The sequence below is a fragment of the Salmo trutta genome, chromosome 8 (genome assembly GCF_901001165.1).
Source record: "Salmo trutta chromosome 8, fSalTru1.1, whole genome shotgun sequence".
Taxonomy (NCBI): domain Eukaryota; kingdom Metazoa; phylum Chordata; class Actinopteri; order Salmoniformes; family Salmonidae; genus Salmo; species Salmo trutta.
The window spans coordinates 27,684,266-27,952,961 of NC_042964.1; the positions used below are offsets into that span (position 1 = coordinate 27,684,266).

General features: G+C 41.7%; 2 protein-coding genes across 5 annotated transcripts in view; one reads left to right on the forward strand and one right to left on the reverse strand.

Annotated features, from left to right (window-relative positions):
- Nucleotides 1-30,934: 30,934 nt before the first annotated feature.
- On the reverse strand, nucleotides 30,935-232,155 carry LOC115198626 (sodium/potassium/calcium exchanger 2). Of its 4 annotated transcripts, XM_029760705.1 has the most exons (11): nucleotides 231,734-232,155; nucleotides 213,096-214,199; nucleotides 110,374-110,415; nucleotides 107,861-107,969; nucleotides 88,732-88,746; nucleotides 56,558-56,656; nucleotides 50,077-50,162; nucleotides 41,150-41,284; nucleotides 40,727-40,816; nucleotides 36,399-36,565; nucleotides 30,935-34,856 (listed from the first exon to the last, which is right to left on the reverse strand). In XM_029760705.1, exons 2-11 carry the CDS (start codon nucleotides 214,008-214,010, stop codon nucleotides 34,607-34,609), a joined length of 1,908 nt encoding a protein of 635 aa, XP_029616565.1. In that variant the 5' UTR covers nucleotides 214,011-214,199; nucleotides 231,734-232,155; the 3' UTR covers nucleotides 30,935-34,606. The 4 variants fall into 4 exon arrangements, with proteins under 4 accessions (XP_029616565.1, XP_029616567.1, XP_029616566.1 ...); XM_029760707.1 differs by lacking the exon at nucleotides 110,374-110,415; XM_029760706.1 differs by lacking the exon at nucleotides 88,732-88,746.
- A 33,910-nt stretch (nucleotides 232,156-266,065) lies between these two features.
- Nucleotides 266,066-268,696, forward strand: part of LOC115198628 (60S ribosomal protein L34) — an 11,400-nt gene continuing 8,769 nt past the window's right edge. The window contains exons 1-3 of the mRNA XM_029760709.1: nucleotides 266,066-266,138; nucleotides 266,640-266,712; nucleotides 267,011-267,110. Of these exons, the coding sequence (XP_029616569.1) occupies nucleotides 266,648-266,712; nucleotides 267,011-267,110 (165 nt within the window). The 5' untranslated portion in view covers nucleotides 266,066-266,138; nucleotides 266,640-266,647. The remainder of the gene's footprint in view (nucleotides 266,139-266,639; nucleotides 266,713-267,010; nucleotides 267,111-268,696) is intronic.

Sequence of the window (268,696 nt, forward strand, 5' to 3'; positions counted from 1 at the left end):
ATCTAGGCCATGTGCTGTTATAATCTCCACCCGGCACCGCCAGAAGAGGACTGGCCACCCCTCATAGCCTGGTTCCCCTCTAGGTTTCTTCCTAGGTTTTGGCCTTTCTAGGGAGTTTTTCCTAGCCACCGTGCTTCTACACCTGCATTGCTTGCTGTTTGGGGTTTTAGGCTGGGTTTCTGTACAGCACTTTGAGATATTAGCTGATGTAAGAAGGGCTATATAAATAAATTTGATTTGATTTGATGTCAGTGATTCTCTTGTTAACACAGGTGTGAGTGTTGACGAGGACAAGGCTGGAGATCACTCTGTCATGCTGATTGAGTTCGAATAACAGACTGGAAGCTTCAAAAGGAGGGTGGTGCTTGGAATCATTGTTCTTCTTCTGTCAGCCATGGTTACCTGCAAGGAAACACGTGCCGTCATCATTGCTTTGCACAAAAAGGGCTTCATAGGCAAGGATATTGCTGCCAGTAAGATTGCACCTAAATCAACCATTTATCGGATCATCAAGAACTTCAAGGAGAGCGGTTCAATTGTTGTGAAGAAGGCTTCAGGGCACCCAAGAAAGTCCAGCAAGCGCCAGGACCGTCTCCTATAGTTGATTCAGCTGCGGGATCGGGGCACCACCAGTACAGAGCTTGCTCAGGAATGGCAGCACGCAGGTGTGAGTGCATCTGCATGCACAGTGAGGCAAAGACTTTTGGAGGATGGCCTGGTGTCAAGAAGGGCAGCAAAGAAGCCACTTCTCTCCAGGAAAAACATCAGGGACAGACTGATATTCTGCAAAAAGTACAGGGATTGGACTGCTGAGGACTGAGGTAAAGTCATTTTCTCTGATGAATCCCCTTTCCGATTGTTTGGGGCATCTGGAAAAAAGCTTGTCCGGAGAAGACAAGGTGAGCGCTACCATCAGTCCTGTGTCATGCCAACAGTAAAGCATCCTGAGACATTCATGTGCGGGGTTGCATCTCAGCCTAAAAACACAGCCATGAATAAAGAATAGTACCAACACATCTTCTGAGAGCAACTTCTCCCAACCATCCAGGAACAGTTTGGGGACAAACAATGCCATTTCCAGCATCATGGAGCCCCTTGCCATAAGGCAAAGTGATAACTAAGTGGCTCAGGGAACGAAACATTGATATTTTGGGTCCATGGCCAGGAAACTCCCCAGACCTTAATCCCATTGAGAACTTGTGGTCAATCCTCAAGAGGCAGGTAGACAAACAAAAACCCACAAATTCTGACAAACTCCAAGCATTGATTATGCAAGAATTGGCTGCCGACAGTCAGGATGTGGCCCAGAAGTTAATTGACAGCATGCCAGGGCGGATTGCAGAGGCCTTGAAAAAGAAGGGTCAACACTGCAAATATTGACTCTTTGCATCAATTTCAAGTAATTGTAAATAAAAGCCTTTGACACTTATGAAATGCTTGTAATTATACTTCAGTATTCCATAGTAACATCTGACAAAAATATCTAAAGACACTGAAGCAGCAAACTTTGTGGAAATTAATATTTGTGTCTTTTGGCCACGACTGTACATTGTTTGTCTTCAGGAAGGCAATGAGTTGCTACGCAACAGCTTTTTCAAAATGTTTTGAGAGGAATGGGAGATTCAATATAGGCCGATAGTTTTTTTATATTTTCTTGGTCACGGTTTAGCTTTTTCAAGAGAGGCTTTTTTACTGCCACTTTTAGTGAGTTTGGTACACATCCGGTGGATAGGGAGTCATTTATTATGTTCAACATAGGAGTGCCAAGCACAGGAAGCAGCTCTTTCAGTAGTTTAGTTGGAATAGGGTCCAGTATGCAGCTTGAAGGTTTAGAGACCATGATTATTTTCATCAATGTGTCAAGAGATATAGTACTAAAAAAACTTGAGTTACTCCCTTGATCCTAGGTCCTGGCAGAGTTGTGCAGACTCAGGACAAATGAGCTTTGGAGGAATATGCAGATTTAAAGAGGAGTCTGTAATTTGCTTTCTAATGGGTCATGATCTTTTCCTCAAAGAAGTTCTTTAATTTATCACTGCTGAAGTGAAAGCCATCCTCTCTTGGGGAATGCTGCTTTTTAGTTAGCTTTGTGACAGTATCAAAAATAAATGTTGGATTGTTCTTATTTTCCTCAATTAAGTTGGAAAAATAGGATGATCGAGCAGCAGTGAGGGCTCTTCGATACTGCACGGTACTGTCTTTCCAAGCCAGTCGGAAGACTTCCAGTTTGGTGTAGCGCCATTTTCGATCCAATTTTCTGGAAGCTTGCTTCAGAGCTCGGGTATTTTCTGTATACCAGGGAGCTAGTTTCTTATGAAAAATGTTTTTTGTTTTTAGGGGTGCGACTGCATCTAGGGTATTGCGCAAGGTTAAATTGAGTTCCTCAGTTAGGTGGTTAACCTCTCTAGGGGAGGTGGGACGAAATCGTCCCACACTATTCAACAGCCAGTGACAAATCAGAGCGCCAAATTTGAAACCACACAATGTCATAATTCAAAGTTCTCAAACATAGGTGTAACGGTTGTCGTCGGATAAAGCGGACCAAGACTCAGCGGGGAAATGTGCACTCATCTTCTTTTTTATTTAGTTGGCAAAGAAGGTGAACCAAAAATAAACACGTACACAAAAAGAAACAACGACGAATAACAGTCCTGTAAGGCTTGAAGCTATACACAGAAACAATCTCCCACCAAAACACTAATACAAACACATACCTATATATAGGACCCTCAATCAGAGGCAACTAAAAACACCTGCCTCCAATTGAGAGTCCAACACCCAATTACCTAGACATAGAAATACTAAACTAGAGAGAACATAGAAATACGAAAAACATAGAACATAACCCAAAACCCGGAAATAATAAATCAAACAACCTTCTAAACAAACCACCACCCCGAACCACATAAAACAAATACCCTCTGCCACGTCCTGACCAAACGACAATACAAATAACCCCTATTACTGGTCAGGACGTGACAGTACCCCCACCCCAAAGGTGCAGACCCCGGATGCACCTCACATGAATAAACAAATACCCTCAACACACAAAAAAATCCCCCTAAACTAAAGGGAGGGAAGGGAGGGTGGCTGCCGTCACCGACGGCACTCGTGCAACACCCCCCCTCCCCAACCCACCTATACTGGAGGTGGTTCAGGTTCCGGTCTACTACCCCCACCCAACCTGTCCATCCCTGCAGAATACTCAGGGCTGCAGAGCGTCTCTGGGGGCTCCGGACTGTAGGCCGACTCTAGCTCCAGACTGCAGGCAGACTCACTCGGTTCCGGACTGCAGGCAGTCTCACTCGGTTCCGGACTGCAGGCAGTCTCACTCGGTTCCGGACTGCAGGCAGACTCACTCGGTTCCGGACTGCAGGCAGACTCACTCGGTTCCGGACTGTAAGCAGACTCACTCGGTTCCGGACTGGACACTGTTGCCGAATACTCTGGACTGGACACTGTTGCCGGATACTCTGGACTGGACACTGTTGCCGGATACTCTGGACTGGACACTGTTGCCGGATACTCTGGATTGGACACTGTTGCCGGATACTCTGGACTGGACACTGTTGCCGGATACTCTGGACTGGACACTGTTGTCGGAAGCTTGAGACTGAGCTGACGCACTGGAAGCCTAATGCGTGGGGCTGGTAGTGGAGCTACCAGACTGGAAACACGCACTTTAAGGCTAGTGCGAGGAGCGGGAACAGGCTGAATAGGACTGGGCTGATGCACTGGAAGCCTAGTGCGTGGGGCTGGTAGTGGAGCTACCAGACTGGAGACACGCACTTTAAGGCTAGTGCGAGGAGCGGGAACAGGCTGTGTTGGACTGGGCTGACGTATTGGAGGCCTGGTGCGTGGTGCTGGTACTGGATATACCGGGCCGTGGAGAAGCACTGGCGGTCTCGATCGCACCTCCTGCACAACCCGTCCTGGCTGGATGGAACTAGTAGCCCTGTACGAGCAGAGTGCTAGTACAGGGCGAACTGGGCTGTGCAGGGGCCTGATGGTTGCCGTGCGTAGAGCGGGCGTAGGGTAGCCTGGACGTAGGAGGCGCACCGGTGGCCAGATGCGCTGCGCAGGCATCCTCCTACCAGGCTGGATGCCCACTCTAGCACGGCATTTGCGAGGGGCTGGGATTGCTCGCACCGGACTGTGCGTGCGTATGGGCGAGATCGTGTGTACTTCCGCATACCTAGGCGCTCTCCACTCCATACGTCCCCCATAAAAAGCACGGGCAGCTGGCTTAGGTCCACTACCTGGCCTAGCCAACCTACCCGTGTGCCCCCCCCCAAAAAATTATTGGGGCTGCCTCTCCGGCATAAACGCCAGTCGTGTTCCCCTGTTGTGTTCCCGGTCTTTGCTCCACTTTCGCCAAATCTTTTCCCTCCAAGATTTCCTCCCAAGTCCATTTCTCCCGATAGTCCATATTATTGTTCCGTTGCTCCTTACCCCGCTGCTTGGTCCTTGGTGGGTGGGAGATTCTGTAACGGTTGTTGTCGGATAAAGTGGACCAAGATGCAGCGGGGAAATGTGCACTCATCTTCTTTTTTATTTAGTTGGCAAAGAAGGTGAACCAAAAATAAACATGTACACAAAAAGAAACAACGACGAATAACAGTCCTGTAAGGCTTGAAGCTATACACAGAAACAATCTCCCAACAAAACACTAATACAAACACATACCTATATATAGGACCCTCAATCAGAGGCAACTAAAAACACCTGCCTCCAATTAAGAGTCCAACACCCAATTATCTAGACATAGAAATACTAAACTAGAGAGAACATAGAAATACAAAAAACATAGAACATAACCCAAAACCCGGAAATAATAAATCAAACACCCTTCTAAACAAACCACCACCCCGAACCACACAAATACCCTCTGCCACGTCCTGACCAAACTACAATACAAATAAGCCCTATTACTGGTCAGGACGTGACAATAGGACTATTTTACACCATTTTATAGATACACTTCTTCTGAATCGAACCATGTTGTCCGATTTCCAAAAGGCTTTACAGCGAAAGCAAAACATTAGATTATGTTAGGAGAATACATAGACACAAATAATCACACAGCCATTTTCCAAGCAAGCATATATGTCATATAAACCCAAACCACTAACCTTTGATGATCTTCATCAGATGACACTCCTAGGACATTATGTTATACAATACATGCATGTTTTGTTCAATCAAGTTCATATTTATATCAAAAACCAGCTTTTTACATAAGCATGTGATGTTCAGAACTAGCATACCCACTGAAAACCTCCGGTGAATTTACTAAATTACTCACGATAAACGTTGACAAAATACATAACAATTATTTTAAGAATTATAGATACAGAACTCCTTTATGCAATCGCTATGTCCGATTTTAAAATAGCTTTTCGGCGAAAGCACAATTTGCAACATTCTGAGTACATAGCTCGGCCATCACGGCTAGCTAATTTGACACCCACCAAGTTTGGGGCTCACTAAACTCAGAATTACTATTAGAAAAATTTGATTACCTTTGCTGTTCTTCGTCAGAATGCACTCCCAGGACTTCTACTTCAACAACAAATGTTGTTTTGGTTCCAAATAATCCATAGTTATATCCAAAAATCTCAGTTTTGTTCATGCGTTCAGGTAACTATCCAAACGGTGATGCGCGAGCGCATTTCGTGACAAAAAAAATCACAATATTCCATTACCGTACTTAGAAGCATGTCAAACGCTGTATAAAATCAATTTTTATGCTACTTTTCTCATAAAAATAGCGATAATATTCCAACCGGGCAACGTTGTATTCATTCAAAGGCTGAAAGAAAAAAATGGAGAAGACTCGTGAACACGCATCTCAGTCTCACTGTCCCCAGGCTGACCACTTACAAACAGAGCTGTTGTACTTTGCCCAGAGACAGCAGACACCCCATTCCACTTTCTGGCAGCTTTAGAGAGCCAATGGAAGCCTTAGAAAATGTCACGTTACAGCACAGATGCTGTATTTCGATAGAGATGCAACAGAAGGACAACAAATTGTCAGACAGGGCACTTCCTGTATGGAATCTTCTCAGGTTTTGGCCTGCCATATGAGTTCTGTTATACTCACAGACACCATTCAAACAGTTTTAGAAACTTTAGAGTGTTTTCTATCCAAATCTACTAATTATTTGCATATTCTAGTTTCTGGGCAGGAGTAGTAACCAGATTAAATCGGGTACGTTTTTTATTCGGCCGTGAAAATACTGCCCCCTCTACCACAACAGGTTAACTGATTTTTGTACTCTGATGTCCTTGGGTAGGCGGAGGGAGTCTGGAAGGGCATCTAGGAATCTTTGGGTTGTCCGTGAATTTTTAGCGCGACTTTTGATGATCCTTGGATGGGGTCTGAGCAGATAATTTTTTGCGATTGCAAACGTAATAAAATTAAGGTCCGATAGTCCAGGATCATGAGGAAAAACATTAAGATCCACACCATTTATTCCACGGGACAAAACTAGGTCCAGAGTATGACTGTGGCAGTGAGTAGGTCCGGAGACATGTTGGACAAAACCCACTGAGTCAATGATAGCTTCGAAAGCCTTTTGGAGTGGGTCTGTGGACTTTTCCATGTGAATATTAAAGTCACCAAAAATTTGAATATTAGAAAGAAGTATAAAAAAATTACAGAAAAAAGTTGAGCGAGGGAAAAACAAAAAATATGAACGTATTTAAAAAGTTAAAACCGTAAAGTCGGCAGGTAGCAAAGTAAAGTTAGCAACAAAACGCACAGCAGCACGTGATACACAGCATATTGACTTCTGAAGGTTTCAATGAGAGCTGATGTACTTGTCCTCTTGCTCAGTTGTGCACCGGGGCCTCCCACTCCTCTTTCTATTCTGGTTAGAGCCAGTTTGAGCTGTTCTGTGAAGGGAGTAGTACACAGTGTTGTACGAGATCTTCAGTTTCTTGGCAATTTCTCACATGGAATAGCCTTCATTTCTCAGAACAAGATTAGACTGACGAGTTTCAGAAGAAATGTATTTGTTTCTGGCCATTTTGTGCCTGTAATCAAACCCACAAATGCTGATGCTCCAGATACTCAACTAGTCTAAAGAAGGCCAGTTTTATTGCTTCTTTAATTAGAACAACAGTTTTCAGCTGTGCTAACATAATTGCAAACGGGTGTTCTAATGATCAATTAGCCTTTTAAAATGATAAACTTCAAGCTTCAAGTTCCTCGGCGTACACATCACTGAAAATCTGAAATGACCCACCCACAAAGACAGTGTGGTGAAGAAGGAACAACAGCGAGAGAAGATGGTGCAAAAGCGACAGAAGAAGGTGCAACAGCGCCTTTCAACCTCAGGAAGCTGAAGAAATTTGGCTTGGCCCCTGAGAACCTCACAAAATTTTACAGATACACAATTGAGAGCATCCTGTCGGGCTGTATCACTGCCTGGTAAGGCACCTGCACCACCCGCAACCCCAGGGCTCCCCAGAGGGTGGTGCGGTCTGCCAACGCATCACCGGGGGCACAATGCCTGCCCTCCAGGACACCTACAGCACCCAATGTCACAGGAAGGCCAAAAAGATCATCAATGACATCAACCACCCGAGCCACTGCCTGTTCACCCCGCTACCATCCAGAAGGCGAGGTCAGTACAGGTGCATCAAAGCTGGGACCGAGAGACTGAAAAGCAGCTTCTATCTCAAGGCCATCAGATAGCCATCACTAGCCCGCTACCACCCGGTTGCTCAACCCTGCACCTTAGAGGTTGCTGCCCCATATTCATAGACGCAGAATCACTGGTCACTTTAGTAATGGAACACCAGTCTCTTTAATAATGTTTACATACTGCTTTACTCATTTCATATGTATATACTGTATTCTATTCTACTGTATTTTAGTCAATGCCACTCCGACATTGCTTATCCTAATATTTATATATTTCTTAATTCCATTATTTAATTTTTCAATGTTTGTGTATTGTTGTGAATTGTTAGGTACTACTGCATTGTTGGAGCTAGGAACACAAGCATTTCACTACACCACCAATAACATCTGTTAAATATGTGTATGTGACCAATAAAATTTGATTTGATTTGATAACCTTCCTGAAAGATTCATAAAGGGCTACTAGTTCCATCCAGCCAAGACGGGTTGTGCAGGAGGTAAGATCTAGACCGGCTGTGCGCCTCCATAGCCCTGGGTTTCCAGCTCCTGTCTCTCGTGCGGACCCGGAAGTGCGTCAACCCAGTCCGACTCGTCCTGTTCCCGCTCCCCGCACTAGCCTGCAAGTACGTAAACCCAGCCTCGCCAGTCAACAGTCGTCGGAGCTTCCCACCAGTCAACAGTCGTCGGAGCTTCCCGCCAGTCAACAGTCGTCGGAGCTTCCCGCCAGTCAACAGTCGTCGGAGCTGCCCGCCAGTCAACAGTCGTCGGAGCTGCCCGCCAGTCAACAGTCGTCGGAGCTGCCCGCCAGTCAACAGTCGTCGGAGCAGCCCGCCAGTCAACAGTCGTCGGAGCTGCCCACCAGTCAACAGTCGTCGGCGCTGCCCGCCAGTCAACAGTCGCCGGAGTGGCCAGACTGCGCTGAACTGCCGGAGTGGCCAGACTGCGCTGAACTGCCGGAGTGGCCAGACTGCGCTGAACTGCCGGAGTGGCCAGACTGCGCTGAACTGCCGGAGTGGCCAGACTGCCCTGAACTGCCGGAGTGGCCAGACTGCGCTGAACTGCCGGAGTGGCCAGACTGCGCTGAACTGCCGGAGTGGCCAGATTGCCCTGAACTGCCGGAGTGGCCAGACTGCCCTGAACTGCCGGAGTGGCCAGACTGCCCTGAACTGCCGGAGTGGCCAGACTGCCCTGAACTGCCAGAGTGGCCAGACTGCCCTGAACTGCCGGAGTGGCCAGACTGCCCTGAACTGCCGGAGTTGCCAGTCTGCCCAGACTGTCCCGAGTTGCCAGACTGCCCAGACTGTCCCGAGTTGCCAGACTGCCCAGACTGTCCCGAGTTGCCAGACTGCCCAGACTGTCCCGAGTTGCCAGACTGCCCAGACTGTCCCGAGTTGCCAGACTGCCCAGACTGCCCCGAGTTGCCAGACTGCCCCGAGTTGCAAGACTGCCCCGACTGCCCCGAACTGCCAGAGTGGCCCGACTGCCGGGAAAGGCCTGAACCGGAGCCACCTCCTGATATAGGTGGGTTGGGGAGGGGGGGGTGTAGCACAGTGCCGTCGTTGACGGCAGCCACCCTCCCTTCCCTCCCTTTAGTAGAGGGGAATTTTTGTTTTGTTGTTTGGGGTTGTTTTTGTTTTGTTTTTTGTTTTAAAGGTGCTTCCGGGGTTAGCACCTTTAAGGGGGGGGTACTGTCACGTCCTGGCCAGTATAAGGGTTAATTAGTATTGTAGTTTGGTCAGGACGTGACAGAGGGTATTTGTTTTATGTGGTTCAGGGTGGTGTGTTTGGTTAAAGGGTGTTTGATTTAGTATTTCCGGGGTTTTGGTTTATAGTCTATGTTTATGTATTTCTATGTCTAGTCTGGTGAGTGTGTTTCTATGTTGTGTTGATTGGGGTTGGGACTCTCAGTTGAAGGCAGGTGTTGTCTATCTGCCTTTGATTGAGAGTCCCATATATTAGGGTGTGTTTGTGGTTGTTATTTGTGGGTGATTGTTCTGTGTGTAAGCCGTATGCTTTACCAGACTGTTTGTAGTTGTTCGTTCGTTTTGTTATTTTTGTATGTTCATTTTTGTAGTAAATAAAAATCAAGATGAGCATACACGTACCTGCTGCGTATTGGTCCTCCTTCACCGACGACAGCCGTGACACTGCTATCTAAACAAAGAGATTGTGCATTTTCCATTGAGAGAAGCTATTTAAAATAGCTCCGGTCTTATATCGATAGCAGTGAGGAATAAATTCCAGTTTTAGTCCGTTAGGCCAAACGGTACTATTTCTGTCGGTAAATATTAACTTCTAGAGTAAGGTTAGAATTTAGAAGTTAACTGTCCGGTAACCGAGCCGAATGATTTGCCTACCGCACTAAGACAGTGGGCAGACCGTATGCGTATCTGTATTTAAGTACCGTGTCGCTCCGGTCAGCATAAACGCTAGCAGAATATGCTGAATGGGGTTAAGGTGAGACGTCACTAGAAAACCCACCCTTTCCATAGTGAAAGGATCCTATTTTGGTGCTTGGAAGGATACTCCTGAACCAAGTAGCAATAGCTTAGCATTACGGGCAAGCTAACAGAGAGGGAACATTTCCTCTCTCCGTACCACGTTTAAAATTCCTCCGTAGTGCGACGGAAGTCCGACCTTTGTACTTCCGTTTAAATTTCATCATTCTGCACGCTGGTGGTGAAGAATTGCCAGTACATCTCTAGGGGAAATTCAAACGTGGAGCACGGGATATGACGTCTCATTCAATTTAACTAACAAGTGAAATTGCCAGATTTACCTTTTCAAGTGGATCTTTTTAAAAAAATATCCAAAATTGATTGGGCGTCCATAATGAGACATGATTAACTTTTTCCAAACTTAACTTAGATGAAGCAAGGCTCTCAGGTTAATTGAAAGTTAATTCCCAGATAGCCTATACAGGTTTGATATATCATAAATAGATTAATCAGTAAAATCTGCTTTAGCAAGGCACATTCAGTAAAACCCATTACTGACGGGAGTGAATCCCATGTGGCTTCGGCCTTAAGGGAAAGTATAGTGGTGAATGTACCCTAAACATTTAAACTACATTACTGTTATGATAACTCCACAATCTGAATTGCTTGGGTATCATTGCCTCATTCAATTTATTTAGTTAAATTGTCGAACATACCTTTCTAGGTTCTTCCAACTAAATGAGACAACTTAAACTTTGCATATTAACCTGGATGAAGCAACCTCTCAGGTAATTCAAAGTTAATTCCCAGATAGCCTATACAGGTTTGATATATCATAAATAGATTAATCAGTAAAATCTGCTTTAGCAAGGCACATTCAGTAAAACCCATTACTGACGGGAGTGAATCCCATGTGGCTTCGGCCTTAAGGGAAAGTATAGTGGTGAATGTACCCTAAACATTTAAACTACATTACTGTTATGATAACTCCACAATCTGAATTGCTTGGGTATCATTGCCTCATTCAACTTATTTAGTTAAATTGTCGAACATACCTTTCTAGGTTCTTCCAACTAAATGAGACAACTTAAACTTTGCATATTAACCTGGATGAAGCAAACTCTCAGGTAATTCAAGTTTAATACCCAGACAGCCTACCCAGGTAGGACTAATCATTGGCATTGATTAATTCAATTTGCTTTTGCAAATTCATTCACGCCCAACTTCCACAGTACTGTACAGTACTGATGGTTCATTAACATCTATAAATAGATTAAAATCGTCTTTGCAGCTCCCCACATTCCAAAACCAAATTTTGGAAAATTAGGAAAAACATTTTTCCTTTCAAATGTTCTAATAATGTGCAGGCTAACAGAGGGGGTGGTCCCCACTCGCCCGCTAATTAGTGAACCTCCACCCGTAAATGGATTGATCTCTGACCTCAGCAGCGATAACAACCCTAATTATGCCATTAGTGGAAAAGCAGACAACAATGTTTTCCAAAATCAACCATCGGGCACAGGCCTCGTAAAGGTTCTCTCCAGTCTAGCTCTGATGTCTTGCCATCCGAGATTGCCATCTGTCCAATACCGCAGTGCACAGCTGAAGCACGAGCAGGTAATGGTAGACATAAAGGGACAGGTGGAGAGAACCGGGAAACCAATGACCAAGGCAGACAAGGGAAAAATTCTGCTAGCTATGGAACTGCGTTCGAAAACTGAACAATTAAATGTAATTGCAAAAACGTATGACGATGAACAAGCACAAGCTCTTCAACAAAATCGTTTTCTACAGGAACAAAATCATATGCTACAGGAACAACTCGATTTAGCCAAAACTAAATACGATGATGTCCACGCCAAACTAGATAAATCTGAAGAGTTATCTACAAACAGGAGCGCTCAACTTGACAACATGCATGCTGTTTTGTTGAATGTTACTCAAAATAACACGGTGCTCCTCAAAGCGCTGCAGACCAAAGACGATCAGTTAATGAACACAATGACAAAGTTGGATGATAAATCAGCAGAACTTATTGAAGTTGCTGACCAAATGAATGATGAGAGAACTCAGGTGATGAGGTTGGAAATATTGATTTCTAAGCAAGCAGAGGAAATCTCATCACTGAATCTCTCGCTCCGTACTCAAGACCTCTATCTGCAAACCATGACAGATAAGTTTGAGACCGAAAGGAGCAGGTGTGACACTCACGTGTCCAAAATCAGTACTCTAAGCGCTCAAGTGGACTCTGCAATGCAGCAGAATTCCACCCTTAGGTACCATCTGGAGGAAATCCAGAATGGTCACGCTCTACAGCGCGACTTCCCATCCAAGCAACCGGAGCCCTGTACTCACAGGAGTGAAGACAATAGGTTTCAGACCTTGCCTCCCTCATGTGTCCCTCAGTCTTCTCTTTGCCCTTCGGCACTGAGTTATATGGCGCCTCTTGGCCAACAACAACAAGGCTTGGCTTCCTCTCTTGGCCTTTCGGCCCCAATCTCTCCACAGGATGAAGCCAACCCTCTCCGCCCGCTTGGCGCGGAATACCTTGACAAACTCGTCAAGAATTTCCCCACCTTTGACCCCGTTCCAGGTCAGCCAAACGATACTGAGACGTTACTAGCTGACATAGAGGACGCGTTGGATGGCTACCCGAACGCTACGGGTTCTGACAGGGTTTACCTGTTGAAGCGAACGTCGAATAGACACGTGACGAGGTTCATTCGCCTACAACAGCAACACGTGCTAAATGACTACGCTAAACTTGCCACAGCTTTGAAATTAGAATTCAGTGGTTCTGCGACTCGCAAACACGATAGCTCACTGGCTAACACCGTCAAACAAGCTCGGAACGAACACCCACAAGCTTACTATCATAGGCTTCGTTCAGCTTACTTTGGCCTACTCACTGAAACCGGAATGGAAGAGCTTTTACCATTCAAACAAATGTTTCTGTCGAACATGTATCCCACCTTCATTACCTACTTGGGCCCTGCCGCCCACGTTGGCTTGCCTATCTTACAACTCAGAGAGCTTGCAAGCACAGCTTTTGAGGCATCAAAAGTTCACAACGCTAAGAGCCCTGACCACTCGTTTTTGAAGTTTAACCAGGAGCACTCACTCCAGTTAGAGGGTGCATTATCAGGTATTGGAGCGTCGAGAGATGACGCACAACAACAGTTTCTACCACGAAACCATGATTCCAATAACCTCCGCGGTCGAAATAACTGTAAAGTACGTAGCCATCAACATGACTACCGCTACAATCGACTCGTTCGCTACGTTCCTGCACCCAACCCACAAAAAGTGTCAGAGCACAAGGGTAACAAAGGGTTGAAGGACGATCAAAACGTAGACCAATGTTCTCCAGAAGTCCCACTACGGGAAGAACTTAAGCGAGAACAATTTGAGAAAAGGGTAAAAGATAAGTCACAAGGACTAGACGGGGAATTACCGGACACCAGGTCCGCAGGAATTAACACCCACAGCAAGGACGTTAAAGTTCAAATTTCTCCCGCTCTCATTCAAGACCCTATCCAGGGCCCGCTTGATCAAGAAACAAGCCCCCGGGCTTTGTCTATAGACTCTGATACAAAAGTTGCGAAGAAAAAGGTCAAACGATTCGTTAAAGCCAAGCCCACTCAAAATCGGAAAAGTCAATCTGCTTCCACCTTGAACAGACATGGCACATCACGTCGTTGCGAACGACCACTCCACTTTGTGGGGAATATGTCCACTAACCACGAATCTAAACGGCCATACCTGGAAACAGCCCTGGAGGACTGCTTAGCTTGTCATGCGCTAATTGATTCGGGTGCGACAATATCACTCATCTCTCAAACATTGTTTGATGATCTCAAAAGGGCTTTGAAGCCAACTAAACGTTGGTTAAAAGTGGAACTATGCGACACTAAACTTCGAGGGGTCACTCAGACTACCTCGCCTCTCACATTGAGAGTCATGCTGAAACTACACTTCCAGGACGTATCGCTCGTTCACCCTGTGTATGTTACCAGCCTCGAAACTGTAACCCTGCTACTTGGAGCAGACTTGATGGATCGGTTACTCCCATTGATGGATTGGAAAACCAACCAGGTATGGTCACAGGCCACAGTGCCTTCCCCACTGACCACACTGTCTTCCCCTAACGCTAGCTGCAACGCAGTCCTTCATGAGGGGTATCTGTCGAAAGCACCCCTTGGGAAAAAGACGGTTAGAAACCTCTTGGTACAAAATCCGATCCATGGAGATATTATGATATCTCGACACATTCCATCAGCCAACCTGATTGACCATTCTTTTCATGATTTCGAGCCAGCTGTCTCTGTGAATGAGCAATTTCCCTTCTCCTTGCAGTCGTGCAATACGGTAGTTGAGATGAACTTCTCTTGTCCTTCGGACACTTCCGCAAGCACTGCGGCCGTCTCAGCAAGTAAAACATTGATGCACAGAGTATACTCTGCTTCCGATGATACACCTTCCGCTTTGTTGGGGACTGTCACCCCTTACAATGACACTAATGGTGTCAGTCCAGCAACTGACCCGATGACTCCCACTGGTGAAACACTTTGCGATATCACAGACCGATATCCTCGTCTCAGTTCGCAGGTAATGAAGAGGTTGCCACACGCGGACGCGGTGGGGACTGACATGCCTCGACAGCCACTGAGTGTTTTGCAGCACAAACACCAGGAGATTTGGTTGAAAGGTTACAGCCATTCTCATAACAACGCGGCCGCTGAAAACTCGTACATAGGGTCCGATCTTCTTGTTTGCGCATCGGACACCAACACCACCCGCTGGTGGGGGGGTCCCGAGGCACAAAGGGGGGGAATAGTAGCCCAGACCCATGATGAGCCTCATCGAGGCCGGTGGGGGGGTCAAGACTACGGACAACACCGTACGAGGCCGCCAGAGCATAAATCAAATCTAGTTGTAAACTCTCCTATGAGAACAGTGAGGAGCAGACAGGCCCCTAGACGGGGATTATCTTAGAACACATCTAAGATAGTACTGAGGTGTACCACACTGGTCGTAAAGGAAGTCCAGTGGACTTGTCCACCTCCAAAACAAATGGCATCAATAATCATTCTTTGCCATGTGTAGGTTCAACTACAATACAACTAGTAAAATGCTCCAATCATGTGTTCCGGTAGATAATTTTTCAGAATAAATCGGTAGGATAACTGGTCCCCTTGAGTACCAGTACCAATACTAGCAACAGTCAGTCCAGCTACAATCAGTAAGAAGGTTAGAGATTTAACCAATCAAATTACCATTGACAACAGCGACATAGGAGTCACTCAGAGTGCAACACGGGGAAGGGAATCTCCAGTGCACTCTTCCAATGGTTAACACACATGTCACTAATAAATAGGACCCTCCATTCAGGAGGAAAATTATTAGAAGTCATGAACCATGATCACACCACGTATGACTGGTCCAATACTTAAAGAGTACTTCCGTCGTGAGGTTAGCTCCTCCGTGGATAACATAGCTATGAAATAGACTTCATACCTATCGCCACTACAAAAGTGGAAGAAACAGTGACTTGTAGAAAAAACTACTACAGACTCCCTTGACACCATTTCTGACTGACCTCCAGGCATTGACCTGAAAATTACCTGACTACGTCAGACTCATTCTGAACAAGTTGTAATCTGCCCGGATACTTGGTTTTCTTCCCTTGACATGCGCGCGTGTAAGCATAAGCGCACATGCACAACGGAACATCCAATTAGGATTTATGCTAGGACCACTTAAGGGCCCAAGCAATAGACCAGCCTTAGTAAAGTTGAACATTTACTTCTAGGCCTTTGACTCTACAGCACTCACCAGTTTTCTTCCCAGAAGTCCGTAGGTCATACCTGTAGACTGCCCAAAACTAGTGCATTACAGCTGTAGACTTATCATATAGTTATCAACTTAGGATAGCGCCTAAGCAACACACCAAGTAGGAAAAACCCTAGATATGGCATTAGAGACAATGCCATGATAATCATTTTGCCAGAACATTGGACCTATATAGAATACAGTCCAATTAGATGATTTTTTTTTTGTGTGAGAACTATATTTTGTATATTTTTTTTGTTTTGTTTATGCTTTCATTCATTTTCGGTTCAGTTCCTTTTGACACATAGGAAGTGATAGAGCCATAAACAAAGTCCCCATACAACCATCACTTAGTGCCACAACGCCGCTCATTGGGGAATGAATGTAATCATATATATTTCATGAGTGTGTGTGCGTTGTTAACATCTGCCTAAGTTACTGCCCAGATCTTCCAGTCTGGACGACGGGTCCGGAACGGCGACCCCAAATCCGGACACCCACAACCTATCCTTGTGGCGGCATGCCCGCTGTCAGAGAGACTACCAAGGTAAACCACCAGAGGGGGGGACCGCAACGGCGATCAACAACCAGGACATCCCCTGGCCCTTCCTGGGGTACTTTGCAGGTTCCAGGGAACCTACCAAGGTACACCACTAGAGGAGACCGCAACGGCTACCACCAACCGGACATCAACTGCCCATCCTTGTGGTGGACGGCTCCGCTTTCAGAGAGCCTACCAAGTTCAACCACCAGAGAGGACTGCAACGATGATCTACCAATGGGACATCACGTGGTCATGATTTTATGTTGATTTGTAACTTGCAGGATAAACAAGATCCAAACCACCAGGGGGGGTATGTCATGACGTTGGCCTCTTTGGGTACAGGAAGGACAGTTGACCCCCTCCCCTTTGTACCATCACCCAACCTACCTTCCCCCCAACCCAGGGTTGTAAAAATTCCAAGAGGAGAATCTACTACAACATGTTTCATAGAGAGACAAAGGAAATTCTTCCAACTCATAGAATTGGAGAACCGAGCGACATGTGTGTTCTGGAGAAGATATGGAAGATTGATGAAGACTCCAGCTACGAACTGATCCGCTTGGTACAATTTTGTGATACTCAGAAGAGACAATATAGCCATATTACCATAAAACTGTTTATAATAGCCTCATCGATGAGACTGGCATCATAATGGTTGTATAAAATGTATTAATAAGGATAAAGCTATTTGTAATACATTGAGATGCTATGTACTGATGTTAATGTGATAGAATTGTATTTCTGTAACCAAGTCTAACTCAGTCATAGGCACGCCCCCAGGGACACATACAGGACCAGGCGTCATTTGACAAGCCTGTTCTATGGGCACTATAAAACACCCCCTGATTTACATTTCTACAGACCAGGCCTACACTCCATTGCGAGTTGGCTCATTAGGTTTTATCATCCAAGTACTCTACTGAAAGTGAACCATACCACGTGGTTAACTTTTAGACTATCGATATCGACAGAATAAGAACAAGTCTTTGATATTAATTATTAGTCTGCAGCTAAGTAAATTATATCATCGAACGCGAAGACCAACCACAACCATTCTATGACGACATTAATGAATGTCGCTCTGAAAGATCCATTCTAACCGAGAGAGAGAGAGAGAGAACGCGGACAAACTCTCCATCAGAACATAACTCTTCCAAAGGGATCCCGACGACACATGAGCGTAAATATATATTGATTGCAATTGTTCCCGAATGAGTGAGCCTTCAATTGTCAATTGTTAATATTAATGAACTCTGTGTAACTTCTCAGCTTACCGTTTATGACCCATTGTCTAACAGACCAGCCATGCTTGTTAGCCATTAGGGCACATTACTATACCAATCCTTTGTGACGATAATTACTGTTTGTATGTTTTCTGTTAATTACTTAGTGTAGTAAATAAATGATTTTAAGACAATTGATGTATGGATGATTTTAGTAAAGACTGGGTTCATGCAGATACAACAATTTACGACGTTTGGGAATGAGACTTGACGCGAGGTAAAATACACCATTCAAACCAGAAGATAATCGGCCTATATTATAATATAGGAAAGTTATATTAGGAAAATTATAACTTTGTAATCTGAATATTTTTCTTGGTGCCCCGATCTCCTAGTTAATTACAATTAAACGATTAATCAGTTTAATCGCGTGATAATAATTACAGGGAGTTAATTGATAAACCTATCTTCAGTTTAATGGTACCCAAAGACACGACACAGGTCATGCAAAGTAAAGTTATCAGGTATATGCTTAATGCCCCCCCTAGGACCCACATAGCAGTACAGGAGTTACGGGAGGTGGGCTTGTTGCCTTTGGAGTCCAGAGTGGACCAACTTAAACTTAATCATATTTTTTTATATCTTAAATGATCGTGCCCAAGGTTATATGAAAAAATGTATGTATATGGTCTATAACTAACACATTTACAATACCAGAGGCAGTGTTATGTCTTGTAAAATCCCAAGAGTAAACCGTACTGCGAGGAGCACGTTGTTCTACCAAGGCATTCTATGTAATAGCCTCCCCTTGGAGATCAAGCAAAGAAAAAGTAGAAATAGCTTTAAAAAGCAGACAAAGTAAGAGAAACCATTCCACTGCCCCTTGTGTGTGTGTGTGTGTGTGTGTGTGTGTGTGTGTGTGTGTGTGTGTGTGTGTGTGTGTGTGTGTGTGTGTGTGTGTGTGTGTGTGTGTGTGTCCCCTTAAGGTTAGGGAGAAGTGCAGTGAATATTGCCACTTTCTAGGTATGATGTCCACATAAATAAATATATGTAATTTTGTCTTGCCTTTCAATCGTTATACAGTGGCAAGAAATATTATATGAACCCTTTGGAATTACGTGGACTTCTGCATAAATTGGTCATAAAAATTGATCTGATCTTCATCTAAGTAACAACAATAGACAAACAGTATACTTAAACTAATAACACACAAACAATTATACGTTTTCATGTCTTTATTGAACACACCGTTTAAACATTCACAGTGCAGGATGGGAAAAGAATGTGAACCCTTGGATTTAATATTTAAACTTTTATTTAACTAGGCAAGTCAGTTAAAAGCAAATTCATATTTACAATGACGGCCTACCCCAGCCAAACCCAGGCGACGCTGGGCCAATTGTGCGCTGCTCTACTGGACTCCCAATCACGGCCGGATGCGATTCAGCCTGGATTCAAACCAGGGATTGTAGTGATGCCTCTTGCACTGAGATGCAGTGCCTTAGACTGCTGCGCCACTCGGGAGCCCTACCCTCCTTTGGCAGCAATAACCTCAACCAAACGTTTTCTGTAGTTGCAGATCAGACCTGCACAACGGTCAGGAGGAATTTTGGACTATTCCTCTTTACAAAACTGTTTCAGTTCAGCAATATTCTTGGGATGTCTGGTGTGAATCGTTCTCTTGAAGTCATGCCACAGCATCTCCATCGGGTTGAGGTCAGGACTAGGCCACTCCAGAAGGCGTATTTTCTTCTGTTGAAGCCATTCTGTTGTTGATTTACTTCTGTGTTTTGGGTCATTGTCCTGTTGCATCACCCTACTTATGTTGAGCTTCAATTGGCGGACAGATAGCCTTACATTTTCCTGCAAAATGTCTTGATAAACTTGGGAATTGATTTTTCCGTCGATGATAGCAAGTTGTCCAGGCCCTGAGGCAGCAAAGCAGCTCCAAACTATGATGTTCCCTTCACCATACTTTACAGTTGGAATGAGGTTTTGACATTGGTGTGCTGTGACTTTTTTCTCCAACATAGTGTTGTGTGTTCCTTCCAAACAACTCAACATTAGAATATTCGCTACTGGAACATCCAGATGCTCTTTGGCAAACTTCAGACGTGCAGCAATGTTTTTTTTGGATAGCAGTGGCTTCTTCTGTGGTGTCCTCCCATGAACACCATTCTTGTTTAATGTTTTACATATCGTAGACTCGTCAACAGTGATGTTAGCATGTTCCAGAGATTTCTGTAAGTCTTAAGCTGACACTCTATTCTTCTTAACCTCATTGAGCATTCTGTGCTGTGCTCTTGCAGTCATCTTTGCAGGATGGCCACTCCTACGGAGAGTACAGTGGTTCCTCCTTTAAAAGTTGTGAGCTTGCACTGCGGGACTTAGAGGTACCCAGCATAATGTTTTAGGGAATCCTGAGAAAACCAGCAAACCAGGCTGTCGTCTTGTGAAACAGTGGATGTAAAGAATCTAGCTAGCTAAAGCATTTACTGCAAATTGAATGTACAATTGTGTAAGCTTGCTGTGCAATGCAGCTGAAGTAACATAGCTAGCTAACTATTTACTTGCTTATTGTGTAGTGGAGGATAAAAATAAGTGTTTGCCTATGGATGTGTAGCTAGCTGCAGTATGTAGCCGATCTGAGTATGGACCCTGAAACGTTAGGTTCTGAACTAATATTCATACCAATCTATGAACCTTAACTATCATAGTTGTTGTATCAACTTCAAGTCTGAATGGCATTAATGAAGCCTATGGATAGAGTAGAATATAATAACTTTATTGTGCCAAGGATGCAAGTCCTATATACATATGTACTGTAGTTATTGTAGCCTGTACATTGAATATATTCACTGATCATGTACTCTTCCTTGGCAAATAAAGGTGTGGTTCAGGTATGAATCTCTGAGACATTCTTTTTCAGTCATATCAAACTCCATTATCCATTATTTGAATTATTACAATGATTACACATTGTAACTATGCAATAGACTAGAAACATAATTGATTTGTAATTCATATATACAGAAAAAAAACGATGCATATCTAACTCCCTTTATCTGCATTAATCTGAGGACACTGGATAGTATTTCAATGAGATACTTAATTTCAACCAGTGGAGCATGTGAAACGCTTTATTGAAAGAAGTTAATTATCCAGGTGTTATAAATACATAAAGGCATTATAATTATGATAATTGTAATATTATATATACAAGTTCAATCTGTACTTCAATGCACACATGGTGTGCATTATAAAACAAGGAAGAAAGATGAGGTGGGGAGAGAGGTGTAGAAGACAGAAAGAGGTAAGAACAGCGGCAGACAGCATATGATTCATGAATTACAGTGCTACCCTAATATTCTCTCAGTTCATCACAATTGCGGTGTCTCGTAACCAGCCTTGGGCCCCCAGTTAGCCCGAAGGTTATCTTAAGAGCGGGTGAGGTGGCAATGACGGGACTGGCTTCCTCTCTCACATCAAAACATACCTGCAGACGAGAGAGCATGATTAAGCCTTGTTTTAAAAATTCTAACACAGTCAGTCATGTTATATCAGGAGGTGAAATGCAAAACTGACCTTGGATCATTAACTCTGGGACTACTACATCTCTGTCTGTATTTCAATACGAAGCATCTCTTTAATAAGACTTCCTGTTGACCCGACCAAGTGACATCTCATCTATGATCATGCTGTGCCATCTGTGTCAGCCAGTTCAGATGCGAGAGGGGTTCACCAAAACAGCTGATATAACCTAGAGGATTTAGGGAGAAGGGGGAGAGGGATGAAGTGAAGAAAATAGACTGTTATTGTGTGTGTGGTCTCACCTGGTGTCCACACTAAGTGGCTACAGAGTACTTTATGCTGAAAAACAGACACATAAGGACAAACAATAGACAATAATGTCAATAGAAGATACTATATGTGACGCAGACACCTATCAGAGTGTACCTGAAACATTTAAATATAGAGGGCTATGTGTCTCACCACTTGGTTATTGCAAGGCTAACCCCCAGGGAAATCATTTACATTTTAGTAATTTAGCAGACGCTCTTATCCAGAGTGACTTACAGTAGTGAATGCATACATTTTTTGTTGTTGTACTGGCCCCCCATGGGAATTGAACCTACAACCCTGGCGTTGCACACACCATGCTGGCATTGCAAACACCATGCTCTACCAACTGAGCCACAGGGAAGGCCCTGTGGCATGACTTGGCAGCAACAGATAGTCCAGTGAAAATGGCTGTGTTTATGTGGTGTAAATCTGAAAATTAGCAGCTGGGTTTTTTAGTTAATGCATGTGAGACAGGTTCCATGTACAACAAGACAGGCAGAGATGGAGAAAAAGAACACAGAACAGTTTAATTAACTCTGGTTATGGACACTTCCACGGCCGGTTCCTTAGACAGTGAACATCTGGCAATATCTACATTTTCGACCACTTGGTCAGCTCGCTCTCTGAAAGTAAAGAAAACAGCTTATTTTTTATAGATATGAAAACAATAACTGAGATATGACCGTTCAATCTAAAGCAGATGTCATTTTTAGGATACATCAATACAGCCCGGTGCTGCTTACCTGAGATGCCATCTTCGTATGTGTCTGCTTTGACTTCCTTTGTGTCGGAAAAAAGTTGCTTTCAGAACAATTATTTTTGATTGAAAAAAAAAAAATAGCTCTCGACAAAAAGACACAAATGTACCTCCATAGCATATAACAATTTGCCTGTGAATAACCACACCTTCATACAAACGTGCTACTGTATGCACAATTATTGACGCACACCCGAAGATGCTGCCATATCCTGCCAGCACGCCCAAAAGGGAGCCACCCAGGAGCAGAATGATGACGCGTGGAAGAGGGAAAGGAATGGGATGGTTACAGCAATTTGTTGCAAGTTGGGGTGGAGGGCTAATAGCTGAACAATAGACTATTCAACCTTTACTAAAGAATAGTCTAACAGCCGAGCTAGGTGTGAACCCCCCCCCCCCCCCCTTTCACAGGCCAGATTTGCCTAATGACCAAGGGGTAGCTTGCTACTCAATGTAATAAAGTAATGACTTTTCAAATAAGTTACCTTACACATTATGTTGGTTGACAATTTGTTAGCTACTCTGTCCTTACGAACCACATAGCATATCATTACAGCAGTATGATATGTTAGCTAGCTACCTAACGTTAATAGTTATATATCAAACTTGCCAGTATATTAACTACAGGATGTCTAACTACCCAACATTTATTGACTTGATTATTCTCATCATTCTTAGCTTAGCTAAATGGTATAGTCATTGTGCTTTCTCAATGGACATTCAGGTACTTTCGTAAATTCGCTCTGGCTATCTATAGGCTGGACAATAGAACGAGTAAAAATTCACCAAAGGCTGAAAACGGTTTAAGAACGTTGGCTAAGCTGGAACACTAGCGCGAGCCCATAGCAAATTGATGGAATCGAACGTTTGTAGAGCCTATTTTCCATTAAAGAAATTATCCCTTTTTATTTTACCACTACAATCTGTTTTTCGGATGAAACTGGGAAAAAAAGTAAGTAAAAAGTAAACATCCGCACCTCAATGGTATCAACTGTGCTTATGTCTGCGTAATGAAAAAGTAGGTAAAAAATTAAAACTTCTGACTATTTCTGGTCTAGCGATCGATGACAAACGAGCTCGCTGCCCAGACTTACATAATTACAAAGAGGAGATTCTCCTGATTAAAATGGTGCCCGTGTAACAGTGTTGCTCCCGTCCCTCCCCGGGCTCAAACCAGGGACCCTCTGCACACATAGACAACAGTCACCCTCGAAGCATTGTTACCCATCGCTCCATAAAAGCCAAGGCCCTTGCAGAGCAAGGAGAACAACTATTTCAAGGTCTCAGAGCGAGTGTCGTCATCGATTGAAACGCTATTAGTGTAGCTAGCTAGCCATTTCACACCGGTTACACCCGACTCCAAAAAATCTAAATATACTGTACACATTGCGAGACATTTGGCGAAATAGACAGACATGCCTATATTTTCCCCATAGGAAACAATGGGAAGACTGCAGAGTTCCAATATTATTTTTGTTGTTTACATTTTGTTGTTTACATTTGAATTATAAAACAACGTGAGCAGGTCTTATTGCCAACAATAGCGAAGCAGGCATTATGACTTTGAACAATAAACTGGGAATAGAACGTTCGGAAGGCGAGTTAGTGCCACGGTGCTCAATAGAACTAATAGGAGCTGGCAGGTTGAAAAATGCACGAAAATAAGGCCTGTTTTTTTGCAATTACTTCAAAACGACGGCAAGCACCTGGGAAATATGGTCATATTATGAAACTGGGCTCCACGGGGGATGCAATGAACTAGTTTTCATCAGAAAATAACATTTGTGTCTAGCCTACTATCTACAAGGATTTCAGAGCACTCTCGTCTGAGTGTACCAGAGCGCAGAATAATTACTTTATGAGCGCTTAATATGAATATGGTCAGTAAACGTCGGGAAAAAAAAGCGTAATTAAATGAAATCGTTTCCAGCAGCACATTTACAGTCACCAACGCTATGGTTAACACGAAAACTGCCTTACCAGCTCTGCTAGGGCGAGTAAAATGGTCAGAGTGGTCTCATTTGTGTCTGGAAGAAGCTAGCCAACATTAGCTTGGGTGCTTGACTGCCGTTGTAAGGCCAGAACGCTCAAATCAACCCTACTCCTCGGCCCGAACGTCCAGTGTGCGCTTCGAGAGCGAAACAATCTGAATTTACGAATTGACAATTTTTCTCTGAATGGAAAAATCATAATATTAATCAAATTAATGAAGCCAAATTTCTTAAAATCAATCACATATACTATGTTATTACAAAAAAGGTTTTAAATTCTCTGGTAATGCCAATACTGAATACTATCAAATGCTTCTCAAAGATGCCCTCTGGTGGTCAAACCAGCAATAACTTGCAGTAACAGAAGAAATAGCTGAGAATTAAATGACGTGACACAGAATGGCTAGCTGAAAATCAAATCAAATTTTATTGGTCACATACACATGGTTAGCAGGTGTTAATGCAAGTGTAGCGAAATGCTTGTGCTTCTTGTTCCGACCATTCAATTAATATCTAACAAGTAATCTAACAATTTCACAACAACAAATTAATGAATAATAATATGTACATATATATATGTATATATATATATATATATATATATATATATATATATAAATATTTAAATTGTATTTCACCTTTATTTAACCAGGTAGGCAAGTTGAGAACAAGTTCTCATTTACAACTGCGACCTGGCCAAGATAAAGCAAAGCAGTGTGACACAGACAACAACACAGAGTTACACATGGAGTAAATAAACAAGCCAATAACACAATAAACAAGTCAATGATACAGTAGAAAAAAGAAAGTCTATATACAGTGTGTGCAAAAGGCATAAGGAGGTAGGCAATAAATAGGCCATAGGAGCAAATAATTACAATTTAGCAGATTAACACTGGAGTGATAAATGAGCATATGAAGATGTGCATATTGTGCAAAAAGAGCAGAAAAGTAAATTAAATAAAAACAGTAAGGAGATGAGGTAGGTAGATAGGGTGGGCAATGTACAGATGGGCTATGTAGAGCTGCAGCGATCGGTTAGCTGCTCAGATAGCTGATGTTTAAAGTTGGTGAGGGAAATAAAAGTCTCCAACTTCAGCGATCTTTGCAATTCGTTCCAGTCGCTGGCAGCAGAGAACTGGAATGAAAGGCGGCCAAATTAGGTGTTGGCTTTGGGGATGATCAGTGTGATATACCTGCTGGAACGTGTGCTACGAGTGAGTGTTATTATCGTGACCAGTGAACTGAGATAAGGTGGAGCTTTACCAAGCATAGTCTTATAGATGACCTGGAGCCAGTGGGTCTGGCGACGAATATGGGCCAGCCGACTAGAGCATAGTCGCATAGTCGCAGTGGTGGGTGGTATAGGGTGATTTGGTAACAAAATGGATAGCACTGTGATAGACTGCATCCAGTTTGCTGAGTAGAGTATTGGAAGCTATTTTGTAGATGACATCGCCGAAGTCGAGGATCGGTAGGATAGTCAGTTTTACTAGGATAAGTTTGGCGGCGTGAGTGAAGGAGGCATTGTTGTGAAATAGAAAGCCGATTCTATGGATGAGCGATGGCCGAACGGCATAGGCAGGATGCAGTAGATGGTATAGAGTATAGTATATACATATGAGACGAGTAATGTAGGGAATGTAAACATTATATAAAGTGGCATTGTTTAAAATGACTAGTGATACATTCATTACATCCAATTTTTAATTATTAAAGTGGCTAGAGATTTGAGTCAGTATGTTGGCAGCAACCACTCAATGTGTTTAACCTGTTGTGGTATAGGGGGCAGTATTTTCACGGCCGGATAAAAAAACGTACCCGATTTAATCTGGTTACTACTCCTGCCCAGAAACTAGAATATGCATATAATTAGTGGATTTGGATAGAAAACACTCTAAAGTTTCTAAAACTGTTTGAATGGTGTCTGTGAGTATAACAGAACTCATACGGCAGGCCAAAACCTGAGAAGATTCCATGCAGGAAGTGCCCTGTCTGACAATTTCTTGTACTTCTGTTACATCTCTATCAAAATTACAGCATCTGTGCTGTAACGTGACACTTTCTAAGGCTTCCATTGGCTCTCTAAAGCCGCCAGAAAGTGGAATGGGGTGTCTGCTGTCTCTGGGAAAAGTATAGGAGCAGAGTTTGTAAGTGGTCAGCCTGGGGACAGTGAGACTGGAGATGCGCGGTCACGAGAACTCAACATGTTTTTCTTTCTCTCTTTGAATGAATACAACGTTGCCCGGTTGGAATATTATCGCTATTTTATGAGAAAAAATAGCATAAACATTTATTTTAAACAGCGTTTGACATGCTTCTAAGTACGGTAATGGAATATTTAGAATTTTTTTGTCACGAAATGCGCTCCGACGTTACCCTTCGGATAGTGACCTCAACGCACGAACAAAACTGAGCTATTTCAATATAACTATGGATTATGTCGAACCAAAACAACATTTGTTGTTGAAGTAGAAGTCCTGGGAGTGCATTCTGACGAAGAACAGCAAAGGTAATCCAATTTTTCTTATAGTAAATCTGAGTTTGGTGAGAGCCAAACTTGGTGGGTGTCAAAATAGCTAGCCATGATGGCTGGGCTATGTACTCAGAATATTGCAAAATGTGCTTTCACCGAAAAGCTATTTTAAAATTGGACACCGCGATTGCATAAAAGAGTTCTGTATCTATAATTCTTAAAATAATTGTTATGTTTTTTGTGAACGTTTATCGTGAGTAATTTAGTAAATTCACCGGAAGTGTTCGGTGGGAATGCTAGTTCTGAACGTCACATGCTAATGTAAAAAGCAGTTTTTTTATATAAATATGAACTTGATTGAACAAAACATGCATGTATTGTATAACATAATGTCCTAGGAGTGTCATCTGATGAAGATCATCAAAGGTTAGTGCTGCATTTAGCTGTGGTTTTGTTTTTTGTGACATTATATGTTAGCTTGAAAAATGGGTGTCTGATTATTTCTGGCTGGGTACTCTGCTGACATAATCTAATGTTTTGCTTTCGCTGTAAAGCCTTTTTGAAATCGGACAGTGTGGTTAGATAAAGGAGCGTCTTGTCTTTAAAATGGTGTAAAATAGTCATATGTTTGAAAAATGGAAGTTTTTGGATTTTTGAGGAATTTGTAATTCGCGCCACGCCTATCATTGGTTATTGGAGCAGGTGTTCCGCTAGCGGAACGTCTAGATGTAAGATTAACAAGAAATTCATCTTTGAGCTGATGTATAACGCTGTATAACACATTTTATGAATGCTTATTATGTGTATTTCTGTATTTTGAATTTGGCGCTCTGCAATTTCACCGGATGTTGGCCAGGTGGGACGTTAGCGTCCCACATACCCTAGAGAGGTTTTAACTAACCTCCAGACGAGCTTCAATGCCATACAACTCTCCTTCCGTGGCCTCCAACTGCTCTTAATTGCAAGTAAAACTAAATGCATGCTCTTCAACCGATCGCTGCCCACACCTGCCCGCCCATCCAGCATCACTACTCTGGACGGTTCTGACTTAGAATATGTGGACAACTACAAATACCTAGGTGTCTGGTTAGACTGTAAACTCTCCTTCCAGACTCACATCAAACATCTCCAATCCAAAGTTAAATCTAGAATTGGCTAGCTAATTTGACACCCACCAAGTTTGAGACTCACTAAACTCAGAATTACTATTAGAAAAATTGGATTACCTTTGCTGTTCTTCGTCAGAATGCACTCCCAGGAATTCTACTTCAACAACAAATGTTGTTTTGGTTCCAAATAATCCATAGTTATATTCAAATAGCTCCGTTTTGTTCGTGCGTTCAGGTCACTATCCGAAGGGTGACGCGCAAGCGTATTTCGTGAATTTTTCTCTCTCTAAATATTCCATTACCGTACTTAGAAGCATGTCAATCGCTGTTTAAAATCAATTTTTATGCTATTTTTCTCGTAAAATAGCGATAATATTCCAACTGGGCAACGTTGTATTCATTCAAAGGCTGAAAGAAAAAAATTGAGAATTCTCATGAACGCGCATCTCAGTGTCACTGTCCCCAGGCTGACCAGTAACAAACAAAGCTGTTGTACTTTGCCCAGAGACAGCAGACACCCCATTCCACTTTCTGGCGGCTTTAAAGAGCCAATGGGAGCCTTAGAAAGTGTCACGTTACAGCACAGATGCTGTATTTTCGATAGAGATGCAACAGAAGGACTACAAATTGTCAGACAGGGCACTTCCTGTATGGAATCTTCTCAGGTTTTGGCCTGCCATATGAGTTCTGTTATACTCACAGACATCATTCAAACAGTTTTAGAAACTTTAGAGTGTTTTCTATCCAAATTCACTAATTATATGCATATTCTAGTTTCTGGGCAGGAGTAGTAACCAGATTAAATCGGGTCCATTATTTATCCGGATGTGCAAATACTGCCCCAACAGTTAGCATGTCCAATCCAAAATTAAATCTAGAATTGGCTTCCTACAAAGCATCCTTCACTTATGCTGCCAAATATACCCTCGTAAAACTGACTATCCTACTGATCCTTGACTTCGGCGATGTCATTTACAAAATAGCCTCCAACACTCTACTCAGAAAATTGGATGCAGTCTATCACAGTGCCATCCGTTTTGTCACCAAAGCCCCATATACTACCCATCACTGCGACGTGTATGCTCTCGTTGGCTGGCCTTTTCTTCATATTCATCGCCAAACCCACTGACTCCAGGTCATCTACAAGTCTTTGCTAGGTAAAGCCCCGCCTCATCACAGCTCACTGGTCACCATAGCAGCACCCACCCGTAGCACGCGCTCCAGCAGGTATATCTCACTGGACACCCCCAAAGCCAATTCCTCCTTTGGCCGCCTTTCCTTCCAGTTCTCTGCTGCCAATGACTGGAACGAAGTGCAAAAATCACTGAAGCTGGAGACTCATATCTCCCTCACTAACTTTAAGCACCAGCTGTCAGAGCAGCTCACAGATCACTGCACCTGTACATAGCCCATCTGTAAATAGCCCAACCAACTACCTCATCCCCCATACTGTTATTTGTTTTATTTATTTTGCTCCTTTGCACACCAATATCTCTGCTTGCACACTCGTCTTCTGCACATCTATCACTCCTGTGTTTAATTGGTATATTGTAATTATTTCGCCACTATGGCCTATTTATTGCCTTACCTCCCTTATCCTACCTCATTTGCACACACTGTATATATACTTTTTTCTATTGTATTATTGACTGCATGTTTGTTTATTCCATGTTTAACTCTGTGTTGTTGTTTGTGTCGCACTGCTTTGCTTTATCTTGGCCAGGTCGCAGTTGTAAATGAGAACTTGTTCTCAACTAGCCTACCTGGTTAAATACAGTGAGGGATAAAAGTATTTGATCCCCTGCTGATTTTGTACGTTTGCCCACTGACAAAGAAATGATCAGTCTATAATTTTAATGGTAGGTTTATTCGAACAGTGAGAGACAGAATAACATCAAAGAAATCCAGAAAAACGCATGTCAAAAATGTTATAAATTGATTTGCCTTTTAATGAGGGAAAAAATTACATAAACAAATGCTGCAGCAGCACACAGGGTGTGCCGCAGTATGACGCAACTTTTAAAGGAGGAACCATTGTAGAAACAGTGCTGAACTTTCTCCATTTATAGACAATTTGTTTTACCGTGGACCGATGAACATCAAGGCTTTTAGAGATACCTTTGTAACCCTTTACAGCTTTATGCAAGTCAACAATTCTTAATCTTGTGTCCTCTGAGATCTCTTTTGTTTGAGGCATGGTTCACATCAGGCAATGCTTCTTGTGAATAGCAAACCAAAATGTTGTGAGTGTTTTTTATAGGGCAGGGCAGTTCTAACCAACATCTCCAATCTCTTCTCAGTGATTGTACTCCAGGTTAGCTGACTCCTCCCTCCAATTAGCTTTTGGAGAAGTCATTAGCCTAGGGGTTCACATACTTTTTCCAACCTACACTGTGAATGTTTAAATTATGTATTAAATTTAGACAAGAAAATTACAATAATGTGTGTGTCATTAGTTGAAGTGGAGTGTGTTTGTTTGTTGTTGTGACTTAGATGAAGATCAGATCAAATTGTGTGACCAATTTTTTCAGAAATACAGATAATTCCAAAGGGTTCACATACTTTTTCTTGCCACTATATGTGTTATTGTTTTACCATAGAGGACCACTTTGGAAACAAGTGATTTAATTAATGCATTTAAGTGATATCCTCTGGGTCCACAATGTACATGTTGTTGTATATGTCTGTTCCCCAAAATCAAATCAATTCAATAACATTAGGTGGAATTACACATCCTTTTACCTCAGATTGGTGATGTTAGTATAAAAGTTTATAGTCAGCACGATGACATAAGATTGATTGCTTAAAACAGATCAATATCTTTGGCTTTGTACCATTGACTTTGTCACATGCTCCGGGATGCGCAGGGGGACCTGTCATATGCCGTATGCCTTAACTACCAGACCATCTCTAGGGACCCATTTATGAACTTTGAGTGGTTATATTTATGCAGCCCCATCCCTCAGCTGTTTACCAAAACAAGTGGCTGGGTGGCAGTTTTGTTGTTTTTCTAATCCCAGACAGCAGCTTTAACATAATGGAAAATAAAACAAAACTTCAAGTTTGAATAATTTCCTTGTTACCTTTATTCATTGTATTAGATACTTTGTGTTTTACATAGTAGTTTTACACATCTAGATTATATGGTTAATTGTCTGTATATATGTACACCTTAAATAAATCTTACATTAACACCAATAAAATAAAAACATTTACAGTGCAAAAATGTGTATTAGTGGTTGACTCATACCCTTTAATCTGCAATCAATGTCAGTCACATGCTAAACTGGTTGATTTTGCATTTGTTGCATTCATGCTTGCACACAATATGCCATGTAACTTTGGAAACAGTGCCTATGCTCATACGATATTATTTGACAGTACCTTTGACACCAGACATACATGTCACTGAGGGAATTTGGAAAAGTGAGGCTGAATGAAAAGTACAAGTGCACTATGAAATGGCAGTTTCACTAAGGTTGGGGAAGTGTGATCTCAAGAAATCAACGCCCACCTAAGAGAAAAAGGGTAAGAACAAGTGGTTTGGTGAGGTAAGACTAATGAGAGTGTGGGTGGGAGGGATTCAATGACAGAATATGCCTGACACATTCATGTACTGTATTTTAGCCACACAAACACAGTTCTCCTTTTCTCTGGATCGTGCTACAGGATAAGGCAATGGGCACTATATAGCGAAGATTTAAAAAAAAAAGGTGTGTGTGGAAAACATCTGTTATCTTATTATCTGAATGTGAATGAGGGGATGCTCACAACTTGTCTTAGCTTTCTAACTTGTGTTTTCATGTGTGTGCGTGCATGCGTGCAGGGAAGAGGAAGTGGTTCCTTGGCAGTGACAGCCTAATCTGCCCCTTAACTTTTGCACCTACACTTTAAAGACATGTAGAGGTAAAGGGAAAAAAATAATAATAGTGGTAATAGTAGTGGTATAAATAGTAGTGGTAATAGACAAATAAATATCAGGAGGCAATGTGGTATCTAAAGCCCTAATTTTTTATACCAGCAAAACAATACACAAACGTGGTGTACACACAGGTGAAGTATCCAACCAATCAATAATGATATTAGTGAATCCTTGAAGTGTGAGGGTGACTTCATATTTGACTGTTTTTTTAAAAATACTATGATAATAAGCTTACTATATCAATATTCTGAAAGATAAAGGTTTTCTTACCACTGAAACATTAAATACTCCTTTTTAACACAATACAAACCTGAACCAAGGAGTTTTGTTCTAGATTGGTTCAAGTAAGGAATCTTATAAAGGCATATTTTCTATTTACATGTATTTTCTTTGTATTTTCTTATTTTTGCGTTATGCATAAGGTTAACGTACAGTACATAATTCCATTTCATGTGTGCCGCCCCTGGGTAACCAGCCCAAATTCATCACATGCATTTTTCCTCATACATTCACATTATTTAGTTATTCATATTTTACAGTAAATTCTTGCTAATATACAGAGAGAGAACTGAGGTAATGCAGGTGTGTCTGGACAGTTTAGATGTCTGAAAGTGAGCCACATGGAGACATTTTGGAGGATTTCAGGAGAAATCTTCTAAATGTATAGGTATAGAGGTCACGACAAGTACAGCAGTCAAATGGATGGAAATGCAATTATTAATGACACATAACAGGGTTTGGGCGGATTCTGAATTTCTGGATTTAATTAAATTACATTTCCATTTGAATTTCATAGAATTTTATTCAATTAAATTCCACTTAATTCAATTCAAATTCTTCTTCCTGTGGAGTGTGGCCAATACAATTCTGGAATTGAATTGGACTGTATGGTCCTATGGTAACACTCCTAGCAGAAAGCACACATGTACAACCCTGACGGTCATTGATTAGAATTGACCCCAACCCTGACACATACAGTATACAGTATATTGCTGTTAGTTTTGTGATGTTAATGTTCCATGTTTATGGGTGACTGTGAAAATGACTGCATGAGATTTGCTAACTATATAGATAATTCTAGATTTCTATAATAGTTTCCATTTGCTGCAAAATACTGGTAACCTCCATTCATTTGTTATTACTGTATACCTTTTTGTTAATCAAATGTCAATTTTTATGATGGCAGAGTATACAGACTTCCCACATGCAGACAAAAGCACCCTTCAATTTAAAATAAATTGCACAAGGTTGATAGACATTAACCATACATATTGTTGTAATTTTGTACATAGAAGCCTAACACTCTTGCATCAAATAAATATTGACATGTTAAATATTTGAGAATTCATACTTTTTTTGGGTAGTGATAATTCTGGCAGGTATAACAAGAAAATGTATCATGCATTTTACTGCTCCTATAAACTTCTCTAGGAGCCTGCATTTAAAGTCTTAATTTCAAGAGTGTGCTAAACATTCACTAATCTAAGTATAGCATTTTATGACTATTTCAAACATCGAGTGCCAGTTATCTTATCTACTACCATATTTTGACTTTACATATTGGTTATGAGTGTCCTATCGGAGTCTACACATGCTTTGCTTATTCAGAGTGAAGAATATTGGAAGCTAATATATATTTTGAGAGGCTGCAGATAAGGCCAATTCAATCAAGTGCAGATTTTAAAAAATCTACCCTGTGGTTTCACTCAGAATCTTTACACTGTTTTCAGAGTTGTTAAATGTTTGAAAATGGACACAACCCCAATCTCTTGGCGTTATTCCAACTTGAGATCTGAAAGAATTATTCATACAAAAGTATCAGTTTCATTCGCTTATCTCAATTTTTCATTGTCTGTAGTCTTTGTATATTGCAGCTTAAACATTGAGTCAATTATGTTACATTTTTTCATTTGTCTGCAATTGATTGAATTGGGTTAAACATTTCCAGTAGAGTTTATCTTTCCAATTGGTGTGTGAAGCATGGCAAGCTCTGTACAATAGGAACTCTTATGTCCAATGGCAGGTGGAGAAGTGGATAAGATCATTAGTAGGCCTATCAAGACCCAGGAAGAGGCCAGATCCAACACCTAGAGTACATGTTACTGCTACAGTACAACTGGGCTACTACTATTTTAGTAATTAGAGCTAGTATGTCAATCCAAAAATAATACATGAATCTTCTGAACAGACATGGTGAGACATCCAGAAGGGGAGATGGAATATTTGAACTTCAGTCTTTTGGACAAAGCAAAAGATAAATTTGCAAAAATCAGTTCCTATCTCCAGCTCTGAAATTCAAAACTGCTTGGACTGCTTCGTATTTTGATGCTCTGTCACTAAGTACACAAGAGAGGAGATAATCATGGCTCCAAACCACATTTGAGTCTTATGTGAATCCACGCATTGTGTGGAGAATCAGCAACATCCCTTCATCATCATCAAACTCACTATACAACAAACACTGGAGTGACAAGTCGAGTGAAGTCATCCGGTCAGTCAGTGAAACCAGTTAAAGAGTGCCATCCAAAGTCTTATTCAAAAAGGTTTCTCACAATCTGTCCTGAAGCAGAAAACATTATTGTTGCACCTCTGGTGTTTCATGCCAGGCTCAGCCACCACAGCTTTGTCAGAAGTCTCTTGTGTACTTCCTTCAGCCTCCTCAATCTACTGAGTAGTCCACTGATCTAGTAAAACAAGTGACATGCATAAGACGGCATAGTTGCTCCTCTACCTGGCTAATACACCCCCACATCCCAAAAAACGACATCCCCTGGTCATCTACAACCCCCACCCCCCGCCCCAAAATAATAATAAGGGGTCTCAGATGGATATAGGACAGGCGATGATTTTGTCTTCCAGCATAACGCTGACCACCAGGAAAACTAAGTATAGCACGAACATGATGAAGCCCAGCAGCTTGCTCATCCGCCACTTGCAGGCAGCAATCGAGATGATGACGAAGATGAGCATGAGAAAGAGCAGCACAATGGCGCAGAACAGCCCGTTAGAGCTCACTGCCACAGGCCGCATGTTGTTGATAATGGACCAGAGGAGCCATGGGAACGGCAGGCTGAAACACACAAAATAAACAGACACACGTATTACATGGTCATCAGCCATACTTAAAGTTTATCTTTCAGCATCACATACATCTGTGTAATAAATCTAGATAATAGCTATTGTTCAGTTTAGACCTGAGAATGGACGCCTCTGGGTTGTAATGAATAAAGTCCCTTGGCAAAATGTCCACAGTGGGAACTTCCATGTCACCACCGATGGGCAAACCTTATTCAATCGAATAAATTTGAGAATACAAAAGTTCAATTAAGTTCATTTAACTTTTACATCCTATTAAAAAGTATCTGGTGTCTACCAAGCATTTATCATAAATCTGGTAATAATTGTTATCAAAATGATGTTATCAAAAAAAGTGTGGTTTTAATTAATCCCAATGAAACCGAAAGCTACTTATTGGATAAGAACAAAGTAATGCTGTATGACTGTTACTATGTAATATGTAAAAACATCCCCCAGCACTGCAAAAATGCTAATAAGAAGAATCTAATAATAAACAATGTTCAAAATGTGAAAGGAACATATATTAAAATAAATTAGTACTGTAAAACTTAAAGCTGCAAAAAGTAACTTTTCGGGCAACCCAACCAAATTCACATAGAAATGTGAGATAGATCTGTCATTGTCATTGAAAGCAAGTCTAAGAACAGTATATCTGTTCTATGTGCACTATTTATATGCTTTCTGTGCTTAAGTTACATTTTTGCGTCTTTTACAATCAGTTTTGTACACCAGCTTGAAACAGCTGAAAATACAATATTTTTGGTTATGGAAATATATTTCACAGCGGTTTAGATGGAACAATTACTCTCTACACAATACTTACTTGTTTTGTCACAAATTGAAATTAGGCGAACTATTCTAATTTTTGCATAGTGCATCTTTAAATTAAAGGCAGTGTCTCAAATATCCGTTGGTATCTTTTTAATAGTCAAGCAACAGCGTTCATTTCAGCAAATAAACAGCTGTTTCAAATAAATGCCAGATCTTGATGAATTGTTTACAAGGTTACCATAAATTACCATGAATTGTTTACAAGGTTTAATGTTTGATTTGTTACAGTAAATAATTCAGTAATGACAAATTATGGCAATCATTAGTTGTTATTGCCAGTAAGAAACTGGTAGCTGCTGAGAACTGCTAGCTAATTGGCAAGCACAAAAACAGTCAACAATTTAGCGGGTACAGACCCCTAGAAATGGTGAAAGCAAGAAATGCCGAAAGGAGAATAATTATTATTATGTTCTGTAAATTAATTAAATATATTTTTAAATAGAGGCATATTAAGACAAAAGAAATGTGACATAGTGTGTAAATGATAACACACTAGTACAGGAAATTAAGAAATTGATTAAAATGCTGGAAGTAAAAGCTGGAACTAAACAATTAACTATGCAAATGAGCAAAATCTGTGTGCATTAGAAGCCTGTCTCTAATAAGTGCCTGTTGTGTTAAGTGATTTAAGCAATTGCTATTAATTGAAATTTTACGGTAATTAGAAATTAGAGTGATCACAGTACTGATGACAAAAGCGTACCCAACAGTGATGTCAAAGATGTTGGAGCCCACAGAGCTGGACACGGCCATGTCCCCCAGCCCCTTCCGTGCAACGATGACACTGGTGATTAGGTCAGGTATGGAGGTACCAGCTGCTAATATAGTCAAGCCCATAATCTCTTCTGTAATCCCAATAGTCTCTCCAACCTGTAAAGAGTAAAGAGAAAACAATGGTGTAAATAAATATTTTAAGTGGAGGTGAGGTTTAAGGAATTAAACAGTCAGCTATACTTTGACATATTTTGGGGTTTTCTTTTTTCATATTCTGCTGAAATCCCTGTGTTCAGGGACTCTGACTATTTAATGTTGTCTAGCTTTGATTGAGAGGTGTAGTTACACAGGCTTGTCACGCTCTGACCTAGGAGAGCTGGGTTTTCTCTATTTAGCTAGGCCAGGGTGTGATAGGTGGGTGGGCATTCTATGTTTTGTGTTCTATGATTTGGCCGGGTATGGTTTCCAATCATTGGCAGGTGTCTATCGTTGTCTCTGATCGGAAGCCATACTTAGGCAGCCTGTTTTTCCTTTGTTTTTTGTGGGTAGTTGTTTTCCGTTTAGTTGTGAGTACCTGACGGAACTGTCTGCTGTCATTTTGTTTAATTTGTAAGTGTTCATTCTTTCATTAAACATCAAGATGAACATATTCCACGCTGCACCTTGGTCTACTCATTTTGATGCCTGTGACAGAACTACCCACCACAAGAGGACCAAGCAGCGTGCACTCTCCAGGAGGAGGAGCGGGACCAAGCAGTATGGCTCAGAGGAGTGGACCTGGGAGGAGATCCTAGATGGGGCAGGACCCTGGACAAAGCCTGGGGAGTATCGCCGTCCGCAATGGGAGATAGATGCAGCGAAGGCGGAACAACGATACTGGGAAGAACGGCTAGGCAAGCAACAGGAGGCTGAGAGGTAGCGGCAATAATTTTTTTTGGGGGGGGCACATGGGTAGGTTGGCAAAGGCGGGTTTAACACCTGAGCCAACTCCCCGTGTTTACCGTGGGGAGCGAGTGACCGAGCAAGCACCGTGTTATGAGGTGATACGCACTGTGTCGCCAGTGTGTACTCAGACCGATGCGCTCCTCACCGTTGCCGTGCTAGAGTTGGCCGGCAGCCAGGGAGAAGTGCACCGGCTCAACGTATCTGGTCTCCAGTGCGTCTCTTCAGCCCAGGTTATCCTGTGCCTGCTCTACGCACGGTACCCCTCATTCACCAACACAGCCCAGTTCGACCTGTACCAGCGCTCTGCCCTTGCCAGCCTAAAGTCAACATCGAGCCAGGACGGGTTGTGCCAGCCCTGAGCTCCAGACCTCCGGGGCACCTCCACGGCCCAGTGTGCCCTGTGCCTGCTCTACGCACCCAGTCTCCTGTGCGTCTCTCCAGTCTGGTGAGACCGGTTCCAGCTCCCCGTAGGAAGCCTCCAGTGATGATCAATGGTCCGAAGCCTCCAGTGACAATCCATGGCACGAAGCCTCCAGTGATGATCCATGGCCCGGAGCCTGTAGTGATAATCCATGGCACGAAGTCTCCAGTGATGATCCATGGCCCAGAGCCTGTAGGGATGATCCATGGCACGAAGCCTCCAGTGATGATCCATGGCCCGGAGCCTGTAGGGATGATACATGGCACGAAGCCTCCAGTGATGATCCATGGCCCGGAGCCTGTAGGGATGATACATGGCACGAAGCCTCCAGTGATGATCCATGGCATGGAGCCTCCAGTGATGATCCATGGCACGAAGCCTCCAGTGATGATCCATGGCACGAAGCCTCCAGTGATGATCCATGGCCCGGAGCCTCCAGTGATGATCCATGGTACAAAGCCTCCAGTGATGATCCATGGCGCGGAACCAGTAGCGATGATCCATGGCACAGAGCCTGCAGCGAAGGTCCCCAGACCGGAACCTACAGAGACGCTCTCCAGTCCGGAGCCTCCAGCGACGCTCCTCAGCCCGGAGTCTCCAGCGACGCTCCTCAGCCCGGAGCCTCCAGCGACGCTCTCCAGTCCGGAGCCTCCAGCGACGCTCTGCAGCCCCGAGTCTTCAGCGACGTTCTGCAGCCCAGAGTACTCAGCGACGGTCTGCAGCCCAGAGTCCTCAGCGACGGTCTGCAGCCCAGAGTCCTCAGCGACGGTCTGCAGCCCAGAGTCCTCAGCGACGGTCTGCAGCCCAGAGTCCTCAGCGACGGTCTGCAGCCCAGAGTCCTCAGCGACGGTCTGCAGCCCAGAGTCCTCAGCGGCGGTCTGCAGCCCAGAGTCCTCAGCGGCGGCCTGCAGCCCAGAGTCCTCAGCGGCGGCCTGCAGCCCAGAGTCCTCAGCGGCGGCCTGCAGCCCAGAGTCCTCAGCGGCGGCCTGCAGCCCAGAGTCCTCAGCGGCGGCCTGCAGCCCAGAGTCCTCAGCGGCGGCCTGCAGCCCAGAGTCCTCAGCGGCGGCCTGCAGCCCAGAGTCCTCAGCGGCGGCCTGCAGCCCAGAGTCCTCAGCGGCGGCCTGCAGCCCAGAGTCCTCAGCGGCGGCCTGCAGCCCAGAGTCCTCAGCGGCGGCCTGCAGCCCAGAGTCCTCAGCGGCGGCCTGCAGCCCAGAGTCCTCAGCGGCGGCCTGCAGCCCAGAGTCCTCAGCGGCGGCCTGCAGCCCAGAGTCCTCAGCGGCGGCCTGCAGCCCAGAGTCCTCAGCGGCGGCCTGCAGCCCAGAGTCCTCAGCGGCGGCCTGCAGCCCAGAGTCCTCAGCGGCGGCCTGCAGCCCAGAGTCCTCAGCGGCGGCCTGCAGCCCAGAGTCTTCAGCGGCGGCCTGCAGCCCAGAGTCTTCAGTGGCGGTCGGCAGTTCAGAGCCTCCGGCGCTGATCCACGGTCTGATTCCTCCGGCGACACAGAAGCGGGGGGATCAGCGGGCGGTGTGGGGGCTACGCCCCGAACCAGAGCCGCCGCCAATTATAGATGCCCACCCGGACTCTCCGCAATAGGTTCAGGTTTGCGGCCGGGAGTCCGCACCTTTGGGGGGGGGGGGGTATTGTCACGCTCTGACATAGGAGAGCTGTGTTTTCTCTATTTAGCTAGGAGAGCTGTGTTTTCTCTATTTAGCTAGGCCAGGGTGTGATAGGTGGGTGGGCATTCTATGTTTTGTGTTCTATGTTTTGGCCAGGTATGGTTTCCAATCAGAGGCAGGCATCTATCGTTGTCTCTGATTGGAAGCCATACTTAGGCAGTCTGGTTTTCCATCGTTTTTTGTGGGTAGTTGTTTTCCATTTAGACGGAACTGTCTGCTGTAATTTTGTTTAATTTGTAAGTGTTCATTCTTTCATTAAACATCAAGATGAACATATTCCACGCTGCACCTTGGTCTACTCATTTTGACGCCTGTGACAAGGCCAAAGAGCGGAAGGCTGCTGATAACAATATCACAGTGTTCTAACCCTCTGAATATCCCTATCCTTTTCTAACTACCGATACGTCCTGCCACTTGCTTGTGAACATGCTTGTGTTCTGTTCTGTGTGAGGTGGTTTAGCGTCTTAACAAAAAGAAAATAGATTTCACTAAATGTATACTGGACAAAAATATAAATGCAACAATTTCAAGATTTTACTGAATTGAAGTAAATATAAGGAAATCAGTCAATTGAAATAATCTAATCTATGGATTTCACATGACTGGGCAGGGGCGCAGCCAATCAGAATTATTTTTTCCTCCACAAAAAGGCTTTATTACAGACAGAAATACGGTCAGCTGTCTAGGTGGCTGGTCTCAGACGATCCCGTAGGTAAAGAAGACGGCTGTGGAGGGCTGGCATGGTTACATGTTGTCTGCGGTTTTTAGTCAGGTTGGACGTACTGCCGAATTCTCTAAAATGACGTCGGAGGCGCCTTATTGGTAGAGAAATTAACATTAAATTATCTTGCAACAGCTCTGGTGGGCATTCCTGCAGTCAGCATGCCATTTGCACACTCCCTCAACTTGAGACATCTGTGGCATTGTGTTGTGTGACAAAGGTGCACCTGTGTAATGATCATGCTGTTTAATCAGCTTCTTGATATGCCACACCTGTCAGGTGGATGGAGAATATTTCTTTCTTTTTTTATCATTTGAGAGAAATAAGCTTTTTTTGCAAATGGAACATTTCTGGGATCTTTTATTTCAGCTCATGAAACCAACACTTTACATGTTGCGTTTATATCTTTGCTCAGTATAGTACTGTTCCAATCTAAAAAATTTCAGCAACTATGTTGGATGCAAAACTAGGCCAGCTCAGTACAGCTTGGTTTGGCTCAGTAGTGTGAAAAACCCTTATTGGTTCAATTAATTTAGCCCCCAGTGCACCCCACGTACCTGGTGAGCCCACCACACCATTAAGTAGGAGAATCCAGCAATCCAACAGATAGAACCCAGAAATGAGATGGGAAAGAACTTCTTTGCAGTCTGTTAGACAAATGAGGAAAGGGCTATGGTTACTCTAAAGGCGTAAATGACAAATGAAGCCTCAATATTATTGTTCTACAGGTATCTAAAGCAAACAACACATCACACTTATTATTGACCAGTTATAGCTAAATAAGTATAGACAGATACACTTCATACCAAACATGAGTCTTTCTATGTCTGCGTCCCAAATGCACCCTATTCCCTATACTACTTTTGAGCAGGGCCCATAGTGTGTAGAGCACTATATAGGGAACAGGGTTCCATTTGGGCCTATTTCTGTATCTGACAAACTGGAACAGTAAGAGATAGAAATGGAGGGGAATCACTTACTGGTTTCCTGACATCAGGCAGTGTTAGCCACAGAGGGAAGACGATGGGCATGATGATGAGGTAGGTGAAACGCTTGCGCATGGTATCTGGCCAGGACAGGCTCAAAGGCTGGTCCTCATCCTCCTCATCCTCAGCCTAAGAAAAGAGAGCAAGTGTGGAAAAGAGAGGCTTTCAGTATCGATACAGTTTCAAAATTAAATACAGCACTCGTACATCTGAGTTCTCGTTGCAGGTGCGTCGGAATAATGCAATAATTTCAAAGAAAAGAAAAACCTGCGGTATTGATACAGTTAAATGTGAAATTGGTTTGGAGAAATTGGGAGATCTGTGCTCAAAATGTGGTGCAGTCAGGGTCAGCCAGGCCTTTCTGGGGAAAAAAATATGAATACTATGATGATGATAAATAATAATGACAACTAAGGCCTTAGGAAATGATTATAGAGTTGGTTGGCATTCCCTCACTCTCTGTGACCTTGAGAGAGGGGTGTTTGATGACAGTGGTTTGGAAGATTGCTCCAAGCCTGGATGAGCCTGACACTCTACTCATCAGGTGCTCATACATGGCACACGATCGAATGTCTGGACTGCTGGACCTTCAGTGTGGTCATCAGAATGCCAAACAAGAGGGACACCTCAACTTCTAAAGATAAGGGTCTGCATCGCTGTGTAGGTGACATGGATGTAGGCAGTGGCTCACTTTAACATGGAAATCTGTCTCACTGCATGACATTAATCCAAGCAGGCCTCTTCTGGCCAAAATTCCAGACCCAGTTACCTGATATATTGCATTATTGTCACAATATTGAAGCTGATGGGGGACATTTTCCTCTCCCTAAAACACGCGGAACAAGCTTAAGAACCTGAGCAATGACGAGTTAGGTATTTTCGGCTCATCTGCAGGTGCATCTGCACAGATCTTGACAACATCTAGCCTACATCAACAAAGGTGGAGCAGAAAAACGTACTGTGTACTTGCGGTACTTGCAAAAGGGATTCCAGACGTATAGAGCGTGTTGGAGTAATTTTCAAATATGAAATTATAGTTTTGACTTAGCTAGTTGGTCATTGATTTATAGTTTTGACTTAGCTAGTTGGTCATTGATTTTGATCTGTAGTTAACTAGCCATTTTTACAAAGTTCGCAATAAGTGATTGTAATGACAGTCCACCAGAACAGACCCGAGAGAGCAAGATGTAGTCTGCATTTAAGCTGATCACACAGTACATATTTTTTAAATAATGTCATGATATACTGTAAATTATACACAATATATAACATTATGATTGCATTAATTTAGGCTAACTTACCTATCTGGGTATGTGATTTTAGAATTTTATTGTACAACTTTCATCAGCAAATTGGAGTTAAAGGACATAGCCATACAAATTAAATAACATTTTATTGGTCACATACACGTGTTTAGCAGATGTCATTGCGGGTGAAGGGAAATGCTTGTGCTTCTAGTTCCGACCGTGCAGCAATATCTAACAAGTAATATCTAACAATTTCACAACAAATACATAATACACACAAATCTAAGTAAAGGAATGTAATTAAGAATATCTAAATATTTGGATGAGCAATATCAGAGCGGCATAGACTAAGACACAGTAGACAGTATAGAATACTGTATATACACATGATATGAGTAATGCAATATATATAGGCAGCAGCCTCTCTGTGCTAGTGAAGGCTATTTAACAGTCTGATGGCCTTGAGATATAACCTGTTTTTCAGTCTCTCGGGTCCCAGCTATGATGCACCTGTACCTGTACGCTTTCTGGATGATAGCGGGGTGAACAGGCAGTGGCTCGGGTGGTTGTTGTCCTTGATGATCTTTTTGGCCTTCCTGTGACATCGGGTGCTGTAGGTGTCCTGGAGGGCAGGTAGTTTGGCCCCAGTGATGCGTTGTGCAGACCACACTACCCTCTGGAGAGCCCTACAGTTGCGGGCGGTGCAGTTGCCGTACCAGGCGGTGATACAGCCCGACAGGAAGCTCTCAATTGTGCATCTGTAAAAGTTTGTGAGGGTTTTAGGTGACAAGCCAAATTTCTTCAGCCTCCTAAGGTTGAAGAGGCACTGTTGCGCCTTCTTCACCACACTGCCTGTGTGGGTGGACCATTTAAGTTCCTCAGCGTACATATCACTGACAAACTTTTCACCTTCTCCACTGCTGTCCCATCGATGTAGATGGGGGGTGCTCCCTCTGTTGTTTCCTGAAGTCCACAATCATCTCCTTTGTTTTGTTTACGTTGAGTGAGAGGTTATTTTCCTGACACCACTATCCCAGAGCCCTCACCTCCTCTGTGTAGGCTGTCTAGTCATTATTGGTAATCAAGCCTACTACTGTTGTGTCGTCTGCAAACTTTATGATTGAGTTGGAGGCGCGCATGGCCATGCAGTAATGGGTGAGCAGGGAGTACAGGAGGGGGCTAAGCATGCACCCTTGTGGGGCCCCAGTGTTGAGGATCAGCGAAACGGAGATGTTGTTTCCTACCTTCACCACCTGGGGGCGGGCCCTTCAGGAAGTCCAGGATCCAGTTGCACAGGGCGGTGTTCAGATACAAGGGGCTCGAGCTTAATGATGAGCTTGGAGGATACTATGGTGTTGAATGCTGAGCTATAGTCAATGAACAGCCTTCTGACATAGGTATTCCTCTTGTCAAGATGGGATAGGATCCAGTGTGATGGCGATTGTGATGGCGATTGCATCGTGATGGCAATTGCATCGTCTGTGGACCTATTGGGGCAGCAAGCAAATTGAAGTGGGTCTAGGGTGACAGGTAAGGTGGAGGTGATATGATCCTTGACTAGCCTCTCAAAGCACTTCATGATGACAGAAGTGACTGCTACGGGGCGATAGTCATTTAGTTCCGTTACCTTGGCCTTCTTGGGTACAGGAACAATGGTGGCCATCTTGGAGCATGTGGGGACAGCAGACTTGGATATGGAGATATTGAATATGTCCGTAAACACACCAGCCAGCTAGGGATAGGGATGCCGTCTGGGCCGGTAGCCTTGCGAGGGTTGATACGTTTAAATGTCTTACTCACGTCGGCCACGGAGAAGGAGAGCCCACAATCCTTGGTAGCTGGCTGCATCTGTGGCATTGTGTTATCCGCAAAGCAGGCAAAGAATGTGTTTAGCTTGTCCGGAAGCAAGACGTCGGTGTCTGCGACATGGCTGGTTTTCCTTTTGAGTGTGTTATTGTCTGTAGACCCTGCCACATACGTCTCGTGTCTGAGCCATTGAATTGCGACTCCACTTTGTCTCTATACTGACAATCTGCCTGTTTGATTGCTTCGCGGAGGGAATGACTACTCTGTTTGTATTCTGCTGTATTCCCAGTCACCTTGCCGTTAAATGCGGTGGTTCGCACTTTCAGTTTTACGCAAATGCTGCCATCCATCCACGGTTTCTGGTTAGGGTAGGTTTTAATAGTCACAGTGGGTACAACATCTCCTATACATTTCTTGATAAACTCAGTAACCGTCTCAGTATACACGTCATTATTATTCTCGGAAGCTACCCGGAACATATCCCAGTCCGTGTGATGAAAGCAATCTTGAAGCGGGGATTCTAATTGGTCAGACCAGCGTTGAATAGTCCTTAGCACGGGTACTTCCTGTTTGAGTTTCTGCCTATAGGAAGGGAGGAGCAAAATGGAGTCGTGGTCAGATTTGCCAAAAGGAGGGCGGGGGTGGGCCTTGTATGCAAGTTGGAGTAACAATGGTTGAGTGTTTTTCCAGTGTGAGTACTACAGTCGATATGCTGATAGAATTTATGTAGCCTTTTCCTCAAATTTGCTTTGTTGAAATCCCCAGCTACAATAAATACAGCCTTAGGAAATATGGTTTCCAGTTTGCATAAAGTCCAGTGAAGTTCCTTGAGGGCCGTTGTGGTATCGGCTTGAGGGGGATATACACGGCTGTGACAATAACCGAAAAACTAATTATTGGGAGATAATACGGTCGGTATTTGATTGTAAAGGTATTCGAGGTCGGGTGAACAAAAGGATTTTGAGTTCCTGCATGCTATTACAATTACACCATGAGTTGTTAATCATGAAACATACACTCCCGCACTTCTTCTTCCCAGAGAGATTGTTTATTCCTGTTGGCGCGATGAACTGAGAATCCAGATGGCTGGCCCGACTCCGACAGTATATCTCGAGAGAGCCATGTTTCCGTGAAATAGAGTATGTTTCAACAGATTGTGTTTTTATTAATTTATTTCACAGGACAGTAAGAAATGAGAGAGGGAGATAGATAGACCTACATGTAGAGCAGCAGACAGATGCATTGTAAAAAGTAACTGCTCATTAAAGAAATTGAGTAGTGGCTACTCAAACATCTCCAATGATCAGTAGAACTCAAATCATAAAAGTGGTAACTCAGATGTCAATAAGATTTCTTATCACTTAATGTTTTTCATTACTCTTATAAAATATTAGGTTATTGAGTTAATATAACTTTATTTGTGCTCTGATAATCTAAAGTTATTGAGTTGTTTCAAGTTCTGATTATTTAATATTTTAAAGTCAATCTAACATTTCTTAATAAATCCTCTTTGGTCTAGGGGGCAGTATTTTCACGTCCGGATGAAAAGCGTGCCCAAAGTAAACTGCCTGCTACTCAGGCCCAAAAGCTAGGATATGCATATTATAGACAACACTCTGAAGTTTCTAAAACTGTTTGAAAAATGTCTGTGAGTACAACAGAACATGGCAGGCGAAACCCAGAGCACAATTTTTTGAGCTCAATGTGTTTTCCAGTTAATTTCTATGGTAAGCCCTTTTTAATAGAAATATGCTTGCATTTCTTATGGCTTCCACTAGATGTCAACAGTCTTTAGAATTTGGTTGATGTTTTTCTTTTGAGAAATGAAGAAGTATTCCTTTCTTTTCCATGTGTCACTCAGATGGACTCAAGTCTTTTGTTGCGCACGACCTGGAATGTGCTTCACTTTGTTTTCATCCGGTATTGAGCACAGTATATCCAGTCTTATATTTTATTGATTATTTACGTTTTAGGATACCTAAGTTTGGATTAGGAATGTTGTTTGAAATGTTTGGGCCAAGTTTACAGGTAACTTATTAGATACTTTGTAGTCATGTTGGGCGAGTTGGAACCGGTGTATTTCTGAATCAAACACGTCAAATAAATTGACATTTTGGGGATATAAAGAAGGAATTTATCGAACAAAAGGACCATTTGTGATGTTTCTGGGATATTTTGGAGTGCCAACAGAAGAAGATCTTCAAAGGTAAGGCATGAATTATATCGTTATTTCTGACTTTTGTGTCGCACCTGGCTGGTTGAAATATGATTATCATGTGTTTGTATGCGGGGTGCTGTACTCAGATAATCGCATGGTTTGCTTTCGCCATAAAGACTTTTTGAAATATGACACAGTGGCTGGATTAACAAGAAGTTAAGCTTTATGTTGATGTATTACCCTTGTGATTTCATGAAAGTTAAATATTTATAGAAATTTTATTTGAATTTGGTGCTCTGCAATTTCACCGGATGTTGTCAAATCGACCCCGCTAAAGGGATTTGATCCCTAAGAAATTTTAAATAAGTTGTTTTTACTTGATTCTATTATGTTTTACGTCTTTACTTAAAATAATAAAGTAGTAGTCAGACATCGCTATTTGAGTAAAAAACACTTGATTTATTTGTGTTGTGCTGATATAGAATTATTAAGTTTTTGCAAGTTATGAATAGTGAGTGCCATGTTGCTCCGTTATTGAAAGGATTGTGGATAATATTTTTTTTTTGGACTATATGATACTTTTACACAATGTTGTATGAATGTATAAATAAAGAAAAGTATATTTCTAAAATAGAATTAAGCAGTTTGTTGTACTATGAAGTGTAAAGGATCACGATGAACGGATATCAAAACCAGGGTAAATTGACATTCAATAATGAGACAACTCAGACAAGCCATTCCCACCATCAACAAGGTCACTCTGTTCTAAATGACAAAGGCTATTGCAACATCCTGCAATGCTTACAGCTCTACCTCCAATTATTGCTAGAGGAATGATCATTGTGCTCAACAATGCTTGCCAAGGTGGATCAAAATAACAAATCGTCAAATCCATAAAACAATGTTAAACATTAAGACATGACCACTGAAAATTACTAATCAAAACTACTTCCCATTAACACTTTAAATTATTATTTCAAGGCCCAGTGCAGTCAAAAACGTGATTTGCCTGTGTTTTATATAATACCGTGAAATTGTGAAAATGTTGATAATGCCCTTTTAGTGTAAGAGCTGTTTGAAAAGACAGCCTGAAATGTTTGCCTGTTTTGGTAAATTAGTTTATAGACCAATAAGAAAGAGTCCCAAACCTCTCTGCCAATAACAGCTAGTTTTCTGTTTTCCCCTCCCCACAGACAGTCATATCAATATTCTTGCTTGAGAAATTGCTCTTTGCTAAGAAGCTATTTTAGTTTATTATTTACCATTTAAATTTAAAACAATCAACTGTAAGGTACTTAATTGTTACCCAGAAATGACCCAATAGAGATAAAACAGCTGCATTGAACCTTTAAGTAAAAGGGACCCTACATTTTTATGTTCCCGAGAATAAATATTAAGTAACTTAAATTGTTATAGTTCAGAATACATAATGCAATTTAGTGTAAAAAAATACAAAACAGCTAAGTATTTACAACTTAAAAAGATACCCAAATTGGTGTTGATGTCACTATATTACTTTAAGTATTGAAACACTGCAATACTTTGAGTTGGGTTACTTGAATGGTTCTAGGCAACAGGTTTCCACCAAAAAATGTTAATTAGCAGAACTAATGACTTTTTACAGTGTGGGAAGGCTTGAGACTAAATTCGTACATACATCACCAAGGGGGATATGTGATCTGGTGTCGGCAGCACTACCACTAGACCAGACTCCTGCACTCTCGGAATATTGTTATTGGAAATAAACTGTGAATGTAAAAGTTAGATATATTTTTAATCAACCAGTTAAAAGGTGACATGTATGACTGTAGCTGGTATATAAAAACATCTCTATCGTGAATTATGAATTAAGTATTTATTAAGGATCCCAATTAGCTGCTGCCTCTTCCTGGGGTCCAGCAACATTTAGGCAGTTATAAGGTACACTATTCATTTAAAATAAGGAAAGAGCACAAACACACCCTTTTGAGAGTGGAAAGCAGTCTCAGTTTCCCTTGTCACCAATTAAAGAGGAGGACCAGGACCCCCTTTGGGACTGCTGGAGAACAGGTCCTCACACGCCTATCAATGTAGAACGCACCAAGGATTATTGCTGTCAGCCAAGTCTGTCCCTTACTCCCTTGCTCTGTGGACAATGATGAATGCAAAAAAACATCAGAGAGGATTGTTTTCAAACCTAGGGGTATGATATCCTGTTCTAATGAGACCAAAGGTTCATTCGTTGAGTTTGAAATGTAAAAAAGGTCAAGATGAAGTACCTACGTGGCATATTAAGCGGGCTGGAGCACTATAGAAGATGGACCTGATGACAGCTCAGGCTGCTTAATCTGCCATGACCGTTGGCGCTGACAAGAGACTTGCTTGTAACCTTGGCGATGAAATAGCAGTAAAACAAAAGGGCTATTCTCTTCCTCCCTCTCCACATCCAGATGATTGTATTGTTATCAATAGCATGGCGTCCACAACCGTGCTATATTCAGGCGAACCAATATATTCAGATGCCTTTTTTTGGTTTCCACTTCTGGTCTTTGGGGGTGATATATAATATATACTATAAACTGCGTGGTTCAAGCCCTGAATGCTGATTGGCTGACAGCAATGGTATATCAGACTGTATACCATTGGTATGACAAAACATTTATTGTTATTGCTCTAATTAAGTTGGTAACCAGTTTATAAAAGCAATAAGGCACATCTGGGGTTTGTGATACTGTATATGGCCAATATACCACGGCTTAGGGCTGTGTCCAGGCATTCCGCGTTGCGTCGTGCTTAAGAACAGCCCTTAGCGTGGTATATTGGCCATATACCACACCCCCTCGGGCCTTATATATATATATATATATATATGCCATTTAGCAGACACTTTTGTCCAAAGTGCTTAAAGTGGGCTTAATCTGTGCTTAAACATTACATTTTATTAATGATTGGAGACTGGCGCAGGAATTCATAATAGGGGGGTTTAATACTCCACCCAAAATATACAACATGCCATGAAAAGGCACGGGGATGAAGCCCAAAACAAACACGTATCCAAAACACAGGGATGTAACCCAAACAAAAGAGCGAGGTTAAACCTCTAATATGTACCCGCAATACACTACACGGGGCGAGACCCGTAATAACAAATGCACAGCAATACACGGGACGAGACCTGTAATAACAAGTGCACAATACACGCAGCACGAAAGCCGAAATAACAACGCACAGGTACTCACAGACCAACGGACATGGGAATAATAACCGACAAGACAATGGTGAACAGAGGGCACATATATACAATTACTAATCAGGGGAATTGGAATCAGGTGTGTGTAATGAGACAGTGCAGTGACGCCTAGAGGCCGGTAACATAGACCTCCGGAACTGGTGCGCGGAATGAGCAGCAGTACAGGGGGAAATCGTGACATGAGAAAGCGGCATGTGAGTGAAGACCCTATCTGAAGTCTTTTTATGCTTCACATGAAAGCAACATTTAAGTTTGTCTGTAACCTATATTCATTCAGTTTTTTCCCATTTAATTATTGTTCAGGTTCGGCATTCCATAACTCTAAGGTTCATATCTTTGAGGTTCTACTGTATCTGACTAGTACCTTAGTAACTATGTGCACAAGTGGAGGGATGGGAATTATTGAGTTGTATGCCCACTTGTTTGCAGTTGGGTCTATGTTGGTTTGTGTGTGTGTGTGCCCCTAAAATGGGTTTCTTACCGGAGCTTCCCCTTCTTGTCCTGCAGTGCCATTCATTGGTGGTGTGACTTCCACCTCAACATTTGAGCTGTTTGGAAGATTTTTATCTGCATATCATAAAAGAGAAAACATGGAGAGCAATTAATGTAATTGTGGTATAGATGGGTTGCAAATTGACTCACAATATTGTAATGAAGATTCTCTTTAGGCACTGTGCCCTCCTCTGAATGTTCTACTAAATTCATTCTGAATTGGCGCTGATGAAGATTTAGTCTAAAGTGCATTATAGTGTCTTGGAAACACGATGACATTTCAAATGGAGACAAATATTTAATAGAAAACCTTTTGTCATCATTGTGATGCAGTATAATATGCAGTATAACTCTAGCTAGCTAAGATTGAGGGGACAGCACCACATTTTTACTAGCTATAGTTTGCATTGCTAGCTATTTGTAAAGAACTTTGCTAGCTAATGGCAACCTTGCCCTCTGTCTAAAGTACATTTTACGACACCATAGTGATGGCAAAGTTGTTTCCTACTAATTATTTGCCTACTTTAGACACATCGTATTTCCAGGCCACTATAGTGTAATTTAGATGAAACGGTCACTAACCAATGTTGACAATGACTTGCTAACACTCGACTTCGAGCATGACTATTGCTGAGGCGTCTGGAGAACTTTCATAACAATGGCATGACCAAGTGACGGAGATGCAACCCATGAATACAGGTAGGAAAAAAGCCAATTCAGTGTAGCAAGTTAATCAAATACAGAGTAATATTCGTAAAACAACACTGTAAAATGCTGCTATGATTAATCAAGAGATTCATTCATTAAGAAATTACTAGCTATAACTGCACATCCATCAATCAAACTATCTACGGTATCCGATGATGATTGCCCTCAGAAAATAAACATTGTACACACTACTTTATGCAAACTTATTTTTACCACAAACAACAAAACTTTTCTCCCCCTTCACAAAGTGTTGCCATGAAAGAAAGGTAAAAAACAAAACAATACTCAGCTCTGTAGAGCTTCTGCAGGTGTACATGATCTTTTCAAGACAAGGATTGAGGAACACTGCATTAGGACATCCAAACTTCACGTCTTTCACAGTCATGCCTTACAGCTTCAAACAGTGGCTGCATATATTGTTTTGGGCTTTTCAGAGCACAATATGTGCCCATAAGCATTGCTAGCAGCACCAAAAATGCTAAGTGATAAGATGCTGGACCTAGGGTGTCTGTGAGTCTGTGTTCCTGTAGTGCAGCTCCCCCTATCTTGTAAGAGGGCTACCTTTTGTCGAACTTCATTTAGGGCCCTATTCATTTACGGCCAGATTTACTTACACTATTCATTAAAATACAAAATGCCGAAAGCTATAAAATCGGATGACTATAACATAATTGACATGGAAATTGCTTTAATCCAAGTGTGGTTGTGACATAGCAGGATATTGCCAGTGAGGTAATGTGATCTGATACTCCTATTGTCTAACAAATGGCTTCCCTGGCCCTTTTGGAAGGGATCCTATACACCATTAACAAAACCATAGAACATATTCAAATGAATGATACATTTGATATGTCAATTTGATATACTAGTGGCATATTACATTCAGAGTAAATAAGACATCACACTACACATTTGTATATTAATTACATTTGACATTTTTTGGGACTACAGTACAATATTTTTTAAAGTAGAAACTCGTTTAACCAGGAACATGGACTTCTAATCTTAAATTGATCCTTGTCATGAATTTGGGTTCTGTTAAGATGTTAATGTAGCACTGTTAGCCTAATTTTGTCTCGGTAATAAATATCCATGCCCCTCTTTGATTTTGTCTGTATGGGAACATTATACACATAAAAGCTTTTTCTATGGCCCCTCTGAGTATCTTTTGGACCATTGCTTCAGAGCTCTTTGAAGTGAAAACACACATGAATTGCACTTGGCAGTGGCTCAATTGAACAAAACATTGCTCTAAGACAACAGTCACAATTGATTTGGCACTTCTAAATGCCATGCTTGGCTTGAGAACGGAGGCCTCATTTTCCCAAAAGCTAGCATATTTTTGATCATATCTCAAAGGTGGTTTATTCAATCCTCCCAATTTTTCAGGACTTTGTCAGTCGACTTGTCCCTAATATCAGTCAACTTGTTCCTAATAACTACACCAATATTTTAGATTTTCTGCATCAATATGGACTTTAAAAAAATTATTTTGACCCCAGCCAAAAAGCATAAAATTCCGCTTTTAGTAATTTGATAAATAGCCAGGACCTTTGAATCCAGGTTTCTTTTGAGGCATAATGCCAGGTTATAAATATCATTGTGGACCTGTGTCAGTGATTTAGACCATAGACAGATCACCTACCAAGATAGAGCTCCCCAATTACTCGCCTAAGATTCTAACTTTTCTATACAGATGTGCCATCTTAATTTGATCACTCTGCTGTTGTAGAGAATGTTCATGTGCAGCAGGAAATGCAAATTCTAGTTTATTCAAGGTTTAAAAAGGCTTCTAAAGTTAGTTAATTCCACTTTAAAATGTAAGACTTGATTTATCCTAACACAAATGTACAGTGGTTGCTCAGCTAAAACTTTTGCGATTATGCTGCGGGACTTAGATGTAATTTGTGGTTTAGTACGGTACCCTGTGTCACTACTTCATTGCTCCAGACCAGCGCAAGGAGGAGTTAGAGCACTGATTATTCTTTTGAGTCCCAAGGTGCTACTGTCTCTAACTGACAATGAATGGGCAACATAAACCAAATAGAAACTGATAATTGTGCACGACTTTCATTTAACTGAATGATGAGGATGAAGGAGGTGATTGAATTTAGAACAATACTCAAAGAATTGCGATTCCTCTGTCCTGTACGCGCACACCTGGAAAAATACACTTATTTTTTTGTTTCTACTTGTCAGTATTACTTACTAAAACTGTTGTTACACTAAGGTTTTTATTCTAAGAGAAACGTAGACTACAATTAGGGTGTGGAAATGTTAGGATTATTTTGCTCTTACTTTAGTACTGTAGGCTACTCCCGACGAGTTACCTTGTATAGCGCCTGAGTGGTGCAGCAGTCTAAGACACTGCATTGCAGTGCAAACTGTGTTGCTACAGATGCTGGTTCAATACCCGTGCCGGTTGTGACCGGGAGACCTATGAGGTGACGGTAGGTTTTTGGTTTCTCTCCCTCTAAAAACAGAAATAAATAATTCTAAATAACAAACTGGCTTTATTTATAAATTTGTAACAAAGTCTCACCCCATGTTCAAGATTGGCATTTTTCCTCACTCACTTTAGGTTATTTGAAAACGAAATCATCTCCAAAATATCGTTATTTTTTTAAACAAGCCATAGAATGTTGGTTGCAATTTCAGTTTAATCCACCAGAAAAGACAGAACAAATAATACAACAAATCTTGTGGTTAAACTGAAATATACTAATTGATTAAAAAAAACTTTTATCAATTAGAACCTTTAACAAGTGGAAGGGAGAAAAAGTATTATTATTAACCATGTTTTCCACAAGCATAGCAGGCTGTGAATTCTGCAAACAACGTTTCTAGGATGGGCTATTAGCAGCACAATATATATTGGTCATATTGATCATGGTTCCTGAGTGGCACAGTGGTCTAAGGCACTGCAACTCAGTGCAAGAGGCATCACTACAGTCCCTGGTTCAAATCCAGGCTGTATCACATCTGACTGTGATTGGGAGTCCCATAGGGCGGCGCACAATTATTATGAATTATTTTAGAATTATATAAAAGCCCCTTAGATATTCTCACAGATCAGATTTGACCTAACGAAAAAAATGCCCCTTAGATATGAATTTCGAATCCTCCAATCCTCTAAATGTAACTATTGGTGGAGATTCCCCAGCTAGCACAGTGAATCTGGGCCGATTCCGGCTGAGAGTCGGGGAACTCAGCTGAGAGTCAGACTCATCTTTGGCAGTATTACTTATGGCTGGGATGCGGGGATTGAGCTCAGGCCAATTCCGGTGTAAATTATCTGGCCCAAATGTATTACTTGGGGCTCAGGCCGATTCCGGTGATAGTTAACTAGCCCAAATGTATTACTTGGGGCTCGGGACGATTGGGGCTACTCTCTGGCAGATGATTACACGGGCTAATTTATATAATTAACATTTCATTATTTATTTTTCCATATTTTCTCATTGTTTCTGTGATCAAAAAATATAATTAGCATTTAAATGAAATTCTTTAACAGTCCTGTGTAGTATTTTAGTATTTTGATATTTTGTGCAAGGTAGTTGATAAGCATTAAAAACTTTGTGGATGGAGCCTCCTGAGATTCGCAGCAGTCTAAGACACTGCATCGCAGTGCAAACTGCGTTGCTACAGATTCTGGTTCGAGACCCGTGCCGGCCACGACCGGGAGACCAATGAGGCGACGCACAATTGGCCCGGTTTGGCTGGCTGGGATGTCCTTGTCCCATCGTGCTGTAGCGACTCCTGTGGCGGGCCAGGCGCATGCATGCTGCCACGGTCACCAGGTGTATGGTGTTTCCTCTAACACAAAATGTTTTTTTTTGTGGATGGGTATAATTTGTATGTATAATGGTAATATTTAAAATTACTAAATTGGGTAATTTTGTATACATTTATTTAAATTTGCATCGGCCAGATGCCGGCAAAGTCGGCTGAATTCCGGTAGACGGAAACAGCCCGATGTACTTGGCCCGATTCTGGGCAGTCATTCATTTTGATTCCGAGTCCGACACCTGATGCCGGGCCGATTCAATCAGTTCCAGCCCCCCAGAAGAGGGCCACTTCTGGGCCAATTCCTCATTGCTAGCTGGGTCACGTCATTGAAAAAATATTTTGTGATATACTGCTGGTCCTACCGTAGGCGACATAAGTCTCACTAGTGTTGAGTAGCGTGCTGTTTAAAGTGGTGTAGGTCTTATTTATTTAAAAAGCATATTGAAGTTAGAAGCAATAGGATTTGAAGCAATAGACTACCCACGTATGGTCAACTATTTCAGCACCGTTTCATGCTGCTCTGAGACAAGCATGGGGACTGGTCTTGATAAATCAATGAGATGTCTATTTTCACTGAATCTCTGTTTGGGTATGGGTTAGACTACAATTAGGGTGTGGAAATGTTATGCTCTTAGTACTGTAGCCTACTCCCGACCGTCATGTTGAACAGTGCCATATTTTCCGTTCCATCCTGACGGAAACCCTGAGGGTTTCGTTTTTCTTTGAATAGAAACACCATAATATTAATCAAATTAATTAAGAAAAATTTCTTAAAATCAGTCCCATATACTATGTTCTTACAAAAAAGCTTTTAAATTCTCTAGTACAGCCAGTATTGAAGGCTATCAAATGCTTCTCAAAGATACTATCTGGTGGTCAAACTTGCACTAACTAGCATTAATGGTAACAATGGCTGACAATTAAATAACGTGCCATAAAATTCTGCGGCAGCCTGTAAGCTGTGCTGCAGTATGACGCAACTTTTAAAGAATTATAATTAATGGACATTTTTGTAGGGGCTGATACAGTTGTTCTAACTGTATCAACCCCTACAAAAATGTCCATTAATTATAATTCACATAATAATTCACCTTTCCTGTTGCTGCAGGATTATTTTCTTGCTGTGAGAAACTGGTCAAATGAAGACAACATATCTGTATCAAGTAGCCCATGACTGTGTACAAAAATGTATATTTGTGCATATGCGAACAAAACAATGGCGTTTCACAAAAGCTAGTGAGCTGTTTTAGAAAACGCAGGAGAGCAGGCAAAACCTCAAGGAATCCAGCATCAGGGGTTATGTGAGTAGGGTGTAGTGATGTTAGATTAGTCTGTTAATTTAAGATAAATTAAACTAAAGATGGTGGTTACTACTGGTTACAGACACAGAGCATGGCGAAATGTCCACCATGTTTTTTGTTTTCGTCAGAGCCCGGAGTTGGCGTATTGAGATTGGATGTATCAAGTTACAACTGGCACTCCTTCGATAGAGTGATAATCACTAGATAGGCATGCTAGTAAGGACAGGCGTAATGACTGTTTGGAACTTCTGTACTTTGTAACATGGCCAAATAGTGATGATCTCTGCCTGTGTGGTTATTGGAGATTATTGAATAGCTTCAACTTACATTTCATCAGATTGCAGATTTTTCCGAACCTATTATATATCAACAAATATCTAACAATTACTTGGTTTCAAAACAATATAGAGAATTGAAGGGATTTATTTAAATGTTTAGCCAACTGCCAAACATACAAATGTTTAGCGAACTGCTGTCTGTTTAGCCAACTTCTAAACATCAAAATATTTGTGAGAGTTTGTGTGTGTGTGTATGTGTGTGAGAGAGAGAGAGATAGATAGAAATAAATAGCAAAGAAAAAGAGATCACTCTTTAACTTGTTTGTGTTTCTGATATCATTCACTTGTGTTAACACATGGGACTACACTAGACCCCAGAGTAGAGACCACTCACCTGACCGGCTGGCTAGTCCATTAGCCTTCTCGCTGTCCTCTACTTGGCATTTCTTTTTGGCAATCTTATGAAGGATGGATGCCTTTTCTCTGAATTTTCCTGCAACATAACCATCAGGGAGTTAACTACAGTAGGGGACGTAAGCCCTGTGTCACCTTCACAGGTCCATTGCCTGGACTCAGGGCTCCTCTGCCTTTCTCATGGTTCCAGACCTATCTAAGTTCAAAGGAAAAGAACAGAAGCAAGTTTTCACATCACTATTCAAATTACAGTTTGAAGTCAATGTCATATAATGTACTAATGAGCCAGCAATGTCCTAGATGCATGCCAGTGGGAGAGAACACTTTATGAAGCATAATCGGTCACACCCAATCTATGGCCAGGTCTACTAAGCCTTTATGCTAGTTGAACCTAACTTTGTACACTTTTACTTTCTGGGGGCATAGCATTTAGTCTAAAAGATAGGACAAAACAGTTGCATACAATTTAAGAGACTGATTAAGATATTGCACTTGATAATATCCATTTCAGAAAAATATTTTGTTACTAATCTTTCGTGGACAGACTATGTAACATATGGTATCGTAATGTCTGTCAAAAGACTGTGGGATGCAACAATAAACGAGCAACAGTGATTAGTTGTACAAGTGACGATTTAGCATGTGTGAGCTTCTTTAAAATTTTTACCCATAGACTTTAGAGAAACTTGAAGAGCGAGGGGGGTGGAGCTATCGCCCTTCTTCCGCTCCTCGTTCTAGTATCTTTTCTCATACATCTCCCCTCAGAACTTATTTGAGTAGCTGCCGCAAGATATTCCTTCGGGGTTGCCGACTGCCAACTTTGCACCAGGCAAATTCTTAATAAATGTGGCTTGATGAGGTCCATCTATGATCATTAGGAACCTCTTCTTGTCACCGTATTCACATACAATGTACCAAAATATTGTTATACAAAAGACAGTAACAGTATAAACAGAATGAAAAAATAATAACATTCAACATAGAGGTCAAAATGTCCTTACTTGACTTCTTTAAATAAGAAGGATGTAGATCAGATCATATTGGAGAATTTAATAAAGATGGTAACCAACATCATCTGTTTTAAATTGGTGGCTAGCTTACACTACCGGTCAAAAGTTTTAGAACACCTACTCATTCAAGGGTTTTTCTTAATTTTTTTACTATTTTCTACAATGTAGAATAATAGTGAAGACATCAAAACTATGAAATAACAAATATGGAATCATGTAGTAACCAAGAAATATATTTTATATTTGACATTCTTCAAATCGCCACCCTTTGCCTTGATGACAACTTTGCACACTCTTGGCATTCTCTCAACCAGCTAAATGAGGTAGTCATCTGGAATGCATTTCAATTAACAGGTGTGCCTTGTTAAAAGTTAATTTGTGGAATTTCTTTCCTTCTTAATGCTTTTGAGCCAATCAGTTGTGTTGTGACAAGGTATGGGGGTATACATAAGTCCATATTATGGCAAACACAGCTCCAAATAAGCAAAGAGAAATGACAGTCCATCATTACTTTAAGACATTAACATTTCTTCAAGTGCAGTCACAAAAACCATCAAGCGCTATGATGAGACACGCTCTCATGAGGACCGCCACAGGAATGGAAGACCCAGAGTTACCTCTGCTGCAGAGGATAAGTTCATTTGAGTTACTAGCCTCAGAAATAGCAGCCCAAATAAATGCTTCACAGAGTGCAAGTAACAGACACATCTCAACATCAACTTTTCAGAGGAGACTGTGTGAGTCAGGCCTTCATGGTCTAATTGTTGCAAAGAAACCACCACTAAAGGACACCAATAAGAAGAAGAGACTGGCTTGGGTCAAGAAACATGAGCAATCGACATCAGAAGGGTAAAAAATTGTCCTTTGGTCTGATGAGTCCAAATTGGAAATGTTTGGTTCCAACCGTCATGTCTTTGTGAGACGTGGTATGGGTGAACGGATGATTTCCGCATGTGTATTTCCCACCGTAAAGCATGGAGGAGGAGGTGTGGTGGTGCTTTGCTGTCTGTTATTTATGTAGAATTCAAGGAACACTTAACCAGCATGGCTACCACAGCATTCTGCAGGCGACACGCCATCCCATCTTGTTTGGGCTTAGAGGGACTAATTAATTTGTTTTTCAACAGGACAATGACCCAACACACCTCCAGGCTGTGTAAGGGCTATTTTGCCAGGAAGGAGAGTGATGGAGTGCTGCATCAGATGACCTGGCCTCCACAATCACCCAACCTCAACCCAATTGAGATGGTTTAGTATGAGTCGGACCGCAGAGTGAAGGAAAAGCAGCCAACAAGTGCTCAGCATATTTGGGAACTCCTTCAAGACTGTTGGAAAAGCATTCCTCATGAAGCTGGTTGACAGAATGCCAAGAGTGTGCAAAGCTGTCATCAAGGCAAAGGGTGGCTATTTGAAGAATCTCAAATATAAAATATACACTACCGTTCAAAAGTTTTGGGTCACATAGAAATTTCCTTGTTTTTGAAAGAAAATAAAATGTTTTGTCCATTAAAATAACATCAAATTGATCAGAAATACAGGGTAGACATTGTTAATGTTGTAAATGACTACCGTAGCTGGAAACGGCAGCTTTTTTTAATGGAAAATCTACATAGACGTACAGAGGCCCATTATCAGCAACCATCACTCCTGTGTTCCAACGGCATGTTGTGTTAGCTAATCCAAGTTTATAATTTGAAAAGGCTAATTGATCATTAGAAAACCCTTTTGCAATTATACTAGCACAGCTGAAAACTGTGTTCTGGTTAAAGGAGCAATACAACTGGCCTTCCTTAGACTAGTTGAGTATCTGGAGCATCAGCATTTGTGGGTTCGATTACAGGCTCAAAATGGCTAGAAACAAATACCTTTCTTCTGAAACTCGTCAGTCAATTCTTGTTCTGAGAAATGAAGGCTATTCAATGCTAGAAATTGCCAAGAAACTGAAAATCACGTACAATGCTTTGTACTACTCCCTTCACAGAACAGCGCAAACTGGCTCTAAGCAGAATAGAAAAGAGGAGTGGGAGGCCCCGGTGCACAACTGAGCAAGAGGACAAGTACATTAGAGTGTCTAGTTTGAGACAGACACCTCACAAGTCCTCAACTGGCAGCTTCATTAAATAGTACCCACAAAACACCAGTCTCAACGTCAATAGTGAAGATGCAATTCCAGGATGCTGGCCTTCTAGGCAGAGTTTCAAAGAAAAAGCAGACTCAGACTGGCCAATAAAAATAAAAGATTAAGATGGGCAAAATAATACAGAAACTGGACAGAGGAAGATTGGAAAAAAGTGTTATGGACAGACGAATCTAAGTTTGAGGTGTTCGGATCACAAATTAGAACATTCGTGAGACACAGAAAAAATAAAAAGATGCTGCTTGACGGCAATGTGATGGTCTGGGGGTGCTTTGGTGGTGGTAACGTGGGAGATTTGTACAGGGTAAAAGGTATCTTGAAGAAGGAAGGCTATCACTCCATTTTTAGATGCCATGCCATACCCTGTGGACGGTGCCAAGAACTATTTAGGGAAGAAGCAGTCATCTGGTATTCTGTCTATAATGGAGTGGCCAGCACAGTCACCGGATCTCAACCCTATTGAGCTGTTGTGGGAGCAGCTTGACCGTATGGTACGTAAGAGGTGCCCATCAAGCCAATCCAACATGTGGGAGGTGCTTCAGGGAGCATGGGGTGAAATCTCTTCAGATTACCTCAACAAATTGACAACTAGAATGCAAAAGGTCTGCAAGGCTGTAACTGCTGCAAATTGAGGATTATTTGACGAAAGCAAAGTTTGAAGGACACAACGATTATTTCAATTAAAAGTCATTATTTATAACCTTGTCAACATTTTGACTATATTTCCTATTCATTTGGTAACTAATTTCATGTACGTTTTCATGGAAAACAAGGACATTACTAAGTGACCCCAAACTTTTGAATGGTAGTGTATTTTGATTTATTTCACACTTTTTTGGTTAATACATGATTCCATATATGTTATTTCATAGTTTTGATGTCTTCACTATTATTCTACAATGTAGAAAATAGTACAAATAAAGAAAAACCCTTGTAGGTGTTCTAAAACTTTTGACCGGTAGTGTATGTAAGCAGCAACGGTTGTCAAAATTGATAAAAGGTCAACAATACAGTTCTGATAAATGTAACAGCTGCATAATGGTGTAAGATACTCAACGCTTTTAGAATTTTCAAAATCCATCAAATAATGTCTGAATATCACCTTGATGGGTTTAAACCCTGTCCAAAGGTCGGCTTTGAAATAGATGCATATCAAAAACCATATGTTCCATTGTTGCCATTTTGAATGGACTGCCATGTGTGTTGGTAAGACTTTTTGGCGCAATAATAAATTCACAGTGAAAATGTGCTTTGCACAAGCAACAGTTTGAATGTCCATGGCTTTTCTTTAGAAATAACTTACTTATGTAAGATATACACCCTCTTGATATTCATAATGGTGCTCGCACAGGAAAATTAAACTTCAACATTTCAACATCATCTAATCACCTATGCTTAGTCTAATACAGTGACAACTAAAAGACACCAAGACACACTAAATATGATGTGGCTGTCCATGCTACTGATTTCTGTGTGTGTGCATGTAAGTGCATGCAAGTAGAAAAAACATGTTGACTCACCCTACTTGTAGAGTAATGCTATTGACATCCTCCTCTTTCATGTTGCTTAAAACAGTCTATTACTCTGTCATACATTACACGCTTTTAGTTTTTGTTGTCCTAGGCTACGATGCTTGATCGGTAGCCTAACTTCCTTTCATGGGCAATGATGCGCCAGGCCAGCTAGTTAACATTTGCATACTACATCTAGATACATGTTGAACTTCCATCCTCTCAGGCTACGGGCACAATGAATGAATGTCGGTATTACTGGATCAGAACCGTTATAATCATTGGTCAGTATGGAGAATTAAGTAAAACCACAAGTCAATATCGCTATCTCCATTGTGAGAGAAAAATTACGTATTTACCTGATTGATTTGATATTAATGGTTAACAATTAATACGTAACAAAAAGTAAGACATTTCTGTTCTACTAATGCTGTGTTTTTATGGTCTCCACTCTAGGTCCCTGAAGCTAATCTGGATGTATGGTCAAGAATGGGTTTTACTAGAGATAGCTTAGGTTTAGAACGATCCCTCATTGTCTCATAATCATCCTGGCATCTGGGAAACTAAGCCAGGGTGGGGTTAAGACAACCCCACCCGTGCAGATAACGACAGGATGAACCCAGAGTGGCTTATGTTGCCCCAATCTGCTTCGGAGGGGTGGAACCAGCCATGACTAAGCATTCCTGGTGTCAGCTATATAAAGAACTCTGCATTTCTGTGAAGGTTAGACTGCTCGGCCCAACTGTCAAGAGTGTTGGGTTGACTAGTCTCATTATTGCAATAATTAATCAATATTAAATAAAGATAATTGTTTGAAGAAATGCCAAAGTCTCTCAGTATGAATTTCCAGGACACCATCCATGGCTAATTTAGAAAAGGGCTGATTTTAACTAGCTAGCCACCAGAGGACAACAACACAACAAGATGTAACAATTCAAGTTTTTTTCTGTCAATGACGATTGGCTTTTGATGTGATTGGTCTGAAGCCAAATTCAAATTGGCTTCCCTTTACACATTTTTTTTTGGTGCTCAAAGACCAGTCACAGCTGAGCTCACTCAGTTTAGATCAACGCTGATTGGCTAGAAAATTCATACGAGCACCTAACACTTAATTTTGACCTGCACATCAATAAAGCTGCGGTATATTAGCAGGTGTAAAAGCTGAGTTTGCTGGAAATATCCATTATTGCATGAGAATAATTGTATGCTTAATCCGAAAATGTGGTTAGAGGCGCAGTATGGAGGGCGTGACGCAATTGTGGAGCCTCCAGAGGCATGCAGAGGCCAAATTGAGCTCCGTACTGCATCGCCATGCACCTCTAAAATATGGTAACAATACGGAGGGCTCCGTATAGCTCTGCATTGACATGATTGGTTGACGGAAGGTGAGGGCGGGAGACCCTGTATAAACACAAACTCACTTCCTTGAAAACTTCCTTCAGACAGCTCTGGCAGTAGTCCAGGCAGTGGTCCTGTGTGGCTCAATCGATAGAGCGTGTCTTTTGCAACGCCAAGTGTTTTGGGTTCGATTCCCGCTGGGGCAACCCATACGTAAAATGTATGCACACGTGACTATAGTGTGCTTTGTATAAAAGTGTCTGCAAAATGGCATATACAGCGCATTCGGAAAGTATTCAAACCCCTTGACTTTTTCCACATTTTGTTACGTTACAGCCTTACTCTAAAATTTGTTAAATCGTTTTTTCCCCTGATCAATCTACACAAAATAACCCGATAATGACAAAGCATTTTGCAAATGTATAAAAAAAACTGAAATATCACATTTACTTAAGTATTCAGACCCTTTACTCAGTTATATGTTCAAGCACCTTTGGCAGTGATTACAGCCTCTGGAGCAGGTTTTCATCAAGGATCTCTGTACTTTTCTCCATTCCGCTTTCCCACGATCCTGACTAATCTCCCAGTCCCAGCTGCTGAAAAACATCTCACAGCCATGATGCTTCACCGTAGGGATGGTGACAGGTTTCTTCCAGACATGGCGCTTGGCATTCAGGCCAAAGAGTTCAATCTTGATTTCATCAGATCAGAGAATCTTGTTTCTCATGGTCTGAGAGTCCTTCAGGTGCCTTTTGGCAAACTCCAAGTGGGCTGTCAGGTGCCTTTTACTGAGGAGTGGCTTCCGTCTAGCCACTCTACCATAAAGACCTGATTGGTGGAGTGCTGCAGAGATGGTTGTCCTTCTGGAAGGTTCTCCCATCTCCACATGAACTCTGAAGCTCTGTCAGAGTGACCATCGGGTTCTTGGTCACCTCCCTGACCAAGGCCATTCTCCCCCGGTTGCTCAGTTTGGCCGGTTGGCCAGCTCTAGGAAGAGTCTTGGTGGTTCCAAACTTCTTCCATTTAAGAATGATGGAGGCCACTGTGGTCTTGGGGACCTTCAATGCTGCAGAAATGTTTTGGTACCCTTCCCCAGATCTCTGCCTCGACACAATCCTGTCTCTGAGCTCTACAGACAATTCCCTTGACCTCATGGCTTGGTTTTTGCTCTAACATGCACTGTCAACTGTAGGATCTTATATAGACAGGTGTGTGCCTTTTCAAATCATGTCCAATTAATTGAATTTACCACAAGTGGACTCAAATCAAGTTGTAGAAACATCTCTAGTATGATCAATGGAAACAGGATGCACCTGAGCTCAATTTCGAGTCTCATAGCAAAGGGTCTGAATGTAAATAAGTTATTTCTGTTTTTTATTTTTAATATATTTGCAAACATATCTAAAAACCTGTTTTCGCTTTGTCATTAAGGGGTATTGTGTGTAGCGGTCAGAACTACATCACACGTGTTACTGAAGTGGTCGTGAATGCATATATGGGCATGCTGCATACATGTGCGCATGCTGCATGAAAGTCAGTGCACGCATATTGGTCATACTTTCAATCAGGCTAGTGCATTTCAATCAACATGAAAGCTTCCAAGGTCAGCTAATTCGTCAGGACTGCTGTGGTGAGTCATCGAGATGTACCTTGTCACTATGTGTGACCTTCCAGCGAAATCATTAACTGTCCAACAGCAACCCGGTGCCACAGAGCTCTCCACCCTCTTTCTCTTTCCGCTGTCTGTAGCAATCAACACCCTTGCTCGGCACACACATTCGTTAATACATTCTGACACACTGATATGGATCACACACCCTCCGCGTCTGCTGCCTCTAGCCCGACTCACCATTGGAGGACAGCCCTTTCCCAGTTATCATTATTACATTATCTCTCTTTGGCTACTCGGTTTTCTGACAGTGACGCCTGTTATGCAATTCCTGGGTGGATGAGTCACTCCACTTTGCCAAAATCAGTGACGTAAATCTTACTTGCATACTCGGTTCCGTTCTCATTGCAGATTGTGGGGATTCCGAGAGTGTGCGGAGGCATGGCCGATTTTGTGTCTCCAAGATAAAAGAGAGAAAGGACTGATGTGATGTTACAATGTTTTTTGGGGGAGTCTGTGTGTGTGTCCTTGCGTATGTTCTTGCAGGCATGTTTGTGTATATCTGTTAACGTGGAAAATAGTCAGATACCCATACCAATGTTCTATGGTCAATGACAAGGCCCTGGGGCTGAAAGTAACCACAAACCAGGACAGTGCATATCCACTCACAAGCAGATCTGTAGTTGGAAAATAACTTAGCACGGCCCTTCTGCCTGCTAAATTACAGTCAAATTTTGAACCATCAAGCAAAACCCTTTAGAAGATCTAAAAAGAGTGGATGAAAAATCTCACAAACTTTTCAATAACTGTATGGTTGACACTACACATATTAACTTCAGCTTGACACATTTTTTATACTATTAGACAAACAAAATACAATTATACACGTTAACAAATGCTATCAATCAAGAAACACTAAAACAAGAGTTAAATACCCCTGAGCACGAAGATCAAGAATATATAATGTAGATGTCCAAACAAAGAGCATTGGAAAATGATTTGCACTTATGTCAGTGAAATCTCGTAGGGAGGTAATCAAACAATACATAAGCATACATAACAATCACAAAATAATGAAGCATAAGTCAAAATAATCAAAATGGAGAGAAAAATAAAACCGATGGGAAAAGTGACTCAAAGAATCTTCCTCGGTCATTGTTTGATAATATTTTAGTTTTCCATAAGTCCCAAGTTCTACAACGTTACAGTAAAAGACAAGGGTAAGGCAATGACAGAAATGGAAAAGGTCAAGAAATTCTGAAGGTTTAGCATCACACACACACAATACACAAGGACAGTAAATTCTCTCTCACACCAAGACATTACTGTATAAGTGCAAAACCAAGCAGCAAGGACTACGAAAAAACGATTGAATCCTTACAACTACTTTGAATGAGCAACATTTTCGTATCCGAGATACATATGCAGTAGCTACATGTTCAGTCTAGTCGGTGGTTGCAGAGATCTCAATATAAACTGAGTATACAAAGCATTAGGAATGCCTTCTTTTTCCATGACATGAACTGACCAGATGAATCCAGGTGAAAATTATGACCCCTTATTGATTTCACTTGTTAAATCCATTTCAAATCAGTGTAGTAGATGAAGAGGAGGAGACAGATTAAAGAAGGATTTTTAAGCCTTGAGATAATTAAAATGGATTGTGTATGTGTGTCATTCATAGGATGAATGGGCAGGAAAAAATATATGAAGTGCAGAGTATGGTAGTAGGTGCCAGGCGCACCAGTTTGAATTTGACAAGATGGTGTTCCTAATGGTTGGTATAGTTAATGTACATAGAGGCTGTAAAAGGGGTATAGCATCTCAAGAAATTATAGACGTACTAATTTCGAAAAACAAATGTATGTATGTGTATATATGTATACAGTATGTACAGTTGAAGTCAGAAGTTTACGTACACTTAGAATGGAGTCATTAAAACTCGTATTTCTAGGAGACAGAATGTGTCTCCTTCCTGAGTGGTATGACGGCTGCGTGGTCCCATGGTGTTTATACTTGCGTACTATTGTTTGTACAGATGAACGTGTTACCTTCAGGCATTTGGAAATTGCTCACAAGGATGAACCAGACTTGTGGAGGTCTACAATTGTTTTCTGAGGTCTTGGCTGATTTATTTTGATTTTCCCATGATGTCAAGCAAGGTAGGCCTTGAAATACATCCACATGTACACCTCCAATTGACTCAAATGATGTCAATTAGCCTATCAGAAGCTTCTAAAGCCATGACATCATTTTCTGGAATTTTCCAAGCTGTTTAAAGGCACAGTCAACTTAGTCTATGTAAACTTCTGACCCACTTGAATTGTGATACAGTGAATTATACAGTAAGTGAAATAATCTGTCTGTAAACAATTGTTGGAAAAATTACTTGTGACATGCACAAAGTAGATGTCCTAACCGACTTGCGAAAACTATAGTTTGTTAACAAGAAATGTGTGGAGTGGTTGAAAAATGTGATTTAATGACTCCTACCTAAGTGTATATAAACTTCCGACTTCAACTGTATAGATATATCTACACACAGCAAAGATCAGTTCTCTTTTCTGTAGCGATGAGTACTGAAAAGGGCATTTACAATGAGCATTTGCTTTTTTGAGATCAATTTAGCGAAGTGTTTTGATTCTTATGTATATAGAGAAGAGACACTCTTTTTGATGAATTAGCCAGGAATTAAAAGCTGCAGACACTGCTCCACTGGAAAATCCAGTGTTGAGGACACTGCAATAAATAGAATCTGACACATCAGGATGCTTTGTCTGGAAAACCGTGCTTCTTTCCCTTACTGAAAGTATTCTATCTCGCCCAGTCATCAGAATGAATGAGTCAGCTGTCTAAACGTATCTGTAACACCTGTAACTATGAGAAACCAAAATAAACCAAAATAAATTACATTTTGGAATGCATATTCAAATGTGCAGGAGGAACCTACTAGAAAGGTTCCTATCCAACTGGTGCAGAGTGGATGAGATGGACACTCATCCAAATCAAGAGTTGTATTTGTTAATCTGTTTTTAAAAGTGTTTTGAGAGGCTTCTATAATTTGAAAAGGTTCTGTGGAAATGAGACCTTATGAGTCCATTTGAGTCCTACTTCCAGGAAGTGGAGAGGTGCAGGTGATGGAGTTGTGAAAACAAAGAAGCAGCTAAATTATATTTGGGTCTATTAAGGCTGAGAAAAGGGAGCTCAGTGTTAAGTTCAAGTTGATAACCTCCCTAATGGTGTTGTCATCCACTGTTGCCACTTATGGAGAAATATACCTTAACAAAATCACTCCCATGTTTGTTTGCCCTTTGCTACAGGACATAATAACTTTTAGCTGTTTATCAAATGGCTTTTTGTCCTTGTGGCATGACCTCTCTGCTGCAGTTTTTTTTTTTTGCGTCATGAAAATTAGTCTGTACTGGAGCAGAAAGCTTTTAACATTGATTCTTTCAACAGCCAGCCACGAGTTGGGGGGGGGTTACATAACTTTGTCAAGGCCCAATTATTCATCTAACTATTTATGTGTGTAGTAGTAAAGGCACTGAATGGCTGTAGCAGCAAGACTCTGCAGTTGTCCTAAAACAGTTTTCCTAAAACTGATTCAGCTACGTGATAAATTAATTCTGGGTCATTACACAGTACAGGTGCGACAACAACCACACACTATGACCGGATACACACCAGACAAGGGCCACAAATGCAATGACCAAGGGTAGTTGCAGACACCATACAGTGGCCAAGGTTAAGAACACTTTGCTACATTTGACATGGGATTTATATATAGCATGATGCATGAAAGTTGCATTACTATTGATCTTTCTGGTAGAATATAAAATATTTAATGTGGAATATAGAGTATATAGAACATATAATCAAATAGTGATCTGTTATATCCCTTTACTCAGTTTTGTTTTTATAACCAATTGATAGTAAAAATTGCATATAAACAGTTCGAATCAAATCTAGCAGAAAAGCCACTTTGTTGAAACATTCAGTATTTGATTGCGTGACAATATGTAGTTTTGGTGTATGTGTGTGTGTTGAGGGATGAACCATTCATGGTAAACTAGACAGCCTTGTCCGGTCTGTTCAGTGCCATATAGCAATGATAACAGCAACAACATGTCCACACCACAATGCAGCAACTATCTAGTCTCCTTTTACTATATAATGGGGCATTAAAAAGAATGACCCTATCGTCAGTGGCAGACCATCACTGAAGGAAGGGCTTGTACCGCATACCTACTCAAACTTCAGTTTGGCCTTTGTCCCTCCAAGATAAAGCACCAAATTGTATTGTATTAGGTCATTTATTTTGTCTACAATCACCTTTGAATTTGTGACTAACCAAAGTTCTTTGATTTCTAAAGAGATATTCCCTACTCAGCTGCTCCCCACGTCGTTTCACAGCATGCAGTACCAGCATAGCGTCGGTGTTCTCAATCATATGCTCTGCCAGAGCATGCTCTGTGATGTATAGCCAACACTGTCATTCACATTGTGTTGCAATGATAACATGACTTATATATTGGCACCCTTGCACTTTTCTTAATTAATTTCCTATTTCTTCTGTGTTTATGAGAAGTTAAATAAGGCTTTCTTGTGCATCCTTCAGCAGTGGTGTCTTGCTATGTTTATTAATGACCAAATGAAGCATTCAAAGAAAAGAACACCCTCCCCACAATCAAACATGGGAGAGGTTTATTAATGCTGTGGGGTTGCTTTGCTGCCTCTGGTACCTGGGGCCTTGAATGTGTGCAATACATCATGAAATCAGCAGTCAATGTTTTTTGAAATAGAATGTTCAATCCAATGACCAAAAACTAGGTCTCTGTAGAAGGTTGTGCGTCTTCCAGCAGGACAATCCCAAACACACATGTTCTGGTATGTTCTGGTGTGGCCAGCGAAGAGTCCAGGGCTTGGAACATAGACTTACGAGTGTTTTAACAATGGATCTTTCTTAAAAAATATGTAATATGCGTTTCCCAAAACATCTCATAGAGATAATACAAATTCACTAAATCACTGATTTGGCACATCATTGCGCACATTTCAGGCTACATATCATGAAGTATATGGAAATAAATTACAAACAGTAGCCTACAAGTAGCAAAATAGAACTCAATTGATTGAACATGTAATATAGCCTACTGTTTATATTTGAAGGCAGTGATCCCGGTTTTCATTTTAATCATATTTTTATAACTTTGTATTTTGTATTCAACTTTGTTCTGGAGTTATAGGCAGTCACAGAGAGCCGGATAAACAATGTGATTAAATGTTTAGTGGAGATCTTCTATGGATGAAGTGACGCAGGAGGGGGAAAAAAGCATCTAACGATGCACTTAGCTGTTCTATGAGTGGTAGATTATGAGCATTTTCAAGTGCAACGTTAATAATGATGGTTTTGGGAAACAGCTCTGAGATTTAACAACGCTCCTACAAAGGTTCTAACGATAAACTTAGCCTGAAGATGCTTTTGGGAAACCAAAATCTGAATTTAAATAGCCAGACTGCTAAGTAGTCAATTAATGGTACCCAAACTATCTTGTTGGATTCTAGCTTGAAATATACTTACCATTCTAGAAGTTTGAGATTACATGTATAAGGAATGTATATGGTGGGGTCAATAGAGGGTGGATAAGAACTAAAGGTATGGAAAATTATTGAGTGAGGAAAAAGGCAATCACTGGATGCAGTCACTGATAAGGTTCGATAGCCGTGGATTAGGGAGGAGTGAAGAATTCGGGCCGAGGTCAGATGAAGTGAGAAGGAACAGTCCTATTACACACACACCCCTTAAGTTCCTGCCTAGCAACAGAGATGTTATGGCTGTTTACATGTGTAAGGAGTTGCCTCCGCCTAGTAGGAGGGTATACATACTTGTGCTGGGGGAAACATGTCTGTCTTTGCAGCTGTTTGACCCAGTGGGTGAATAAACTTGATTTGAACTTTTACTAGTTGTCCATGAGTTTTTACTCTGTTTGTTCAGAACCTAACAGTTGGCATTGTCGGCAGGATTCACCACGATTTGCAGTCGAACTACAGTCCAAATCAGTAAAACAGGAGCCGAAACAAAAAACAATGTAGGCACAGTTCATACACCTGTTACCACTTATTCTGACATCTTGGGGAGATGAGTCATAGGCTGAAATAATTATAGGATGCAGACCTAGAAAGCCTGAGTTTATTCAGTAGGCCCATTGTGGAATGACCAGTCAGAAATACATGGTTTATGGTAGGTTCCGTAAGGATAGGTCCCGAGTGGGGGTGTTCCTCTGTGAGATCCATAGAAATAAATGGTTTAGGGTAGGTTCCGTTCGGATAGGTCCCAAGTGGAGATAGTTCTCTGCGAGATCCGTAAGTGACACCACAGTGTAGGGCAGGTTCCATGTAGGATAGGTCCCTCGTGGGGGTATTCCCCTGCGAGATCCGTAAGTCCCAGCTGTAAGTCCCAGACAAAAGTCCCAGCCGCGGTGGTCGTAAGGCCGTAGAGTGTTTGTGCACGCACCCTTGAGGGGCCCCAGTGTTGAGGATCAGCATGGCAGATGTGTTGTTGCCTACCCTTACCACCTGGGGGCGGCCCATCAGGAAGTCCAGGACCCAATTGCAGAGGAAGGTGTTTTGTCCCAGGGTCCTTAGCTGAGTGATGAGCTTGGTGGGCACTATGGTGTTAAATGCTGAGCTGTAGTCAATGAACAGCATTCCCACATAGGTGTTCCTTTTGTCCAGTTGGGAAAGGGCAGTGTGGAGTGTGATTGAGTCATCTGTGGATCTGTTGGGGCGGTATGCGAATTGGAGTGGGTCTAGGGTTTCCGGCATGATGGTGTTGATGTGCGCCAACTAGAAAGCTTGTGCCCTCAGGCCTGGAGGGAAGCTAAAGTAATTCCGCTACCCAAGAATAGTAAAGCCCCTTTTACTGGCTCAAATAGCCGACCAATCAGCCTGTTACCAAACCTTAGTAAACTTCTGGAAAAAATTGTGTTTGAACAGATACAATGCTATTTCACAGTAAACAAATTGACAACTGAATTTCAGCATGCTTATAGGGAAGGACACTCAACAAGCACAGCACTTAAACAAATGACTGATGATTGGCTGACAGAAATTGATGATAAAATTATTGTGGGGGCTGTCTTGTTAGACTTCAGTGCAGCTTTTGACATTATCGATCATAGTCTGCTGCTGGAAAAACATATGTGTTATGGCTTTACACCCCCTGCTATAATGTGGATAAAGAGTTACTTGTCTAACAGAACACAGAGGGTGTTCTTTAACCTGTTAGGGTATAGGGGGCAGTATTTCCACGGCTGGATAAAAAAATGTACCCAATTTAATCTGGTTACTAATCCTAACCAGTAACTAGAATATGCATATACTTATTATATATGGATAGAAAACACCCTAAAGTTTCTAAAACTGTTTGAATGGTGTCTGTGAGTATAACAGAACTCATTTGGCAGGCAAAACCCTGAGACAGATTCTGACAGGAAGTGGATACCTGATGTGTTGAATTGACTTTAACCTGTCTGGGCTAGGGGGCAGTATTGAGAATTTTGGAAAAAATATGTTCCCATTTTTAACTGCCTCCTACACCAACTCAGAAGCTAGAATATGCATATTATTGTTCAGGTTTGGATAGAAAACACTCTGAATTTTCTAAAACTGTTTGAATGGTGTCTGTGAGTATAACAGAACTCCTATGGCAGGCAAAAACCTGACAAGGTTTCAAGCAGGAAGTACCCTGTCTGACAAGGAGTCGTGCGTCTTGCATCTTTTTATTGAAAAGTAAGGATCTTAGCTGTAACGTGACAATTCCCAGGGCTCCAATAGGCTCTCAGAGCCTGGGAAATGACTGAAGGTTTACGAGGGAGTCTCAGGCTGAAACACATTATCACCTTTTGTAAGTGGCTGCTCCGAGGACCTTTGAATGAGGCGCGTGCATGAGTCGCTCCTGAGGATAAATTTTATTCGGCTGTTTAGGCTCAATGCATACTCCCGGTCGGAATATTATCACTAATCTACGAGTTAAATGGCATAAAAATTGGTTTTAAACAGCGGTTGACATGCTTCGAAGTACGGTAATGGAATATTTAGACATTTTTGACACGCCAATGCGCCATGCGCGGGACCGTGAAGAAGCATTCTAGAACTCACGAACAAAACGTCGCTGTTTGGATATAACGATGGATTATTTGGGACCAAACCAACATTTGTTATTGAAGTAGAAGTCCTGGCAGTGTATTCTGATGAAGAACAAGCAAGGTAAGAACATTTTTCTTATAGGAAATGTGATTTTGGTGGAGGCTGACCTGGGTGGGTATCTAAATAGCTAGCCCTGTAATGCCGGGCTATGTACTTAGATTATTGCAAAATGTGCTTCATCCGAAAAGCTATTTTAAAATCGGACATATCGAGTGCATAGAGGAGTAATGTATCTATAATTCTTAAAATAATTGTTATGCTTTTTGTGAACGTTTATCGTGAGTAATTTAGCAAACTGTTAGTAAATTCAACGGAAGTTTGCGGGGGTTATGTTTTTTCTTAACGTCACATGCTAATGCAAAAAGCTGTTTTTTGATATAAATATGAACTTGATTGAACAGACATGCATGTATTGTATAACACAATGTCCTAGGTGTGTCATCTGATGAAGATCATCAAAGGTTAGTGCTGCATTTAGCTGTGGTTTGGGTTTATGTGACATGATATGCTAGCTTGAAAAATGGCTGTCTGATTTTTTCTGGCTGGGCACTCTGCTGACATAATCTAATGTTTTGTTTTCGTTGTAAAGCCTTTTTGAAATCGGACAGTGGGGTTAGATTAACGAGATTCTTGTCTTTAAATAGCTGTAAAATAGTCATATGTTTGAGAAATTGAAGTAATAGTATTTCTAACGATTCTAAAATCGCGCCACTGGAATTTCAGTAGCTGTTACGTAGGTGGGACGAAATCGTCCCACATACCCCAGAGAGGTTAAGCCTATGCCATTGAAAAACAAAGGGGCTGAGGAATGTTTTGGCACTTCCTATTGCTTCCACAAGATGTCCCCAGCCTTTACAAAGTGTTTTGAGTCTTCTACTCTGAGATCTGACCGAAGAAGAGCCTTGGAACGGTGATGGCCCATTAGACACCTGGCGCGCGAGTTCATGTTGGGTACTCTCATTCCGAAATGTTTTAAAAGAGAACCCAATGGTCCGCCTTGAATTTTATTCATGTTCTGGTTAAAAAAGGCCCTAATGATTTATGCGATACAACGTTTGACATGTTTGAACGAACGTAAATATATTTTTTCCGTTCGTGAAGTGAAGTCCGGCTGGCTTAGATCATGTGCTAACAACACGGAGCTTTTTGGACATAAATGATGAGCTTTTTTGAACAAAACTACATTTGTTATGGACCTGGGATTCCTGGAAGTGACATCTGATGAAGAGAATCAAAAGGTAATGGATTATTTACATAGTATTTTCGATTTTAGATCTCTCCAACATGGCGGTTAGTCTGTATCGCAATGCGTATTTTTCTGGGCGCAGTGCTCAGATTATTGCAAAGTGTGATTTCCCAGTAAGGTTATTTTTAAATCTGGCAAGTCGATTGCGTTCAAGAGATGTAAATCTATAATTCTTTGAATGACATTATAATATTTTACCAATGTTTTCTAATATTAATTCATTATTTTGTTGCGATGACTTGACTGCCGGTTATTGGAGGGAAACGATTTCCTCAACATCAACGCCATAGTAAAACGCTGTTTTTGGATATAAATATGAACTTGATAGAACTAAAAATGCATGCATTGTCTAACATAATGTCCTAGGAGTGTCATCTGATGGAGATTGTAAAAGGTTAGTGCATAATTGTAGCTGATTTTATGGTTTTGGTGACGCCTGTCTTTGAATTGACAATACAGTACACACAGCTATTGTCAATGTACTCTCCTAACATAACCTAACTTTATGCTTTCGCCGTAAAACATAAAAGGCTAGTGCTGCATTTAGCTGTGGTTTGGGTTTATGTGACATGATATGCTAGCTTGAAAAATGGGTGTCTGATTATTTCTGGCTGGGCACTCTGCTGACATAATCTAATGTTTTGCTTTCGTTGTAAAGCCTTTTTGAAATCGGACAGTGGGGTTAGATTAACGAGATTCTTGTCTTTAAATAGCTGTAAAATAGTCATATGTTTGAGAAATTGAAGTAATAGTATTTCTAACGATTCAAAAATCGCGCCACTGGATTTCAGTGGCTGTTACGTAGGTGGGACGAGTTCGTCCCACATGCGCCAGAGAGGTTAAACAACACATGCATGTTTTGTTCAATCAAGTTCATATTTATATCAAAAAACTGCTTTTTACATTAGCATGTGACGTTCAGAACTAGCATACCCCCGCAAACTTCCGGGGAATTTACTAAGAATTTACTAAATTACTCACGATAAACGTTCACAAAAAGCATAACAATTATTTTAAGAATTATAGATACAGAACTCCTCTATGCACTCGATATGTCCGATTTTAAAATAGCTTTTCGGATGAAGCACATTTTGCAATATTCTAAGTACATAGCCCAGCCATCACGGGCTAGCTATTTAGACACCCGGCAAGATTAGCCTTCACCAAAATCATATTTACTATAAGAAAAATGGTCTTACCTTTCCTGTTCTTCGTCAGAATGCACTCCCAGGACTTCTACTTCAATAACAAATGTAGGTTTGGTCCCAAATAATCCATCGTTATGTTCCATCAGCGACGTTTTGTTCGTGCGTTCTAGACACTATCAGAATGGTAAATCACGGTCGCGCGAATGGCGCATAATGTGACAAAAAAATTCTAAATATTCTATTACCGTAGTTCGAAGCATGTCAACCGCTGTTTAAAAACAATTTTTATGCAATTTATCTCGTAGAAAAGCGATAATATTCCGACCGGGAATCTGCCTGTCTGTAAATAGAGGGAAAAACAGAAAGGCGGGGGCGGGCAGTGCTCATACATTTTTTCCCCGTACTAGTCCCCCGTGGGAATCGAACCCACAACCCTGGCGTTGCAAACACCATGCTCTACCAACTGAGCCACACAGGACCAGTTGTGCCCTCAGATTTTCTATAGGATTGAGGTCAGGGCGTTGTGATGGCCACTCCAATACCTTGACTTTGTTGTCCTTAAGCCATTTTGCCACAACTTTGGAAGTATGCTTGGGGTCATTGTCCATTTGGAAGACCCATTTGCAACCAAGCTTTAACTTCCTGACTGATGACTTGACATGTTGCTTCAATATATCCACGTAATTTTGCTTCCTCCTGGTGCCATCTATTTTGTGAAGTGCACCAGTCCCTCCTGCAGCAAAGCACCCCCACAACATGATGCTGCCACCCCCCGTGCATCACGGTTGGGATGGTGGTGTTCTTCGGCTTGCAAGCTTCCCCCTTTTTCCTCCAAACATAACAATGGTCATTATGGCCAAACAGTTCTATTTTTGTTTCATTAGACCAGAGGACATTTCTCCAAAAAGTACGATCTTTGTCCCCATGTGTAGTTGCAAACCGTAGTCTGGCTTTTTAATGGTGATTTTGGAGCGGTGGCTTCTTTCTTGTTGAGCGGCCTTTCAGGTTATGTCGATATAGGACTTGTTTTACTGTGAATATAGATACTTTTGTACCCGTTTCCTCCAGCATCTTCACAAGGTCCTTTGCTGTTGTTCTGGGATTGATTTGCACTTTTTGCACCAAAGTACGTTCATCTCTAGGAAACAGAACGTGTCTCCTTCCTCAGCGGTATGACGGCTGCGTGGTCCCATGGTGTTTATACTTGTGTACTATTGTTTGTACAGATGAACGTGGTACCTTCAGGCGTTTGGAAATTGCTCCCAAGGATGTACCAGACTTGTGGAGGTCTACAATTTGTTTCTGAGGTCTTGGCTGATTTCTTCAGATTTTTCCATGATGTCAAGCAAAGAGGCACTGAGTTTGAAGGTAGGCCTTGAAATACATCCACAGGTACACCTCCAATTGACTCAAATGATGTCAGTTAGCCTATCAGAAGCTTCTAAAGCCATGACATAATTTTCTGTAATTTTTCAAGCTGTTTAAAGGCACAGTCAACTTAGTGCATGTAAACTTGTGACCCACTGGAATTGTGATACAGTGAATTATAAGTGAAATAATCTGTCTGTAAACAATTGTTCGAAAAATTACTTGTTTCATGCACAAAGTAGCAAAATGAATAGTTTGTTAACAAGAAATTAGTGGAGTGGTTGAAAAACGAGTTTTAATGACTCCAACCTAAGTGTATGTAAACTTCCAACTTCAACTCTACATAACCCAACCAGAAGCCATGGATTACAAGCAACATCTGCACTGATCTAAAGCTCCAACACTATCATTAAGTTTGCCGACAAGACATCGGTGGTAGGTAGGCCTGATCACCGACAACGATGAGACAGCCTATAGGGAGGAGGTCAGAGACCTTGCAGTGTGGTGCCAGGACAACAATCTTTCCCTCAACATTAGCAAGACAAAGGAACTGATCGTGGACTACAGGAAACAGAGGGGCAAGCTCCCACCCTGCCATCCAGGACCTCTATACCAGGTGTCAGAGGACGGCCCTAAATATTGTCAAAGACTCCAGCCACCCAAGCGAAGACTGTTGTCTCTGCTACCGCACAGCAAGTGGTATTGATGCACCAATTCTGGAACTAACAGGACCCTGAACAGATTCTACCCCCAAAACATATGTCTGCTACATAGTCCTATTTGGTTAACTATTTAATTAACTATCTGCATTGACCCTTTTTGCAGTAACTTTTTTGACTCGTCACATACGCTGCTGCTACTGTTTACTATCTGTAACTTTATTCCTAGTTATGTGTACAGTCATGGCCAAAAGTTTTGAGAATGACACAAATATTAATTTTCACAGTCTGCTGCCTCAGTTTGTTTGATGGCAATTTGCATATACTCCAGAATGTTGTGAAGAGTGATCAGATTTATTGCAATTAATTGCAAAATCCCTCTTTGCCATGCATATGAACTGAATCCCAAAAAATCATTTCCACTGCATTTCAGCCCTGCCACAAAAGGACCAGCTGACATCATGTCAGTGATTCTCTTAACACAGTGTTGACGAGGACAAGGCTGGAGATCACTCTGTCATGCTGATTGAGTTCGAATAACAGACTGGAAGCTTCAAAAGGAGGGTGGTGCTTGGAATCATTGTTCTTCCTCTGTCAACCATGGTTACCTGAAAGGAAACATGTGCCGTCATCATTGCTTTGCACAAATTGGGCTTCACAGGCAAGGATATTGCTGCCAGTAAGATTGCACCTAAATCAATCATTTATCAGATCTTCAAGAACTTCAAGGAGAGCAGTTCAAATGTTGTGAAGAAGGCTTCAGGGCTCCCAAGAAAGTCCAGCAAGCGCCAGGACCGTCTCCTAAAGTTGATTCAGCTGCGGGATCGGGGTACCACCAGTACAGAGCTTGCTCAGGAATGGCAGCAGGCAGGTGTGAGTGCATCTTCATGCACAGTGAGGCAAAGACTTTTGGAGTATGGCCTGGTGTCAAGAAGGGCAGCAAAGAAGCCACTTCTCTCCAGGAAAAACATCAGGGACAGACTGATAGGTACCGGGATTGGACTGCTGAGGACGGGAAAGTGATTTTCTCTGATGAATCCCCTTTTCGATTGTTTGGGGCATCCGGAAAAAAGCTTGTCCAGAGAAGACAAGGTGAGCACTACCATCAGTCCTGTATCCTGCCAACAGTAAAGCATCCTGAGACCATTCATTTGTGGGGTTGCTTCTCAGCCAAGGGAGTGGGCTCACTGACAATTTGCCTAAGAACACAGCCATGAATAAAGAATGGTACCAACACATTCTCTGAGAGCAACTTCTCCCAACCATCCAGGAACAGTTTGGTGACAAACAATGCCATTTCCAGCATGATGGAGCACCTTGCCATAAGGCAAAAGTGATAACTAAGTGGCTTGGGGAACAAAACATTGATATTTTGGGTTCATGGCCAGGAAACTCCCCAGACCTTAATCCCATTGAGAACTTGTGGTCAATCCTCAAGAGGCGGGTGGACAAACAAAAACCCACAAATTCTGACAAACTCCAAGCATTGATTATGCAAGAATGGGCTGCCGTCAGTCAGGATGTGGCCCAGAAGTTAATTGACAGCATGCCAGGGCGGATTGCAGAGGTCTTGAAAAAGAAGGGTCAACACTGCAAATATTGACTCTTTGCATCAACCTAATGTAATTCTCATTAAAAGCCTTTGACACTTATGAAATGCTTGTAATTATACTTCAGTATTCCATAGTAACATCTGACAAAAATATCTAAAGACACTGAAGCAGCAAACTTTGTGAAAATTTATATTTGTGTCGTTCTCAAAACTTTTGGCCACGACTGTACATATGTACCACAATTGCCTCGTACCCCTGCACATCGACTCGGTACAAGTACCCCTTGTATATAGTCAAGTTATTGTTACTCATTGTGTATCTATCATTATTTTTTATTATGCGTTTTACTTTTCTATTATTTCTCTATTTCCTTTCACTCTGCATTGTTGGGAATATAGTCATATCGACTCGGTACTGGTACCCCTTGTATATAGTTAATGTAACGTTCCTCGTATTCTCCCTCATCGGAAGATATCTCGAAATCACTGTCAGACCAATACGCAGCGGGTTGCGTGCTCCACATCATTTTATTCAAATATGATGTACACGAAAAAACAATAAACACGACAGATGGTGACAGTTTCACAGGAGAAACGAAACACAGTGCAAACTACAATTCCCCACAAACAGCGTGGGGGAAAATGAACTTAAATGAGATCCCAATCAGAGACAACTAGCGACAGCTGTCTCTGATTGGGAAGACAGAAACCAACATAGAAATACTCCCCAATAGAGCCAACACAAGGCTCCAACGCAAAACAGAAAACAAACACAGGAAAACCACCCAACATAAACCACCCTGACCCAAAACACCTGAGTTCACCCGGTCAGGGCGTGACAGTACCCCCCCCTCAACGGTGCGTACTCCCGGCGCACCAAACTTAAGTCTATTAGGGGGGGGAATCCGGGTGGGCGCCTCACCCTCGGTGGAGGCTCTGGCCCCGGGCGTGTTCTCCCCCCCGCCTCCCCCTTAGCCCTACCCCTCTGGCCCGGACTGGACCACTGTGGAGAGGCATGCCCAGGCTCTGGAGCGGAGCCGTCGCCCGGAACAGGATTGGGCACCGGTGGACCGGACCCGGGCCGTGCCGGACTGGGAACACGCACCACTGGTTTGGTGCGGGCAGCAGGGACGGGCCGGACAGGACTGGGGACACGCACCACTGACTTGGTGCGGGGAGCAGGGACGGGCCGGACAGGACTGGGGACACGCACCACTAACCTGGTGCGGGGAGCAGGGACGGGCCGGACAGGACTGGGGACACGCACCACTAACCTGGTGCGGGGAGCAGGAACGGGCCGGACAGGACTGGGGACACGCACCACTGACTTGGTGCGGGGAGCAGGGACGGGCCGGACAGGACTGGGGACACGCACCACTAACCTGGTGCGGGGAGCAGGGACGGGCCGGACAGGACTGGGGACACGCACCACTAACCTGGTGCGGGGAGCAGGGACGGGCCGGACAGGACTGGGGACACGCACCACTAACCTGGTGCGGGGAGCAGGAACGGGCCGGACAGGACTGGGGACACGCACCGTGGGCTTGGTGCGGGGAGCAGGGACGGGCCAGACAGGACTGTGAACACGTATAGGTGACCTGTAGCGTGGAGCTGGTTTAGCCACTCGTCCCGGCTGGATTCCCATCTTAGCACGGCATGTGCTGGGTCTGTCCACCGGACGCACTGGGCTGTGCGGGCGCACTGGCGACACAGCGCGCAACTCCGCATACCAGGGCTCCTCCTCCAGATCTTCCCTCTGCAGGTCCTCATTCAACTGCCTCATCCTCGTCTCTTCCTCCGCCGTCATCCCCCACGAGAGCAGTGGTCTGGGCTCTTCCTCTGCCCTACCGGACCACCCCATTAGCCCCCCCCCCAAAATTTTCTTGGGGCTGTTTTCCGGGCTTCCTCGACCGCCGCCTGCGACTCCGTCTACCGGCTGGCTTTTCCTCCTCGACCTGGGAGTCCGTCCGCCAGGGTCCTTTCCCCGACATGATCTCCTCCCAGGTCCAGAACTCCTTTCCCTCGCGAGCCCATCTCTCGCGCTCCTTTTCCTCCCGCTGCTTGGTCCTGGTTCGGTGGGGAATTCTGTAACGTTCCTCGTATTCTCCCTCATCGGAAGATATCTCGAAATCACTGTCAGACCAATACGCAGCGGGTTGCGTGCTCCACATCATTTTATTCAAATATGATGTACACGAAAAAACAATAAACACGACAGATGGTGACAGTTTCACAGGAGAAACGAAACACAGTGCAAACTACAATTCCCCACAAACAGCGTGGGGGAAAATGAACTTAAATGAGATCCCAATCAGAGACAACTAGCGACAGCTGTCTCTGATTGGGAAGACAGAAACCAACATAGAAATACTCCCCAATAGAGCCAACACAAGGCTCCAACGCAAAACAGAAAACAAACACAGGAAAACCACCCAACATAAACCACCCTGACCCAAAACACCTGAGTTCACCCGGTCAGGGCGTGACAGTTAAGTTATCGTTACTCATTGTGTACCTATCATTATTTATTATTATGTGTTTTAGTTTTATATTATTTCTCTATTTTCCTTCACTCTGCATTGTTGGGAATTGCCCTTAAGTAAGCATTTCATTGTTAGTCCAGTCCTATTGTTTATGAAACATGTGACATTTGATTAGATTTTCCATTTGAGACAGATTATTTTATAAATTATAGCCAAATGTCGTCAAATACTGTATGGAAAATTATATTTATCATCTACTATCTGTCTATTCAGCATTTCAAAAAGAACAGTTTGAAATTTGTATCTTGGTTTTTTCAATTGCTTTGGTGTAATTTTCACGTGATAAATTTCCACAATGCTTAGTACAAAACTCAAAACAGATCATCAAAAACACGGTTGTTTAAAAACTACAAACACACAAAATCACTTTTTCACTAAACTTAAGAAAAGTTTAGGGTCATTCCACCAATTCGGTAGCTTTTGAGAAGTGTAACTTCGTAAAAAAAAAAGTTTTGATTTCACTTAATTATAACGTTCTCTCACAAAGAGCACATTTTCAACTATATAAAAAACAAGTTTTCCCATCTCAAGAGGTTAAATAAAAAAATACTAGTGCATATTAAGTGTCAAATAAAGTAACAGGGTTGACCATAACATTGTTGACGATGTAATCATAAATCAGCCATAAGTCCCCTTGTGACATGGGAATGGAAGATTGTTGTGTGCAACAGGAGTGGCAATTAAATGCAAGCTTCACATTTATTTGTATTGTTAAAACATGTCTAGGCTGTCAATCTATCGGTAACAGGGTTGATGTGTTACGCTCAACCTGCTCAGTTTTCCACCACAAAACACCAGAAAATTTACAAAAAGAGTAGGATCAGCTCACTTGCACTATGATTTCACTTGTAGATGTCCATGTTTCTTTTGAGAACAATATTTAAAAAGTAATAGTTTCACCATATTAAAACGAGAATTCAGTTCACATAACCTTAAAATGATAACAATAATCTTCAGAAATAACTTTCAAAGCAACAAATTAACTAGGGCTTTATATTGACATTTTGGGGTTAAGTGGGTTAAACAATCTTCTTAGAGGGGATACAGGGTTGACGGAAGGACATGATGAATTTTGGCACTATAGCAAGTCTTCGTTCATATAAAACATCGGATTTATTGAATTATCCATGGCTGGACTTAGACAGGCAGCCCAATTCTGATATTTTTTTCACAAATTGGTCTTTTGACCAATCAGATCAGCTCTGAAAAAGATCTGGTGTGAAAAGATCTGATGTGATTGGTCAAAAGACAAATAAGTGGAAAAATATCAGAATTGGGCTGCCTGTGTAAACGCAGCCCATGTGGTCTATATTAAAGGGCACTTCATTTAACATAACAGGCTTTTAAAATTCAATATTGATGCACAATTTCTACTGACATATCAAAGCGACGCAAAAGGCACCCATTTCGTGGAATGACCCTTTAATCTAGAACTACGTTTCACATTGCAATACATGTTCATATAAAGTAATTGCTTTTCACAATGCAATGCTCACATTTACTTTTGACATGATTGTCTTCTCATTTGTTAAAATACATTTTACTATTACTTAATCTGACTGCTCTTAATTGATAATCACTTAACCGTTTGGTAAACCTATAGATTTTAAACTGGTTTGTCTACAACAGATTTTGAGAATTACATAATGAAAATGTATGTTTATATTGTCACGACTTCTACCGAAGTTGATGCCCCTCCTTGTTCGGGTGGTGTTCGGCGATCGACGTCACCGGTCTTCTAGCCACCATTGATCAGTTTTTCATTTTCCATTGGTTTTGTCTGGTCTCTTTACGCACCTGTTTCATATCCCAGTAAATTATATGTTGTGTATTTAACCCTCTACTTCCCCTCATTTCTCTGTCAGTGATTGTTTGTTATGTTATGTACGTGTTGTTTATGTATCGGTGTGCGACGGGTTATTGTTTACCCGGATGATTTTTCTATGTGGGTTTTGGAGTTAGTTTTGGAAATAAATACTAAATTTTTTAACCACTCTGTTTTCTCCTGGGCCTAACTTCCCTGCCACCTACATACATGGACTATGACACATATAAAGTATGTATATTGTAATGTACTATTATGATGGCGTGTACTGTATGTAATGCATCCACTATACAGTAAATATATATCCAAAATGACATTGCTGAGGTCTTTTTGATGGAATAGTTTCACACGGCTTTACAAAAATTTTATTGGCCAAAACAGTACTGTAAAACGGTAATATATGTCATTTACATAGCAGGCATTTTTATCCAAAGTGACAAGTGTGAATAGAACCCACAACTCTTTTGTTGCTTGTGCCATGCTCTTACTAACAGAGCCTCACAGGACAGCTACAATGTGTAAGTACAATACTGTAAAATACAATACATGATTACAATACAAGTGGAAGGTGTATGATCGCCACCCCAATGAGTGTGCCACCCTCCTCCAGGCCATGGATGAGGAATGCAATGGCATCAATCCAGACCTACAGCATATCAGGCTTGGATTCGCCATGCCAAAAGGTGTTTCCCCAGGTGAATGAACAATGAGGACATTTACTGCAATGTCGATGAGAACCTATAGCCAAATGCAGGCTTGATATACAAACTAGTGCCTACTAAATGTTATGTTTCCTTAATTCATTCAATTTGTTAATTTGATTACAGTACACTCATTTTATGATTATATCTGAACAATACATTTATTTTTTGCATCAATGATTGGGAAAGATGTTTTCAATGATTACACCATTGATAATACATGGGATGGAAATATGATTTTCAGTGAAAGTATATTACCTAATGTGAAAAAAACGAATGTTCTGTAAATTACAATACTATAGCATATAACATTCAAAGGGCAATTTTGAAACAAGTATCTTACTTTTTTAAATATTGGATTAATTGGTTGTTAAAACGACTAAATTCAGAATATATTGTTTTGATGATTAAATCAATGTTGTCATGGTATTTCACAGTAATCTTTAATTTTGGATCAATGGTTGTGTGGTGAAAAATGTCTCCAAACAAAATGAACGCACAATTATAGGTTTGGAATACAAGTGTTACCAGTTTGAGGTTTTTTGTACTAAGAGTTTTGAAAAATCACCACATACTTGTGAAAATAGCAGTAAAGTGATTGATAAAAAATGTAAATGGTAGTTAAAATGACTAAGTGGTGAGCCAATCATTATCGGATGTATTGGTGGATAAATTAAATGTTCTCATGGTATTTCACAGAAAACGTAGATGTTGCATGAATAACTCAGGGGTGAAAGATGTGTTCAACTCCAATGCACAATCAAAGGTTATAAGCATAAGATAGGAGGCATTACAATTGTTATCAGTTTAGAGTTTTGTATTTAGAGTTTGGAAAAAGTAAACACCAACATAAAGTGACTGAATAGGGTGTTGGGCCACTACGAGCCAGAACAGCTTCAATGCAACTTGGCATAGATTGTACAAGTCTGGAATTCTATTAGAGGGATGCGACACTATTCTCCTATGAGAAATGTCATAATTTGGTGTTTTGTTAATTGTGGTGAAAAAGTTGTCTCAGGTGCCACTCCACAATCTCCCATAAAAGTGTTCAATTCAGTTGAGTTCTGGTGACTGAGATGGCCATGGAATATGGTTTACATAATTTTCATGCTGATCAAACCATTGTGATCACTCACGCCCTGTGGATGGTGGAATTGTCATACTATAGGACATAGCCATGGTAACCAAACTAATGGCCTGACAAGCATTTCAATACATGACCCAAAGCATAATGGGATGTTAATTGCTTAATTAACTCAGGTACCACACCTGTGTGGAAGCACCTTCTTTCAATATACTAATGAATCTGTTATTTATTCAAGTGTTTCCATTATTTTGGCAGTTACTTGAAGATTCTAGGGTTAAGAAATCAAAGTGGAAAGCAACTGTGCAAACTGACCACAGATACAGTGGGTAATGGTCGGCCACCAGGGTTGGGTAGGTTACTTTTTAAATGTAATCCGTTAGAGTTACTAGTTACCTGTCCAAAATTGTAATCAGTAACGTTACTTTTGGATTACCCAAACTCAGTAACGTAATCTGTTGACTTTTAGTCCATTTTTGTTCACTTTCCCCTTAACTTCCCTGGGCTAGGTGGGAAGCTTGGGTCCCACCCTAGTCAACAGGCAGTGGAATCGCGTGGCGCGAAATACAAATACCTAAAAAATGCTATAACCTCAATTTCTCATTTCTCTCTGTTTTACACAATTTTAAAGACAAGACTCTCGTTAATCTAACCACATTGTCCGATTTCAAAAAGGCTTTACAGCGAAAGCGAAACATTAGATTATGTCAGGAGAGTACCCTGCCAAAAATAATCACACAGCCATTTTCAAAGCAAGCATATATGTCACAAAAACCCAAACCACAGCTAAATGCAGCACTAACCTTTGATGATCTTCATCAGGTGACACTCCTAGGACATTATGTTATACAATACAAGCATGTTTTGTTCAATCAAGTTCATATTTATATCAAAAACCAGCTATTTACATTAGCATGTGATGTTCAGAACTAGCATACCCACCGAAAACTTCCGGTGAATTTACTAAATGACTCATGATAAACGTTCACAAAATACATAACAATTATTTTAAGAATTATAGATACAGAACTCCTTTATGCAATCGCGGTGTCAGATTTTAAAATAGCTTTTCGGCGAAAGCACATTTTGCAACATTCTGAGTACTTAGCTCGGCCATCACGGCTAGCTATTTTGACATCCACCAAGTTTGGGACTCACTAAACTCAGAATTACTATTAGAAAAATTGGATTACCTTTGCTGTTCTTCGTCAGAATGCACTCCCAGGACTTTTACTTCAACAACAAATGTTTTGGTTCCAAATAATCCACAGTTATTTTCAAATAGCTCCGTTTTGTTCGTGCGTTCAGGTCACTATCCGAAGGGTGACGCGCGAGCTCATTTCTTGACAAAAAAAATCAAAATATTCCATTACCGTACTTATTTTTATCCTATTTTTCTTGCAAAATAGCGATAATATTCCAACCGGCAACGTTGTATTCATTCAAAGGCTGAAAGAAAAAAAAATAGAATTCTCGTGAATGCGCATCTCAGTCTCACTGTCCCCAGGATGACCACTCACAAACAGAGCTGTTGTACTTTGCCCAGAGACAGCAGACACCCCATTCCACTTTCTGGCGGCTTTAGAGAGCCAATGGGAGCCTTAGAAAGTGTCACGTTACAGCACAGATGCTGTATTTTCGATAGAGTTGCAACAGAAGGACAACAAATTGTCAGACAGGGCACTTCCTGTATGGAATTTTTGGCCTACCATATGAGTTCTGTTATACTCAGACACCATTCAAACAGTTTTAGAAACTTTAGAGTGTTTTCTATCCAAATCTACTAATTATATGCATATTCTCGTTTCTGGGCAAGAGTAGTAACCAGTTTAAATCGGGTACGTTTTTTATCCGGCCGTGCAAATACTGCCCCCTAGCCCCAACACGTTTAAGAGGCATTAGAAGAAGACGAAAAGGGTCCATGAAACGAATTTGGTGTGTCATCATAGTGGATTCTGACTTGTCATCAGAATCCAGGTGGAACAGACTTAAACTTGCGCCTTTTTTCAATGCTGAATTTAATGTCAATTGAGAAACAGATATGTGTCACAATGTATTTTTTCTCAAACATCCTTTTTTAATGTAAAGTTTTAAAAAAGTATTTGTAATCTGATTTTCAAATTTTTGCTTACGTTATGTAAGGGATTACAAAAAATTAAATAAAAAAAGATTACAACCCTGTCGGACACTGACTGTTTTCGGTCGATCGTTGGTCCTATGTCTTCCATGTTTTTTTATGTGTGTCAAAGAACAAAACATGTACTCAGCTCTTTCAGTGTTTGGTCCCAATGTATCTCCCAGCCCCATGCATGCAAGATAGTTAATATAATATGTATTGTTACAATGGTTAGCTTACAAGGGGTAAAAAAGAGGGGAGATGGAAAGGATAATGGAGAAAACCAAAATGGTTACAGAGGTATACATTCACATAAAATAGTAAAAATATGTCTGCATAGAAACTTATGTTTGCACATTCATTGACATACCTGTACAGTGCCTTCAGAAAGTATTCCACATTTTGTTGTGTCAGCCTGAATTCAAAATGGATTAAATATTTAAAAAATTATCACACAGTACCCCAAAATGACAAAGTAAAAACATGTTTTTGCAAATTTTTGCACATTTATTGAAAATGAAATACAAAAATATCTCATTCACATAAGTATTCACACCCTTGAGTCAATACTTTGTAGAAGCACATTTGGCAGTGATTACAGCTGTGAGTCTTTCTGGGTAAGTCTCTAAGAGCTTTACATACCTGGATTGTGCAACATTTGACCATTATTCTGTAAAAAATGATTCAAGCTCTGTCAAATTGGTTGTTGATCATTGCTAGATAACCATTTTTAGGTCTTGCCACAGTACATTTAAGTCAAAACTGTAACTAGGCAACTCAGGAACATTCACTGTCTTCTCGGTAAGCAACTCCAGTGTATCTTTGGCTTTGTGTTTTAGGTTATGAAAAGTGAATTAATCTCCCAGTGTCTGGTGGAAAGCAGACTGAACCAGGTTTTTGTCTTGGATTTTGCCTGTGCTTAGCTCCATTCTTTATTTTTTATCCTGAAAAACTCTCCAGTCCTTAATGATTACAAGCATACCCATAACATGATGCTTGAAAATATGCAGAGTGGTACTCAGTAATGTGTTGTATTGGATTTGCTCTAAATATAACACTTTGTATTCAGGACAAAAAGTTAATTACTTTGCCACATTTTTTGCAGTATTACTTTAGTGCATGGTTACAACAGGATGCATGTTTTGGAATATTTTTATTCTGTACAGGCTTCCTTCTTTTCATCTATCAATTAGGTTGATATTGTGGAGTAACTACAATGTTGTTGATCCATCCTCAGTTTTCTCCTATCACAGCCATTAAACTCACCATTGGCCTCATGGTGAGATCCCTGAGTGGTTTCCTTCCTCTTCGGCAACTGAATTAGAAAGGACGCCTGTATCTTTGTAGTGACTGGGTGTATTGATACACCATCCATAGTGTAATTAATAAATTCACCATGCTCAAAGGGATATTCAATGTATGTTTAAAAATATATATACAGTACCAGTCAAAAGTTTGGACACCTACTCATTCCAGGGTTTTTCTTTATTTTTACTATTTTCTACATTGTAGAATAATAGTGAAGACATCACAACTATGAAATAACACATTTGGAATCATGTAGTAACCAAAAAAGTGTGTTAAACAAATGAAAATATATTTTATATTTGAGATGCTTCAAAGTAGCTACCCTTTGCCTTGATGACAGCTTTGCACTCTCTTGGAAATTAATGAGTATGTGTATCTAAACTTTTGACTGGTACTGTATATACGTATCTACCAATAGGTGCCCTTCTTTGCGAGGCATTGGAAAACCTCCCTGGTCTTTGTAGTTTAATCTATGTTTGAAATTCACTGCTCGACTGAGGGACCTTACAGATAATTGGTAAACATTTTGAAAAAACATAATTCCACTTTGACATGATGGGGTATTGTGTGTAGCCCAGTGACAAATAAACAAAATGTTATGCATTTTAATTCAAGCTGTAACACAACAAAATGTGGAATAAGTCAAGGGGTGTTTATGCTTTCTGAAAGCAATGTAACTGCAATCAGGGAGCGGTACAATCTAAGGGGAAAGTATGGCAAAAGGTCGCTTCCAAGCTGTGGAGATGATAATGAACAGCATTTTGGCAAAGATAATTAGAAAAGTAACTCACCAGAATCAGCAAATTCTGAGGAGACAGAGGAAGAAAAAGAGATACAGAGAGATAGAAAGGGAGAGGGAAAAGATCAACCAGATTATGTACAAGTAGATAAAACATGATAAAACATTGGACCTTAAAACTGAGATCCGCATAAGGTGAAACAGTGCCACTGTTCGCCCCAGGTGCATTTTTTATAGATTTTGCTTTGTTTATGAAACGGAGAAGAGCATCCAGCACCGTGGTAAAAAAAATTGTAGTACATACTAGGTTGTTCTAAATAATTGTATCATGATTTGTGATACACCTGGTTTTATGGTGTTTGAGTCCACACAACATGTCGCCCTGTCACCTACAGTAGAACCTGATGAACAACATGGGGGGGGGGGGAAATTAAGCCACCGACATGCTTTTTTGTCCTACCAGATCCACGATGAGAAGGTTCTAGCTAGTGTATCCCTCTGCCCTTCAACTCTTGTTGGATGTAGATGTCCGGTTTATCATGTCCCAGGCTCCCATGACTGGTATGATTATTTATTTACAAGTTAATTAAAATTTACTATTTGCTTCAGCGCCATCGGTACCTGATAGAGAAGATCTAGTTTCACGTGCAGAAGTAAGCCGTCTGTCACGAGAGTCATAGTGGGAGGGAGATTAGAGCAGACCCAGAAGTCCTAACCAAATGCACATTTTTGCACCCCAGGACGGTCCATTAACTTTGTGCTGTTATAATTAATGCTAGCAGTTCCCCCTCATAGCAAATAGCTGCCAGAACAATCCAAGCAATGTTCACATGGCCTAAATGCGCCTGTGGAGGCGGAGCTGCTGTTTCTGGCAGTCACTGAGTGGCAGAGTAGTAAGTAACTGAACAGCTTGTTTTGAACCATATTTTTATTTTAACAGGAAAATGCACACATTTACTTCACTTTATGTGCATGTGACTAATGAACTCAATCTAATATAATAATTTAAAACATAATTCATGAATGATCTAATATATATATATATATATATATATATATATATATACACTGCTCAAAAAAATAAAGGTAACACTTAAACAACACAATGTAACTCCAAGTCAATCACACTTCTGTGAAATCAAACTGTCCACTTAGGAAGCAACACTGATTGACAATACATTCCACATGCTGTTGTGCAAATGGAATAGACAACAGGTGGAAATTATAGGCAATTAGCAAGACACCCCCAATAAAGGAGTGGTTCTGCAGGTGGGGACCACAGACCACTTCTCAGTTCCTATGCTTCCTGGCTGATGTTTTGGTCACTTTTGAATGCTGGAAGTGCTTTCACTCTAGTGGTAGCATGAGACGGAGTCTACAACCCACACAAGTGGCTCAGGTAGTACAGCTCATCCAGGATGGCACATCAATGTGAGCTATGGCAAGAAGGTTTGCTGTGTCTGTCAGCGTAGTGTCCAGAGCATGGAGGCGCTACCAGGAGACAGGCCAGTACATCAGGAGATGTGGAGGAGGCCGTAGGAGGGCAACAACCCAGCAGCAGGACCGCTACCTCCACCTTTGTGCAAGGAGGAGCAGGAGAAGCACTGCCAGAGCCCTGCAAAATGACCTCCAGCAGGCCACAAATGTGCATGTGTCTGCTCAAATGGTCAGAAACAGACTCCATGAGGGTGGTGTGAGGGCCCGAAGTCCACAGGTGGGGGTTGTGCTTACAGCCCAACACCATGCAGGACGTTTGGCATTTGCCAGAGATCACCAAGATTGGCAAATTCGCCACTGGCGCCCTGTGCTCTTCACAGATGAAAGCAGGTTCACACTGAGCACGTGACAGACGTGACAGAGTCTGGAGACACCGTGAAGAACGTTCTGCTGCCTGCAACATCCTCCAGCATGGCCGGTTTGGCGGTGGATCAGTCATGGTGTGGGGTGGCATTTCTTTGGGGGGCCGCACAGCCCTCCATGTGCTCGCCAGAGGTAGCCTGACTGCCATTAGGTACCGAGATGAGATCCTCAGACCCCTTGTGAGACCATATGCTGGTGCGGTTGGCCCTGGGTTCCTCCTAATGCAAGACAATGCTAGACCTCATGTGGCTGGAGTGTGTCAGCAGTTCCTGCAAGAGGAAGGCATTGATGCTATGGACTGGCCCGCCCGTTCTCCAGACCTGAATCCAATTGAGCACATCTGGGACATCATGTCTCGCTCCATCCACCAACGCCATGTTGCACCACAGACTGTCCAGGAGTTGGCGGATGCTTTAGTCCAAGTCTGGGAGGAGATCCCTCAGGAGACCATCCGCCACCTCATCAGGAGCATGCCCAGGTGTTGTAGGGAGGTCATACAGGCACGTGTAGGCCACACAGACTACTGAGCCTCATTTTGACTTGTTTTAAGGACATTACATCAAAGTTGGATCAGCCTGTAGTGTGGTTTTCCACTTTAATTTTGAGTGTGACTCCAAATCCAGACCTCCATGGGTTGATAAATTGGATTTCCATTGATTATTTTTGTGTGATTTTGTTGTCAGCACATTCAACTATGTAAAGAAAAAAGTATTTAATAAGATTATTTCATTCATTCAGATCTAGGATGTGTCATTTTAATGTTCCCTTTATTTTTTGGAGCAGTGTATATATATATATATATATATATATATATAGTGCCTTCAGAAAGTATTCATACCCCTTGACTTATTCCACATTTGTGACCTGTTTCGGGAAACTAGGCGTATGTCGTGGGTCATTACTTCACAGGAGAGCCGTTTGAATGTAAACTTTTTTTGTAACAAAATGCGTTTTTTTGGCAGAAATGCCTTCCGCCTGACTGACGTGCCCAAAGTAAACTGCCTGTTACTCAGGTCCAGACCCCAGGATATGCATATAATTCATACCATTGGATAGAAAACACTTTGAGGTTTGTAGAAATGTTAATGTATGAGACTATAACAAAATTGATATGGTAGGAGGAAATCCAAAGAAAAACCAACCAGATTTTTTTTGTTGTTGAGATCCCATGCTCTTACAATGGAAAGCTATGGGTCCTATGCAATTCCAGCTCCCAGATTGCAATTCCCATGGCTTCCACTAGATGTCAGCAGTCTTTGTTCAAGGTTTCAGGCTTGGTTCTTCCAAAATGAGGAAGAATTTTGAGTTTTGGTACAGGGAGCCAGAGTTGGCAATCAGTCTGTGGGCGCGCAACAAAGATGACATACACTTGCTAATTTTACTTTTCTATTGAACATACTTCTTTCCGTATGAAATATTATAGTTTAATTACATTTTAGGGTACCTGAGGATAAAATAGAAACATAGTTTAACTTGTTTTAACAAAGTTTAGCGATAGCTTTTTGGATTCCTTTGTCTGCATGTTGAACTCAAATCGATGGCGCCAACTAAACTGACTTTTGGGATATAAAGAAGGTTTATATCTAACAAAACGACCATGCATGTTGTAGCTGGGACCCTTTGGATTGCAAATCTGAGGAAGATTTTCAAAAAGTAAGTGATTATTTAATCGCTATTTGTGATTTTATGAAGCCTGTGCTGGTTGAAAAATATGTTGTGGGGTGCCGTCCTCAAACAATCGCATGGCATGCTTTCGCTGTAAAGCCTATTGTAAATTGAACAATGCAGTTAGATTAACAAGAATTTAAGCTTTTAACCGATATAAGGCACTTGCATGTACCTAGATGTTTAATATCCATCATTTTTATGATTATTTATTTGAATTGCATGCCCTCCAATTTCACCGGGAATTGTCGACAGGTGTCCCGCTGACAGGACACCTAGCCCTATTAAGAGGGTGTGAACGATGCTGAATGGGTGTAGACAAAGGACACTCCAATAGTAGTACCAAAACATTCAAAGGCCATTTTCTCAAAAGTGAGTTTACAAGTTTATCAACTTTCAAAGCAAAATTACTTTCCCATTGTTCCTCAACTGTAGTGTATGATATACCATTTTGTAGCTCTGAGTCTCTACTTTTATCCAATGTAAAAAACACAATTTCAAATTTTGCTACATCAGACCGATTTGAGCCGGTCTTCACCGGCTCAAATCGGTCTTCACTTGTGTTACCGGTCTTCACTTGTGTTACGGCCTGAATTCAAAATGGATTAAAAAAATAATGTTTACCCATCTTCACACAATACCCCATAACGACAAAGTGAAAACATATGGTTGGAAATTCTAGCAAACGTATTGAAAATGAAATAGAGAAATATGTAATTTACATAAGAATTGACACCCCTGAGTCAATACTTTGTAGAAGCACCTTTCTGGGTAAGTTTCTAAGAGCTTTCCACACCTGGACTGTGCAACATTTGCATGTTATTATTTTCAATATTCTTCAAGCTCGATCAAATTGGTTGTTGATCATTGCTAGACAACCATTTTCAAGTCTTGCCATAGATTTTCAAGCTGATTTAAGTCAAAACTCTAACTCGGCCACTGCAACTCCAGTGTAGATTTGGCCTTGTGGTTTATGTTATTGTCCTGCTGAAAGGTCAATTAATCTCTCAGTGTCTGGTGGAAAGCAGACTGAACCAGGTTTTCCTCTAGGAGTTTGCCTGTGCTATGCTCCATTATGTTTCTTTTTTAACCTGAAAACTCCCCAGTCCTTACCAATTACAAGCATACCAATAACATGAAGCAGCCACCACTATATTTGAAAATATGCAGAGTTGTACTCAGTAATGTGTTGTATTGGATTTGCCCCAAATATACTGTAACACGTTGTATTCAGGACAAAAAGTGAATTGCTTTACCACATTTTTTGCAGATTTACTTTAGTGCCTTGTTGCAAACAGGATGCATGTTTTGGAATAGTTTTATTCTGTACAGGCTTCCTTTTTTTCACTCTGTCAATTTGGTAAGTATTGTGGAGTAACTACAATGTTGTTCATCCATTGTCAGAACAGAAATGACAAGATGATGTTATAATACTGCTACTGCATTAAATGGTTGTTTTATGCAACAGAATAGAGGGTTCTTATAACTCCATTGTGTCTGTATTAACTGAAAGTGGGCCTCTGGGAGATTTAACACTGATAGTGGATTGGTGATACACCTAACAAGACTGTATTCCAATGCGTGATTAGTGTCTGTGTGCCTGACTGGAAGATACTAGGGTGAGATGGCTCGGGGCCAGACCCTGGTTTCCACACAATGAGACGTTTTTACAGCAGATACCGTCTACTGTGAATTATAAGTATATTTCGTACAAATCCTAACCTTGTGACCCATTCCATGCATCTGTTGTTTGTCATGTAGACTGAAGGGGGGTATCTTGGCTATAAAAGACCTTTGTACCGGGGCTCTCAATGAATCATCTGAGGGTGATTCGTCGACCAGCCATCATTATCACAGAGCACTCAATCAATTCACTTTATATGTGTGTGTTGTATTGACCTGCTCCCTTATTAATAAGTGAATAAAGATTTTGTTTAAGTATAACTCTGACTTGTGTGATAAGTTTGTCTCTCCTCATTTGATAGTAAAGAAAGTAACTACCACACCATCCTCAATTTTCTCCTATCACAGTCATTAAACTCTGTAATGTTTTAAAGTCACCATTGGCCTCATGGTGAAATCCTTGAGTGGTACCCTTCCTCTCTGGCAACTGAGTTGGGAAGGACCCCTGTATCTTTGTAGTGACTGGGTGTATTAATACGCCATACAAAGTGTAATTAATAACTTCACCATGCTCTAGGGGATATTCAATGTCTGCTTTATTTTTTTTACTCATCTACCAATTATAGGTGGCCTTCCTTGCGAAGCATTGGAAAACATCCCTGGCCTTTGTGGTTGAATCTGTGTTTAAAATTCACTGCTCGACTGAGGGACCTTACAGATAATTGCATGTGTGGGGTACAAAGATGAGTCTATGCAACTTATTATGTGACTTGTTAAGCAAATTTGTACTCCTGAACTTACTTAGGTTTGCCATAACAAGGGGTTGAATACTTATTTATGCAAGACATTTCAGTTCTTAATTTTTTATTTATTTGTAATAATAAATAAAAAACATCATTCCCCTTCGACATTATGGGGTATTGTGTGTAGGCCAGTGACAACAAATCTCGATTGAATCCATTTTAAATTCAGGCTGTAACACAACAAAATGTGGGACAAGTCAAGCTGTGTGAATACTTTCTGAAGGCACTGTATATATTTTAAATACAAATATTTGTACTTTCAATTTTTTTACCAATCACGTGTTTGTTTGTTTTTATCACAAGTAGTGTGCCTCCACTAATGCCCTAATGGGCTGGCTGCTGCTGTTAAAAATATTGCTCAGGAGAAGATCCAGATGCAGACAGTTTCGAAGTAACAAAAGTTTATTACAAAAACAGGAGGGCACGCAAACGACAGGTAAAGGGCAGGCAGAGGTCAGTAAATCCAGAGCAGAGTCCGAAAGGTACAGAACAGCAGGCAGGCTCAGGGTCAGGGTAAGCAGAATGGTCAAAACCGGGAGAACTAGAGAAAAACAGGAGCACGGGAATAACGCTGGTAGGCTTGACGAAACAAAACGAACTGGCAACAAACAGAGAACACAGGTATAAATACACTGGGGAAGATGGGCGACACCTGGAGACAAGCACAAAGACAGGTGAAACAGATCAGGGTGGAATTATGTTTTTCAAAATTTGTACAAATTTATACAAATGTAATGCCTTAAGTCAATAAGTATTCAACACCTTTCTTATGGCAAGCCTAAATAAGTTGAGGAGTAAAAATGTGCTTAACAAGTCACAAAATAAGTTGCATGGACTCACTCTGTGTGCAATAACAGAGTTTAACATAATTTTTTAATGACTACCTCATATTTGTACCCCACACATACAATTATCTTTAAGGTCCCTCAGTCAAGCAGTGAGTTTCGAACACAGATTCAACCACAAAGACCAGGGCTTGCAAATAAAATGTAAAAAAATCAGACATTGAATATCCCTTTGAGCTTGGCGAAGTTATTAATTACACTTTGGATGGTGTATCGATGCACGCAGTCACTACAAAGATAGAGGCGTCCTTCCTAATCAGTTGTCAGAGAGGAAGGAATCCACTCAGGGATTTCACCATGAGGTTGATGGTGACTTTAAAACAGTTACAGAGTAATGGCTGTGATAGGAGAAAACTGAGGATGGATCAACAACATTGTAGTTACTCCACAATACTAATCGAATTGACAGAATGAAAAGGAAGCCTGTACAGAATAAAAAATATTCCAAAACATGCAACCTGTCTGGAACAAGGCACTAAAGTAATACTGAAAAAATGTGGCAAAGCAATTCACTTTTTGTCCTGAATACAAAGTGTTCTGTTTGTGGCAAATCCAATACTACACATTAATGAGTACCACTCTCCATATGTTCAAACATAGTGGTGGCTGCATCACGCTTTGGGTATGCTTCTAATCGTCAGGGACTGGGGAGTTAAGGTTAAAAAATAAACTGAATGGAGCTAAGCACAGGCAAAATCCTATAGGAAAATCTGGTTCAGTGTGCTTTCCATCAGACACTGGGAGATGAATTCATCTTTTTCAGCAGGACAATAACCTAAAACACACTGGAGTTTCTTACCAAGATGACAATGAATGTTCCTGAACGGCCGAGTTACAGTTTTGACTTAAATCTACTTGAAAATCTATGGCATGACCTGAAAATGGTTGTCTAGCAATGATCAACAACCAATTGTATAGAGCTTGAAGAATTTTGAAAAGAATAATGCGAAAATGTTGCACAAAGCTCTTAGAGACTTACCCAAAAAGAATCACAGCTGTAATCGCTGCCAAAGGTGCTTCTACAAAGTATTGACTCAGGTGTGTGAATAAGAAATGTCTGTATTTATTTTCAAAACATTTGCAAAAATTTGTATTAACATGTTTTCACTTTTCATTATGGGGTATTGTGTGTAGATGGGCGAGACATGTTTTTATCAGTTTTGAATTCATGCTGTAGCACCACAAAATGTGGAAATAAGTCAAGGGGTATGAATACTTTCTGAAGGCACCGTATTTGTTAACGAGAGAATCACTGACATGATGTCAGCTGGTCCTTTTGTGGCAGGGCTGAAATGCAGTGGAAATGTTTTGGGGGGATTCAGTTCATTTGCACGGCAAAGAGGGACTTTGCAATTAATTGAAATTCATCTGATCACTCTTCACAACATTCTGGAGTATATGCAAATTGCCATCATACAAACAGAGGCAGCAGACTTTGTGAAAATTAATATTTGTATCATTCTCAAAACTTTTGGCCACGATTGTATATAAACAATATTATTCTCTCTGCAAATTGTTTTACCATTCACTTGTATGCAGTTGTTGTATATGCTATTGCCCCCACGGTTGGGCAGGCTCTTTCTGAGCTTCAATCTGTCTTTACTTCCCTGCAGAAAGCCTTTGTTGAACTGAAACTGGTTCTCAATGCATGTAAAACCAAGTATATGCTATTTTCTAAATCACATATAAATGTTTCTGATTATTTATGCATACGTACATTGAATGGTGCACTCATTGATCATGTCCCTGAGTATACATATCTGGGCTTTTCTACAAAAAACATGTTAATGAGTTAGTTAAGGAATTGAAAATTAAAATAGGCTTCCTATGCAGGAGCAGATCATGGCTTTCATTAGATAGCAGAAAGAAAACAATTTAGTCAACATTTATTCTGGTTATTGACTATGGCGATATCATCTATATCAGTGATCGCCAACCGGTCGATCGGCCATCTTTCTAGAGCTCTGAATTTTCGACCTGAAGATCACTGACGCCGTGCTTTGACCTCATTGACCATCAGATGCAGGTGTAGCGGGTCTCTTATGCACCACAGGAGAACCCAGAATTGAAGAGCGACACCACGGCTGTCTTTAAGGCTTTTATGTTGATCTGCTGCAATAGTATTATGAAAAGACAGGACAGGAACACATCAGTCTCCAATGCAACGCCTGACAAGTTGTTCTTTCTCTCTCAGTGTTTTCTCAGACTCTCACAATCACACTCATACATAAAGCCATAATGTATAGTATAAAATAATAACCAGTCCTTAATACAAAGAATGTATAATCTTAATTCTTAGACAATAGAACCATACCTGCAATAGTATTATGAAAAGACAGGACAGGAACACATCAGTCTCCAATGCAACGCCTGACAAGTTGTTCTACACAGGAGCATGAAGAAAGGTAAAACACATATCCTGTCTCACATCCCCAATACATTGCTAGATACTTTCAGTGTTGATAGTAGCAAAATACAACAACTCATGTACAAAACCAATGCAACACAAACAAGTTACAACGTAAAATCGCTTTAGAGGGCAAAAACTACATCCCCCATAATGCACCACCATCACTAGTCGGCAGCTCAACTAGCCTTCTGCATCACAGAAAGTCATGCTAGCTAGCAACACTTTTAGCACTCTGTAACTATATTAATAACAACAATAAAACTCTGAAAGTTACGTGTTTCGATAGTCTCACATCCCCTTATAACAATATCTACAGCATTAACCTTGGGACGTTTTATTTATTTCACGTTACGGACTTCTACAAAGGAGTAATCTGCAACCCGTACCTTTCTCTCTCAGTGTTTTCTCAGACTGAGGAGAGCGGGAGCTAAGGGTAGTACCAGGGTGTTAGTAGGTGACGTAAGCACCCAGATAAAATAAAATACATTTAATGAAACAAAACCTGAAGATGTTAACATCATTCAGCTACTGTAGCTGCCTACCTAACATCAACAGGCATCACCAGTAGCGCAACAATTAAAATTAGAAACCAAAAGTAAAGTTCCTGGCGATCTGACTCCCCCCTTCTGTCTGAACTTGGAATATTCCTGTTCGCGGGCTTTGGCCACTGACCCTCAACCTGATTGTTCTGTTCTGCGTTGTGTACTATTCTAATAATTTGAAGTTTGCTGGAATAACCATTTTAACTCTACTACACAGGTACCATGAGTCCAGTAAAATAAAAAAGCAAATGCTCCACAGTGCTAAACCAACTGATCTATTTTGTTATCAAAGCTCGAATTTTGAAATATAATATGGTCTGATTAACAATATTGGTAGGCCAATCATATAGCCAATATGCTGTGATAATGTATTAAGCCTACTGCCCAAACCTCATTCCTACAAAACTTTGTGTGAGGTTAATGTAAAAAAAAATCTGAGCAGTAGATCTCAGCTTACTTTTTGACTGCCAAAGTGATCTTGACTCAGAAAAGGTTGGTGACCACTGATCTATATGAATGCAGCTGCCAACTGTATTGAAGCCATTAGATGTCGTGTATCATAGTGCATTAAGCTTTATTAGGGGCGATAGGTTCAGCACACATCACTGCATTTTGTATCAGTAATTAGGTTGGACCTCTTTGAAGTCTCGTAGATCAATGCACTGCATTCTCTTTGTTTATATAACCCTCTTACATAAACTCTAGCCTTACCTTACTACATTGTTGACGTACAGGCATACGGGCTACCGGACCCAGGCTCAGGGATGGCTAACGTTGGAGATCCCTTTGACCTCCACTGAATTGGGTAGATCTGCTTTAAATTTTTCTGCACCTTTCATGTGGAACAATCTCCAAAACACCCTGAAATTGGAGGAATTGGTGCCGATAGGGCTTTTCAGACGTCTGCTTTTTATTGATGAACGTATTTGTTTTTATGATTGTATCGTGTGTATGATTGTTTCGTGTGTATGATTGTGTGTATTTTTGTGTATATTTAAGTGCTTTTATTGAATAGATGTGTATATTTTTGTATCTACAGGGCTCACCTGTAAAAGAGACTTTGGTCTCAGCTTGACTTTCCTGTCAAAAATAATAATAATTTTTAAAAATCCAGACTTTACTTGAGCTCACAAGCCACACATGTGTTTTCCTTACTGATGCCCCATTGGTTTGAAGATAGACAGCAGCTATAGGAAAATAACTGCAATCTAATCCATGGCCAAGACCAATCCTAAACAGAGAATGCCTAAAGCCTTACCAACTGCAAAAAGTTCAACTACATACAGCTAAACCAGCAGGTGTCTTGTAGGACTCCATCCTCCCCTGCAGATATGAGATAACAGGAAATTAAGATCTCATCTCACAGGGGGGAAGTGAGGTGCCCACAGTTAAAAGACCTCGGTTTTTTTAGACACCATGACTCACAGTGGGTACTGCAGTGGTGGTTGGTGGAACTTTAAATTGGAGGATGGGCTCATAGTAATGCCTGGAATGGGATGAATGGAATGTATAAATATAAAGTATAAATCAAATCACATTGTATGTGTCACATGTGCCGAATACAACAGGTGCTTTACAGTGAAATGCTTACTTACAAGCCCTTTCCCAACGATGCAGAGTTAAAAATAAGAACAATTGAAATAATAACACAAGAGGAATAAAATACACAAGAATGATGCTATATACAGGGAGTAACCAGTGCCATTTAAATTTGCAGGGATATAAGGTAGTTGAGGAAGATGTGTGTGTATGTGTGTGTGTGTGTGTGGTGTCAGTATGTGCATATGTGTGTTAGGTGTGTGTGCGTATGTAGTGTATGAGTGTGTGTGGGTTTGTGTAAGTGTGTGTGAGTGTGCATAGAGTCAGTGACCCAAAATGGGGTCAATGCAGATAGCCTGGGTAACCATTTGATTAACTATTTACCAGTCTTATGGCTTGGGGATAGAAGCGGTCTCGGAGTCTGTTGGTCCGAGACCTGATGCTCCGGTACTGCTTGCCAGATGGTAGCAGAGAGAACAGTCTATGTCTTGGGTGGCTGAAGTCTTTGGCAATTTATCGCGTGATATAGAGGTCCTAGATGGCAGAGAGCTCGGCCCTAGGGATGTACTGGGCCGCCTGCACCACCCTCTGTAGCGCTTTGAGGTCGAGAGTTGTGCAGTTGCCATACCAAGTGGTGATGCAGCCAGTCAAAATTCTCTCAATGGTGAAGCTGAATAACTTTTTGAGGATCAGAGGGCCCATGATAAATCTTTTCAGCCTCCTAAGGGGGAAGAGGCACTATAGTGCCCTCTTCACGTCTGTGCAGTGTGTGTGTGGACCATGTTAAACCCTTTGTGATGTGGACACTGAGGAACTTGAAGGTCTCAAACCGCTCCGCTATAGCCCTGTTGATGTGGATGGGGGTGTCCTCGCCCCCCTGTTTCCTGTAGTCCATGATCAGCTACTTGGTCTTACTGACGGTGAGGGAGAAGATGCCAGTTCTCTGACCTCCTCGCTGTAGGCTGTCTCTTCGCCGTCGGTGATCAAGCCTACCACTGTCGTGTCATCAGCAAACGTGATGATGGTGTTGGAGTCGTGCGTGGCCATGCAGTCGTGGATGAACAGGGAATACAGAAGGGGACTAAGCACACACCCCTGTGGGGTCGCTATGTTGAGTGTCAGCGTAGTGGAGGTGTTGTTGCCTACACTCACAACCTGGAGGCGGCCTATCGGGAACTCCAAGATCCAGTTGCAGAGGGAGGTGTTCAATCCCAGGGTCCGAGCTTGTGATGATAATGCTAAGCTGTAGTCAATGAACAGCATTCTCACATAGGTATTCCTCTTGTCCAGGTGGGATAGACCAGTGTGAAGTGCAGTTGAGATTGTGTCATCTGTGGATCTGTTGGGGCGCTATATTAATTATTGTGGGTCCAAGGTGTCTGGGATGATGGTGTTGATGTGCGCCATGACCAGTCTTTCAAAGTACTTTGTGATTACAGATGTGAGTGCTATTAGACGATAGTCATTTGTGACCGACCGGCTCAAATCTGTCTTATGTAGCAAAATTTGAAATGGTGTTTTTCACATTGGATAAACGTAGAGACTCAGAACTAGAAAATGGTATATCATACACTACAGATGAGGCACAATGGGAAAGTAATTCTGCTTTGAAAGTTGATAAACTTGTAAACTCACTTTTGAGTAAATGGCCTTTGAATGTTTTGGTTCTACTTACTGGAGACTACTTCTTAAGCTTTAGCCACTCCCATATCTCTAAGGGTTGATCCGTGCATTCTGTACTAACAACAGCAGTCAAACACCCAAGCTAACTTGTTAGCTACTTCCGGACACAAATGAGAGAACAGGTCACTGAACATTACTTGCCGTGGCATTGCTGGTTAGGATGTTATCCAGAGCGTTGGTGACTTTAACTGTCTGTCAGATTGTCCGTTCATAAATTCAGAGCGTTTCGCTTTCGGAGCGCACACTGGATGCTCTGCCCGATGAGTAGGGTTGACCCGAATGTTCTGACCTCACAACGACAGTCAAGCCTGCACGCTAACATTGGCTAGCTTGCTAGCTACTTCCAGACACAAACGAGACAACACCCCACTCTGACCATTTTCCTCACCCTAGCAGAGCTGTTTAGGCTGTTTTCATGTTATCGAGAGTGTTGGTGACTGTGCTGCTGGCAACAATTTAATTACACTTTTTTTTGCCGACGTTTACTGACACCAGCTATATTCAATAGGTGTTGAGCATTCGTAAATTCATCAGTTATTCTGCACTTTGGCACACTCAGGCAGGTTATCCTGGAGTCCTTGGGAACAATAACAATTAGGGTTAGTTTGAAACGTGTTGGGATTACAGACTGGGACAAGAAGAGGTTGAAAATGTCTGTGAAGACACTTGCCAGCTGGTCTGCGCATGCTCTGACAACGCGCCCTGGTATTCCATCTGGCCCAGCGGCCTTGCGAGTAATAACATACTTAAAAGTCTTACTCACATGGGCCATGGAGAGCGAGATCACACAGTCGTCCGGAACAGCAAAGACTCTCCTCCATGACTCAGTGTTGTTTACCTCGAAGCGAGCATGGAAGGCATTTATTTTGCCAGAGAGGCCTGCGTCACTGGGCAAGTCACGGCTGGGTTTCCCTTTGTAATCCGTAATCGTCTACAAGCCCTTCCACATCCGAGTGTCAGAGCTGGTGTAGTAGGATTCCATTTTAACCCTATATTTCATGTTTGATGGCTTGTTGGAGGTCGTAGCAGGATTTCTTGTATGTTTCAGTAGCTCAGTAGCTCTATCTAGCGTGGTTACTGCCTGTATCCATGGTTTCTGGTTTGGTACATACGTATGGTCACTGTGGGGACGACATCATCAATGTACTTATTGATGAAGCCTGTGACGGATGTAGTAAACCCCTCAATGCTATCAGATGAATCCCATATTCCAGTCTGTACTAGTTTAACCTGTCTGGGCTAGGGGGCAGTATTTTCATGTCCGGATAAACAACGTACCCGATTTAAACTGGTTACTACTCTTGCCCAGAAACGAGAATATGCATATCATTAGAAGATTTGGATAGAAAACACTCTAGAGTTACTAAAACTGTTTGAATGGTGTCTGTGAGTATAACAGAACTCATATGGTAGGCAAAAACCTGAGAAGATTCCATGCAGGAAGTGGCCTTTCTGAGAATTTGTAGTCCTTCTGTTGTATCTCTATCGAAATTACAGCATCTGAGCTGTTACGTGACACTTTCTAAGGCTTCCATTGGCTCTCTAAAGCCTTCAGAAAGCGGATTAACGCGTCTCCTGTCTCTGGGCAGATAACAGGAGCAGAGTTTGTCAGTGGACTGCCTGGGGACAGAGAGACTGGAGATGCGCATTCACGAGACCTCGCCATTTTTTTCTTTCCCTCTTTGAATGAATACAACGTTGTCTGGTTGGAATATTATCGCTATTTTATGAGAAAAATAGCATAAAAATTGATTTTAAACAGCGTTTGACATGCTTCTAAGTACGGTAATGGAATATTTAGAATTTTTTTGTCACGAAATGCACTCACGCGTTACCCTTTGGATAGTGACCTGAACGCACGAACAAAATGGAGGTATTTAGATATAACTATGTATTATTTGGAACCAAAACAACATTTGTTGTTGAAGTAGAAGTCCTGGGAGTGCATTCTGACGAAGAACAGCAAAGGTAATCCAATTTTTCTAATAGTAATTCTGAGTTTAGGTTGCCCCGACGTTGGCGGGTGTCTGAATAGCTAGCCTGTGATGGCTGAGCTATGTACTCAGAATATTGCAAAATGTGCTTTCGCCGAAAAGCTATTTTAAAATCTGACACCGCGATTGCATAAAGGAGTTCTGTATCTATAATTCTTAAAATAATTGTTATGTATTTTGTCAACGTTTATGATGAGTAATTTAGTAAATTCACCGGAAGTTTTCGGTGGGTATGCTAGTTCTGAACATCACATGCTAATGTAAAAAGCTGTTTTTTATATAAATATGAACTTGATTGAAGAAAACATGCATGTATTGTATAACATAATGTCCTAGGAGTGTCATCTGATGAAGATCATCAAAGGTTAGTGCTGCATTTAGCTGTGGTTTGGGTTTTTGTGACATATATGCTTGCTTTGAAAATGGCTGTGTGATTATTTTTGGCTGGGTACTCTCCTGACATAATCTAATGTTTTGCATTCGCTGTAAAGCCTTTTTGAAATCGGACAATGTGGTTGGATTAACGAGAGTCTTATCTTTCAAATGGTGTAAAATAGTCATATGTTTGAGAAATTGAAGTTATAGCATTTTTGAGGTATTTGTATTTCGCGCCATGGGATTCCACTGGCTGTTGAATAGAGCCTATAGAAGTTAACAGTCTTGTAGCCTCATGTCCGGTTCATCGGACCAATTCTGTACTGAGCGCTTTACTGGGACTTCCTGTTATAGGTAGGGGCCCTAGCCACAGGTCATATGGTATAGGGCCCTAGGTTGGGTAGGGTCCCTAACCACAGGTTATATCGTATAGGGCCCTAGACACAGGTTTAACAAAGAGATTTGGTGGTTAGATAATGTGGATGCCTGGGAAAGTTATTTACAGCTCTCAGAGCAATAACCCATCCAACAACAAATGTTCCTTCAATGACATTAGGTCATTAACTAATGTTTTCATTGGAATGTTCCCCTGATGTGCAAGGAATGTGTCCAAGAGACCATTCCATTAATGTCAAATTGAACTTACCAAGAAAGTGGTTACCATGTTCTCAGAATTTCCAATTTCATGGGAACATTGCAAGAACATTTGTGTCCAGTTTTCTGTGGGTTAGGAGAATATTCCATCAACGTCCCACCAAACATACACAGAACATGGTTGCCATGTTCTCAGAACATAAGATATTCATGTTCTAGACACTGTCACGGATCCCTCCAGAACATTCAACACGCACACCTGTCCCCTATTCTAACTTATTAGTATAGTCCGTTGGTTCGTGTGAGTACCTGTGCTGTGTGTTTTGGCTTTCGTGCCATTTTGGATTGCGCAGATGATTACGGGTCTTGCCCCCATGTGTTTATCATCGTGCGCTTAAGTTATTTATTCAAGGCACTCCTCGCTCTTTTGTTTGCGTTTCTACCTTGTGTTCTGTTACGTGTTTGTTTGGTCTTCGTCCCCGTGCCTTTACACGGCACACTGTAATTTGGGAATAAAAACCCCAATTACAAAAACCCTGTCTCCTGAATCACTTCATACCAACGTGACAGAATAATCGACCATTAAGGGAGACAGCGGGAATGGCCCGTCCGACGACGCTGCGACTGGTCCATCCGGGGCCGCCGCAACTTCGCAGCTGCAACTGGGCCGTCTGACCTCGCCACAATGGGTCCATCCGACAACGCCACTTCAGCAGCCACAACTGGCCCGTCTGACGCCGCCACAACCGGTCCGTTCGACGCCACTGCTACTGGTCCGTCCAACGCCGCCGCAACTTCGGCAGTGGCAACTGGCCCGTCCAACGATGACGCAACTTCGGCAGCTGCATCGGGTCCTGATCAACCCGCACTGCGTTCCTGTGATCCGGTGTCGTTGTGCAGCGCGTCGGGGGGTTAGTATTTGTATATATGTGATTAGTATTTGTATATATGTGCCCTTTATTCACCATAGTGCTGTCGATTACTGTTACAATGTCCGTTAGTGCTTGTGAGTACCTGTGCTGTGTGTTTTGGGCTTTCGTGTCCTTGTGGATTGCGCGTGTGTATTTATTTGAGGTATTCCTCGCTCTTTTGTTTGGGCTTCGACCCTGTGTTTTTGTATAGTGTTTGTTTGGTCTTCGTCCCCATGCCTTTACATGGCACGCCATAATTTGGGTACAATAAAAGAATATTACGCATTCCAGCGTCTGTCTCCCAATCCTTCATGCCAATGTGACAGACACGTTTCATGGGAACGTTGCAAGACCATTCATGTGTCCAGTTTTCTGTGTTTTAAGAGAATATTCCCTCAATTTCCCACCAAACATACACAGAACATGGTTACCATGTTCTCAGAATATAGGATATCAAGGTTCTAGACACGTTTCATGGAAACGTTGCAAGAACATTTGTGCCCAGTTTTCTGTGGGATGTTGATTGAACATTCTCCTAAGCCTTTCTAGGCTTTATGATGTGTTCCTCATTTCTTTAATAAATAGCTCATGAAGAAGACGGTTCTATCAGAATCCATCTAATAGCAAAAACGTCCAGTATGTGCAACAACTATCTTCATTGAATGTTGGCCGAGTGGCAGAGAAACGTTAACCTGGGTTAAAACCTCTTGACGGTCGCCTAGGATAGGGGGCGCTACAGCGATTTTTGGAAAAAATTTGTGCCCATTTTAAACGGCCTCCTACTCAAACTCAGAAGCTAGGATATGCATATAATTAATACTTGTGGATAGAAAACACCCTAAAGTTTCTAAAAAACTGTTTGAATGGTGTCTGTGAGTATAACAGAACTCATATGGCAGTCAAAACCCCGAGACAGATCGTAACAGGATGTGGAATTCTGAATTGCGGACTCAACTTCATCACTTTGCCTATAAATCACACCGTGAGCTATGGTTCATTGAGCACTTCCTATTGCTTCCACTAGATGTCCCCAGTCTTTACAAAGTGGTTTGAGTCTCCTACTGTGAAAACTGACAGAATGAGAGTCTGTGGAAAGTGGTCACATGGAGAGGGCCATCACCATTATGACGCCGGCGCCCCTGGCTACCCTCCCCTTTCGAAACGTTTAGAAAGACAATGCAACCGTCCCCTTTGAATCTTATTGGAGCTCTGGTTGAAAAAGGCCCTAAAGATTTATGTTATACAATGCTTGACATGTTTGAACGAACATAAATGTAAAAAAATGCATTTTGTTGAGAGAGAAGTCCCGCGCACGACGGAACTTTTGGAGCAGCCTTCAGAACGCGCTAACAACAACAAGCTATTGGGACATAAAGGATTAACATTTTCGAACGAAAATACATTTGTTGTGGACCTGGGATGCCTGGAAGTGCCTTCTGATGAAGATAATCAAAGGTAAGGGATTATTGACACTAGTATACAAGAGTAGATTTGATAAGCGATTGTTCCAAGATGGCGCTGACCTGTAACGGTAGCCTATTTTTCTGAGTATCGCATCCCCTTTTATCGCAAAGTGTGATTACCCAGTAAAGTTATTTTTAAATCTGGCATTACAGGTGCTTTCAAGAGATGTTAATCTATAAATCTTAGAATGACAATATTACATTTTAAAAATGTTTTCGGATAGTAATTTAGTAAATTGTAGCGCTTTTTCACCGGATGCATTTGAGGGAAAATAGTTAGTCAACGTCACGCGCCGATGTAAAATGCTGTTTTTATATATAAATATGAACTTTATCGAACAAAAGAATGCATGTATTGTGTAACATGATGTCCTAGGAGTGTCATCTGATGAAGATTGTCAAAGGTTAGTGCTGCATTTAGCTGTTTTTTGGTTATTTGTGATGCATGTGGTTGGTCGGAAAATGGCTATGTGGCTACTTTTACGATATACTCCTCTAACATAATCTAATGTTTTGCTTTTGCTGTAAAGCCTTTTTGAAATCGGACAACGTGGTTCGATTCCGAAGAGGTGTATCTATAAAACGGTATACAATAGTCCAATATTTGAAAAAAAAAAAATAATACATTTTGTAAAGAAAATGGCGATAGGATTTTTCGCTGGATGTTGATCCCGCATACGGGACGAGCTCGTCCAGAGGTTAACCTAAAAATGACCGGGATTATGAGCACCAGTTTGCCTCTTAACCTTCTGGCTCTGTATGGAAGTGGAACCAGGCAAAGCTAAACAAAAGCATTCCATGTTGCTTTGCGTAAACACAAGAAAAACAGGGGTAGAGAAACAGTGACCGTTTTGTGTGTTGGATAACTGCTTACCTTCACTGAGAGGGTCCAGTGTGTGGATCATAAGCTGGAAGATACTGTTTCTCATCAGGCTGTTGTGCAGGGAGGCTGAGCTACCACCTCTCTGAAGCCGGGGCCTAGCCTGCAAGAGGAGCACAACGCTGTCACACAATCAATGGCACCATTACACAAGTCTTTCAAGTCCTTGGCGGTTCCCCTAAGGAAATACCTTAAGGACACTATAACACTGTAGTGTTAGCTGTATTTCCCATACAAAATAATGTAGTATCATAATTTTCAAAGCAAAATGCAGAGTGCTGGCCATCGTCTTACATCATTATCTGTATCAGGTCTAAAGTTTCATTGTCCCTGTAGTGGAAATTCCCTGCCCTGGAATTTTTCCTTAATCTAACAGTCAAGATGTTGAGAGACTTGGGTTCAGATCCTGCCTGTGACAATGGCAGGACGGTGTCTCATCGGGGATGAGGTCAAAAGGGGGTGAATCTAGTGAACATCAATAGGGCTCATGGTCTTGTGATGAAGTAGCCCTGCCTGTGACTTCAAAATCAGTGTCACCCTGGGCCCAAGAGGGAATTTCCCCTTGGTCTAACAGTCAAGATGTTTGTTTTTCCTGTGAGAGCCCCAGGTTCAGATTCCACCTGTGACATCACATTGGTTTAAAAAATGTATGTTGCCTTTAATTGTGTCTTTAGGTGAAAGAATGTGCAAGTCCTTTCCATGAAACCAGTCAAATATCTAAGTGACATGTTACATCTCCAGAACTGCTCTCCAGGACACCTACACCACACGATGTCACAGGAAGGCCAAAAAGATCATCAAAGACAACAACCACCCGAGCCACTGCCTGTTCACCCTGCTATCATCCAGAAGGCGAGGTCAGTACAGGTGCATCAAAGCTGGGACCGAGAGACTGAAAAACAGCTTCTATCTCAAGGCCATCAGACTGTTAAACAGCCATCACTAAAATTGAGTGGCTGCTGCCAACATACTGACTCAAACTCTAGCCACTTTAATAATTAAAAATGGGATGTAATAAATGTAGCACTATTCACTTTAAACTATGCCACTTTATATAATGTTTACATACCCTACACTACTCATCTCATATGTATATACTGTACTCTATACCATTTACTGCATCTTGCCTATGCCGTTCGGCCATCCATATATATTTTTATGTACATATTCTTATTCATTCCTTTACACTTGTGTGTATAAGGTAGTTGTTGTGAAATTGTTAGATTACTTGTTAGATATTACTGCATGGTCGGAACTAGAAGCACAAGCATTTCGCTACACTCGCATTAACATCTGCTAACCATGTGTATGTGACAAATACAATTTGAACTCAAATATCATGCCCAAATCATATCAAAGTAACTTCAACCCAACTCATTGAACATTTAAAGCATGCTAACAGGGGACATTTTACTTTTTGTGGAGTTTTGATAAGAAAATGCTAATACTAGTGGTTGGTGGCAGTGACTAGTTTAACCACTAGGCTACGTGGGTTTGAACGGCCGGGGGGGGGGGGGGGACGGACGGACGGACAGACTGTCTGCACTTTGTGAAAGGCCATAAGGATGGCGGGGAACTGTATATTTTCTAAACACGTTCAATGGGAGCTTTGCAAGACCATTCATGTGTCCAGTTTTCTGTGTTTTAAGAGAATATTCCCTCAACTTCCCACCAAACATACACTTTTTTGGTTACTACATGATTCCATATGTGTTATTTCATAGTTTCGATGTCTTCAATATACTGGTACTATATATATATACACACATAACCATATATATATATAATAAATAAATAAAGAAGGAAAAAATAAATATAATATATATATATATATATATATATATATATTTATATTATATTTATTTTTTCCTTCTTTATTTATTTATTATATATATATATATGATTGTGTATATATATATATATATATATATACACACACACATAATCATATATATATAATAAATAAATAAAGAAGGAAAAAATAAATATAATATAAATATATAAATATATATATATATATATATATATATATATATATTTATTTTTTATTATTTAAAAAAATATATATTTTACTTCTTTATTATGTCCCCTTACCCTACCACCCTGCACCTAATTGGAGTAAACTAATTAATTATATTTTCCTTCTTTATTATTTTCACCTAACCCTACCACCCATCCCCTAATTGGAGTAAAACGTTGGACAACAATACTTTATTGTTGCCAATATTGATCTGAAAGGAACTATAGCAAAACACTCACTGATCAATAACATTGTTTTTAGCATTTGAAACTGGAGGCGTCATTGCATGCTAACTCACTAGTGACATACTGAGAGAGTAATTTTAGAATTGCAAGGACAGACAGAGGTACTACAGGCACACACGGAGGTTGGATCTAAAAAACAGAGAACGCATGGTTCTTGAGTATATTAGGGAAGGAGAGAAAGAAGTTAGACTAGACAAACTATATAGACAAACACAAACATAGACAAACCAGACAGGACCTACCGACAGCTTGCTCTCATCCTCTGGTGCCCCGGGACTCACAGCCTTCATATCCAAGAAAAGAGAGAGGAAAAAGTGAGAGGGAGAAAGAGAAAGAGCACATAGATGTGAAGCATGTCTTACAAACCAGAGATAGACAGATGAAGACAGTAGAGAGACATTCCATTGTCGTATTGATGATGATGTGACATAGACGGATTCAAGAGACTGACACCACCGCTGTGCTGTGTTTACTGTATGTCACTCACTATCTAGCAGACCAAGATAGGCTTATGATTAAAAATGTTCTTCTCATCAGGCTTTTGAGATTCATCAGCCACATGGAAAACTATTCTATTCACAGACCATTTAACTCTGCAGGACCCCAACCGACTCAAACAAACAGAGGAAAAGGTAAACCTAGCATTCATGTACATGTTCATGATTTATATACATGTAAAGAAATTAACTCCCTCTATCCGGAAGACATTAAAGACTTGCATATTAAACCTACTTATGTGGAATTCCAGTAACTTCAAAATTGAATTATGTCTCTCAATTGTGTTATTTCTCTTGTTATTAATCCTGTATTGTTTCCTTTGTCTCCACCAATGACCTCAGACTAGCCCCCAAGCTTAATCCTAAACCATGACAAGAATAACTTCTTTGTAGCCTTTTTGTCATCCACATCTATACCTCAGATGCCAGCCCATGCCGGGATTCAAACAAACGCAGATAAACAACCTTTGCACTGCGATCCTGAAGAAATAACATTTGGAAGTAGGCTTTGAGATTTTAAGTTAATGCCTGATGTTACACATACAGTTGAAGTCGGAAGTTTACATACACCTTAGCCAAATACATTTAAACTCAGTTTTTCACAATTTCTGACATTTAATCCTAGTAACAATTCCCTGTCTAGGTCAGTTAGGTCACCACTTTATTTCAAGATTGTGAAATGTCAGAACAATAGGAGAGAGAATGATTTATTTCAGCTTTTATTTCTTTCATCACATTCCCAGTGGGTCAGAAGTTTAGAAACACTCAATTAGTATTTGGTATCATAGCCTTTAAATTGTTTAACTTGGGTCAAACGTTTCGGATAGCCTTCCACAAGCTTCCCACAATAAGTTGGGTGAATTTTGGCCCATTCCTCCTGACAGAGCTGGTGTAACTGAGTCAGGTTTGTAAGGCCTCCTTGCTCACACACACTTTTTCAGTTCTGCCCTCAGATTTTCTAGAGGATTGAGGTCAGGGCTTTGCGATGGCCACTCCAATACCTTGATTTTTGGCCTTAAGCCATTTTGCCACAACTTTGGAAGTATGCTTGGGGTCATTGTCCATTTGGAAGACCCATTTGCGACCAAGCTTCAACATCCTGACTGATGTCTTGACGTGTTGCTTCAACATTCCCACATAATTTTCTTTCCTCATGATGCTATCTATTTTGTTAAGTGCACCAGTCCCTCCTGCAGCAAAGCACCCCAACAACATGATGCTGCCACCCCCGAGCTTCACGGTTGGGATGGTGTTCTTCGGCTTGCAAGCCTCCCCCTTTTTCCTCCAAACATAATGATGGTCATTATGGCCAAACAGTTCTACTTTTTATTTCATCAGACCAAAGGACATTTCTCCAAAAAGTACGATCTTTGTCCCCATGTGCAGTTGCAAACCGTAGTCTTGCTTTTTTATGCCGGTTTTGGAGCAGTGGCTTCTTCCTTGCTGAGTGGCCTTTCAGGTTATGTCGATATAGGACTCGTTTTACTGTGGATATAGATACTTTTGTTCCTGTTTCCTCCAGCATCTTTACAAGGTCCTTTGTTGTTGTACTGGGATTGATTTGCACTTTTCACACCAAAGTACGTTCATCTTTAGGAGACAGAATGCGTCTCCTTCCTGAGCGATATGATGGCTGCGTGGTCCCATGGTCTTTATACTTGCATACTATTGTTTGTACAGATGAACGTGGTACCTTCAGGCGTTTGGAAATTGCTCCCAAGGATGAAGCAGACTTGTGGAGGTCTACAATTCTTTTTTCTGAGGTCTTGGCTGATTTCTTTTGATTTTCCCATGATGTCAAGCAAAGAGGCACTGAGTTTGAAGGTAGGCCTTGAAATACATCCACAGCTACATCTCCAATTGACTCAAATTAGGTCAATTAGCCTATCAGAAGCTTCTAACGCTATGACATAATTTTCTTCAATTTTCCAAGCTGTTTAAAGGCACAGTCAACTTAGTGTATGTAAACTTGTGACCGACTGGAATTGTGATACAGTGAATTATATGTGAAATAATCTGTCTGTAAACAATTGTTGGAAAAATTACTTCTGTCATGCACAAAGTAGATGTCCTAACCGACTTGCCAAAACTCTAATTTGTAAATGTAAACAAGACATTTAACGAGTTTTAATGATTCCAACCTAAGTATATGTAAACTTCCGACTTCAACTGGAGGTAACAGTGTTTTTAAACACCTGGTAACGTGTCTGTACACGATCAAAAAATAAACTAACACCATTCTCTTCTAGAGGGGATCCTAATAAAAACATTTGACACGATCTGGTGGCCAACCTTTGTAATTACCACACTGGAAATCGTCACTCTGTTCTGCTCCTCTGAAACAATACATTGTCAAAAAGGTGAGTTCCTGAAATTCAATGTGTGCAAAATGCTCATTGGATGTCCAGAGACGCCTGAGTACATTTTCAAAGAAAAACATTCATTTTTGCTGAAGTATAACCTCTTTATGCCCCACCATCTCCAACATTGTGATTTTGGGAAAATGTAACATCCATGTTGACTCATCCAAGTCCACTATGGCTGCTGACTTCCCTAACTTGCTGGACTGTCAAAACCATGTGCAACATCTTAATGTCCCCACCCACAACCGTGGACACACATTGGACCTCATTATTACTGGTGATGACTTGGATGTCCTCAAACTTGGCATATCTGAACACAAGGCTGTGACACTGTCTCTGACTGTGCCCACTGTCCAAAGAGGACAATTAAATTCCGCAACCTAAGGATATTCAACCCATCTCTCTTCCTGGAACACATACAGCCCACATTTGAGCCTGACTGCACTGAGCTGGCCCTCTGCGACATGGTCAACCTGTATAACAGCACTCTGAGTACTACCCTGAACATCCTTGCTCCCCCCCCCAAAAAACATGAAAAGTAACCTTCTAACGCTCTTCACCCTGGTTCACTGAAGAACTGCTGTGAATTAAGACTCATGGCCGTAAGCTTTAGAGGCGTTGGAGGAAGGATGGCCTCACTGTCCATCTACTGGCCTACAAAGACCACCAAGCAAGCTGCTATGCTGCACGATCAGCTTTTATTTTTTGTCACCATCCTCACCTGCTGATCGGGGAGGTACCATCATTCTTCAAAACAGCCGCAGTCACCCCCTTACTGAAGAAACCCAACCTTGACCAGGACATCCTATCCAACTACAGGCCCATGTCCAACCTCCCTTTTCTATCAATCCCTTTTCCCTTTTCTATCAATCTGTCTTCCAAGCAGGTATACAAAGTTTTCCAGTCTGGCTTCCAATCATTACAAACCGCGCCGAAACAGCTCTGATGAAAGTTACCAACGACCTACTATATTCTGGATCACCTAGGCTCCTTCTCCTTTTAGATCTCAGTGCTGCTTTTGACACCGTTGACCACAATACCCTCCTGTGGCATCTCAGAGAGCACACTGCAGTCTCTGGAACTGCTCTGACCTGGTTCTCCTCCTACCTCTCCAATAGAAAGCAATACATAACGATTGGAGTCCAGATCGGCGGAGTCTACAGTCACATGCAGTGTCCAACAGGAGTCCTTTTTGCGGCCTATTCTGTTCCTAATCTATACGCTCCCTCTCGGTCAAATCCTCAGAGACTATAACATCAACTTCCACTGCTACGCTGACGATACCGAGGTATATATTAACACCAAACCAGGCACCATCTCAGCCCTAGGAAAACTTGGCAGTTGCCTTATGACATCAGAGTATGGATGAAAGAAAACTTCCTCCAGCAGAACAGCAGTAAGACTGAGGCTATGCTTATTTGCACACCCAAGCAGGTCACCAGTGCTGGAAACATCTGCCCTACAACTGACGGTCAAGCCATCCATCTGTCCTCTGTCATCTCCAACCTGGGAGTCAAGTTTGATTCTTCTCTGTCCTTTGATGCCCATATAAAACATATCTGCAAAACATAATTTTTCCCTCTGCAAAATATCTCCCGGCTCAAACAATCGCTCTCCTAGCCAGATGCAGAAAAACTTGTCTAAGTCTTCATCTTCTCCTGGATCGACTACTGCAATGCTCTGTTCAGGGGCCTTCCAGACAAATCACTTCAGAGGCTACAACTTCTTCAGAATAGTGCTGCCAGAGACCTGACCAGGACCAAGAAGTCAGCCCACATCACCCCCATCCTTGCTGGAGTTCCTGGCTACCTGTCAACTTTAGGATTGACTTTAAAATACTTCTCCTAGTGTTTAAAGCATTGACTGGATTGAGTCCTACCTACATCAGCCACCTCATTTCTATCAATGAGCCACCTCACAGGCCTTAAAACACATTTCTACAGACTATCTTTCTTATATTCCTAATCTTGAAAGTGTCACGGGTCAGGGTTTCTTCCTGGAGTGTACTACCTGTGGTTGCCACTGGAGAGCACCCTTGGGTTTCCTCTAGTATCCAGGTGACCCTGATTGGGCTTATTGGGATCACCTGCTGGATGACTATTTAGGTTCCTCTGTGGACTGGGCCAGTTGTTCAGGTCTCATGTTTTGTTCAGTGTTGTTGTGTGTCCTTGCGTTGTTGTTTTGCTATGAAGACCTTAAGTAAATATTCTGGATTTACCCTCTGCCTGCTGTGTTTCTCTGCGCCTGGGTCCAAGTTCGTACTAGCACTATTGTCACAGAAAGTCCTTTTTGGATTTATTATTGCTATTTCCTGCCTTGATTCTAAATGTATGATGTTTATATTGTATTTTTTACCTCATTATTTAAACGTTTGCCTATGTACAGCTTTGAGAACACTAATGAAAAGCGCTATACAAATTAAATGTTTTATTATTAGATTTAGTGCAAGGTGTTCACAATGCAGAAATACACATTGTTGAAACTATGTGGTTGGCACCCCTTTCTGCCCAATGTTACATACAGTGTATATGTAACTTTGCATAACTATTGCTAGGAGTGTTTAAAAAATAATCTCCAGAAATATGTTATTTGCAGTCTCCTTGGGTAGTCCTAATCAATGCTTAATTTTCATGCAAGGAAAACTGGGTCTGGATTTCTAAGGGTTAAGACTGCTTCTGCGGTTCCATCCATGACAGACCGAAAACATTCTACAAGTCAAGTGCACTGCCATGTCGGTTGTCCCCATAGGAGAAACCCTTGAATAACTCTTAAACAGAGTGTTCTACCTGGAACTAAAAAGGGTTCTCCTATGAGGACAGCCGAGGAACCCTTTTTTCTAAGAGCGTGCACATCTTGTTACATACACAGTACATACATTGCACTGTGCTTACACATTCTATCAGTTGCATACTAAGAGAAGCTCTGCGCTTATATATTGCTGTATTTGATTGACATGGGAAATAAGTAAACAAATAGTGATTTGACAGCAGGTATTTTGTCATGGTCCAGCCACTGTACATGGTCTGGTTGGCTTATTGTGATTTATTCTCTGCTTGAGATTAGGTAAAGCCCTTGGGCACAGTGAGTCACATCTCCCATGAGTAGGGCCCTGTGTTTTGGACAATTTCATAAGGCAGTGTGCTTTTACCGGTATTTCCAGTAATATCCCGCTAGTGTCGCTGCAGGTAGAAAATCCTACGAAATGTTCTGTAATTGACACCAGGTATCTCCAATCAAAACAAAGATGAATCATTAATCAAATGGTGTTCGCCATGCAGAATGTATGGGCATGAACCAATCCAATTACCCATGAACCAAATTCTCAGCCAATTGTTCTAAGGTTACTACAGGTTTACAAATACACTCAGTGGCCAGTATAGACAGTGAGCCACATGGCCCTGGCTTACTATATAAAGCAGGCAGACAGGCATCGAGGCTTTCAGTTACAATTCGACTGAATGATAGAATGGGTCGAAAGAGAATGGCAAGAATCGTGCAAGCTAACAGCTGAGCCACAAACAGGCAAATAACGGTCCAGTACAGCATCTTGGAACGTACAACTTGCCGGTCCTTGTCACGGATGGGCTATTGCAGCACACAACCACACCGGGCTCAACTCCTATCAGCTCTCCCTCCCGGAGGACCTGAGCCCTAGGATCATGCCTCAGGACTACCTGGCCTGGTGACTCCTGGCTGTCCCTAGTCCACCTGCTCCAGTTGGAACTGTTCTGACTGTGGCTAAGGAACCTGTTCACCGGACATGCTACCTTGTCCCGGACCTGTTGTTTTCGACTCTCTCTTGCTCTACCGCACCTGCTGTCTCGACCTCTGAATGCTCAGCTATGAAAAGCGAACTGACATTTCTCCTGAGGTGCTGACTTGTTGCACCCTCTACAACCACTGACTATTATTTGACCCTGTTGGTCATCTATGAATGTTTGAACATCTTGAAGAACAATCTGGCTTTGAATGGCCTTGTACTCTTATAATCTCCACCCGACACAGCCAGAAGAGGACTGGCCACCCCCTCAGAGCCTGGTTCCTCTCTAGGTTTATTCCTAGGTTCCTTTCTAGGGAGTTTTTCCTAGCCACCCTGCTTCTACATCTGCATTGCTTGCTGTTTGGGGTTTTAGGCTGGGTTTTTGTATAGCACTTTGTGACATCTGCTGATGTAAAAAGGGCTTCATAAATACATTTGATTGAATTTGATTGATTAAAATAAGAAGTGGGTTTCCAGGGGACACGCGATCACCAACAGTGGACAATTGAGGAGTGGAAAAACATTGCCTGGTCTTGACGATTCCTGGTCCCTGTTGCATCATGCTCATGGCAGAGTCAGGATTTGGCATAAGCAGCATGAGTCCATGGCCCCATCCTGCCTGATGTCAATGGTGCCGGCTGGCGGCGTAGATGAAATGGTGTGGAGAATGTTTTCCTGGCACACGTTAGGTCCCTTGATACCAATTGAGCAACGTTTGAATGCCACACATTGTAGAATCCATGCCCCGAATAATTCAGGCTGTTTTGGAGGAAAAGGGGGGTCTGTCCTGGTACCAGATGGGTGTACCTAATGAACAAACTAATTTTAATTTTTAGTCATTCAGAGTACATGTGACTGTTTCTCATAGAATGTTTCACACAGAGCACCATTCCTTCCACGGGTGGCCAGTTTGAGAAATATTTGAGTATATCCACTTCTCCAGGCACCACTACAGCCCTGGAGGTAGCAGAAGTGCATAGGGCTCACCTGGGGATCAAATCTGCCACAGGGGAAAGTATATGGTTCCAGACGCGATAGTGTTACCCATTCAACCAGACTCCGGTCCAACACCTGAACATTTTATCTATCAAAAGGACCTGGAGCTCCCTTTTAGTCCAGATTTATCAGGACTAAACTGCTAAAACCTTCCTCCGCTATTCCATATCTTTTGAATAATCCCTGATTTGAAATAAATCCATTTAAATTCTTTGTACCTTTCTTAAAGGCAACCCAGAGAGGCAGATAGAACAGAAGAATGTCAGATAATCTGCTTCTCTCATTAAACTAGTGTTAAATATCATGACTAATAATCACAGGGAGATTAGCACGTCTTCTGGAGTCACTCTGCGTGCTAATCCCAATAGCTCTGGTTCCACTTCTTATGTAATGTCACGTCAGGATCATTCCAGGAAACGGATCATGGAAACATCCTCGATGAAAGTAAAAGTATTATGGAGTATTATGTGTAAAACAGACCTCCAGTCCACAACTATCCATTAAAGGGGGGCTGAACTCAATCATTTCGCCTCGCTTTTCATTAAGAAATACTATGAGTTTGAAGTGGGTGTGCAATGTTATCTACCATTTTGTGTTCCTTGAAATATCTCAAACAGCCACCTGAGCGTGAAGAATAGCTTAGCAACCGCGTGACGCAGCATGACAACTTGACTTTATGACCAAAATTATACTATAGTCAATTTTTGTAATAAAATACGTTTCTCACTAATATCGATGCCACATAGGCCATTTTCAACCATAGAAGTTGTTTCTTTGGCTCAGCTCCTCTTAAAATGTACTGAAAGTAGAGGATTCATAATGATCTGAATTCCACATCTACTCAATGGCTTATTAATATCCTTTTTCTCTACACAAATGTATTGGAAAAAACGTTGTAGTTGCCAAGAATATTGTATTTTTAAGAAACATATTTGTTACGCAAGTGTCAAACCTGTTATAGCAAATGACATGGTTGATGAGAAATTGATGTCAAAGTAACATGGTTGAAGAGACAATTGCCAGAAGTGACTATAAAAGTGACATAACAGGGTTGAGGATTTAATCTTAAATCAGCCATAACTCCTCATGTGACAAGGGGACGGGGAATGAAAGCTTGTTGTGTGCAACGGGGGAGGGGGGATTGAATGCAAGCTTAACAACAATATTTGTACTTGTTAAAACATTTCTAGCCGATCTATCAATGCTAATAAAATACGGAATGCTCGATGCATTCCGTTTTCCACCACATAATACCAGAAAATGTCCGAAAAGAGTAGAAGCAGCCCCTGTTTTTGCACTTTGATTTGGCTTTTATATATTGAATGTTTTTTTGTTTTTTTAATTTAATTTTACTATATTAAAACGGAAGTTCAGTTCAAGTTACAGGGCTGACCTTAAACCTGGGGGACAAATTTAAATGAATCACTAATCATATTAAATAACTACATTTCTCCAGACTTTCCCAAACAAAATAAATATGGCTTTGCAATAATGGTGACGACTTTGGGAAATCCTTGGGTTAAGTGGATTCAAATCTTCATAGAATTTGGATAAAATATTACGTGGGACGCAAACATTGGGATTTGGTTTACAGTAGTTTAGTTAGAGCAGACTGTAAATGTATGTAATCCAACTGTTACATGTAGTGTGTTAACACAATTTAAACACAATGTCCGACGGACATAAAAGAATGTGGAATGGCCTAGATAACTACATAAGCTAATTAGCCATTTTAGTATTCAAGATGATTTGAAAGAAGTCTGCAACATTGGAATATCTCAGAATTGTCTGAAATGTTTTGAATAATACCTGGGACTGAAGTAGGGCCTAAGTGCAAAAATCAACGCTCTTACTGCACACAAACTACCTCAATAAATACACTATCAGAGGCCATTTGATCATGATAAATCAAAGAAGTTGTAATGTATGTACCTTAATTTGCAAATGAATAGCAGAGCTGTGATTAAGGCTAAGACTGTATTCTCACTACGAGAGATTCTCTAGAGCCCTCAAACTCAACTCTGGACCTCAAGGCCAGTACCACTGCTTGTTGGCATTATTCACCTCTAGTTAGGGACTGATTTAGACATGGCACACCAGGTGGGTACAATTAATTATCAGATAGAACAGAAAACTAGCAGGCGCCAGACCTCGTAGGATTAGAGTTGAATAATCCTGCTCTAGAGGTTTCGAGAAAATACCCTCGTCTAGAACTTTTACTGTAATGTAAACTTGCAAACTTGTCACGTCTCCTACCCCACTGCCGGAGGTCGCAGGGCGAGCTTTGCTTGAGAGTCACCCCCTCCAAGGCATTGGATGTAAGCAGAATTGTCTCGTGCAGCCAAATGCTCCTACAGTAAAAATCTTAATAGCAGAGCAATGTTTTTGAAACAGCTGAAAAGTGTAGACATTTTCCTTATATATGAGACTTGTTTTATTGAATCTTTATCTGAAATCAGTGGTGGAAAAAGTACCCAATTGTCCTACTTAAGTAAAAGTACTGTAACTATACAGTACCAGTCAAAAGTTTATTTAGACTATTTTCTACATTGTAGAATAAAAGTGAAGATATCAAAAATATGAAAGAACTCAAATGGAAATGTTTTAACCAAAAAAGTGTTAAAGAAAAATATATGCAGCCACCCTTTGCCTTGATGACAGCATTGCACACTCTTGGCATTCTCTCAACCAGCTTCACATTAAATGCTTTTCCAACAGTCTTGAAGGAGTTCCCACATATGCTGAGCACTTGTTGGCTGCTTTTCCTTCACTCTGCGGTCCAACTCATCCTAAACCATCTCAATTGGGTTGAGGTAGGGTGATTATGGAGGCCAGGTCATCTGATGCAGCACTCTCCTTCTTGGTCAAATAGCACTAACAGTGGTTCCTCCTTTAAAAGTTGCATCATACTGCAGCACACCTTGCAGGCTGCCGCATAATTCTATGGAGCGTTATTTAATTGTCAGCCATGGTTACCATTAATGCTAGTTAGTGCTAGTTTGACCACCAGAGGGCATCTATGAGGAGGATTTGATAGCCTTCAATAGTGGCTGTACTAGAGAATTTAAAACCTTTTTTGTAAGACCATCGTATATGAGATTGATTAACCTGTTGGGGATACGGGGCAGTATTTGCATGGCCGGATAAAAAACGTACCCGAATTAATCTGGTTACTACTCCTGCCCAGTAACTAGAATATGCATATAATTATTGGCTTTGGATAGAAAACACCCTAAAGTTTCTAAAACTGTTTGAATGGTGTCTGTGAGTATAACAGAACTCATATGGCAGGCAAAAACCTGAGAAGATTCCTTACAGGAAGTGGCCTGTCTGACCATTTCTTGCCCTCCTTGATCATCTCTAACAAAAACAGGGGATCTCTGGAATGACGTGACACTTCCTACGGCTCCCATAGGCTCTCAGAACCCGGGAAAAAGCTGAATGACGTAATTCCAGGCCCAGGCTGAAACACACTAGCGCTTTTGGCAAGTGCTCTATCAGAGGGCCATCAGACTGAGGCTCGTGCATGAGGGGATAGCATGCTTTTACTTTCGCTCTCTTTGTATTAAAAAACGATTTCCCGGTCGGAATATTATCGCTTTTTTACGAGAAAAATGGCATAAAAATTGGTTTTAAACAGCGGTTGACATGCTTCAAAGTACGGTAATGGAATATTTAGACATTTTTTGTCACGAAATGCGTCGTGCTCATAACCCTTATTTACCCTTTTGGATAGTGTCTTGAACGCACGAACAAAACGGCGCTATTTGGATATAACAATGGATTATTTGGGACCAAACCAACATTTGTTATTGAAGTAGAAGTCCTGGGAGTGCATTCTGACGAAGAACAGCAAAGGTAATAACATTTTTCTTATAGTAAATCTGACTTTGGTGAGTGCTACACTTGCTGTGTGTCTAAATAGCTAGCCCTGTGATGCCGGGCTATCTACTTAGAATATTGCAAAATGTGCTTTCACCGAAAAGCTATTTTAAAATCGGACATATCGAGTGCATAGAGGAGTTCTGTATCTATAATTCTTAAAATAATTGTTATGTTTTTTGTGAACGTTTATCGTGAGTAATTTAGTAAATTCACTGGAAGTGTTCGGTGGGAATGCTAGTCACATGCTAGTCACCTGCTAATGTAAAAAGCTGGTTTTTGATATAAATATGAACTTGATTGAACAGACATGCATGTATTGTATAACATAATGTCCTAAGATTGTCATCTGATGAAGATCATCAAAGGTTAGTGCTGCATTTAGCTGTGGTTTGGGTTAATGTGACATTATATGCTAGCTTGAAAAATGGGTGTCTGATTATTTATGGCTGGGTACTCTGCTGACATAATCTAATGTTTTGCTTTCGTTGTAAAGCCTTTTTGAAATCGGACAGTGTGGTTAGATTAACGAGAGTCTTGTCTTTAAAATGGTGTAAAATAGTCATATGTTTGAGAAATTGAAGTAATAGCATTTCTAAGGTATTTGAATAACGCGCCACGGGATTCAACTGGCTAGCCCAGAGAAGTTAAGAATTAGGCTACAGTACTAAGAGCATAACATTTCCATACCCTAATTGTAGTCTAACCAATACCCAAATGGAGATTCAGTGAAAATAAAAATCTCCTTGATTTATCAAGACCAGTCCCTATGCTTGTCTCAGAGCAGTGTGAAATGGTGCTGAAATAGTTGACCACAGCAGGTAGGCTATTGCATCAAATCCTATTGCTTCTAACTTCAGTATGCTTTTTAAATAAATAAGACCGACACCACTTTTAACAGCACATTACTCAACACTAGTGATACTCATGTTGCCTATGGTAGATCTACAGTATATAATTAATTATATGGAGTGTTATTTAATTGCCAGCCATTGTTACCATTAATGCTAGTTAGTGCTAGTTTCACCACCAGAAAAATATTTTTTTCAAGGACGTTTAGAGGATTGGAGGATTCTAAATTATTCTCTAAGGGGCATATTTTGTTTTCATTTAACCTAGAGTGAGCGAGAAAAAAAGCATTCTTGAACACGGGGTGAGACATTCTCACTAATTTGTAAATAAAGCCAGTTTGTTATTTTGAAATATATATTTCTGTTTTTAGAGGGAGAGAAACCAAAAGCCGCCTCATGGGTCTCCCGGTGGTGGCCGGCACGGGTATCAAACCAGCATATGTAGCAACGCAGTTTGCACTGTGATGCAGCGTCTTAGACTGCTGCACCATTTGGGAGGCCCCATCCACAAAGTTTTTAATGCTGATCAATTGCCTTGCACAAAGTATCAAAATACAGAGAGGTGTTGATAAGCGTATATTGTCCTGCTAATAGCCCATAATGGGCTATTATAATACTGTACATGGTGTCCAGGTCAGGATAACCAAAACATTTCTTTATTAAGGACTATCAGAAAGATTGTTGGTACTCGTCATGTGTGCTGCCATGCTATGTTGTTGTCTTAGGTCTCTCTTATGTAGTGTTGTCTCTCTTTTCGGGATATGTGTTTTGTCTTATATTTTCATTTAATTTATTTATATTTTTAATCCCAGTCCCCAACCCCGCAGGAGGCCTTTTGCCTTTTGGTATGCTGTCATTGTAAATAAGAATTTGTTCTTAACTGACTTGCCTAGTTAAATAAAAAATAAAAATACAAGTATTTATTTTGATTCAAAGCCATGAATGAGTGAGTCACTCAGCTTTACGTAGGTGCCGAGGCTATATAACTGTGCCATCAACTTGATTATTTAGCAGACATCACTTGATTATATTCAGTCAACACATACATTTTAAGAATATCATGGAATATAATTGAACAATTTAATTTCTCCATGCTCAGAGCAGCGTGAAACGGTGCTGAAATAGTTGACCATAATGGGTAGGCTATATATAACGATATTTTGGAGATTATTTCATTTTCAAAAAAACAAAAGTGAGAGATTGTAATCTGAAAAGGCCAAAATAATATGAAGGCAAAATATTTATTTATGTTTTTAGAGGGAGAGAAGCCACCTTGCCTATTTTTTGGACAATGACATCCCAGCCAGCCAAATCCTCCCCTAACCCGGATGACGCTTAGCCAATTGTGCACCGCCCTCTGGGACTCCCAATCACGGTCAGATGTGATACAGCCTGGATTCAACTGTAGTGGGGACTGTAGTGATGCCTCTTGCACTGAGATGCACTGCCTTAGACCACTGCGCTACTTGGGAGCCATGACTAATATATATTGTCCTGCTAATAGCCCATCCTAGAAACGTTGTTTGCAGAATTCACAGCCTGCTACGCTTGTGAAAAACATGGTTAACAATAATAATACTTTTTCTCCCTTCCACATGTTAACCTCTACAGGCTAGGGGGCAGTATTGAGAATTTTGAAAAAAATATGTGCCCATTTTTAACTGCCTCCTACACCATCTCAGAAGCTAGGATATGCATATTATTAACAGTTTTGGATAGAAAACACTCTGAATTTTGTAAAACTGTTTGAATGGTGTCTGTAAGTATAACAAAACTCATATGGCAGGCAAAAACCTGAGAAAAATACAACCAGGAAATGAGAATTTTGTGGCTGTACTATTTTCGAGTCATTGCTAATAGATCACACAGTGACAAAGGATTCATTTCACACTTCCTACGGCTTCCACTAGATGTCAACGATCTTTATAAAGTTGTTTGAAGCGTCTATGATGAACAGAGACCGGATGACAAGGAATATAAGTTGACGTCCCTGGGATGTCGTCATTTCATTATGGTGCGCACCTGCGCGTTCATGTGAGTTCATGTGAGGCGAGACATTTTTCAAAAACATTTTTCAAGACACAGGAGAGGTCGGGTTGAAATATTACTGATGTTTCACGTTAAAAATGGCCCTAAAGATTGATGCTAAACAACGTTTTACATGTTTCAACGAACGTAAATAGATATTTTTTTTTACTTTTCGTCGTGACTTTCCCCCCCCGCCCTACTTTTGAGGAGCCTACTGAATGCTAACAACATGGAACATCTTGGAGTTATTTGGACATAAATTATGAACTTTGTCGAAAGAAACCACATTTGTTGTGGACCTGGGATACCTGGAAGTGCCTTCTGATTAAGATAATCAAAGGTAAGGAATTATTTACTGATATTAGATGGTTACAAGATGGTGTTAACCTGTATATCCTAGCCTATTGTTCTTAGCTTAGCACCCCATTTATTGCAAAGTGTGATTTCCCAGTAAAGTTATTTTGAAATCTGGCAATGCGGTAGCATTTACGAGATGTTAATCTATAATTCTTTGAATGACAATATTATAATTTACCAATGTTTTCGAATAGTAATTTTGTAAATTGTAACGCTGATTCACCGGAAGCATTTGAGGGGAAAAAAATTCTGAATTTCACCGCTACTGTAAATTGCTGTTTTTGGATATAAATATGAACTTGATGGAACAAAAAATGCATGTATTGTCTAACATAATGTCCTAGAAGTGTCATCTGATGAAGATTGTCAAAGGTTAGTGCATCATTTTAGCTGGTTATCTGCTTTTGGTGACGCATGTCTTTGAATTGACAAAATATTACACACAGCTATTTTCAATGTACTCTCCTAACATAACCTAACTTTATGCTTTCGCCGTAAAGCATCTTTGAAATCGGATAATGTGATTGAATTTAGGAGATGTTTATCTTTCAAATCGTGAAAAATAGTTGATTGTTTGAGAAATTGAAATTATTAGATTCTTGCAGTTTTGAATTTCCCGCCATGGTCTCTTGACGATAAATCCCAATACCGGGATCAGGTCCCCAACAGGTTTTTTTTGTTGGGTTGCATCATCAGTCATGGACAGAAACTTCTGAGACACAGTATTAATGATGAACACCCGGAGGTTCAGTGGTAAGCCACATTTGCCTCGGGATCCATCCCAGTTGGTATTCTGTGTCCCCTCGTGGTATCTCTCTTCAGTTACACATCCTTGGGACAGCAGAACAGCATAACGTTCCGGACAGCCTTTGCTGTGCCTGGTGAGCAGTTGGACAAGTTCTGTTGTCAGAAGAGGAATGGAAATGTCAGGGTGAACAGACAACCTGTCGAACCCGCCAAGTATGTTGACTCTGCCTGTCGGAGGTAGAGTTCCAGAGCTCACAGGTGTGCCTCGCATGGATTGTGACTCCATCTCATTCCTCACCCTCTTCAACATGTCATTCTCCGCCTGACTCTCTGCCAATGACGAGTGACTCTCTGCCAATACTGCCTGGCTCCGGACCAATGCATCAGCTGTTGCCCGTATCTCTTCCCTCATATGTTTCTCTTTCTGCTGGTCTGCCTTCAATGACTCGATCTCGGTCTTCAAAGTTTGAATTTGATTCATGTGCACCTTTATCAGATAACCAGAATGGTACCGCCCTGAGCCCCCATTGATTAAATTCTTTATTGTTACCACAATGTCACAATTTGTATCTACCTTTCCAATTACTTTTAGAGTTTGGGATTTACAAATGTGCGCTTTTCATGTCATTTTTCGTTAAATCCAGTTCGGATTAAAGTTTAACTTTTGACTGATGCCTTTAGTGAGAGGTCTAATGCTTTAATATTTAATCATTTCTGCCCTCCAAATTCACATCTAATGCGCATTTTTCACCCCATTATTTTTACATTGTTTTAGTTTGAACGTGCAGACAGGCACTGCCCTCCCCCTCCTTCCCCACGGGCTAGGTCCGTCTTCTGTGCGCTGCTCTGCGGCCCGTCCCATGCCCCTGCCCTCGTGCCTTAAACCTGGTGCGCCCACCGCTATCTCGTGGATAAAGCTGGAGAACTGCAAGGTAATCCCATTGTGCGCCACTCGGGAGACATGACCAATATGACCAAAATATAATGTCCTGCTGACAGCCCATCCTAGAAATGTTGTTTGCAGAATTCACAACCTGCTACGCCTGTGAAAAACAGGATTAATAATATATCTGTGAGAATATCTAATATATAAAAATAATAGCTTTGTTTTAAAATATTAATATTTTGGAGATTTAGTTTTCAAATAACGTAAAATGAGCGAGAAAAATGCCATTCTTGAACATGGGGTGAGACATTGTTAATAATTTGTAAATAAAGCCAGTTTATTTCTGTTTTTAGAGGGAGAGAAACCAAAAGCTTAAAGTCGCCTCATGGGTCTCCCAGACACGGACGGCACAGGTATTGAACCAGCATCTGTTGCAACGCAGTTTGCAATGCAGTGTCTTAGACCACTGCACCACTTGGGAGCTGCACAACGTCACCGGTCAGGAGTAGGCTACAGTACTACAGTAAGTACTAACATTTCCACACCCTAATTGTATCTAAGTTTCTCTTAGAATAAAAACCTTAGTGTCACAACTGTTTTAGTAAGTAATACTGAAGTCGTGCACAATTATCAGTTTCTATTTGGTTTATGTCGCCCATTCATTGCCAGAGACACAGTAGCGCCTTGGGACCCAAAAGCATAAACAGCGCTCTAACTCCCCCTTGCGCCTGTCTGGAGCAATGAAGTAGTGACGCAAGGTACCATACTAAACCACAAATTACATCTAAGTTCTACAGCATAATCGCAAAACTTTGAGTTGAGAAACCACTGTACACAGCCTGGAGGTGTGTTGGGTCATTATCCTGTTGAAAAACAAATGATAGTCCCACTAAGCAGAAACCAGATGGGATGGCGTATCGCTGCAGAATTCTGTGGTAGCCATGCTGGTTAAGTGTGCCTTGAATTGTAAATAAATCCCAGACAGTGTAACCATCAAAGCACCCCCACACCATCACACCTCCTCCTCCATGCTTCATTGTGGGAACCACACATGCGGAGATCATCCGCTCACCTACTCTGCGTCTCAAAGACAGGGCAGTTGGCACCAAAAATCTCAAGTTTGGACTCATCAGACCAAAGGACAGATTTCCACCGGTCTAATGTCCATTGCTCGTGTTTCTTGGCTCAAGCAAGCCTCTTATTGGTGTCCTTTAGTAGTGGTTTCTTTGCAGCAACATGACCATGAAGACCTGATTAACGCAGTCTCCTCTGAACAGTTGATGTTGATTTTGATGTAATTGTTGATGTAATTTCTGAGGCTGGTAACTCTAATAAATATATCCTCTGCAGCAGAGGTAACTGGGTCTTCCTTTCCTGTGGCGGTCGCCATGAGAGCCAGTTTCATCATAGCACTTGATGGTTGTTGCAACTGCACTTTGTGCGACTGCACTTGATGGTTTTTGTGACTGCACATTGTCCGTATTGACTGACCTTCATGTCTTAAAGTAATGATGGACATTCGTTTCTCTTTGCTTATTTGAGCTGTTCTTGCTTTAACTTGGTCTTTTACCAAATAAGTATATCTTCTGTATACCACCGCTACCTTGTCACAACACAACTGATTGGCTCAAACGCATTTAAAAGGAAAGAAATTCCACAAATTAACTTTTAACAAGGAACACCTGTTAATCGAAATGCATTCCAGGTGACAACCTCATGAAGCTGGTTGAGAGAATGCCAAGAGTGTGCAAAGCTGTCATCAAGGCAAAGGGTGGCTAATTTGAAAAATCTCAAATATAAAATATATTTTGATTTGTTTAACACTTTTTTTGGTGTTAACACATGATTCATGTGTGTTATTTAATAGTTTGTGTCTTCACCATTATTCTGCAATGTAGAAAATAAAGAAAAAAACTTGAATGAGTGGGAGTGTCCAAACTTTTGACTTTTACCGTACCTTAATATAAAATGACTCAAGTGAAAGTCACCCAGTACAATCCTACTTGAGTAAAAGTCCAAAAATATTTGGTTTTAAATCTATTTAAGTATCAAAAGTAAATGTAATTGCTAAAATATACATAAGTATCAAAAGTAGAAGTAAAAGTAAAAATAATAATTCCTTACATTAATCAAACCATATGGTACCATTTGAATTATTATTATTTTTTTACGATAGCCAGCACATCATTTACAAATGAAGCAAGTGTTTTGTGAGTCTGCCAGATCAGCGGCAGTAGGGATGACCAGGGATGTTCTCTTGATAAGTGTGTGAATTAGACCATTTTCCTGTCCTGCTAAGCATTCCAAATGTAATGAGTACTTTTGGGTGTCAGGGAAAATCTATGGAGGAAAAAGTACATCATTTTCTTTAGGAATGTAGTGAAATAAAAGTAAAAGTTGTCGTGCCTCCCGAGTTGCGCAGTGTTCTAAGGCACTGCATCGCAGTGCTGGAGGTGTCACTACAGAGCCGGGTTCAATCCTGGGCTGTGTCGCAGCCGGCCGCGACCGGGAGACCCATGAGGCGGTGCAAAATTGGCCCAGCGTAGTCCGGGTTAGGGAAGGTTTGACCGGCTGGGATGTCCTTGTCCCATCGCGCTCTAGCGACTCCTTGTGGTGGCCGGGTGAATGCATGCTGACTTCGGTCACCAGCTGTACGGTTTTTCCTCTGACACATTGGTGCGGCTGGGTTCTGGGTTAAGCGAGCAGTGTGTCAAGAAGCAGTGCGGGTTGGCGGGGTCATGTTTCAGACGACGCATGGCTCTCAACCTTCGCCTCTCCCGAGTCTGTACGGGAGTTGCAGCGATGGGACAAGACTGTAACTACCAATTTGGATATCACGAAATTGGGGAGAAAAAGGGCAAAACATTTTATTTTTTCTTCTAAGTTGTTAATAATATAAACAGTAAAGTACAGATACATAAAGAAGTACTTAAGTAGTACTTTTCCAGTATTTTTACTGAAAGTACTTTACACTACTGCCTGAAATCAAGACAAATGAGATGATTGTGGACTACAGGAAAAGGAGGACTGAGCACGCCCCCATTCTCATCTACGGGGCTGTAGTGGAACAGGTTGAGAGCTTCAAGTTCCTTGGTGTTCACATCACCAACAAACTATCATGGTCCAAACACACTAAGACAGTCGTGAAGAGGGCACGACAAAACCTATTCCTCCTCAGGGGACTGAAAAGATTTGGCATGGATTCTGAGATCCTCAAAAGGTTCTACAGCTGCACCATCGAGAGCATCCTGACTGGATGCATCACTGCCTGGTATGGCAACTGCTCGGACTCTGACTGCAAGGCACTACAGAGGGTAGTGTGTACGGCCCAGTACATCACTGAGGCCAAGCTTCCTGCCATCCAGGACCTCTATATCAGGCGGTGTCAGAGGAAGGCCCTAAAAATTGTCAATGAACCCTGCCACCCTAGTCATAGACTGTTCTCTCTGCTACCGCACGGCAAGTGGTACCGGAGCGCCAAGTCGAGGTCCAAAAGGCTTCTTAACAGCTTCTACCCTCAAGCCATAAGACTCCTGAACAGCTAATCAAATGGCTACACAGACCCCTCTTTTACACTGCTGCTACTCTTTGTTTATAATCTATGCATAGTCACTTTATCTCTACCGGTACCTCCTGTATATAGCCTTACTTGTTTTTTAACTGCTGCTATTTAATTATTTGTTACTTTTAATATCTATTTTCTACTTAAGAAAAAAATGTGTTAACTTCTTAAAGCATTGTTGGTTAAGGGCTTGTAAGTAAGCATTTCACTGTAAGGTCTACACCTGTTGTATTTGGAGCATGTGACAAATAAAATTTGATTTAAAAAAAGTATAATTATCCTGTTTGGGATTAGGGGCGGTATTTTCTCTGGGATTCCCAAATATATGATGATGTCTGTGATGGAATGTTTCATATGCAGTAGTTTTTAAGTCCTATATTGTGCTGCAATAGGTATAATATGTATAACCCAGTGATGTAAGATCTTTGGTTGACAGACACAGGGCTTTCACTGGAGAGATGAAGCACACTACTTTACAGACATTAAAGGGATAGTTTGGGATTTTGGCAATTAACCCATTTATCTATTTCCCGAAAGTCAGATGAACTCATGGATACAAATTTTAATGTCTCTGCGTGCAGTTTAAGGGAACAGCCTGTTACATTCCGAAATTGTTGCCGTAGCAACAAAAAAGGTCAACGGTGTGGTTCGAGCCACGGACATTTGCTAAGCAAGCAGCTGTTCAACACCCCTGTGAATTACCCACATTTTCAGTCACAATTTGCTTTTATCACATATTGATAAAAAGTACACCTGGTTTGTTCGAAGGTAACTTTGAAAAAAATCTAGTGGATTCTTGTTCCATTTCATTTCCACCAATTGAGATTCTGGCTCTTTTTTAAACGTTTTTTTTTTCTTCTTCTTCTTACTAGAAAATTCAATAAAGTTGCATTTTTAACATTTAAAAATTAGAATATTTGTTTATTAGGATCCATTCAGAAAATGTTGACATTCCTGAATTAATTAGTGAATCAAAGTTATTGTGTTATAAAATCAAAGTGGTATCATCAGCAAAGAGAATGGGAACTACGGTAGAAGATACAGCAGCAAGGTCATTAATATGGATTAGGAAAAACAAAGGTCCAATTATCAAACACTTTGGGATGCCACAGGATATCTTGGCCCTGGTAGATGCACAGCCGTTGCATAAACAAATTGTTCTCTATCATAAACATAACTATATTACCATTTATATTTATTATCATGAAAATAATAATAATACAATTTAAAAACTAATATTTCATGATCAACGGTGTCAAACGCTTTGGATAAATCTAACAAGATGCCAAGAGAGTATTTATTAATGTTAAGGTCTGTAAATATTTCATCCACAAGTTGCAAAAGAGCCATGTCTGTGGAGTAGTTTTTACGAAAACAATATTGGTGCTCATATAGAATACAGTGTTGATTTAAATGTTTCAACATTATACACCAATATTTCTAGGATTTTAGAAAACATAGTACAGATATTGGGCAATAATTTGTAAAAGATATTGGATCCCCAGATTTATAGAGGCGGATAACTTTGGCAATTTTAAAATCTTTAGAAACAATACCAGTTTGCATAGATTAGGTGAAGATATACAGTACCAGTCAAAAGTTGGACACAGCTACTTATTCAAGGGAAAAACATTATTCCATGAAGCTGGTTGAGAGAATGCCAAGAGTGTGCAAAGCTGTCATCAGGGCAAAGGGTGGGTACTTTGAAGAATCTAATTTATGGAATATATTTTGGTTTTGGTTACTACATAATTCCATATGTGTTATTTCATAGTTTTGATATCTTCACTATTATTCTACAATGTAGAAAATTGTAAAAATAAAGAAAACCCCATAAATGAGTAAGTGTGTCCAAACATTTGACTGTTACTGTCTGTATACAGTGCCTTCGGAAAGTATTCAGACCCCTTGACTTTTTTCACATTTTGTTACGTTAACAGCTGTATTCCAATGCATCAATATATAGCCTAATAAGCAATTAATTCTAAAACACAGAAATATTGTCATTTTATCAATCAGAAATTACAGTCCCTGCCGCTGAAAAACATCCCAACAGCATGATGCTGCCACCACCATGCTTCACCGTAGGGATGGTGCCAGGTTTCTTCCAGATGTGACGCGTGGCATTCAGGCCAAAGAGTTTAATCTTGGTTTAATTAGACCAGAGAATCTTGTTTCTCATGGTCTGTGAGTCTTTAGGTGCCTTTTGGCAAACTCCAAGAGCGCTGTCATGTGCCTTTTACTGAGGAGTGGCTTCTGCTTGGCCTCTCCACCATAAATGCCTGATTGGTGGAGTGCTGCAGAGATGGTTGTCTGCAGCACTCCACCAATCAGAAGAACAGATGAACTCTGGAGCTCTGTCATAGTGACCATCAGGTTCTTGGTCACCTCCCTGACCAAGTCCCTTCTGCTTGGATTTCTCAGTTTGGCCAGGCGCCAAGCTCTAGGAAGATTCTTGGTGGTTCCAAACTTCTTCCATTTAAGAATGATGGAGGCCACTGTGTTCTTGGGGACCGACAATACTGCAGACATTTTTTGGTACCCTTCCCCAGATCTGTGCCTCGACACAATCCTGTCTCGGAGCTCTACGGACAATTCCTAAGACCTCATGGCTTAGTTTTTGCTCTGACATGCACTGTCAACTGTGGGACCTCATATAGACAGGTGTGTGCCTTTCTAAATCATGTCCAATCAATTGAATTGACCACAGGTAGACTCCAATCAAGTTGTAGAAACATCTCAAGGATGATCAATAGAAACAGGATGCACCTGAGCTCATTTTTTTTAGTCTTATACCAAAGGGTCTCAATACATACGTAGATAAGGTTTCTGGTTGTTTTTTTTTATAGTTTTGCAAACATTTCTAAAACCCTGTTTTTGCCTTGTCATTATGGTTTTAACCTGTCTGGGCTAGGGGGCAGTATTGAGAATTTTGGAAAAATATGTTCCCATTTTTAACTGCCTCCTACACCAACTCAGAAGCTAGAATATGCATATTATTGTTCAGGTTTGGATAGAAAACACTCTGAATTTTCTAAAACTGTTTGAATGGTGTCTGTGAGTATAACAGAACTCCTATGGCAGGCAAAAACCTGACAAGGTTTCAAGCAGGAAGTACCCTGTCTGACAAGGAGTCTTGCATCTTTTTATTGAAAAGTAAGGATCTTAGCTGTAACGTGACAATTCCCAGGGCTCCAATAGGCTCTCAGAGCCCGCGAAATAACTGAAGGTTTACAAGGGAGCCTCAGGTTGAAACAGATTATCGCCTTTTGTAAGTGGATGCTCAGAGGACCTTTGAATGATGCGCGTGCATGAGTCGCTTCTGAGGAGAAATTTTATTCGGCTGTTTAGGCTCAATGCATACTCCCGGTCGGAATATTATCACTTCTCTACGACATAAATGGCATAAAAATTGGTTTTAAACAGCGGTTGACATGCTTCGAAGTACGGTAATGGAATATTTAGACATTTTTGACACGCCAATGCGCCATGCGCGAGACCGGGAAGAAGCATTCTAGAACTCACGAACAAAACGTCGCTGTTTGGATATAACGATGGATTATTTGGGACCAAACCTACATTTGTTATTGAAGTAGAAGTCCTGGCAGTGTATTCTGATGAAGAACAAGCAAGGTAAGAACATTTTTCTTATAGGAAATGTGATTTTGGTGGAGGCTGACCTGGGTGGGTATCTAAATAGCTAGCCCTGTAATGCCGGGCTATGTACTTAGATTATTGCAAAATGTGCTTCATCCGAAAAGCTATTTTAAAATCGGACATATCGAGTGCATAGAGGAGTAATGTATCTATAATTCTTAAAATAATTGTTATGCTTTTTGTGAACGTTTATCGTGAGTAATTTAGCAAACTGTTAGTAAATTCAACGGAAGTTTACCGGGGGTTATGCGTTTTCTGAACGTCACATGCTAATGCAAAAAGCTGTTTTTTGATATAAATATGAACTTGATTGAACAGACATGCATGTATTGTATAACACAATGTCCTAGGTGTGTCATCTGATGAAGATCATCAAAGGTTAGTGCTGCATTTAGCTGTGGTTTGGGTTTATGTGACATGATATGCTAGCTTGAAAAATGGCTGTCTGATTTTTTCTGGCTGGGCACTCTGCTGACATAATCTAATGTTTTGCTTTCGTTGTAAAGCCTTTTTGAAATCAGACAGTGGGGTTAGATTAACGAGATTCTTGTCTTTAAATAGCTGTAAAATAGTCATATGTTTGAGAAATTGAAGTAATAGTATTTCTAACGATTCAAAAATCGCGCCACTGGAATTTCAGTAGCTGTTACGTAGGTGGGACGAAATCGTCCCACATACCCCAGACAGGTTAATCAATTTAAGTTTAATTCTGTAACGTAACAAAATGTGGAAAAAGTCTCTGAATAGTTTCCGGATCTGAATAGTTTCCGAAGGCACTGTAGGCAACTTTAAATGAGAAAACCTGCCATTTTCAACCGTATACAGGATGACAGGGGCTGTGAGTGGAAAGGTCTACGTCTCGTAGATCGATCAAACTTTCGCCGTACTTTAACTTCATTGTCAAATTAGACATACAGTACGAGTCACCAAACGTGATCACAGGGATTGCTAAATCTAGAGGTCCCGTTGATCTCTACATTATTAGGTAAATCTGTGTTTTTTTGTGGCCTGTGTATGCAATGATCTACAGAGCTCTCTGCACCTTGATGCTCTGTTAACTCTAAGGCAGTTCAGGTTGTGAATGGAAGACGTTGAGGAATGTGACTGCTTTTCTTACAATATTTACAGGGAATGTATGTTTTTATTACGTTGTATTTGTAAATGTTGTACATGTTGTATAATTTGTGCACATGTAGGGCTCCCTAGCAAAAGAGGCCTTGGTCTCAATGGGATTTCCCTGATAAAATAAAGGTTAAATCAAATTTGATAAAAATACCAAATTACCAATACTGCATGTACAGTTGAAGTCGGAAGTTTACATACACTTAGGTTGGAGTCATTAAAACTTGTTTTTCAACCCCTCCACAAATTTCTTGTTAACAAACTATAGTTTCGGCAAGTCGGTTAGGACATCTACTTGGTGCATGACACAAGTAATTTTTCCAACAATTGTTTACAGACAGATAATTTCACGTACAATTCACTATATCACAATTCCAGTGGGTCAGAAGTTTACATACACTGTTGACTGTGTCTTTAACCTGTTGGGGCTAGGGGGCAGTATTTGCACGGCCGGATAAAAAAACGTACCGATATAAACTGGTTACTACTCTTGCCCAGAAATGAGAATATGCATATAATTAGTAGATTTGGATAGAAAACACTAAAGTTTCTAAAACTGTTTGAATGGTGTCTGTGAGTATAACAGAACTCATATGGCAGGCCAAAACCTGAGAAGATTACATACAGGAAGTGTCCTGTCTGACAATTTGTTCTCCTTCTGCGGCATCTCTATCGAATATACAGCATCTCTGCTGTAACGTGAAATTTTCTAAGGCTTCCATTGGCTCTCAGAAGGCGCCAGAAAGCGGAATGACGTCTCTCCAGTCTCTGGTCGAAAAACAGCAGGAGATTTTGTGAGTGGTCAGGCTGAGAACAGTGACACTGGAGATGCGCGTTCATGTGAATTCTCCATGTTTTTCTTTCTCTCTTTGAATGAATACAACGTCGCCCGGTTGGAATATTATCACTATTTTACGAGAAAAATCACATAAAAATTGATTTTAAACAGCGTTTGACATGCTTCTAAGTACGGTAATGGAATATTTTGAATTTTTTTGTCACGAAATGCGCTCGCGTGTCACCCTTCAGATACTGACCTGAACGCACGAACAAAACGGTGCTATTTGGATATAACTATGGATTATTTCGAACCAAAACAACATTTGTTGTTGAAGTAGGTGTCCTGGGAGTGCATTCTGACGAAGAACAGCAAAGGTAATCCAATTTTTCTTATAGTAAATCTGAGTTTGGTGAGGGCCAAACTTGGTGGGTGTCAAATTAGCTAGCCGTGATGGCCGGGCTATCTACTCAGAATATTGCAAAATGTGCTTTCGCCTAAAAGCTATTTTAAAATCTGACACCGCGATTGCATAAAGGAGTTCTGTATCTATAATTCTTAAAATAATTATGTATTTTGTGAACGTTAATCGTGAGTAATTAAGTAAATTCACCGGAAGTTTGCGTTGGGTATGCTAGTTCTGAACATCACATGCTAATGTAAAAAGCTGTTTTTTGATATAAATCTTCATCAGATGACACACCTAGGACATTATGTTATACAATACATGCATGTTTTGTTCAACCAAGTTCATATTTATATCAAAAACCAGCTTTTTACATTAGCATGTGACGTTCAGAACTAGCATACCCCCTGCAAACTTCCGGCGAATTTACTAACAATTTACTAAATTACTCACGATAAACGTTCACAAAAAGCATAACAATTATTTTAAGAATTATAGATACATTACTCCTCTATGCACTCTATGTCCGATTTTAAAATAGCTTTTCGGTGAAAGCACATTTTGCAATATTCGAAGTAGATAGCCCGGCATCACAGGACTAGCTATTTAGACACCCACCAAGTTTAGCCCTCACCAATGTCAGATTTACTATTAGAAAAGTTTGATTACCTTTCCTGTTCTTCATCAGAATGCACTCCCAGGACTTCTACTTCAATAACAAATGTAGGTTTGGTCCAAAATAATCCATAGTTATGTTCCAACAGCGACGTTTTGTTCGTGCGTTCCAGACACTATCCCAATGGTAAATAAGGGTTGCGCGCACGGCGCATTTCGTGACAAAAGATTTCTAAATATTTCATTACCGTACTTCGAAGCATGTCAACCGCTGTTTAAAATCAATTTTTATGCCATTTATCTCGTAAAAAAGCGATAATATTCCGACCGGGAATCTGCAATTAGGTAAACAGCCGAAAGAAAATATATTACTGGGTCGACTCGGGCACGAGCCTAAGCCCTTTGTCCTCTTATCGGCCACTTGGCAAAGGCGATAATGTGTTTCAGCCAGAGGCTGCCTCGTCATCGTTCAGGTTTTTCCCGGGCTCTGAGAGCCTATTGGAGCCGTAGGAAGTGTCACGTTACAGCTAAGATCCTGACTCTTCAATAAACAGAAGCAAGAACACCTTGTCAGACAGGCCACTTCCTGCATGAAACCTTCTCAGGTTTTTGCCTGCCAAATGAGTTCTGTTATACTCACAGACACCATTCAAACAGTTTTAGAAACGTTAGGGTGGTTTCTATCCGAATCAAACTTATGCAATTATATGCATATTCTAGTTACTGGGCAGGAGTAGTAACCAGATTAAATTGGGTACGTTTTTTATCCGGCTGTGCAAATACTGCCCCCTATCCCCAACAAGTTAACTGAAAAAGTGTGTGCGAGCAAGGAGGCTTACAAACCTGACTCAGTTACACCAAATCTGTCATGCGGAATGGGCCAAAATTCATCCAACTTATTGTGGGAAGCTTGTGGAAGGCTACCCGAAATGTTTGTCCCAAGTTAAACAATTTAAAGGCAATGATACCAACTATTAATTGAGTGTATGTAAACTTCTGACCCACTGGGAATGTGATGAAATAAATAAAAGCTGAAATAAATAATTCTCTCTACTATTATTCTGACATTACACATTCTTAAATAAAAGTGGTGATCCTAACTGACCTAAAACAATTTTTACTCTGATTAAATGTCAGAAATTGTGAAGTTTAATTTATGGATCAAATCCCATTAACGGGATTGATTTGACAACGTCTGGTGAAATGGCAGAGCGTCAAATTCAAATTAAATTATTAGAAATATTTAACTTTCATACAATCACAAATGCAATACACCAAATTAAAGCTTTACTTCTTGTTAATCCAGCCACAGCGTCAGATTTCAAAAAGGCTTTACGGCGAAAGCAAACCATGCTATTATCTGAGGACAGCACCCCATCAAACAAACACAGACAATCATATTTCATTCCGCCAGGCGTGAAACAAAACTGCTTTCAGGTCACGCGCCTCTAACAAACAGTACACTTCACTCAACCCTTGTTCTGAACAGCAATACTTCATTACACAAAGGAAAAACATCAACCAATTTCTAGAGACTGTTGACATCCAGCGGAAACGATAGGAACTGCAAGCAAGTGCCTTAGAAATCTAGATCTCCATAGAAAATCCATTTAAAAGAGAGTGACCTCAAAAAAAATCTTCCTGGTTGGTTTGTCCTCGGGGTTTCGCCTGCCAAATAAGTTGTTATACTCACAGACATCATTCAAACAGTTTTAGAAACTTCAGAGTGTTTTCTATCCGCATCTACTAATAATATGCATATCCTAGCTTCTGGGCCTGAGTAGCAGGCAGTTTACTTTGGGCACGCTATGCCACCTTCTCCTGAATCCTCCTCCCTCTCTGCGGATGACTTTGTCAACCATTTTGAAAAGAAGGTTGACGACATCCGATCCTCGTTAGTTAAGTCAAACGACACCGCTGATCCTGCTCACATTGCCCTACCCTATGCTTTGACCTCTTTCTCCCCTCTCTCTCCAGATGAAATCTTGCGACTTGTGACGGCCGGCCGCCCGCCCAACAACCTGCCTGCTTGACCCTATCCCCTCCTCTCTTCTCCAGACCATTTCCGGAGACCTTCTCCCTTACCTCACTTCACTCATCACCTCATCCTTGACCGCTGGCTACGTCCCTTCCGTCTTCAAGAGAGCGAGAGTTGCACCCCTTCTCAAAAAACCTACACTCGATCCCTCCGATGTCAACAACTACAGAACAGTATCCCTTCTTTCTTTCCTCTCCAAAACTCTTGAGCGTGCCGTCCTCGGCCAGCTCTCTTGCTATCTCTCTCAGAATGACCTTCTTGATCCAAATCAGTCAGGTTTCAAGACTGGTCATTCAACTGAGACTGCACTTCTCTGTGTCACGGAGGCTCTCCGCACTGCTAAAGCTAACTCTCTGTCCTCTGCTCTCATCCTTCTAGACCTATCTGCTGCCTTTGATACTGTGAACCATCAGATCCTCCTCTCCACCCTCTCCGAGTTGGGCATCTCCGGCGCGGCTCACTCTTGGATTGCGTCCTACCTGACAGGTCGCTCCTACCAGGTGGCATGGCGAAAATCCGTCTCCGCACCACGTGCTCTCACCACTGGTGTCCCCCAGGGCTCAGTTCTAGGCCCTCTCCTATTCTCGCTATACATGGTCTCTCCTATCATTGCTACGCAGATGACACAATTAATCTTCTCCTTTCCCCCTTCTGATAACCAGGTGGCGAATCGCATCTCTGCATGTCTGGCAGACATATCAGTGTGGATGACGGATCACCACCTCAAGCTGAACCTCGGCAAGAGGGAGCTGCTCTTCCTCCCGGGGAAGGACTGCCCGTTCCATGATCTCGCCATCACGGTTGACAACTCCATTGTGTCCTCCTCCCAGAGTGCTAAGAGCCTTGGCGTGACCCTGGACAACACCCTGTCGTTCTCCGCTAACATCAAGGCGGTGACCCGATCCTGTAGGTTCATGCTCTACAACATTCGCAGAGTACGACCCTGCCTCACACAGGAAGCGGCGCAGGTCCTAATCCAGGCACTTGTCATCTCCCGTCTGGATTACTGCAACTCGCTGTTGGCGGGGCTCCCTGCCTGTGCCATCAAACCCCTACAACTCATCCAGAACGCCGCAGCCCGTCTGGTGTTCAACCTTCCCAAGTTCTCTCACGTCACCCCGCTCCTCCGCACACTCCACTGGCTTCCAGTTGAAGCTCGCATCTGCTACAAGACCATGGTGCTTGCCTACGGAGCTGTGAGGGGAACGGCACCTCCGTACCTTCAGGCTCTACACCCAAAGAAGGGCACTGCGTTCATCCACCTCTGGCCTGCTCGCCTCCCTACCTCTGTGGAAGCACAGTTCCCGCTCAGCCCAGTCAAAACTGTTCGCTGCTCTGGCACCCCAATGGTGGAACAAGCTCCCTCACGACGCCAGGACAGCGGAGTCAATCACCACCTTCCGGAGACACCTGAAACCCCACCTCTTTAAGGAATACCTGGGATAGGATTAAGTAATCCTTCTAACCCCCCCCCCAAAAAAAGATATAGATGTACTATTGTAAAGTGGTTGTTCCACTGGATATCATAAGGTGAATGCACCAATTTGTAAGTCGCTCTGGATAAGAGCGTCTGCTAAATGACGTAAATGTAAATGTAAATTTACGTAGAGAAGATAATAATAATGATCTTCAAGGAGGGGGGGAAGGAACAAGTCAAGAAGCCAGCCACTTGCAAATTAGTACCCCTTCATTTTTCTAACAAGCAGAACTAATTACAGGAGCTGCCAAATCATTGATTTCCCACAAGGCAACGTTCCACATGCCCAACAAAACTGAGCCAAAATTGCTCTCCCCGAATCAGGCTGCTCTTGTTGGTGGGAGGCAAGTGGAGAAATAATGCTGTGTCATTTTCACAAATGCATGCATAAAGCAAACACATTTATTGATCAGTATGAACTGCATTATTACAATATTACCAAGCTCACAGGCAATAAATTCTGCTACAAAACCTGAGGGATAGTAACACTTATTAGTACTACTACTACTACTACTACCACCACCGTTGCTGCGGCTGCTACTACAACAACTTCAAAAGAGGTTGAGCTACATGGGAATGACAGTGATTTCAATACATACACAAAGTCATTGGGAGAGAAGAAAACAAGAGTGACTACAGTAGTTATCCTAAGATTTCGTGTATTATGTGTAACATAAACTGAAACGCTAACCCTCTCTCACAGCAGTCGGTTGGTGCAGCTTAGGCCGACAACATTACAATAGAAGGATGCCCGCGCCCCGCAGAGATGATTGCGTCGGGGTCAGGATGTTTCATGCTGCAGGCGGGAGCGGGTGGTCAGACAGACAACCTTGGGATGAAAATATTTTTGTTGTCCTGCAGATTATTTGGAAACGGTCATCTTTCTGCTTTGTATGTGTTAGCCTACCTATTGTATTAAAAGTACGTATTTTGGACATTATTCACACACAGAATTCGCTGCTTAAACTTTAGTAGCCTACCTCTCCTCTCCTAGTTGGGCGTGCGAGTTCAAGTGTGTGGTCTCATTGAAATAGAGTTGGCTGCCTACATGGGCGGAGAATCCCGTGGCAGTTAACTTAAATATGAAATTAATCTAAATATGTTTAGACTGTAGATTACAAGTGTCTGTAAATAAATATTGATAATGTAAAGAAGTGGAGGGCACTCAACCAACGTGAGTCGAGGTGCAATCAACATTTTTATCATCAGTGAAAAAGAAAACGCACAACGTGCATAGGTTAGGCTAATATAGTGAGCAAGCATTGTGCCTTTTCATTTTCAATAAGTATTGATTACCCATTTATTTGTTTCTGTTTGCAAATCGTACTCCTAAAAGATGGGCTAAATTCTATATGCAAAATGTAGAAAGTGTCGCTGTCATCATTTTTGCTGCTTCAAGTTAAGTAGCCATACATGTGAAATCAGGTGCGTGTGTGGTCTCAAATAAATAGAGTAAGCTATAGCCTATGCTTGGATGGAGAAGCACGGGGCAGTTATCTTTCCAAAGAAATGTACTTCCTAATTAAGCAATAAGCCCGAGGGGGTGTGGTATATGCCCAATATACCACGGCTAAGGGCTGGTCTTTGCACGACGCAACACGGAGGGCCTGGAAACAGCCCTTAACAATGGTATATTGGCAATGTACCACAAACACCCAAGGTGCCTTATTGCTTTTATAAACTGGTTACCAACATAATTAGAGCAGTAACAATAAATGTTTTGTCATAACTGTGGTATATGGTCTGATATACCATGGCTTTCAGCCAATCAGCATTCAGGGCTCGAACCAACCAGTCAATAAATATGATTAGGCTATAGTTTACTACATTGCCTAGAAATAAGTATTGATCACCCAAATTTTCCATCTGAAAATCTTCCCACTCCTAAAAAGTAAGCTATAAAAATAGCTCAAGAGAAAGTACAAGTCTCTCCAACTCTGCTTTCTTCAAACTACATTTTGCATAGTGGCTGATATAGCCCAGTAATACAGATAACATAATATAACGGGACACGTGATAAACTTTTTTTATAACACATTGTTTATTGCCCATAGGGCGCAAAATTGTTGGGACCATGGCTGGCAAGTGAGCTGCGTCACATATGCCTAAAATAACATTGTAGGACTGCGGTTGCGTTTGGGACCAGCTGCTGGTGCAGACAGAAGTGGGATGAAGAAATCAGTCCTGTTCAGACCTCTACATTACAGCACAAAATCCCCTCGGGATGAACACTGAGGATACCAGTGCCCTTCAGGCGATGCTTTTACAGTGGCTACATTAGCTTTCAAAATAGCCAGTATCGATTGAGCTTCCAGTTTCTCATTTGTCTCAGTTCTTCACCTTGAGTATCCTTGCCACGTGTGACGTTGAAGCTTGAAAAAATACCAAGGCCAGCAGAATTGCTTTACATGTGTCCAAGAGGCAAGTGCAACCAAATCGGGATGGATGGATGTTATGACCTATTTGACGTTCTAAAAAAAAATTATCAGAGTGTTGACCCTCTTTATTGCACTGTATCATCTTGTGTCTTAGACCAGATGAAGATTAGACATTTTGAGGCTATTCTGAGATGAGGTGCTCAAATAGGCATCTGTATCAGCCTGGTCCTGTGTTTGGATATACATTGTGATACCATGACAACCAGAACACCTGCACAATTAAAGCTAAATTATTGTGTAGACACAGAATTGAATAGAGCATTATAAATTGTTTATGAAGGAGAACTGTCTGCAATCCAGGATTTCTCTAGTCTATTTCTTGCTAGACCTTCAAAAAGCTAAAGGTATCATTTCAAGGCATTGATAAAATGCTATTCAAATTATACTGTAAACCATTTTTACGATTATCGAAGAATCTAACAATATCCTGAAAGCTAGACAAATGTTTCAAAGATACTCAAAACCATCTGCACACCTCAGTCCTCAGGGCCTAAAACAACAGCGGGACAAACAATGGTCAAATCAATTGAAAAGGCCACTTCAGAACACATGCTCATTAAGCATCAAAGGGAGAGAAGCGGCTCACAGTCTGGACCTATTCAGATTTTCTTCTCCGCAAGAGCCGGAGACCGGCAGACCATCCTTATGGTTGCCTTTAGAGGCCAAATGGTTTGAACTGTTAAAACAGTCCTCGCGTTGCCTTAATAAGAACCATATAGCATTTAAACAGTTCAACTCTTGCATGGAGGGAAATTGTACAGGCAGTACAATAGCTTTCCCAATAGGGCAGGGGCTGCTGTCTAAGATGCTTTTTTTGTGTTGCTTGTAAATCGTTGTATTGTTTTGAATTTGCATTTATTACGGATCCCCATTAGCTGCCAAGGCAGCAGCTACTCTTCCTAGGGTCCAAACACACCAAAGCACCCACATTCCATATAAAACAAAAGATAAAACGGTGAACTATGTTTGTACTGAGCTAAAGATAAAACAGTACATCATATAACATCCCTACACCACCACATATCCACAACACAAAATGTTCAATACCACCATACAACAATTTCACAATTTGTGAGCATGCATGTGTCTGTACTTTTGCATGTCTCTTCACAGTCCCCACTTTTTAAATCTGAATGTACTGCTTGCATCAGTTACCTGATGTGGAATAGAGTTCCATGTAGTCATGGCTCTATGTAGTACTGTGCGCCTCCCATAGTCTGTTCTGGACTTGGGGACTGTGACGAGACCTCCGGTGGCATGTCCTTCGGGGTATGCATGGGTGTCCGAGCTGTATGCTAGTATTTTAAACAGACAGCTTGGTACATTCAGCTTGTCAACGCCCCTTACAAAAACAAGTAATGATGAAGTCAATCTCTCCTCCACTTTGAGACATGAGAGATTGACATGCATGTCATAAATATTAGCTCTCCATGCACTTTTAAGGGCCAGGCATGCTGCCCTGTTCGGAGCCAACTGCAATTGTCCCAAGTCCCTCTTTGTGGCACCTGACCACACTAATGAACAGTAGTCTAGGTGTGACAAAACCAGGGCCTGTAGGACCTGCCTTGTTGATAGTGTTGTTAAGAAGGCAGAGCAGCACTTTTTTATGGACAGACTTCTCTCCATCTTAGCTACTGTTGTACCAATATGTTTTGACCATGACAGTTACAATCCAGGGTTACTCCAAGCAGTTTAGTCACCTCAACTTGCTCAATTTCCACATTATTCATTACGAGATATAAACTCAGCAAAAAAAGAAACGTCCTCTCACTGTCAACTGCGTTTATTTTCAGCAAACTTAACATGTGTAAATATTTGTATGAACATAATATTTAACAACTGAGACATAAACTGAACAAGTTCCACAGACATGTGACTAACAGAAATTGAATAATGTGTCCCTGAACAAAGGGGGGGGGTCAAAATCAAAAGTAACAGTCAGTATCTGGTGTGGCCACCAGCTGCATTAAGTACTGCAGAGCATCTCCTCCTCATGGACTACACCAGATTTGCCAGTTCTTGCTGTGAGATGTTACCCCACTCTTCCACCAAGGTACCTGCAAGTTCTCTGACATTTCTGGGGGGAATGGCCCACGCCCTTACCCTCCGATCCAACAGGTCCCAGACGTGCTCAATGGGATTGAGATCCGGGCTCTTCGCTGGCCATGGCAGAACACTGACATTCCTGTCTTGCAGGAAATCACGCACAGAACGAGCAGTATGGCTGGTGGCATTGTCATGCTGGAGGGCCATGTCAGGATGAGCCTGCAGGAAGGGTAACACATGAGGGAGGAGGATGTCTTCCCTATAACGCACAGCGTTGAGATTGCCTGCAATGACAACAAGCTCAGTCTGATGATGCTGTGACACACCGCCCCAGACCATGATGGACCCTCCACCCCGAAATCAATCCCGCTCCAGAGGTCAGGCCTCGGTGTAACACTCATTCCTTCGACGATAAACGCGAATCCAACCATCAACCCTGGTGTGAAAAAAACGGGACTCGTCAGTGAAGAGCACTTTTTGCCAGTCCTAACTGGTCCAGCGACGGTGGGTTTGTGCCTAAACAGCTACCTTGGGGTATTCCTGATTCTACCTAGATTAAATATGAGAGGCTTCCATTAAAGAACACCCTCTGTGTTCTGTTAGACAAGTAACTCTTTATCCACATTATAGCAGGGGGTGTAAAGCCAGAACACACAAGTTTTTCCAGCAGCAGACTATGATCGATAATGTCAAAAGCTGATCTGAAGTCTAACAAGACAGCCCCCACAATCATTATTAAACATTTATTTCAGCCAATCATCAGTCATTTGTGTAAGTGCTGTGCTTGTTGAGTGTCCTTCCCTATATGCGTGCTGAAAGTCTGTTGTCAATTTGTTTACTGTGAAATAGTATTGTATCAAACACATTTTTTTCCAGAAGTTTACCAAGGGTTGGTAACAGGCGGATTGGTCGCTTATTTGGGCCAGTAAAGGGGTTTTACTATTATTGGGTAGTGGAATGACCTGAGGGCACACACTTTCTAGTGGGGTGGGCTTAAATTGAAGATGTGGCAAATAGGAGTGGCAATATTGTCTCTTATTATCCTCAGTAATTTTCCATCTAGATTGTCAGACCCTGCTGGCTTGTCATTGTTGATAGACAACAATACTTTTTTCACCCCTTCCACACTGACTTTAAGGAATTCAAAAGTACAATTCTTGTCTTTCATAATTTGGTCAGATATACTTGGATGTGTAGTGTTACCGTTTGTAGCTGGCATGTCATCCCTAAGTTTCCTTATCTTGCCAATGAAAAAGTAATTAAAGTACTTGGCAATATCAGTGGGTTTTGTGATAAATGTGCAATCTGATTCAATGAATGATGGAGCCGAGTTGGCTTTTTCCCCCAAAATGTAATTTATGTCACACCCTGATCTGTTTCACCTGTCTTTGTGCTTGTCTTCACCCCTCTCCAGGTGTCGACCATCTTCCCCATTATCCCCAGTGTATTTATACCTGTGTTCTCTGTTTGTCTGTTGCCAGTTCGTTTTGTTCATCAAGCCTACCAGCGTTTTCCATTGCTCCTGTCTGTTTCTAGTTCCTATTTTTCCCGGTTTTGACCATTCTGCCTCCCCTGACCCTGAGCCTGCCTGCCGTTCTGTATCTTGTCACATCACACTGGATTACCGACCTCTGCCTGGCCCTGACCTGTCGTTTTGCCTGCCCCTTGTTCTTGTAATAAACTTTTGTTACTTCGACGTGACTTTTTCCTCCGAGGCTTTACTATCATTCTTTATATAATTTCTTTGTTTCATAGTATAGTTTATTTTTTATTTAGCTAAGTCACGAGATTTCTTAATTTGCAGTGCGTTTGCCAATCAGTTGGGCTGCCAGACTGGGCTTACCATACCTTTTGCCTCATCCCTCTCAACCATACAATTTTTCAATTCATCATCAATCCAAGGGGATTTAACAGTTTTTACAATCATTTTCTTAATGGTGTCACGCCCTGATCTGTTTCACCTGTCTTTGTGCTTGTCTCCACCCCCCTCCAGGTGTTGCCCATCTTCCCCATTCCCACCTGGGTATTCATACCTGTGTTTTCTGTCTGTCTGTTGCCAGTTCATCTTGTTTGTCAAGCTTACCAGCATTTGTCCTGTCAGCTCCTGTCTTTTTCCCTGCCTCTTTTTTTCTCGTCCTCCTGGTTTTTGACTCTTGCCTGTCCTGACCTTGTACCCTCCTGCCTGACTACTCTGCCCGTCCCAGACCCTGAGCCTGCCTGCCGTCCTGTGCCTTTGTCCCATCTCTGGATTACTGAACTCTGCCTGACCCTGAGAATGCCTGCCTTGACCTGTCGTTTGCCTGCCCCTGGTGTTACATTAAACATTGTTATTGCACATGGTCTGCACTTGGGTCTCACCTTGATTCCTGATAGTACGAACTGGCCATGAATGACCCAGCAGACCCGGGCCAGCTGCGGGACGCCATCTCCTCCCAAGGAGCCGCCATCGGGAGGCACGAGGAACTGCTTCGTGGCCTTATAGAGGGGGTCCAAACATTGGCTGAACGCCATGACCGGACATTGAACAGTTTGCTGGAGCAATTCTGTGGTTGTCTGGGAGGCAGCCTACCACGGTGGTAACCCCGCAGCTCCTCAGCTGCTAGCAGCGCCGTCTCATCGGCCACTCCAACTTCTCGGGAGCCCCGTTTACCCCCCCACCAACGTTTCAATTGAGAGTCGAGCACCTGTCGGGCGTTTCTAGCTCAGTGTGCCCTCATTTTCGAGCTTCAGCCCTCCTCCTTCCCTCGGATCGCTCCAAGGTAGCCTATCTCATCACGTTGATGTCCAGGAGGGCTCTCACCTGGGCTACTGCTGTATGGGAACAGCAGCTGGCCATATGCGTTAGTCTGGAGGGGTTTGTGGAAGAGGTGAAGGTTTTTTTCGCCCCGTTCTCCAGGAGAGAAGCTGCCCGGAAGCTAATCCAGCTTTGGCAGGACTCCTATAGTGTGGCTGACCATGCAGTGGATTTCCGCAAGTTGGCAGCAGAGAGCGCTTGAAACCAGGAAGCACTGTTCAATATGTTCCTGCACAACGTCTCGTAGGAGGTCAAGGACGAGCCTGCTGCTCGGTAGTTACCTACGGATCTCGATTCCCTCATCGCTTTGATCATCCGTATCGATGGGCGACTACGGGAACAATGGAGGGAGAAGAAATTCAACTTCTCTCACACCCCCAGGGATTCCACCGTACCTCTGAGTCATCCCAGAAGTCCCCGACAATCCCGTTGCCAAGAGAACCCGAGGCTTCCCAACCTGCCCCGAGAGGTCGCTGGAGTCGGCTGAGTCGCCACTTCCCGAGCCTATGCAAATAGGAAGAGCTGGGTTATCACCAGCGGAACAGCAATACAGGATCAACACGAAGAGGTGTCTGTATTGCGGGACTCTTGGTCATTTTGTGTCCTTTTGTCCTTAAAAGAGATCAGGCTCACTGGTAGGAGCGAGAACTCTGGTGGGCCATATGGATAACTTTCCTGCTTCCCTTGTTCGCACCCCTGTTCCTGCCTTTCTGTTGTGGGGTAGCCAGTCTAAATCTCTCCGGGTCCTCATTGACTCTGGAGCCGATGAACGTTTTTTGGACGCTACTCTGGCTTCCGAGCATATGTATCACTACAACACTTATTGTAGGACCTCTTATACACTATATTAGCCCCAGTCTTTGAAACTTTGGATTTCCTAGATATGGCTATTATATTGTGATCACTACATCCTATGGATTTGGATACTTCTTTAAAGGAACTTTCTGCAGCATTAGTAAAGATGTGATCAATGCATGTTGATTTCATTCCTGTGCTGTTTGTAAATACCCTAGTAGGTTAACTGACAACCTGAAACAGGTTGCAGGCACTGATTAGTTTGAAGTTTTTTCTTGAGTGGGCAGCTTGATGAGAGGAAGTCAATATTTAAATCACCCAGAAAATATACTTCTCTGTTGATATCACATACATTATCAAGCATTTCACACATATTATCCAGATACTGACTGTTAGCACTTGGTGGTCCATAGCAGCTTCCCATAAGAATTGGATTTAGGTGAGGCAGATGAACCTGTAGCCAACAGTATAACATCAGATCATCTCTAAGCTTTACTGGAATGTGGTTCTTTAAATAGACCGCAACACCGCCCCCGTTGGCATTTCTGTCTTTTCGGTAGTCAGAATATGAATGTAATCTGTTACAAGCAGTTATTAACTTCATGGACCTTGTTTCTCATGCTGCATATGTTAACCTCTTATGGCTAGGGGGCAGTATTTTCACGGCTGGATAAAAAAACGTACCCGATTTAATCTGATTATTAGTCCTGGCCAGAAACTAGAATATGCATATACTTATTATATATGGATAGAAAACACCCTAAAGTTTCTAAAACTGTTTGAATGGTGTCGGTGAGTATAACAGAACTCATTTGGCAGGCAAAAACCTGAGAGATTCCTTTACAGGAAGTGGCCTGTCTGACCATTTATTTGCTTTCTTTGACATCTCTTCCAAAAACGAAGGATCTCTGCTGTTATGTGACACTTCCCACGGCTCCAATGGGCTCTCAGAGCCCGGGAAAAACCTGAATGACGTAATTCAAAGCCCTGGCTGAAACACACGAGCGCTTTTGCTAAGTGGTCTATCAGAGGACAAAGGGCTTAGGCTCGAGCACTGCCCGCCCCCGCCTTTCTGTTTTTCCCTCTATTTACAGACAGGCAGATTCCCAGGTCGGAATATTATCGCTTTTCTACGAGATAAATTGCATAAAAATTGTTTTTAAACAGCGGTTGACATGCTTCGAAGTACGGTAATGGAATATTTAGAAATTTTTTGTCAAGTTATGCGCGATGCGCACGACCGTGATTTACCATTCTGATAGTGTCTAGAACGCACGAACAAAACGTCGCTGATGGAACATAACGATGGATTATTTGGGACCAAACCTACATTTGTTATTGAAGTAGAAGTCCTGAGAGTGCATTCTGACGAAGAACAGGAAAGGTAAGACCATTTTTCTTATAGGAAATATGATTTTGGTGAAGGCTAATCTTGCCGGGTGTCTAAATAGCTAGCCCGTGATGGCTGGGCTATGTACTTAGAATATTGCAAAATGTGCTTCATCCGAAAAGCTATTTTAAAATCGGACATATCGAGTGCATAGAGGAGTTCTGTATCTATAATTCTTAAAATAATTGTTATGCTTTTTGTGAACGTTTATCGTGAGTAATTTAGTAAATTGTTAGTAAATTCCCCGGAAGTTTGCGGGGGGTATGCTTTTTCTGAACGTCACATGCTAATGTAAAAAGCTGGTTTTTGATATAAATATGAACTTGATTGAACAGACATGCATGTATTGTATAACATAATGTCCTAGGTGTGTCATCTGATGAAGATCATAAAAGGTTAGTGCTGCATTTAGCTGTGGTTTAGGTTTTTGTGACATTATATGCTAGCTTGAAAAATGGGTGTCTGATTATTTCTGGCTGGGTACTCTGCTGACATAATCTAATGTTTTGCTTTCGTTGTAAAGCCTTTTTGAAATCGGACAGTGTGGTTAGATTAACGAGAGTCTTGTCTTTAAATAGCTGTAAAATAGTCATATGTTTGAGAAATTGAAGTAATAGTATTTCTAACGATTCAAAAATCGCGCCACAGGATTACACTGGCTGTTACGTAGGTGGGACGAATTCGTCCCGACGGTCCCATAGAGGTTAAGCTCGAGACCCTGGGTCTCGACCCCGCCCTGTGCAATTGGGTCCTGGACTTCCTGACGGGCCGCCCCCAGATGGTGAGGGTAGGAAACAACATCTCCACCCCGCTGATCCTCAACACTGGGGCCCCACAAGGGTGCGTTCTCAGCCCTCTCCTGTACTCCCTGTTCACCCATGACTGCGTGGCCATGCACGCCTCCAACTCAATCATCAAGTTTGCAGACGACACTACAGTGGTAGGCTTGATTACCAACAATGACGATATGGCCTACAGGGAGGAGGTGAGGGCCCTCGGAGTGTGGTGTCAAGAAAATAACCTCACACTCAATGTCAACAAAACAAAGGAGATGATCGTGGACTTCAGGAAACAGCAGAGGGAGCAGCCCCCTATCCACATCGATGGGACAGTAGTGGAGAAGGTGGAACGTTTTAAGTTCCTCGGCGTACACATCACAGACAAACTGAAATGGTCCACCCACACAGACAGCATGGTGAAGAAGGCCCAGCAGCGCCTCTTCAACCTCAGGAGGCTGAAGAAATTCGGCTTGTCACCAAAAATACTCACAAACCTTTACAGATGCACAATCGATAGCATCCTGTCGGGCTGTATCACTGCCTGGTATGGCAACTGCTCCGCCCACAACCGTAAGGCTCTCCAGAGGGTAGTGAGGTCTGCACAATGCATCACCGGGGACAAACTACCTGCCCTCCAGGACACCTACACCACACGATGTCACAGGAAGGCCAAAAAGATCATCAAGGACAACAACCACCCGAGCCACTGCCTGTTCACCCCGCTATGATCGAGAAAGCAAGGTCAGTACAGGTGCATCAAAGCTGGGACTGAGAGACTGAAAAACAGCTTCTATCTCAAAGCCATCAGACTGTTAAACAGCCATCACTAACATTGAGTGGCTGCTGCCAACATACTGACTCAAATCTCTAGCCACATTAATAATAAAAAATTGGATGTAATAAATGTATCACTAGCCACTTTAAACAATGCCACTTTATATAATGTTTACATACCCTACATTACTCATCTCATATGTATATACTGTACTCTATACCATCTACTGCATCTTGCCTATGCCGTTCGGCCATCGCTCATCCACAGATTTTTATGTACATATTCTTATTCATTCCTTTACACTTGTGTGTATAAGGTAGTTGTTGTGAAATTGTTAGATTACTTGTTAGATATTACTGCATGGTCGGAACTAGAAGCACAAGCATTTTGCTACACTCACATTAACATCTGCTAACCATGTGTATGTGACAAACAAGATTTGATTTGAGTGGATGAGCTGAAGCTGGAATGGTTGATAAAGACTGAAGACCATATTGAGCTCAAAGCACACACGTTTCTATTTTAAGACGCTATTGGATCCTGGGTCTGCCATCTTTGGCATAATCCTATATGCTGGAGCTAATCTTTTTAGCATGTGTCTAAATATGGTTGTGTGTGTGTGTGTGTGTGTGTGTGTGTGTGTGTGTGTGTGTGTGTGTGTGTGTGTGTGTGTGTGTGTGTGTGTGTGTGTGTGTGTGTGTGTGTGTGTACAACCTAACCTGCTGATATTTCTCTGTCAACTCACAGTGTGACTTGTTTTTAGTAAACCATTGGGTGCATGTATTTTATGATACTCTTTTGATACAACACCTTGCTAAAGTAAGGAGCCACTTAGTTTCATCACATTGTAAAGAGTCCATGTTACTGCGGAAACAGAATCAACCGTGCATCTCGTCTTTTTGAATGTCCCGTCGTCAGTCAGCTGTTCCAAAACCCAAAATTCTAAAACTGGCTAGTTTTGTCTCCACATGTCGACTGTTAGATGTGAACCAGGTTTACGTTTACTTTACTGCTTTTGGGTAGTTTGTCGACTTTAAACAAAACATTTTTTAGAAAAAACAGTTTTCCAAAATGAATGTATTAAAGTGCTTTTGACGATTATTTTAGTTTCATGACGGTCTTCATCCATAATCAATCAACAATCCGAAATTATCGGTTACACGGTTATACAATTACAGTGTCAGCCATAGCGAGCAAGATATTTTCGTAATTCTGTAGAAGAAGCTCACTTTAATTCTTAATTTCTTCATTAGCTCATCTACATGCGTTTTGAATGACAACTTGTCAATGTTCCAAATGCCAGGGTATTTATATGAGGGGACTCAATTTGGGCTCCATTCAACACGCAAATATGTAAGTCTGTGGCGTCATGTTGGGGGCTCTATTCTCGAGAATAGCATGTACTTTGTTTTATCCACATTCAGTACCAGCTAATTTTGTATGACATTAAAATACGCCTGTAGATCAGCTCTGGTTCACAGAGGAGGCAGAAGAGTACAACACAGGATAATCAGCATAAAAGTATAGCTTGCCGTTTTTTAACTAAGGAACCAATATCATTTATATACAGTGTGTATAATGCTGGCCCTAAAATGTACCCTAGAGGGACACATTTTGTGACCTCGAGGAATTGAGCTGACACAGTCAGCAACTATATATTGAGATCTATCACTAAGGTAGTTTTTGAACAGCATGCATTACTATCAAGTCCAACAGAGGACAGTCTATGACAGTGTTTTACCAACTCCGGTCCTCAAGTACCCCGAACAGTACATATTTTTTTCTGTGGGCCCGGACTAGCACACCTGATTCTACTTGTTAACTAATCATCAAGCCTTTGACAAGTTGAATAAGGTGTTTTTATCCAGGGCTACAACAAAAATGTGTTCTTGGGGGTACTCGAGGACCGGAGTTGGGAAACACTGGTCTATGCAATAATAATGAGTGATCCACATTATCAAAACCTTTTGACATGCAGTAAAATGCTGTTTTTTGTCAAGAGAGCATGCAATGTCATTGACAACAGGTGATGCAGCTGAGTTGATAGTGTCTCTGTCTAAATCCAGAATGGTATTTAGGTAACAGTTCCTGGTTGAGAAGGAATGAAGTTGAGAGTTTATCAATTATTCTATTTCAGACAAACACAAAAGCTTTGATGTAGGGTGGTAGTCATTTAGGTCACTAGGGTTCGCACCCTTGTGAATAGGAAAAACATGCACTGCTTTCTAAAGTTAAGGAATAATCCCAAAAATAGTGTTAAATAAAAAATATGGCCTATGGGTTTCACAATAAGGTGGATTGCGAACATTAGAAGACCAGCATCTAATACATCTGTCCCGGTGGACTTAACATCTATAGTAAGGTAAAGCGCCAAGTAAAGCACCAAGAACAAGGGATCCCTAACGTCTGTTAAGCTGCTACATGGATCCACACTGTCCACTGTCTGCATAGAAACATAAGGTAGAGCTGAATTCTCAAAGAGGTGGAAACAAAATGAGAAATTGACATGATTTGTTGGCACAGCAACGGAGCAGAGCTACAGTGCCTTTAGTATTCACACCCTTTTACTTTTTCCACATATTGTGTTACAGCCTGAATTTAAAATTGATTACATTGAGATTTTGTGTCACTGATCTACACATAATACCCCATAATGTCAAAATGGAATTTTGTTTGTAGAAGATTGTAGAAATGAATACAACATTTTAAGCTGAAATGTCCTGAGTCAATAAGTATTCAACACTTTTGTTATGGCAAACCTTAAAAGGTCAGGAGTAAAAATGTACTTAACAAATCGTATAATAAGTTGCATGGACTCATTCCGTGTTCAACAATAAGGGTTAACATGCTTTTTGAATGACTACCCCACACATTATCTGTAAGGTCCCTCAATCGAGTCATGCATTTCAAGCACAGATTCAACCAAAGACCAGGGAGGTTTTTCAATGGCTCACAAAGAAGGGCACCGATTGGTAGATTAATTAGGCTTTGGATGGTGTATCAATACACCCAGTCTACAAAGATACAGGCGTCCTTCCTAATTCAGTTGCCGGAGAGGAAGGAAACTGCCAATGGCAATTTTAAAACAGTTACAGAGTTGAATGGTTGTGATATGAGAAAACTGAGAATGGATCAACAAAACAGTACTTACTCCACAATACTTACCTAAATTATAAAGTGAAAAGAAGGAAGCCAGTACAGAATAAAAATATTCCAAAACATGCATACTGTTTGCAACAAGACACTACCCGTCTCGGCGGCCCCATCAACAACATACCACCTGACACTGACGTCATCAGAGCGCGACGTATGTTTGTTGTTGTTGAACGCTGTCAAACACTGAAACCTGAACTAAAGAACTCGGTTTAAAAGCTGACAGTGTTTTTATATACTTATTTTATTTGTAATCCTGCAGCTCTGTTGGGCTAAATTGCTGTGAGCACTGCTACCTGTCCCGGGGTCCTGCCAGATTCCGTATAGGGGGAGAGACACGAAAGCCCAGCTAGCCTAGCTGGCTTGGCGGCCTCAAATGGAGGCCGCTATTGAAAGTTTCCAAAGTTGCAGGAGCTGCGTTTACTTTGCTTTGTTCCGGGACAATGTGGACCTCATTGACTTCCAATGTAGCAACAGCTTGCTTGCGGAGGACTACAGGAGTGAAGTAGCTACTCTTAGCAAGCAAGTAGCAAACCTACATAAGCTACTGGGGAACCCACCCACTCCCACCTACTTTTTATTTTTCTTCCACCCCAGTAGCAGGACGTCACTCTGGTCTGGTGGAGGTTTCACCGCCTTGTCGGCTCTCCACAGCCGACTGGCCGGTGCGAGGCAGGGTTCCATCCCTGAAGGGGTCTCCCCCTTCCCTGGAGAACGAAGCTGATCTCGACACAACCAACCAGCCATGGACGTATGTCACTCGCCGTGGAAGTCGAAGAAGGCATCCTCTGGCAACGGGGATCTCCATGGAGATGTTGAGCCCGGAACTAACACAGACCAGACAGCTTTGCCGCCCTGGATCCAGAGGTTCTGGCGTCTTCGTCCATGGTGGCTTCCCAATCAAGATCGGATCCGGAGGTACCTGTGTCTTCGTCCTTGGCTCTGTCTCCCTCTCCCATGGCTTCTACCTCGGGTTCAGATCCCACCCTCACCGGACCGTGAGGCTGCCTGAGAGTGATTTCTAATACTAACATGTATATCGAAAAATGTATAGTATGTTAGCTGATTTTCGATCCAAACTCCAACTATAACATTTAAGTGAATAAAGTCCTCAATAAAGGACGACAAAATAAATGGTTGACAGAACAAGATTTTAAATATCTTTCTATCCCAAAACCTACAGTTTTGATCCTTTATGGTCTGTTTAGGGTTCCCAAATCAACTACATACCCTCCATTAAGACCTATCATTTCAGGTACTGGCTCCCAGAAAAAGTGTCTTGTTATGTGGAATTCCACATTTATCCATTACTCAAACAGTTTCCATCTTATTTAAAAGACACGACTGATTTTCTAATGAAACTACAAAGTATAGTGTATTCAGTATTCAGGCCCCTTGACTTTTCCACATTTTCTTACGTTAAAGCAATATTCCAAAATGGATTACATTTTTTAAAATCCTTTTCAATCTACACACAATACCCCATAACGACAAAGCTAAAACAGGTTTTTCAAAATGTTTGTAAATGTATATAAAAAAAATTGTACATAAGTATTCCGACCCTTTGCTAAAATACTCGAAATTGAGCTCAGGTGCATTCTGTTTCCATTGATAATCCTTGAGATGTTTCTACAACTTGATTGGAGTCCACCTGTGGTAAATTCAATTGATTGGACATGATTTGGAAAGGCACACACCTGTCTATATAAGGTCCCACAGTTGACAATGCATGTCAGAGCAAAAACCAAGCCATGAGGTCAAAGGAATTGTCCATAGAGCTCCGAGACAGGACTGTGTGGAGGCACGGATCTGGGGAAGGGTACCAAAACATTTCTGCAACACTGAAGGTCCCCAAGAACATAGTTGCATTCATCATTCTTAAATGGATGAAGTTTGGAGGCACCAAGACTCTTCCTAGAGCTGGCTGCCTGGCCAAACTGGGGAAATGGGCTTTGGGTCAGGGAAGTGACCAAGAACCCGATGGTCACTGTGACAGAGTTCCAGAGTTACTCTGTGGAAATAGGAGAACCTTCCAGAAGGACAACCTTCTCTGCAAGCCACTTCTCAGTAAAAGGCACATGACAGCCCACTTTGAGTTTGCCAAAAGGCACCTAAAGACTCTCAGACCATAAGAAACAAGATTGAACTCTTTGGCCTGAATGTCAACAGTCACGTCTGGAGGAAACCTGGCACCATCCCTATGGTGGTGGCAGCATCATGCTATGTGGATGATTGTCAGTGGCAGGGACTGGGAGACTATTTCATTTATCTAGAAGACTCAAGGCTGTAATCTGTGCCAAAGGTGCTTCAACAATGTACTGAGTAAAGGGTCTGAATACTTATGTAAATGTGATATTTCAGTTTGTATTTTTTATACATTTGCAAAAATGTATAGAAACCTGTTTTTGCTTTGTCATTATGGAGTATTGTGTGCAGATTGATAAGGGGAAAAAACTATTTAAGCAATTTTAGAATAAGGCTGTAACAACAAAATGTGGAAAAAGTCAAGGGGTCTGAATACTTTTCGAATGCACTGTATATACCAGTTATTAGTGAAGGAGATTTGTTAGTCACTCTTGATGTCTAATCGCTATATACCAATATTCCGAATGCTGGAGGTATAGAGGCCCTCAAATTCTTCCTCTCCAACCGCTTAAGCGATGTGCCTACTAATTATATAATTTGTATTTATTTATTTATTTATTTAGTTATTTTACCGTTATTTTACCAGGTAAGTTGACTGAGAAAACATTCTCATTTACAGCAACGACCTGGGGAATAGTTTCAGGGGATAGGAGGGGGATGAATGAACCAATTGTAAGCTGGGGATGATTAGGTGGCCGTGATGGTATGAGGGCCAGATTGGTAATTTAGCCAGGACCCCAGGGTTAACACCCCTACTCTTACGATAAGTGCAATGGGATCTTTAATTGAACTTGCACAACTTGTGCTTACTAAAATAAGAAATATTACTATCTACATACTTTTGGAACAGCAATGGGAACTCCATTAGCTCCCAACTATGCAAATCTCTTTTATGGGGAAATTCAAATTGGATTCTATTTATGAAGATAATCCTTACAAAGATCATGTTAAATATTTTACCCGCTATATAGACGATCACTATATGACCTGGACGGCAGGCCCGGCGGCAGGATTAACTCGGCAAAGGGGTATCAGTAATAACTAAGGGGGCAAAACTATTTTCGCTTGCTGATAACACAGGACGGATAATAATTGAAAGTACAAATACACACAATGTGTTTGCAGCCATGCATGGCTGTCTTGCCACAAGAATACAGGCTACTGCACCGCTTTACAAACATGAACAATTCATAACCGGTACGAGAAATTGCAAGGTATGACTACGCTACACAGCTACATGCATAATATGCAATGCAAAACAGTTGTTAATTACCGTAATAACACTTCCCCATGCCAATACAATGCATTTCCAATTGCGGAAAGCAAACAATGTACAATGTACAATGCACTACCACGACTTATCGGTACCAAGCTGTCTTCCCACAAGAGTGCCGTACTACGCTGCATACGATAACAGAGAAATTAGTATTCCATTGTAACGAGTTGTTCATGACAACACTATAGCTACATCGTTACTCAACCATTAGTCACGGTCTGCCCACCCTCATCAATGAAATGCAAAGCACATCTTCTACCATATAAAACAACATTAAAAACAATCCGATTATATTATAAACCAAACATTTCCAATACAATCACATCACAGAAATCAAGCAAGATGGCTTACTGCAAGATGGCGCCGACAGAGATGGTCGCCTCGCTTCGAGTCCTTAGGAAACTATGCAGCATTTCATTTTTTTATGTATTATTTCTTACAACGTAACCCCAGGAAATCTTAAGTCTTATTACATACAGCCGGGAAGAACTATTGGATATAAGAGCGACGTCAACTTACCAACATTACGACCAGGAATACAACTTTCCCGAAGCAGATCCACTGTTTGGACCACCATCCAGGACAATGGACCTAATCCCAGAAGCCGACCCAAAACAACGGCGCCGCTGAAGGGGCAGACGGTGCGGCCTCCTGATCAGGCTCCATAGACGTGCACATCGTCCACCGCTCCCAAGTATACTACTCGCCAATGTCCAATCTCTTGACAACAAGGTAGATGAAATTCGAGCAAGGGTTGCCTTCCAGAGAGACAGAGATTGTAACATCCTCTGTTTCACGGAAACATGGCTCCCTTGGAATATGTTGTTGGAATCAGTTCTGCTACCGGACTTCTCCATGCATCGCGCCGACAGAGTTAAACTCCTCTCTGGGAAGAGGAAGGGCGGGGGTGTATGCTTCATGATTAACGACTCATGGTATAATCATAACAACATACAGGAACTCAAGTCCATCTGCTCACCCGACCTAGAATTCCTTACAATCAAATGCCGGCCATATTATCTCCCAAGAGAATTCTCATCAGTTATCGTCACAGCGGTGTACATTCCCCCTCAAGTAGACACCAAGATGGAAACCATATATCCTGAGGCTGCATTTATTATAGCAGTGGAATTTAACAAAGCAAATTTGAGAACAAGGCTAGCTAAATTCTGTCAGCATATTGATTGCACTATGTGCGGGTGTAATACACTCAATCACTGCTACTCTAACTTCCATGATGCATACAAAGCCCTCCCCTGCCCTCCCTTCGGCAAATCTGATCACGACGCCATCTTGCTCCTACCATCTTATAGGCAGAAACTCAAAACAGGATGTACCAGTGACTAGAACCATTCAACGCTGGTCTGACCAATTGGAATCCACGCTCCAAGATTGTTTTGATCCATGCGGACTGGGATATGTTCCGGTTAGCCTCAGATAACAATATTGATCTATACGCTGACTCGGTGAGTGAGTTTATAAAGAAGTCCATTGGAGATGTTGTACCCACTGTGACTATTAAAATCTACCCTAACCAGAAACCGTGGATGGTTGGAGGCATTTGTGCAAAACTGAATGCGAGAACCACCGCATTTAACCATGAAAAGAGGTCTGGGAATATGGCTGAATATAAACAGTGTACTTATTCGCTCCGCAAGGAAATCAAACAAGTGAAATGCCGCAATTCAAGGGCTCCGACACGAGACGTATGTGGCAGGGTCTACAGGAAATCACGGACTACAAAAAGAAAACCAGCCACGTCACGGACACTAACGTCACGCTTCCAGACAAACTAAACACCTTCTTTGCCCGCTTTGAGGATAAAACAGTGCCACCATCGCAGCCAACTAACAAGGACTTCTCTCTGGAAGGCAACCATTCTCCATGCCCGACGTGAGTAAAACATTTAAACGTGTTAACCCTATCAAAGCAATGGCTGCTGGCCCAGACGGCATCCCTAGCCACGTCCTCAGAGCAATTGGCAGACCAGCTGGCTGGTGTGTTACGGACATATTCAATCGCTCCCTGTCCCAGTCTGCTGTCCCCACATGCTTCAAGATGGCCACCATTGTTCCTGTACCAAAGAAGGCAAAGATAACTGAACTAAATGACTACCGCCCCAAAGCACTCAATTCTGTTATCATGTAGTGCTTTGAGAGACTAGTCGAGGATCATATCACCTCCACCTTACCGGCCACCCTAGACCCACTTCAGTTTGCCTACCACCCCAACAGGTCCACAGACGATGCAATCGCCATCACACTGCAAACTGCCCTATCCCATCTGGACAAGAGGATGTAAGAATGCTGTTCATTGACTACAGCTCAGCATACAACACCATAGTACCCTCCAAACATCATCAAGCTGGAGACCCTGGGTTTCAACCCCGCCCTGTGCAATTGGGTCCTGGACTTTGACGGGCCACCCCCAGGTGGTGAAGGTAGGAAACATCTCCACTTTGCTGATCCTCAACACTGGGGCCCCACAAGGGTGCATGCTCAGCCCCCTCCTGTACTCCCTGTTTACCTACGACTGCGTGGCCATGCACGCCTCCAACTAAATCATCAAGTTTACAGACAACACAACAGTAGTGGGCTTGATAACCAACAATGACGAGACAGCCTACAGGGAGGAAGTGAGGGAGCTCGGAGTGTGGTGTCAGGAAAACCTCTCACTCAACGTCGACAAAACAAAGGAGATGATCATGGACTTCAGGAAACAGCACAGGGGGCACCCCCCTATCAACATTGAAAGGACAGCAGTGTAGAAGGTGGAAAGCTTCAAGTTCCTCGGTGTACACATCACAGACACACTGAAATGGTTCACCCACACAGACAGTGTGGTGAAGAAAGCGCAATAGTGCCTCTTCAACATTAGGAGGCTAAAGAAATTTGGCTTGTCACCCAAAACCCTGACAAACCTTTACAGATGCACAATTGAGAGCATCCTGTCTGGCTGTGTAACAGCATGGTACGGCAACTGCACCGCCCTCAACCGCAAGGCTCTCCAGAGGGTGGTGCAGTCTGCACAACACATCACTGGGGGCAAACTACCTGCCCTCCATGACACCTACAGCACCCGATATCACAGGAAGGCAAAAAAGACTATCAAGGACAACATCCACCCGAGCCACTGCCTGTTCACACCGCAACCATCCAGAAGGCAAGGTCAGTACATGTGCATCAAAGCTGGGAGAGAGAGAGACTGAAAAACAGCTTCTATCTCAAGGCCATCAGACTGCTAAACAGCAATCACTAACTTGAGAGGCTGCTGCCTACATTGAGACCAAATCACTGGCCACTTTAATAAATGGATCACTAGTCACTTTAAACAATGCCAATTTAACAATGCTAACATTACTAATTTCATATGTATATATTGTATTTTATACCATCTATTGCACCTTGCCTATGCCGCTCGACCGTTGCTCACCAGTTTTTCAGTTTTTCACAATTCCTGACATTTACTCCTAGTAAAAATTCCCTGTCTAGGTCAGTTAGGATCACCACTTTATTTTCAGAATGTGAAATGTCAGAATAACAGCAGAGAGAATGATTTATTTCAGCTTTTATTTCTTTCATCACATTCCCAGTAGGTCAGAAGTTTACATACACTCAATTAGTATTTGGTAGCATTGCCTTTAAAAAATTTAACTTGGGTCCAACGTTTTGGGTAGCCTTCCACAAGCTTCCCACAATAAGTTGGGTGAATTTTGGCCCATTCCTCCTGACAGAGCTGGTGTAACTGAGTCAGGTTTGTAGGTCTCCTTGCTCGCACACGCTTTTTCAGTTCTGCCCACAAATTTCCTTTGAGGTCAGGGCTTTGTGATGGCCACTCCAATACCTTGACTTTGTTGTCCTTAAGCCATTTTCCACAACTTTGGAAGTATGCTTGGGGTCATTGTCCATTTGGAAGACCCATTTGCGACCAAGCTTTAACTTCCTGACTGATGTCTTGAGAAGTTGCTTCAATATATCCACATCATTTTCCTACCTCATGATAACATCTATTTTCTGAAGTGCACCAGTCCCTCCTGTAGCAAAGCACCCCCACAACATGATGCTGCCACCACCGTACTTCACGGTTGGGATGGTGTTCTTCAGCTTGCAAGACTCCCCCCTTTTGGTCCAAACATAACGATGGTCATTATCAGACCAGAGGACATTTCTCCCAAAAGTACCATCTTTGTCCCCATGTGCAGCTGCAAACCATAGTCTGGCTTTTTTATGGCGGTTCCTTGCTGAGCAGCCTTTCGGGTTCTGTCGATATACGACTCGTTTTGCTGTGAATATAGATACAGTGGGGGAAAAAAGTATTTGATCCCCTGCTGATTTTGTACGTTTGCCCACTTACAAAAGAAATGATCAGTCTATAATTTTAATAGTATGTTTATTTGAACAGTGAGAGACAGAATAACATTTTAATGAGGGAAATAAGTATTTGACCCCTCTGCAAAACATGACCTAGTACTTGGTGACAAAACCCTTGTGGGAAATCACAGAGGTCAGACGTTTCTTGTAGTTGGCCACCAGGTTTGCACACATCTCAGGAGGGATTTTGTCCCACTCCCCTTTGCATATCTTCTCCAAGTCATTAAGGTTTTGAGGCTGACGCTTGGCAACTCGAACCTTCAGCTCCCTCCACAGATTTTCTATGGGATTAAGGTCTGGAGACTGGCGTGGCCACTCCAGGACCTATATGTGCTTCTTCTTGAGCCACTCCTTTGTTGCCTTGGCCGTGTGTTTTGGGTCATTGTCATGCTGGAATAGCCATCCACGGAACCCATTTTCAATGCCCTGGCTGAGGGAAGGAGGTTCTCACCCAAGATTTGACGGTACATGGCCCCGTCCATCGTCCCTTTGATGCGGTGAAGTTGTCCTGTCCCCTTAGCAGAAAAACACCCCCAAAGCATAATTTTTCCACCTCCATGTTTGACGGTGGAGATGGTGTTCTTTGAGTCATAGGCAGCATTCCTCCTCCTCCAAACACGGCGAGTTGAGTTGATGTCAAAGAGCTCCATTTTGGTCTCATCTGACCACAACACTTTCACCCAGTTGTCCTCTGAATCATTCAGATGTTCATTGGCAAACTTCAGACGGGCATGTATATGTATTCTTGAGCAGGGGGACCTTGCGGGCGCTGCAGGATTTCAGTCCTTCACGTCGTAGTGTGTTACCAATTGTTTTCTTGGTGACTATGGTCCCAGCTGCCTTGAGATCATTGACAAGATGCTCCCGTGTAGTTCTGGGCTGATTCCTCACCGTTCTCATGATCCTTGCAACTCCACGAGGTGAGATCATTCATGGAGCCCCAGGCCGAGGGATATTGACAGTTCTTTTGCGTTTCTTCCATTTGTGAATAATCGCACCAAATGTTGTCACCTTCTCACCAAGCTGCTTGGCGATGGTCTTGTAGCCCAATCCAGCCTTGTGTAGGTCTACAATCTTGTCCCTGACATCCTTGGAGAGCTCTTTGGTCTTGGCCATGGTGGAGAGTTTTGAATCTGATTGATTGATTGCTTCTGTGGACAGGTGTCTTTTTTACAGGTAACAAGCTGCGGTTAGGAGCACTCCCTTTAAAGAGTGTGCTCCTAATCTCAGCTCGTTACCTGTATAAAAGACACCTGGGAGCCAGAAATTTTTCTGATTGAGAGGGGATCAAATACTTATTTCACTCATAGAATGCAAATCAATTTATAACATTTCTGACATGCGTTTTTCTGGATATTTTTGTTGTAATTCTGTCTCTCACTGTTCAAATAAACCTACCATTAAAATTATAGACTGATCCTTTCTTTGTCAGTGGGCAAACGTACAAAATCATCAGGGTACTTTTGTACCTGTTTCCTCCAGCATCTTCACAAGGTCCTTTGCTGTTGTTCTGGGATTGATTTGCACTTTTCGCACCCAAGTACGTTAATCTCTAGGAGACAGAACGCGTCTCCTTCCTGAGCGGTATGATGGCTGCGTGGTCCCATGGCATTTCTACTTGCATACTATTGTCTGTACAGATGAACGTGGTACCTTCAGGCGTTTGGAAATTGCTCCCAAGGATGAACCAGACTTGTGGAGGTCAACAATTATTTTTTCTGAGGTCTTGGCTGATTTATTTTGATTCTCCCATGATGTCAAGCAAGGAGGCAATGAGTTTGAAGGTAGGCCTTGAAATACATCCACGGGACTCCAATGATGTCAATAAGCCTATCAGAAGCTTCTAAAGCTATGATATCATATTCTGGAATTTTCCAAGCTGTTTAAAGGCACAGTCAACTTAGTGTATGTAAACTTCTGACCCACTGGAATTGTGATACAGTGAATTATAAGTGAAATAATCTGTCTGTAAATAATTGTTGGAAAAATGACTTGTGTCATGCACAAAGTAGATGTCCTAACCAACTTGCCAAAACTATAGTTTGTTAACAAGAAATTTGTGGAGTGGTTGGAAAACAAGTTTTAATGACTCCAACCTAAGTGTATGTTAACTTCCGATTTCAACTGTATATGTACATATTCTCATTCATCGCTTTTAGATTTGTGTGTATTAGGTAGTTGTTGGGAAATTGTTAGATTAATTGTTAGATATTACAGCACTGTCTGAACTAGAAGCACAAGCATTTTGCCAATCTCGCAATAACATCTGCAAACCATGTGTATGTGACCAATAAAACTTTGCAACGCCAATAAAGAAAGTCACGTCTACGCCTATTTCTGACATTTGCCACGCATTTCCAAAAGCTAGCAAATAACAAAATAATACAAGCCCAGCCAGGCTGCCTGTTGTTACCCAGATTCAAAAGAGTTGCAGGCGCCTTGATGCTGTGTTGAACCTCCTCAGCAGTCTCTCGTTCCACTCCCCACATAATTTGCTTGCAAGATCCCTCTCAAATGCCAGTTGAATCAGCTGTGTTTCCTCCTGTGCAACATGCCCCGTCTGTGCTCACTGAATACGTTTTCAATGTTGAAAGAGTTCTCGCAAGTTGCCGTGGATGCTCCAAATGTTAATCCCAGCTTCAATGCCATCATTACAGTAGGCATTGCTGTTAGAGGCCCGGAGTATCTATCCAAAATGCTCTGCCTTTGTCCATTTTTCTTCTCCAGATCGGGCGATTTCAGTCTGTAGAAACTGGCGTGCAACAGTAAACTCAGCTTCCACAAAGTCCCCTGAAATTAGGTCTAGCAGTGGTTTCACCTTTTCCACGCCCATAAAGGTTTCATTATCTGGGTGCAAGGCACACAGGGCCTCAACAAGTTGGCTGTTTTGTTCGTTAAATTTCTCCCAGTACAGCATCCAGATTGCTGAAAAACAGTCTTTTGCACTCCCTCTCATTATCCTCTTCTTGCTGGCCCATTGTTGTTTCGACCACATATTCTTTCAGATTACTACTCACTACTCTTTTCCGTTTGCTTGGGGCAGGGGTGTCCGTGTGCTTGTATTTCTCCTATAACTCAAACTTACTGTCACGTCGCAGTTTTTCACGCAATTGTGGGCACTGCGGACACCTCGGATGCCAGTGTACAGATCAGTTGCTTCAGCCTGAAGTAACTTGTTCGATTTTATAATGACACTAAACGTGGCCAGATGACCAGTCCATCGCTGCTCAAGCAGCCGTTTCAGTTTCTTTCCCGTATATTGCGCAGCCACAGTTGGTTTCCTTAGAAACTTGTAAAGGGAATTATATACATTACAAAAGTAATCCAATGCACCCTCAGAGGACATAGCGTGCACTATGACTAAATGCAGCTGGTGGTTAAACATTGTTTGACATGTTTCTATGAACTTTTATTGTACTGTTTTGACTTTTCGTCTGGATGTTGAGAGCGCCCTTTGTGCCTTTGGCACAATAGATGGAACTAAACGCACCAACAAAACTGAGGTTTTTGGACATAAAGAGGGACATTATCAAATAAAACAAACATTTATTGTGTAACATGGAGTCCTGGGAGTGCCACCAGATGAAGATCATCAAAGGTTAGTGATTCATTTAATCGCTATTTCTGACTTGGCTGGAAAATGTCTGTATGGTTTCTTGTGGCTAGGCGCTGTCCTAACATAATCGCATGGTGTGCTTTCGCCGTGAAGCCTTTTTGAAAACGGACACTGTGGTTGGATTAACAAGAAGTTTATCTTTAAAATGGTGTATAATACTTGTATGTTTGAGGAATTTTAATTCTGGGATTTCTGTTTGAATGTGGCGCCCTGCAATTTCACTGGCTGTTGTCGAGGTGGGACGCTAGCTTGTCCTGCACTACCTTTTGCATGCCCTCATGTTTACCAGACGTCACACTGGCCCCATCATAACATTGACTAAGAATCTTCTCAGTGCTAAGGCCAAAATTTGTTAGCTCTGACAGGACCAAGTTAGTCAGCGATAAAGCATCACATTCTTTACTCGTTGCCATTGACAGTAGCTGCTCACAAACACGGTTGTTTTTGCCCACGTTACAGAGTACAATTGAAACATTCTCGCAACCGGTTGGGTCTTTAGTCACATCCCCTTTAAGTGTGTACCATGAATCACCTACTTCCTTCACAATGTCCTCTGTGACTACCTCACTCATGAGTCCAATTATTTCGTTCTGGATGTCATGAGATGTGTTTGTGGCATTGCAGGGAATTGTGCTTAAGGCACTAGCAAGTTCCTTGTCTTTCCTGAGCGTATAATCTAACATAGCCAGGAATAGTCCACCGCCCCCCTCCCGTCTTGCATCCAAAGTTCCCCTGAGAGGAAGCTCGTTGACAGCAAGAAATTCCACAATCGATGACACATATGATTTCTTGCAAGCTGTGCAGAATTCACAAGTGTTGAAATCTCCGCGCCCTGTGCATTCCTAGACTGTCTTTCTGGCCAAAGCACCATACATTTCAAATGTTCTTTGCTTGATGCGTGCCAGCCCAGTTCCTTGTTGCTATCAATGGCATGTCGCCAGTTATTGTAATCTAATCTATGAATTTCACATGACTGAGTCTGGTTGGATGTACTGCCAAATTCTCTAAAATGACGGAGGCAGCTTATGGTAGAGAAATCTCTCGCAACAGCTCTGGTGGACATTCCGGCAGTCAGCATGCCAATTGCACACTCCCTCAAATCTTGAGACATCTGTGGCATTGTGTTGTTTGACAAAAATTGATATTTTAGAGTGACATTGCATTGTGCCCAGCACAAGGTGCACTGATGTAATGATCATGCTGTTTAATCACCTTCTTGATATGCCACACCTGTCAGGTGGATGGATTATCTTGGAAAAGGAGTAATGCTCAATAAAAAGAGTTGGAAACAAATTTGTCCAAAACACTTGAGAGAAATAAGCTTTTTGTGTGTATGGAACATTTCTGGGATCTTTTATTTCAGCTCATGGGACCAACACTTTACATGTTGCATTTATATTTTTGTTCAGTGTACAATCGCAGGAAAACACAGGTTGGAAAGACTAATCTGTCTGTAGGCTACCAAGTTATCAACTTCCAAATAGGCCTATTGAGCGAACATTGTTTTGCAAAGTAAAACAAGAGAGAGATAAGCTTTTGGCACGAGCGTATCGGCCATTGGCGGTGAGTGAACTCCACACCATTGGTTGTGTCAGTGAAACCGGAAAGCTTTTTTAGGAATATAAATTTCCTCCTCATATTATACAATATGTGTGTCTCCACACACCTAGCCCAAGGTTATTGATGGATTCAAGACAAGGTTGTTCTTATTGATCTCAGATTCTCAGTTTGTCAGTTTGTCAGTGTCAAAGTAGCCTGTAATTTCAAACATTTGTGAAGTATTAAAAAAAAGATTCTGCTAAAGTCTCCAGTCATCTAGCATGATGTAGAATTGCATGAAAAGCATTTATAAAGGCCACATTTTTCCCTAGGTTTCAAAAATAATTTCCCCATGTGTGCAACTTCTGCAAGCGCCTCTACTCTACTGCTCTATGCCAGTACACAAAAGCGATGATAATGCATGCAATGATTTATTATAAAAGGTGATTATAAAGTTGGTTCCAGTACCTCAGAGCCTCCCAGGACACCCCACCTCTTGGGCTCACTTCCAATTTACAAATTAAGCACATAAACATTAAGCAACACACACACAAACACACACACACACACACACACACACACACACACGTCTAAGAAGGGAGTTCAACTGGATTTAGCAAAAATATTTCTGACTAGCATCTCCTGAATACTTTGCATTAGCTTTATATAAGTGGGACTTAAACAACATCAACACCAGTACACACACGTTTAAATCTGCAGGAGGGAACTGCAGTGCTCTGTGCTTGCACACAATCCTTTTTGTAACTAATCTTTGAAGTGCATCCTGATGGTGGATATTGCCTCTGTGCCTCTATTTATAGATTGGTAATGCATTGGAGGTTGCACCTTCCATCTCTGCACCAACATCTGCCTCAGCACACCGGCTTATCAAACATGGAGGACATAAGCATCTAATATTGTGGATGGGCACGGAATCCTACAGATTTGTTCACCCTTTTTTGCCTATTTCTTATGTACCTTCCATCTTATTCATAGAAGCTTTGATGGTTCTTGCCCTACATGCGCTAATGACTTTTTGTCCCCACTCAACTTGCCTTTACTTTTTATTGCAGCGTTTCGGGACCCCAAGGGGTGCACATTCTGTTTTTGCCCTAACACTACACTCAAAGCTTGATGATTAGTTGATTATTTGAATCAGCTGTGTAGTGCAAGGGCAAAAACCAAAACGAGTACTTTTTGAGGTCCAGAGGACCGAGTTTGGGAAACCCTGGTTTAATTGCTTTGAACGGCATTTTAGCCAATCAGATTGCAGATTTTCTCCAAGCCTGTCTATATTTTAATTTGAGAGAAGTAATTTTTATATTTTATCAAGATTTCCACATATTGCAAATTGCCTGACTTAATCTATATATGACATATTGTTTTCCATGTCTTGTTGGAAGAAATGCTATATCTGTCACGTCCTGGCCAGTATAAGGGTTAATTAGTATTGTAGTTTGGTCAGGACGTGGCAGAGGGTATTTGTTTTATGTGGTTCAGGGTGGTGTGTTTTGTTGAAGGGGCATTTGGTTTAAGTATTCCGGGGTTTTTGGGCACTGTTTGGTTTTCAGGTATTCTATGTTTAGTCTAGTATGTCTGTTTCTATGTTTGGTTTATTGGGGTTGGGACTCTCAGTTGAAGGCAGGTGTTGTCTATCTGCCTTTGATTGAGAGTCCCATATATTAGGGTGTGTTTGTTATTTGTGGGTGATTGTTCTGTGTGTAAGCCTTATGCTTAGCCAGACTGTTGGTTGTTCGTTCATTCTCGTGTTTTGTTATTTTGGTATTCATTTTGGAAAGTTAAATAAACGTCAAGATGAGCCTACACGTACCTGCTGCGTTTTGGTCCTCCTTCACCGACGACAACCGGGACAGAATCACCCACCTAACCAGGACCAAGCAGCAGAGGAAGGAGCAGAGGAAATTCGAATTGGACAAACGAGAGAGATGGACTTGGGAGGAGATCTTGGAGGGAGAAGGCTCCTACACTTGGGAGGAGATCCAAGCAGGAAAAGATCGCCTTCCATGGAAACAGGTGGTACGCGAGAGAGAGGAAAGGAGTAAGGCTGGTATGGACCGGGAACGTTTCCGAGGGACAAGACTGGCGTTGAAGCACGAGAGGCACCCCCAATAATTTTTTTGGGGGGGGCACACGGGTAGTTTGGCTAGGCGTAGGAAGAGCCGGAAGCCAGCTACCCGTGGTTATATGGAGGAGCGTATGGGGTGGAGAGCGCTATGTTTCGCTGAGGAGCGCACTCTCTCACCCATACGCACGCACAGTCCGGTGCGAGTTATTCCAGCCCCTCGCAGGTGCCGTGCTAGAGCGGGCATCCAGCCTGGTAGGAGGATGCCTGCGCAGCGCATCTGGTCGCCGGTACGCCTCCGAGGACCAGGCTACCCAACTCCCGCTCTACGCACGGCTACCATCAGGCCCCTGCACAGCCCAGTCTGCCCTGTACGAGCACCCCGCTCGTACAGGGCTACTAGTTCCATCCAGCCAAGGCGGGTTGTGCAGGAGGTAAGATCTAGACCGACTGTGCGCCTCCATAGCCCTGGGTTTCCGGCTCCTGTCTCTTGTGCGGACCCGGAAGTGCGTCAACCCAGTCCGACTCGTCCTGTTCCCGCTCCCCGCACTAGCCTTCAAGTGCGTAAACCCAGCCTCGCCAGTCAACAGTCGTCGGAGCTGCCCGCCAGTCAACAGTCGTCGGAGCTGCCCGCCAGTCAACAGTCGTCGGAGCTGCCCGCCAGTCAACAGTCGTCGGAGATGCCCGCCAGTCAACAGTCGTCGGAGCTGCCCGCCAGTCAACAGTCGTCGGAGCTGCCCGCCAGTCAACAGTCGTCGGAGCTGCCCGCCAGTCAACAGTCGCCGGAGTGGCCAGACTGCGCTGAACTGCCGGAGTGGCCAGACTGCGCTGAACTGCCGGAGTGGCCAGACTGCGCTGAACTGCCGGAGTGGCCAGACTGCGCTGAACTGCCGGAGTGGCCAGACTGCGCTGAACTGCCGGAGTGGCCAGACTGCGCTGAACTGCCGGAGTGGCCAGACTGCGCTGAACTGCCTTATGCTTAGCCAGACTGTTGGTTGTTCGTTCATTCTCGTGTTTTGTTATTCATTTTGGAAAGTTAAATAAACGTCAAGATGAGCCTACACGTACCTGCTGCGTTTTGGTCCTCCTTCACCGACGACAACCGTGACAATATCCTTCATGTATATTAAAAACATTCATGGTATTTCAATTAACCTAGCTAGTTAAGCCAACAAACTAGAATGTAGGACTTAATATAATTTTCCATTTTAAATCAATAGATGAATCCTAATGTTGTTTTAGAACAAAAGTTATCTGATAAAGACAAAATCAATTGTCCTACTGTTATATGTGCAATCCATATACAGCTACTTTTACCAGCCTACATCATCATGTAAATTCCAGTTTCACGGTCAATTTAAATCATGCACCAACATGTCTTTATATAAACATTGTGACATAAAATCTATGTACTGTATTGTTTAGACTTTTGGTATATCAACCTTCACACAAAAAGGTCAGGCTTACCAACTTGCCAAAACGGTACTCTGTCTTTCATAAAACCATCATGAGCAAAGTGCTAGCTAATCTACCAGACCCAGTATTTGTTTGCATATTTCTGAGTGTAACATTTAACTCTTTATGACAATACATACATCATAAGGCCTTTCTTTGAGATCCTAGTTACACCCTAATGCAGGGGTTTGAAACTCCCGGTTTACAGGCCTTCAAGTCACATCACGCTGGCTTGCAAAGTGATGTGCAATTCCTATTGGAATCCAGCTAGTGTGAGGATATCCAACAATTGGAACTTTTAATCACCTTTAAACCACCTGCATTGAGAATGACTGCTAGGGTAGGGAAGACTGATTAGTGAAGCTACCTAAATCATATAAACTGGAACAGCCATCTCGGGTGCAACAAGTCTAACTACTAACAGATTGGATTAGTTTAGAAAATTTTTATTTATGTTTGTGCAGCATAAGATTAATCAACCAATCAATGTATATGGAAAAAAACACAGGTATTAAGACAAACAATTCTGAAAACCAATGTGCAATAGAGCATGCTGGGAAACATGATAATGATTGGTATGGTTTTGAGCAAACATACATTTGTAGCTTGTTCAAATTCAACATACAATTATTAGGCAACCAGCTGCAAAAGGATTGTGAATTTGCTCAACATTTGGGCATAGACCTTCCAGCTATATACCAAACATGAATTTGTAGTTCAACTCAACAAGTTTTTATACATTCAGCTCACTGTGAGCAAAGTTTGTTAAGTGAACAAATGTTCACATATTAGCTCAATTTCTTGTCCTTCTGAAGTCCAACCAACTCACAGAATAATACTGATTAAGCAATTGGTTAAGTTTGCTTTTTTTACAGTGTGTACAGTACAAAGACACTCTTAAAGAGAGTCGTTATTGACAATATTGATGGATGCCACAACATGACAACAAGGTTTGACATTCTACAAATATGACTATAAGAACTGCAACTAAAATCCTGAATACAAGCTACGACTTTCACTATTTTAGTCTCTAGTTTTGCAGAAACTATAATTATGGGATATCTACACACAATGTTTTTATATGAGGGTGGTTAATGTATCGCCAAGCAATGTCCATATGAAATGTATAGTCAGTCTGGTGTTGTGAGAAATGCAGCAAGGAATATAAAAGGTAAGAAGTGAGCAATAAAGAATATGGCATTGAGAATTACAAAACTAGTCCTTGAAAACATGGGAATACATGGTCTTTTAAAGCTGCCAATATTTAATTTGTACATTGGGCAATGTAAATACCTTGATTCTAAGGAGGGAACAGATAGCTACAAGATCCACCCTTTGGTGTTCATAGACCTCAAATAGGTGGATAGGTGTAAGTAAGCATACATTGGCTTCACCTAGGCTCCGATTGGGTAAGTGGAATAACATCTGCCATGTTTCTTTCACATATCTAGTCATTCCATATCTCTGAAAACCAAGGGACTAGGGTAATGGGCTAGTGACCAAAATTAAAACTATAAACTTGTCAACATATCACATCGCTATGCTTGGCAGAGAAGATGGTCATGCATTGATTGACTTGTAGAGTAGGGGCACATTTTATAAAATGTGGGCCTGGAATACTAATAATGGGGAGGATATGGATCAGTGATTGCCTCGAGGTGGTCTCTGCTTCTGCTGCCTCACCAATGGGAGTGAAGGACAAGGAGAGAAAGGTAGATAGGAAGAAATTATTCTGTAGTTCCACAGGAACATTCAAACTAGATAGTGCAGCTGGCTTGTAAGCCACTGACATGTCTTGCCATGAGGCCAATGAGGCTAGCCATAAAATGACCTTGGACTTTGATATTATCATGCTTTGGTCAAGTGCCTGTTCCACATTCTATCACGTGTGTCAGTGGTAATGTATGAGGTTGTGGTAGTATCTGGAATGTGTACTCTGATATGTGTGAAATGTCCTTTTTTGATGCCATTTACCCACAATGTGTATGGTGGGTGACCCCATGAACCACAGTCAGACCTCTGTGGGGGCAAAAGTCAACCATGTCCCCTCACACTGCACAGCTATCAGATTAAGGGGATTAATTGAAAGAGATGACCTTGAAAGTTTTAACTCTCAGCCTGTTGAGCTATGACCCCTACGGCTAGTGTTAGCCTTGACATTTGGGTCAAAACAATTACTGACTTGTGCTGCTGCCTATTCATAGACCATTGAGTGCAAAATAGAAACCCCTCTTAATCAAGCAAACCCTTGGATCTAATGAGTGGGGTTGGCTTGCTATATATGTGTTACTGTACATGTGCCTACAGTAGCAAAATAAAATATTCAACTAACAACAGCCTTTCTACACTTTATGCATATTGTAAACTGAAAATGTGACATTACTACTGTAACCAGATGGGACTGGTTAATAGTACATTTATAATTAGCATAATCACAGGCTCATTATATACAACTCGAGCACAGTTCCCAACTCCACCTTTACATGACTGCCGACATGACTTCTAGGTCTCAGGAAGGCGATGCATTGAGCCATATGCTACATCCACATCCCTTTGATCTCCTTCTCCAGCAGCAACCCCAACCGCTGTGTAATCCAAGCCATGGCCATTGTTTTATATCAGGTGGCATCCCTCCTATGCGGCTCTCCCTCAACCGACCTGTCTTGTAGATCGTGGAACTCACATTCAAAATGGAATATTTGAAAGCACCCACCATAGAACATTTTTACATAGTTCCTCATTTCTGAAATTACTGTGCTCTCGTATGACTCTATGAAACAGGCAGAATAGCTACCTAAATTACTACGCACGTTGTGACAGTAATTTTATAATTTGCAATTGTGAGAAAATAAAACAAAAATGGTGGCTCTGTACTTTAATATACTATTTATATTTTTGACAACTTTTACTCCACTACATTACTGAAGAAAATATGAACTTGAGCCAAAGGCAGACCTGGCTCTCACAGGAAACTTCAATGCTTTTTGTCAATTTGTCAATCGTGTCATTTCCGGTCACAACTTGCAGACTTGTTTAAGTGCTGTTGTGTGTTTTGTTGCTAACCTTACTTTGCTACCTGACAACTTTACGGTTTTTACTTTTTAATTACCGTTTATATTTTTAGTTTTTCCCTCACTCAACTTTTTTTTCATTCAACTTTTTCACTCCGGACGCTTTATCTGGACATGGTTCGTCAGGACCTCCAATAGACGAAGCTAAGTAGTAACATTAACATGATGCCTTCTAATTGCAGTCGCTGCACTCATAATATACAGGAGAGCGATCGCCTTACGGCGAGGATAGCTGTACTGAAAGCCCAGCTTCAGACACAAAAGATAGGCAAGAGTAATTTCAGTGTAAGAAAGGATGAAAGAGCGTCTGTGCCACCAGTAAGTACAGATAGTAGTATAAATCCCCTCGCACGGTCCAGACAACTTTCTCATGGCTTCTGAAGGGAAATGCTGTAGGAATGCTCAACCGGTGTCGCTCATTCAGCCGACAGAAACTTTCAACCGGTTCTCCCCATTAAGCAGCGAGTCGGAGTCAGAGGCCGAGCCTTCTCTGGTCTCTACTCCTCCCGTTACGGGGTCTGAGACGCCGAAGCCTCCCACCATTAGCTCTGACAAATGAAAACCCTAGTCATTGGCGACTCCATTACCCGCAGTATTAGACTTAAAAGGAATCATCCAGCGATCATACACTGTTTACCAGGGGGCAGGGCTACCGACGTTAAGGCTAATCTGAAGATGGTGCTGGCTAAAGCTAAAACTGGCGAGTGTAGAGAGTATAGGGATATTATTATCAACGTCAGCACCAACGATGTTAGGATGAAACAGTCAGAGTTCACCAAGCGCAACATAGCTTCAGCGTGTAAATCAGTTAGAAAGATGTGTCGGCATCGAGTAATTGTCTCTGGCCCCCTCCCAGGTAGGGTGGGTGATGAGCTCTACAGCAGAGTCTCACAAGTCAATCGCTGGTTGAAAACTGTTTTCTGCCCCTCCCAAAAGATAGAATTTGTAGATAATTGGCCCTCTTTCTGGGACTCACTCACAAACAGGACCAAGCCTGGCCTGTTGAGGAGTGACGGACTCCATCCTAGCTGGAGGGGTGCTCTCATCTTATCTACGAACATAGACAGGGCTCTAACTCCTCTAGCTCCACAATGAAATAGGGTGCAGGCCAGGCAGCAGGCTGTTAGCCAGACTGCCAGCTTAGTGGAGTCTGCCACTAGCACAGTCAGTGTAGTCAGCTCAGCTAACCCCATTGAGACCGTGTCTGTGCCTCGACCTAGGTTGGGCAAAACTAAACATGGCGGTGTTCGCCTTAGCAATCTCAGTAGAATAAAGACCTCCTTCATTCCTGCCATTATTGAAAGAGATCGTGATACCTCACATCTCAAAATAGGGCTACTTAATGTTAGATCCCTCACTTCAAAGGCAGTTATAGTCAATGAACTAATCCCTGATCATAATCTTGATGTGATTTACCTGACTGAAACATGGCTTAAGCCTGATAAATTTACTGTGTTAAATGAGGCCTCACTTCCGGGGTACACTAGTGACCATATCCCCTGCGCATCCCGCAAAGGCGGAGGTGTTGCTAACATTTACAAAGGCAAATTTCAATTTCCAAAAAAAACAGACGTTTTCGTCTTTTGAGCTTCTAGTCATGAAATCTATGCAGCCTACTCAATCACTTTTTATAGCTACTGTTTACAGGCCTCCTGGGCCATATACAGCGTTCCTCACTGAGTTCCTTGAATTCCTATCGGACATTGTATTCATAGCAGATAATATTCTAATTTTTGGTGACTTTAATATTCACATGGAAAAGTCCACAGACCCACTCCAAAAGGCTTTCGGAGCCATCATCGACTCAGTGGGTTTGTCCATCATGTCTCTGGACCTACTCACTGCCACAGTCATACTCTGGATCTAGTTTTGTCGCATGGAATTAATGTTGTGGATCTTAATGTTTTTCCTCATATTCCTGGACTATCGGACCACCATTTTGTTACGTTTGCAATCGCAACAAATAATCTGCTCAGACCCCAACCAAGGAGCATCAAAAGTTGTGCTATAAATTCTCAGACAACCCAAAGATTCCTTGATGCCCTCCCAGACTCCCTCTGCCTACCCAAGGACGTCAGAGGACAAAAATCAGTTAACCACCTAACCAAGGAACTTAATTTAACCTTGCGCAATACCCTAGATGCAGTTGCACCCCTAAAAACTAAAAACATTTGTCATAAGAAACTAGCTCCCTGGTATACAGAAAATACACGAGCTCTGAAGCAAGCTTACAGAAAATTGGAACGGAAATGGTGCCACACCAAACTGGAAGTCTTCCGACTAGCTTGGAAAGACAGTACTGTGCAGTATCGAAGAGCCCTCACTGCTGCTCGATCATCCTATTTTTTCCAACTTAATTGAGGAAAATAAGAACAATCCGAAATGTATTTTTGATACTGTCGCAAAGCTAACTAAAAAGCAGCATTCCCCAAGAAAGGATGGCTTTCACTTCAGCAGTAATAAATTCATGAACTTCTTTGAAGAAAAGATCATGATCATTAGAAAGCAAATTACGGACTCCTCTTTAAATCTGCATATTACTCCAAAGCTCAGTTGTCCTGAGTCTGCACAACTCTGCCAGTACCTAGGATCAAGGGAGACACTCAAGTGTTTTAGTACTATATCTCTTGACACAATGATGAAAATAATCATGGCCTCTAAACTTTCAAGCTGCATCCTGGACCCTATTCCAACTAAACTACTGAAAGAGCTGCTTCCTGAGCTTGGCTTATGTTGAACATAATAAACGGCTCTTTATCCACCGGATGTGTACCAAACTCACTAAAAGTGGCAGTAATAAAGCCTCTCTTGAAAAAGCCAAACCTTGACCCAGAAAATATAAAAAACTAAATAGGCCTATATCAAATCTCCCATTCCTCTCAAAAATGTTAGAAAAAGCTGTTGTGCAGCAACTCACTGCCTTCCTGAAGACAAACAATGGATACAAAATGCTTCAGTCTGGTTTTAGACCCCATCATAGCACTGAGACTGCACTTGTGAAGGTGGTAAATGACCTTTTAATGACGTCAGACCAAGGCTCTGCATCTGTCCTCGTGCTCCTAGATCTTAGTGCCGCTTTTGATACCATCGATCACCACATTCTTTTGGAGAGATTGGAAACCCAAATTGGTCTACACGGACAAGTTCTGGCCTGGTTTACATCTTATCTGTTGGAAAGATATCAGTTTGTCTCTGTGAATGGTTTGTCCTCTGACAAATCAACTGTAAATTTCGGTGTTCCTCAAGGTTCTGTTTTAGGACCACTATTGTTTTCACTATACATTTTACCTCTTGAGGATGTCATTCGAAAACATAATGTTAACTTTCACTGCTATGCGGATGACACACAGCTGTACATTTCAATGAAACATGGTGAAGCCCCAAAATTGCCCTCGCTGGAAGCCTGTGTTTCAGACATAAGGAAGAGGATGGCTGCAAACTTTCTACTCTTAAACTCGGACAAAACAGAGATGCTTGTTTTGTTCTAGGTCCCAAGAAAAAAAGAGATCTTCTGTTGAATCTGACAATTAATCTTGATGGTTGTACAGTCGCCTCAAATATAACTGTGAAGGACCACGGCGTTACTCTGGACCCTGATCTCTCTTTTGACGAACATATCAAGACTCTTTCAAGGACAGCTTTTTTCAATTTACGTAACATTGCAAAAATCTGACATTTTCTGTCCAAAAATGATGCAGAAAAATTAATCCATGCTTCTAGGTTAGACTACTGCAATGCTCTACTTTCCGGCTACCTGGATAAACCACTAAATAAACTTTAGTTAGTGCTAAATACGGCTGCTAGAATCCTGACTAGAACCAAAAAATGTGATCATATTACTCCAGTGCTAGCCTCCCTACACTGGCTTCCTGTTCCTGCAAGGGTTGATTTCAAGGTTTTACCGCTAACCTACAAAGCATTACATATGTCACGACGTCCGCCGAAGTCGGTTCCTCTCCTTGTTCGGGCGGCGCTCGGCGGTCTTCTAGCCATCATCGATCCACTTTTCATTTTCCATATGTTTTGTCTTGTCTTCTCACACACCTGGTCTCAATTTCCCTCATTACATGTGTATTTAACGCTCTGTTCCCCCCCATGTCTTTGTGTGGAATTGTTTATTGTAAGTGCATGTGCACATTTCACTGGTGCGCGACGGGTTTTGTACCCATTTGTTTGTGCCTTGTCTCAGGATGGTAAGTTGGTGGTTGAAGATATCCCTCTAGTGGTGTGGGGACTGTGCTTTGGCAAAGTGGGTGGGGTTATATCCTGCCTGTTTGGCCCTGTCCGGGGGTATCATCGGATGAAGCCACAGTGTCTCCTGACTCCTCCTGTCTCAGCCTCCAGTATTTATGCTGCAGTAGTTTGTGTGTCGGGGGGCTAGAGTCAGTCTGTTATATCTGGAGTATTTCTCCTGTCTTATCCGGTGTCCTGTGTGAATTTAAGTATGCTCTAATTCTCTCTTTCTCTCTCTCGGAGGACCTGAGCCCTAGGACCATACCTCAGGACTACCTGGCATGATTACTCGTTGTCCCCAGTCCACCTGGCCGTGCTGCTGCTCCAGTTTCAACTGTTCTGCCTGCAACTATGGAACCCTGACCTGTTCACTGTGATTACTATTATTTAACCATGCTGGTCATTTATGAACATTTGAACATCTTGGCCATGTTCTGTTATAATCCCCACCCGGCACAGCCAGAAGAGGACTGGCCACCCCTCATAGCCTGGTTTCTCTCTAGGTTTCGGCCTTTCTAGGGAGTTTTTCCTAGCCACCGTGCTTCTACACCTGCATTGCTTGCTGTTTGGGGTTTTAGGCTGGGTTTCTGTACAGCACTTTGATATCTCAACTGATGTAAGAAGGGCTATATAAATACATTTGATTTGATTTACTCCCATACATTTTCCTTGACAACCAAAAGTACTCGTTAAATTTCAAATGCTCAGGCAGGACAAGAATTCAGAATTCAGGTCCAATTAACACACCCATCAATATCACGTGTTGTCATACGGACTCACTAAACACAAATACTGCGTAGGTTAATGTTGTGACTAAACAAAATAAAAATACACTACACTATGAAACAAAGATGAATTATATAAAGAATGATAGTAAAAAGCTTTGGGGCACCTTAAATGACATTTTGGGGAAAAAAAGACAACTTGGCTCCTTCATTCATTGAATCAGATGGCTCATTCATAACAAAGCCCACTGATATTGCAAACTACCTTAATTACTTTTTCATTGGAAAGATAAGCACAAATCAAATCAAAGTTTATATGTCACGTGCACCGAATACAACAGGTGTAGACCTTACCGTGAAATGCTTACTTACAGGCTCTAACCAATAGTGCAAAAAAGGTATTAGGTGAACAATAGGTAAGTAAAGAAATAAAACAACAGTAAAAAGACAGGCTATATACAGTAGCGAGGCTATAAAAGTAGCAAGGCTACATACAGACACCGGTTAGTCAGGCTGATTGAGGTGGTATGTACATGTAGATATGGTTAAAGTGACGACGCATATATGATGAACAGAGAGTAGCAGTTGCGTAAAAGAGGGGTTGGCGGGTGGTGGGTCACAATGCAGATTGCCCGGTTAGCCAATGTGCGGGAGCACTGGTTGGTCGGCCCAATTGAGGTAGTATGTACATGAATGTATAGTTAAAGTGACTATGCATATATGATAAACAGAGAGTAGCAGCAGCGTAAAAGAGGGGTTGGGGGACACACACAATGCAAATAGTCCGGGTAGCCATTTCATTACCTGTTCAGGAGTCTTATGGCTTAGGGGTAAAAACTGTTGAGAAGTTTTTTTGTCCTAGACTTGGCACTCCGGTACCTCTTACCATGTGGTAGTAGAGAGAACAGTCTATGACTGGGGTGGCTGGGGTCTTTGACAATTTTTAGGGCCTTCCTCTGACACAGCCTGGTGTAGAGGTCCTGGATGGCAGGCAGCTTAGCCTCAGTGATGTACTGGGCCATTCGCACTACCCTCTGTAGTGCCTTGCGGTCGGAGGCCGAGCAATTGCCGTACCAGGCAGTGATGCAACCAGTCAGGATGCTCTCGATGTTGCAGCTGTAGAACCTTTTGAGGATCCCAGGACCCATGCCAAATCTGTTCAGTTTCCTGGAGGGGGAATAGGCTTTGTCGTGCCCTCTTCACAACTGTCTTGGTGTGTTTGGACCATGCCACACTTAGGGTTGACATGCCAACAACAAACGCTGATACTACACATCCAAGTATATCGGACCAAATTATGAAAGACAAGAATTGTACTTTTGAATTCCATAATGTCAGTGAAGAAGAGGTGAAAAAATGATTGTTGTCTATCAACAATGACAAGCCACCGGGGTCTGACAATCTAGATGGAAAATGACTGAGGATAATAGCAGACGGTAATGCCACTCCTATTTGCCACATCTTCAATTTAAGCCCATTAGAGAGCGTGTGCCCTCAGGCCTGGAGGGAAGCTAAAGTCATTCCGCTACCCAAGAATAGTAAAGCCCCCTTTACTGGCTCAAATAGCCGACCAATCAGCCTGTTACCAACCCTTGGTAAACTTTTGGAAAAAATGGTGTTTGACCAGATACAGTGCTATTTTACAGTAAAAAAAAATTGACAACAGAATGTCAGCATGCTTATAGGGAAGGACACTCAACAAACACAGCACTTACACAAATGACTGATGATTGGCTGAGAGAAAGGTATGATAAAATGATTGTTGGGGCTGTCTTGTTAGACTTCAGTGGAGCTTTTGACATTATCGATCATAGTCTGCTGCTGGAAAAACATATGTGTTATGGCTTTACACCCCCTCCTATAATGTGGATGAAGAGTTACTTGTCTAACAGAACACAGAGGGTATTCTTTAATGGATGCCTCTCATAAATAATCCAGTTAGAATTAGGAATTCCCCAGGGTAGCTGTTTAGACCCCTTGCTTTTTCCAATGATTACTAATGACATGCCACAAACTTTGAGTAAAGCCAGAGTGTCTATGTATGCGGATGACTCAACACTATACACGTCAGCTACTACAGTGACTGAAATGACTGCAACACTCAACAAAGAGCTGCAGTTAGTTTCAGAGTGGGTGGCAAGGAATAAGTTCGCCCTAAATATTTCTAAAACTAAAAGCATTGTATTTGGAACAAAACTCACTAAACCCTAAAACTCAACTAAATCTTGTAAAAAATAATGTGGAAATTGAGTTGAGATGACTAAACTGCTTGGAGTAACCCTAGATTGTAAACTGTTATGGTCAAAACATATTGATGCAGTAGTAGCTAAGATGGGGAGAAGTCTGTCTATAATACAGCGATGCTCTGCCTTCTTAACAACACTATCAACAAGGCAGGTCCTACAGGCCCTAGTTTTGTCGCACCATGACTACTGTTCAGTCGTGTGGTCAGGTGCCACAAAAAAGGACTTAGGAAAATTGCAATTGGCTCAGATCAGGGCGGCACGGCTGGCCCTTGGATGTACACAGAGAGCTAATATTAATAATATGCATGTCAATCTCTCCTGGCTCAAAGTGGAGGAGAGATTGACTTCATCACTACTTTTATTTATGAGAGGTATTGACATGTTGAATGCACCGACCTGTCTGTCTAAACTACTGGCACACAGCTCGGACACCCATGCATAGCCCACAAGACATGCCACAAGAGGTCTCTTCACAGTCCCCAAGTCCAGAACAGACTATGTGAGGCACACAGTACTACATAGAGCCATGACTACATGGAACTCTATTCCACATCAAGTAACTGACACAAGCAGTAAAATTAGATTTTAAAAAAACTGCTAAAAAAAACTTGGAACAGTGGGGACTGTGAAGCAACACAAACATTGGCACAGACACATGCATACACACACACACACACACGATAACATACGCACTATACATACACATGGATTTAGTACTGTAGATATGTTGTAGTGGTGGAGTAGGGGCCTGAGGGCACACAGTGTGTTGTGAAATCTGTATATTTTTAAAAGATTCTATAAACTGCCTTAATGTTGCTGGACCCCAGAAAGAGTAGCTGCTGAATGGGGATCCATAATACATACAATACAAATGTCTGAGTGTTGGAGTGTGACCCAGGCAGTCTGTAAATTAAATCAAGTAGTATTTTACTGGGTAACTTAGAGTTTTACTTGAGTCATTTTCTATTAAGGCATATTTACTTTTATGCATATGACAACTGAGTACTTTTTCTACCACTGCTCCTGCAAACATTATGTGCAAGCACGTCAGTGACTTGATTAGTTGCTTAGCTGACTTGTGGATACTGACATAGCTTACTAGCTTAGCAGCTATACCTTTACTGACATACATGCATGCATAGCTTGCAGTTGTAGACTGCTGTTCCAAAATTAAGAGGGACCGGTATCAGAAATCAGTCCTGTTATCCAATGGGGTTGTGCATTAGGGTATGTATTGTCATGAGAACGTTCAGATAAATGGTTTAACTGAATTCCTGTCTCATCATTACTGAATTGTTATAAAGATGTGGTTATGAAACTCACGAGACATAACAAAAGATAGGCGACAAGTAAGTCACTATTCTGGCCCCCCCAAAAAATATATAGTAATGTTTAAAACTTATTTTCTGTGGTACAGTCTAGGCTAATGTTAGCACAGTGTATTGCTAGCAGAGGCAAGTGCATATCCAACCTAGCTAAAAGAGATTTAGCGGCGTCAAGGATGGCAGAAAATGATTTTTGGCAGGCGTCAGGGGGAAAACAACGTGGTTTCAAAGGGAGGAATATGAATATACAGTGTGTAAAGGAAAGGACATTTATTCAACTGTGAAGACTAACTTTGGAATTAACTGCTTAATAAGCGATTTTGAGGATGAAATGTCAGTGAGTGAAGTGAATGAAGATCACGTGACTGAGGAAAATATTCCCTTGCTAGAGGGGCAGCCAGCGCATACAGAGATTGACAATGAAGCAGCTGTATCTCGTGTCAGACTGAGTCTACAAAAAGGCACTGAAACACTTTCCACTTCAGCCAGCACACACAGGTGAATCAGTCATCATGAGAGGCCTCACTGAGGTCACAGTTCAGTTAAATGGACAAACTGAAAAGCTGATACTCTACATCATGAAAGGAGACTATCCATCACTACTGGGACGTTCGTAGCTAGAGAAAAATCACACTGGACTGGCCATCAGTGCGTACAATGACACATGGAGACACAGGTCTACCCGCCATCTTAAAGAAACATGGAGGAGTCTTTAATGGAGAGCTGGGTAGCATGAAAGACAGCTCAGCATTAAGCAATGGAGACGGTCAGCGTGAGTGAATGGGCTACACCCATCGTACCAGTCCTTAAGGTTGGTGGAATCAGGATATGTGGAGACTTTAAGCAGTATCTGCTACCATACATCAACAACCTTTTCGTGGGCTTAGCTGGGGGTCAAAAGTTCAGCAAAATCTACCTCTGCCAAGCGTACTTGCAGATGCACATGGATGAAAAGTCAAATGAGCTGCTGACCGTCATGACACAAACAGGTACTGTCATCTACCGTTTGGAATCACAAGTGCGCCAACGCTGTTCCAGAGGGCGATTTCCAGGAGTACAATGCTACCTGGATAACATCCTCCAGAACTTGGATGCAACCTTAAAGATATTGAAGGAGTATGGACTGCAAGTTTGTAAGGACTTGCAGTCCGTAGTTGAATACCTCGGACACATAATTGATAATAAGGCTTTCATAAGTCTATCTTGAACGCTCCAGCTCCTCAGAACGTCAGTTAACTACATTCTTTCCAGTGGTTACTGAATGATTTTGAAAGCTTTAATCTGAGCTTAGCAACAAAACTGAAGCCACTGCATCAGTTGCTTTGTCAGGACAAAACATGGAAATGGACAGAACAATGCAAGGAAACTTTTGTGAAGAACACCAAGTAAACACTGCTGAAATTTGAGGCACTAACGTATTTCGACCTGTCGTTGCCCATCCAACTAGCGTGTGGAGCTAGTCCATGTGGTGTGGGAGCAGTCGTCCCATATTATGCCTTCCGGTCAAGAGAAGCCGATCGCTTTCGCATCGAAGACATTGAACAATCTGAAAGTGACGCACACACAGAACGGGAATTCCTAGGCATCAATTTTGGAGTGCGTAAGTTTCACCTGTATCAGTACGATTATCATCCACTGATGAGCATCTTTGGGCCGCATACTGGGATTCTGTCACTTGCTGCAAGCAGAATGAAAAGGTGGTCTTTGTTGTTTTCAGCACAAACCTATGACATCAAGTACCGCAAGTCAGAACCGCACTGCAACACAGATGGACTTTCCAAAGTGCCACTACCTGCGGTCAAGCCAGAGTCAGCCCAAGTAGACATCTTCTATGTCAGATGAGTGGAAGTGATATCTGAATTGATGGACATCATTATCAAAGGTAGAGCCAAAGGAATTTTTCTGGAACTGAGACCTTACCTTTCGAGGAGAACTGAGCTGTCGATACAGTCCGGTTGTCTGCTGTGAGGGAGGAGAGTTATCATTCCGCCTTCACTGAGGAAACTAGTGTTGCAACAGCTACACTAAGGTCATTGTAGAATTGTTCGCAAGAAGGAAATCGCACAAAGCTACTTCTGGTGGCCTGAACTAGATGGAAGCATTGAGGAGAAAGCAAAAACATGTTCCTCATGATTGTCAGAAGGTTTGCAATGTACCTCAACTTGCACCTCAATCTGTGGGATTGGCCGGAGGTGGTGTGGAAACGTATACACATCGACTTAGCAGGTCCAATCGAAAACAAAATGTTTCTTGTGGTCGTGGATACTCATGGCATGTGGGCAGAGATTGCCATCCTCATGAGGTCTACTACTGCTGAGAAGAACATTGAGAAGCTTGGGTAAATGTTTAGTGGGTTCAGATCGCCACTCCAAATTGTTAGTGACAAAGGACCTCAGCTAGTGTCCCAATAAATGGCGACGTTCCTACTGGTGAATTATTGATGGATAATCCATTCCTACGGATTATCCATCAACCAAAGGGCTGGTGGAGAGGTTCGTACCGACCATAAAAAATGCCTTAAAACTGTCTCAGGGTCAAGGGACACTGCACCAACGCTTGAACAGCTTCCTGCTATCCTACAGGAACACACCTCCCGCAACCACCAAGGCTTCGCCTGCATCGCTATTCATGAAGAGACAGATACGTACAAGCTTTGACCTACTCAAACCTCAGAACACAAAGGAGAGTCAAGTCAAACGTCGTGAACGGAGTCAAAGGACAGCACTTTCAATCATGGAGAAACTGTCTTAGCTAGGAACTACCTCAACGGACCAAAGTGGGTTCCTGCTACAGTCATTGCTCATACTGGTCCTATGTCCTACACTGTCCAGACTGCAGAGGACATCATCTGAAAAAGGGACACAGATAAACTACTATTGAGTAAAGCAACACAGAACCACCCGTATTGAATGGTCCAGAACTGTTACTGGGTGATCACCTAGGGGCTCACATTCACTTTCTCAGGACACAGACTCAGACGCACAAGTACATGACAAGACTGTGACACAGGCTACTCACATGCCTACACCTGTGTCATCGCCACAGTCCAAAGATGTTGTTGAGAGTCAGGTTGACCACAGTTACCCTACTATTGGGAGGAGGTCAGAGACCTGGCATTGTGGTGTCAGGACAAGAACCTCCCTCAACGTCAGGAAGACAAAGGAGCTGATCGTGGACTACGGGACGCGGAGGGCCGGGAACACCCTTATTCACATCTATAGTACTTTAGTGGAGCAGGTCGAGAGCTTCAAGATCCTCGATGTCCAAATTACTAAGGATCTATCATGGTCCACACACACACCAACACAGTTGTGAAGAAGGCACAACAATGCCTCTTCCCCCTCAGGAGGCTGAAAAGATTAGGCATGGGCCCTCAGATCCTCAAAGTTCTACAGCTGTACCATTGAGAGCATCTTGACTGGCTGCATCACCGCCTGTTATGGCAACCGCATGGCATCTAACTGCAAGACGATAGAGGGTAGAGCGTACTGCTCGGTACATCACTGGGGCTGAGCTCTCTGCCTTCCAAGACGTCTACACCAGGCGGTGTCAGAGGAAGACCCTAAAAATAGTCAAAGACTCCAGCCACCCAAGACAGACTGTTCTTTCTGCTACCACACGGCAAGCAGTACAGATGAACCAAGTCTGGAACTAACAGGACCCTGAACAGCATCTTGCCCCATTTCATATGACTGCTAAATAGTTAGTTAAATATGACCGACCAGCTCGATTCGGTCTAATGTTGCAAAATTGTAATAGTATTTTTTTTTTTTACATTGGATAAAAGTAGTGTATCACACACTACAGTTGAGGAACAATGGGAAAGTAATTTTGCTTTGAAAGTTGATAAACTTGTCACTTTTGAGAAAATGGCCCTTGAATGTTTTGGTAAACCTACTGGAGAGCTCTTTTTGTCTACACTCATTCAGTATCATTTACATCCTCTTAAGCCTTACCCCCACCTATCTCTTTAAAGATTCAAATGTGAGGCCATGTACTAAACAACCAAAGATTAAGACTAAAGGCTGGTTTACACTACGTCTATCGACATTTGTCACAGTGACATCATGAACATTCTGTTGTCCTCCGACATCAAACTTGTCATTGTCGTTATGAAAAAGAAACACAGAAACTACAGGGTACATGACACCAGCAGCCTGGTGGTCCAAAATAGCATAACTAGTGTATTTTAACACCAATAAAACCACACATTTAGAAATAAATGTAGAATATGTCAATCTAGCAAACCAGGCATCTAAAAGCAACTTTCTAAACAATGTTTTGGTTTGTTTCTAACTTGTTAGCTGACAACGTGTTCTCTTTAGCTTATTTGTCTTCATTATTACAGGAAAATAAGATCATTATTTACAAGAAAATAGCTTACAATTGTGAATGTGATGAAATTAAAGCAGGGCATTCTACAGGACAATTTTGAACTTGGACACGGTCTCGTTGGCCTAACATTATATTCTTATATTTGACTTTGGTGCAGGTCATGTTCTTCCATTACCATCTCATGGTAAACACATACTATATCAAATAAAATCTAAGTTGATTTGTCACATGCACAGGATACAGAAGGTGTAATGAAATGTTTACTTACATAGTGGAGTCTTTTGTTTAGACATGTAGCTAGCAAGCTAGTTAAACAATTAACCATAATCCCAACTCATAACCAACAAGGTTCAATGTTAGCTAGCTAGCTAACATTAGGCTACAACTAGCAATGCAAATGGCTCTGAGATACAAATAATATTACTCTACAGATCACACATGTAACGTTAGCTAGCAAGCCGCCAGCCAGCTAACATTAGCTAGATATCTAATAGTACGCTTTAACTTGAAATGAAAACGACTTTCTGACAAAATTAGAAAAGTATAATATCGGAAAATGTAGCTAGATAGACTCTTACCGTATACATGGATGGACATTTCTCCATCTCTGTCACGGATGCCATGTTTGCCCTTAGTTTGAAGATGTAATCCGGAGACAGGTGTTTTATACAACGGCCTTCTGTGTGTTCTTTTCAACTCCCTGCATATTTGCAATCAAACAAAAGAATTCTCTCAATTTCCTTAGCAATCATACTCTAATTTCACTGGGCATTCCACTGATTTCAAAACTCAGTCCTCCAGAAAGTTGAGAGCAACACTTTTGCAGTTCTACTATGTGATATCTTGCAAAAAAATCTGCGTTTGAGAAGATTACCAACACGTACTGACCAGCTCATGTTATAGACAGAAGCGCGCTACATGGAAGACAAAACCAACCCAAACTCATCTCTTGGCCTGTCCAGCCCACACATTATCTCAGTCAATCATGGCTAGCGAGAAGGTTCCTTTCTTTTTCCGTGGCTAAACCAACTAGGCTAATAATTTAACAATTGTATTCGTATTTACAGATGGCATACAAGTATGTTATTAAGGCAAATTATAAAGGCATGTTCCAGAAGGCATTTCTGGCAAAAAACACATTTTTATTTAAAAAAAAAAGTTTATGTTCAAATGCCTCTCCTGTGAAGTAGTGGCCCGCGACACACGCTGAGTTTCCTGAAATGAGTCACAAATAGCTACACGGACTATCTGCAATGACCCTTTTTGCACTAACTTTTTTGACTCATCACATACGCTGCTGCTACTGTTGCATAGTCACTTTATTCCTAGTTATATCTGCAGTGACTTGCAAAAGTATTCACCCCCTTGGTGTTTTTCCTATTTTGTTGCATTACAAGCAGTAAATTAAATTGATCTTTATTTGGATTTCATGTAATGGACATAAACAAAATAGTCCAAATTGGTGAAGTGAAATGAAAAAAATGTGTGTGTGCTTACGTATTCACAGCCTTTGCTATGAGGCCCCTAAATAAGATCTGGTGCAACCAATTACCTTCAGAAGTCACATAATTAGTTAAATAAAGTCCACCTGTGTGCAATCTAAGTGTCACATGATCTGTCACATGATCTCAGTATACAGTTGAAGTTGGAAGTTTACATACACTTAAGTTGGAGTCATTAAAACTCATTTTTCAACCACTCCACAAATTTTTCTACTTTGTGCATATCACAAGTAATTTTTCCAGCAATTGTTTACAGACAGATTATTTCACTTATAATTCACTGTATCACAATTCCAGTCGGTCAGAAGTTTACATAGACTAAGTTGACTGTGCCTTTAAACAGCTTGGAAAATTCCTGAAAATGATGTCATAGCTTTAGGAGCTTCTGATAGGCAAATTGACCTAATTTGAGTCAATTGGAGGTACCTGTGGTTGTATTTCAAGGCCTACCTTCAATCTTAGTGCCTCTTTGCTTGACATCATGGGAAAATCAAAAGAAATCAGCCAAGAACTCAGAAAAAAGAATTGTATGGTTAATTCCTTGGGAACATTTTTCAAATGCCTGAAGGTACCATGTGCATCTGTACAAACAATAGTACGCAAGTATAGACACCATGGGACCACACAGCCGTCATACCGCTCAGGAAGGAGACGCGTTCTGTCTCCTAGAGATGAACGTACTTGGGTGCGAAAAGTGCAAATCAATCCCAGAAAAACAGCAAAGGACCTTGTGAAGATGCTGGAGGAAACAGGAACAAAAGTATCTATATCCACAGCAAAACAAGTCCTATATCAACATAACCCGAAAGGCCGACTAGCAAGGAAGAAGCCACAAAACCGCCATAAAAATCAAGACTACGGTTTGCAACTGCACATGGGGACAAGGATGGTACTTTTTGGAGAAATGTCCTTTGGTCTGATGAAACAAAAATAGAACTGTTTGGCCATAATGATCATCATTATGTTTGGAGGAAAAAGGGGGAGGCTTGCAAGCCGAAGAACACCATCCCAACCGTGAAGCATGGGGGTGGCAGAATCATGTTGTGGGGGTGCTTTGCTGCAGGAGGGACTGGTGCACTTCACAAAATAGATGGCATCATGAGGAAAGAAAATTATGTGGACATATTTAAGCAACATCTCAAGACATCAGTCAGGAAGTTGAAGCTTGGTCGCAAATGGGTCTTCCAAATGCACAATGACCCCAAGCACACTTCCAACGTTGTGGTAAAATGGCTTAAGGACAACAAAGCCAAGGTATTGGAGTGGCCATCACAAAGCCCTGACTTCAATTCTATAGAAAATTTGTGGGCAGAACTGAAAAATTGTGAGCAAGGAGGCCAACAAACCTGACTCAGTTACACCCGCTCTGTCAGGAATGGGCGAAAAATCCCCCAACTTATTGTGGGAAGCTTGTGGAAGGCTACCCAAAACGTTTGACCCAATTTTTAAACAAACAATTTAAAGGCAATGCTACCAAATACTAATTGAGTGTATGTAAACTTCTGACCCACTGGGAATGTGATGAAAGAAATAAAAGCTGAAATAAATCATCTCTACTATTATTCTGACATTTCACATTCTTAAAATAAAGTGGTGATCCTAACTGACCTAAGACAGGGAATTTTTATGAGGAATAAATGTCAGGAATTGTGAAAAACTGAGTTTAAATGTATTTGACTAAGGTGTATGTAAACTTCTGACTTCAACTGTATATACACCTGTTCTGAAAGGCCCCAGAGTTTGCAACACCACGAAGCAAGGGGCACCACAAAGCAAGCGGCACTATGAAGACCAAGGAGCTCTCCAAACAGGTCAAGGACAAACTTGTGGAGAAGTACAGATCAGGGTTGTGGTATAAATAAATATCAGAAACTTTGAACATCCCACAGAGCACCATTACATCCATTATTAAAAAATGGAAAGAATATGGCACCACAAGAACCCTGCCAAGAGAGGATCGCCCACCAAAACTCACCAACCAGGCAAGGAGGGCATTAATCAGAGAGGCAACAAAAAGACCAAAGCTAATCCTGAAGGAGCTGCAAAGCTCCACAGCAGAGATTTGAGTATCTGTCCATAGGACCACTTTAAGCCGTACACTTCACAGAGCTGGGATTCACGGAAGAGTGAACAGAAAAAAAGACATTGCATAAAGAAGAAAATAAGCAAACACATTTGGTGTTCGCTAAAAGGCATGTGGGAAACTCCCCAAACATATGGAAGAAGGTACTCTGGTCAGATGAGACAAAAATTGAGCTTTTTGGCCATCAAAGAAATGCTATGTCTGGCGCAAACCCAACACCTTTCATCACCCCGAGAACACCATCCCCACAGTGAAATATGGTGGTGGCAGCATCACGCTGTTGTGATGTTTTTTATTGGCAGGGACTGCGAAACAGGTCAGAATTGAAGGAATGATGGATGGCGCTAAATACAGGGAAATTCTTGAGGGAAACCTGTTTCAGTCTTCCAGAGATTTGAGACTGGGACGGAGGTTTACATTCAAGCCTGACAATGACCCTAAGCACACTGCTAAAGCAACACTTGAGTGGTTTAAGGGGAAACATTTAAATGTCTTGGAATGGCCTAGTCAAAGACCAGACCTCAATCCAATTGAGAATCTGTGGTATGACTTAAAGATTGCTGTACACCAATGGAACCCATCCCACTTGAAGGAGCTGGAGCAGTTTTGCCTTGAAGAATGGGCAAAAATCACAGTGGCTAGATGTGCCAAGCTTATAGAGACATTCCCCAAGAGACTTGCAGCTGTAATTGCTGCAAAGGGTGGCTCTACAAAGTATTGACTTTGGGGGGTGAATAGTTATGCGCGCTCAAGTTTTCTGTTTTTTTTGGTCTAATTTCTTGTTTGTTTCACAATAAAAATATTTTTTCATCTTCAAAGTGGTAGGCAAGTTGTGTAAACCAAATTATACAAACCCCCCAAAAATAAATTTCAATTCCAGGTTGTAAGGGAACAAAATAGTAAAAATGCCAAGGGGGGTGAATACTTTCACAAGCCACTGTAATCTGCAATGGACACGCTAGACGGGGAATGTTCTGATCAGTGGGTGCATTCAGATCAGATGCCAATCACGTCACATAAACAACATAATGGTACACCGTTTTTGTGCATTTCATGTTTGTTCTTTCTGCTTCTATGCATCACATGATTTTGAAATCACTTCCCAACTGACCAACTCATCAACTTCGTATTGGGTTGTCCTCGGCGGTAAACTCTTACTAAAGGTTTGCTATAGGATGTTCTTAAAGATTGAAATGTGCTGGAGAGAAACTTCCGGTCGGCGATGTAAGACCATGTGTTTGAGGTCTCCAATTAAACTTTAATTTTAACGTTGTTAGTGTTTATGTGGATGTATTCGTTTGTTATATTCTTCTAATCCAAGATGGGGTAGCAGTGGGATGTCTGTTTTGATTGTCTTGTCCCGTTCCGTGTATATATCGTTTTTCTTTGTATATATTTCATATATATTTTTCATCTCAAATTCCATCTACAGACTGAACATACTCTAAATTGTAATTATTTAGCCTCTATGACCTATTTATTGCCTACCTCCCTACTCTTCTACATTTGCACACACTGTACATAGATTTTCATTTTTTTATTTTCTATTGTGTTATTGACTGTACGTTTGTTTATGTGTAACTGTGTTGTTGTTTTTGTCACACTGCTTTGCTTTATCTTGGCCAGGTCGCAGTTGTAAATGACAACTTGTTCTCAACTGGCCTACCTGGTTAAATAAAGGTGAAATAAAATACAAATAGAAAAAAATTATCAATTTTCATGGTACCATGAGCAAGACCAACCTGAGGAGAACTTCTACGACTAACACATTGTCGAAGGCCGAAGCAACTACTCGAACACCGAAAATGTCTGTTGTGGCAAGCCCTCCTGCAGAGTCAGAGGCCTTGTCTATAACCACGTTTGGAGCTGAGCAAGCTAAACAAAGAAGTATCCTAAAGGAGGATATGGCTTCTCTCATCAGCACCTCACTGGCACATCTCCAAACTTCCATTGACGCCTTTTGAGAAACGGTCAACAAGTTTGGGCGACACCTCAGTACACTAGAAGGTTTCTCCACTGACAACATCGAGCGGATTGCCGAGCTAGAGGCAGCTGTCTCTCATATAAAAACGGCCAACACAGCTCTACTTTCCAAGGTAGATTCGTTGGAGAATTATACCAGAAGGGAAAACATCCATATCGTTGGCGTCATGCAGGGAAGTGAGACTGGAGTCAACCCTGTGAAATTTGTCTCTGACATGCTGGTGGAAGGGATGGGTAACGGGGTCTTTGACAAGCCACCGGAGCTCGACCGAGCGCACAGATCCCAAACCCAACTCAGGGGAGAGGCCTAGGGAAATTATAGCGTGCTTTCATTATTACCAAGACAAGGAACGTGCAATGTGCTGGGCGAGGGATCATCAACCAAAATTCCGTGGCCAAGATATACGATTCTACCCGGACCTGAGTGCCAATCTCGTGAAGAAAAGAGACGAATTCAAATACATCAAAATCGGTCTCTACAAGAAGGGGATAAAGTTTCAGCTCCTACACCATGCCTGTCTTCGTTTCTTTTATAAGGGAGAGACCCACATTTTTGGCACACTGGCCGAGGCTAAAGCATTCTATGTCCGGCGCATAGAGTAAAGTTGATAGAGGAAGCGGCCCGGCTGGCTGGCCATGGCGGGAGGAATATGTGGCTGGCTACTTTGCTAGCTGGAAACTGACTGATTTTCATCACATTCACTTGAATATTACTTTTCACATGAAAGCAATGTTTGTTTGTTTTTTTCTCATTCTGGGAGCACCCGATGACATCGTTATTTAATTTGACTGAGGTGAGTGGCAACATTAGCTAATACATCACAATCAAATTGGCTGGCTAGCAGGAGCTGGCTGGACACACTTGGCTGTTTACTATCTGGCTGGCTAGCTAATGCCACATTTTAAAAAACTATTTTTTTTACATGGCAACAAGATGAATGCTTAACTCCAGAAACACCCAGGGATATCTCTATTACATATATACTTGGCTGAGAAGATTTCAGACAACAGGAACATGGGCTGACTTGCTAGCATGGCTAGCTACATACAACAAAAACCAGAGTGCTCAAGCACTGACTGGGCTATTTGAATGTGGCGGTGGATTTAGCAAGGCACTTCAACATTTCTAATGGCTAGCTAGCTGAGATATAGCTTGACATATGGACAACTACCTAGCTAGCTACATCTAAAATCGACTGAACGAAGACCTGTATCCATATAAGTAACATTGGATGGCTGACTTGCTTAGCTGGTACTAGTAACATGTTAAATATCCAATATGCGTTTATGTTTTTGTTTGAACTAAGTTAGCATTAGCTATTCATTTCACATTACCTTTCTAAAGACTAACGTTTTTTGCTAATGCTACAATCTCAGGGTTTGACTCTGGTTACTTTCTTGTTTGCATTTGCTTTCCTGTGACTTTAATACCTTTATTTGTTTGAGTGGGTGTATGGATATATTTAGCTCCCGCCTCTACGGAGATTCATTGACGTTGGAATATTTTGGCATTTGTGTTTGTGGGGTGCGTTCCCTGCTGTAGTCTTTGTGGTCGCGCTGCGCCTGAGTATCATATTTTACCATCTGTGGATGCAGTTGCGCGGTGCGGCTGCGTGGTGTGAAACGCGCTCCTAACACAACCCATGGCCCGAAGTCTTATTTGGCTATTTGTGTTTGTTAAAGCCAATTGAGGATGTAACTGACTATTGAGTGACACTGTCAGTATCTGAGTTTAAACCATTTTAAAACTGGCGTTGTAAATCATTCTGTTAATAATTGGGAGCCCTCTTGTGTAGAGTAAGTTAAGTGACAGATGGTTAACCGGGAGTTTGACCCTCTTTGGGGAAGCCTGTGCTATTTTGAGGGTTTTATGTCAGGGGGGTGGGGGAAGTTGTTCGCCTTCATTAACCATTTGATTGTTACATATTCTACTTCAACAGTATTTATTCAAACTTTTCGGTACATGCTTTTTATTTTGTCACAAGCTATGATCGGTGGTCTTATACAGAGTTTTCATGTCTATTCCAGTTTTATTTAGTAATCTCAACTTTTAATGACTGACAATTCAGATATTGGGGTGGGAGTTGGGGGTTCAGCTATTAGGTTTACAAGCTGGAACGTCAAGGCAATGAACGGCCCGGTTAAACGGGCTAAAGTATTTGTTCATCTTAAGAATTTAAAAACTGATATAGCATTCTTACAAGAAACACATCTGTGTACAGCAGATCATGGTAGACTCCATAAAATTTGGGTAGAACAAATATTCCATTCAAAATGCAGTGCTAAGGCAAGTGGAACAGCAATACTTATTCATAAGAAAGTACAATTTACTGCTGCTGACATAATCTCAGATCCACAGGGGCGCTTTGTTATGGTATCTGGTTCTTTCTTTCACACCTCTGTTTTAATTGCAAATGTTTATGCTCCCAATTGGGATGATGTTGATTTTATTAACCAACTTATTTCTTTGCTGCCCAATCTCAACTCACACCATTTCATTTTTGGAGGGGACTTGAATTGTGTGATCAACGCAGTCTTGGACCACTCAAACTCTAGATCATTATTTCCTTAAAAAATGTCCAGTGCTTTGTCTGCATTTTTGAGCCAGGCAGGATGTGTAGATCCATGGAGATTCCTTTTTCCAAGTAACAAAGAATTCTCTTACTTTTCACACTCCTATTCTAGAATAGACTACTTTTTCATAGATAAAGCCCTTCTCCCATCTGAAAGTAGAATACTCTGCCATTGTTATTAGTGACCATGCTCCTCTGTCACTCGACCTCTCATTCTCATTGAACTATACTGATCGCCCCCCATGGAGACTTAACTCGTCTTTACTTTCAAACAATTAATTCTGCACCATTCTATCGAATGCAATTGATGTCTTTATTGAGACAAATAAAACAATCTCTCTCCCCATCTACACTTTGGGAAACACTTAGTTGTTCTTAGAGGCAAAATAATTTCCTATTCCTCTCAATAAACATCGGAAAATTAAACAACAGCTGATCGATGCAATTCTGGAATTAGACCAAAAATACTCCGCCACTCCATCACCAGAACCTGACAAAGAAAGGCTGAGTCTTCAAACTCAGTACAATTTACTATCAACAGATAACGCTGAGCAGCAGCTAATCCGCGCACGCGGTTTTGTTTACGAACATAGAGAAAAGGCTGGTCGACTTCTAGCTCATCAACTCAAGTGCAAATCTGCCTCACAGCTGATCCCTCAAATTCACAACACCTCGGGTGTCTTAACAGTTAGTCCTACTGAAATCAATAATACATTCAAAAAAATGTATTCAGATCTTTACACGTCAGAATCACCTGAAGACAATTCAATAATGAAAGATTTTCTTGACAACTTGGAAAGTCCAACCATTAGTACAGAGAAGAGAGAGGAAATTGGTCAACCTTTGCAGTTAGAGGAGATTATTAATTCAATTACAGCAATGCAAAGTGGGAAATCCCCTGGCCCAGATGGCTACCCAATCGAATTCTACAAGAAGTTTTCTGCCAAACTGGCCCCCCTCCTGCTTGAAATTTTTGAAAATGCCCTGGACCAGGATGTTCTACCCCAAACAATGACAGAGGCGTCAATCACACTTTTGTTAAAACTGTATGAGTGTTGCTCATATAGACCGATCTCACTTTTAAATACAGATGTAAAAATATTAGCGAAATTGCTTGCCTCTCGAATAGAATCCACTGTGACAGACGACATATCAATGGATCAGACAGGGTTTATTAAGGGTAGCCACTCCTTTTCTAACATTCGACATCTGCTTAATGTCATACACTCTCCTGCGCCTTTGGACATTCCTGAAGTAGTTATCTCTTTAGATGCGGAGAAGGCATTTGACAGGGTAGAATGGGAATATTTATTCTCTGTACTAGGAAAATGTGACTTTGGTGCAAACTTCATTTCCTGGGTCCGACTGTTGTACTCACCACCCAAGGGCATCAGTATTTACAAACAAACTTTGTTCACAGTATTTCCCATTATCAAGGGCCACACGCCAGGGATGTCCAATGTTATTTGCCCTGGCAATAGAACCCTTTTCTATTAAGCTGAAGGCCACACCCTCAATACATGGTATCTACAGATGGGGACTGGAACACAGCGTTTCCTTGTATGCAGATGACTTGCTTTTATACATCTCAGACCCCGAGTGTGTGTCCCTGAGGTAGTGGACGTAATGCGTAGGTTTGGTGTGTTTTTGGGCTATAAATTGAATTTCTCAAAAAGTGAATGCTTTCCTATTAATGAATTAGCATTACAAATTCCACGCGATATTATTCCATTTCGTATGTCCAAGACTGGCTTTAAATATTTAGGGATCAATATCACCTGTACCTCCCTCCATGATGAGAACTTTACTCCCCTGATTAACAAACTTAAACTGGATTTACAGAGATGGGGTATTCTCCATTTTACTTTAGCTGGTAAAGTGAATTGTATCAAGATGAATGTATTGTCCAGATTTCTGTACTTGTTCCAATGTCTCCCTCTTTCTTTACTTCAGTGGATAAGCTTATATTTTTTTTTCTATGGGGCGGTGGGAATCCAAGAATACGTAAAGCATTCCTCCAGGGAGATAGGAAGGGTTAATCCTCCGTGTGTTCTAAATTCATGTATTATTACTGGGCAGTGACTATACAAAAGATTATTTACTAGCTTCACACCCCAGAAACTGACGTGTGTCAAACAGAAGCAAACTCCTGTTTCTCCTCCTCTTTGTCAGCCTTACATGCTGACCAGACCGGTCACATCACATGTGCGAGCATCGCAAAATAAATGTAGAAATCCGTGTTATTCAATTATTGCACCCACACTGCTTGCGCGTGCCAACGAGCATCTGCGATGCCAAAGGCTAAAATAGAAGTCATTCCTATTTCTGATGCAGATCGCGCTGCAAGTCCTGCCTCTCCCATCTCCTCATTGGTTTATAGAAGCAGGTACCCACGTGCCATCTCCTCATTGGTTATACCCACGTGGGTGATTGAAAGATAAAATGTTTTGCCGGTTGTCGTGGTAATACTATGAAGGTGTAGATGCCAATCACTATATAAGTTCAAAGATGAAAAAGCCTGGAAGGAGGAGAGATGACTAGAAACAATTCAGTTGGCCATTTTATGTGTGGATTAATTGTCGGAGTAGAGGACCTTGTGCATTTCAGGTAAAATGACAACTAAATGTTTATATCCCAGGACAAATTAGCTAGCAAGTGCAAGCTAACTAGCTAAATTGCCATACATGCTTAATGCTTTTCGACCTGTCCCCAAATTAATGTCATTGGTTCAGAGTTTGTTTTGATATTTTAACCTGCGTGTCGTGATCGCGTTTGGTGTAGGGGGACAAAATAAATGTATGCACGATAGCATGATGGCGCACGCGTGCAGCCGGTTTGGGTTCCGTGTTAGTCACCTCCAATCTCCCTCTTTCAGCTTCGCGCTACACATTCAATCCAATTGTTGTCAATACTTAAAAAATGTGGACTCAATTCTGTCAACATTTTAAATTCTGTGATTTCTCTATTCAAGGTCCTATATGTAATAATCACCTCTTCCTTCCAGGCAAACTGGATTCAGCTTTCAGGCTGTGGCAGAGGAATGGCCTTACTAAGTTTAATGACCTTTATATTGATGGCCCCTTTGCCAATTTCGAAGACCTCACTATCAAATGTAATCTACCCCATTCAAGTTTATATAGGTATTTCCAAATCCGCCAGTTTATTCACACTCAAAGCCCAACCTTTCCAATTCTATCACCCGGATGAGGTCTGGATGCCCTTTTGAAAACACCTTTTCACCTGAAATAGTTAAGCCATTACATTTTTGCTTGTATTGAAGTAGCATTGTTGTATACTTATGTTTTGTTTTCTGATATTTAACTCAATGACTTTGCCTTTCTTTGTAAATGTATTTGGAGGCATTCTGGGGGAGGTCAAAGTGGGACAAAAAGGGGAAAATTGTACAATGTCTTTACATGTAATCTTTCATTCATTGTGAATAAAAATATTTTATATATATATATAAAATATATATATATATTTTTTTATATTGAAATGTGCTCACAAAGACCTAGAAAAAGCATTCAATGTCCACTTTTTTTTTAATCTCCTACGCAATTCGAGCCCTTGATTTACTATTGCTTTCCTCAAACGTTCGTCAATCTCCTTTACATTCAATACCAGAGTGTCCAGATGTGAGTACACTTTCTGGCACACAAGGGGTTTCAATTTTAAAGCCATTTAAATGTACAGCACATCTATGTATTGTGTAGTTTTGTTAATTCGATTGATGCTGTATCATGGAATACATTTGATGAAGCAAGGAAACAGTCTACTGTCACCCAGTGAGCTGCCAATAATACTGATACAGTACGTGTGAATAAAACCCTTAGTTGGTTAATACACTGCAGGGGGCCCAACTGATGACCAATGGAGGGTCTTCTAGAGGCAAGCACGAAATGTAAGTGGGGACAGACAGTTTCAGTTTGAAGTATTGATGGTGTTATGCATTACCCCCAGGGTTAAATTGAGTTGCATAACTGACTCGTCTAGTAATCGACAACGTCCGCCAGTTTTCTCCATTTCATGTCCCAATCCAATGTGCACTCTTTGCCAGATGCAAAGTGACAGAATGTCATTGTGTTCTAGAAAGAGGGAAGGCATAGAAACAAACAAACAAAATTGTGGTGTTAAATGAACACTGGACTTCCTCACTTTACACAATAGGGCATAAAATACTTACTAAAACTTTTCCGTCGTGTTTCGGAAGACGCTTGGCTCTCAAACTTCGCCTCTCCCTAGTCCGTACGGGATATGCAGTGATGGGACAAGACTAACTACCAATTCGATATTATGAACTTGGGGAGAAAAAAAGGGTAAAAAGAACATCTAAACTGCATCTGACTAATTTTCAGATTCAGTAAGAAGTAAATCTTAATAATATGCAAAGTTTTCATAAGCCCTTTATACGACCTACATCAAATATTTACAAAATTCTTTAAGTAAAATGTCATACTATAAAGGGTGGCAAAAAGATTGTCACAATCTGAAAAGCACCAGATTTAATGACCTGATGATATCACCTTTATATAGTATGACCTTGGTTTATTGTTGATTTGTGAAGTATCTATGCAGGTCTTTTAAACTAAAGGGTTTATGAATGCTTTGTTAAAGTTACATTCTGGGATTTGAAAAAACAACAAAACAGCAGCCCTGCCAGCAGCCCTGGCTGTGGCGGTCACGAAATGTCATGATTGTCATGGAAATAACTGGTCGGTCTCACAATAATTGACCACAAAATAACAAACACATTTAGCATCTCCTGGCTTCGACACATTGCCTATAAGCCATTTTAAAAAGTATAATAAATCCATGTAATATAGCCTATACCTTCACAATAAATCCATAATTTATTTTAGATAGGTCTAAAGAAGCACCATAGGAAGAAAATGTAGTCTATTTCAGAAGAAAATAATAATACTCTGAGTTGTCTTGATGTAGCTATGCCAAATGGCTGTGGGCTACACTAGTTCATTTAGCAGACAAGATTTGCTTATAATTCCGTGGGATTATTTTATAGTATAAAGAATACAATTGAACAAAGATGAATAAAATATAAATATTTTCTCCAAACAATGAGGGAGTCCGCACATGCAGCTATTCTGTGTTGAATGGTTAACAAAGAAATTGGTATTCCTATATGCTTAATTTAGAGTTATTAATGTAACTTTAGTTGTTTTTCAAACATTGGGCTATATTTTAAGATTTTTAATACATTGTTAGGCTACATGTTGAGACTCTAATGATGATTTGAAAAAAGTCGCTTGAAGGGCATAAGCTCTGCTTTCATTTTTGCGCAGGCTGTACACACTCTAATAGTCTCTCATTCATAATTTGACAAGCACTTGATAATGCTTTAAATTAGTGATGCACCGATATGACATTTGTGGCCGATACCGATATCCAATATTTTCCTTGCCAAAAAAAAAGACACCCGCACCCTTTAAGCATTCTAGTACAGTTAAAAACACACACACATGGACACAGCGGTCTAAGGCACTGCATCTCAGTGCAAGAGGCGTCACTACAGTCCCTGGTTCGAATCCAAGCTGTATCACATCCAGCCGTGATTGGGAGTCCCATAGGCCGTCATTGTAAATAAGAATGATGCTCGTAAAGTTGTCTCGCGCACCTATAGTGCTGGTTATTAAAAAAAAGCTAGCTAGCTCATGGGCGCAAACAATGTTCTTTTCCAAAAACATATCAAAATGACATCTATTTCAGTAGCTATATAGCTAGGTGTCATCATCTAAAATAACCCTAATTTATAAGGCAGTTCTTATTTGATTAATAGTGGTCAGACCCATCTATGTGAAGCAAGCCACAATAAGGATTAGCCACAATAGTGGACTTTCCGGTTAGCCTTCAAAATAAATGTATGTAATTGACAGTGATGCAAATGAATACAAATAGTAGAATTATTCCATAATTGACTAGATCATGCTAAACGAGGTTGGAATGTTGTTTTATAAAATCAACAAAAGACAATAATTTGTTAAATTTGACAAATCTGTTGAAATCACACTGGATGTATTATACTTTAGAATTGCATTGAGGGCATACTTATTTCACTGTACAGCCTTACCTATGGATTGTGGATCAATGACATGGGGTACCAGTCTACTCAGTGACACCCAGAGAATATTAGCATCGTAGCTCTTATTGCGGGACTCTGAAACAACTGTGAATTGAGCCACATTTATTGTCAACCTATGTGTATTGTACACTATTCCCGAGGAAAAGCAATACCGCATGGATGTTTAGAGTCTGGTAACTCTGAGGAGGGCGTTGGGAAAAAAATTACTTGGTTATTGAGTAGGTTGATATCCCATTTCATTGATCCCCAATCCTTAGGTAAAGCTGTACAGTGCAATATGAATGTCAATACACACAATAGGCTAACTGGGGAGATGATTTCACACAGTCACAGTCCCGCGATAAGAGCTATAATGCTAATAAGTTGCTAAACTCTTCAAATTTCTGTTCTGTGGGTGTCACCGAGTAGACTAATACCCCATTTCATTGCTTCACATTCCAACCTTGTTTAACATTATCTAGTCTAAAAATGGCATGATTCCACCAATTGTAACCTTCTGCATCACTTTCAAAGAGGTACTTTTATTTATTTTGAAGGCAAACCGCAAAGTCCACTATTTTGCCTAATCCTTATTGTGGCTAGCCTTCACAACACATAACCATGTCTGGTCGAGCATCAATAGGCAGATGAAGCTATCTGTCTGCTTATAACGTTAGCTTTGGGCAACAGGGTTAAGTTGCTGGCTTGCTGTTTATTTTCATGAATTGAAGTTCAATTTCAATAGGCGAACAACAAGTGGCTACCTAGCTAATACTTACTCATAAGGATTCATAAATCATTGCTAAGAATCATGAAAATTACTGCAGTTTCTACTGGTCATTGTTTTCTGGCTGGTTGTATTTGGTGCTAGCTAGGTACCAAGCTACCCCCGAAGTTGTGGTCAAACAAATAATGCTTTATTACCAATGCGGTATTGTAAACACATAGTTCGTGGCCGGTGTTTGCTTGTTTGCAGACTTTTTTGTACAGCTTGATAGTGCTACTGATAGTAGTGGTAGCACTTGTGTTGCACGTGCATAGTATGTCATGAAGCTTATAGCAGTGACACTATTACTGTGTAACTCCAGTAGGGCAACATCTGAAAAATTGCGCACTTTGTAGTGTGTACCGGTGCTCGACCAGTTGCAAAAGCCAACATCACCCACGACAGAGAACGGTTGATTGTCAAGTGCAACGAATCTATTATCTTGGCGTTAAAGGCGGATTTTGCCTTTGAGTTGTCAAATGACAGCTCGACTTGTTGACTACTCGATCCACACAGCAGACATTTTGGGCTAGGTTAGGAATGCTGTGTTGCAGGTGTAGCGTCATGTACCTATGTTATATAGGTATGCACGTCAGCTTTGACATCGGTTTTGCACATCGGCATTAAACTAGACATCGGGCCGATACCAATGTTGGCATTTTTGCTAATATCGTCCAATTCTGATATGTTTACCGATATATCGTGCATCCCTACTTTGAATTTCACAGCAGCATCCCATTTGTGGCCGTAATGCACCCTAAAAAAAACCTGCGTTGTGCCCTTCTCCCGGAGTGTGCTGCACAATCCGAAGTATCTCTCACTCACACTGCTCTCCGTCACATGATCGGGTCTTTTTCACAGGCTAAGTTAAGACAGACACATCGGCGACACAAATGCGAGTGTTCTTATCCAATTTCGAGGTGCATATTGAAGATATTGGAATAACTGTTCACATTTACTTTTTGTCAGCCAACAAGATGAGTAGGCCTAACGAACAGCAAAAGCACAAACCTATGTCAATCTACTATCTCCCATAGTACAAAAGTTGACCAATTCTATTCTGTGTGAGAGAAAAAAATATTCCAAACAGTCTGGGGACAGTTGTGGCATGGAATAGATTCTCAATTAATACAACCACTAGCATCAGACATTTATTTTAACCTCTTGTCGTTCGCCTAGGATAGGGGGCGCTACAGCGATTTTTGAAAAAAAATTGTGCCCATTTTAAACGGCCTCCTACTCAAACTCAGAAGCTAGGATATGCATATAATTAATACTTGTGGATAGAAAACACCCTAAAGTTTCTAAAACTGTTTGAATGGTGTCTGAACAGAACTCATATGGCAGTCAAAACCCCGAGACCGATCGTAACAGGAAGTGGAATTCTGAATTGCGGACTCAACTTCAGCACTTTGCTGTAAATCACACAGTGAGCAATGGTTCATTGAGCACTTCCTATTGCTTCCACTAGATGTCCCCAGTCTTTGCAAAGTGATTTGAGCCTTCTACTGTGAAAACTGACTGAATGAGACGCTGTGGAAAGTGGTCACATGGAGAGGGCCATCACCATTATGACACCGGCGCCCCTGGCTACCCTCCCCTTTCGAAACGTTTTGAAAGACAATGCAATCGTCCCCCTTGAATCTTATTGGAGCTCTGGTTGAAAAAGGCCCTAAAGATTTATGTTATACAACGTTTGACATGTTTGAACGAACCTAAATAAAATAAAATGAATTTTTTCGAAAGAGTAGTCCCGCGCACGACGGAACTTTTGGTGCAGCCTTCAGAACGCGCTAACAAGAACAAGCTATTGGAACATAAAGGATTAACTTTTTCGAACGAAAATACATTTGTTGTGGACCTGGGATTCCTAGAAGTGCTTTCTGATGAAGACAATCAAAGGTAAGGGATTATTGACAATAGTATACAAGACTAGATTTGATATGCGATTGTTCCAAGATGGCGCTGACCTGTATTGCTATCCTATTTTCTGAGTATCGCATCCCCTTTTATCGCAAAGTGTGATTACCCAGTAAAGTTATTTTTAAATCTGGCATTACAGGTGCTTAAGAGATATTCATCTATAAATCTTAGAATGACAATATTACATTTTAAAAATGTTTTCGAATAGTAATTTAGTAAATTGTAGCGCTGTTTCACCGGATGCATTTGAGGGAAAATAGTTAGTCAACGTTACGCACAGATGTAAAATGCTGTTTTTATATATAAATATGAACTTTATCGAACAAAAGAATGCATGTATTCTGTAACATGATGTCCTAGGAGTGTCATCCGATGAAGATTGTCAAAGGTTAGTGCTGCATTTAGCTGTTTTTTGGTTATTTGTGATGCATGTGGTTGGTCGGAAAATGGCTATGTGGCTACTTTTACGATATACTCCTCTAACATAATCTAATGTTTTGCTTTTGCTGTAAAGCCTTTTGAAATCGGATAACGTGGCTCGATTCAGGAGAGGTGTATCTATAAAACGATATAACATAGTCCTATATTTGAAAAAATATATATATTACATTTCGTTATGCTAATAGCGATAGGGTTTTTCGCTGGATGTCCGTCCCGCATACGGGACGAGCCCGTCAAGAGGCAATGTGGTTGACGCAACAAATCAGAACGTTTAGCTTAAAATGCTAATAAACTATTAGGCTATTTCGTCACTTTATAAGCGCAGCAATGCGCACATGGTAGTAGGCTATAAGCGCAAATGTTCCATTAGTGGAAAACACCATTATCAAAAGTGACCGCAAATGCAATTATGCATGTAATGCTTTTATTATAAAGGTGAATTTTTATGGTGAAAATTATCTTCCCCAAACTTGAAACTCACACACTGGTTATATATGCCAGTGAGGCTCTACACCCCTTGTAAAGCGGATTAATGTGCATAAGTTATTTGGACACTTTAGTTGTGATGCAAACCTTATGAAAACATATAGGCCTATGGGCTAAGCTACATGAGGTGTGTGACTATGATTCGAACAAGTCGCAAAAACAAGGCACTGTTTCTTATGCTGGGCATCATTCACAAGTGATAGGCTAATATTGTCACCCATCAGACTATTCTTGATTTAATCTTGTCTTTACATATACTAAATAATATGTGTGAAATTTGTTTTGATTTAGAATGGACCATTATCATGCACCTGTATCAAAACAGGGGCAGCGGGGAAAAAATACATGTCATCTATGCACTTAAATAGTGAATGGAGGACGCTTTTCCCTGTGGTTTCTATTTACTCCTGTTGTAAATATAAGCAATGTGCTTAATATTAGGAAAGTTGAAAAATAAATATAGAAGCTCATGGGATCCTCCTCTTTTTATTAGTAGCCATCATTCTGTTTTCTCCCGCAATTGCATAGCCTATAGAAATATTGCGCAACATGAGCTCATGGGCTCCCATGAAGTGTTTGATTATATTTTCGAATCCATTTGCATTGATGTCAGAGTGATTAGAGGGACAATAGAGTGCTGAGTTCCAGGCAGTTAGCAAGTTCGGTAGGCTACTAATGACCAGCAGCAGCATCAGAGCTTGGAGAAGCCTAATTACCATGACTAAACGGTCATGTGGAATTTGACTGCCTTCATGACTCATGCCTGCCAGTGTGGCGGAATACGGTCACCGCAACAGCCCTAGCCCTTAAGATGGGACAAAAGGGAATGATGCACCCTCTCAAATTCATAGACAGCTCTAGATGCAAGGACTGTCAGTCCATGACATCAACATGATAGTTTTAAACATACTTAAAACCTTATATTTTAAGTTATGATAAAGACATGTGCCCTCTGGTCATTTGGAAGTTATAACATTTTCAAGAATCAAATGGGTAAATATCAAGAATTGAAATTGGACAGATTCCTGGATCCCAGGCTGTGACCAAAAGCACTAATTCCTTCAAACCTTGACGCCTACAACAGGGTGAAGTCAATTCCAATTGAATGCAGTCAATTCAGTAAGTAAACTGATAATTGAAAAAATAACATTATTTGCAATGACTTCTCAATAAATAGAAAAGGAGAATTGATGTCAGGGAAATGTTGCTGCTTATAGTCAGTTGGTTGATGAATCCATAATCAGAATGCCTCGCTTGACGTTTTTATCCAAGTTTTCTGTTGGACTGCCCAATGTAAATTTAGCAAAACCCATTGCATTCAACTAACCATTTCCAATGCATCGCTTTCATTGAAAACCAAGACTGATGATTCATAATTTTCACTGGTTTTGAAATACCCATATATTAGTTACAAATGCCCAGTTTATAAGATCAACCATTGCACTCACAGGTTCTTCTGCTCTCCCACTCTTTGTGGCACACAATGTTCTCATTAGCATCCTGTTGGTGTTACAGCCTTTTCCAAACCACATGATCACAGCACAAGTCGCCTCGCCTGAGCCTGTCTCATCGCCATGGCGATGGCAGAATGCCAATCACCAACTGAAGGCTCAGTTCTGTCTGAGTTTTCACCATGTGCCCCCCTCCTTCTGCTCTCCCTGTTTGTTTTATGCTTATGGCAGCACTGTGTGAGACAGTATGGAGACAACACACTGTCATGCTTTTGCTTCAGGGATTCCTCACCCCAAGTGCGCTATTATTAAAAGTTGTTCGTGTTACTGCATGTCAAAGGTAATTGACCTTGAGCTACAAGAGAGGATGCCTTAATCTTCTCCACTAGATATTTGTCTAGTTACTGGGCTAAGAAGGCCTACAGTTATACCTCTGATAAATGCTTGAGGGGATTTATGTTCTTATGCAAATGTTGTCTAAAAGGATGTCTAAGACAAAGACAAAGTTCAGTAAGACTTTACATGAGGAATACAAGCGCAATCATATCAGCGCGAAGTAAAGTTCCCGAAGCTTCTGGCATGTGCAGATCACATTCTGAGCATGTGTGGATCATGTTCTTTGCATGCTACTCAGGACAATGGTGCTTGTTTAATTCAGTTAGATCAATGTCTGCAAGATCACATATGATAGTATTCTACATAACAGAACCTAATATAATAGTTTAGTTACTGTAAGACAAAAACACACCGCATTTTTCACTCATGTGGCCAAAACTCAACAGCCGCGCCACTAGGCAAAATACAAAGAGACTATGCTACAGTTTGTTGACACAATCTGCTCTAAAAACGGTTTATTGTACATAATTGAAAACAACACTGTATAACTCAAGAAGATCTCGAGCATATCCCCATGAAACTGACTGAGACCAAATGGTTGTTATGCAGATGCCGCATAGAAACTAAACTATGCTATTGCACTAATATTGGCACCCTTGGTAAATATGAGCAAAAATGTCTGCCATTTATCCTCTTAGTCTTTCATTCAAAATATTCACAATAACTAACCTTTAATTGAAGTAAAATGATTGAAAAACTAAAGGGACGTGTGCCACAATTTTTGGTACCCCTAGAAATTCAATGAATTACATTTACATTTGAGCAGACGCTCTTATCCAGAGCGACTTACAGTAGTGAATGCATACATTTCATACAATTTCATACATATCATACATTTTTTTTTCTGTGCTGGCCCCCCGTGGGAATCGAACCCACAACCCTGGTGTTGCAAACACCATGCTATACCAACTGAGCTACAGGGAAGGCTATGAATAAGGCTATGAATAAAATCTAACTGAAGTATATTCCCATTCATATTTTACGTTCTTAATTTCACCTGAGCGATTAGGAACACTTAAGTGTTAATTCATGACATCCTGTTTCACTGGGGTATAAATATGAGGTGACACACAGGCCAAGTACCCATAGTCATCCATCACTATGGGAAAGACACAAGAATTCCAGTAATGATGTGAGACAAAAGGTTGTTGAGCTGCACAAATCAGGAAATGGCTATAAAAGAAAATAGCTCAACAGTTGAAAATGCCCATTTCCACTATCAGGGCAATAATTAAGAAGTCTAAAGCAACTGGAGATGTTAACAATCGGCCTGGAAGAGGACGTGTGTCTATATTGACCCCATGCACAGTGAGGAGGATGGTTTGAGTGGCCAAAAAATCTCCAAGAATCACAGCTGGAGAATTGCAGACGTTAGTTGGGTCTTGGGGTCAGAAAGTCTCCAAAACTATGATAAGATGCCACCTACATAATCACAAGTTGTTTGGGAGGGTTGCCATAAAAAAGCCTTTACAAAAAACTGTGTAATGGTGATGCTGTTTAATCAGCTTCTTGATATGCCACACCTGTCAGGAGGATGGATTATCTTGGCAAAGGAGAAATGCTCACTAACATGGATGTAAATAAATTTGTGCAAAACATTTTAGAGAAAAAAGCTTTTTGTACATATGGAAAATTTTACACTCTACATGTTGTGTTTATCTTTTTGCTTGGTAACACACACACACACACACACACACACACACGTTAAAAAGTTTGGGGTCAATTAGAAATGTCCTTTTTTTAAAGAAAAGCAAAGTACCTTGTCACAACATAACTGATTGGCTCAAACGCATTAAGGAAAGAAATTTGACAAATTAACTTAACAAGGCACACCTGTTAATTGAAATGCATTCCAGGTGACTACCTCCTGAAGCTGGTTGAGATAATGCCAAGAGTGTGCAAAGCTGTCATGAAGGCAAAGGGTGGCTACTTTGAAGAATCTCAAATATATTTTGATTTGTTTAACACTTTTTTGGTTCCTACATGATTCCATATGTGTTATTTCATAGTTTTGATGTCTTCATTATTCTAGAATGTAGAAAATAGTAAAAAGAATGGAATGAGTAGGTGTGTACAAACTTTTGACTGGTACTGTACATATGTAAATGAGATATTACTGTATTTCATTTTACTGTAAAACATTTCCATTATGGGGTACTGTGTAAAGATGGGTGACATTAAAAAAAATATTTGATCCATTTCGAATGCAGGGTGTAACAACAAAATGTGGAATCAGTCAAGGGGTATGAATACTTTCTGAAGCCACTGTATACATAATTCTGCAAAGAATAAGGACTCTCAAGTGTAGAATCCTCGACATAAAGATATTTAGTGATAATGTCAGAATCTAACAGCTCAGAGTCCAACACAATTTGGTCTGTAGCCAACAGGGCAGTGGAGGCATTCCTCAGCCGGCCATGATAGGAGAGACTTAAATATGCCATGAGTGATAATTGAGCTGTGGGGATGAGAACAGAGACAAGCATGGTTGATCGACTCATCTGTGTATCCACCTTTTTGGACTTGTTTTTCTGTTATTTTCTCCAGTCGTCTCATGCATTGCATCTCAAGGTCAACTGAATCTCCTCTTTGCTCTGGCACTCCCTGTTGAATTCTTATTAGGTTTATTTAACTCACTAGTAGCAGCCAGAAGTCAAAATACATAACTATAAACACAACACACCCATTTTCAAGACCTTATATTTTGAAAGATTTACTAGATTCTCACTTGGGAATGAACATATCAAGCACCTAGCCAACCTTGAATGTATGTGAATTCTAGAGTCTATTTGATGTTCGATTCCCAGTATTGTGTTGTGTGACCTCCAATGAAATATCCTTTATCTACTTAAAGTAAATCCTGATTTATTTAAAGCTTTACAGAAAAGCTTTCTGGGATCATATCTCAAAAACTAATTTTCATCTCGTGTCACAAGGTAACCTAAATCCATCCGGATAATCTCAACAACAGTATCAAATTGCTATGGAATATATTCCCTTTGCCCTCCAGTGTAATTGAAGATATCATTCTATGCTCTGTGAAGTCAATGGATTCCTATAGATATACATGTTTCACAAGGAAGATACCAGTTATCATTTGTGAATAAACAAAAAATATTTTCCAGCATAATTTAACCTGAGGGAGTATTTCAAGATTCTTAGAATTTCTTAATGAGAGCGACTGAAAGACAGATGGAGTAAGACCATTGTACCACAGTGGCAATTTTGTGTACAGAAACTGTTTCTCCTTGCAATGAGGCAATCATACCAATAATCATACTTTAAGGACTGAGATCTAACATATTTTGGATATCTTCATTTTTATATATATTTAAACCCATTTCAAAGCAGACCTTCCTTTGACATTGTCAAATTAAATTTGGTTTGTAGAGTTTCCGTATATTTCAAGGGATTGTTTGTCAAACTGGGACACAATTTGTCCAGCTTAACCTAGAATGACACTGTCATTTTTATTAATCCCACAGAGGAATACTGTGAGGCAGTTTGGGTGACACAGGCCAATGCCATCTCAACAGAAGAACACTAAGTCTGAAAATTTCTGAGAAACTTTGATTTGTAGTGTAATGTCACTAGTGGAATGAAGAAAAAAAAACAGCTTTATTTTGTTGTATAAAAATATAAAATAAATGGTGACTATGTTGGGCAATTTGATAGAAAATAAATTCAAAAAAGGTACATGAAATGTGTTTATCAGACATTGTTTGTTTTCTTTGTACAATCTCCATTTTCCATTTCCCTTTTTTTATTACTAGGATATATTTTTGACGTTGGTACCAACATTTATGTGATTACTACAGTGTGCATTTCTAGGATATACAATGCCTTCGGAAAGTATTCATATCCCTTGACTTATTACACATTTTGTTGTGCTACAGCCTAAATTCAAAATGTATTAAAATAATAAGAATAATTCTCACCCATCTACACACAACACACCACATTGGCAAACTGAAATCAATAACCCATAATGGCAAGCCATTTCAAGTCTTGCCATAGATGTTATGTATAATCTGTAACTAGGCACTCAAAGCATATATTTGACTTTGTGTTTTAGGTTAAAGTTCTGCTGAAAGGTGAATTTGTCTCCCTGTGTCTGCTGTAAAGCAGACTGAACAAGGTTTTCCTCTAGGATTTTGCTCTATTTCATTTCTTTTTATCCTAAAAAATTCCCAGTCCTTGCCGATGACAAGCATACATACCCATAACATGATGCAGCCACCACCATGCTGGTACTCAGTGATGTGTTGTATTTAACCCAAACATAACACTTTGTATTCAGGACATAAAGTTAATTTCTGCCTTATTGTAAACAGGAAGCATGTTTAGGATTTTTTTATTCTGTACAGGCTTCCTCCTTTTCACTTTGGTAAGTATTGTGGAGTAACTACAATAGCAACAAAGTGAGGGGACCAACTCCATATTAATGCCCAGGATTTTGGAATGAGATGTTTGACGAGCAGGTGTCCACATACCTTTGGTCATGAAGTGTTTTTAGACAAGTCATAACAAAGTGTTGAATACTTATTGACTGATTTTTAATGACACTGAACAAAAATATAAACACAATTTTCAAGATTTTACTGAGTTACAGTTCATGTAAGTGGCCTGTGTTGTCCCACTCCTCTTCAGTGGCTGTGCGAAGTTCCTGGAAATTGGCGGGAACTGGAACACGCTGTCGTACATGTCAATCCAGAGCATCCCAAACATGCTCAATGGGTTACATCTCTGGTGAGTATACAGGTCATAGAAGAACTGGGACATTGTCCGCTTCCAGGATGCCATACACGCTGTCTGCCATCTGCCTGGTACAGTTGAAACCGGGATTCATCTGTGAAGTGTATACTTCTCCAGTGGCCATCAAAGGCCAGACTGCAGTCAGGTCAAGACTGGTGAGGACGACCAGTCTTGGTTTCTGACACTTTTTGCAGAAATTCTTCAGTTGTACAAACCCACTTTCATCAACTGTCCGGGTGGCTGGTCTCAGACGATCCCACAGGTGAAGAAGCCAGAATTGGAGGTCCTGGGCTGGCATGGTTACACGTGGTCTGCGGTTGTGAGGCCAGTTGGACATACTGCGAAATTGTAGGCAGCTTATAGATAAATGAACATTCAATTCTCTGGCCACTGCTTTGGTGGACATTCCTGCAGATAGCATGCCAATTGCATGCTCCCTCAAAATTTTAGGCATTGTGTGACAAAACTGCACATTTTAGTGGCCTTTTATTGTCCCCAGCACAAGGTGCACCTGTGTAATGATCCTGCTGTTTAAACTGCTACTTGATATGCCACACCGGTAAAGTGGATGGATTATCTTGGCAAAGGAGAAAGGGATGTAAACAAATTTCTGCACACATTTAGAGAGAGAAATACTATTTTTGTACATATTCAACATTTCTGGGATCTTTTATTTCAGCTCATGAAACATGGGACCAACACTTTACATTTTGCGTTTATATTTTCAGTGTAACTTGTAATAATTTCGAAAAACCTAATTCCACTGTGACATTATGTGACAGAAAATCTAAATTTAATCTATTTTAAATTCATGCATAACAAAATGTGGAAAAAGTCAATGGATGTGAAGCCACTGACATTGGAACCTAAATTGATTGAGAAATTCATCAAAAACCATATGTTGGCCTTGTTCAGACTACCTTTAAAACAATCTATAGTGTAGTAGAGGGCTTAGTGTGTTGGAGTATTGTTGTAATTTCAAAACTTGTATTTTGAGGTTTGAGGACTTGTTTTTACTTGCACCATTGCATGTCCACCAAATCACCTGTAGAGGGAGTTCTGGGAGCTCTGACTGCATTTTCACAATACCTTATTGGTTGTACTCATAAAATAGGCCGTCATTGTAAATAAGAATTTGATCTTAACTGACTTGCCTAGTTAAATAAAGATTAAATAAAATAAAACAATCATGAAATACACATTTTTCATTTCAGAGCACAGGGTAAGCATTCAAACGACACCTGCAGTCTATAGGTCATAGGCCTAGGCAAGTCCAAAATTGAATAAATATTGAAAGCAAATTGAAATGTAGTCAGTCAGTCAATTCAGGTCAGTCAGTCAATTCAGGAAGTAACCTGATTTTATAGTTCCATAATAGAAAAAAGGGTATCACTTCCTCAATTGACTGACTTATTTTGAATTGATCCATCCCTTCATAGGCTGTGTGTGTGAGCATGTGCATGTGTTTAGTGGGTTGGTGGCTGGGGATGGGGCTTCCAAGTGGTGCAGCAGTCTAAGGCACTGCATCTCAGTGCTAGAAGCGTCACAACAGACCCTAGTTTGATTACAAGCTGTATCACAACCAGCCGTGATTTGGAGTCCCATAGGGTGGCGCACAATTGGCCCAGCATCGTCCGGGTTAGTGTTTGGCCGGGGTAGGCCTTTATTGTAAATAAGAATTTGTTCTTAACTTACTAGCCTAGTTAAATTAAGGTTAAATAAATAAAAAATTACAGAGCCAACTTTTTATTGTTACATTTGTCTATTGTTATTTTGTACAATACTTGTGATCTGAGATTCTAGTCGCTAGATTCAAATGGTCACATTCATTTGAAAGATAGAGAGGCATAGGAAATGGTGATGAAGCTCTGTCGGGAAAGAGAGATAAAGAAAAATAGGGAAATAGATTAACACTCACCTTGGGCTGCACTTCCACCTCCACCACTTGATTCTTGTTCATGCAGCCTTTCACGAAGCCCTCCACGTTGCTGTTGAACTTCATAAAGATCACATAGGCGGCATAGGCTGAAAGTAGCACAATACTTTCCCAATAGGAGATGTAGTTATCCAGGAAGAAACAGATGAGCATGATCAGGTCCATGATGTAGAAGGAGACGTCACGGAAGAGGGGCCACCAGGTCAGATTGAGGATCTCCCTGGAGAAGATGGCGCACATTCCAATGACAAAGAGAATGTTGAAGACAGCTGAGCCCACAATGGTCCCGATGCCTACATTGCTATGGGAGATGAATACACCAATGACTGAAGTGAAGAGCTCCGGCGCCGACCCGCCTGCCGCCATGAAGGTGGCCCCTGCCACATCATCAGAGATGGCCAGCTTCTCTGTGATGACTGTCAGAGCGGGCACGAAGAACTCATCACACACAATGGCTAAAGAGATGAACATGTACAGCATCCCAAACATGTGGAGCACCACAGCGCCCTGGCGCCTCTCTTCTAGGGTGAACAGGTCCGTGGGGTAGTCCCCTTGGCTCTCGTTGCCGTCTGCCGAAGACCTCATTGCCACGGGAATGTCGGCTGAGACATTAGGGTCCCTCTGGTGCTGTGTGGAAAGTAGAGTCCTGTGTGGAGTTGGGCCAGACTGAAGGATGGCCTCCTGGGGCAGGAGCGGCTCTGAGTAGGTCCCTGAGCTCCAGGTCAAGGCACTAAAGGAAAATGAGATAGCGCTTATGGCTACCAGGCTGAATACAAAACCCAGGATTCGTATGGGCCTCATCTTTCTGCGCAGGTTCTGGTGGCGGTGCCTATTACATGTTGCACCCAGAAAGGGCCTTTGCACCACCATATCCAAGCAGGGCTGGTCCAAACCCATCTCTGTGGTGTGTGTGTGTGTGTGTGTGTGTGTTGTGTGTGTCTTCACTCTCAATGGTTTGGTCGAAGGAGGGTGGACTGGTTTTCACCAGACACAATGCATGGTCCTGCCTTAGGCTTCAAACAACATGGGAGGATTCCAGAAGCTTTCCAGGGTCTGGCTTGCCCATTGATGTCTTCATATTAGCCTCTAAAAACATGATTTCGATAGAAATGAAAGAGAAAAAGAAAAGGAGGAAGCGTCAACATGTAGAACTCACACACAGCAACAAACTATTAGCTGTCACATGCCTACCTCAGTGAATTTAACACCACAAAGTAGTCCTGACCAGTGGTTATCCAGTTATCCATACATGGGTTCAGAGGCAATAGCTATATCCCACTTTATCTTTTCAGAAATAAGCATATAACATTGGGGGGGGAAAAAATATTTTTTAAAAATCGGCAAATGTTTGAATTCATAATATACTAATTGCCTACTCGGACAAATAGGGTTCATAATATAATATTCATAAAAATAAATCAACCCTACTAATGGCATTGTATCCAGGTAAAATGTATGCAAATAGCAGAATTCCACAAATTATAGGCTTACTCGCAATGTGATGCACCAAATGCCCTTGAAATAAAACAAACTTTAGTGATACCTTTATAAAGGTTAAAGTTACAGACTAGCCCACTATACAATTGGATTGCGGTGTTGAAAGCAGATCATCTATGTTATGTATTAGGGTTGTACCATTTGCACCTCCATACTTACCGTAGTTGTGATGCAGAGCATTATGGCTAATGTGTGTTGAGATGATCACATTCTGGATAAATGGTTGAACTGAATTTCTGTCTCCTCTTTCATCATTACTGAATTGTTATATAGATGTGGTTATGAACCCCACGAGACATAACAAAAGAATGGCGACGAGGAAGTCTGAACCTACGGGAACTATTCTATCCAGATGAAGTCGGTTTTTACAAGTTTAAAACTGTTATTTTCCTTTGTACAGTCTAAGCAAATGTTAGCACAGTCTTGCTAGCAGAGGAAAGTGCTTAGTCGAGCTAGCTAAGAGAGAGTTAGCATCGTCATGGACGGCAAAAAAGAATTCTAGACTGATGTCGGAGCGGGAAAACAGTGGAAATGTGTGGAATGTATAGTGAGTACAGGAAAGAACATTTATTCAACTGTGCAGACGAACTTGGAAGTAAAAACTGATCAATGAGTGAACTTGAGGAAGAAACATCAGTGAGCGAAGTGAATGAAGATCATGTGACTGAGAAAAATATTGCCTTGGTTGAGGACAATATTGAAGTGAGTGACAATCAGCAGCCTATTGATATGCTGACAATAGAACAAGTCAAAATTCACCCAAGGCTGAAAAACAGCAAAAGAATGTTGGCTAAGCTGGAAAACTAGTGCGAGCCCATATAAAATGAATGGAATTGAACGTTCTCAGAGCCTGTTTTGACTGGAGCGATGCTTAGAATTTCATTTCGCATAAATGGCACAAAAAAATGTATCCATTTTTATTTTACCACTACAAAAGAAAGTAGAGAAAAAATGAAAACTTCTCTTTCTGGTCTAGTGATCGATGACAAACGAGCTCGATGCCCAGACTTACATAATTAGAAAGAGGAGATTGTCATGATTAAAATGGCGTCCGAAAAATCTAATATACACATTGCGAGATATTTTGGCGAAATAGACAAACATGCCTATATTTCCCCTATTGGAAACAATGGGACGAACTCCATTTTTTGTTGTTAACATTTTAACTATAAACAACGTGAGCAGGTCTCATTGCCAACAATAGCGAAGCAGGCATTGTGACGGAGAACAATAAGCTGGGAATAGAATGTTTCGGAAGGCGAGTTGGTGCCACGGTGGTCAATAGAACTAATAGGAGCTAGCAGGGTGAAAAAAGCCAAAAATAAAGGCCTGTTTTTTTGTGACTCCTTCAAAACAACGGCAAGCAGCTGGGAAATATGGTCATACGGCGGATGCAATGAACTCGTTTTTATCAGAAAAAAAGCATTGTTAAAAATGTCATGTGTCCAGCATACTATTGAGAAATGAAAAATGGCTGGAACTGTTCAACAGTTTAATGAAAGTATTGAGCAGTGGAGACCCTAGATATTTATTGGAAAGGAGCATCAAGATCACTGCACCTGTTCATAGCCAACCTGTAAATAGCCACTACCTCATCTCCATACTGTATTTATTTATCTTGCTCCTTTGCACCCCAGTATCTCTACTTGCACATTCATCTTCTGCACATCTACCATTCCAGTGTTTAATTGCTATATTGTTTCCCTTACCTCCCTTATCCTACCTCATTTGCACATACAGTATATAGACTTTTTCTACTGTATGTTTGTTTATTCCATGTGTAACTCTGTGTTGTTGTATGTGTCGAACTGCTTTGCTTTATCTTGGCCAGGTCGCAGTTGCAAATGAGAACTTGTTCTCAACTAGCCTACCTGGTTCAATACAGGTGAAATAAAAAAAATAAAAAAATAAATAGTGGAAATACTTAGAGGACACTTTTCACCAAAACCACTAGTTATTGTTATTCGGGGCAGCAGGTAGCCTAGTGGTTAGAGCGTTGGGCCAGTAACCGAAAGGTTGCTAGATCGAATCCCCGATGTGACAAAGTAAAAATCTGTTGTTCTGCCCCTGAACAAGGCAGTTAACCCACTGTTCCGAGGCCGTCATTGTAAATAAACATTTGTTCTTAACTGACTTGCCTAGTTAAATAAAAAGTTTCCACAGAGAAATCAGGAAGAGGGAGAATCAGTGACAATGTTTAGAGACAGACTAGTATGTGGGCTATGGATTGAAGCTAGAGAAAAGACACTACTGACTGAAATTAATCTAACCTTGGCAAAGGCTATTGAAGTCAATTGTTTCCATGGAACTAGCTGCTAAAGAGGCTCACCAGTTGAGTTCATCACAAAAAGTGCACATAGCAACTGAAAACCAGAGACAGGGAAATCGGGACATCAGGTGTCTACAAGTTGGTGAAAGGACATGGATTGCCGAGCCTGTGGTAAAAAGGGCCTGTAGAAATAAAAAAGAGCTCGGAGCATGGAGGGCACTTCTCAAATGTGTACTCCGTTTGTACATATTTTGAAGCATGCATCGATGCAAGCTTCAACGGAAAGTATGCAAAGAACTATGACGCAATCACATACAAATGATGCAAATGGTGCCATTATTTGAGCTGAAGCAAGAGAAAATACATTGAAATGTTGCCTATTCACATCTCATGTTACCTGAATATAACATTTTATCTTGATATGTTAATAAATACAGTTGAAGTCGGAAGTTTACATACACTTAGGTTGGAGTAATTAAAACTCGTTTTCCAATCACTCCACAAATTTCTTGTTAACAAACTATAGTTTTGGCAAGTTGGTTAGAACATTTACTTTGTGCATGACAAGTAATTTTTACAATAATTGTTTACAGACAGATTATTTCACTTATACCTCACTGTACCACAATTCAAGTGGGTCAGAAGTTTACATACACTAAGTTGACTGTGCCTTTAAACAGCTTGGAAAATTCCAGAAAATGATGTAATGGCTTTAGAAGCTTCTGATAGGCTAATTGACATCATTTGAGTCAATTGGAGGTGTACCTGTGGATGTATTTCAAGGCCTACCTTCAAACTCAGTGCCTCTTTGCTTGACATCATGGGAAACCCATAAGAAATCAGCCAAGACCTCAGAGCAATTTCCAAACGCCTGAAGGTACCACGTTCATCTGTACAAACAATAGTATGCAAGTATAAACATCATGGGACCACGCAGCCGTCACACTGCTCAGGAAGGAGACGCGTTCTGTCTCCTAAAGAAGTGCAAATCAATCCCAGAACAACAGCAAAGGACCTTGTGAAGATGCTGTAGGAAACAGGTACAAAACTATCTAAATCCACAGTAAAACAAGTCCAATAGAGACATAATCTGAAAGGCCGCTCTGCAAGGAAGAAGCCACTGCTCCAAAACCGCCATAAAAAAAGCCAGACTACGGTTTGCAACTTCACATGGGGACAAAGATGGTACTTTTTGGAGAAATGTCCTCTGGTCTAATGAAACAAAAATAGAACTGTTTGGCCATAATGACCATCGTTATGTTTGGAGGAAAAAGGGGGAGGCTTGCAAGCCGAAGAACACCATCTCAACAGTGAAGCACGGGGGTGGCAGCATCATGTTGTGGGGGTGCTTTGCTGCAGGAGGGACTGGTGCACTTCACAAAATAGATAGCGTCATGAGGAAAGAAAATTATGTGGATATATTGAAGCAACATCTCAAGATATCAGTCAGGAAGTTAAAGCTTGGTCGCAAATGGGTCTTCCAAATGGACAATGACCCCAAGCATACTTCCAAAGTTGTGGCAAAATGGCTTAAGGACAACAAAGTCAAGGTATTGGAGTGGCCATCACAAAGCCCTGACCTCAATCCTATATAACATTTGTGGGCAGAACTGAAAAATTGTGTGCGAGCAAGGAGGCCTACAAACCTGACTCAGTTACACCAGCTCTGTCTGGAGGAATGGGACAAAATTCACCCAACTTATTGTGGGAAGCTTGTGGAAGGCTACCCAAAATGTTTGACCCAAGTTAAACAATTTAAAGGCAATGCTACCAAATACTAATTGAGTGTATGTAAACGTCTGACCCACTGGGAATGTGATGAAAGAAATAAAAGCTGAAATAAATCATTCCCCTTACTATTATTCTGACATTTCACATTCTTAAAATAAAGTGGTGATCCTAACTGACCTAAGAGAGGGAATTGGTACTAGGATTAAATGTCAGGAATTGTGAAAAACTGAGTTTAAATGTATTTGGCTAAGGTGTATGTAAACTTCCGAGTTCAACTGCACATGCTGTGTTAATTTTGGCATGGTTACCTGCCTAGAATACCCACTGTAGTGCGAGTACGTATGTCGTAAAGTCAATAGAGCTAACTGGCTAGCTACTACTGTTAGCTAGCCAGATAGCCACGGAGAATTGTTAGTGAGCTACCCACAAAGAATTGACATCTGCCTTGGATAATATTGGTTTTAGGTCATTTTTGCTTGTTCACATATAGCTAGCTCATAGTTATGAAGTAAAACGTTTGCTTTGTGTGTATCTTGTTATGTCTCTATTGCCATTTTGCTGGCTAGAAGAAGAACGGTTCAGTGAATGGGTAAGTCAATCGGGCTAACTGGCTAGCCATGAAGAATTCTTAGCTAGCCACCCACAAAGAATTGACATCTACCTTGCATAACATTAGCTTTAGATAATTTTTGCCTGTTAACTAGCTAATTTACGATTCACAAATGAACTCAGCAAAAAAAGAAACGTCCCTTTTTCAGGACCCTGTCGTAAAAATCCATATAACTTCACAGATCTTCATTGTAAAGGGGTTAAACACTGTTTCCCATGCTTGTTCAATGAACCATAAACAATTAAAGAATATGCACCTGTGGAACGGTCGTTAAGACACTAACAGCTTACAGACGGTAGGCAATTAAGGTCACAGTTATGAAAACTTAGGACACTAGGCCTTTCTACTGACTCTGAAAAACACCAAAAGAAAGATGCCCAGGGTCCCTGCTCATCTGCGTGAACGTGCCTTAGGCATGCTGCAAGGAGGAATGAGGACTGCAGATGTGGCCAGGGAAATAAATTGCAATGTCCGTACTGTGAGACGCCTAAGACAGTGCTACAGGGAGACAGGACGGACAGCTGATCGTTCTCGCAGTGGCAGACCACGTGTAACAAAACCTGCACAGGATCGGTACATCCGAACATCACACCTGCAGGACAGGTACAGGATGGCAACAGCAACAGCCCGAGTTACACCAGGAACGCACAATCCCTCCATCAGTGCTCAGTCTGTCCGCAATAGGCTGAGAGAGGCTGGACTGAGGGCTTGTAGGCCTGTTGTAAGGCAGGTCCTCACCAGACATCACCGGCAACAACGTCGCCTATGGGCACAAACCCACCGTCGCTGGACCAGACAGGACTGGCGATTTTGTCTCACCAGGGGCGATGGTCGGATTCGCATTTATCGTCGAAGGAATGAGCGTTACACTGAGGCCTGTACTCTGGATCAATTTGGAGGTGGAGGGTCCGTCATGGTCTGGGGCGGTGCGTCACAGCATCATCGGACTGAGCTTGTTGTCATTGCAGGCAATCTCAACGCTGTGTGTTACAGGGAAGACATCCTCCTCCCTCATGTGGTACCCTTCCTGCAGGCTCATCCTGACATGAACCTCCAGCATGACAATGCCACCAGCCATACTGCTCGTTCTGTGCGTGATTTCCTGCAAGACAGGAATGTCAGTGTTCTGCCATGGCCAGCGAAGAGCCCGGATTTCAATCCCATTGAACACGTCTGGGAACTGTTGGATCGGAGGGTGAGGGCTAGGGCCATTCCCCCCAGAAATGTCCGGGAACTTGCAGGTGCCCTGGTGGAAGAGTGGGGTAACATCTCACAGCAAGAACTGTCAAATCTGGTGCAGTCCATGAGGAAGAGATGCACTGCAGTACTTAATGCAGCTGGTAACCACACCAGTTACTTTTGATTTTGACCCCCCCCCCCCTTTGTTCAGGGACACATTATTATATTTATGTTAGTCCCATGTCTGTCTGTGGAACTTGTTCAGTTTATGATTCCGTTGTTGAATCTTGTTATGTTCATATAAATATTTACACATGTTAAGTTTGCTGAAAATAAACACAGTAGACAGTGAGAGGACATTTCTTTTTTGGCTGAGATTATCTAGCTGATAATAAAGTATAAATGTTTGCTTTGTGTATATCTTGTTTCGTCTCTATTGAGGCATTGTCCTGGCTGGAAGAAGGGTCAGTGAATGGGGAGATGCAGCGTGAGGTAATACAGTAGGGAGAGTGTGAGTGCTTGTCAAATTAAATGTTTTATGCGTTCTCCACACTCTCGTCCTCAAGAGAACGTCCTCGAAGAATGTACTTGGAGCATGAGAGTGTGGAGCACGGTAGTATGCATATTCAGAAACACACACAGTTAACCCTGTGTTGTCCGCTGAGCAGTATCTGCTACCACACAGACAACCTTTCGCAGGCTTAGCTGAGGGTCAAAAGTTGAGCAAAATCGACTTCTGGAAAGCCTACTCGCAGATGTATGTGTATGAAAAGTAAAAAGAGCTGCTGACCGTCGTGACACACAAGCGGATCTTCAGGTACTGTCGTCAACCGTTTGGTAGTGCACCCGCGCTGTTCCAGAGGGTGATGAGTCAGATCTTGAGTGGATTGACAGGAGTGCAATGCTACCTGGATGACATCCTCGTCACTGGAAAAGATGAAGAGGACCATCTTCTGAACTTGGATGCAACCTTACAGAGATTGAAGGACTACGGTCTGCGAGTTCTTAAGGTCAAACGTGCATTCTTCCAATCATCAGTTGAATATAGGGGTGTGAACATTTAAACGAGATTGGGATCCTTAACGTTAAGAAAAATCTATAACTTCACCCAACAAAATTAAAATCACATTGCAGTTTTCTCAAAATATATTAATTTGTGTGTTATAGCCTAACTATGGGCTTTTGAGACCTGGGAAAGTTGTATTATTTAAATAATACCAGAGAGGTGAACTTTAAGAACAGGCGAACTTTAGGCTACTTTGGTGAACTTACGATTACCAAAACATATGCGCACCATGGTTTTTTCTGCCTATAACAACAGAAGCAAACATAACAAAACTGGGAGGGATCTACCTGAATATGTCTAATAGAAACTCTTGTTTTAGTTGCAAACTGTTTGGACTAATGATTGCAACCCTGCTCTCTCTCTTAGCGAGTGTGTGTTCATTATTTGGTCTGTTGCGTGTAGAATATCCTAGCCTATTCATTGATGATAGGCCCTGCTTTACTGAAGGGCCTATCATGATTGCAAGCCAAGAAATTGTAAGATACAGCATTCCATTGCGATAGATAGGCCGAGTGCACGGTTCTGTCTGCCTGGTGGCCAACCTGCCTATACTGTGCCCCTCCCCTCTCTCTCCATCCCTCGCTAGCTCGCTATGAAAGATGCAAGTGTTTGTGTTCTTGGAAGTACGGAAACTAATCAGTCTCCTCCATTCCAAAAACACTTAATCTTAAGAGTCGACAACAAGCGGAATTGAATCTTGACACTCAGAAATGTGAGTCGACACCGGGAATCATATGCAAGAAATCGAGGAATAAATTATTTTCGGCATTGTCGCTAACAGTTGGAGAAATGTCAGAGAAAGACAAGCGACAGCAGCAAAGTCCTGTATGACAATAGGTTGATAAGTTAAATGATAAGGAAATTAAAACTTTGAAAGGTGGAATTGAGGTACAATAATGGTAGTACATGTGCAACGCTTAACCATCTGAAAGGGACCCAAACCGTGTGTGAAATCCAAATCATTGCTGGCAGCATCGCAGCTGTATTGTGAATTTGCGTAGAATTGTCTGAATTTCTATTATCTTTTTAACGGAAAACCGATTTAAAAAAATTGCTGTTTAAACGTTAAGAAAATTTGTCCATTTGTCACATCCCTAGTTGAATGCCTCGGACAAGTCGTCAATACTACGGGCCTTCACGAGGCTCTGTCTAAGGTCAAGGCCATCTTGGACGCCCCAGCTCCTCAGAAAGTCAGTCAACTGTGTTCTTTCCTTTATATGTAGTATGCATCAGTTGCTTTGTCCTAACAAAGCATGGAAATGGACAGAACAATGCTAGGAAGCATTCATGAAAACCAAGCAAACATTCCTGAAATGAGGCACTTAAAACACTTTGACCGGTCATTGCCAATACAACTAGCTTGTGATCCTAGTCCCAATGGTGTGGGAGCAGTCATTACTAGGGATGGGTACCGAATCCTGGTATTAAACAGGCCCCGGGGCCAAATTATGAAAGACCGTAGTATCGATAAGCTCCGACGTTATCGGTACTGCTTTCGGTACTGGAGAAATTAAGAAAATACATTTCCTATTTATTATTGCTACATAAACATTATCTTGCACATTTTATCTTACCAATTATTTCTAATTTGCAATAGGATGAAAACATTTGTCTATGATGCATTTTTGCTATTCCCAATCCAGAAGAGAGAGAGATCTCTCTCGCGTGGAGCCTGTGTCTCTCACACGCTATAGCACACACACACACACACACACACACACACACACACACACGAAAGAGCCTGCTCTTAATTAGTGACGATGGCAGAGAGAACTATACGTTCAAAAGTGTGGTAACACTTCACCAGAGTCGACGCTGACAATGCTCGTTGCCACAAGTGCAACATTACTTTTTCTTGTAAGGGCGGAAACACGAGCAATCTGTAAAACATCTATCGAAAGTGCATCATGTACAGGCAGAGAAATGCACCATTTTTGACTGCCTAGCTCGTAGTTCATCTCTCGCTGCCCAATCTACGTTAGGTATGTATGCTAGCAGCCTAGAGCCCACACACAGAGTTAACTAAATTATGAGAACATGGGTTCATGATCAAAAGTAACCATTAGCTATGGGTGCGTTCATAAATTCAACCACCCATTTAAAGATTTTGCTACTTTTTTGTTAATGTTGCAGCCACAATGAAGCAACCCACTCCTCTCTTTAATACCGCTGGTCCAAGCCAAAGACAAGCCCAAAGCCCCTTTGGGAGGATGACTGAGGAGAGGGTGAATGAGTGCCACCTAGCCTTAACCAAGTTCATAATGAAAGGCCTACACCCCTTTGCAACAGTGGAGTCCAAGGGCTTTAGGTAACAGTCTGTCAGTATATATTGAGTTGTATTAATTTTTAGGATATAGTAGTATAAAAGGGTTATATGTTAGTCCCATCACTCCACAATACAATACACAACAACACAATAATTCAATAATGATAGTTTACATGTGTTGAATTATCTTTTTTTACTGTAGGGAGATGAGCAAGGCACTCAACCCCAAATATACCCCTCCCTCCAGGAGTTACCTCAGTGACACAATAATTCCTACCTGGTATGGTGTAGAAAAGGCCAATGTGATCACTGAGCTGAAGGATGTGCCAAAGCTGGCCATCACATCAGACGGGTGGACCAGCCTCTGTCAGGACCACTATCTCACTGTTACAGTGCACTACACAAGCCAGGGCAGTGTAAAACAGAAGGTCCTCCATACCAGGGCAGTGTACAAATCGCAAACTGGTGAAGTAGTGGCAGAGCAAGATTGTAGCTGTGATTGTTGATAATGCTGGCAATATGGATGTTGCCATCAAAATAGGATGCTTTGCACACACATTGAATGGTAGCGAAGAAAATCGACAATATTAATTCCATTGATAAATGGGCAGCCCGAATCAGAGCAGTGGTCGTGTGGTTCAAGAGATCCTCTATGTTCAAAACGGTCTTGAAGAAAAAGCAGCAGCTCCTTGGTAAGAAGCCAGTTCAATCTATTAAAGTATTATTTAGAAATTCCCACATTTAACAATTTAATTCAATATTCAAGTGTGCGGTAATTAAATGCTTGTTGTTTATTGTTGTCGTTTCAGGCCTTCCGCAACACTTACTCATCCTTGATGTCAAGACCAGATGGAACTCGCTCGATCTAATGATAGAGAGATTCATGGAGCAGTATCCAGCGATCCAAGCAGCAGCCTTAGACCCACAATTGCAAAAAGCAATGACCAAGGACAACCTTCCATAAGGCTGAGGAGTTTGACAATCCTCTATGCATTCACACTGTGTGTGCCATGTGAAAAGAATGCCACCTGTGGACAGATCATACCCATCCTCCAAAAACTGGAAAAGCACTTCACAGTAAAGCAAGAAGATACAATGTTGTGGCAACCATCAAAGTGAAGGTGTGAGAGAATCTCTCCTAGTGCTATCAGGATGAGGACATTCAAGCCTTCCTGCATGTGGCCACAGCAATGGACCCCAGAATTAAAGGGAGGCCGGTGAGTGACGCCACCTGGGACAGGCTGGGGAAGGCAACTGTTGAGGGTAATGTGACAGGAGCTTCACCATGGCTGTCAGAGGAGCAGGAGCAGACAGGCACAGAGCATCAGCAACAGGAAGAGTATGAAGGAAAGGAAATGGAGGAGACAGTCCCTCTGTTGTACAAAACAAGGAGTGCCTTGGAGGAGCTGTTCTCAGAGGAGTACAGGGAGTTAAGGTTGACGATCCAACAGGACATCTCGCCCCTCAACGAGCGTGTTGACCTAGAGGTCGAGCTCTACAAAGGCCTGCCTCCCATCCCCATGGCTGAAGATCCTGTGACGGTGGGAGAGGAGAGCTACTCTGTCCCTCCTCACAAACATTGCAACAAGCTACCTCTGTGCTCAAGCCTCCTCCACCCCTAGCGAGAGGGTATTTTCAACTGCAGGGAACATAATAAGCCAGGAGAGGTCCCGACTTCTGCCAGAGAAGGCAAATATGTTGATCTTTCTCCAGAAGAACAGCTAAGGACTGTTAGCCCTTTTGCAGACTAGCTGCATACCCCACCCGTTTTGCTCTACATGTATACCACTGTACTTTCTTTTGCAGGAAAATATTGTTTATTTCATTTGTTTTACATTTCCATCATCACAACAGAGTCTATAATAGTGATTTGTTCAAAACATTGCTGTTTATTTTTCTGTAAATAATTGTTATTTTATTTATCTTACATTTCAGAAAATAAAGCAATGTTAATTCTGTTCTTAATTTGTTTCGGGGGGTTTTTTCGTAAAAAAATGCAAAAAGAACCGGTAAGAATACCATTAAAGTACCGGATAGATAAGCAGTATCGGTAAGAGTAGTAATACCGTTAAAATCTTAACGATACCCATCCCTAGTCATTACCATATTATGCCTTCAGATGAAGAAGCCGATCGCTTTCGCATCGAGGATATTGAACAAGTAACTATACACATATAGGATGGGAAGCCCTAGGCATCGTTTTTGGAGTGCGTAAGTTTCACCAGTGTCTGTACGGGAGGAAGTTCACCCTTCTTACAGATTATCGTCCGCTGACGAGCATCTTTAGACCACATACTGGGATTACATCACTTACTGGAAGCAGAATGCAAAGATGTGTTTTGTTGTTGTCAGCACACACCTACGATATCAAGTACTGCAAGTCAGAACTATATTGCAACAGTCACGCCAAGTAGACATTTTCTACTTCAGAGAAGTGGAAAATGCACCAGTCACTTCAACACAAGTGCGCAGAAACAACTCATCAAAGGCAGAGCTGCAGGGGATGCTCCGGAACTGAAACTTTACCTTTCCAGGAGAACTGAGCTGTCAGTACAGTCCGGTTGTCTGCTGTGGGGGAAGAGAGTTATCATTCCACCTTCGCTGAGCAAACCCCTTTTGCAACAGCTACACTCAAGTCATTGTGGAATGGTTCACATGATGGAAATCACAAAAAGCTACTTCTGGTGGCCAGGAGCGGACTTGGTGATTTGCAGGCCCAGGCAGAGGCCAGTCTTTTTGGCCAGACACCATCAGATACATGGGCTACATACATGTCCTCTGATTCTGTCTTGACGACGATGACAGTATTATCAGCAGCACCTGTCTTTTTACTAAAGAAATGCATTAATTTACTGAATTTTAACAGACAAATTCCATCTTAAAAGAACCTCATTGCTGCATCTGGAATAGTTCATTATTATGAACCAGTCCACGGGTGATTAATGACACTTGTTTCTACTATTATCAGGGTTGGGGAGTAACAGATTACATGTAAAGGGCCTCAGTGAAGATTACATGTAATCCATTACATGGAACAGATTACAAAGAAACTGTAACCCGTTTTACATCACCAGCAAAAATACTGTAATCAGATTACAGAAACTTTTTAAAAACTAAATTATTACTTGTAGGATTACTTAAAAATTCAGAAACTATGTTTTTGGAGACCTTTCTGTTTTCTCAATGATATTCAAATTAGCATTGAAAAAAGGCTACTTAGGGATTTTAGCAATGAGGCTCTTTATCTACTTCAGAGACCACTATGATGACACACCAAATGCGTTTGATGGATCGCAAGAAAAGAGCAGGAATGGGCTTTTGTAGGCTACAGTCCAAGCTACAGTGCCTTCAGAAAGTATTCATACCCTCCCCACATTTCGTTGTGTTACAGCCTGAATTCAAAATGGATTAAAAATATGTTTTCTCAACCATCTATACATAATACCCATCTATAATTTAGCCCAAACTACTACCTCTTCCCCTACTGTATTTATTTATTTTATTTATTTTGCTCCTTTGCATCATATTATTTATATTTTAACTTTGAACTTTCTTCAAATAACAAATCTACCATTCCAGTGTTTTACTTGCTATACTTTATTTACTTTGCCACCATGGCCTTTTTTGCCTTTACCCCCCTTATCTCACATCATTTTCTCACATTGTATATAGTCTTATTTTTTTCTACTGTATCATTGATTGTATGTTGTTTTACTCCATGTGTAACTCTGTGTTTTTGTATGTTGTTGAACTGCTTTGCTTTATCTTGGCCAGGTCGCAATTGTAAATTAGAACTTGTTCTCAACTTGCCTACCTGGTTAAATAAAGGTGAAATAAATAAATAAATACCCTAGAATGACAAATTGAAAACATGTTATTAGAAATTTCAGCACATTTCTTGAACATTAATTACAGAAATATCTCATTTACAAAAGTTTTCACACTCCTGAGTTAATACTTTGTAGAAGCATCTTTCGCAGCGATTAGAGCTGTGAGTCCTTCTGGGTAAGTCTCTAAGAGCTTTCCACAGCTGAATTGTGCAACATTTGCCCATTATTCTTTTCAAAATTCTTCAAGCTCTGTCAAATTGGTTGTTGATCATTGCTAGACAACCATTTCCAGGTCTTGCCATTGATTTTCAAGTAGATTTGAAACAAAACTGTAACTCGGACCCTCAGGAACATTCACGGTCTTCACGGTAAGCAACTCCAGTGTGTTTTAAGTTATTGTCCTGCTGAAAGGTGAATTCATCTCCCAGTGTCTGGTGGAAAGCAGGCTAAACCAGGTTTTTCCTCTAGGATTTTGCCTGTGCTTAGCGCCATTCAATACTTTTTTTCTCCTGGAAAAACTCCCCAGTCCTTAACGATTACAAGCATACCCATAACATGATGCAGCCACCACTAAGCTTCTATTTTATTTTATTTTACCCATCTACAGTACCAATAGGTGCCTTTCTTTGCTAGGCATTGGAAAACCTTCCTGGTCTTTGTGGTTGAATCTGTGTTTGAAATTCACTGCTTGACTGAGGGACCTTACAGATAATTGTATGCGTGTGTGGGGTACAGAGATGAGGTAGTCATTCTAAAATCATGTTAAACACTATTATTGCACACAGATTGAGTCCATGAAACATATTATGTGACTTGTTACGCAAAATTGTACTCTTGAACTTATTTAGGCTTGCATAACAAAGTGATTGAATACTTATTGACTCAAGGCATTACAGCTTTTCATTTTTAATTAATTTGTAAAAAGTTCTAAAAACATAATTCCACTTTGACATTATGGGGTATTGTGTGTAGGCCAGTGACAAAACAACTCAATTTAATACATTTTTATTCAGGCTGTAACAGAACAAAATGTGAAAAAAGTAAAGGGGTGTGAATACTTTCTGAAGGTCTTCCAATTGTGCAACTGCTGTTAGCATCCAAAGATTATCCAACTTGAATAAATGCTTGGAGATAAGGACGACAGCAGTGGTGTAGCCTATGGGCAATACGGGTATCACTTATTATTGATAACTAGGCTACATAGCGCATTGACGTGAATCACACTCCTGCTCTCTCATTTAGCTATTTGCGCCTTACAGATTGTGGATGTGGATGGTTGAATTGAAGAAGTTTAAACTGTTTGTCAATCATTGTTTTTGCTACCAGGGGTGTATTCATGACGGAACATCTTTTACTGTTTACGAACCAAACGGAAGCTAACAGAGCAAAAGGAGAGTTTCTATTAGACAAATTCAGGTATGTCCCTTCCCGTTTCGTTCTGTTTAAGAAATGTTTTGCAACAGAATCAGAATTATGAATACGCCCCCCAGTGGGCAGCCAGTGGAAAATGAGCTCTAGCAACAGCTTCATAGTGCGTATCCCAGCCTATGGAATAAAAGTCTGAGTTCCTCCCTTCTAAACTCCCCCATAGTATTGTGCTCCATACTGTATGATTTTATTGCTTAATCTAATTTGTGTTTATTAAAAAAACGAAACATAGACCTAACGGACAGATGCTCAAACTCCAACTCGCACTTTGATAGACTTAAATAGCTGCAAATTATTGAGATATCAAAGTGTCACCAACGAAAATGTAAACAGACCTATAGCAAATGCAGCATTTGGAATACATTTTTCATATGCAATTAGCACTTTTCGGTAGTGCCCAAAGCATGCCATTCCAAGAGCAGTATTTTTTTACCCACTCGAAGCAATGAACCTAATCAGTCCTCCGAGACAACAAAATCATAAACAACAGAGTAGGCTAACTAGTCCTTAGTTTTGGGGTTATGCTCAGATAAAACATGTTGGCTAATCTATATTTCCAAGTCCTATTCTTGAAGATCAAGGGGTATTAAATTAATTGGAATTGGATGTGAGCGATTTTGGTTAGATGGGCCATCTGTTTAGGGTTAGCAGTATGGTTATGGTTAGGTTTAAAAGCAAATTTTATAACTTTGTGGCTGTGCCAGCTACTAACCTGCACCTCTTAAGGGGAAAGTAATCATATTACGTTACTGAGTTTGGGTAATCTAAAAGTTATGTTGGTAATTACAATTTTGAACAGGTAACTAGTAACTGTAACAGATTACATTTAGAAAGTAACCAACCCAAGCCTGACTATGAGAAAAACTTGGATTATAATAATATTGATATGAAATATATTTATATGCATGGAAATAAATGGTTGATCTATTATGAATTTGGCTGTATGAACTTTTTTGGAGGCCTTTTTTGTCAACAATGCGGCCTCATTAACCTGGGCACAGTGGCCAGGCAAAACCCCCCTCGAGTGGAGCAGGAGGGGCCTCATAAAAAAAAGATTACCAGTATTATTATTATTATTTTTTAACTATGCCTCTTGATGATGTGAGGCCTAAAGCAATTGCCCCTCCTGCCTAAGTCTGCCACTGCTGGTGGCCTGGACTGGATGGAAGCATTGAGGAGAAAGCAAAAACCTGTTCCTCATGTGAGAAGGGTCACAACATACCTCAACTTGCATCTTTTTATCCGTGGGGTTGGCCGGGGGAGGCGTGGGAACGCATATACCGACTTCACAGGTCCATTCGAAGACAGAATGTTTCTCATGGTCGTGCAACCTCATGGCAAAAGGTTGCCATCATTATGTCTACTACTGCTGAGAATAACATCAAGAAGCTTGGGGAAGTGTTTAGTCGGTTCGGATCACCACTCATTAGCAACAACAGAATGCAGCTAGGTGTCCCAAGAAATGGCCATGTTCCTACATGTGAATGGCATACAACACAACAGGTCTGCGCCGTATCATTCATCTACCAAAGGGCTGGCACAAAGGTTTGTACAGACGATGAAACATGCCTTGAAAGTGTCTCAAAGGAGACTGCACCAATGCTTGAACAGCTTCCTGCTATCCTACAGGAACACACCTCACGCAACCACCAAGGCTTCACCTGTATCGCGACTCATGAAGCGAGAGCTATGCACAAGCTTCGACCTACTCAACCCTCAGAACGAAAAGGAGACTGTAGAGTCAAGTCAAACGTTGTGAACTGAGAGCAAAGGACAGAGCTGGAGAAACTGTCTTAGCTTGGAACTGCCTCAAAGAACCAAAGTGGGTTCCTGCTTTGGTCATTGCTCAGACTGGTCCTGTGTCCTACAATGTCCAGACTGCAGAGGACATCATCTGTCAAAGGCACACATATCAGTTACTGTTGAGTAAAGCAATATCGACAGAACCACCAGTCATGAGTGGGCCAGAACTGTTATTAAGTGACACCCTGACTCAGCAGTCTTCACCTAGGGGCTCACGGTCACATTCTCAGGACACTTACTCAGCCACACCCACAAAAGTACACAACAAGACTGCGACACAGGCTACTCACATGCCTACACCTGTGTAAACGCCACAGTCCACGGAGGTTGTTGAGAGTCAGGTTGACCGCATTACCATATGAGAGAGAGGCTGGCACCTAGATGCTTGGACTTGTTTGTTTTGTATTAAGGTTGTACCATTAGCACCTCCATATTTGTGCTGCAGAGCATCATGGGTAATATGCGTGTTGAGATGATAATTTTCTAGATAAATTATTGTCAGAATGTTACATTTTTTGTTGCGTCGAATTTTTTCATGACGCAAACGTGGTTAACTAACAGACTCTACTTGCATCAGAATCGCTATTTTCACAGAAAAATAACAAACATTGCTGGAAATGTAAGTTTAAGTCAGTCAGTAACGTAAGGCTATTGGCGTTTAAATTAAATAGCCTAAACGCAAACATACTGGCCTTGTCTTGCGTACGCCTATAGCCTGCATCTTGCAATGAAATATAAGCATTTTATCTCTTCATTTCTGCTAGGACCAGCAAACAGCTGTGCAACGTGCGCCTCTGTCCTTTAATAAAATCGCCCTGCCGGTTAACAATAGCGCTCCAAAGCTGCGTAATTATTAGGCTGTTCGGTTAACATCATCTGTGTAAAATGTATGCGTAAACGCTTAACATTGACAAATGTGTGAGTCATTATGAATGTCTTACCTTATATAGAGGTACATAGAACGGCACGTTATCGCACCAGGTCGAAATTCAGTATCCTCTCTCGTGTCCTTATGCTCTCATTGAGCAAATGTTACTATCCTATCCGACGATTGATGAGGAGCTCCGACAAACTGGTTGCAAGCTGCGCTCACCTCAGCATCATCCCTCCCATATCACAGAGAAATCCGAAAGTACCTTGCTAATGTAAGAGAAGAGACTGGAACCCACTGTAGGGTCGGTCTAACCACGTGAATAGGGAGGCTATAGCCTACAATATCAGACGGACAAACCATTTCCCTGGTTGTCTGGTGGACTACCTACAGTGTAAACCGTCAAATGATACCATATACCACGGAAATACTAGACTTGGATGGAGTTACCGTGGTTACAGCAATGGCACCATTTCAACAATACAGATAGGGCTGACATAGTTGAATGGGTTTGTTTGGAATAACGTTCAATGGTGTTACTTAGTGGTCTGCACGTGATCCTTCATATATTGATATGAAGGTCACCCTTACGAAAAAAGATTGCAGTCAGAGTGCAGTACTACTGCAATTAGTGCAGTATAACTGCAGAATGCTGCAAATACTGCATCCAAAATAACAATTTTTACTGCAGTAATTTTGCAGTGTAACTGCAGTTAGAGTGCAGTAGTTATTCTGCAATTAATGCGTCCAAAATACCCCAATTGACTGCAGTTACTGCACTTTTACTGCAGTTTCAAACTGCAATCTTTTTTTGTATGGGCAATGAAGGGGAGTCACCAAATGGAGCTAAAGCAGAGCCTTATTCACAAAGCAGAGTAAGAGCTATGATCTGTTCTTCCCTTTATCATAATGAATAAGACGGGGGACTTGATCCTAAATCAACACTTTGTGGATATGGGCACAGATGGTTTTGAATTTGTGAGTCATCAATGAGTTGAAGTGTTTTGAAATTACATCAATTGATGTGGTACAGCCTACCACATTGGGTAATCTGGATATTATTAATCTGAAACTAGGTTGAAACATCAGGGCATTTTGGGACATGAGATCCATAAAGGAATGCACTGCAGTCATGACTTCAAGGTCAAACAGTGTGTGGGATTTGGTGTTGTAGGATTTGTCTGTTGCTCAGCCCTCAATTGACGTTACATCCATCTCTACAAACCTGCTTCCTATGTTGACTTTCAGTTCCTCTTACATCAAAACCCCCAGCAGGATTTAGCATTAGCAGACATTCCAAACAAGCCGTGTTAGATAAACACGGCAATCTCTGCACAGCATGACAAAGTATGTGTTGCACTAATGCCCTCATGGTAGATAATATATCACAATTCACTGACCTAATTGATTACCCTCCCTTCCCACCTGCAATTAACCCAAAATGGGCACAGAGACAAGACAGGCAGTAACTTGTCTGCATTCCTGTTATCAATATCCACTTACCATTGAAAGACAGATACGCAAGCGTTCATGGACAATTCACACCGATTGACCCACCCACGGTGTAAGAAACTCAGACCTACAAATTGAGATGGACGGCTTGCTTTCTCCCCTCAAAGCCTTAAACTCTTGTCTAATATTCGAAACAACATATTGTGCACTTCCATAGTGGCTTGTTATTTAGTTTTTATTCATGCATAGCCTACTAAATACACAACTCTTTTCACATTAACAAAAAACACCTTTCATAAAGAGAATGCAAATTAAAGAACACTTCAGTAAAATGTTCTATTAAGCTCATATCTAAATCAAATCAAATTGTATTTGTCACATGTGCTGAATAAAACAAGTGTAGACTTTACTGTAATAATGCTTATGAGCCCTTTTCCAAAAATGTAGTTAAAAAGTAAGAAAATTAACAAATAGATCAAAAGATTGTTCATCATCTACTGTATAATGATAATAATGATTGTACATGTTTACGAGCAGCTATAACATTACAGTTATGTTATGCATTACATTATATGTAGCATAAGGCATTATGACAATACATTATGAACAGGGTACTCGTAGGAGGTGTTACCAAACTATAATTCAACAGTATGACTAACGAGAGTATTGGACTTCATTTGATCAGGTCAAAATGGTGACATGACTGTTCCATGCCCCATAATCCTGATACTAGGAGAGATTGAGACTGACGAAAAATCCAAAACAGAGGCTTAAATGCAACAATAGATACGATGCGGAATATTCCACTACAGGAAGCACATTTGTATTTTTGTATTTGTATTTATTAATTAAGGATCCCCATTAGCTACTGCCAAGGCAGCAGCTACTACTCCTGGGGTTCAGCAACATTAAGGCAGTTATATACAATTTAACATATTACATGACATTACATTGCATAACAATATACCCAATACATTTAGTGTGTTCCCTCAGGCCACTACTCCAGTATCACATATTTACTATGCAACATCCACATGTGTGTAGAGTGCGTGTCTTATGTGTATGTGTGTCTATTTACAGTCCCTGCTGTTCAATAAGGTTTATTTTATCTGTTTTTAAATATGATTCTACAGCTTGCTTCAGTTACCTGATGTGGAATAGAGTTCCATGTCTCTATGTAGTACTGTGCGCCTCCCATAGTCTGTTCTTGACTTGGGGATTGTGAAGAGGCCTTTGGTGCATGTGTGTCCGAGCTGTGTGCTAGTAGTTTAAACAGACACCTCGGTGCATTCAGCATGTCAACACTTCTTACAAAAACAAGTAGTGATGAAGTCAATCTCTCCTCCACTTTGAGCCATGAGAGATTTACATGCATATTATTAATGTTAGTTATCCGTGTACATTTAAGGGCCAGCCGTGCTACCCTGTTCTGAGCCAGTTGTAATTTTCCGAGGTCCCTCTTTGTGCCACCTGACCACACGACTAAACAGTAGTCCAGGTGCGACAAAACTGAAGCCTGTCGGACCTGCCTTGTTTATTGTGTTGTTAAAATGGTAGAGCAGCACTTTATTATGGACCGACTTCTCCCATCTTAGCTACTGTTGTATCAACATGTTTTGACCATGATAGTTTACAATCCAGGGTTAGTCCAAGTAGTTTAGTCACCTCAACTTGCTCAATTTCCACATTATTTATGACAAAATGTAGGTGAGATTTAGGGTTTAGTGAATGATTTGTCCCAAATACAATGCTTTTAGTTCGTGAAATATTTAGGACACCCTTAATTTATTTCTTGCCACCCATTCTGAAACTAAATGCAGCTCTTTGTTAAGTGTTGCAGTGATTTCACTCGCTGTAGTAGCTGACGTGTATATTGTTGAGTCATCCGCTTACATAGACATACTGGCTTTACTCAAGGCCAGTGGCATGTCATTAGTAAAGATTGAAAAAAGTAAGGGGCCTAGGCAGCTGCCCTAGGGAATTTCTGATTCTACCTGGATTATGTTGGAGAGGCTTCCATTAAAGAACAACCTTTGTGTTCTGTTAGACAATTACTCTTTATCCACGATATAGCAGGGGGTGTAAAGCCATAACACATCAATTTTTCCAGCAGCAGACTATGATCAATAATGTCAAAAGCCGCACTGAAATGTAAGAAAACAGCTCCCACAGCTCTACTGAAGTCTAACAAGACAGCCCCAACAATCATCTTTTTCCAAAAAAAATACAGGAATGGAAGATTCGACATAGGCCGATAGTTTTTTATATTTTCTGGGTCAATGTTTGGCTTTTTCAAGAGAGGCTTTATTACTGCCACTTTTAGTGAGTTTGGTACACATCCGGTGGATAGAGAGCCGTTTATTATGTTCAACATAGGAGGGCCAAGCTCAGGAAGCAGCACTTTCAGTAGTTTAGTTGGAATAGGGTCCAGTATGCAGCTTGAAGGTTTAGAGGCCATGATTATTTGCATCATTGTGTCAAGAGATATAGTACTAAAACACTTGAGTGTCTCCCTTGATCCTAGATACTGGCAGAGTTGTGCAGACTCAGGACAACTGAGCTTTGGAGGAATACGCAGATTTAAAGAGGAGTCCGTAATTTGCTTTCTAAGGATCATGATCTTTTCCTCAAAGAAGTTCATGAATTTATTACTGCTGAAGTGAAAGCCATCCTCTCTTGGGGAATACTGCTTTTTAGTTAGCTTTGCGACAGTATAAAAAATAAATTTTGGATTGTTCTTATCTTCCTCAATTAAGTTGGAAAAATAGGATGATCAAGCAGCAGTGAGGGCTCTTCGATACTGCAATGGTACTGTCTTTCCAAGCCAGTCGGAAGACTTCCAGTTTGGTGTGGCGCCATTTCCGTTCCAATTTTCTGGAAGCCTTCTTCAGAGCTCGTGTATATTCTGTATACCAGGGAGCTAGTTTCTTATGACAAATGTTTTTAGTTTTTAGGGGTGCAACTGCATCTAGGGTATTGCGCAAGGTTAAATTGAGTTCCTCAGTTAGGTGGTTAACTGATTTTTGTCCTCTGACGTCCTTGGGTAGGCGGAGGGAGTCTGGAAGGGTATCAAGGAATCTTTGGGTTGTCTGAGAATTTATAGCACAACTTTTGATGCTCCTTCGTTGGGGTCTGAGCAGATTATTTGTTGCGATTGCAAACGTAATAATGGTGGTCCGAAAGTCCAGGATTATGAGGAAAAACATTAAGATCCACAACATTTATTCCATGGGACAAAAGTAGGTCCAGAGTATGACTGTGGCAGCGAGTAGGTCCAGAGACATGTTGGACAAAACCCACTGAGTCGATGATGGCTCCGAAAGCCTTTTGGAGTGGGTCTGTGGACTTTTCCATGTGAATATTAAAGTCACCAAAAATTTGAATATTATCTGCTATGACTACAATGTCCGATAGGAATTCAGGGAACTCAGTGAGGAACGCTGTATATGGCCCAGAAGGCCTGTAAACTGTAGCTATAAAAAGTGATTGAGTAGGCTGCATAGATTTCATGACTAGAAGCTCAAAAGATGAAAACGTCGGGGGGTTATTTGTATATTGAAATTTGCTATCGTAAATGTTAGCAACACCTCCGCCTTTGCCGGATGCACGGGGGATATGGTCACTAGTGTAACCAGGAGGTGAGGCCTCATTTAACACAGTAAATTCATCAGGCTTAAACCATGTTTCAGTCAGGCCAATCACATCAAGATTATGATCAGTGATTAGTTCAATGACTACAACTGCCTTTGAAGTGAGGGATCTAACATTAAGTAGCCCTATTTTGAGATGTGAGGTATCACAATCTCTTTCAATAATGGCAGGAATGGAGGAAGTCTTTATTCTAGTGGGATTGCTAGGGCGAACACCGCCATGTCTATTTTTGCCCAACCTAGGTCGAGGCACAGACATGGTCTCAATGGGGATAGCTGAGCTGACTACACTGACTGTGCTAGTGGCAGACTCCACTAAGCTGGCAGGCTGGCTAACAGCCTGCTGCCTGGCCTGCACCCTATTTCATTGTGGAGCTAGGGGAGTTAGAGCCCTGTCTATGTTCGTAGATAAGATGAGAGCACCCCTCCAGCTAGGATGGAGTCCGTCACTCCTCAACAGGCCAGGCTTGGTCCTGTTTGTGGGTGAGTCCCAGAAAGAGGGCCAATTATCTACAAATTCTACGTGGGGATACTTCAGGTTGAGTGGGTTTCACAGATCCTCATCTGTGCAAATGCAAAATCCACAATGCTGGAACATTGGCTTTAAAAGCTTTTTTATTTTTTATTTAATCCTGGCTCATGATTTTAGGCTATACAATGTTTGTTTAGGAATACATGGTTTACAAACAATGGAGTACAACAAGCTTGTTTTGGGAGTTATGATGGAATACAACAGTTGCACTAAACTCATGAGGCATTAACAAGTTATATAAGAATCAATGGGTAATGTAGCGATCCTCGCTATATGAGCCACGTTACAATTCCCACCAAGTGTGTTAACCCTATTGGCGCGATGTGTAGGGTGTTGGCCTTTCATGCCAGATACCCGGATTCACTTCCCTGCCCTGTCGTTTGCTACACTGGTGTCAGAAGAGGGATTGCGTCCATGAAGTGGGATTGCGGTACGTCGTAGCACGGGGACGTGCCTTCCCGTTCGGATTGGGAAGAGTAGGAAGAGTAGTGGTCCTTGATTGGGAAGAGTAGCAAGTTGCTATATGATATATCCTTGCTATTCAATTCCCACCAAGTGGGCAAGCTCTATTGGCGTGATGCGTAGGGTGTTTGCCTTTCACGCCAGCACCCAGGTTCACTTCCCTTCCCTGCCGTTTGCTACATTATCATTAATTTAGAAACCCAAAAATGTATGTACCAATCACAGATTGGCAATATGCAGTTCAAACAATAACAAAGTAGGCACCCCGCCAAAAAAATCTGAGCGATGGGGCTGGACAAATGTAACCACTCTCAAATTTATAGACAGAGCTATGGACGCAAGAAGTAAGGAGTTTTAATCCTTAGTTGAGGCTATACATTGTTTGTTCACATTTACAATTTTTACAAATATTAGAGTTAAACAAGTTTATATATTGGGGTCTGATGGGGTACGACAGTTGAACTAAGCTCATAAAGCATTTCTAAGTTATGCTATTAAATAATGAATCAATGGGTATATGTCATTAATTTAATGTCCAAAAATGATCCCAGATTGCCCCAAATAAAAGTTCCCGTTAAGTGTTTTATAATCATATTACAATATGTCATAACAATTATTATTATTAGGGCTGTCAGAGTTAACTCAAGTTAACGTTTTGTCATTTTAGTGAACACATTTTGTTTTACCGTGAATAATCACATTCACTGAAAGCGTTCAAAATACACTGAAAACATCCCAAATGCATCGTCTATACAGCTAAAAATAACAATGTGATGTCAGTTATTTTGGACAAAATCAAGATTTGAATATTCTTATAATACTTTAAAAATATATATATATCTTAAATTACAGTTCAATTTAAGCAAATTCTGCATTTGCGATTAACCTTGATTATTCACAGAAAATCCTGCGATTAACTCGATTACATGTTTTTATTGTTTGATTGCACTAATTATGCATGTTGCTCAGCTCATTATCGAAAACAGTAACAGGGGGTATACAATATGCAACTAATGTTCTCTCTAAACTGTGCATGTGAGCAGGCGCACAGTAACGGAGACTGCCGGGCAGCTCCCCCAGGACTGCTGCACAGAGTGCAGTAGAAATATCAGCCCATGAAGAGAACCACGAGATTGAACATCACTTATCTTTCTAGAGTTTTCTCTGTTAGTTAACACTATAAATGTTTCCCTTTACTGTGGCAATTGTGGTTAAATCAACCCAATATTAGCCACTTTCAATGCAACATACTGAAACAAAACAAACTATGCAAGAGATTTTTCTGTAGGCAGAACGCTTCGGAGTAGGATTCTGTAATAATGGTATGGGAATAATAATGCATTTTGTTTTGTAAAACCTCATGGAATGTAGGCCTACATTGAACACCACACATTGGCTGCTACTGTAGGCTGAATGATAGAACAGCTATTTCCATGTTAAAATATTTTGGGATGCATTTTCTCCGTTGTTTTTGATGGTAGGACACTATATTATGATCAAATAGCCACAGTTGGCTACTTGGTCATTGTTAAAACTGTAACTTAAAGCGTTACAGCCTCAGTGTTCACAGTAAACATGTGCTGGAAGTTGCACAGAATTTAGAAGTTTGCGTTCAGCAGAATTTCTTTGAGGGAACATTGGTCATAACATCTTTATCAATGTCGCAGTATCATCCATAACAACCTAAATGGCACATTTATTCAAAATCATTCATTAGGAGTTTGTAACGGTCGTCGTATATAGTAGACCAAGGCGCAGTGGGTTGAGTGCTCATATTAACTTTTATTAGAACACTTAATAAACAAAACAAGAAACCGAACGAACAGTAATGCAGGCTAACCCTAGCAGTGCAAAAACAACTTCCCACAAGGGACATGTGAAAACAGGGCTACCTAAGTATGACTCCCAATCAGCAACAACGATGTACAGCTGTTCCTGATTGAGAGCCATACCAGGCCAACACAAAGGAATACACAACATAGACAGATCATAGAAATACAAAACATAGAACATAACCAAAACCCCCGGAATACTCTAAACAAACACCCCTCTACATAAACACATATCCCAACAAACCCCGAACCACATAAAACAAACACCCCCCTGCCACGTCCTGACCAAACTACAATAACAAATAACCCCTTTACTGGTCAGGACGTGACAGAGTTTTCATAATAATTCCCAGGGGTAATGATAGCCTGATGACAGACTTCAGCTATGGCCTACTACACTTTGACTGCATTTTAACCCATTATGTGTGTTAAATTAATGCATTGTCTATGGACTTAATATGAAGTGCTATCAATGATTCTTTACACATCTTGTGTGTAATATCATACATTTCTCCGTAGGAGAAACCAACGTGGTCTCCCAGGGACTTCTAATTCAATTTTGGTTTGAATGCTGTCTGATGCAAAAGCCCACCAGGCCACTGATTTATTTGCAAAGTGTTTCAGAGTTTAATTGCTTTGCTCGACCATTATGCATTGGCGGCCACTCCTCATAATGGATTGGGCAATGCCTCTCACAATCAGGCTCCCTAGCCATCTGACTCCAAAGTTTTTTCCTGAGAATGTCTTCACCCATTAGACAAGTTAATTAAAAGGAGTTTTTGATTGATGGATGGGTAGATAAGTAGGCAATTTGATCAATCAGATGGTTGCAGAAGATTTACTGTGCTGGAAGGAGTTTTTTGCTCATCTGTCAGTATTGAAGTTTGTTGAATTTAGTGTGCTAAATTACATTTTGTCTCAGGAGGATGAAAATGTTCTGTTTCTGAAGCAGCCTGTGTATACTTATTGGAATATCGTTTTTGAAAGGCTGAACAGTGTCACGACTCCCACCGAAGGTGGCTCCCCCTCCAGCTCGGGTGGCGCTCGGCGGTTGTCGTCACCGGCTACTAGCTGCCACTGATTCCTTTTTGTTTTCCCCCTTTTCCGTTATTGTTTGCACCTGTTCTGTGTTGGGGTGATTAGCGGGGCTATATTAGCCAGTAGGCCTGCCTGCTCTTTGTGTGGGATTGTTTCTCTGTATGCTGTGCTTGGTGACATGCTGATTTTGTTTTTGCGTTAGTGCGTGCGTTTGTGCCAACAGTGTTTTGTCCCCTGTGTTTGGGTCACTTTGTTTTGTGTGCGCTCTATTTGCTGTTTGGGGTGGCTTGTGTTTTAGCCGTTGAGCTCATTAAAGCCACTACCCTGTATTGCTGCTTCCTGCATTTGATTCCTCGACACCCAAGCCTTACAAACAGTTAATTTTTTTTATCCATATACACTGAGTGTACAAAAAATTATAAACTCTGTCCATGACATAGACTGACCAGGTGAATCCAGGTGAAAGCTTTGATCCCTTATTAATGTCACTTGTTAAATCCACTTCAATCAGTGTAGATGAAGGGGAGGAGACAGGTTAAAGAAGAGTTTTTAAGCCTTGAAACAATTGAGACATGGATTATGTATGTGTTCCATTCAGAGAGTGAGTGGGCTAGACGAAAGATGTAAATGCCTTTGAATGGGGTATGGTAGTAGGTGCCAAGCGCACCGGCTTGAGTTTGTCAAGAACTGCAACGCTGCTGGGTTTTTCATGCTCAACATTTTCCCGTGTGTATCCGTTTTTAGTATGTGATCTCCGCAGGACTTGAACCTACGACCTGGCCATGCTAGCTCCATACTCATGCCACACTGGACCAATTCACCATAGACGGCCACAACCCTGTATGTAAGTGTCCGTGACTGAAATACTTGTTAATTTCAGTCAGCTTTGTGGTCATAAAGGTTGTGTAAATAACTAGATTTGTGTTTGAAATATCTGTCAAATGACAAATGTACATGTTGTACCTGAAATATGTTTCCACTGGAATATTGATTTGATGTTCTTGGAATGTTAAACAAGCCAAAAAGATCTATTTATAATAAGTAAGTAAATAAGTAATGTAACTCTTCTATTCATCGCATTAAATGCAGAATTTAGTTGTTAAATTAGAAAACGTTTTCTCAAGGTCTGTCCCCTGACACCCCCACTATGGTTTTCCCACTGAATCTAGACCATTTCCACTACTGGGTAACAATATCCATGCACCGTATGTGGTGAATATAACAGTCATATAAAGTAACAATGGCCAATGGCCTGTGTGTGCACAACACCTCCTGACTACAACCAACCCCTCTTCACATGTGGCAATGATTTTGCCTATCAAATGAGATCCTGACATTAAGTCAGCTCTTTTTCCACAATGGGCACCTAGCCTCCTCCTGATTGAGTGGCACATATCTGGCTGCATCTCCAGTATAAAAGTGATGACTGGTCATGGGACTTGTTTTGATTCGTCTGAAATCTGCACGAAACAAAACAACAGAATGATCCACCCCGGCCTTACCCCCCATACCACCCTTAGTTTGGGCCAGCAGCTAAATCCGTGCTTTTGTGTGCCACATAGTTGTGTGCATTTGTCAGCAATGGTAAAGGGGGATAGATGCGGGGAGGGGTCTGTTAAGCTTTCCCAGCGAAGAGAGAGAGCGATGTAGCTACCAAAGCAAATTTAACCTCACTAACCACAATTATTGCCAAAGGCTTGTGGCTTGGTGGTCGAAACAGTAAAAGTGTAGGGTCATCCAAACAGGATTTCTTTCTGTGGGAGTCTGGTATGGAATTCAATTATGGCTGTAGGCTAATCCCCCTACTCAACCACAATACTGACCAAAGAGGCTTGGATAGGCCTGTTAGAGACCAGCTGTGCTTACTGGATGAACACCACACACTACAATTAACTGAAATTTGTTTTTATATATATTTTTTTACAAATGTATATGCTGCCTTCTCCCTCTAACAAACTGTATGTATCTTCCTGCACTTCAGCTGCCTGTTAAGGTGTACGATCGATGCCCACAGCTATTCACCAGAGATTTGAAGTTGGAACAGAGTGGGGAATGTTTGCTCAGTCTGAGATATTAGAGGTACAGTATACCTATTTGGAATGGAGCAGCAAAACCAATGAACAGAGAGGGGATGAAATGTGAATATTAATTTTTGTCATCCCGCTAAAGAGATTAGGGGAACGATAATCCACAGGAAGGTCTCTTACCGGTAAATCCTAGAGCTGATTAGACCGCAGCACAAGGGAAAGTGAGACATCAGCGCTCATTCGCACCTCAAACATATCATCATGATGCACATAAAAGGGACAATAATTATTACTGCTAGGGGAGTTGTCATGTGCCACTCATACAGCCCAAAACACATTGACATGATGATACAAGTTGTTCTACCCATTTTCAATGTAAAGAACAACTTATTATTGGATTGTATATCATGATGGTACAGTAATTATCTCATCACCGGGGGAAGGATATTTCAGTCAAGAGTGAAACAGAGACCCTAAGTGAAACAGAGGCATGTAAACATTGGTTAAGCCACAAAGACACTGAGCCACCTATCACCTCATGAGTTGAGTCAAAAGGTTGCGAGACTGATCCTTGGATCCATCCACACATGAGTTTCTTCAGACAACTATGGCGAACTGGGTGGGACATAAACTCAGCAAAAAAAGAAACGGCCCTTTTTCAGGACCCTGTCTTTCAAAGATAATTTGTAAATATCCAAATAACTTCACAGATCTTCATTGTAAAGAGTTTAAACACTGTTTACCATGCTTGTTCAATGAACCATAAACAATTAATAAACATGCACCTGTGGAACGGTCGTTAAGACACTAACAGCTTACAGACGGTAGGCAATTAAGGTCACAGTTATGAAAATTTAGGACACTAAAGAGGCCTTTCTACTGACTCTGAAAAACACCCCAAGAAAGATGCCCAGAGTCCATGATCATCTGCGTGAACGTGCCTTAGGCATGCTGCAATGAGGCATGAGGACTGCAGATGTGGCCAGGGCAATAAATTGCAATGTCCGTACTGTGAGACGCCTAAGACAGTGCTACAGGGAGACAGGACGGACAGCTGATTGTCCTCGCAGTGGTAGACCACGTGTAACAACACCTGCACAGGATCGGTACATCCGAACATCACACCTGCGGGACAGGTACAGTTACACCAGGAACGCACAATCCCTCCATCAGTGTACAGACTGTCCACAGTAGGCTGAGAGAGGCTGGTGATCTGGGCCTGTTCCAGTGAAAGCAGTATATCCTTCTCGTTGGACTCGTTAAAGGAGAAAGTTTCTTCCAGTCTGTGGTGAATAATCGCTGTTCTGATGTCCAGAAGTTATTTTCAGTCATAAGAGATGGAAGCAGCAACATTATGTACATAATAAGTTACAAAATAAGTTACGCAAATAAACTGTTCTTCGGTGCCAACTAACTTGAGGCTCTCTTGTTCAAATATCATGGACTGGAGGCAGGGCCTGAAAGTTATAACGAATCCTGTTGTTTGTGTCATCCATTTCGGGAAAGTACCTGTGTAGTTGCGCACCCAACTCACTCAGGTGCTTCGCTATATCACATTTGACATTGTCTGTAAGCTTGAGTTCATTTGCACACAAAAAATCATACAATGATGGAAAGACCTGTGTGTTGTCCTTGTTAATGCAGACAGAGAAGAGCTCCAACTTCTTAATCATAGCCTCAATTTTGTCCCGCACATGGAATATAGTTGTGGAGAGTCCCTATAATCCTAGATTCAGATCATTCAGGCGAGAAAAAAGATCACCCAGATAGGCCAGTCGTGTGAGAAACTCGTCATCATGCAAGCTGTCAGACAAGTGAAAATTATGGTCAGTAAAGAAAACTTTAAGCTCGCCTCTCAATATCAACACGTCTTGACCACCAAAGTCCATTTGATGTCACAAAGCTGTCCAGTACTTTAAAAATATAATCTCCTGTTGTCCTGGTTTCCAGTGGTTTGCAGAATAGGACGTCTTCCTTAATTGACCCCACATAAATGTAACGGACATATACCAGGAGCTGTGCCAGGCCCGCCACATCTGTTGACTCATCCAGCTGTAACGCATAGAATTCACTGGCTTGTATGCGAAGCAGTAATTGTTTCAAAACATCTCCTGCCATGTCACTGATGCATCGTGAAATGGTGTTGTTTGATGAAGACATTGTCTGTATAGTTTTTTGGGCCTTTTCCCCCAGCATTGCCCCAGCCATATCCGTGGCAGCAGGAATAATTAAGTCCTCCACAATAGTATGGGGCTTGCCTGTCCTAGCCACTCGGTAGCTCACCATATAGACGCTTCTAGCCCCTTCTTATTAATGTCTGTTGCTTTTATACATGTCTAACTACTCGAAAGTCATCTTAATTCTCGCTCAAAAAACTCCTCTGGCTTATTTTTGAAATTGGCATGTTTTGTTTCTAAATGTCTGCACAAGAGTGAAGGTTTCATTGAGTTGTGAGATAGTACTTTCGCATGTATAACACACTGTGGCTGCGGAAAGGCACTAATCCCAATATAAGTGAACCCCAAATCAACGTAGTTCATCATATTTGCGCCTCCTCGATGGTCCAACGTCCCTGTCTGTTGTTTGGTGCTTTCCCGGGTAAGGGGGCTGTAGCTCTTCGGCTGCATCAGATTCATAACTGTCAGTGTCCATTCTAGCTGGGCTAACAACAAATGTAGAATTACTGATGCTAGCATTGGATGTGCTCGTGGAAGCAGAACAACTTGTGTCGTCGACAGGTGCAGGTTGTCACGTCCTGACCAGTATAGGGGTTATTTGTTATTGTAGTTTGGTCAGGACGTGGCAGGGGGTGTTTGTTTTATGTGGTTCAGGGTGTGTTTTGTGTATGTGTTTAGGTAGAGGGGTATTTGATTTATTAGTCCGGGGTTTGTTAGTCATTGTTCTATGTTAGTATATTTCTATGTTCTATCTAGTCTTTTGTATTTCTATGTTTAGTTAATTGGGGTTGGACCTTCAATTGGAGGCAGCTGGTTATTGTTCCCTCTGATTGAGGGTCCTATAATTAGGAGTTTGTTTTTCATGGGTTTTTGTGGGAGATTGTTCTTGTTTAGCTCTTTGCCTGACGAGACTGTCAAGTTTGTTTTGTTTTGTATACGTTATGTGTTTTCCTTCTTCACCAATAAAAAAAGATGAGTATACATTTTCCTGCTGCGTCTTGGTCTCTACCCTACGACACCCGTGACACAGGTGTAGTACTGCTTTTAGTAGCAGTACTACCAGTAGAGCCGGTATGTGTCTCTATTGACGCCGGCCTTACTAAATGGACTGTTTGAAAATGTGAAGAAAAAAAACATTTAATTTTTATTTTTTAAAATGTTTTTTGGGGGGAATCACATTTTTATTTGACGTACCCTCGATGGCATTGCGCGTACCCCTGGTGGTATATTTGGGAATCACTATAACAGTTGCTGTTTCCGCCAGTTTATAGTTTAGCTCAGCACTCAATTGTCCAACAATGCTTTTTTCGAGTCTCTGCTCACCTACTTTCGCCTTCTACAGTGGATTGCCTCTATGGAAGTCATTATATCCTAATATTACACCAGCATGCAGAAATGCTGAGGTCACTTTGAGCGTCCTACAAGATCACCCATATAATATGACAGGCATGCCAGATAGTTGTCATATTTTCAACACAATACAGGCCAGGGCCTTTTTACAGCAAAATCATACTGAATATGGATCAAATGCATTTGTCCACTTTCCATTTTGTTTATGCATTTTTTATCCATAGAATTGTATTTGAAATAGAAATATGTTCTATACCTCTCAATACCTCATTTTATTATGGCATTGCATGGTTTGCCTTGTATGTTCTTGTTATGAGCTCAATGTGGTATAATGTTTTGCTTCCTTGTCATTTTTATTATTCAAGTAGAAAACTGTTGTATAACTTTTATTTAACCTTTATTTAATCAAGCAAGTCAGTTAAGAACAAATTCTTATTTACAATGACTGCCTGGTAAGAGACAAGGAGCAATGTGTTCTCAAATTTCTTAAAAGAATAGAGCCCTCAATAATTGCAATTTTGTTTCATTTTAAACTTTTATTTTTTTAAACAAAACATTAACTATGCCGCACAACTTCCATGAGCATGTTAACATATATTCTTTTACATTGACATGTTACATCCAAGACATTATGTACTTGTATACATCAGAAGTTATTGTGTGACAGGCTTATTAAAAGTAAAAGTAATGTACTAAGCATGTTCAATGTAAAAAGTAAGGGGGAAAAGTATAGCCCACCGGAATAGCAACATCTTATCGATTTAATTATCCTATTTTATATTTCACATTTGTGGTCCAAACTCAAAGCATAAAAGCAAAATGCTTTCCCCCCCCTAAGTCACTGACATCGTTTACACAGATCTGACCATAAAATCAACCATTACAATAATGTATTAGTTATGTATTCAAAATATCACTCTAAAGCTTTAATTTTATATACAGATACCCTGAATGTACAAACATCAGTTTGAGTGTATCAAGAACTGCAACACTGCTGGGTTTTTCACACTGAACAGTTTCCCATGTGTATCAAGAATGGTCCACCATCCAAAGGACATCCAGCCAACTTGAGTCAACATGGGCCAGCATCCCTGTGGAATGCTTTCGACACCTTGTAGAGTCCATGCCCCAAAATTGAAGCTGTTCTGTTCTGAGAATGAAATGAAGTGCAACTCAATAACAGGAAGGTGTTCCTAATATTTTGTACACTCAGTATATAGTATATTGCATCTTACATGGATGGACTAAAGCCATCAAACCCATCTCCATATTCTCCGTGGACATTATCTCTCATTGATAAATCTGCTGTGGGAGCAGCATTGATACAGAGTGTGCACCGTATTATAAGGTTAATCTCCATCACCCCACACTACTAATGGACCGACCTGCTGGGCCACAGACAGAAGAGAGGAAGTATGGGGCAGGAACTGGAAGTTCGTCCCTGTCGTGGACGATGTCAATGACTGAAAAATTAGGGAGAACCAGGCAAAAATAAAATGTTTCGTGATCCAATGTTATTAGGGGGTGAAAGCAGAGCTCTAATCCTATTTTAATCGCAGTGGGATTTATTAAACAGAAGCAGCAGGTTTAAATCTCAGCAGATTACACGGCAGGCCTAAGGAGATGCCCAGTGAGTTTGTGTAATCAAGTGCACTTAAGGTAAAACAGTCCTGATGCAGTCCTCCTTACTGTGGTCACCATTCAGACAAGACGGTCCAACCCTGGAACGAGGACAGTGAGTAAAACCTATTTGCAAAGAAGGGTTGTTGTCAATTAATTAATTCAACACATGGGAATGCATATAATTAAAATCAATTATATCAATGAAAAAATGGCCATTATTAATTGTTTTCTTTACTTCATATAAACTTCCTGAGTTGAGTGAGTTTGTGGTACGCACGGTATTTACCCCAACTCCCTTTTGACCCAAACAGTCTTTTGACATGTCTGACATTGGGACCTCCTACAGATGGCTGTGTTTATTTGGAAACATGGGTATGTAGGCTCTGTGCTCCTTGGGATCATGACATGGATTACTGAAACTGTATGGTCCAATGCAGTCGTTTCTATCTCAATATCAAATATTTTCTGGGTAACAATTAAGTACCTTACTGTGATTGCTTTCAATTAAAATGTCCAAAAATAAACAAAAATATCTTCTTTGCCAAGAGCAAATTCTCAAGCAAGAATTTTACTAGGAATGTCTGGGAGTGGTCTGAGTGGGGAGGGGAAAACTGAAATTTGCTGTTATTGGCAGACCGGTTTGGAACACTCCTTTCTTATTGGTCTATTAACTAATTTACTGCATGGAGATGTCACCATGGAAGACCAATACTCCACCCCACCTTTACATGCTGAAATTTCAGGCAGTCTTCAAAACAGCTTTTACAGTAAAAGGGCATTATCATCATTTTCACAATTTCACTGTATTATTCCAACCTCAGTGTGGAAATATAAACAAAACACAGGATATCATGTTTTTGACTGCACTGGGCCTTTAAGTGAAATTAGTGCGCACAGCCCTATTGGACTAGTTGGACAGAGGAAATAGGTTAATCCAGGACTTGGTATGTCTGGATTTAATCAAATCAATCCTTTGACTCCTGAGTATTTTAATTTTTTTCTACCTTGGAGGCCTAACTAACGCTGGATTTGCAATAGGGAATACATTAAAGCCACAATCCTTAATTTGTGATTCAGCCAAACTGCAGCCCCACAACTTTTCCTGTGAAGCTGAGGCATGGGGCTGGAGAAATGTAACCCAAATACATAGATGGAGCCATAGATGCAAGGACTGACATTCCATGAGATCAACATGATAGTTCTAAACATTTTTCTGAGCTATAGGCTACCATAGAGATAGTCGGAAGTTTACATACACCTTAGCCAAATACATTTACTCAGATTTTCACAATTCCTGACATTTAATCCTTGTACAAAATCCCTGTTTTAGGTCAGTTAGGATCACCAGTTTATTTTAAGAATGTGAAATGTCAGAATAATAGTAGAGTGATTTATTTCAGATTTTATTTCTTTCATCACATTCCCAGTGGGTCAGAAGTTTACATACACTCAATTAGTATTTGGTAACATTGCCTTTAAAATTGTTTAACTTGGGTCAAACATTTTAGGTAGCCTTCCACAAGCTTCCCACAATAAGTTGGGTGAATTTTGGCCCATCCCTCCTGACAGAGCTGGTGTAACCGAATCAGGTTTGTAGGCCTCCTTGCTCACTCGCGCTTTTTCAGTTCTGCCCACACATTTGCTATAGGATTGAGGTCAGGGCTTTGTGATGGCCACTCCAATACCTTGACTTTGTTGTCCTTAAGCCATTTTGCCTCAACTTTGGAAGTATGCTTGGGGTCATTGTCCATTTGGAAGACCCATTTGCGACCAAGCTTTAACTTCCTGACTGATGTCTTGAGATGTTGCTTCAATATATCCACATATTTGTCCTGCCTCATGATAACATCTATTTTGTGAAGTGCACCAGTCCCTCCTGCAGCAAAGCACCCCCACAACATGATGCTGCCACCCCCGTGCTTCACAGTTGGGATGGTGTTCTTCGGCTTGCAAGCCTCCCCCTTTTTCCTCCAAACATAATGATGGTCATTATGGCCAAACAGTTCTATTTTTGTTTCATCAGACCAGAGGACATTTCTCCAAAAAGTACCATCTTTGTCCCCATGTGCAGTTGCAAACCGTAGTCTGTATTTTTATGGCGGCTTTGGAGCAGTGGCTTCTTCCTTGCTGAGCAGCCTTTCAGGTTATGTCGATATCGGACTCGTTTTACTGTGGATATAGATAGTTTTGTACCTGTTTCCTCCAGCATCTTCACAAGGTCCTTTGCTGTTGTTCTGGGATTGATTTGCACTTTTCGCACCAAAGTATGTTAACCTCTAGCAGACAGAACGCATCTCCTTCCTGAGCGGTATGACGGCTACGTGGTCCCATGGTGTTTATACTTGCTTACTATTGTTTGTACAGATGAACAAGGTACCTTCAGGCGTTTGGAAATTGCTCCCAAGGATGAACCAGACTTGTGGAGGTCTACAATTTTTTTCTGAGGTCTTGGCTGATTTCTTTGATTTTCCCATGATGTCAAGCAAGGAGGCAATGAGTTTGAAGGTTGGCCTTGAAATACATCCACAGGTACACCGCCAATTGACTCAAATTATGTCAATTAGCCTATCAGAAGCTTCTAAAGCCATGACATCATTTTCTGGAATTTTCCAAGCTGTTTAAAGGCAGTGTCAACTTAGTGTATGTAAACTTCTGACCCACTGGAATTGTGATACAGTGAATTATAAGTGAAATTATCTGTCTGTAAATAATTGTTGAAAAAATTACTTGTGTCATGCACAAAGTAAATGTCCTAACCGACTTGCCAAAACTATAGTTTGTTAACAAGACATTTGTGGAGTGGTTGAAAAACGAGTTTTAATGACTCCAACTTAAGTGTATGTAAACTTCTGATTTCAACTGTAGGCCTATAGCATACCATGATGGATTGATTGATTCATTTAATTTTGGATAAAATCATTTGAAACGTTTAAAAACAGTTTAACCCTTTACACTCATACCCATAAACGGCAGATTTTGGCCCTGCGCTTCACAACGCTGTGTTGGTTTTGACTGACAGCCGTTATGAACTTGAGCACCACATGCGACAAATGTTGCCCGATCCCTCCCACTAATTGGGCAACTTTTGCAAATTGTTTGTTATCTGAGTGAGGGAAATGGTATAAATTAAGGGGATTCTACAGTATGTATTTTGAAAGATGAGACGTTTAGGATTATAATAAATACCACTTTGATGTCATACAAGCAAGCCAAACACCAGTGAGTCCAAATGTACACTTCACATTTCCATGTCATATACAGTGTCAATGTTTATTAAGATCATTATGTTTGATGTAGGCCTACAGTTACAAGGTGACATTGCATCATATCATGGGTTGTTCTGAACAGAATGAGCCTATGATGTTTATTGGGAACACGCACCTGAATGCACACAACTCCTTTCTATGCGCACCAAAATTACGATCTGTTTCCATGAATTGCCCTGTGAAAGCATAACTGTATACTGTAATTTAGCTAGTCATGTTGCCAATTGAACAAGCTTTCAAATGATGCCCACTTGACCCAGATTGCGATTTATAATGGGCCATTTTTGGATTGCGCAAACAACAACAGTAATTGTATGATGGCGGGAATGCAGGGCTGTGTTTCAAACAAAATAACTAAAAGTGTGCTTGTTCTAGTTCCTCAGTGGCACAGCTTGGCAGCTTGGAGAGTAAATGTAAAATCCACATATAAAATCCACAGTGTAATGTTTGGATTCAGTCTTGTGAACTGTTGTGTCCTCAACTTTGGTCTAATAATTTCCCCATAGTCTCCTAACTGTTCCCTTTCGATTGCTACCATGGTACCTATCCATATAGGCCAATTCCTACGAGTGTAAAGGGTTAAAAGTACAAGGAACCCAGAGGATGACACTTGAAAGCATACAAACACTTATTTCCAATGTGGTCCTAGGTGTAGGACAAAAACAGGGAAAAACATGGAAATACACAGCAAATTAGATGGGCCTATGATAAGCTAACTAGCCTACATCACCATAGATATATTTTCAATACAAAAAAGACCATGATAAGCAGCTAACTAGCCTACATCATAATAAATACATAATTAATACAAGAATCAAGACCATGATAAGCAGTTAACTAGTGTACATCACAATAAAAAAAATGGAGATAGAGATACATACAGTACATTCATATGCAAATTAGGACTGACCCAAATTAGTCGACCGGTTGATTGTTTGGTCGTTAGGCTGTTGGTCAACCAAGATTGTTTTAGTCGAGCAGCAACAAATATATATATATATTTGCACCCATCTCAGTGAACTAATCCATTGCGGAGGCCTAGACTAAAAGACAATTTATGCTTGATCCGAAAATGTGGTCTGAGGTTCCATTTGGAGAGTGTGACGCAATTGCAGAGCCTCCAGAGGCATGCAGAGGCCAAATCGAGCTCTGTACTGCATCGCCATGCTCCTCCCAAATTTTTTAACAATGCAGAGGGCTCCCAAATGGCGCAGTGGTCTAAGGTACTGCATCTCAGTGCTAAAGGCGTCACTACAGATACCCTGGTTCGAATCCAGGCTGTATCACAACCGGCCGTGATTGGGAGTCACATAGGGCGGCGCACAATTGGCCCAGCATTGTCCGGGTTTGGCTGGTGTAGGCCGCCATTGTAAATAAGAATTTGTTCTTAAAACTGACTTGCCTAGTCAAATAAAGGTTCCATTTAAGAAAAGTATTCAGACCCCTTGACTTTTTCCACATTTTGTTACGTTACAGCATTATTCTAAAATGGATTAAATAACAAAAATGTCCTCATCAATCTACACACAATACCCCATAATGACAAAGCAAAAACAGGTTTTTAGAAATGTTTTTACATTTATTAAACATAAAAACAGAAATATTTTATTTACATAAGTATTCAGACCCTTTGCTATGAGACTCGAAATTGAGCTCAGGTGCATCCTGTTTCCAATGATCATCCTTAAGATGTTTCTACAACTTCATTAGAGTCCATCTGTGTGGTAAATTCAATTGATTGGATATGATTTGGAAAGGCATACACCTGTCTACATAAGGTCCCACAGTTGACAGTGCATGTCAGAGCAAAAACCAAGCTATGAGGTCGAAGGAATTGTCTGTAGAGCTCCGAGACAGGATTGTGTCGAGGCACAGATCTGGGGAACGGCACCCAAACATTTCTGCAGCATTGAAGGTCCCCAAGAACACATTGGCCTCCATCATTATTAAATGGAAGAAGTTTGGATCCACCAAGACTCTACCTAGAGCTGGCTGCCCGGCCAAACTGAGAAATTGGGAGAGAAGAGCCTTGGCCAGGGAGGTGACCAAGAACAAGATGTTCACTCTGACAGAGCTCTAGAGTTCTCTAGAGTCTGTGGAGATAGGAAAACCTTCCAGAAGGATAATCATCTCTGCAGCACTCCACCAATCAGGCCTTTATGGTAGAGTGGCCAGACGGAAGCCACTCCTCAGTAAAAGGCACATGACAGCCCACTTGGAGTTTGCCAAAAGGCACCTAAAGGATTTTCAGAGCATGAGAAACAAGATTCTCTGGTCTGATGAAACCAAGATTGAACTCTTTGGCCTAAATGCCAAGTGTCACGTCTGGTGTAAACCTGGCACCCTCCCTACGGTGAAGCATGGTGGTGGCAGCATCATGCTGTGAGGATGTTTTTCAAAAAACGATTTAATCAATTTTAGAATAAGTCTGTAACATAACAAAATATGGAAAAAGTCAAGGGGTCTGAATACTGTCCGAATGCACTGTAGCTTAGTGGCGACCCGTCATTCAGGGCAGGTGGGGCAGAGCCATAGAGTTACATTAGATATGCCCATCCAAGAAGGCTCAAGATCATTGGCTGCAGATAAAATGATGTCAAATCGTGTTATATCTACCATAGCTTTGATTGGACTGATTATGTCAACATCATACCTTCAAAATCTTTGCTAGCAAACTGGACAAGCAGTCATCATCATCATGAATCACGTCGACAATCTACTGGCAAATCATTTTCAATCCTTGTCATATGAAGATAAAATATAGATAAAACGTATCGGTGCTTATCGGCCATTGGACATAAACATTACATAAATATTATAAATCGCAAATTCAAAAATGAGTGGTTTGGAGAGAATCAGTGGCTAACTGCAAGTGTTGCAAAGCAATCACTAGCCTGCTATTCAGTGGAGTGGGTGTGTGATCCAAGTCTGGATTTAATTAAGGGTCTCTTTTCCAAGCTTAAAAGGGTAAACATTCAACACCATGGGCCAGAAAAGGTTGCATACATTGCCCAGAAAAACAACTGGAAACTTGGAACTGTGAAATCTCAAACTTCAGTCAGTTGAAGACAACTGGGAATTCTGAAAAAAATGATCTCCCACTGGGAAAATAAGTTTTGAACGGTCATCCAACTCGAAATTCCAAGTCGGGAACTCAAGCGTCTTTCTAGAGCTCCGACCTGAAGATCACTGATGTCATGATTCAACCTTTTTTTCTATGAGTTCCCAGTTGTCTTGAAAGTACCATAAATCCAGAGAATGCCAGACTTTGATGACAAAGTTAGATGACAAAATTTGCCCACATGGAGTGCCGCGCCACCTTCCTGTTTACAGCACAACAAGGTGAGTACAAAAATGTCTTGTATGCTGCTGCATAAATGATGTAATATGCCAGGGAGATATGTATACTGTAGCTAAGAAAGTAATACTAAGTGTATGTTGTGTAGTTAGCTGTTAGTAGCCCATATGCATCAACATTATAATTTGGTACCTTTCCCCCTCATACTGTTCTGACTTAGTGGTGTACATGTAGCCTATAGCCTGTTTTAGACAAATGTAATCATCGACTATTGTAAGAGCTTTCATTGTCTGCTTATATGCCCCCTTTATTTATACTACGGTTCTGACTTGGTGTACAGGGAGAATACTGTAAGATCGGCCTATGTTCTGAATTCTGTCACTGTACATTTCAAAAGTGCTGAACAAATAGTTATATTGACTACTTCCGTCCTAGCTCACTCATGTCTTAATAGAAATTACGGATTGTCTCTTATCCTCTCATCATCCCCTTATACCATAGTTTGTACATCTCAATTGTCAGTAGAAACGACATTTGTTTATGTAAGTCAGCCATATCAACTGTTTTTTTAAAGGCAGTAAATTAAGCTAAATGAACTGTTTCACTGCCAGACAAGGCTCACTGATAGCCAGGTGTGGCAGTGATAAGGATTCACTCCATGGTGCTGAAAAGAAAGCTCTGTTGTTGGGACAGCTTTATGTAGGTCCAAACAGTTTGTGGGCACCGTTTGTCGCCGTTGTAGTGCAATTAATGTATTTTTTATGATGTGTTGTGTAGTGGCTTTGCTGGCATCCATCTTACATTTTGGGGGTGCTTCATCCTGTATACACACAAACTCGCTTCCTTGACAACAACTCTGCACTGCTCCGCGAAGCGCAAGAAATATGAATGCCATGACTTCTGAGGCCATGTCACCATAAATGCTGCATGGCCAATGCAGACTTCGGATGTACCATGCGCCCAGATGCACAATGCACTTCTCTCTCCAGAATGTGTTTTCTCCCGCCAATTTGTGCACATTCATTGTTTCATCACTTCATTGTGTGAGTTGTTAGTTTACATCAATTCCCCATTACATATATCACTAGTAGTACATTTACCGTTAATTCCTATCATTTCTAATCTACAATGTTTGTTACTTTGGTTACGGTAATTTCTGTTAATGCATTCAATATTATTATTCCAGTCTTCCCGTTCTTATTGTCGGAGTCAACACATTGTTTTCAGAGTGCACAACCTATGCTACAGGTTTTGGTTTTATTTCATTCCATTTACAAGTTTTGTCAATTTAGTAATTGTCTTTTGTTTGGAGCATGTACTGCCAGTGTTGAGTAAGCACGCATAGAAGTAGGCCTATAGGCTACCTGGCCTGTGCGCAAATGTGGTCATATAAATGTGTCCATTTGGGGATCTAATGGTATTTCTGATTGACTTAATGCACTACCACTAATGACCTGTGGAGCTTCTCAAAGTAATGTTTATTCACCTCAAACAGCAAGCAAACAAAGTCTGTTTTTACATCCATTGAGAATTACAATAGTTCCTCAATGCATTTGAAAAATCTTTCCAGCTCTCTCCCTTTCGATAACCACTCAGCATGAAAAGGAAAAATGTCATGCTCTGATAGAATGGAAAGGTCATAAAATACGCCTACCTGATTACTTCTTATCAGTGCTTGACTTGGAATGAAATAGGTACTCATTTAGGGTGCTAATACTGTTTATATTTATGTGTAGGAGCTCCACAATACCTTTGAGCTAATATTCTTTAAGAGGAACAGGAGCTCAAGCAGTAGAACATTTGAGATGCTGGTACTCAGCTCTGGTGAGCTCCTTCCCAAGTCAAGCACTGCTTCTTATCCCTTGTGCAAATTGTCTACAGCTGTGTCTGTCCCGAGCTCACTGACTGGGAAACTGATGGCCTAGAATATTTTATACAATGTTTAAAGTTTGTTGCATACAGGCCATGTGTAGCCAATGTGATTTATAGGATATTTATTTTTATCATGATATTTTCTACCTGCTTGCTGCAGTGTTTTCATGAGTTGGCTCAATGTAGGCTATTTTACATAGTTAGCAATGGCAATAGAAGTTACTTTTTTGGTTTGTATCATTTTCATTCAGATTTGTATAGAATTGTGATTAACCACATGACAATGATTTTGAGATACGAAAACGTTATTATAAATTACACAAAACTGTTTCACGGAAATTTGCATGTGAAAACCATAACTGGCACGCAGACCGGTAGAAATGGTAGGGCAAATTGGCTTTCCACATGAGAAAGGTTGCCGCCGACTCGTATAGCTTATTACTTCAGGAGAGTAATGGCAGAATCTGCGAAAGACAGCAGGAGCGGGAGGAGAATATTTGGGTCAGGTTAAGGTATGTTTCTTCTGGTTATCTAGATATCTGGCGCCCTCTTCAGGCATTTGTCTTATTTCATCAAATAGTAAGCTTAAAGCGTCAGACAAGCTCAATTTATAAAGTTGATTCTGAATAAAACACGTAAAGTGTGTCTATAAATGGAAAAATCTACATTTAGAACAGCCCTAATACAAACACACTATATATACACAAAGGTATATGGACACAGCCAGTAAGGCCCTGAGCACATAGCCATGCAATATCCATAGACAAACATTGGCAGTAGAATGGCCTTACTGAAGAGCTCAGTGACTTTCAACGTGGCACCGTCATAGGATGCCACCTTTCCAACAAGTCAGTTTGTCAAATTTCTTCCCTGCTATAACTGCCCCGATCAACTGTAAGTGCTGTTATTGTGGAGTGGAAACATCTAGGAGCAACAATGGCTCAGCCGCAAAGTGGCAGGCCATTACAAGCTCACAGAACGGGACCGCAGAGTGCTGAAGCGTGTATTGAGTAAAAATCATCTGTCCTCTGTTGCAACACTCCTACCGAGTTCCAAACTGCCTCTGGAAGCAATGTCAGCACAATAACTGATCGTCGGGAGCTTCATGAAATGTGTTTCCATGGCTGAGCAGCTGCACACAAGCCTAAGATCACCATGTGCAATGCCAAGCGTTGGCTGGAGTGGTGTAAAGCTTGCCGTCATTGGACTCTGAAGCAGTGGAAATGCCTTCTCTGGAGTGATGAATCACGCTTCACTGTCTGGCAGTCCGACGGACTAATCTGGATTTGGCAGATGCCAGGGGAACACTACTTGCCCGAATGCATAGTGCCAACTCTAAAGTTTGGTGGAGGAGGAATAATGGTCTGGGCTGTTTTTCATGGTTCGGGCTATGCCCCTTAGTTCCAGTGAAGGGAAATCTTAAAACTGCAGCATACAATGACATTCTAGACGGTTCTGTGCTTCCAACTTTGTGGCAACAGTTTGGGGAAGGACCTTTCCTGTTTCATTATGACAATGCCCTCGTGCACAAGGTGAGGTCCATATAGAAATGTTTTGTCGAGATTGGTGTGGAGGAACTTGACTGGCCTGCACAGAGCCCTAACCTCAACCCCATCAAACACCTTTGGGATGAATTGAAACGCAGACTGCGAGCCAGGCCTAATCGCCCAACATCAGTGCCCGACCTCACTAATGCTCTTGTGGCTGAATGGAAGCAAGTCCCCGCAACAATGTTCCAACATCTAGTGGAAAGCCTTCCCAGAAGAGCTGAGGCTGTTATAGCTGCAAAGGGGGACCAACTCCTTATTAATATATCTTTTTATACCCAACTTTTAACTTAAATCCAATGACATGGTGAATTTTTTGGTCGATTTCACATTGACTAAGAGCAACATTTTGAGCTATTATTCTTTAATATATACCTATAGACAGTAGATTTCTGATAAGACATTTTATCAACCCCATTACAAATTTGACTCAACCGTAGTGGCCTGAATTACGCAAGGCACAAGAGTAAGGGATTTATTTTTTTACAATAAAAAAAAGTCACATTGATAAACACCTTAAAAGCTTTTTCAGAAAAAGGAGCTGAGGATGACTTTACAGTACAACATTTGGGGCATAAACACGCTCATTTGAAGATGACCTTGTACCTTTTTGAAATTCCAATGGATTCATCCTATAACATGCTTTGTCTAGCTGGTGAACTTGCAGATGCCTTCCTTCCTTACTCAAAAAGAGAGAGCCTAGTATGGTTTCATTAGGACAGAGCAGTGGAAATCTATCAACCAGGAGAGGTGGCCCTGTGGGAAACGAGTAGCAGAGGCCCTCATGCTTGCTGTAGCTCAGGGACAAGGCCCCAGAGGGTAAGGGGGGCAGGTGGTTAAGGAAGCTACATATTTGGAGATCTATACACTTGCCAAGTGTGCAACCATAGCAAGTCTGAAGCACAGTGCTTTCACAGCAACTGAAGGAGTGTGTGTGTGTGTGTGTGTGTGTGTGTGTGTGTGTGTGTGTGTGTGTGTGTGTGTGTGTGTGTGTGTGAAATTGCATGATTGCCACAATATTCATTTTTAGTTTTTGGATATGAGTTAAATAATGTCTCATTATTTGGGGCAATGAGAGAGGCTTCAACATTCACATCGAGAATATTCAAACACTTGGTATGATACTGCTGCCACCAACTGGACAATAAATAATATTCCATGTGGTGACACATTTCTTCTAATTTCCTGTAATTTACTGGTCTCTGATTTGAAAGAACTGACCAGTTGAAAGTCAGCCAAATGATGAACTTCCACCATACTGTTTTGACTTGTCAAGTCTTTTCCAATAAATGCAGGTGAAGAAGTGAAACAGGACAAAACTACTTTTTTGACAATTGCCTAGAACCCTTTTTGCTCCTGATAGAACCTTTTCGGGTTCCATGTAGAACCCTTTCCACATATGGTTCTACATGGAACCCAAAAGGGTTCTACCTAGAACCAAAAATGGTTCTTTATATGGACAGCCAAAGAACCCTTTTGGAACCCTTTTTTCTAAGTGTGTAGGATGATTTGAAACCTCTTTGGAAACAGGCCTAGTTACTATATTATACCCAACATGTACAGTTAATCTAATCAAATCATTGAATCAAATTTCAAAGAGTACAATACCCATTTATAGTGACAAACCAGGCTAGTAATGATAAAATACAATGAAACAATAATTACAACTCCAGTCTGGGATTTGTTTTTCAGCTAAAGGGGGAGAACCCCGTGGATGCTTGGGGTACCTCGCGCACTGAAAACATCAGGTGGAGCAGCAGCTGGTCCCAGTTCCTCCCGTCTCTCTCAATGACCTTCTTCAGCATCTGTTTCAGGGTCTTATTGAAGCATTCCACTAGCCCATCGGTTTGTGGACGGTACACACTGGTCCTCACCTGTTTGATTCGTAACAGATTGCTGACATCCTTCATCACACGAGACATGAACGCAGTGCCCTGGTCCGTCAGGATTTCCTGCGGAATCCCCACCCGGCTGAATAAATGGAAGAGCTCCCGTGTGATACCTTTGGATGCTGCCGTGCGTAGTGGGATTGCCTCAGGATACCGGGTGACGTAATCCATGATTACCAGGATGTATTGGTGTCCCCTCGCGGTCTTCACCAACGGACCCACCAGATCTATTGCCACCCGCTCGAATGGCACTCCTATAATGGGCAAGGGAACCAAAGGGTTTCGATACTACACCCTCGGAGCTGTGATCTGGCACTCCGGGCAACTATGGCAGTAGTCCTCCACGGCGTGCTTGACTCCAGGCCAGTGGAACCGGTTCCCGGTCCGCTCCCTGGTTTTCTCCACCCCCAGGTGTGCCCCAAGCAGTTGGGTGTGGGCAAGTGCAACACAGTCCTAACATACTGGCTGGGTATGAGTAACAAGTCTTTGGTCTCTCCATTATGCTTCACTACCTGATACAATAAATTATGCTTAATTGCGAAGTGGGGGTAGCGCCAATCACTTACCCCAGGTAACAGTACGCCATCCACTGCCATCACCTGGGCCCTAGCGTTCTGGAGATGTGGGTCTTCTAACTGAGCTGTCCTGAACTGACCCGTGAGGATTCCCATGTCGGGAGCTCCGTCTAGGGCCTCCACCTCCATAAAGGGGAGCCTGAGGTCTTCCTCGCACGGTGGCTCACTTTCTGGAGCGGGGTCGTCTCCCTCCTCCGGGTCTGACTCGGGCCCAGTGGACACCTCTTGTGGCGGGGGTTGGGTGGCACAGGCCACCGTCTTTTTTCCTTTTCTTCCTACCTCCCGTGCTTGCCTCCCCAGGTCCCTCCTCCACAGTGCCTGGAGGAGAGGGTAGTCTCGACCAAGGAGAATGGACATGGTTAGGCACAGCTCCCACGCGCATCTGGCACTCCCCTTTGGGGTGGTTATCCTCACGGCCACCGTTGGGTACCTCTTCGTGTCCCCGTGTACACAGGACACTGTCACTTCTTCGTCCCACGGTTCCTCCTTCCCCTCTCGTGTGAGCCACTGCAGGTGGGCCAGGGTCACCATGCTGCCGGAGTCCAGCAGAGCGCTGGTGTCGATGCCATCGATTCGTACCAGAACCATCGGAGGGGCCATCTCGGTGTGCGCCCAACAGGAGGTGACGTAACTCGCCATCCGGGTTATCCCCGAGCTGGGGGGTGCGGAGAGCATGGCCTCCTCCCGGCCAGGACAGCTCCACGCGAGGTGCCCCGGCTGACCGCACTCATAGCAGCGTCTCTGATCGGGGTCCAGCAGCCGCCGGCGTCGTCGGTTTGGGTCACCCTCCCACTTCACAGCCTCGGCTGGTTCCGTCCGGGCCCCCTTCAGCTCCTCGCCTCGCTTTGTGTTGGTCGCCCCCCTCGCCGCATCTCCTCTCTCCGCTCGAGCCCCTCCCATCAGGTCCTGGGTGTTCTGGTGAATTTCCACTGCTGTCAGCAATTCCTCCAGGCTCTGGTGGTTCTGCATGCTCACCGTCTTCTTCATCTCATAGGGCAGGGCCCGAAGGTATTTATCCAGGACGAGTTTGTCGAGCATTGGGAGGGACGGTACTTCTGTCAGTAGCCAGCCCTTGGTCAGATGAACCAGGTCGCTCATCTGCGCACGGGGGGACAGGGTGGGGTCAAAAGCCCAGTCGTGGACCAGTTGTGCACGGCATGCGAGATTGAACCCATAACGGCTTAGTATCTCCCGTTTGAGTCCCTCATAATTTGCGGCCTGGTCAGTGTTCAAATGAAGGCCTTCTGGGCCTTCCCAGAGAGGTAGGGTGCCAACAGGCTGGCCCACTGTGGCTTGGACCATCCTTCCCACTGTGCCGTCCTCTCGAAGGTGCACAGATACGGCTCCATGTCATCTTCCTCCCTGAACTGAACCAAGAACTGATTCGGGCCAGACTCCTGAGCACTCCCAACCTTCAACTGGGCTACCTGCGCTACCAGTCTGCGGTTTTGTTGGTGCTGCTCCTCCAGCATTTGCTCCTGGAGAGCCTGTTGCTTCTGCTGGCTGAGGATGAACTGAGCCACCAGCTCCTCCATGGTAATCTCCGCACACTCAACCCCACAGCACCCAAATCTATTGAGTTGCCTGCATTCTCCACCATATTTGGTAAACCGTGGGGTGTTGGGTTGAGCTTGCAGAGATTGACACAGAGAAAGGGAGGCTTTAGTCAGAAATCAACTTTACTTAAGACAGAATATAAATATATCAAAGAAATAACTTAGGTTTTGCTCGGTCTTAATTCTCTCTCTTAACTGGTGTCCATCTCTCTCCCCTCTCTCCCGCGGTGTGCCATCGTGCTCCTTTTATTTAGCATCCACGGCTGGTTGGCACTTTCCTCTAATTACCTCCACTTAGCTGTTCGTGTCGAGGTGCCCAGCTCCCGTATTCCCAGCAGAGGGAGCCAACATCGCCTCATGTACCTACCCTCTATTACCATCCCCTGGGGTAGACCTCCTGGGATACCACACATCCCTAACTATAACATTTTCCGACAAGATAGAACTGCCAAAGGGGGCAGAGTTGCAATCTACTGCAGAGATAACCTACAGAGTTCTGTCTTACTATCCAGGTCTGTGCCCAAACAATTTGAGCTTATACTTTTAAAAATCCACCTTTCCAGAAACAAGTCTCTCAACGTTGCCGCTTGCTATAGGCCACATTCTGCCGCCAGCTGTGTCCTGGACACCATATATGAATTGATTGCCCCCCATCTATCTTCAGAGCTCGTACTGTTGACCTAAACTGGGACATGCTTAACACCCCGGCCATCCTACAATCTAAACTTGATGCCCTCAATCTCACACAAATTATCAATGAATCTACCAGGTACAACCCCAAATCCGTAAACACAGGCACCCTCATAGATATCATCCTAACCCACCTGCCCTCCAAATACACCTCTGCTGTCTTCAACCAGGTTCTCAGCGATCACTGCCTCATTGCCTGCATCCGTAATGGGTCTGCGGTCAAACGACCACCCCGCATCACTGTCAAACGCTCCCTAAAACACTTCAGCGAGCAGGCCTTTCTAATCGACCTGGCCCAGGTATCCTGGAAGGATATTGAACTCATTCCGTCAGTAGAAGATACCTAGTTATTCTTTAAAAGTGCATTCCTCACAATCTTAAATAAGCATGCCCCATTAAAAAAATATAGAACCAGGAACAGATTTGCCCGTGGTTCACTCCAGACCTGACTGCCCTTGACCAGCACAAAAACATCCTATGGTGTACTGCATTAGCATCGAATAGCCCCCGTGATATGCAACTTTTCAGGGAAGTTAGGAACCAATATACACAGGCAGTTAGGAAAGCAAAGGATTGCTTTTTCAAACTGAAATTTGCATCCTGCAGAACAAACTCAAAAAAGTTCTGGGACACTGTAAAGTTCATGGAGAATAAGAGCACCTCCTCCCAGCTGCCCACTGCACTGAGGCTAAGAAACTCTGTCACCACCGATAAATCCACAATAATTGAGAATTTCAATAAGCATTATTCTACGGCTGGCCATGCTTTCCACCTGGCTACCCCTACCCCGGTCAACAGCCCTGCACCCCCCACAGCAACTTGCCCAAGCCTCCCCCATTTATCCTTCACCCAAATCCAGATAGCTGATGTTCTGAAAGAGCTGCAAAATCTGGACCCCTACAAATCAATAGCCACAATCTGGACGCTCTCTTTCTAAAATGATCAGCAGTCATTGTTGTAACCCCTATTACTAGTCTGTTCAACCTCTCTTTCGTATCGTCTGAGATCCTCAAAGATTGGAAAGCTGCCTCGGTCATCCCCCTCTTCAAAGGGGGGAGACACTCTAGACCCAAACTGCTACAGACCTATATGTATCCTACCCTGCCTTTCTAAGGTCTTCAAAAGCCAAGTTAACAAACAGATTACCGACCATTTCGAATCCCACCGTACCTGCTCCACTATGCAATCTGGTTTCCGAGCAAGTCATGGGTGCACCTCAGCCACGCTCCAGGTCCTAAACGATATTATAACCGCCATTGATAAGAGACAATACCGTGCAGCTGTATTCATCGACCTGGCCAAGGCTTTCGACTCTGTCAATCACTACATTCTTATCGGCAGACTCAACAGCCTTGGTTTCTCAAATGACTGCCTCGCCTGGTTCACCAACTACTTCTCAGACAGAGTTCAGTGTGTCAAATTGGAGGGCCTGTTGTCCGGACCTCTGGAAGTCTCTATGGGGGTGCCACAGGGTTCAATTCTCGGGCCAACTCTTTTCTCTGTATACATCAATGATGTTGCTCTTGCTGCTGGTGATTCTCTGATCCACCTCTACGCAGACGACACCATTCTGTATACTTCTGGCCTTCTTTGGACACTGTGTTAACTAACCTCCAAACGAGCTTCAATGCAATAAAACTCTCCTTCCGTGGCCTCCAATTGCTCTTAAATGCATGTAAAACTAAATGCATGCTCTTCAACCAATCGCTGCCCGCACCTGCCCGCCCGTCCAGCATCACGACCAGACACTACTAGGTGTCTGGTTAGACTGTAAACTCTCCTTCCAGACTCACATTAAGCATCTCCAATCCAAAATTAAATCTAGAATCGGCTTCCTATTTCGCAACAAAGCCTCCTTCACTCATGCTGCCAAACAGACCCTCTTAAAACTGACTATCCTGCCAATCCTTGTCTTCGGCGATGTCATTTACAAAATAGCCTCCAACACTCTACTCAGCAAATTGGATGTAGTCTCCCACAGTGCCATCCGTTTTGTCACCAAAGCCCCATATACTACCAACCACTGCGACCTGTATGCTCTCGTTGGCTGGCCCTCACTTCATATTCATCGCCAAACCCACTGGCTCCAGGTCATCTATATGTATTTTCTAGGTAAAGCCCCGCCTTATCTCAGCTCACTGGTCACCATAGCAGCACCCACCCGTAGCACGCACTCCAGCAGGTATATTTCACTGGTCCCCCCCAAAGTCAATTCTTCCTTTGGCCGCCTTTCCTTCCAGTTCTCTGCTGCCAATGACTGGAACGAATTGCAAAAATCACTGAAGCTGGAGACTCATATCTCCCTCACTAGCTTTAAGCACCAGCTGTCAGAGCAGCTCACAGATCACTGAACCTGTACATAGCCCATCTGTAAATAGCCCATCCAACTGCCTCATCCCCATACTGTTATTTATTATTGTTGCTCCTTTGCACCCCAGTATCTCTGCTTGCACATTCATCTTCTGCACATCTATCACTCCAGTGTTTAATTTGCTAAATTGTAATTATTTCGCACTTTGGCCTATTTATTACGTTACCTCCCTTAATTAACTTAAATAATTTGCACACACTGTACATAAACGTATATATTTTTTCTATCGTGTTATTGACTGTATGTTTGTTTATTCCATGTGTAACTCTGTGTTGTTGTTTGTGTCGCACTGCTTTGCTTTATCTTGGCCAGGTTGCAGTTGTAATTGAGAACTTGTTCTCAACTAGCCAACCTAGCCAATAAAAATAGGAAGGCCCTAACATTTGTCAATGACTCCAGCCCCCCTAGTCATAGACTGTTCTCTCTGCTACCGCACGGCAAGCGTTACCGGAGCGCCAAGTCTATGTCCAAAGGGCTTCTTAACAGCTTCTACCCCCAAGCCATAAGACTCCTGAACAGCTAATCAAAGGGCTACCCAGACCCCTCTTTTATGCTGCTGCTACTCTCTGTTTATTATCTATGCATAGTCACTTTAACTCTACCTACATGTACATATTACCTCAATTACCTCGACTAACCAGTGCCACCGCACATTGACTCTGTACTGCACCCGTAGGAGCAGGCCGGTGCATTGGCCTCATTTATTAACCTTGCGAACATACAACATATAGGGTATAATGTACGTGCACCAGTTTTCATGTAAAAGTTGGCATTTATTAACATTACTTTACGTGAGAATGTGCTCACCTCCCCACACACTTTAGACCATGCTTACACACATCTGCTAGTGGTTGAGATATTGTAGTGCAAGCTGGCAAGTATTTTCTGCAAATGGGGATATGGTGAAAAGCTTATTCATAAAACCTAAAAACAGGAAAACATATTAACAAGAATGCAACCATTTGCCATTAGTGAGAAGAGAGAAAATCTATAAGAAGTTAAGTAAAAAATGGATAAGTTATAAAAAGAAAGAAAATAAAAGTAACATAATTAAATAGCAGCAGTAAAATAACTATAGCAATAGCGAGGCTATGTACAGGTGGTGTGAGGCTATTAGATATATAAAACTGCAATTCTCACGCCGACCTGCGAAAGGCAACAATACGCAACACAGCGTCCAGTCTGCTGGAAACTCACAGGAAGAAGAAAAACTTCAAATTCCAAAGTACCGTCTTTAGTCCTTCCTTTTCCGGTGACATTAATCGAAGGTATGGCGGCCTAGATTTAATCGCTTATACTTCGTCTAAGTAATCTGTTGTAATCTGTGTTTATATAATATGACAACTCGTATTTCAAAGACCATATTTCCATTGTTTGAAACCGTCAACACGTTGATGATGATATTTCATGTTATCCTAGTACTTTGTCATCGCCCTCCAAGTATCATATCTTCAGTAACATTAGCACAAAGCAAACATGTCTCCATTTTGGTAACTACAAAAAAAATGCCATTGCAGGTTTGCTGCCTTAAATTGACTTGTTTAAATTGACAAACTAGGGTGTATTCTTCCACGTAAAATCAAACGTTTTCATCTTGATCCGTTTGTTAGGTAGTATATCAACTACCTAGCTTACTTGGTTACACAGTCTTGCGCAATAATGTTGACGCCATCGGCAGTCCCCGATACCATTGCTTAATGAACAAGCTAGCTAGTAAAGGTAATGTAATTAATCGGTGTTACGTTATACTAATAATCATGTATTTACAGGTATCAACATGGTCCAGCGCCTAACTTACCGTCGTAGGTTGTCCTACAACACCGCCTCCAACAAAACTAGGCTGTAAGTAGCTAGCGTGTAGCTATAGTTAGCTAATTACATTGCAATTCCCTTGGCTTTTTGCTTTTCCCTTGGCTTCTGTGCCATTCTTAGTTACTACAGTGCCTGTTTCTTTCTTGTGACCTAAACGGTTTGGTTGTTGATCGTTAGTAGCGTTAGTACTGGCTTGCACGTGGTTGTATCTAGCTAGCTATGCATTTTAAATAAAGTAGTCTTGGGAAAACTAATGTAAGCATGTTTTCATCCCTCAAAATATTGTTGCCAACTTTGCATTGTGTAATGTGTATTCCCTCACTTACAGGTCCCGGACTCCTGGTAACCGCATTGTGTACCTGTACACCAAGAAGGTGGGCAAGGCACCCAAGTCGGCATGCGGAATCTGCCCTGGTAGACTGCGTGGAGTAAGTATTGTCCTATGTACATCCTATCCCACTGCATAATATACAAACTGGTATTTTTCAGGTCTGTTACAGTGAAAACACTACATGACCAAAAGTATGTGGACTACTGCTCGAATATCTCATTCCAAAATCATCGGCATTAATATGGAGTTGGTCCACCCTTTGCTGCTATAACAGCCTCCACTCGTCTGGGCGGACTTCCTTCCATTCAGCCACGAGCATTAGTGAGGTCGCGCACTGATTTTGGGCCAGCATTTGGCGTTACAATTCATCCCAAAGGTGTTTGATCAAATTGTATTAGTCATATGGGCCGACTACAACGGGTGTATACCTTACAGTGAAATGCTTACTTACAAGCCCCTAACCAACAATGCAGTTTAAAAAAAATATGAGTAACAAATAAAAGTAACAAGTAATTAAAGAGCAGCAGTAAAATAACAATAGCGAGACTATATACAGGGGGTCCTGGTTAGTCGAGGTAATTGAGGTAATATGTAGCAAGAGTTATTAAAGTGACTATGCATAGATAATAACAGTAGCAGTGGTATAAAAGGGGTTGGGCAATCCAAATAGTCTGGGTAGCCATTTTATTAGATGTTCAGGAGTCTTATGGCTTGGGGGTAGAAGCCGAACCTAGACTTGGCACTCCGGCTACCTCTTGACACCGCCTGGTATAGAGGTCCTGGGTGGCAGGAAGCTTGGCCCCAGTGATGTACTGGGCTGTACGCACTACTCTCTGTAGTGCCTTGCAGTGGAGGCCGAGCAGTTGCCATACGCTGCAGTGATGCAACCAGTCAGGATGCTCTCGATGGTGTACCTGTAGAACCTTTTGAGGATCTGAGGACCCATGCCAAATCTTTTCAGTCTCCTGAGGGCGAATAGATTTTGTCATGCCCTCTTCACGACTGTCTTGGTCTGCTTGGACCATGTTCGTTTTTTTGATATGGACACCAAGGAAGCTCTCAACCTGCTCCACTACAGCCCTGTCGATGAGAATGGGGGCGTGCTCGGTCCTCCTTTTCCTGTAGTCCGAAAGGTTGCAAGATCGAATTGCCGAGCTGATGAGGTAAAAATTTGTCGTTCTGCCCCCTAACAAGGCAGTTAACCCACTGTTCCTAGGCCGTCATTGAAAATAAGAATTTGTTCTTAACTGACTTGCCTAGTTAAATAAAAAATGTTTTTTTAAAAGTCCACAATCTCCTTTGTCTTGATCCCGTTGAGACAAAGATGGTTGTGGACTACAGGAAAAGGAGGACCGAGCACGCCCCCCATCCTCATTGACGGGGCTGTACTGGAGCAGGTTGAGAGCTTCACCATCGGTGTTGAGTTTAGGTCCCTGTAGTTCAGGTCCCTGTGCAGGCTGGTCAAGTTCTTCAACGCAGATCTCGACAAACCATTTCTGTATGGACCCCACTTTCTGCATGGGAGCATTGTCATGCTGAAACAGGAAAGGGCCTTCCCCAAACTGTTGCCACAAACTTGGAAGCACAGAATTGTCTAGAATGTCATATGCTGTAGCGTTAAAATCTCTCTTTACTGGAACTAGGGGGCCTAGCCCAAACCATTATTCCTCTTCCACCAAACTT

Coding starts and splice junctions, on each gene's coding strand:
- LOC115198626 (XM_029760705.1), bottom strand. CDS start 214,010: ATGGGTTTGGACCAGCCCTGCTTGGATATGGTGGTGCAAAGGCCCTTT. Junction 110,416..213,095: donor AGGTGGAAGTGCAGCCCAAG/GTGAGTGTTAAT, acceptor TTGGATATGAAG/GCTGTGAGTCCCGGGGCACC. Junction 34,857..36,398: donor ATCTTTGACATCACTGTTGG/GTACGCTTTTGT, acceptor TGTGTGTTTCAG/CCTGCCGTTCCCATGGCTCC.